The sequence below is a fragment of the Castor canadensis genome, chromosome 9 (genome assembly GCF_047511655.1).
Source record: "Castor canadensis chromosome 9, mCasCan1.hap1v2, whole genome shotgun sequence".
Taxonomy (NCBI): Eukaryota; Metazoa; Chordata; class Mammalia; order Rodentia; family Castoridae; genus Castor; species Castor canadensis.
In genome coordinates this window covers 52674297-52962654 of record NC_133394.1, presented here as the reverse complement: position 1 = coordinate 52962654, position 288358 = coordinate 52674297, and the positions used below count along the sequence as shown (strand labels likewise).

General features: G+C 37.1%; 3 protein-coding genes and 2 long non-coding RNA genes across 12 annotated transcripts; 3 read left to right on the top strand and 2 right to left on the bottom strand.

The window, feature by feature from the left end:
• Window positions 1-52778: 52778 nt before the first annotated feature.
• On the top strand, window positions 52779-61820 carry LOC141410884 (uncharacterized). The gene is made up of 2 exons (XR_012435691.1): window positions 52779-57639; window positions 60920-61820. It is a non-coding gene; the product is annotated as an uncharacterized lncRNA (long non-coding RNA).
• A 27803-nt stretch (window positions 61821-89623) lies between these two features.
• Window positions 89624-136568, top strand: LOC109676940 (serine/threonine-protein phosphatase 4 regulatory subunit 1-like). 5 transcript variants are annotated; one of them, XM_074041629.1, is made up of 10 exons: window positions 89624-90835; window positions 91728-91953; window positions 92058-92132; window positions 103883-104414; window positions 114901-115047; window positions 119755-119890; window positions 120189-120348; window positions 131848-132015; window positions 132502-132669; window positions 134124-136568. In XM_074041629.1, exons 7-10 carry the CDS (start codon window positions 120237-120239, stop codon window positions 136328-136330), a joined length of 2655 nt encoding a protein of 884 aa, XP_073897730.1. In that variant the 5' UTR covers window positions 89624-90835; window positions 91728-91953; window positions 92058-92132; window positions 103883-104414; window positions 114901-115047; window positions 119755-119890; window positions 120189-120236; the 3' UTR covers window positions 136331-136568. The 5 variants fall into 5 exon arrangements, with proteins under 5 accessions (XP_073897730.1, XP_073897734.1, XP_073897731.1 ...); XM_074041632.1 differs by lacking the exons at window positions 89624-90835; window positions 91728-91953; window positions 92058-92132; window positions 103883-104414 and adding exons at window positions 113175-113312; window positions 113945-114098; XM_074041630.1 differs by lacking the exons at window positions 89624-90835; window positions 91728-91953; window positions 92058-92132; window positions 103883-104414 and adding an exon at window positions 113171-113312.
• A 21557-nt stretch (window positions 136569-158125) lies between these two features.
• Window positions 158126-160429, bottom strand: LOC109688823 (uncharacterized). 2 transcript variants are annotated; one of them, XR_002212653.2, is made up of 4 exons: window positions 160304-160429; window positions 159427-159683; window positions 158756-158823; window positions 158126-158595 (listed from the first exon to the last, which is right to left on the bottom strand). It is a non-coding gene; the product is annotated as an uncharacterized lncRNA (long non-coding RNA). The 2 variants fall into 2 exon arrangements; XR_012435689.1 differs by lacking the exon at window positions 158756-158823 and having other exon boundaries at window positions 158182-158595.
• Mettl14 (methyltransferase 14, N6-adenosine-methyltransferase non-catalytic subunit) lies at window positions 160430-186243 on the top strand. Of its 2 annotated transcripts, none has more exons than XM_074041627.1 (11): window positions 160430-160636; window positions 163026-163114; window positions 163772-163859; window positions 165150-165230; window positions 165577-165664; window positions 167919-168009; window positions 169348-169489; window positions 177868-177960; window positions 180877-180993; window positions 182182-182392; window positions 184586-186243. In XM_074041627.1, exons 1-11 carry the CDS (start codon window positions 160571-160573, stop codon window positions 184888-184890), a joined length of 1371 nt encoding a protein of 456 aa, XP_073897728.1. In that variant the 5' UTR covers window positions 160430-160570; the 3' UTR covers window positions 184891-186243. The 2 variants fall into 2 exon arrangements, with proteins under 2 accessions (XP_073897728.1, XP_073897729.1); XM_074041628.1 differs by lacking the exon at window positions 160430-160636 and adding an exon at window positions 160688-161248.
• An 8190-nt stretch (window positions 186244-194433) lies between these two features.
• On the bottom strand, window positions 194434-281455 carry Sec24d (SEC24 homolog D, COPII coat complex component). Of its 2 annotated transcripts, none has more exons than XM_020185463.2 (23): window positions 281251-281455; window positions 278959-279117; window positions 270318-270447; window positions 262936-263084; window positions 261456-261731; window positions 260834-260967; window positions 257263-257374; window positions 252977-253104; window positions 238262-238400; window positions 235002-235117; window positions 228260-228384; window positions 222727-222918; window positions 222130-222223; window positions 214854-214970; window positions 213960-214130; window positions 210347-210443; window positions 210075-210220; window positions 208455-208593; window positions 207120-207238; window positions 204512-204691; window positions 202008-202199; window positions 199831-199920; window positions 194434-195259 (listed from the first exon to the last, which is right to left on the bottom strand). In XM_020185463.2, the coding sequence occupies exons 2-23, from the start codon at window positions 279074-279076 to the stop codon at window positions 195119-195121; spliced, it is 3105 nt and encodes a 1034-aa protein (XP_020041052.2). In that variant the 5' UTR covers window positions 279077-279117; window positions 281251-281455; the 3' UTR covers window positions 194434-195118. The 2 variants fall into 2 exon arrangements, with proteins under 2 accessions (XP_020041052.2, XP_020041053.2); XM_020185464.2 differs by having other exon boundaries at window positions 260834-260964; window positions 281251-281454.
• Between the last annotated feature and the right edge of the window lie 6903 nt (window positions 281456-288358).

Here is a 288358-nt window from a genome sequence, read left to right as displayed (position 1 = left end):
TTTAAATGAAGGAAGTGAGCACATTTCAGAAGTTTCCATGACTAACGAGTTGTATTATTGATTTGCCATCAGTCATGGTCCTTCGACAGGCCCTTTCTATTTGGTGAGCTTTCTCCTTTCCCTTTCCCTCAGTCTTTCATCTCTGGGGAGTGGAAATCAGGCTAAAGTGTTGCCAAAATCCCTTAAGGAGGCATTTGTAGAGGCAAAAATGTAAATTGTTTTTTAAATGTTGTATATTTGAGCATGGAATATGGTTCCTAAACAACTGGCTAATTACATGTAAGTTGTTATATTTTCATTTCTTATTTGACATTTTAAACTTGATATCATGTCTTTCTCATGCATGCTTCATACTCAACATAGACTCTCTGCTGACCTGACCCCAAGCTGGACACAGCCTTACTGTGGAAGTCACATGGATGGCTTCAGCAGAGAGCCAGGAGGCCACAGCTGTGCCTCTCTGGGCAGCCCTGGAGTAACCTCGCTGGCAGGAGAAGGAGGAAGCTTTTGCAGAATGTTCTGAGTAACTCTGCTTCCAAGCCCTGCTTTGCCTGTCATGCCTCAGTGCTCTTGGGCTCACAGACTCCCAGAATGCAGCAGTGGGTCTGTCACAGGAAGGGTGAGGCCTCTTGTGGACTCATTGTGCCCTTCTTTTCCACAGTGCTTTCTCAGGTTATAAGCCGCACCATCTTTCTTTTCTTTATTTCATTTATTCATATGTGCATACAGTGTTTGGGTCATTTCTCCCCCCTTTCGCCCACCCCCTTCCTTTCCCCTTCCCCTCCCTCTCCCCCCACCCCCTCCCTACCAAGCAGAAACTATTTTGTTCTTATCTCTAATTTTGTTGAAGAGGGAGTATGAGCAATAACAGGAAGGACCAAGGGTTGTTAATAGTTGAGATAAGGATAGCTATACAGGGAGTTGACTCTCATTGATTTCCTGTACATATGTGTTACATTCTAAGTTGATTCTTCTCGAACTAACCTTTTCTCTAGTTCCTGCTCCCCTTCTCCTACTGCCCTCTGTCACTTTAAAGTTTCTTCATTAGTTCTTTTGCATTGAGGACATTGAACGCTATCTTGTTTTTTGGGGTTTTTTTGCCTATCCTCATACCTCCCTTCTATGCTCTTGCCTCATCATGTGATCAAAGTCCAATCCCTTTGTTGAATGTGCTCTTAATCTAAAGTGTGCATATGAGGGAGAACATATGATTTTTGCTCTTCTGAGCTTGGCTAACCTCTCTTAGGATGATGTTCTTCGGTTCCATCCATTTACCTGCAAATGATAAGATTTCATTCTTCTTCATGGCTGAGTAATATTCCACTGTATATAAATACCTCATTATCTTAATCCATTCATCAATAGTGAGGCAAAATCATATTAGATCAGGGTGGGCCAAGTCCAATGACTGGTGTTCTAATAAGAAGAGGAGAGGAGCTGGGCACCAGTGGTTCACACCTGCAATCCTAGCTGCTTGGGAGGCTGAAATCGGGAAGATCATAGTTTGAGGCCAGCCCTGGCAAACAGTTCGTGAGGCCCCCATCCCCAAAATAACCAAAATAAAATGGACAGGAGTTGTGGCTCAAGTGGAAGAGTGCTTTTTCCCAACTGTGAATCCCTGAGTTCAAAACCCAGTCCTACAAAGAAGAAAGAAGAAAAAAGAGGAGGAAGAGAAGAAGAAGAAACAGAGACACACACGAAGAAGGCCATGTGAAGACAGAGGCAGAGATTAGAGTGGTGACTCCAGAAGCCCAGATTCTGGGACAGCAGATGCTGAAGGGAATGAGGAAGAATTCTCCCCTAGAGCTCCTGGAGAGAGCAAAGCATTGTTGATTCCTTGATTTTGGACTTCTGGTCTCTGGAACCATGAGAGGATCAGATCTATTTGGTTGTTTTTGGCCATCCAGACACAGAAGCTCACATGGTGGCACCAGGGCATAAAGGGAAGAGCTGCAGGGTGCTTATGTGTTTTGCAGCAGCCTGTGAGTTCCTTGGTGAAACACCAAATGCAGATCTAAGTCAGACCAAGTGCTTCTCAGATACAGTGCTGGACAGAGAGACACATGTCCTCCTTGCCCCCAACTCCCAACTGGTCAGCTCTGTGACCTCACCCCACCATCTCCTCACTGGCTAATAACTGTCCCAGTCAGAGAATTGAGTCCTGCAAGTTCAGATAGTGTTTGACTGGAAAGAAATTGATTTCCCAATGACAGGACAGTCCATGGTGTCTCACCTACCAAGTATGGAAAATAACACCAACATCACATGCCCATCCCTCTCCCCTCCACCTTCCCACATACAAATGCTCAGTTTTGCAATGAAAATATATGGGTCCAGATCTCAGTTCTGCTTCTTGCAACTATTTCCTCTGTTTGAGACACCTTACCCATCATGCATCCGTTTGCACAGCTGTAAAAAGAAGACTGAAAGTAATAGGCAAATTTTACACCATTATTAGAATGAAATAAATGAGCACAGAAAATGTCCAGAAGGACCAGGTGTGGTAGTTCACACTTATAATCCCAGCTTTGTGAGATGCATAGGTAAAGGATAGAAGTTCCAAGCTGTCCTGGGCAAAGGCAAGACTTTACTTGAAAAAATAACTTTTTGTGAGGTGTTGAGATCAAACTCCAATAGAACCAAAAGAAAAAGAGATCCTTAGAAGAATGCTTAGCATATAATAAGTGCTCATTAAATATTAGGCTTTATTCTAGAAAACTCCAAGGTTGCTCCTTCCACCAATTAATCACTGGCATAGGGAGCCCAGCAAGTCTCTGCTGTGTTCCTGGTCATCCTCTAGCAAGCTAGGCCAACCAAGGCCAAGTCATGCTTGCTCCAAGCCCAGAGGACACTTCCAAGAATCTGGATGTGTGCCTGGCAATGGTGATGACAACAGCCAGCCCCAAGCCACCTGGTTCATGTTAGGCATGACCCAGTTTTCTGTCTGTCCCACACCCAGTTCTTCCTCCCAGCCAAACACTGGCTAAAACACTTGCCTTCTACAACCAGGTCCAGGAAAGATCACCTAGCTCCATTTGGAGCCAGTGCTGGTCTTTTCTGTGAGGTACAGCTTTTTCTTCATTTGCTCTGGGAGTGGGCTTCCCTGGACCAAGGCCAAGCATGTATTCTATTCCTTTCCCCACAAGTGGACCTGTGATGGCACGTGGACCACTTAGATCATGAGAGTCAGCAGGAGGCATCCTGAGGACCTTGCCCTGAGCTGCTTTGGTGGACACTCTCACAGGACACAGAATAGGTGCAGGACAACAGGTGGCATTTTCAGCATAAAAGAGAAGGAGGTAGATGACTCCTAACCATGTCCCATTACTGATCAGCTGAGATTTGCTCTTAACACAGAGAGGCACCACAAAGACCAGCATGGATCATTACCACCCAAGTAACAGATCAAACCTTTGAATCCCAACCACAATCCAGAATCCTTGCAAATTTCAATGTGCTGGGTGTTCAGGCTTGGATGATTTGCAGTCCCTTCTCTCCATTCCTTATAGCCCAAGGGAATCTCCCTAGTTTCTGCCTGGTTCTGCCCCACTGCTCTGTCTTCCTCTGACCTTCTGTGATTCCACAGAGACAGAAGAACTCACAATAAAACAGAGTGCACTGTAACCCACCTTCTACAGACACAGACATCTCCCTGCAAGGCAGTAGTGCAGAGGGCTGGACTTTCTCCCTGCTGCAGTTCACCTCCTGCGGAGCCCAGCTAAGTGGAATTTCTTGGCCTAACTCCTGATTTAGAAACTATGTTTGAAATGTTGGCAACTGTGCCATATATCTTGAATCTGAAGCTTTCTGGGTCCATGTCAGACTTTGAGATCATTGTGTTTGATGTTCTGCTCTTGATAACTACCTTGTTGAGTGAAGTGTGATGAAAGTTAGCAAAATAAAATGTGTAAAGAAGCATATCATTGCTGGGTGCAGGTGACACACCTGTAATCATAGCTGCTCAGGAGTTAGAGATGAGGAGGATTGTGGTTCGAAGCCTTTCCAGGCAAATAGTTCAAGAGACCCTATCTTGAAAATATCCATCACAAAAAGGAATGGCAGAGTGGCTCAGGGTGAAGGCCCTGAGTTCAACCTCCAGGATCCCAGAAAAAGCATATCATTAATCCATCTACCACAAACTTTTTATAGATCTCTCTGTCCATAAATGGATTCTGACTTTGATGATGTGTGGTAATGCCTTCTTTTTATTATATGGAACTGTATTTATGTGATACAAGGCATTGCATTGAAAAGTGTAAACTGGTGGTTCTTTGTCTCTGTCCTTCCTACAATTGAGTATTTGGAAACTGGGATTCTTTGAAGTCTTTACTTTTCTTTCTGATGATTACTGTTGCAAATGTCCTGCATAATGTCATGCTCTGTAAAAGTGTTCACTTAGTTCACAGCCATGAATGAAAAAATTTGATCATTTTTGGCTTTAAAAATGTAAATAAACCATCAATAGTCTAATCAAAAGATTGCTTAATTGCTTCTAATATCATACGATTTCTAAACAGCAGCTCTGTTTGGCCATGCAAAAGTTAGGAGAGGTCAAGGTAAATTTTTCCTATCAATTATCTTGTACAATGAAAATTTCAGAATAATTGGATGTATGTATGCATATATATGTAATATGTGTATATGTGAAGAAATTCAGCAGGCATATCATGAGTCATTCCAATGTTACGAGAGCCAACTGTCTACTCCATGTTCAACTGTCCACTCCATGTTCTGCAGTAAGATGGCTGTATTATTTTTACCGCTCTACTACCCTTTCAAGACTACTCCATCCAGGCAAAGACAGCTTACTCATTATAGAAACTTCTTTGAAGTTCCATCGACTGGTCAATGGACATCCAACAATTTGAGCTCAAAGGTGCTTTTCATCCCTTACTGTGCCATTCCCACCAGTCCATGACTAATGTGGCAAATTCTTATCCAGCTTCACCAACCTCTAATGAAAGACCCATCTTTAACCAAATTCTAGTTGTCAACAAATTCTGAAGCTGAGGATGATGATACATGCATGTAATCCCAGAACTTGGAAGGCTGAGGCAGGAATATCATGAGTTCCAGTGAGCCTGAGCTGTAAAACAAGACTTTGTCTCAAAACAACAACAACAACCATACTCTGATCTTGCTTTCCTTCCACTGAAACATAAAGCTTTGCAAAAATGATGTCTTCCTCATGATGGTAAAGGGTAAAACAGCTTTGTCTTATTAGTGGGTTGTGTTAATTCTATTTTGGAATCTTATTTCAGAAGTCATTATTATCCTCATACACTTTGAGAGTCCAAGCAGGGTGCAAGATCCCAGAGCTTAGATTATCAAGGTCTACCTTTTGAAATACTTAAAGACCCTCAGAGCTGGCTACCTGCCACGTCCCAACATTGTCTGCTTGGCCTGTTCAGAGCCCTTGCCCTGGCACTATGGGCCTACTCGCCAGTCCAGAGAGGCTCACAATGCCACCTCAGTATGCCCTCTCCCACAACAGAACCCCACCCTGGTGAAGAGTGCACCTACCTAAATATTTTGCTTATTATAGTTGTTATTTTTAATATCGTCCCAATTAAAATTTAAGCTCCAAGAGGCACTAACTAGTTCAACCACTTGTCTAAAAGCAACTAAGACAAAACAAATTCGGATACATTATTCCCTTTGGCTTCACAATTTCACTACCAGGATTCCCTTGGAGGAGATAGTAATTGCCTAAGGACACAAAAGTTCTGCAGAAGGGTAATCATCTCCATGATGTGTATAGTGAAAATTTGGAGGAATGTTGGCCTGTAGGAGACCAGTTATGCAAATTACAGCAGAGAGTCACAATGAAGTGTTAGGTAATAATTAAAAAGCACAGCGGCTCCAAACAAGGTTGTGCCAGTAGAAGTGGTGAGAAGAGGTTTGATACAAATGCATGTGCCTGTATGCAAACATACATGTTGTATGTGACCTGTGCAATTCATTTGTGTAATATTATGGAATGTATAAGTACACACATTTTAATGCATAAACAGTCCATTTCAAATGTAATATAGAAGTTCTGTTGAAACACATATAGAAAGATTGAATATGGGTTGTGAGAAAAGAGAAGAGTCAAAGACTGTCCCCTGGGATAGTGGTGAGCAGACTTGGTGTCCACCCAGAAGAGGAATTGTTAGCAGAATATACATGAATTGGAAGATCAGAATTTCAGCTTGGAGATACTAAATTTGAAATATCTAGTGGATGCATGTTGTGGCTGAACTGTGTTCTCCTAAATTTTTCTAGTCTTAATCCCCAGGCCCTGTGAAAGTGACCTTATTTCGAAGCAGGGTCTGTGCCAATATAATTAGCTAGGATGGGTTCACACTTGGTCAGGGTGGGACCTAATTTGATATCACTGGTGTCCTTATGGAAAGAGGCCAAGACAGATGAGGAAGAAGAGGGGAGGTCATCTGGTGACTGAGACAGATGTCTACAAGTATGGTTACAAGCCAAGGAGCATCAAAGATCGCCAGTGTCTCCAGAAGCCAAGAGTAAAGCATGGAACAGAATCTCCAATACAGCCTCCAGAAAGAGCACAGCTCTGCTGACACCTTGACTTCTGGTTTCCAGCATGCAAGTGTGAGCATAAATTTCTGTTGCTTTTGTGGTTGCAAGTTACAGCAGCCCCACGACACTCATACAGCATTCAAAGGTGGGCATTGAAAAGGCACATACATATGCAGCTCCCATGTTCACGAAAGAGCTGTGGCTGGAGATAAAAACAGGTGCCGCTGCAAATCCTGAGGTGGGGATAGAACAGGTGGTGCAAGGGGACAGTGCAGAGTAGAGCAGACTGAACTGTGGTCTACAAGGGCCAAAGTACACAGGGCTGAGGTAAGTATTTGTAGTTAGCCGTGCAGAAGACTTCCATGACCATGGGGAGAACTGGGTCACTGTGGTGGTAAGGATGGTGGAGACAGTGTACTGACCACTGCATGCTTATAATGAGAATGTAGGAGTGCTGACAGGGATGGCAAGCACTGACACTTATTTCAAGAATTTTGGCTACAAAAAGCCAAAGAGAAATAGAACAGTAGCAGGTGGAGGTGTGGGCAAGAGAGTCTTCTTCATCTGTATCATTTGTGTTTTTGTGTTTGGGGATGTTGCAGTAGAAAGGGGAGCTAGGTGCTGGAGTATTGTCCAAACAAGCAAGGGGTTCTTGTCCAGGTCAGCAGCAGACAACTTGGATTGAGGCATGGAACCTGTGTCCACCTCCCAGCCTGGCCCCTGGGCTGGTGGGTGAGGAAACACCAAGGACAAGTCTGCAATTTTCTCCCACTGGCTTCAGTTTTCTCAGTGGAGCAAGAAATAATGTCACAGGCAGAAAGATGGAGTGTATAGGGAGGAGGTGTTGAAGGTATGTGGAAAGGAGGAAGTTGTGAAATAATTGTCTAGAGGACTAATTTTGAGTTTTAGTTTCATGTGCAAAGGGATTTTTTACTAAGAAACTGAAAACAAGAGAAGTACACAAGCAATATAATAAATACCCATAATGCAATTTAATATGCATTAACAAGTGCTAAATTTTTGGCACACTTGCCTTGACCAAGTTTGAGCAGTAAAACATAAAAAATAAAATTGAGTTATCAAAATTTAATGTTAACTACATCTCTATCCAAGCCCTGAACAAGAAGAGAAAACTTCAAAAGCTTTAACTCCTACCTATCACCTTTTGTGTTTTGTGTGTGTGTTTTTAATTCTATCTTAGGTTCCCTTGCCTGATTAGATATTCTGAATTTCTGTTGTCAATAATTCTTTAGATCTGCCCAGATGGTGGAAAATTCATCTGTGTGCCTGTGTTGTACACAAATAACTCTTCATTGTCTGGATTCAACTTCATGCTTTTTGAAGTTCATCCTGTACTAGTTCTTTAAGTGAGTCAGTGAGTGTTGGATTCTTGTAGTTGTTGCCTGTGTGAAAATGTTTTAGGTGTGTATAAAACTTTAAGATGGCAGATTTTTCTACCAGCACTTAAAATACTGTTCCATTTTCTTCTGATATATATTGTAAGTAGCACATGTTCTGTAAATTTGATTTGCCTCTGGATGATACTACAATGACCTTTAACTTGTCTTTGCTTTCTCTTCCCTTCCACTGATAGGTCTTTTTATTTTCTTTCTTTCCTTTTTCTTCTACCTTCTGAGTTAACACAGATTGAGTGACATCTGAGATGGGCACAGCAGCAGAAAAGCCAGATCCAGTTCACTCTTCCCATTTTATATTCTGCTAATAATGGTGGCTTTACAGAAAAAGGAGAGAGTTCTTTTAGATGAATGGCTCTTCTTATATCACCAATCAATGTCAAAATTCATTGAACAAATATTCAACTAATGGCTAATACATGCTAAGCACTTAGGAAACAACAACAAATGAGAGATATGCAGTTCTGTTCTTATAAATATTATAGTCACATGTGAGAAATATCTACAACAGAGAGAAGAATTAGAAGTCAACATGATTGAGCAGGAAAAATAGAGGGATGACATGGAGACATGTGAAGTAGAGTCAACATGGGTGAGTATTTGTGAGAGTATGGGGGTGGTGATGAAGGAAGTCCCTCAGATATCTGAAAGATGAGGAGGCCTAAGTCTGAGAAAAGTCAGGGGAGACTATTTTATTGACACCACAGCCTGAGACACATGGAGGTGCAACCGCTAAAATTATTTTTCCTCACCAAAGCAATGAATCTGTGACCCAAAAGCTTTCTGAATTTCAGCCCAATCCCAATATGCTAGAATTTGTAGACTAATTTCAGGAAACACTTGCTTGACAGAGTGCCTGCTCTTTCCATATGGGTAAAGACCATACAATCCCCAGAGCAGCTACTTCCTGCATCCCTCCTGCCCTTTCTTCCTTCATTCATCATGGCTTTCCTGAAATCCCTCACTAATTGACTCCTTTTCTACCCTATCCAAATCTTCTTCCTCTGATCCTTGCTTTTTTGGTTTGATTTCTTAGAACATGACTTTGGTAATGGGTGAAATAAAAGCAGTTTTCTAGGTTGAAGGCATGGCTCAAGTGATAGAATGCCTGCCTAATAAGCGTGAGGCTCGGAGTTGAAACCTGGTACTTCCAAAAAAAATTATAGAAAGAGCAGAGAAGAAAAAGAGGTTTGCCCTCACTTTTACCTAACCTAGGCAACTGAAAGTTGCTAAGTATCTCTTTTCTCTTGGCCTCCTGAGTGGTGAAAGCAGGCCTCCTTCTCCATTTCTGTCCTGTAACACCTTTCTCTTTTTCCTGGTCATTCATTTATTATTTACAAATAGCCTATTTTCAGAAAGAATTAAGAACAGTCTCTTTTCTCATTCAATTTTCCTTGCCACCATTCTCCTCTTTCTTTTTTTCCTACTTTCCTAATTGCTTCCTTTTCAGAGGGAAGGTGTCACTGTAATTAAAGAATACTGGTCCACAATTCCCTTCTACAAAATAGGACTCCTTGTATATTCCATGAGATTGTTTGAGAAAAGAACTCATTTTATGGCTCAGCTGTTTCATGGTTTATATTCAGTTTGGCTATCCATCCAAAAGTTGGGATTAAACCATCTCACATTCAAAAGTTTAATATATGACAAAAAATAAAAATAATACTTGGAAATGTGGAAGAGTAAAAAGGTGACATATATTCATGTTCATACATAGTCTGCACTCCCTTGGATTGGTATTAAAATTTGAGAAACATATTTTAAATTCCATTAAGCCTGTAATATTTACTTATGTAGCTGTTTTCAGAGCAGGATTTGGAGAAAATTTGAATTTTTTCCATGGTTGAAGTATTTCATGTACTTTTCCTTGTTCTGTGATGGGTTAGAAAGTTTGACATGATCCTGTATCCTCTGGGCAAGGAAGAATAGTGAGCTTTCATTGGTTTTTGAAACTGATTCTACAATAGCAGGAAGAAACATGGCTTAGTAACACCTCTGTGTCTGCCCCAACTGGATCAGGTCTGGTGAGGAAAGGACTCACTTCTCTTGGCCTTCTTTTACTTCTCTATGAACTTGAAATAACAAAACCTTCAGGTTTTGTTGTGATGATCAAATGATGATGTACCCCTGCCTGCCTTACACCTTGTAGAGTTCCTCTAAAGAACTTCATGCAATTTTCAAATACTACTAATGGGAGATAGACATGTGATCATATAATGCTAATGAACACATCCATCTATCTATCAATTGATGGATCTATTTATCTATTTCACTAGGGGTCTGAATATAGTGCAGGTCACACAGAGAAGATCAATATGATTTCCAGTCATCCTGTTATTGCTCCTGAGTATTCTTTTTTATTTTTTAATTTTATTCATATGTACATACAATGTTTGGGTCATTTCTCCCCCCGTCCCCCCACCCCCTCCCTTAACCACCCTATGCCCCCCTACACCTTTGCTTCCAGGCAGAAACTATTTTTCCCTTATGTCTAATTTTGTTGAAGAGAGAGTATAAGCAATAATAGGAAGGAACAAGGGTTTTTGTTAGTTAGATAAGGATAACTATACAGGGAGTTGACTCGCATTGCTTTCCTGTACATGTGTGTTACCTTCTAAATTAATTCTTCTCAAACTAACCTTTTCTCCTGAGTATTCTGAAATCCCTTCATGTTTTAAAGTTGCAGATTTATTCATTCATTTTTTTCAACACCTATTTATTGAAAACTACTCTGGGTTAGACAGTGTTCCAGGAAAGATTAAATCCCTATCCTGGTTCCATCGTCTCTCCAGCAGAGGGGACGAGGTAATGAGGCCAGAGTGTCTAGGGACCTCTTGTCTCACCTTTTCTGAGGACCTGCAAGCAGTAAGGCCTAGGGTAATGGAGGCTTTGAGGGAGGCAAAAGAAGAGCATAGTCCATAACTGGCAGAAGGGTGAGCATGGCATGATGACAGAGCTGCTAGCCTAGCTACTTTCTGGAATCCAGGTATCATCTCAGGAAGTTGGTAAGAACTCAGAAGGCAGTAGCTACTGGCTCTGGACTGTGGACTTCTCAGATTCTTGGAGTCCTGGTACATACAGAAACAACAGAATAAAACTTTCTGAAGGAATGTGTAAGCAGTCATCACACTTCTCATGGGCAGACCAAAGGCCTGATATCACTGGGGACTTGTGTACAAGTCAGTCACCAAGTGCTGGGCAAGAAGCCCAAGAGTGGTCTGACTCCCAGCATAGTACTCTATGAAAAACTCAACTTGATTTAAAAAACAAACAGCAGCAACAAAAGGAGCAGTGATTCTGCTTGCCCTGAAGATTTGAGATTGGGAATTCATGCAAAACCAAGACATTAAATGACTTGCTCAAGGTCACATAGATGGTAAGCAGCATCAGAGGTGGGGGAAAAGGTACATTTCCTCATTCACAAACAACACACTTTCCACTGAAGTCCTGTCTTAAGAGGTCACGTAGGGTTTTGTTAGTAAAAAACCCCCAAGCATATGGATATAACAAGACTTTAGGTTTAGCTCGAGTTATTGAAATATACAATGTAACTGCAGTCCTGCCCTCAATTTCTAAAGCAAATAAGACATTGCATTCTGTCTGGTAAGAACAGAGAGGAGTGCAAATCCTTTATTTTGTTGTATTGCTTGTCTTTTGGAAGAAATAAGATAATTGGAAATCTCGGTCACTCCATAATCAGGCTTCTCTATGTAAAATGACAGAATGAAGGTGTGGGTCCACTGGCTCTGTGTATGCACAATTAGAAAAGGTATGATGAAATAACAGTAATCACTGGGGCTGCACATCCTGCTGTTGGGTCAATTGCATAAAACTGATCACAAAAACACCTGCCACACCTGAAACATTTATAACTATAACAGATGAATAAATGCCAAGTGGGAGAATCAGGGCCTTTTTACCTGGGAGCTTTGGGAAATTTACCTCCTTTGCAATGTTTGCTCAAACAAATTACAAATAAATGGATATTTTTTCTATTTCCAATCTACTATTTTATTTTGATGTGCTCTTTTTATTATGTGGAAATTACTTACACTACACTTTTAGAAATTGTAAATACAGAGTTTGTTTTCAGTGACATAGTTGCAATGGTCTACGTGCACAGACACCTCCAAGGTGAGAGCAAGAATCTCTTCCCCGTGTGACTCATTTTGCAGCCTTGACAGTAACATTGGGGCAGTTCTAATCCAGGGACCAGGGAGATGCACTCAGGGCACACAGGGAGACCTTGTGACTTTTGGCCATAAACTACAATCATCCCAATCTCAGCTTCTCAAGTAGCTAGTATTACAGGAGTGAGCTGCAGGAACTGGCTGTGCTGATCTTTATTACTTCATCCCTGTCTTTCCTGTTTCCTCTCTTAACCATCATCTAGGTTGCTATTGGCTACAAATATCAAGTACACTAAGAAATAATGCTATCTACTTTTGGGCCATTGTAGACTATGCCAGAACAGCGTTCAGAACCCAGGGTGGACCACATTTTTCTGCTCTGATATCCTGAGTTGTGGATTTGATCTCAGGAAGGTTCTTGCAGAGCAAGGCAATATATTAAAAAAATGCCCAGGGGCATTTTGGGTCCCTGAATAGTGGGTCCCTGAATATTAATCTTTTTTAGGAGCAAGTTAAATCTCTCCAGCCATGTCCCCACTTGGCTACCATGATAAATAGAATGAAAACACAATGATTGAGTTTGTGGAAGCAAAAGGCCATGCTCCCCTCTCAATCTTGAGGATCAGGGCACTGGAAAGTGAGCCAAGTTTGGTTCCATATTAGGCTGGAGGATGATGGAAGGTATTTCTGGAAACTAGGGAAGCAAATTATTCTATGGGCCAAGGTCCACATCAGACTGAGTCAGGACCGTTCTCCTCCTGGTCAGAATTTCATGTGAGAGGCCACTTCCTCCTTACCCTGTCACAGACCACACTGGTACTACTTTGAGTCCTCTTTCTAGCTCTCCACCCTTCCAGTACCAACCATGACAAGAAAGATTAAGGACTTTTTGGATAACTATTAATTTCTCATTTTTAGAAATATTTGATAAATAAGAATGCAAAGAAAAATGATCTTTTTGATCACAACCCTTAACTTTCAAGTCACAATGTATTACATAGCTCAAACTGTTGCGTTACTCTGTGAGTTTCAGTTACGTTTCTGTCTTCTCATTTGCTTTCTGCAGGTAGGTGAAAGGATAACCTTGGAGTGACATGATGCCTAAGTGAGTCCCACCAGAGGAAAAAGAGTCTTTTCTCAGAGGTTGCCTCGCAAGTCGTCTATTTTGATGCCAATAGCACCACATTGGCTTCTGTTTAGCTCCTTCAGGACCCATCTTTTAAAATATGCCCCAGCTCTCTCTAAATAGCTGTCTAGTTTGGAGCCATAATCATAGGATGAGTCAAAAGTTACTTGAATCAACTCTTTAGTGAAGAAACAGTGGGGAGGTCCAAGCCATGGGCTTAGGTGTTGAGACAAAACATGAAATCAGTGGGGAATGCTGGTGAGGGAGCACCAGGAAGTTGAAGGAAGGAGGGAGAAGAACAGGTAAGAAGGCAGGCCCTGGACTTTTCCAAAACACATCTCAGATCCTGTAAATAAGAGCAGAATGATCCACCAGATCACAGTAGTGAGTGGCGAAGGTCTAGGTGACACGGGAACCACACAATGCAGCACTTAAGAGCCAGTGACCGGGCAACTTAAGATGGGATGATCAGGACAACTCAGTGAGTTTTTAAAGGCCCACTCTGTGTCATCCTCTAATAGAATCACCCTAGAAAGCACATCTACTGAAGGTGAATGAAAATGACTGCATAATGGTTACATTTCTGCCCACTCGCCCTAGAAGAGCAGATAGTGAAACCAGAGCCATCAAAATACAGCTATCTTGCAATTTCTTTTCTGTGAAACCACACAGTACTTTTGAAGATGTGAATTTGTAAAATGTCATGCTTTATGTATTTCTTTTTTGGCATCTACTTTAATTTTTAATAATGGATGTTGTCTAACTATACTTAAGAAATCTTGATGAGGAAATATACGAAGTGTGCATTAAATAGATAACTTTAAATAATGGCACTTGTGCTAAGAAGTGTATTTTCTAGCAAGCAACTAACTTATAATGGTCATAGATAAATGAATTAGTATATGAAATTGTTTATTTATTTGAAAGGGCAGTATTATATTTTTTAATATGTCTTCTTTATTGGGCTTGGTTTCCATCTTTTATAAAGTTGCTCATATTTTATGTTCATTGACATTTGCTGTACTTAAATGTTGGAAAATGAAAGCAATTTGATAGCAAAAAAAATCAGCATTAATATTCTTCAGCTCTTAGATTTAGGGACCAGGTAAATAGGTATGGGCAGAATCCTGTTTTCCTCCCTTCTCCTTTCTCTGGGAAAGAGAGGGTAAATGTAGGGAGAATGAGATTAAATGACCAAGTTTACCGCATTCTTAGTGCATAAACCACCACCCATGGTATTCTTTAGCCAATTTAATTTTAAAATTTATTATTGGCCTAATGCAATGTTTTAGTTCATTGTGCTTTTTGGATATGCACAAGCAAAGATAAAATGTTACAAAACATTCTTTTAATGTTTCATAAAGATTTTTTTGGTGTATCTACCTTTTGGTTATTTTTAAATGTTTCATCCTTATATTACTTCAGTCATGAAAGTTAAATTCATTAAATTCCTGTGCTGGAGTGGTTCCAGGAAGCAGCATAATTGAAGATGTAGCTCAGCTACGTCATCAGTACACTGCAAGTCTGTCTGCCTGATAGCTTCTTCCCAATGCCAATTCAGAAGGAATTTCTCTTTAAAAGAACAAATGTGGTATCTATACACAATGGAATTTTATGCAGCCATGAAGAAGAACGAAATGTTATCATTTGCTGGTAAATGGATGGAATTGGAGAACATCATTCTGAGTGAGGTTAGCCTGGCTCAAAAGACCAAAAATCGTATGTTCTCCCTCATATGTGGACATTAGATCAAGGGCAAACACAACAAGGGGATTGGACTATGAGCACATGATAAAAGCGAGAGCACACAAGGGAGGGGTGAGGATAGGTAAGACACCTAAAAAATTAGCTAGCATTTGTTGCCCTTAACGCAGAGAAACTAAAGCAGATACCTTAAAGCAACTGAGGCCAATAGGAAAAGGGGACCAGGAACTAGAGAAAAGGTTAGATCAAAAAGAATTAACCTAGAAGGTAACACCCACGCACAGGAAATCAATGTGAGTCAATGACCTGTATAGCTATCCTTATCTCAACCAGCAAAACCCCTTGTTCCTTCCTATTATTGCTTATACTCTCTCTACAACAAAATTAGAGATAAGAGCAAAATAGTTTCTGCTGGGTATTGAGAGGGGGAGCGGGAGGGGGTGGAGTGGGTGGTAAGGGAGGGGGTGGGGGCAGGGGGGAGAAATGAACCAAGCCTTGTATGCACATATGAATAATAAAAAAAAAAAAAAAAAAAAGAACAAATGCATTTCTGATGTGACCAGAATGTGTCCAGGACTCTAGAACTTTACTGAACCCCTTACAAACACAAGACCAGAAAATTTGCTGCCAATGTGAAAGGGGATGGGTAGGTGCTCTCCAGTGAAGGTAGAGTCAGAGTGACCAGCCCTGGCATGTGTGTGAGGCCCCATGTATTTCAGCATGATACCACATGTGTCCCCCAAATGGCTGTCTCTGCAGAGTTAAATGGATTGGAAAGCTCCAACCCTGTGAGCAGAATAAAGAAACCTTCTGAAATAAGTTTGTGCCAACTGCATACTCACCTAAAGCTGATTGACTCTCCTCCCAATAACTGCAGAGTCTGCAGACACGCAGCTCCCTCATTATGGGAATGGGGCAATTTGCTTGTCACTGTCAAAAACTGTGGAGTAACTCCTTCTCTTTGCTCACAAAATACCTCTGACTGAACAATTATCTTGGTAACAAAGTATGAAGAGACCAAGAGACTGTCACCTGGGTCATTTATTTCATGTAACATATTGCACAGTGCAGGATAAGACATTTATTGCCCAGAGAAGTCTAGTAGTTCATATTCCATAAAAACAACTGTGTCCAGCTATAAATGACAACCCCAGGACCCTGTTTATCAAATATTAAGTAAGCTATCCTGTAAAATCAAGGATTCTTTTTTTTCAGTTTCATTATTTTTTTAATTATTCATTTATTCACATGTGCTGGCATTGTTTGGGTCATTTCTCCCCCCACTGCTCCCCTTCCCCACCCTCTCCTCCTTCCCTCCTACTTCCAGGATAAATCAAGGATTCTTATTGGTTTAAAAGGTAGTGACAGCCAAGCACAGCCCTACCTTCCCAGTTTGCATGATGGGATGAAATAGGTTTGCAGAAGGGAATAGAGAGTACACTAGTTCAGTTCAAATCTGGTCTCCTAGAGAAACTGCTTTCTGAGGAGGGTAGGGGTCTCTTCAGCATCCCATGGGCTTTTTGCAGTGAGCACGTAGGAGAGAAAATTCTGTACCAACAAGTAGTTTCCAACCAGTCTGAACACATCAGAGAAGATGGGAGCTGTCAGGGGTTGTTTTTGTCAAAGCTGTTTCTGCCTGACTGACTCCAAAAATAAACACCTTTGCTCTTTATCTTTAATGAGGTCCTCTGTTCACATTTAATGTAATTTTGATATAGTTGAATGCACATCAGTCATTTTGCTCTTTTCTGTGCTGTGTTCTTTGTACCATGTTCAAAGCATTCTTTTGTGTAAAACAAGTATGGCTTTATCTTACCAAGTTAGCTTCTCTATTGATCTTTAAGCCATTTATTTATTTACTTATTTATTTATTCATTGTCTTTCAGTTGTTTTCTTAGTAGTTGCTTCAGAAATTTCATTATACATTTTAATTTATCATCATGTTCTTAATTCTGATAAAACATGGTAACCTTGCTCCAATATGGTTCCATTTCCTCCCTCTCCTTTGAGTTCACCTTCTGAGAGGCTCATCACACATCTATGGCAATACACTACATAATAATGCTTCAATCAACAGTGCACCACATGTACAGTGATGTCCCAAAGAATTCTAAGGCTTCTATCATCTAGTGATGCCACCTCAATTTGTGTAAATATAGTGTTCACCCAGCAGTGAAATGTCTAACAACTCATTTCTTAGAACATCCCTCATAATTAAGGGACACACGAGTGCTTTAGTATATATTCACATAGTCCACAGCTCTCTGAGGTTCTGCTTAATACAAAAACCATCTTTTTCTTTGGATTGCATAATTTCTATTGATCTATCATGAAGACTGCTGCTTTGTCTGCTATCTCAACTCTGCTGTTGCATCCATTTAGTAAATTTTCCATTTCATTTATCATGCGTTTTGGCTACAGAATTTCCATTTGCTCTGTTTCTCTATTTGGCATATCTTATTTGTTATACCTTCACTGTTATATTTTCCTTCTTTAATTATTTAAACATAGTTCCTTTAATTCATTGAACATAATTTGATACTTTTTTTTTACAGCACACCATAAATTTTATTTCTTCCAAAAACCCCATCTTGGGCCCCATAAAGATTGAAAGAAGCAGCACATTTCCAAATCTACTTTGATACTTTAAATCTTTGTTCTCTCTCTCTCTCTCTCTCTCTCTCTCTGTCTGTCTCTGTCTGTCTGTCTGTCTCTCTCTCTCTCTCTCTTTTTTCTTTTGATAGGGTCTCACTATGTACCCTAGGATGGCCTTGATCCTCCTGTTACAGCCTCTTGAGTACTGCGATTACAGGTGTATACCACCATTCCCAGTCACAATTTTCTTAAATACAAAAAAAATCTTTAAAAATAGATTGTACTATTCTGGATTTGAGGTATTTTTCTGAGTGGCTATATCTTTTTTTCTAGTTTAATAATTTACATAACCTTAAACTATGCACACCCTTGTGCTTCTGTAGACACTAATATTTCTATAGCGTTTTCATTCCCTTTAGTTATTATTTTTAGCTGGGCTTCTTTGCTTTCACCACTGTGTCTGTGCAGTTTCACGATGAGCCAAAGATCTGGCAGAAGTTGTGCTTGATTAGTTTGCATCAGCTGGTTGCTGCCTTGCTGATGATCTGTGTACAGGGTGAGGAGTACAGTAAGAATAAGTGCTTCTCCCATGAGCCTCTGCTTTGGCATTGATCTCTGCTCTCTCAGGGTTCTATCCCTTAGGCAGAGTTTATAGATGGTCAGGCAGATGGAGGGCCTGGCTCTGTCCCTCTATGTCTCTCTCACTTCCCTATCTCCACTAAATTTAGGCCAATCTGCTTTTTACCCCAACTGGAACTAAATTCCAAGCTAGAAGGGCTTTGGGTTTATCCCTATTCATAGGGACCATGTCAACTTAAATTTTCAGTCTTCATTCAAAGTGTCTGCTTGCCCCCCAACCTCACCCTTTAGTAGCAAAGCTTCCCTGCCTTACCCTGGCAAATCTAACATTCATGAATGGGCTTGAGGGAAAAGAGACCAATACCAGGCAAGGGGGTCAGATATTCCTACTTTTTAAAAAGATCCAGTTTTAGTAGTTTTCAATTTGTCATTTAAACTTGTTCCATCTCCAGGCCGCAGAAATAGTTATTTTCCACTTGCTTATATTTGCTTCTATGGGAAAGGTTTACCATCCTCTTCACACAGTCATTGCTAGGATTCCCTCCATCAAAATTAAATTTAAAGATTTTCATTACATGAAGGAGAAGTAAGTGGTTGAAAATCACTTACTGGTTCTACTCGAGTTCCCTTCTCACTGTTCTGTGCCAGGTCCAGCATGTGCACAATGGATTATTTGCTTTATGTGGCACAATATTGTGGCCAAAATAATGTATACACATGTAAGTAAATGTAAAAATGATAAAATAAAATTGAAATTAAAAGTATTTTGTGGCCCTAATACTTTTCCAGCAACACAGGAGCTCATTCTTTGGAAAAGTCATTTTTCGCTTTCCATCAGAATGCCCTTAAAAACTGAAACTGCTTTCACCCAGCCCTACCCACTACATGGGAAGATAAAATGGACCAATATTTTTTTCTTAGATGTTTGGAGAAGTCATATTAACTCTGGAAACAATATCACCTACTATCTCACTAAGGGTTTTATCTTCACTCATGTTTTCTCTTTTAAATCCAGTAGATACACAAGAAGGATTTAAAACATACTCCATAAAAAATAGTATCACAATGCTTATTTTGAAGATATGGCAGGAGAGAGAGAATGATGAAGGGCAGTTATATTCCAAAACACGATGATATGCTCCTATATAGAAACAAACCATATATTACATTAATTCTGAATAAGTGGAATTCATCTGCTTCACTTTAAAAGCTAATAAACTGTTAGAGCTTTCCACATTAGAGTCTTCATATAAACAAGTTGACAAATGAGACAAAAAGCCTTGTTAGACTATGTATCTTGATTTTTGTATTCAGCTATACACTAAATATTACTTTGGATAACACTAGAAAGACAAGCATGCAAACAAATTAGGAACTGATTTCATTTTTCTTCTATCCCTGGAATGTCAAAGTGAGACAAGAATAATTGCAGGCCAGGATCTCCTGGAGTGTAGCTTACAGGTGTTGGGAGCAAAGAGGAGGAGAGGATTTGAAGATGTCGTGGGTGTGTGGGGAACACGTGGAAAGAATCAATGGTGGAAGTTTGAAAACTTCGGGGAGACCTACTCATTGGGGGAGGAGGGCAGGGCTGAGCAGGTTCCTTGGCTGGTGGGTTCCAGTGAGCTGAGGCAGGTGCCCTGGCCCTGCTCTGTGAAGTGCTGGGTTTGTGCACAGCACACAGAGACTGTTTTGGGCAGTGGATCCCACCAAGCCTGGCTCCCCACCTCCTGGGCTGGCTCTGGCTGTCAAGGGCCCTGCAGGGAGTTGAGGGAGGGCAGCGGGTGGGGGTGGGGCAGGGGAGTGGATGGCAGGTGGAGGGAGGTGGGCCCTGCAGAGCTGGGGGGGGGGGTGTGTGTGGAGGGGGGTCGGAGCTGGGCTCCAGGTCCCTGCAGGCCACCCAAGCCTGGGGGACTCCTGGAGAAATGCAGAGAAGAGGAGGGCTCCTGGTGCTCTTGCTCTGGGAGAGAGGCAGAGGGTCCTTCTGGGCAGGCCAAGTCTGGTGTTTGGGACGTTTACCGACCCCCGCCCACCCCCCCTCCGCCGTGCGCCGTGCAGCTGGGCTCTCGGCAGCGCTTGAAGCTGTCTTCTGACAGGCTTGTCTTTTTTAGGCTGCCTGCCGGCCTCCTGCGGGAGTCCCCCCTGGGGCCTTTGCCGCCCTGAGCGGCCAGGCATCGCGGGCGCGCACGCGCGCGCACACGGAGGACCCGAGAACCGACCAGCCTCGCGGGTGAGTGAGCAAGGGGACCCGGCCGGATGGGCTGCAGCAGCCAGGGCTTGGGGCCTCGGCGCTGTGGAGTGGGCCACTGGTGGGGGGAGGACGTTCGGGCAGCAGCTCGGTGCGGCAGCGCCACCGCCGCTGGGAGACCCGTGCTGGCTGGAAGGCGCCTGCGCCCGCCTGGGCGGTGGCGCAGCTCCCTAGCGGCCGGCCCGGGACGGGGGCGGCGGCGGCGGCAGCGGCTAGGCAGGCGCTTCAAGGCGGCGGCTTGCCTCCGGCCAGGGGTTTGTGTCAAGTCCCCCCGTATTCGGTATTCGGAAGCCTGTCAACCTCCAGGTGAGTTCCCTCTCCTAGCTTGCTTGTTTGCCTGCTGGCTTTCCTGGCTTGCCTTGGCTTGGCTTGTGATGGGTGCCTGGGCTCCCTGGGCTCTTGTTCCAAAGGGCAGGAGGCTTTGGTCTTGTTCGCCTTGCTCTGTAGTCTGTCCGTGTTTCTAACGGGCTTGGCAAGCTGGGGGAATGGTGAAACTGGCTTGACTTTGCTTCCTGGCACACTTGTGCCTTTGGATGAGATGTGTTGGTTTGTGTGAGGGGCAGAGAAATGGGTTTGCGATCAGGGCCAGGCATTTTGTAGCTTGGCTGTCTATTCTTGCAGGGGAACCCCTTAGACCTTTTAGGGTCGTGTTAATTTCTCCCGGACAACCTTCTTTCTTTCTTTATGCGTTTGGGTCTTTGTGTATTTCTGTAACTCGGTACGTAGTTGTAAACATGTCTGTTTTTGTTTTGATTGCTATGTCTCTGAAGTATAGTTTGAAGTTGGGTATTGTGATCGCTAGTGTTGGCTCTTAATGGTCTTTTGGGCTTTCAAATGAACTTTTGGGTGATTTTTCAATCTCTCTGATGAATGTCTTTTGAATTTTGATGCGGATTGCGTTGAACATGTAGATTGCTTTTGGTAATATAGCCGTTTCACAATATTGACTCTGCCAGTCATGAGCATAGGAGACCTTTCTATCAGTTTTAGCTGACTTTGATTTTTTTCAGTGGTTTATAGTTTTCACTTCACTTCCTTTGTTAAGTTTATTTTGGAAGCTATCATAAATGGAATTGTTTTCCTGTATTCTTTCTCCGTCTGCTCTTGGTTGGTATATACAAAGGCCAGTGATTTTTGTGAATTGATTTTGTATCCTTCTACATTTCTGAAGGTGGAGTTTTTTTTGGCCGAGTTTTCTGGTCTAAGATCATGTGATCTGCAAATAGGATAGTTTCATCCTTCTTTTCGTACTCGAATTTCTTTCACTTCTTCTTCCTATCTTACTGCTGTAGCTAGAAATTACAAGGCTATGTTGAACATTACTGGAGAAAGTGGAACCCTTGTCTTGTTCCAGACTTTAGAAGAAATTGTTTGAATTTTTCCTCCATTTAGTGTGACGTTGACTGTAGGCTTGTTATATATAGCCTTTGTTGTATGATTCACTTTCCTTCTGTTCCTAGTTTCATCAACAGTTTTGTCATGAAAGAATGTTGAATTTGTTGAGGGGTTTTTTCTGCATTTATTGAGATCATGTTTTTTTCTTTGTTTTTATTAAAATGCTAGATTACGTTTAGTGATTTGCATATATTGAAGCATCCCTGTATCCCTGGGATGAAACTGACTTGGTCATGATAATATGACCTTTTGATACGTTATCGAATTCAGTTCACCAGTATTTTATAGAGGATTTCTGCATCTAATTTCATAAAGTGATTGGCCTATAATTCATTTCTTTTTGTGCCTTTGTCCAGTTTGGGGATGAGGGTAATATTGGCTTCATAGAATGCCATTGGCACCATTCCTGCCCTTTCTGTTTCTTGGCAAAGATTGAGGAGTGTTGGTATTATTTCTTTAAACGTCTGGTAGAATTCAGCAGTGAATCCTGGATATTTCTTTTTGGGAGCCTCTATTGCTCCTTCAATTTCATTGCTTGTTACAGATACATTTAGGTGATTTGTGTCCTCTTGGTTCAATTTTGGCTGATTATACACATCTAGAAATTTGACCAGTCTTTTATTTTCCAATTTATTTGAATATAGGTTTTCAAAATACTCCAAAACGATTCACTGGATTTTCTTGGTGCTTGTTGTGATTTCCCCTTTTTCACTTCTAATTTTATTAATTTGGGTCTTTTCCCTCATTTTAGTCAGATTTGCTAGGGGTTTATCAATGTTGTTTATCATAGGAAACAACTAGATTTTTCTTTCAGCCGTTTTTTTGTTCTCTATTTCATCAATTTTGGCCCTTATTTTTATTGATCCTGTCTTTCTAGTTGTGGGTTTAGTTTGTTGCTTTTCTAGAAGTTTGAGATACAGCGTTAGGTCATTGATTTGAGATTTGCGTTTTTAATATACGCATTCGTGACTATGAACCTTTTCCCTTAGCACACTGAGTTTGCTGTGTCCTGTAGGCTCTGGTAGATTGTGCTTTCATTTTCTTTTCTTTTGTTGTGCTTTCACTTTCATTAAATTCCAGGAGCATTTGATAAGGGACAAGAGGGAGAACATGAAGAGAGGATAGGAAAAGATGAAAAAAAAAAAGGATGTCAGGGGTAAGGAAAAAAATGAAACAGGAGAGGAGGCTAAGGAAATTGAAATTTCAAAAGAATGGAAAAAGGAGGTTTAAGTATTAGATTTTTTTTTAATAATTAAATATTACATATACATCTATATTCATATAGAAATCTTAATTGTCCAAGTTTCTTTTTTTATGGGGGGGAAGTGGGTTGTTTCTCTGAGTTTAATGATTACACTGGGTGCTTCAGTCTGATTTCTAATGAGAGTTCTCCCATTTTAAGATTGATAGGTTGGGCTGTGTGGCATTTGATGGTGCCCTTCTCTATTAGACAGCATTCTTTTTTGGGAGGGGGGGGTTCACTCAGGGTTTTTAATCTCAGGCTCTTCTTGGAGTTTAGCAGTCATGGTCAGCTTGTTTGATTAGCCACGTTCTCTAAAGAAGTTCCTAGAGGAGCTGATGTGTTAGCAATGGCTGGTCCCTTCTAACCCGCAGGCCAACCACAGGAGCTGGAATTGAGCTGTGTGATGGGTCACTTTTCTTTAGGAAGCTTGTTAGTTTCAGCTTACTATCAGAGTTTTCAAGGTGGTAGAATGTGGTTTTTTTACTGAGGATGTGACTGGGCCACACCTCACTGCCACAGGGAATGGCAGTGGAGTTGTGGATGATGTAATGTGACCTACACATCATTTTACCTGAGTTTTGGACTCTTGGTATCTAATAAGTCATGCTTGGCCTGTACATTGGTAGGAGAAACCCAGGGACCTCACCTTGATTAATAAGTGTCAGCAGGCTTTTCATTTATTTGGCTTGCTCTTTAATCTGCTCATGTTTATACAGTTGCCTGCTACAATGTGCCAGTTTATTTGGTTGAGGTGAGGTCTAGCAATATTTTGCTCAGGGTGTCCTTGAACTGTGATCTTCCCAATATCTGCGTTTTGGTTAGGTGAAAGGTGTGAGCCCATGGACTGGACTTGTTTTTGAGGAGAGTTTTGCCCTGTAGGCTGGCCTGGAACTTGGGATCCTCATGCCTCAGAGCCTCTGAAGAACTGGGATTATAGGTGTGCTCCATCACACCTGGCTATAAGTGTACTTTTTATTCTGAGTTCTGTGGAGATTACTAGAAGACATGGTTAAACCTGTTTTAGAAGCAGTTAACTCATGTAATAAATATTTCTTGAGTGCCATACAGCAGTCATTATTTTACTTTTCTGTTAATAGATAGTCATTGTGGCCCTAGAGTTCTATGGTAGTAAATCCTTTCTCTAGAATGCAACACTTTTGTGACTCATATATTTTACATGCAAGGTGTTTTTGCATTACGTAAATGACCAGGTAATAGTCACTGCTCTTTAACTTTATTTACAATGAATTTTATGATGATACATCTTTTTTATCTCCTTCAATAAATCTAGGATCTGCTTTGCCTTACTGTGGCAAACTAGGGTTCTTACAGAATTTAGCATATAGTTTTTCATACTAAAGATAGGGACAGGATTTTAAAATTTAATGGAGGTTAGAAACATTACTTCTTTAATTTTCAAAAATTATATAGAGTATATTAGGTGTAAGATATATGTAAGGCACAGACTTCTTCTAAGTCATAGGTTGAAATAGTATATATCTTGCTTTTTAACTTGTTTTTTTCTGTTAACATTACATATTTCCTAGCTGTGTTCTGTATCAGCCATTTGAGGCACCCAGTCTTGAAAAGACTGCATATTATTTTATAATGAAAGTGTTCTATAAATTAACTGTGTTCTTACAGTTTCTTGGTGTTTGATACAGATACCTATTGCGATTAATGGTCCTTGAGAAGACATCTTTGTGCCAGAAGAAATACTGTCAAGGATTGGAATTCTAGAATTAAAAGGTAAAAGATAAACATGTTTACCTGTTTATAGTTTTTATAGTATCTGATAAATTGTTCTTCTCAAAGCCTACTGACTGCTTTATTACTATCAATTCTGCATGAGTGCCTGGTTTCCTAAGTCTTGCCAGTGTAGTTGCTTGCAGTCTTTTTAATTTTCATTTATTTCATTGATGAGTAAAACAGATGGCATTTGTCTTTAATTGGTACCGATACTATTCATTATCTTTGTAAATTACTTGTGTATGTGTTTTACTCATTTTCTGTCAGATTATTTGTATCCTATATACAGGGTGGCCTTTCTTTTTGAAGGACAAAAAGAAGATGTAGAACTTTGTCTCTAATAGTTTGTTGAGGCAACTATGTAGCTAAGGCTGGCCTTGAACTCACTCTGTAACCCAGACCACCCTGGATGTTTTGATCCTCTTGCCTCAGCTTCCCCAGTGATGAGCTTGCAGGGATAAGAGGGATTGCTAGTGCAGACCAGCACAGCTAGCTCTAATTTTAAATATTTTCATTTCCTTTATTGAGTGTTAGAGAAATAGAATATCTTGAGCGTAGTATAATAACCCATCAGGAGAGAGAGGCTAGATGGATCAGCTTCAAGTTATATGCACGTTTGGCAAGAGCAGCATAGACGACGGAGGCTGTATTCTTAGACTCAGAGGTGTAAAATGTTGAATTATCCTGTTACTCATCATGTTTACTTTGAACACTTAATTTCTGTACTTTTCACAGCCTCTCCTTGTCATTAATAAGTATTTGGGGGAGGTTAATCTGAGGTGATAGGACTAGCCTGCTGCTCAACAAAATTTAGTTGATTATTTATATTGGTATGGACTCAAAATTTCCTGTCTTACTTAATGGATTTTAATAAATAACTATCACTCCTGATTATGGGAGGCTCTTGAAGTTGGCTCTGAATCCTTTTCACACATCCCCATGCTTCTCTGAGAAGTTCTTTCTTTTTTTGAAAATTCATTTTTACTTTCTCTGCCTTAGTTGTGGAATCAGCCACTTCTTCAAGGAGCCCCAATTCCTCTTGGTGAAAAGTAGTTTTTAGGAGCAGTGTTCTCTGCTCATTTTTACTGGAGTTTTGCTGTTTTCTAGTGAGTGTATATGTAAGTACACACATACCCGCACATATTTGTAGTTCTATTTCTATATTCATTTATGTTGAAAATTATACTACCAGTTCTTGTCTGTCATCCAGGGTTCATTCTAATTTTCCTTCTCTATATATCCTACAGCAGTGAGTAACTTGGTTCTCATTATCCTTAATATATTTATTTAATTGATTAACCCTCCTCCCCCACACACTGAATGGGCCTCCTCCAATGTATATGCTCTTTTTATCCTGCTCCCACTTCTGCTCCCAAACATTCCTCAGATTGCCTGGAAGATCTGTTTGTCCCTTTCAGATGTGATGTCTTCCTCCTTGGTTCTGACTGATATTCTGCACTTGCAGCCTTCTTATAGATGCTCTTCTGACTGCTCAGGCTCTCAGTCTTCTCAGGCTCCAAGAACTTGAGCTGGATTTCTTCTCATGAGTCTCAGCCTTGCTGTAAATGCCCTTCTTCCTCTCAATCTCTAGCACCTTGCACCTGGTCTCTTTCCTGCAACTATGCCCTGTTCTTCTCACTCTGGCTTTGAGACTCTGAGGTTCTGTCTCTTCTCCACAATCCTTCACAGAAGTGGATACTTAATTTACTCTTATCAGGCTCTGTCATCCAACTCCAGGCTACTAAGATGCTTGTCCCTCTCTACCTCACATACAGATGCCTGCTCCTTCCAGCTTCACCTTCCAGCTTTTTGGTTGAACTGCTCAGGAATGGTAGAAGGAAAGGAAACAACCAATTTCTTTTTTTTAATGCTCCATCATTTGCCCTGTGAAGATTTTGCAGTAGATTCTGTTTTGTTGCTTTTGTGACAGGATCTCATTGTGTACTCCAAGTTGGCCTTGAACTAGGGATTCTCCTTCTTCAGCATTCTGAGTGTTGGGATTATAGGTATGACCCACCAAGCCTGGCTAAGATAGATATTTCTTATTAGATTTAAGAGTAAAGTAATCACATTCTACGAACCTTTGTAAAAATCACAATATACCCCAGCCAGCACAACAATAAAGGAAAAAAAACAGAGAGGAAAAACAAGTAGTCAGAAAAGAAAGGCAGCTTTCAGTATTTCCAAGTCTAAGAAAGCTAAGTATGAATTTATAAGGTTATTAAAAAGAGTAGAGTAGTCATATAAACCTAAGTAACTTAACCTTAGTCTCTACTCACATTAAAATGATGAAATCAGGACATTATAAATATCCATTGTGTTACATTTTATTTTGAACTTGCATTTATTTAGTTTGTTGTATTTTTTTATTTTTATCATTGAAATAATGATGTTTTAATAAACCTCATTTATTCAATTAACTTCTCCCCCCTTTCCATGATTCCTCTTGCAATTATATGAATCACTGATTCTAAATTTGACCTTTGGCATCTTTTAGGCCTATAGATGCTGAACTAGAAAAATACCCAGTAATGGATCAAAGGAAGATTGACAATATTGTCCCCAAATCACTCAATTCCAGTGTTGTGTGGCTCATTATTGGTAAGTAGAATATGTTCTCTTGTACTTTGTTATATATTCCATGTGGATTAACAACTGTGAGATTTTAAGCAGTGATTTACCAAACTTGGAATGCTTATAATGCCATTTATTTATTTTTAGGAAATATTTTAATATATCTCTGTTTTTGAATATTGGCTCTGGAGACTGCTCTGGAATGCTCTTTACATTTTCTTAATCACTTCCTTAATTGACTTAGCAAAAGTGGGAAGAGAAAAAAAATAAATAGGTTATTTTTCCTGTTTCAGATCACCTTCCCACTCCAACCCCAACATACATCCAAAGAGTTTTGTTTGTTTTCTTTAAAATGTAATAAATTGTCATGGTAAGTATATTTTTACATTAAATAGAATGAAATCATTCAAAAAACAGTAAAGAGGGGACAGGGAGGAAGGCAAAAAGCAAATGACTGAATATGAAAGAGAAGAAGAAATACAATAATAATCCTAGGGAAGGAAGAGACTCATCATAGGCTGTTATTGTACAGGAAATTTTTATGAATGAATGGTGTTTGATCTGAATTTTGGCATAGGAACTTGAAATGTGCAAAGGAAAATGGGACAGGTAAGAAAGGAAAAAGAGTAGCAATACTTCCTGAACATCTCTGTGTAGTAGATACCATATAAAGACATTTTGTATATATGTTGTCTCAAGGCTCAGAGCAACCTTACAAGAGGGTAGGCTTTATTTTTTTTCCTCTTAACATATTGGACAATTGAGGCCCACATGTAGGTTACAAAGGTGATTTTTTCTGAGTTCAGGGCACAATAGGATATGAGAGAGGAGTGATACAGGGACAGGTGAAGTGTATACAATAACCCTCATTCCTAAGAGCCAAGTCCTTTTGAGTTCAGTCTTAGCTTTCACATACTAATTTCACTTTGAGCCAGCTTAATAATTCTGCCTCTGATTTAGTTTGTAAAGTCTAGCTAGTTTGTTCCTTTGAGATGAATTTACTTTAGGACCATATTTTCCTCTACATGTCATGTTCCTGTTAATCTCACAGACTGTTAGATGATTGGCTCTTCTAACTTAACCTTCCCCCCCCCCATGTTTAATTATCAGTTTTATGTTTAGTTAACATAAGATTACACTGGAGCTGATAGAAAAATCTTGTGTGTATACGTATAGCTGATTTATGGTTTAAATAGTAAAAGTTAAATTTTCTATGTTTGTATTAGCAATTTTGTTCTAAATTACTTTCAGTGTCTAAGGATGTCATGTGAGTAGATAAAACTGCAGGGTGTTGGTTAGAATGCTTTGACCTGATACTCCCCACTCTGTGCTGTTTACCCAGGATTCAATTGAGCACAGTTTGTAAGATTTGATCTCAATACCCCCTTTCAAGTTGAAAATAACTAATATTTTCAAAACTCTTCATTTTTCAAATAAAGAAATAAATTCCTATGATTGCAACTTGTAGAGCCAGAATGCAAATCTAGGTCTGATGACATCTAGTCTAATTCCCTTATATTATAAAACACCCTTGTATAAACAACTCACATAGGTTTTGAAATTCTTATAAATACTAACTGCAGTGTCCTGTGGGAATTAAACATCTTCAGTATCCAGAGCAAACTGAAAGTTTCAAATTAAAGCTAAGCTAAAGGACTAGCAGAGTAGCTTCAGCAGTAAGAGTGCCTGCCTAGCAAGTGTAAGGCCCTGAATTTGAACCCCAAAACCACAAAAAAAATAAACCTAAGCTTAACAGTATTGCCCATGGTAGAGTTTTCATAGACATGTAGACCGCAGCCATTTTAATTTCTCCTCCTCTATTGTCATGTATCAACCCCAGGGCTTCTTTGTTTGTTAGACAGTGCTTTCTCATTGACTTACACCTCCAGCCCTGAGGACTACAGTGAAATTATTTGCAATAAAATAGTTACTTCATTTGAGATTCAGATATTCCCTTTCCTGGCTCTTTGCCCCCCCCCCCCACCACACACACCTTTATTTTGTTTTTGTACTGGGATTGAATTCAGAGGCCTCAAGCACTCTCTTACTTGAGTCACACTGCAGCCCTTTTGCTTTCATTTTTTAACATTTTTATTACTATATGATAATTATACAGGGAATTTCATTGTGACATTTCCATATATACATGTATTGTAGCCCGTTTTGTTTCTAAGACGCTCTATTACTCTTCCTCACCCTTTCCCCCCATTCTGTATCATTCAGCAGTTTTCAGTGTGTTTCCTTGTGCCTTATTCCTACACAGGTGTGATGTATTTCAATATTATTCAATATTATTCACTCTCTGTTATTCTTTTCAGTTCTTTTTATACTCAACCTCCTCTTACAGCCCCACTTTTGGAAAAATGTTTTATATATATTCATATACATATATATGTACATATGTATAATAGAGCTTGTATTTTCGTTTGGATCTGTCTCCCGTATATAAGAGAAACCACACCACATTTTCTGAACCTGGCTTACTTCACTTAACATGATGCTCTCCAGTTACATCCATTTACCTGTGAATTACAAACTTTCATTCTCCTTATGGCTGAATAACTTTCCATTGTGTATATACATTAATTCTTTAAAGGTCTGGTAGAATTCAGCAGTAAGTGTATGGGGTACTGGGTTTTTCTTTTGGGGGAGACTATTGCTGCTTCAATTTCATTGCTTTCAACTGAGCAATTTAGGTAGTTTTTATCCTCTTGGTTTAATTTTGGTTGGTCATAGGCATCTGGAAATTTATCCATTTCTTCTAGATTTTCCAGTTTATTTAAATGTAGGTTTTCAAAGAATTCCCTAATGATCCCCTGGATTTCATTAGTACTTGTGATACCTCTTTTTCATTTCTTACTACTTCGTGTTCTTTCTCACCTCCTTTTAGTCACATTTGACAAGTATTTATCAATCTTATTTATCTTTTCAAACAACCAAGTTTTTGTTTTGTTGATAATTTGTAAAGATTTTTGGTCTCTATTTTTTTTTATTTCAGCTCTTATTTTTATTATCTATTTCTGCTGCTTTTGTGTTTAGGTTGGTTTTGTTTCCTAGGAGTTTGAGATCCAGCATTAATTCATTTATTTGAGATCTTTCTGTGTTTTCAATGTAGGCACTCATAGCTTAAACATTTACCTTAGCACGGACTTTTTTATATCCCATAGGTTCTGGTAGGTTGAAGTGTGATACTCCTGATCTCTGTCTCCTGAATAGGTAGGATTGCAAATGAGAGCCCTAGTGCCTGGCTACCAGGTAGTATTTTGTATTGGTAGTAGAGTAGAAGTCATATTTAGAGCATAGATAGCAGAAACAAATATGAAGGAATTCTAAATAGAGCATGGTGGAAGTTAAGGACCATCTTTTGCTGCCCTTCTGCATTTCCCTGAGTAGTTCTTCAGGCTTTTTTTACTGCTTGCACAGGCAATAATTTACCTAGTAAATTTTCAGAATTTGGAATTTGACTTTAGGTATGTCTTTTCACAGTGGTTAGGAATAGTGAACTATCCTCGTCAGTGGTATTTATGATGAGGTTTATGCAACATTCTGAGTTCTGAACTATTTTTTTTCTTGGCAAGGGATAAAAGCAAAATACACTTGTATCCAATATAAAGCTTGAATTTTTCTATTTACATTTCAAAATTATTTAATAAAATTCATTTTTATAAAATTCTGTGGTATTATGTATAAAAATGATTTTCTTAAATTTTTTTCAGGTCAAAATATCTGAGGATTTTCTAACAACACAGGGACATCAGAATTGCATTTTGTTTTGTGTGTCTGGTATTGGGGTTTAAACTCAGGGCCATTTGCTTGCTAGCAGATTCTCTACAACTTGAACCACAGCGTTTTTTTCTGTTTTTAATAATTTTTCAAGTGGAGTCTCATGATTTTGCCCAGTGCCAGCTTCAGATCATGATCTTTTCTACCTACAGCTCCCTGTGTACCAGAGATCACAGATACCTGCCACCATTCCTGGCTTATTGATTGAAGTAGGGTCTTTCAAACTCTTTGCCTGGGCTGCCCTTGAACCATGATCTTCCTGATCTCCACTCCCTGAGTAGCTGGGATTACAGACATGTGCCACAGCTCCTGTTCTGCATTGTCTTTTTAAAATTAAATATCAGGAGTCCTTGCTTTTCACAATAGTGTGGTACCATAACAATGATGTAACAAGCTGAAATTGTGATATGATTTTAAAAGTCATTTGTTTTGAGAACTTGACAAATGCTTGTCAAAACATTACTGCTTATTTTTAATGTTTATGAAAATGGAAAAAGTAAAACATATTTTACAAACATTGAAAATTAAGCTGCTTTATATCTTTGTATAGAGAATACAAAAAAGTAGTTGAATAATTATTTCCTACTTGTCATATAACTTACCATACAGAATGAGCCTATTTTCTGAGCATTGGCAAAATGTCCAAATATCCCTAGTGTGGATCAGTTTCAGCATTTTATATTTTATAATTTCAACATCATGAAGTACCTTCTTTTTACCTTGACACTTTTGTCATCATCACTTCCACTGGGAGATCATCACCCTTCCATGTCACAGCACTTTCCTCTGTAGTCATTAAGTTCCCCTTCACTGAGCCCTGGCTGAGAGTCTCCTAAAAAGTGAAAGAATTAGCATTTCCATCGTCAGCTATTTCTTCTGCACCTCCATGTATGTTCAATTGAATTTTACTACTAGTGTTATCACTTTTTATTTCTTTGCTTAATTTTCATCTTTGCTGTCCAATTTACTCTTTTGATTCTCCATTTTTGTGAAATGTCATGAAGATTTATCACTGGGAAATAAGGGTACAACACAGCTAACTACATGCTTTGCTGCCTCAGTGATGTGTAAACTGACTCAACAACTCTGCCTTAAAGATTTTCAGACTTTGAATGAAGTGATGTTATTGGGTAATGATTTTAGTATTTTTAATGTAGTGATTTGTGGGCTAGAGAACTGGTGCCAAGTTTGTGCTTTGTTCACAGTAACATTAGTTAACAATTTTAATCATGTTGTTAGGGAATTATTTAACTAAACTGCAATAGTTGAAATTTATTCAAATTGAAACCCTCAAATCTAGAATCAAAATGTTAATATCTACATACACTACCTATTTATGGTTAAAAGATTTGACCTAAATTTGTATTTCTGTTTCCAGTATCTGGCTTTCATATAATGATATTTTTGTTTATAAATGTGTATATGGACAAACATAGTGCATAGTGCATGTATCTTCACAGTTAGGATACATCCACTTAGATTATATGTAGCTTATGCACATAAAATATGTAAAGGATAGTATATAGACAGATTTTATATACATTATTAGGTTATAGTTACAGCCTGCTTCTGCGCTTAGTAAAAGGCTTACAATATTGCCACATACCAGATCATCTTTCCATGCACACTTCTCTTTTTATGTTCCCAAATAAGTTGTTTTAGTGATTCTGTGAAATTTATCGCCTTTGTATCCAAACTTGGCAATCCTTTTAGTTTTTCATTTTCAGTGGTACTAGGGTTTGAACTCAAGGCCTCATGCTTGTAGTTTTTCTATTATTGTGCCACTTCTGAGTATTACATATTTTTACAGTAAACTCATGTTAAGCTGTTTGTTCTTAGTGGCCTTGTAATTTCCCCTTAAGCTCTAATTTACCTGGAGACCTTCAGCTTGTTATACTTTCTTAGTCACTGATTTCAGTCTCATTTGGTCTTTGTTTTGTTTTTTGTTTTTGTAGCATATTGTTCATTCTGCTAATAATTGTACACCACTTTTAGGTTACAATTTCATGTATAAACATATATGATTCTTACAGACTATAAACAGTGGGAAGTTACTAAACCATTTAGCATAAAAACTGGTACAGTAAGTTTCATAAATATTTTTGTTTACACCTTTGCCATTACCAGTAAAATAGTTGCACATATTACAGACTGAATGAACAATTTTAAATTTTAATTGTAACTTTGCCTTTAAATTATCCATGCCAACTCCTTAAGTTATCTGGCTGTATTTTGTCTTCGATGATTGGTTCATCATACACCCAGATTTTTTTGTGCCTCCTGTGGGTTTTTTTTTTTCTGCACTGGTCTTTTCCCACTTGAGCCACTCCAGCCTAAGTCTTCTGCATTTAAGATTTTCTTGCCAACCTTAAATTGTGTGGGTTTTTTTCTCTTTTCATTTTTGTCTTTTGTCTGTTCTAATTCTCAATATCCAGTTTGTCCATCTCTGATCACATGTCTATTGTTGATTTTAGGCTCCTCATGAGATTGTACATTTCTACAAATCATATTAAATGTGACATATTTCTTATTAAATAAGGAATACTAGTATTCACTGTGGAATTGCTGTTCTCTAATTATAAACTCTTCAAGCTAAATTGAGAATATTGAAGACGTTTCTGATATTTTTGGTAACAGAATAAAACTCTTAGGTTTAGTTTGACTTGTATAGTTTTCCATTTATAATGCACACAGAAGAAAAGAGGCAAAATAGCCTTGTTACAATTTAGATGTTTGAGATTTATTGGTAATTGGTAGTTGGTTCATTGAAGTTTGAGATGATCTGGCTTTTTTATGTTAAAATAGAGTATAATATTCTTAGATGAAAGTATTTTGGCAGGAGGATTTGCCAAAATAATTTTCAAATAGAATTTTTAGTGTTTGGTGTATGTATTTCTAGTTTCCATTTCAGTTATTTTTCCTCTTCATTTACAACTTTGAAAAGTGTACCAGGAGGATTTCCTTTTTAAACTATATTACATGTTTGGACATTAAATGTATAGTTTAGCATGGAGGAAAAGGGGATTATTAAGGTAGTTATCTGATTTATAGTTAGCTCTAAATTCCAGTACCAACAGGTGTGCATCAAATGGGAAGAAAAATTGTTTTAATGCCTCATTGAAATAATTTACTAATTTAAGAAGATTTATTTTGACATATTGATCAGCTTTAGACTAAAACCAACAAGGAACACTTAAGGCCTAGCCTTTGACTTATACAAAGACCGGTCCAGTGAAAATGCATGATCTCCTGGATCTGTTACTTAAAACCATTTCAAAGGCTTTTTACCATCATTCACTTTGGAGATTATTTTGCTTAAAAATTTGTAAAAATATGCAGTTCTATTTGAAAAAAAAAGTAAGTAAACCATGCCCTTTTCTTTTGAACATCTGGATTTTCATTCAGCTGACTTCAGCCACAGTTCTAGAAGAAGTCATGATGATGACAATAGAGTAACTAATGCAGAGACAAACAGACTAACAATGAGAACCACAAAAAGGAATCTTCAAATAAATCATCTATAAGAATATCTGAAAGAAGAACTTCAACAGTGTTTAGGAAAAGTTCAGAAGATATGATGGATCACGACTTCATAAGAATGATTCTGATTCAATTATGGTGTCACAAGACAGTAAGCCTTCAGCTGAGTGCTGGCAGAATATGTATAAATTGTTTAATTTCTATTCACTTATCTCTGATCCATCAGGAATATTGTTAAAATCTTCAGAAACCTTTGGACCAGCAGGTAACAGACATTTTTATGATTTTGTAATTTCTGTTTAGCCATAAACATGAGTCCTCCCTGACTCTCACAGAGTATGTTCTTAAGGAATTCAGACAGACTTCATTTCAAACATGGGGCTCAAGTATTTGACAGTGGGTATTTGGGACAGATTGATTTAAAAAACTGAGTAATTTTGGTGAAGAAGAGGAAGAAGAGGGCTGGCTGGGAACATGAAAGAAAGAAAGGAAATATGTTTGGGATGTTCTATTTTGGAGTTTTGGTATCTAAAAACTGCTTCCATTTACTTATGAAGGAGTTTGCACACCTACAGAGCCAACACAAAAAGTTGTGTTTGAGAATGAACAGGACAAGAGTAGACTGACTAAGACACAGAGACAGTGTCACTTGGTGACTTCTGAACCTCTGCATGTTAGTCTAATAGTGTTTGAATTGGCATGGTGAACCACACACACCTGGAGGCAGAGATTGGTGTGCTAAGGATGGAATCAGAACTAAAGAGGATCCATGGCTGTTTCACCCTTAAGAAAAAATGAAAAGTATGTTGATTTTCTATTACTCTAGTGGCACTTTGATGAAGGAAACCAATATCAAATCTCTAAAATTCTTATTTGACAATTTTTTCTTTAGAAAATGATAACTTCACAAAATTCTGAGGTAGAATAGTAAGGACTTTAAATGTCACTGCAGATCAGTGAACAGGGGCAGCCTGGATAGCTAACAAAAGTATCTGGACACATAAATATGAACCTAATGTATCAAATTCCCTATGGCACTTACTCTTTGACTCTCTTTTAATGTCACCTAGGAAGAGTGTCAAGTGACTGAAAATTTCAAGGAACTAATGAAGTCTGTGAAATACTTAACTTCATTACTGCTGTAGAAATCTGATCATCTAGCACTCACTTTAATATCATAATCAAAGTTCCAATCATTGATATGAAATTTTCTAGGTGAATGAAAGTGTACTATTTATCTCAAGAATGAAAAAACAAAATATGCATTATTTTATGTACCACAAAGAAAGAAAACTATATTTCCAGACATGGTCAGATGCCATTGATTGTAAAATGCATCCCACTTTCAGAGATGCTAAAATAAAAATACATTCTTAGAATCAGCAGATTTAGCAGTGTGAAACTGAACTTGCAGAATTCCCTTGCAGCAATGACTTTATAAGATCAGTTTCTTCTGTTTCTGGTTGTTAAAATAACCTGACAAATTATGTTACATGAAAAAAGGAAATTATGAATCACAATGTTTTTGCTAACTTTATGATTGCCAAATACATAAGATCTAAATAAAAGTCATTTTGAACCTACTTTTCATTATACACCCTCCTGTGTTGTATCTTATACCCTGAATATTTATAATTTACTAAAATAATTTTAAGTTAAAAACTATATAATGTTAAAGAAAATTTTCTGAAGAAATTAGATTAGAAATTGCTAAGAAAAATACAAATGCATTAGCTTTCCTTAGAAATATAGGCCAAGGCTATAGACACTGTACAAAAGTTCACATGACTAAGTTGACATTAAAAAATTTCAAGTTCATGGATTAAAAAGTTATCAGTTTTTTTGATCTTTGGTTTAGCAAAGAATGATATTCCCTAGTTTTTGTGACAGGGAAATGGACATGTCCATTAACTTCTACATGAAATTTGTTCAGCCTTCCCAAAGGTCAATTTAATATTTTTTAATCAATAGTTTTAAACTACATTTATCCTTTAACTCAGTAATTCCAGTTCTACAAACTCAGGTAGGAAAAAAATACCAGAATTATGTGAAAATATGTCTGTGCAAAGAAGTAGCTAAATGTCTGTCATTAAAGAATTGGCTGTTATTTTTATAGTCACATGACAATTTAAAATGTACTGATTAAAAGTTATATTATAGAATGAATATAAAAATGCTCTGATAAAATAGGAAAAATGGGGTGTGTGATTTCATTTGGTTTTGTAAGTTATAAAAGTACTTACAGCCTCCATTAAAATCATAAGAATTACATGGACCAAGAGGTAGTTTATATGTCTTCTTTTCCCTTTTTTATTTTCCAGTTTTCTGCCATGAGTATTATTTCTGAGATTAAAAACTTGTTAGGCTATTTAATGCATGAATGGTGTGGGCTGTTTAATAACTGTAGACTGTTTACTGCATGAGTGGCATATTCAAGCATATATCCTGCCGTATTCCAGTTTTGATACATAGTACATATGTATATATGAATGAAGCAACTATAAGCAAGTTTTCTTCAAAGTAGTTTGAAAATACTTGAACAAATTTTATTGTAACTTTATAGTTATCTTTGCCACTCAATATATTATGATTATGCAATTTTAATATGAAGTATAATTATCTTGTTTCCAGAAATCAAATTATTTTCTCACACTTAAGATGTTTTACATAACAAATGAGTGAGATATATGCCACTGCTCTTCTTGTGAGGTTAATATTGTGCTGCTTTGAAGGATTATACCAAATGTAGACTTTGTGTGTTCATTGCTAGTCTTCCTTTTTTATTTATTTTATTTAGTCATACTGGGGTTTGAACTCAGGGCCTTGTGCTTATTAGTCAGGCACTGTACCACTTGAGCCATAGCCCCATCCTTATTTTTATTAGTTTCTTATAATTCTTTCTTATAATTTTATAGAAAATTTGAAGTTCTTTGGGTGAGTTCATACATGCTAAACTTTTGAGGTTTATATACAATGTTGCCAGGTGTTGAGAGTCAGACTGCCATTAAGAATATCACCAAATAAAATATTTCTGGAAAAATATTGTTTTCCTTTCTAAGATTACTTTTCCTAGCTCTTCCCACCCTCTCTGCACCCCTCTCCAAATCTCTGATTCCCAGTACATTGTAAGGTGTGTAACAGGAAAAATGATCACAGTACAGAGTTGTGTTCAGCATCTAGAATGCAAATGTTAATGTAACTCATAGTTAATTGAAACAAATTATAGGCAGAGGATACAGGCTGTCTCTTGATTTTATGCTAATCTTTACTCATTCACTCTGCATTTTAAAACTTTCTGTGTCATTTTTGCATTTATTGAACTTAACAGTAAAGCCTTTGAGATTCTTGTTATAGTATAGCTTAAACTTTCTTCAAAATTTATTTTGTAAAAAATCTTGCTACCTATGATAATTGCACAGAGGAATACATTGTAGTATTTACACTATGTGCTCACAATATATCTTAGTTTTATTTCCCCCTCTATCATTCTCCCTCATTCCCCTCACCCCATCTTAGAACAGTTCTTACAGGTTTTCATTATTCTATTTTCCCATATGAATAAAAAATACATCTACCATATTCACCCTCATTCATCCTTTCCTTATGCCCTATTAAGTACCTATTTTACTCTACTGTTCTTAATTTTTTTAACTTAACCTTTTTGTTAAAATGGATTGTGTCAGAAACTTCTATTTACACTGTTCTTACCTTTTCCTGTTCTTGGGTCTGTTCAGTATTGCTGTGATAACGATTACCTTTACACATAATATTCAGATCACAAATCCATTATCACTACATTTAATCATTTGAAAGTTCATATCCTTGGTAGTATATACCTTCATTCATAACTTCGATTTTTCACTGGAGCAATTTTATATTGTGACTATAAATATTTTGAGTTTTGTCATATTTTGAGAATGTGCTCTTCTTTAAGGTTGTAACTAGTGATGTTGTGGAACTATTGTCCTATTATATAGTGATAAGACATATAACAACTAAGTAGAGAGTTGAGTCCATTCTATATATATTAGTCATGGACTGAGTATGAACTGTGATCAATTATAGCTGCAATCATGGCATTTTTAATATCTGGAAATGTAATAGCCATCCTGTGAAACATTTTCCAAGATGGATGTTTACAAATGGACCAAAGCTTTCTGCCATGAATTTTGGTTAATGTCAGTAACCCCAGAGTCCGTTCTCCAGTCTTTCTGAAGACCATCTCAGGTTTAAATCATGTTAGCATCAAGTACAGTCTACTTCATAATAGTTTCCTAGTTCTGGATCATATATCTTAAGCAGTCTTTTCAAGAAAGACCAGGAAATTCCAGTGGTTGTGACAGTTGAAATCTTTCCCCATTCAATATGGGGAAGGGGTACAATAATTATAATATTATGAAGTACCTACCAGGAGCCCAGAACCTCACAGCCATTCATTTTACTTTATCCTCACCTCAGTGTTCTTAACTGGGCTGATTTTAACCCCCAATTTGTAGAACAATAAGTCGAGGTCTAGAAAGATTAACATATTTGCTTAAAATAATTAAATCAGTCAGTAGAGATTCCTGAACCTATACTCCTTCTATCTTAGCATCATGCTTCTATATAAAGGCATCACAGTTCCCATGATTTCTTCATTTACTCTAAATGTGAAGGACCATGTTTACTTTAACCTATTCAGAAAGCAAACCGAATTTCTTTAGAGTTTCCATGTGTTATATTTGCTGTATCCTCTTGGGTCTCTTTATTATTATGTATTATCTTTTTAGAGAAGGGCTTCCAGTAGTCTCCTCACCTGAAAAACTCAATAATTATACAAAGTATTTTTAAAGGTTTGTTTTTGTCAGTACTGGGATTGAAAACAGGACCAGTACTCTATGTACTTGAGCCAGAGTCTCAGCCCTTTTTATTTTACTTCATCTTTCAAAAAGGGTCTCAGACTTTCCCCAAGGGCCAGCCAGAGACTGTGCTTCTCCTTTCTACATCTCCAGGTTGCTGGGACTACAGAAATGTTCTACGATGCCATGCCAGTGTTATTTATTGAAATGGGAGTCTTACTAATTTTTTGTCTGACAGTGCTTTGAACCATGGTCCTCCCATCTCCATCTCCTGTATAGCTTGGATTGCAGGCATTGAGCTACTGCACCTGGTGTTTAAAAAGTTTTTTTTAATGTTACATAGGTGGCCTTTCTTCCCCTCAATTATAGATCAACTTAACTGTTTGAAAACATATGTCATTCATTTGTCACTGCTCATATTTACTGAATTTATTTTTTGGCATTTCATTTTTAACTGTAATTAAAAGAAAATGGAAACAAACAGTGGCTTAAAAGGCGATTTGAAGAAAAAATTTAAAAGTGGGGAATTAGAAATCTTTCCAGATGATTGGTCATGTTGTAACTAATTCAGGTATCAATGCTTTATTGTTTCCTTTTTGTTTTACTGCTTTCTCTTGAATCTTCATTTGAAGACTGGAGGATTTTCCTACATCTCCTTCAAGTGTAGACAAATGAGAGTTTCTGTTTGTTATGTTCTTTTTCATGGCTGTTATTTATATAGTATTCTTAACATTAAAGATAAACATTTACATTACCTTCATGGCTATGAATATACATAGTTACTGCTTTGTAGCCATAATATATACTTTTTCATAGACTCAAGCTCATCCCATTCAAGGACAAAATAAGTTAGGGCTACGTTTTGGTAATTCATACTTTGTTTTGTTTTTGCTGACAACTTGTAACATTGCTTGTGCTTTTGTAAACATGTTATTGTTAAAATTTCTATCACACGTATTTGTTAATATTGATAAAATAAAAGCTGAAAATTTCACTTTAAAATGTGTTCAGTAATTATAAAAATAATTTTAAAACAGTAAAATGAAAGCATCTTCATATTTCAGGTTTATAGTTCTGTTTTTAAGATGGGAAGTCTATTGCCAAATTGAAAACTTTTGTCTATGGCTTTTACTGCCTGTAACATTGTATTTTGAGTGGCTTAATTTAACCATTGTTTACCTGGTATTTTGAATATTTTGTGGTAGTCACCTATACCAAGTTGTATATTTAAATATTCATCAGATGAATATATCACCTTTACAAATTTGAATATGCTCAGTAACTAGATTGTCAGTATATTATGTTCTCCACTGATAAGATAATAATGTCTAATAAAATGTGTTTCATTGCATATTGATAACAGGCCATGGACAAACATTATAAATTAAAAGCTTTTATTTGAGTTGTTGAATAATAGGGGATAGGAGGGAAAGGGTAGGGAGAGTAATAGAGGGAATTAATCTGATTAAAATACTTTATATTCATAGAAATACCATGGTGAAACCCCTTTGAACAGTGAATAGTTACAAAAAATGAAGAATAGCAATGTAAACAAGGTCCCATTATTATTAGTGGGTGGGGGAGGGTGAATGGTAAGGGTCAAAGAAGATGAACATGGTCAAAGAACTTTATATACTTGTATGAAAATAGAACAATGAAACCTGTTGAAAACTTTTTAAGTAGCGGGGAGGAGGATGAGGGAGAATAATGGAGAGGATGAATCTATTAAAGATACATTGTAAGCATATATGGAAATGTCACAATGAAATCTCCTTGCACAACTAATATAGGCTAATAAAATGTTTAAAAAATAAAAAAGTACTTTTGAGGATAATAATGATGTATTATTTCACTTTATCAGCCAACTGAAAGTAGTGAAATTTAATGCACTAATATTAAATTATAAATTGAATTTTTTCTGAACTCTTTTCACATTAAGTTTATCTTAGCATGCCCAAAATCTCATTTACTTCTGCTTCAGAAATCATAGTAGCTAGAGATTTATTTTTTTCTTTTATTCATTTGCATTAACTGAATTCTCTGAATAGACAGTAAAAATGACCAATTCTTTAGAGAGAATATTTCTACTGGTTCAAGGTCACATCTAATCAACAGTTGCATGGTCCTTGTCATGATATCACTTATAGACTGTACTCTCAATTTTAGGGTTTTCTGCTGAGAAAGGTAAACATTTAATTGCAATTGCCAAATGAGAAAAAAGCCAATGATTTTTAGTTCTTTACTAAGTAACATGTGAACGCTGTACTACATATCCCTGTTACATAGGTTTTCAGGGAAAACTGAATTGAGGCAGATAGTATATGCCAAGTTGAATAAATTAAGTCTACTCCTTCTTCCTGCCTCTGAAACTTGAGACTGCTTGCTCAAGTCAGTGGAGTGGAGGAGAACTAGATATAGAGAAAATGATTGCTGTAAGAATGCTATGCTGTCCAAGTTTGAGGAATGACATTTGACATGGTGGACATAATTTATTTAGATTATAGTTTGAATGGGGTCCTCTAGTGTTGTGTATGACAGGTCCCTGAAGTACTTAGAATCACAATTTCACCTAGAAATATTTTAGTAGAATCTCCATCAGTATAGCAAACAACCTTATTAGCTTTTCATTCTGAATTTTGGTTTAAATTGAGAATCCAATATTGCATAGATGCTTATATAATCAAGCTATTATTTAGGTACACTTTGAAATACAGGGTATAAAGGCAAACAGTGAGACAGATATGGAAGGTAAGGGAGAAATGCAGTTCCTGTTTTCAATTTATATTTTCATTGAGTAGTAAAGAACTGATATATGTCCTCTTCATAATGAGCAAGGCTACTGTTCTTAGGTAAGAATTAGTAACCTTTGCTGTAAGACAGTGGATTCTTAGAGTTGAGCAACATGATGGTCCTACACTGGTCACACTAAAGTGGAAACTGTAGAGGATACTCTTGTCAAACTGCACATGGAAACGATGTAATGAGACCTGCACTGGAGAATTAAATACTTTGCAGACTACCAATAGGAGTTGCCTATTCATATTTTATTATGGTTCTTGAAGAGAGTTATCAACTAGTCTAGATCACACAGCATATAATGTATATGTAACCACTGTATACAAAAAACAAGTACTCAAAATCTCTATAAAATGCTGAGTATAAAAATTGTAGCATGGCAGGTATGCCTGAAATACACATGAAACGTTCATTGCAGATGTTGTAGAAGACTGACTAAAGGATTCACTGACAATGTAGTCCATCTCCCAAGGTTCTCTTAGATCCACTGGGACCTCAGTTACAACAACCACAGAGCCTAATCAGACAAGGCCCTTTTCCCATTTTCTCTCACTAATGGAGTTCATGCCGTAGGACTTTTTAAAGCAGGCCAGCCTCCATTCAGTTTCTTTTAGCATAAAAGATGATTGTTAGAGTAGGTTTTTTTTCTTTGATTGTATTTTAAGTAGTAGAGTAAGGATGTTTTCTTTTAGTATTCAGTGTCTCTCTCTCTCTATCTTGCTCTTGATGGTTGTGCAGATCCCTAAAACAAGTTGGAAAAGAAAAGATGAGTTGTGAATTGGGAAAAAAATCAAACAGAAGTGTGTGTGTGTGTGTGTGTGTGTGTGTGTGTGTGTGTGTGTGTAGTGATTGACTTGTCAGTATTTAGGCTTTTACTTCCAAGTGACACATTTGAACTTACATGTGAATGCACTCTTGTGTTTTCTGATAAACTCTTCCTCTTAAACAAAACTATGCTATTCAATGAAGAGTAAAATAAGTATATTTCAGTATTTTTAGAAAATATTTCATAAATATGTAATGAAAGCCTTTGTCTTTTAAGAGGATTTCTGTTATTCTCAATACTTTCTCCCCAATTTTCCTTATTTGGATATATTTTAATGAATCCCCCTTCTCTATTGATAGAACTTTAGTGAAATGTAGCATTGCCAAGCCCCAAATCCTCTACAGTGCCCAGAAAGGGATGAAGACAATGCTGCCGTGTTCAAAGTAGGAGCTATCAGATCAGCATTCCTCAGCACCCTGCCACACATTTTTCAGAGAAGAAGTGATACATATGTCTATGTTTTTATTGCTGTGCTAGGGGTACATTGTGGCATTTACAGAAGTTCTAACCACATATCAAATATATCATATTATATATCAAATAGATCATACTTGATTTCACCCCCTCCATCATTATCCGTTATTTCTACCTCCCCTCATTCCTGTAATGGTTTCAGCAAGTATTACTTTTCCATTTACATACATGTGCACACAGTATTCACACTGTATTCACCCTCCCACACCCTTTCCCCACCTCCTCCCCACCACAACTGGTACCAGCCACACCCATCCACACAGGACCTGCTCCACCTTTCTTCAGTTCTTCAACTTTGAAAAAGGAAAACATTGACATTATCATTTGTTTAAGATATCTATAGAGGGAGTTTCCTTGTATCTTTCCATGCACATGTGCATTATAACCCAAACTGATCCATCTCCTCTATTTTTCTTCTTTCTGCCTCAGTTCCAATCTTAGGGTGATTTCAACAGAATTTAAAATTCTATGTTCATTCTTGTATAGAGAGTACATCAACCATATTCACCTTCTTAACTTCCTTCTTTTACCCTCTCTCCCTTATATGTGACCTTTCCTCAGTGTAACCTGTTTTTCATGATATTGTTTGTGTTAGGTCTATATTCTACATATGTGAGAAAACATGCAGCTTTTGTCCTTCTGAACCTGGCTAAGTTCCCTTAAGATGATGAATGACAAAATTTCATTCTTCTTTGTGGCTGAATAAAATTCCATTATATGTAAATACCACACTTCCTTAATCCATTCATCAGGGGCAGCACCCTGCCACCTTGCATATCCTAATGGTGTGACGGTCTCAGCGGTTACGTAAACCAATCTACACAGCTTTCTGTAGCATGTGCTATTTTCTCTGTTTATATTCTATGATTCTCAATAATACCTTAGGATATTCTTTTTTGTGACAGCAAAAGTTTGAAGGAAAATGAATTGTTACTTGTAAATACTGAGCATTATGTACAAGAAGCAGGTGGAGAGTAGACATGCTCATGGGAGAATCATATTGGACGTCATCACATCAAAGTACTATCTCAGAAAGGCCATTGTCAATGTTCCATGTTACATAAATAAAGCTTGAAAGAGCCTAGAAATTTGTGGACAACCGAGAAGGTGCTAATCAAAAGCAAACTGAGGAATTCTAGAACTGTCAATTCTTATTTACTTTGAGTTCATTGAAATTTATGGTGCATAAGTTTAAGAAACTATAGTGTTCATTTATGTCCCATGCATGGTTTTGTGCTATCATCTACTATGAAATTGTTGCATATGATTCCTGATTGGATATAATACCACATAAGTATTTTAAAGGACAATAAATTAGAACTTCCCACATTAACCTTTATTGCTTGTGTTCATAGTCACTGTTAGTTGTATCTCCAATGCTTTGCCTTATTCCTGGTCTCCAAAACTCATAACAAAAATATATAAAACATAAAAATGTCATTATGTTTCCTTTTCTATAGTCTATAAATTGAGACAAAATTATTGTGTCTTTTGATTGTATAGGAAGTCAGTAATTTTCCCCTCCAGTTGTTTTCCCTAGATCTTTAGTACAGACACAATAATAAATTGTGTCTGAAGTTGACTGAGTAGTAAAAATTTCAACACATTTCTTATGTGAGTATTATATGGGGTCCAGAATGTGTACATAAATCTTAGTTTTAAAATGTGCTTAAGTCATTTTTCCTTGTTGTATTGTCAATAGGGTTCATAGTTTAAATGTCAGATTCTGGAGTTTGAATGATTAGGCTCAAACCCTAGTTTCACCACTTTCTACCTATGGTTCATTATTGCAAAGTCTAGAAATCAGCACCCAAGGATTTACAAAGTGTAGACAACAGTTCACAAGAATTTTGTAGGAAAAATGAATGAGATAAAACACAAAGAACAGTCCCTGGCGCTCAAATAATTATTGTTGGTGCTGGTGTTGTTATTAAATGGTAGTAGTGTCAGTAGTAGGAATAATATTACAATCAATGTTAGAGTGAATAATGGGAAAGTGATAGAATATGTAATGAGACAAATCTGAGTTTCAATTCAAGTTCTGCATTAATGATATGAATCACCTCTGAAGTGTAAAATTCCAGGTCTCAATGTTGTTACTACTACTTCCTCTTTGCTTTCTAGACCATCATTTTTCAATAGGTATTTGTCACTAAGTAATTTTATGAAAATTTATTCTGGCAATTTTATTCGATAAAGTAGTAGCTGTTATTGTGGTATTTAAAAATTATCTTTTTTGATTCATAGCCCACAGTCTGTGAAAGAAGATATTGCAACCTGATACCTTCTGAAAAGACACCAATAAGTGTTAATCAAACTTCTTCTATTGAAAAAAATGAATTTCCTCCATTACCAGAAGGCTTAGAAAAAAGAAGTGCCATGTTAGATGGGATTGCTATTGGAGCAGCACTTTCACCATCTCTGAAAGCAGAATATAGGATGGGAAGAACCAGAAGTCATGGAATGACAGGTAACATCAAATTTTAAACCCAGCCTCTTAAAATTTATATAATTTTGAGGAGAAAGTAATATTTTGATGAAAAGGTAAATTTGGTTTTATAAATATTACATAAAAAATTCAAATAATTTTGACCAAATGATTTCATTAATATGTTCTTTAGTCAAGTCCAAATCTCCTAGAATAAGTTTAGAATGGATGCTGTTTTGAACCGTTCACAGCTACTCAGTTTTTAGGCCATTTCTCCAATTGAAATGAAAATTGAATGAATCAACCAGGTTCTACACTTGTTAAGTCTTCATAGTTTCAATTACTTGGTTTGTTTTCACATTGAGTACATTTAGCTTAAATCACAGGCAATTTGATTTCTTCAGAATAGCTATTTCTATATGGTTTTGTGAACTTTATGTATCATATACAAAAAGATTTAGCCTTTTAAGTGTTTATTGTGAAATGTATCACATATCCAAAAGTGTATAAATCACATACACACACTATAAGGGATAATTAAGTATCATGACCTTACTAATCTGTTACATGACCTAAAAATTAGAACATTGCTAGTACTTTCAAGCCTCCTTCAAGGAAGTCCTATGACTACTTGTGGTTTAGCCACTTTTACAAAGTTTGTCTTACCCATTGCTTTGCTTTCCTTTATACTCTTATTTATGTTTATACTCATAAATAAAGTTTGCTTTTTCTAATTTTGAATCTTATTTATATGGAATCAGACTAACAGTTTTACTAGATCTTTTGAGTGATTCATCCATGTTTTTTCATCTATCTTCTTTATTTTTTACGGAAATATAGCTGTTCATTAAATTATTATGTCAGAACTTACTGATCTACTTTATTATTGATGGATCTTTGGCTCCTTAGAGCCAAATTGTGTGCAACTATGAATATTCTATTGCAGATTTTCTGATTCACAGTTTAAGAGTTTCTGAAGGATACTTATTTAAGTGGTGCAATTTAGGTGTAGGGAAAGTGCACCTTCAGTTTTACTAGGAAATACTAAACTGTTCTAATTCACAGAAATGTGCTCTATTTTCACTTAGTCTTTAACTTCTTTCATTGATGTTTTAGTTTTCAGTGTACAAGTCTTTCACCTCCTTGACAAAATTTATTCTTAAGTGTTTTTGATAGCTATCTTACATAGGATTGTTCTCCTAAAGATTTGCTTTTATTATGAAAATAAGCTACTTATTTACATATGTTGTTTTTTAATGCTGTGTCTTTACTGAATTTGTTTATCAGTTTTTCTTTTGGCATATGTACGGTTGTTTGTCCATAAGACCATGTTCCTCAAAGAACAATAATACTTTCACTTCTTTCTTTCTCCTATTTGGATGCCATTTTTGTCTTTCTGTTATCTCATTGCACTAGTTAGGACTTCTGATCCTATGTTAAATAGAAGTTTTGAGAGTAGGCATCCTTGCTTTCCGCTGGATTTTTGAGGAAAAAGATCTAATTTTCCACCATGAGTTAATGTTAGCTGTGGGCTTGTTTTATATATTCCAGGTGCCTTTTAAGGAAATTCCCAGCTAAGAAGGATTGTATTCATAACAACATGCTCACAGTCACACTGTGAAAAATAAAGGCATACCAAATAGCAATACATGAATATATAGCTTGATCTAAGTATATTATTAGTCTTACATGATTTGGGGACAGAATTTGAAACAAAATACATAGATGAATAGGCCACAAACAAAGCTCTTGACAAAAATTCAATATTATTAGGTTGTATAATTAGTACATTTAGTATATAATGTTATAATAATGGGCTATTCACTAATAAGACCTTATAGTTTAGATATTGTTTCTTCCTAAGGACAGGTACATATGCTTTGGCAATTAACCAAGCAGGTCTTACCAATGGCTAACATTTCTTGACATGTGCTTTCCAAGGAGATGAACTAAGAACTATTCTCTGGTAGGGCCACAATTTTCCTTAGAAAGTTTTAGAATTGTTCTATGAGAAGAAAAGAGGAGTATTCAAATATCCAGATTCCATGCCATAGAGCTGGGTTTGTATCATTTTAGCCAGGATAACACAGGTTCATCAGTTGCTCAATATAGTCCTTTGAAAAAAGAAAACAAAATGAAATATCTAACTTGTTTACCATAGAATTTGTTGCAAAATATTCCCTAGAATATGAAATTACTTATTTGCTATAGGTGGTTCTTGGCTAAAGGCAAATTAGGTATCCATGAAAAAACTTTATTTTGTTTTTAAGATAGTTGACTTTAAGCCATTATTATATAAAACAATATTATAGCTGAACCTGTTAGCTCTTGACATGTGATGAATCAATTAATAATAATTGAATTAACATGGATATGAATACGTAGTCATGTATCTTTCTTACCCAGAAGGAATTCTTACACTAAGAAGGAGAGGGATGGTAATAAAGCATATTCCATTCTGTTATTTTATTCCTTAGAAGTTTTAGCCTAATATGTTCTAGTGCTTTTAAAATTTGTTAGATCACAAAGAGTTAACAATTAGTAAGATATTTGGTAATTAATGAAAGATCAATTTATTTACCAATAAGTAATTATTAAATAAATAAAAACATCTGAACAGTTTTCAAAAGGTGAGTAGACTGTTTTGTATTTGTATTGAACATTGATGTTAACTATTACAAAACCTGGAAAGCAGCTCTGTACCTTAGCTTTTTAAAAATTACAAATACCATCTGTCCTAATTTCCTAATTAAATTACTATCTCTTCTCTAATTTCTTTTTAGAAAAAAAGTCAGAACTGAGTGATTCTACAACATTCATTTACAGTTTCCCCATGAATTTCACTGCTGAAGACTGGGCCTTCTATGTTTGCAGCTTTTATCTATTAGGTATTTTGTTAACAGATATATTTTTGGGAGGAGGGCCATTATGTGAATACTTCCAGATTAGGTAATAAGGAATATGGGGATAATTCCTCCTTTCATGGATGGAATAATATTAACGTTGAGATGACTTTGAAATTAGCTAATTGATTATACATTTCTCATGCTGTTCATTGTCAGTTTGTTTCCTGATATAATCAGAATGAATGAAACTTAAAAGCTTTTCAAAATTCCCTGAAGAGAAAAATTTTAGGGAGAAATAGGTCACAAGCATGTCATAATTTTAATGCTGTGTTTTATCTTTGAAGATTGATCAGTTTTTAATAGAATGCAAAGAAACAGGAATATTTTGATAAATTTCTATTTTTACTAATTAGTAACTTAAATTTTGCTTTGAAGTAGTCATTGCATAATTAGAAGTAATAAATAATTTTATTTTGTGGTTAAGGGCCCATATTTAGAAACTTTGGTTTCAGTTTTTTTTTTCTTTGCTATTTGAACAATCTTGGGCTCCAACTGCTAAAGTTGCTGTGAGTATTAAATGAGGTTATGCAAAGTACCTAGAATAGTGCATGGACACAGTAAGCATTCAGTAGTCATGCACTGTTTCTATTATTACAATAATATGTTACATTACATCACATTCTACAGTGAAAGATTGTTTAAAAAGTGTTACTCACATGCACAAACACTGACCATCACTATGCTCAGTGGACTGGCTTCAGGACACTCCTCTTCAGGAGACTGGATTCAGGATACCAAAACTTGAGGATGTTCAAGTTCCTTATATAAAATGGTGCAATACTAGTATGAAACCTATTTACCTTTTTCTGTATGCTTTATACTAAATAATGTCTAGATTACTTATAATACCTAATACAATATAAATGTATAAATATTTATTGTCCTGTGTTATTTAAAGAATAAATAGGAAAAAAGTCTGCACAGGTTTAGTAAAGGTGCAGTTTTTGAAATTTTTATTTTATCATTTTTATAATTACTTACTTGTATATACATTATATAGGCCACCTTCTCCCTTGCCCTCCCACCCCACCACTTCCAGGCAGAACCTGTTCCACCCTCTTGTTCTGATTTTGTTGAAGAAAAAAGCATAAAATAAAAAGAAAGCCATAGCATTTTCACTAGTTTGAGATGAAGATAGCTTATACAGGGAGATTCCTTGTGTTGTTTCCATTCATACATGTATTACAATGCAAATTGGTTCATCTCTATCAGACTTCTTCATTAATTCTTAGTTGTCCCATAGTGGCCTCTGCCAGTTTAAGATTACAATATTTGCTCTTATCCAGTAAGCATATCAGCTACATTCAAGTTTTTTGTTTCCTTCCCTTTCCCTATCCCTCCTGTGCACCATCTCCTCTTAGTGTGTGACCCATGTCTAATAATATTACTGAATTTGTTTAAGGTCTATAATCCACATATGAAGGAGAACATGCAATTTTTAGCTTTCTGAGCCTAACTTCGCTTAAGATGATTTTCTCCAGTTCCATCCATTTTCTTGTGAATGACAAAAGTTCATTCTTCTTTGTGGCTGAATAAAATTCCATTGTGTATAAATAATACATTATCTTAATCCATTCTCAGTAGTGGAGCATCTTGGCTGGTTCCATAGCTTGGCTGTTGTGCCTAGTGCTACAATAAACATGGGTGTGCAAATGCCTTTGTAGTAACCTGAGTCACATTCCTTTGGGTATATTCCTAGGAGTGGGATTGCTGGATCATTTGGCAGATCTTTTTTTAGTTTTTAAAGAAGCCTCCATATTTTCCATTCTGGTTGTACTAGCTTACATTCCTACCAGCAGTGTGCAGGGGTGTCCTTTTTCCCTGTATCCTTGCCAACATTTGTTGTTGGCAGGCACAGTTTTTTTTTCCTGAGTATTTTCAATCTGTTGGTGGGTGAATTCTTGGATACAGAACCATGGATACAGAGAGCTAATTGTACTTTAATTTATATAACTAGTAATAATTTGATCTGCAAAGAGAAGGAAACAAGTATTTGTTGTGCACAGCAATCCTACAGGTAAGTGGAGGTGTTCTGATTTATAGTTGAGAAAAAGTCTCAGAGTGGTTAAAATGCTTACCTTAGGTTATACCATCTGTAAATGATATTACAGGCATCCCTCTCTCTACCTTTTCGATTGCTTATTTATCTGCTCTGCTCAGTTCCTAGAAAGTCCAATGCAGGCATCCTCAAATGATTTCTTAAAGAAGGCTTGTGTGTGTATGTACACATGCATGTGTGCTAAATGCCTTTGAAGAAGTGTCTGTCATTGGAAGAATATTTGTCTCTCTATGAGGGCATATGGCCCTGTTAGGAATATGCCTTTGTTGAACTGGATAGTGGCCCTGTCTGCGGCTGGCGTTCCTTTCCATGTGCTCTCTCTGCATGTGCTTATCTCCATAAAGGAGCTATTGTGAATAGGCTAGTAGTTGTATACATGCATGTATGGTTCTGTGAGAGTATATGTAGGTGTATATGTAGGTGGGTGATTGGTATTGTGGATGTTTCTGAGTATGCACAAGTGTACCCATGTGTGCATGCACGTCTCTGTGTGGACATGTGTGCTTCTGTATATGTGTACTTTTCCCCTTGTCTCTGTCTCTATTAGTGTATATCTAGACAACCTGTCTCTGCATTTCTGTGTGTGCATTGGTGAGGGATGTGAGACAAGGAGAGTGTTACTATACAGAATACTTCTGAGGATTGCAGAAGGCTGGGAATGTTGACAGAAAACATTCTGAGCAGAGATGCTGAAGGAAATAGAAGTCATGTAAGCTTGGAGATCAATCTGGCATGGATATTGATTAGATATCTGACAGATCTGATATCATGATTAGATCTGTCTAATCAAATGTAATTCAATAGCTCTCTTGCTCGTATATTATCAGTGTGGGTGAAACAGAAACAATACAAAAAATACTTAAAGCATAGGGTATAAACTTGGGTAAGTGTACTCTTTTCAAACATGATATCAAAATGGGGCTCTTTAAATACTTAGAAATACTTTAAATACTTAGCTTCTATTTCACACTTTTCCAATATTACTTTATATATTTTTACTTTTTAAAGTTTTTCATCATTTGATTTGGGATCTCACCATGTAGCTTAGGCTATTGCTGTTTAAATTTTAATGAAAATATGAACCCTATCAATATGACACCTGATGAAGCATTTACCTTACTCATAAGGGTGCTGAAATTTGTCTTTCCTGTAATTCTCAAAATTCATTTGTGGGCTGCTTTCTATTTTACCTGTTTATTAATTAATTCTTTTCAGAAATTAACACCTTACACTAAGCATACTATTATACAAAATAGGCTACGAATCTCTGGTTTTCTAATTCACTCAACTGTAGTCCTGAGATCCAGAATCTTGTTTTCTTTTCTTTTAATAGCTCTGTCCTTAGCATCTAAAACTACATATAGATGGTCAGTTAACAGTTCAATGAATAAATTTAATTTTACTTGTAATGATGTTTATGGTTTTAAGTGGACAAAAGTGATTATTAATAATAAATTATATTCTAGACAAAATTTTCATTTTGAAACTGGAAGATTATGTATTTAAAGTATAATTTTTGTTTTCAAAAGACACTGAGATCTTATTACTAGCATTTATAAAAACAGTGTACAATATTTGGGGAATGGGCTATATCAGTGTCAGACCAAAAAAATATTAGGGAGTCTGAATGTTTAAAACCATTTTCTAATGTATTGTTCTCAAATAGTATGTAGATATTTATCTCTTTTTCCTTAGAGTTTTAGGTAATTTGTAAGAAAAAAGTATAAAGCTAGTATATTCAGTAGTATTACTCTAATATTTTGGTTTTGTTTGGCAGATGGGTTCCTTTGAATATAATCTCACAGCTGATCTTCCAAACCACTTGGTGTTTGTACAGAAAGTGTTCATTAAGAAGGCTAAAGAAATAATATAAAAGGTTTCTGGTAAGGGTTTCTGGTAAGATGATCTGGCACCCTATAGCATAGTTGCAGGTTTCTTTTCTTATTGGCTCTGTGATGTTCCATAATTTCTACTAAAACTTGATTGACACAAAAATAGTACAGTTAGATAGAACAATCAATCAATAATGAAAGTAAATTAAAATTCTCTACCAAATTATTTTTCTTATTATTTATATAGATAGAATACCAGTTATTTATTATTTAATTGAGAATGGAAAAGACAGCCAACTTTCAAAATAAGAATCACATAGTTATTATTTAATCACATTGTGTTATGTTTGTTGCATCTCATGATTACTCTTAAAAGACCTGCAGCATGCTTTTGCCTGTAGAGCCATGGGAGAAACTAAGAACTCCACTGGCCTAATTCCATTCATGCTGTAAACAAATTTTAGTAGCAGTATTATTTAGCAACATTATTTTTAAAAATCTCCAAAATGTAGATGTTATTCCATGTAATATTTTCTCTCTAGAATATGATATAATTCATTCTTTTTTTTTCATTTTTCTTTTATTATTCATATGTGCATACAAGGATTGGTTCATTTCTCCCCACTGCCCCCACCCCCTCCCTTACCACCCACTCCGCCCCCTCCCTCTCCCCCCCCAATACCCAGCAGAAACTATTTTGCCCTTATTTCTAATTTTGTTGTAGAGAGAGTATAAGCAATAATAGGAAGGAACAAGAGTTTTTGCTGGTTGAGATAAGGATAGCTATACAGGGCATTGACTCACATTGATTTCCTGTGCGTGGGTGTTACCTTCTAGGTTAATTCTTTTTGATCTAACCTTTTCTCTAGTACCTGTTCCCCTTTTCCTATTGGCCTCAGTAATTCATTCTTTATCCATAAAAATTAGGTATTTATATAAATTATCTTTATATCTTTTTATGTCTTATGAAAGGAGATTATAAACCCATTCAGAAATTATCTATTCAGAAAACATGTGACCCCCCCCAAGTAGATTAGGAGGATGTTTCAAAGGTGCATTGATGTAACAGTTATCAGGTTTGAGAAGTTACACTTTCATTAGCAAGATTATATATTATGCATATATAATACAAACCTTTAAGCAAAGTGTGAAAAAGTGAGGAAATTATGTGCTCTAAGTATAAAGGAGAGAGGATACTTCATAGACAAAATTCTCATTGATGACTTCATGGGTTAGGAATGCTTGAAACTGAGGCTTGAATAGAGAAAATGGAGCTAAAACTGCAGGCAAATTGTTAAAATTGTAGAATAAAATACTGTGAGCTATGAACTAGATCTAAGGAGTCCTTAAGATAGCCCTTCTGTTGTATAGATTAGGACTGAAAACTTACAGAGGCTAGTAAGCATATTTCTGTATTATCTTTAGGCTAAGTTTGAATACAGTGTTTAATCACATGTGAATTTTAATTAACAATTATTTTGGGGACCATTTTTGCAGATGTAGTTCCAGATGATAGCTATGAAGTATGTTCAAGGAGTCCAGGACAAGCAGCAGCTAGTAGGTTTACCTTCAGTATGACTTTTGCTGTGTATGTCAGGTAGATTCCTACCTTGTTGGAACAACAAAGGGATCTTTTAATGAAAATATTTATGATACTCACTAAATTTAAAACTAGTTTGCCATAAAATTGGCATATATGTATATATTTAATATTAACTGACACCTGTTATGTACAAGATACCATGCAAAGTGTGTCGGGACAGAGTAAGGTAAATAAGATAGGCTTTTTATTATTTGTACATTTAAAAAATATGATGGGCAGTTATTGTAAACACAATGCATGCAATTTTTTTATTTTACAAAATCAGAGAACAGGAAGGCAGAACAGGTCCAGTCTGGGGGTTTGGTACCAGTGTGAGAGGAGAGGATGTGGAGAAAGGGTATAGGAGTGCAAATGTGGTGTAAATACTGTGTACACATGTATGTAAATGGAAAAATGAGACCTGTTGAAACTATTCCAGGAATAATGGGGGATAAAGGAGAATGATGGAGGGGGTAAATTGAACTATGATACATTTGATATATTATAAGAACTTTTGTAAATGTCATCGTGTGCCCCCAGCACAACAATAAAAAAAGAAAAGAATGTGATGATGATGTTATGGTACATACAGCAAAGTTACATTGGAATCATGATATGTACAATAATATATTAACATCTCAATTGCTGCTGAGATGTACTACAGGGAGAGAATATTTCCAAATATGGAATGATATTCAGACCAGAAGAAGGTTCCTGAAAGAGCAATAATTTAAATAGAGACTCAAAGGATGAATAAACTGTTCCTTATGCAAAAATTGAGAGGATGGGCCAGAGAACATTCAGACCGAGAGTACGTGAGTCATACTGTTAAAGCACAGAGTTGTTCAGTTTGGCTGGAACAGTCAGATGAAATCATAATTCAAGTGTATAGATTTGATTTGTCTGGACATGAGAGGCATTTGAATGTTTTTGAGCAAGAAAGCAGTGGTGGCACTTTCAAAGGGACCCTGTCAAGGATCAGAGGGCAGTAAAACCTAAGAAACCAGGTAGGAGAATGCCTATGGAAGTACAATAATGTCTTGACTGAAAGGATAGCAGAAAGTTAATTTGGATTATTTCTTGTGTTCTAAAAAACGTGAAAGCTAAAAGCAGATTTTTGTTTAAGGGCTCTAAAAATGTTGAGAGGGGTAGAAGTAGATTGAAATTAGTGGGCTTCCTTTCCCTCTTTACTACTCCCTCTTATCTTTCCCTACCTTAGCCTCAGAGCTTATCCAATACATTCTCTCAGAAAGCACCAAGGCCTGCAGTCCCCATTGACAGAGAACCACAAAAGTGAAGGCATTTCCAGCTGCACTGCTAGAAGGAAAGGGTGGTGACTGATGCAAATATACATTTGGAAGAGAAGTCACTTGCCTTTGCTGGGACTCTGTTTATAAGTGATAGCAATCTAAGTGAACTAGCTTAATCATATGTGGGGAATAATCAAAGGGTATTTGCAGATTACCATTAGGAATGCTATGTCAGGGCAGAGAAAGGAACCAGGTTATTTTAAGGGCCCTCACTAACTACTGGTACTAAATCCCAACGTTCACCAAGATTCTTTCAGCTCTTGTTTTTGTTTTTCTCTGGATGCTTTAGTTACTTAATTTATTCTAGCTAATGAGCTAGAGCAGGTAATCTCATTATAACCATGGGAAGACAGCAGTTTACAGGTAGGAGGCATAACCCGAAGTTCTCAGGATGAAGAAGGATGCTACACAGAGGAAACAAAGTGGAAATCAAGTTCCTAGCCTAGTGTTTGTGACAGATCTCACTACACAATGAGATTATGGATTATTTAAATTCCTAGACTTAGGATTTTCCACATGAATCCTAACATTGGCATAAGGCTTAATGCAGTGGACAATATACTTACAGCACTGACAGGAGAGGAGGACACGGATGACATCGTGGACCTACATTCAGTGAACATAGCTGACCTGTCAGTTGAGGATATAATTGATATAACTCTAAATAGACTCACTGCTGGAATTTTTCAGGACTGGATTTTATCTTGAGACTGGGATATAATTAATTTAATGTTATTTTGAATATTACAGCTGCTGTTTGTGGAGGCAGGAGAGGGAGTAGTGGTTCCTTGTGTAACAACATAAAAAAGAACAATACAAGCTGTTTATTGATAAGTGTGTCAGGTTCAGTAATAATTACCTTCTAAATGCTGATTTTGTCCTTATAAGAACTCTGTAAAAAAAGACATTTTATCATTTAGAAAGAGAGCCACCTGAGGGGTAGATTGCTTGGTTGTTTAGTTAAGCTACAGAGCCAAGATTTTCAGGGATGATTGAATCTTATGTTTTCTTGTTATACTATGTTGTTTTTGTTCTTTAAGTTTAATATCACTATGGACACATGACTTCACTGATTAAGAAGAAATATGGACAATGATATGGAAATTGTATCATTAAAACCTCTTCCAGTCAGTACTAATGTTCCAAACACAAACAATTTCAAGCACTGGTGTGGTCACCTGCATGCTTGTTCATTGCTTATCAATTGGTGTATACTACATGCACCTTGGATGACCCTGCTCTGTAGAAATACTAATTATCATCCTTCTAGAACACATCCATCCTGGTTCTAAAATAGGCAAGAGCTCTCAGGGTTTGTTTTGTCATTTCTCATTGTGTGTCCCTTTCTCATTCGCTTAACATCTTTGCTGAAATTTCCTACATTCATTGCCCTCTTTTCTTTGGTTTGTTTTCCCCTTTAGATGGGCAAGTTTGCTGGCCATTTAATTGGCATGGTTCCTGCTTGTTGCTGTGACTGGATCAGGGATCCTATCCCATCATTTCTTTATTAGGAAAATATCTCTTAACATAGTTCTCATCAAACTCCAGCCAAGTTTATCTTCTCTGGGCTGAGTGGCTATTGGGTTGGATTACTTACCAGTGGGGCTCCCCATCATAAATTAACTGTGAAATTAAGGAATCTATAACACACTGGACAGACACCCAAATGCAGTGAGAATTTGCTTGAGGGGAAGGGTTAGTAACAATGGGGAAATCTGACCCTATTATTTTAATTAGTGTAAAATCTAACACTAAGCAATGTGTTTACTTAGTCAAGCATATTTTCACACATAATAATTCTTGTGAGGTTAGCATAATGTTTATGGTCCTGTATTGATTTTTAAAAATAAGTGTTGTACATGAATGTATTGTTCCTCTTTTTACTTCTCAAATCTAGTGCCTGAGTCAAATAAACAGGAATTTAAAACAGTGAGAGGGGAGAAGCACTGATGTATGTTTTACAGCGGCATTGTTTTCCTCGGCATTTAATCAGGTTATTAATATCGGTGATTTTTTTTCCAACAAGATGATTCTACCAGGTGAGCATCCATTCTGAGTGAATTATTATAAATGAAACATAAAGGACCACAATGAACACCGACCTGTAAAAACTTCAATGCTGGGGAAATGCAAGATGCTGAAGTAGTTAGAGACTTGAAATTTGTGTGTAGAGATATGAAACTGTAGGCAGTTAGAACTTAATTTAATATATATGACTGCCATGGGGTGAGCTATACATTGCTGCAGTCAGTAAACAGGATCACTTTTTTTTACAGGATAGACTTAAATTCTGTGTATCCATATTTTTTCTAGTCACTAATGAATAATGAATTGTTTCCATTACTACCTCAGTCTTCCTCTCTCTCTTGCATTCTTACTCCCCAGAGTGAAAAAAGTGCATGTTTTCAAATTTTAATCATATGTTTTGTGTAATTTGACCAATGCAGTCACATTTTAAAATCATGGTTTGTAAAGTAGTAAATCCAAATTCAGTTTAACATCGGCACTAAATCCTTTCTCTTATGTCTTTCAGGAAGCTTCATATTCTCTTCTCTCCCTCTTCATACCTTCCTGCTCACCCCTCCTTACATCCTCACTCTCCAATCCTGATCTTTAGCTGATTTACTAATACTTACAATCTTTATTTGTTGGGTATATTTTAAATGAAGCATTTGATGACTAGAATTCCTATATAGTCTGAAATAATATCTTTTGATGCTTTTGAATATTTTGTCATTTTCTATACAATAAATGAAAACATACTGCAGCAAAGTCAGTGTCTGGAGTTAAACTGTGCATATCATACCATACATCCAGTCCTTTGGATACCCAATAAGAGTGAACATGAATATTAAAGTGGAAACTAAGGAACATTAGGCATAATATTTTTAATCCTTTCCATGCCTCCTAATCAGGAATTTATATTCTAAAGTTTTATAAACCATCCTATATTATTTTCTAAAGGTATCAAGAGAATGCCCTTTCATTTTTTCATGGTTACTAAGCTGTACTAAGATACAATGAGAGGTGTGTTAATTGCACCAGAGATGATCAATGAATGTGTGCAGATAATGAAGCCATAAGGCATGATGTAAGTGTTAGAAAACAGTAAAATAAATTGATCATGTTGCCTAGGTGGGTCTGGAAAGGTCTTTCTTTTTGGGGGCCAGTACTGTGATTTGAAACTGCATGCTTGCTCAGCATACACGCTACCACTTGAGCCACTCTTCCAACCTTGTGAAGGTCTTAAATTGAGTGGGCAGAAGGGCAAGCATGATGAGAGACATCCCAGGAGATGCACTGCCAATGAGCACCTTATATTTCAAGACCTATGGGTGCTTTATTTCTTGAATTGTCAATGACTAGTCACCTAAATTATTATTTCACTTTTATTTGTATTTTATTTCTGGCAGTATTGAGGATTAAACCTATACCATAGTGCATTATAGGCAAACATAATCCCACTTAAGAGACTCTATCTTTCCTCTGGGCTAACAAATTCTTGATCCTACTGCCTCCATCTCCCAAATACCTGGGCTTACAAGAGGCATTTGTCACCCAACATGCCACCTAAATTATTTTTAATGGCAAAATTACATAATGACATCTCATCTGTTCTGCCATCTATAGCCAAGTCTACTGTATACAATTTTTGATACTGAGGCACTGTCATTAAGTCAACAGGCTTGGTGTTTAACTAGAGGTTAACTGAACATTTGAGCCTGTGGAGAGTAGGTTTGGCAATGAATCTTCCCAGACACCTTGGCACTAGATCACAGATGTCTGAATGAATAAGACAGGAGTTAGCAGCAACAGAAATTCCTGGAGTGGCAAAGGCCAATGACACAGTCTAAGATGATTAATGCTTAAGATCAATAATGTGTTAGCATATTGTTCTTAGGATCTCATTCTGTGGTTTAGTAACAAGGAACAAATTCTGTTAGAATTAACCTACCCCAATTTGCCTCACATCCAGTCCTTAATGGAAGTGATGAACAGTTGGCTAGGATCTTTTGAATAATGACCCCTTCCCTGGTTGGAAGTAGTTTCATTTAAAATTATAGAATCTTAACATGGGAGTACAGGTGCCTTTGACACAATTTGGTCAATCCTTCTGAGAGGAAAGCAACACTTGCTCAAGTCAGTCAGGCCTCAGAACTCCTGATGCTTAACCATTTACTCTTTTCTTACTTTGTTACTTGTTAGCCCGCCCGACTTCATTCTCTCAGAGCCTCTCACAGTTCCATTTCCTTTCCTATCTCCACAAATCAACAGACATGTGTTTTACTAGAGGCTTGTTGAATTGTCCAAGAGGGAGGGACACTTTTATCTCTATGATCCTATAGGCCCATTCTCCTTCTGTTTAGATTAGACCTTAACTACACCTGAACACTTTCCCCAAGTTGATGCAATTAAACCTGACTACTCCTTAATGTGATTAATGTGACATTAAGGAGCTGAGGGGACAGCTCCTGGTAATGAAACTTAATGCTTCATTTTCCCGTCTTTCAAAGGAACAATCTGTTCTACGTAAGTGAGAAATTTAAAACCTTAAGCTTATTTCTTGAATTATCAATGAATAGTCACCAAAATTATTTTTAAAGGCAAATTTTCTGTAATGATATATCACCTATTTTTCAGCCATTTTTATAACCAAGAGTACTAGATAGAATTTTTGGATGCCAAGGCACCATCAGAAAACATCAACATTTCTTTCCAAATTACTTCTCCCATTTTCTTTTCCATTTCTGTTTTTACCAATGTCATACTTGTGGTTGCCCAGTAAAAATGTTGGAGTCCTTTCTCTGCCCCATTCACTGTCTCCCCTCCCCTCACCTATCTGACCAATTCTTATTCACTCCACTCTATATTTGGGGCCAACACTCTACAATCCCTTGCCTGTGTTGTTGCATTAACCTCTTAGCTGGTTTGCTAGATTCTGTGTCCTTCCTCACACAAACTGTTCTGAGCATGAAAACAAAGCAATGCTTTGAAAGTAAGTTATTTCACAGTACTCCTCTGCTCAAAACCATGTAATGCCTTCATTTCTCTCTCAAGAATAAAAAATGAACTTCTCAGAATTTCAGAATTGGAACTAAATAAGATGGTTCTCGTAATGTGCATATATTTTCTAATTTGTACTTTTATTGTTCTTGAATATGAAATCTGTTTCTCATATTCAAGATTTAAGTCTGTGCTACAGAGTTGAGATTGTCAGATAAGTGATAGCTTGTGAAGACATAGCTGTATATTGATTTGCACTTGTATTACTTTGTGGAAATGATTGTCATTTTGTGTTTTCACTTTTTGCCTCTGCAGCTGGACTGTTCTTCAAGTTATTCTTTACTTCTCCAAGATATGACTCTTCACAGAGTTGGATATTGGATTACTACCTCTGCTTACAAAGATACCTCACTGTTTAGAAAAGTAAAAATGAACAACTGCATCAAATATTTCAGTGGCTTAGAAGATGGCTATGAGGATTTTTTTTTTATCCATTTGGAAACCTGCTTACTCTCCAATTTTCCCTTGACATTCAATCAGCCAAATCTAAATTTAAGAACCCTTTCAATTTTTCTTAAGTTTTAGCAAGGGTTTATTTTAGTATAACACAATAAAGTATGGAGAAGGATGGGGCAGGGAAAGAGAAAGAGAGAGACATTTCCTGTTTCCCACAAAGGAAATGAGAGTAAAGACTCCCCTTTCCATTTTTTTCATGCTAAGCCTTATCTTTCTTCCAGGAAAAGGATTTTAATTGGTAAATGATCATGCTGTGCAAGCATGGGAGTTTGTAGAAGTTACTTAGTTTGTAGACGGCAATTCCTAGCCTAAACCATAATCTGGCAAAAACTTTCAGATATAGAGCACATATATGCTATTAGCCTATGGTGGTCTTCCAGAAAAAGAGGGCTGTGTGTGTGTGTGTGTGTGTGTGTGTGTGTGTGTGTGTGTGTGTGTGTGTTGCAGGAGAGACACAGAAAGACATGGAGACAGTGTGTAAAACCACTACTCTAGAAACCAGGAATTCTTGTTTTTAATCTTGACTTTGTTATGGACTTGTATCATCAATAGAATTTCCCAAACTCTGCACTTCAGTTCCTCAACCATAAAAATCAATGGGTAGAATAAAATCAGTGATAGGCAATCTGTGTGCACATCTCGTAGTCAGGCCCATGGTAGGTGTAACCTGTAAATAAAGTGCTCTTACCTGCTGAACAAAGATTTGTCATCTGAATTGTGATTATTAACATAATGCTCTGGAGTCACTACAGCAATTACAGAAGAGTTAAAACAACTTGTCTTCAATAATCTTTAAGGCCTCTGACTTTATCATTCTCTACTTCAAGGCATGATAGTTTTCTGTTTGTTAGTGAGGCTTACTTATTAAAATAAGTATAGCACTGAGAAATTTACTGTTTACTCACTATTTAATAATATTAGTAAGATGTATCACTTACTATTATGTGCAAAGTCATACATTTTTACATATACCATCCCCTCACATACATGTACACAGAATAGTTTTGGTCATCAGAACAACCTTTTAAAGTTAACTAGGATTGCTTGGAAACTGAGGCTCAGAGAAACTCTAACTTTCTCATGATTATAATACCAAATTTGAAATATTTGAATCTGTCATTTTCTATGTTTGACAACTTTATGGCATATCCCATTGGCCAAGCACAAGGGATAAAAAGAACCTATCATCAATTGCTTTTGTGAATGCAATACAATATGACCCCTATAAAGGAGAATTTGTCAACAATGAATACAAAAAAATACGTATTTTCTTTTTGATACAAAGATCCTACTTGTAGGAATTTTTAGCTTTTTGAGTTGAAAGTAGCACATATGCACAAGTTTATATGTAATACCAACATATTGGAATAATTGAAATATTCATCTATAAAAACAGGTTAAATAAACAAAGAAGTAATCAATAGCTTAAAAAAGTGAGGACAATATATGAATTTATAGTGTGAGTCTAAGATATTTTGTTAAGTGAAAAAAAACAAGAAACAAAATGTGTGTAGTATACTACCTTTTGTGCAAGAAGTTGAATCAGGGATGTAGATGAATAAATGCTGTTTATCCACTTCCCTGTATCCATGTGTGGTGAGAACAAGGTACAGAAGTTTTGGAGCAAGACTTAATTGACTGTAGCCTTTCACATAGATTTGATGTGTGAAACATCTTTATATGTATTCAAAAACAAAACCAAGCCCGGTGTAGTAGTTCACACCTGCAATCCCAGATACTTGAGCAAGAGACAGAAGCAGGATGATCCCAAGTTCAAGACCAATCTGTGCAAAAGTTAGAAAGACCCTATCTCAAAACCAAAATACAATTGAAAGGGCTGGGGGTGTGGGTCAAATGGTAGAGCACTTGCATACTATGCTTATAGCCCTCCGTTCAATCCCCAGTACTACAAAAAACAGCAAAACAAAGTATGAAAAAGATCAATCACTAAAGTAGGAATATAAATAAACATTATTTTAGCAGTATATGAAATTAATAACCCACCCACACAGAATTAATTCAACTGACTATTAAGTATACTTTCTAAACTGTATATTTTTGTTGGACCTATAAGGCCACTAAAGATAATTTTACAATTTACTACATTTGTTACTGGTGGTATTGACATTGTAATTCTGAAGCTATTTCGTGTTTGTGTTAGGATGAACCAATGGCTAAATATTTTAATGTTGTTGGAAACATCAGTTGATTTCACTGAGGGAGGAGGAGATATAAAGAAGTATGTACTGGATGTCAGTTGCACATGTTGTATTAACTCATAATACATACATACATGTATATCATGCACACACACATATATAAATATATATAAATGTATAGCTATATTATGGAATATATATATTAAGATATATAAAGAGAACCTAGAAGACATAACCCATTAGTAATTATATCAAGAATCCAGATCTTGATTTCTAAAATTTACTTCCCATTAAAAGAACCATCTCAGGCTTAGGATGTAGCTCAACAGAACAGCACTTGTCTAGCATGTACAAGGTCCTGCAAGCAATATTATGAAAAACAGATCACATTAAGGGAGGTCACATATGAGAGGTTAAGAAGGAAATTAAGATGAATATGGCTGATGTACTCCCTATACAAGAATTAATATAGAATTTTTACACCTGTTGAAATTTACCATTAGAAGGGGACTAAGGTAGAAAGAACAAAAATGTAGATGAACCAATTCAGGTTCATTTCCATGAGATAGACTCATACATGGAAATGTCACAAAGAAAGTTCCTGTATAGCTATCTTAAAAATGTCATTTAAAAAAATTTTTCTAAACTTGGAGAACAGGAGGGCAAAGCAGGTCCCATTTGAGGGTTGACCATTGGCAGGGGGGAGTATGTGGGGAAAGGGAGTAGGAGGGTGAATATGGCTCAAATACTGTGTATACATGTATTAAATGAGAAAATGAGACCTGTTGAAACTATTCCATGAATGGAGGGGGCGAACTCAACTATGATATGGTTCATATATTGTAAGAACTTTTGTAAATGTCACAGTGTGCCCCCAGCACAACAATAATAAAAACATCCATAGTACTACCCCTCCAAAAAGAAGAATCAGAAGAATCTATATAGTAACACAGCTCCCCTGGCAGTTGGTCTGGACTCTTCAAAATAGTCAATGTGTTAGGAAAAAAACAAGAGAGTTGCAGGATCATTTTGGTGTATAGGACCATAAGGATACCAAAGGATGGGGTGAAGCCAACTTGAACACATAGGTCTTGATTAATAATTGTATGGGGTTGGAATGGGGAACTATACTGAACATTTTTTAGATAATCGGGGAATTTTTTAATAGTTATATGTTAAATGATGACATTGAATTCGTGTTGATTTTCTCATGAGCAATAATAGTGTTCATCTTTACAATGTTCTTTTTTTAGGTGATGCCTGCTAAGGAATCTAGAGATGAAATGTCATGATGTCTGGTTTATAATCAAATGATCTGACAAAATAGAAGAGGTGTTTGTGTGTGTGTGTGTGTGTGTGTGTGTGTGTGTCTTTTGACACTGAAGTTAGATGAGTAAACTGAATTTGTGTTGCATTCTTTTGACTTTTCTGTTGGTTTGAAAATTTGCAAAAAACATTTTTTTGAATTCAAACTTGGGTTTGAATTCAAGTCTAATATAGTGAAAGCCCATTTGCTTTCCCTTAAACCTCATGATGTATGTTTTTAGAGGTAATTCTTGTATAATAAAGACTTTTTTCAAATGAATGATTATTGAAGTCAAGCCATTAAATTTAATGGTTAAGACAGAATTTTTTGCCACCTGAGGGAGCATTTCCTGATTTTATATTCATAAGTACTTTAGGAAAGAGTTCTTATAGTTCTTTGGGCCCTGTTAATGGTGTACATACTGCAAATGCTTTTGACACAGTTTTTTTAAATAAATGAATGCTTCTGAAAAACACCCATTTGTCAACTTACATTGGCTAAACACATCAATTTGCCTATTTATTGGTTGATAAACAGGAATCAGATAAAATTTTATTATACCCATATTCACATTTGAGAACTTAAAATTATAAAAACCAGGTATCTTAGATTGTCTTGTGTAGACAGTGTTTATCACTGGAATTTGTGTATGAAAGGAAGTCTTTGCCCTAAAATGTCTTCAGTCTTCTGGCTAGCTATGGTTTCAGAGATACATAGGCCAAAATTAGAAGCTTACAGTTACTTTCCTTAGACTTACCAGATAAAATACAGGATGCCCAGTTAAACTGGAATTCCAGATAATACATTTTAATGTAAGTCTAAATTACTGCTTGGAACATACTTATACTAAAAAATTATTCTCTGAGTATCTGAAATACAAATTTAGGGAAATGGATATGTGCTGGTCAATGGACACAAAGTTTTAGTTTTTTAGGTTGAGTAAGTTATAATGATCTAATGCACAGCATGGGGACTGTAGTTAATATTGTACTGTGTACTTGAAATGTTCTGAGAGCTTCAAAACACAAACACACACTTGTGGTAAATGTAAGGAAATGCTATAGTAGCTTGACTAGTAAACAGTTTATAATGCATATGTATATTGAAATATCCCTGTATACCTTAAAATATAATTTTAATAATTGGCTTTTAAAGAAAGAGTTAGTTATAAGGTTCCAGCTTTACAGCCCTCTCTTCCCTACTATACCTTTCTGCTCAGGGAACAGCCTCTTTAGCAGATTAGATCATTCTGGGCTGGGATATAGGGAAGGGAAGAAGTATGGCCTGAGGTCAGGTATGCTGTTCCACTCACCTGTAGATCTCATTAAGATTAGCAGGAGCAGCCTTGGGAAAAAACGAGGGCCTAATCACACCTTTGAATGAGCACTGAGGCCTTAAATTCAGCCTTCCCTATTGCTAGGAAGGTGATCTGGGCCTAATCACTTACTTCCCCCTGCCTCATTTTATCTGTGATATTTGGCTAATAAAATACTTGCTCGTATGGTTGTTGTGAGATTTAAATAAGTTAATATATGTAATATATAAAGAACAGTGCCAAACATCTGTAAAATGATGACTATATGTGTATTTGTCTATTACTTAAGGTTTTTCCTTGATATTTGTGCTTATACCCCTTAAAGTTCCCTAAATGGTGTGGTTCTCTCTCTTTTATTGGGAAATTTAGCAAATGCCTGTCAATTTTATTGGCTTTTTTTCAAAGAGCCATCTCTTGAAATTTATTTATTAAATGTGAATTTATCTTTGGCAATCTCTTGTTCCTCTACTTTGGTTTGTATTTTGTTCTTATTTTTTAGTATTGCATGCTTAGTATTTACATCATTTCATTTTCATTTATGTTTAGTGTAACACTATTTAAATGTTAAAATATTTTGAGTTTTGCTTTATCCTAACTCCATAGAACTTGTGCTATAATCTCACTATTACTATTTCTAAATTACATTGTTAACTTTTTCCTGTTCATATTTCCATATCAATGTAAATTTGCTAGATTGTATCATTTACCTTAAAAATAACTCCCATATTCACAGAGACATTGCCATTTTTCTTGTCTCACTTATAGCAACATTCCTCAAAAAGAATTGTCCATATTTTGTTTCCAAAATCCTTATCTTCCATTGTCTTTTATTGTAGTCAGCTACTTTCACCATACTCAAACCATCCTTATCAAAATCATCAGTGACTTTCATCTTTCCAACTTGTGAGGTTCTTGTTATTTTACTCCTCTCCTTTTGTGATGAAAAAAAGTTTTCCTCGCTTGATTCCTACTGTTTATCACAGATCTTTCCTTCATTGGCTTCTAAGGTGTCATTTTTCCTAATTGTCCAACTTTTGGCACCTTCTTTACTGACTTCCTTCTTACAGTAAAAGTGACCCAAGGTTTGTTTAGAAATGGCCTTCTAGGTAAATGAAATATTTGTTTTTCAAACTCACTTCATTGATTCTTCTTTCTTAAGTAATATCTGAAGTATATAGCCCATGGCTTTTTCTGGATGTTCATAAAGTATTAATGAATACATTAATGTATATTAATACATTAATGAATGTATTATTAAATACAAAAAACAGCAAAGTGATCTAAAAAACATTACACATTTTTCATGTTTTGCTTTCTTTCTCTCTCTCCCTCTCCCCCCTTTCTCTCTGTCTCTCTCTGTCTCTCTCTCTCTCTCTTTCTCTCTCTCTCTGTTTCTCTCTCTCTCTCTCTTTCTCTCCCACACTAGCACTAATTCTTATCTGCATTTGTGTGTACATGCACAAAAGTCCTGGGGATTGAACACAAAACCTCCCACATGATAGATACGTGCTCTACCACTGAACTACATCCCATCCCAAGTTCTGATTCTTCATTATCCTCATCCTGTAGTTCTGGTTTTCTCATCTCATTAAATTTTACTGCCATTTATTCACTTACTTAGCCCACAAACCTGGGGCTCTTCCTAATTCTTCTCTTTCTCTGTAACCATTTCTCTCTCACCAGTCACCCCATTCCATGTCACGTTTACCATTTGCACCATAGGACAAACCATCATCAACTCTAGCCCAGCCCACTATGATGGCATCCAAGTTAGTCTCTATGCTTCCCCTTCTACTTTTAGCCCCAAGTTTGTTCCGTTTAGATGGGTGTTTGTAAAATTATAAACCTCATCAAATTACCCCTCATCAATAGCTTCCTGTCACATTTAGTATAAACCCTAGTTCCTTCAGGGCACTGTGACCTACCCTCTGTCTTCGACCAGGGTTTTCTCCCTTGCTTGCTATTCCAAGCACACTGGTTCATTCTGGTCCCCACTCAGGAAGATCATACTAGCTACTTCCTATTTGTCTTACTTGTATTCTCTTACTGTAACTGAATACCATAGACTGCAAATTTTATAGAGGTATATTTGCTTTATGATTCAGGAAGCTGGCATCAGTGAGGGCCTTTGTGCTGCACTTATAATATGGCAGAGAGCATCACATGGAGAAACAAAAGCCAGTGTGCTACTTTAAGAGAAAGTGTTTCTTCCTCTTCTTATAAAGCCACTTATGTTAGTGTTGGGATTCCATTCTCATAATCTCATCTAATACTCATTACTTTTCACAGACCTCACCAACAAGCACATTAACGTGAACTTGGAGATTAAGTTTCCAGCATATGAATTTTTTAGGAGGACACATTCAGTCCATAGCAATTCTCTTGTAATGTTTGTCTGCAGAGTTTTGCTTGGCTTGGTCCTACAACTTATTAAGTCCCTCTGTAGATGTTAACTCCCACAGGATCTAAATATGTGGCTAACAGTTTGTGATTTTCATTTCAGTTTGTCAGAAGTGTACAGTGTTGGTATCTTTCCAGTCTTGGGTACTTAATTTTTTTCTTGTTAGTTTCTAGCTTCATTATATTGTGATTAGAAAATATGATCTGTTTGATTTGAAAATGTATTGTTATGTTTCAATTTTGTTTCCAAATAGAAAAAAGATTTATACACCAGTTAGAATAAGACCGTCTCTAATGAAACCAAGCAATGCAATTACACACTTTGCATTGTGCACAAAAATCATTTCTCCCCTTCAGATTTGCTTGGTTGGAAAATATTCTTTCTTTACAAAAACTGCATGCAGGAGAGTTTCTGTTTTGCAAATCAATTTACAATAGCTATTCTCTGTTTTTTTTTAATTAGGAGGCACATGGAAGTGCAAAGTTTAGCTGCCTCATTTTATTCAACTACCCTACAAATGATAGTCTTAACAGTGCAAACTTTGGAGGATTGACATAGTAGACATAATACCTAATAATTTATCTCACAAATTCAATTATTTAGCCTAAAATGTTGAGCCTTGTGTTTTGTGGGGTTTTTTTAATTTTTGATTTGCTAGAAAAGTACTCTATTGGTAAATTTCCAGTCTTGGGTGCTTAATTTTTTCTTGATAACTTCTAGTTTTATTATATTTTGATAAGAAAATGTGGCCTATTTGGTTTGAGAATATATTGAATTTACTTTGCAGATACTTATGGTATATTTCCTCTGGACTTTGAATAGAATATTCTTTGTAGATTTTAAATATATTAATCAAATGAAGGCTTTTGAGAAAATTATTTAGTAGTTCTGCATTTGAAATTTTTGTGAATTTTATTTAACAAATTCTGGAGGAAATGTGCTTAGTCTTTCACTGGAATAATGCTATATGTTAAATTCCCCTCTGTTCTTTTTATTTTTTTCTTTATTCATATGTGCGTACATTGCTTGGGTCATTTATCCCCCCTCCCCTTTGCCCCCTCCTCCCTCTGTTCTTTTTAAAGAAGTGTTTGCTTTATGTTTCACTGTGACTTTAGTTTTCTTTGAGATTTTATACCATTGTCCCATTTAATGTGCTTTCCTTTGAATCCTAAATTTTCTAATTTCAGTATTGCTACCCTGCTTCTTTTTGTTTACACTTATCTTGTATTCTTTGCCAATCAGTTGACAATGTTTTGGGGTCTTTACATGATGTGCATATTCTTCAAATGTACATACAATATCTTTTTATCTACTCAATCTGACAATCTTTGTTAATTGAGAAATGAACCATGTTTGATCTGATTCTTGTCATATTACTTGATGCCTTTTGAGGATTAATTTTTTCTCCCTCTCCTGACTTCATTGTAATGATTCAGTTTTTCCTTAGACATATTTGCTTTAGAAATTTTTCGTCTTATTTTTTCCTAATAGTGGTCATTTAATGTTCTTCACCTGGTGATGAAAAAGTATCTAAGGAAAGGGTGTAGGAGGGTGAATATTGTGCAAATACTATGTACTCATATGTAAATGAAAAAAATGAGACTATTTCAGGAATGGGGAAAGGGAGGTGTGATAGAGGGGGTGAGTTCAACTGTGATGTAAGAACTTTTGTAAATGTCACAATGTACTCCCAGCAAATAGTAAAACAGAATATAAGATTTTGAGTAGAAAAATTAGATTTAAAACATTTTTGTAAAATAAGAAAATAACAAATTATATATACTAAAAATTCTATAAAATCTAAAATAGTATTACAAAATCCAGAAAAAATACCTAATTTTGGATTAATTTCTGGGAATGCCTCTATAGAATGTTTCCCCCCAAGGTTTTGGGTACATACTTTACTTATTTATTTATTTTTGCATTTTATTTATTTTTTATTGTTGTCCTGGGTGGGGATACATTGTGGTCTCTACAATAGTTCTTGCAATATATCAAGTATATCATACTTGAATTCACTACCTCCACCATAGTTCTTTAATCTCCTCCTCCCCTATTCCTGAAATAGTTTGAACAGGTATCATTCTTGCATCTACTTAATGTATACACATTTTTTTGCACCGTATTCACCCTCTTACCCCCTTTCCCTTCCACTTCCCTCTTCTCACTGGTACCAACCCCTCCTTCTGGGCAGGACCTGTTCCATCCTCCTGTTCTCTGATTTTGAAGAAGAAAAAAATGACAATTTTGCTTATTTGAGATAAAAAATCACAGGAAATTTCCTTCTGATATTTCCATGTACATATGCATTATATCTGCAATTGGTTCCTCTCCTCTATTTTTTTCATTCTACCTTAGTCTCTTTCTTATGGTGGATTCAGCCAATTTAAGAATTCTATATTTATTCTTGTGTAGAGAGTATATCAACCATGCTCATCTTAGTTTCCTTTTTTTGTTGCACTAGATTTTGAAGTTAGGCAAACACTTTACCAACTGAGCCACACCCCCAGCCCTTTTATGCTTTAGTTATTTTTCAAGAAGGATCTTGCATTTTTGCTTCTGACCATGATCCTCTTACTTATGTCCTCCTGTGTACCTGAGACCACAGGTATGTGCCACCACACACCAGGTGTATTGATTGAGATAGGATTTCGCTAACATTTTGCCTGCCTGCGTCGGCTTCAAACCATGATTCTCCTCGTCTTTGCTTCCTGAGTAGCTGGAATCATAGGCATGAACTACGAGCTCTATGTTTTTTTCTTCATACAGGGTCTTGCTATATAACCCAGGCTGGCATTGAACTTGCTATGTAACCCAGGCTGGCCTCAAACTCATGGCTCTCCTATCTTTACCTCTCAAGTCTGGGATTACAGACATGTATGCCAATGCCCAGCTTGCATACTTTTATTGCCTCATCATATGACACCAGCTTTGTAACAATTTCTAATGAGAGCATAAAAAACCTATAATAAAAGTCTTTCATCCTAGGGTGGTAGATTAAAAAGTTTATACTGATAACCTAGAAAAGTTATTTTTAGCATACAAGGTTATAGTTGGTCATATCATGTAAATAAGATTATTATCAATGTTAGAAAACTTTTATACTTTTGTATTTGATCTATAAGATTTTTAAGTGTTTATGTGAATAGCTAAATATGAAATCATCTTTCAATTACTGACACTCATTAGGCAGCTTGCCAATATTGTTCTCCTGTACTAGAATACTTTGAGTTTCATATGACTGGCTGTCTTTGATGTCAGCATTTTATTTCAGATCAGCCAGAAATTTGAATATCTTTCCAATATGTTCAAATGATTCACTGTTCTATGTGGATTGAAGAATGAAACATCTCAAGAGACTGCGTTATTTCCAAGAGCAGGACCACTCTGCCTTGTATTGACTGACCACATTCATATAATCTGAGCATTTTCATAAAGGCTTGCTTTTAAAAGTTAGAACGACTTCCATTGCTTTTCATCTTCATATTTTACTTTTATTTCCATTAATTTTAATTGAATTTCCTCCATATTCTTAATATATAAATGTTAACATGATAAAAAAGATGATCATGGACTTATTGTTCAAGAGCCCATAATTTGTTTTATGAGAACATTCAAGAATGCATTTCAAATTATAGTTAAAATGATGTCTTATCAACTGTTTGAACACATTAAAACTATTTTCTTTGTTTAAAAAGCAAATAATCAAACATGTCAATGCTTTCCATTAAAAATGAGAGAGGCTCAGAAATAGACTGAAAATATTGGTGAGCTTGCTTCCATGATGGCTGGGAAAGTAAAGCTGTAAGTTCTGTTTTGAGTACACATAAAAATATTTAAACTTAAAAGAAGTGTAAAATAACACATATTTTTCCATTTTCAATACTTTGCACCTATTTTAGTGTTCTTAAGAAAAAAAACTATTAAATAAAAGCCCACGCAAGAGTATGTATGTAGGACCACATAATTCTCCTTCTGTCTTAGGCTGCCATTTGCTTCTGATGGCACTGGTATTTATTTAAAATTCTGATATTTAAAAGTATCATGGATTTTATTAGTTAAAATACTGCACTGATCATTATTTACCTTGATTGCTGAGGACTTTGGTGCCTCCAGTTCTCTGTCTGAGTTTGGGACCTTGCTTGCCTTACTCTACTTTGTACCTAGTTTCAGAATTAAGGTGTTTGCCATTGGGTTTGGCCAGTAACCTTTATAAAATTAAGAGTGTTTCTTGGTTTTATATGAGTTTGTTTTATAAATGAGTGTTGAATGTGATCAAAATTGTTTTGTCTTCTCTTGAGAAGTCTATATGAGTCCTCTTGAATCTCTCCTCACAAACATTTCATTGGTTCATGCTCTCTTGATTTCTGACCCTAACTTTCATTCTTAGGACAAACTCTTGTTCTATATTTAAAAGATTCTACTTTTGTTTTCAGTACTTTATCGAATGCAGTTTATTAATATTTTATATTTTTTACATCCATATCCACTGATGATATCTACTTATTATTTCTTTGAGAACAGTTTTAATCTGGATCATGTGTCATAGAATGAGTTATGTGGCTTCCTGCATTTATCTGTGCTCTACAAGTGTTGTATGTGAAAAGAACTCTGTTCATTAGAGGCTTGGTAAAAATGACCTGCAAAATTATTAGGCCTGGTACCATTGCTCAGAGTAGAGGGAAACTGTCACTTCAGTTCCTATTACACAGATTTTCTTTGTCTCCTAGACCAATTTTAGAAATTTATATTCCTCTGCAAGAACTGCCACTTTTTATTTACACTTTCAAATTTACTGATACAAGTGTGAATTAATTCTCTTGCAATTTAAAATTTGTGGTTACTTCTGATTTGATGCTTTTAGTGTTAGATTTCGTTGTCTTTATTGACCTTTTGGTATTGTTTCATTACTTTTCTCTTGTTTTTACATTTTGAATTCAAAGCTAGGTTTCTTTTTTATCTTTTATTATTCAGAGCTTTCTTTTTTTTTTTTTTTAAGAATGAATACGTTTTATTTGGAGAGTAGCAAGAAAGCTTTAAGGGTTCCCAGAATTCCACAAATTAGCTTAAAGGAAAGGAAATGTTCAATATATCCAGAATGCACTTGTGCTTCTGGTTTGAATTTCCCTGGTTGAAGTCCTATCTCTTTCTAGGACACTGCTGGCTTCCATTCTTCCATCTACCATGCTGGGGGCAGGGTGGTTAGCATTCATGCACAGCAATTTTCAACAGTGCAAATGATGTAGGCTGAGCATGGCTCACGAGTGCTGCTTGAAGTGGACATTGTAGAGCACGGGTTACAGGCAAGCCTACTGTCCTCCCTCTCCAGCAGGCCCCGGTATGTGTTGATCTCACACTCCAGCCGGGCCTTCGTGTCCAGCAGCACCTTATATACCTGATTCTGCCGCTTTAGGTCGCAGCGGATCTCAGCCAGCTGGTTCTCCACTCTGTCCATCAGGCACTGCATCTGGGCCAGTTGAGTGCTGTACTGGGCCTCAGTTTCTGCCACAGTACATTCCAGAGATTCTGTCTGAGCCGTGAACCATTCTTCTGCATCCCTGCAGTTGTTGGCCAGCACTGTTTCATGTTGACATCGCATCTCATCCAGGACCCTGTTAAGGTCCACGGTGGGGGCAGTGTCCAAGAGCTTTCAAATTTATACTATTCTGAATAATTTGAACTTTTCATTTTGATTGCTTCTTTCAGCTAATAGTATAATTTTAACTTATAGATTTGCATAATCTTGTATCCTGGATAGATATTTATTTTCAATTTCGAATTGTATTGCATTATGGTCAATAAATTTGGCCAAATAGCATAAAGCTTTTCAATTTGTCCTTTGTTAATACATGATCAGTTTTGGAGTGTGGTCCAAGAATATTTGAGAAGAATTTAGGACATGTTTTCTTCATATATATCTACTAGAATAATCAGGTCATCCACATTCTCTTTATTCTTATTTACATTTTGTAAACTTTGTACATCCTTTTCTGAGCAATATGGGTGAAATTTTCATATTAGGATTATGAAATTATCTTTCATTTCTCATAGCTTTGCCAATTTTAACTAAACATAATTTGAAAAAAGCTGTGTTGTTAGAAGGACATGAAAGTCTATAGCTATTTTATTTTATTGGGTAATTATTCCCTTCACTAATATGAAATATCTTCTGTGTCTTTCTGTGACTTTTCATATTGAATTCTATCAAGTCTGATACGAATATTCTACAATTTTCTTTTAATTGGTATTTGCTTTTGTCATATACCACTGAGATTCTCGATTGTAATTTGAAGTTAGTATATTAAATTGCGGAACAGTATGTTATTACCTTTTATGTTAGAAAGGGAAAAATAATAATATATACTGTAATTTGCTTATGCTTGCATATAGAAATACTAGAAGAATACACAAAGAAGCTCGGGATGTACCTGACTACAAGTTTTGGTCTGGTGCTGAGCAGCTGAATGTTGAAAATCAATAGGGGGCTAAGATCAAGGCTGAAGCCAAATACTGCTGTCACAAAATGGCCTTCTGAGATAGAAGAATATAAATAAGTATCTATAAAAATTTTGCTATAATGACAATTTTGCTATTTAAATGCATTTATCACATTTTAAAACTTTGACATTGGGATCCAGAGACTGTTATTCTTTCTCAGCACTGTTAGCTGCAATGAGAAATCATACTAGATATTTTAATAACAAATACTTTCATTCTTCCAACTAAAGTTAGTATAGAAACAAGAGCTTTCTTAGCCAAGTCTGGCAGTGTTCAACTTGGCAAGAGCTCTGTTATTGGCACTGTACTATTAATTATGTATTCTTCTTTAATAGTAACTTAAATAAGACTATTTTCTCCTAATTTCTGAACTTGAAGGTTTGGTCAGTGGCTATAGACACTCTGGGTGAAGCCACCCCACAAGGTCTTTCTACAGACTTTATATTGTTACCCTCATTTAAATATTTGTCATTTATTTGAGGAACTTTTCTCATTAAACACTGTAGAACTGTAGAATTTTTATGACAAAAGTGACTTCCAAGATAATAAAATGGACTTGGTGGTTGGTTCATGCACACCAAGCTCACAAACCACTCTGGGTGAGAATAATAAATACCATTCAAATAGGTTTTCCATCTCCAAGAACACTTAAGTCCACTGAAAATTCTGAAACCCAAAACTAAGCTTGGTACATCATTATATAAAGCAAATATAAATAGTCTATTAATCATTTTTAAATCACGAAATATTTAAAAAATTAACCTGTCATTTTTTACCTTACTGTTAAAAATAGGCTTCTATTTTTCACTTATTTCTTAAAAAGGAACTGCTTTAATTTACATTTGAAATCCTCAAAAGGTCTAGATAGTCCTTTTTAAATTTTTTGGCAGTGCTGGGGTTTAAACTCTGCTGTACTACTTGAGCCACATCTCCATCCCTGTATAATTGTTGGGTTAGTCCTAACAGCAGCAGTGAGTTGCCAGTAGTACATTTATATCATAAAACTGATGCCTGACATTTATTCATAAACCAGAATTTATAGTATTAGGTTTCTCATGACAAACATTCTAACAAATCTGTTTCTCTAGCAAACTGCCTAAGGTTTCATAACCTCAAGTCACAGGTCAACCACTTTGGGGATGATTAAACAAAATGGCTCAATATTGTCAGGAAGCTCTTTGCCCTGTATTGCAAATAGACTTAGATGGAAAGTAAATTTTAGATTGACAATATATACAATAAACATAAACCTGACAAGAAAGGCCCTTGACCAGGTGCTGGTGGCTCACATCTGTAAACCTAGCTACTCAGGAAGCAGAGATCAGGAGGATCACAGTTTGAGGCTAACCTAGGCAAAAGTTAGACCTTATCTCCCAACATACCAAAAGGGCTGGTAGAATGGCTCAAGTGGCAGAGTGCCTGCCTAATAAGAGTGAAGCCCTGAGTTCAAGCCCCATGACTGCAAATAAAAATAAAAGAAAAAGAAAGGATGTTAACTTGACTGATGTGTTTTTCTTTGTGTCCTTAAGATAAATGTTTTCTAAATATTTTCAGGATTTACATGTATTCATGTTACAGAAGTTAATGCAAGCAATTGCCACTCATTTTCATGGCATCTGTGTTAATAGTCTCCTTTACTTTTTAAGTATTTCACTAAATTGCCATTTGATACTTGAGTCATGTGGTGCCAGCTTAATTTTAATCAAGATGGAATAACAATCAATGGTCATTATAATTTTTTGGTTCTCAGTGTGAGATGTCTATCTTCAAATTTCCTGAATTGATTTTTAAAAATATACCTCTTGCAAAGAGCTTTTAACTAGATTTACCTCATGAAATGTTAGGATCTCTTTTGATAAGGGAGTTACATTTACATTGGGACTTTCTAATTATGGGGGGATCATTACTCTAATGTTATACTGTACATCTTTCTTGCTACAACATCTACTTGTTTCTCCAACCCCATCACTTGCTATATTTAGTTTTATATAATCCAAGATTTGTTATATGAGATTAAAATTACCAGAGGTATCTTCCTTGCCTCTGTGTGCATTGTTGGAAATATCTGAGACAATATCACATTTATAAGAAATAATTGATTGGAGATCACATATTTTACAAAACCTGATTAAAATAGAAAATGACAATTGATAGGTATGCTGGTGCATGTCTGTAATCCCACTGATTTCAGAGGTAGAGACAGAAGGACATTCCATGCAAAGTTAGTGAGATTCTATTTCAAAATAAAAATGCAAATAAAAGGGCTGGGGGCCTGGCTCTTATAGCAAACTGCTTGCCTAGCATGCAGGAGTCCCTGGGATCAGTCACCAGTACAACACACACACATACACATACACATACACATACACATACACATACACATACACATACACATACACATACACATACACATACACATAAACTGACACACACACAAATGATGACTTGAATAGAGTAGCAAAAGAAACAAATGAAGAATGAATTACTGAACCTCACATCAAGACCAAAAATCCTGTTAGGAATGCACAAAGGGATAAAAAGATGTTAACTCTGACAATGAGAGGTGCCTCTTAATGTCAAGTTCCAAATGTTCCAACTTTGGTCTAGTGGGGTTCCAGGACACAAAAAGGAGAAAATAGGTGAACAGTAGAAGAAAGTTTCTACAATGAAGGGAAGATAGGTTTCTGGGGCTATAACAACCAAGTGCTAAGTAGGATTTTTTGATTTCCAAAATAACAGAAAAAATTACCATCAAATACGTAATTTAGTATCTGTAAAAACTAATGACATTTTAGAGCATCAAGAAAAAGAAGAGACCAGGGGCACAGCCCAAGTAGTAGAGCCCCTGCCTAGCAAGCGCAAGGCCCTGAGTGAAAACCCAGTACCACCACAAAAAAAGAAAAAAAGAAAAAATAATAATGAGAGGGAATCCTGACAACTGATAGGTATGCTATCCCTCTTTAAGAGACAATCTTTAAGGAGGGACTAGATGAGTGATATTTATCACTAAAAGAATGATTTCTTACCAGCAGTATTATTAGATGGAAGTCGACACTTTATGAACTACTGTAGTATTGACACAAAAACCAGAAAAAGAAAAAGCATTGGCTAATTCTATTTGTGAATACAGATGCAAAAATCTGTAAGCCAGTACCTTCAAACTGAAATCAGAATTTGTATCATGACTTCTTTTTTGGTGACACTAGGGTTTGAACTCAGAAAGAATTCATATCGTGGAGTTACATATTATATCCCATAGGTTGGGGAAATTGAGAAGTCTAATATCAAGGTTGAAGAGTATGTGAAAGAATGGAAATTTTATGTATTGATGTAGGATTTTAAATTGGTAGAGCCCCTTAGGGAAAGCAACTGCTGTTACCTAATAAGTGGCAGATAAGCTATCTCATGAGTGACAAATGCCAGTACTACTACATTCCTTAGAGGGAACCTTTGCATGTATTCACCAGAAGATGTGTACAAAATGTTCATACCACCATTAGTAGCAATAGAAAAAAAAAGGAGCAACAAAAAGGAATGTCCACCAGAAGATTAATGAGGACTTTATAAATAAAATGAGGCCAATCTATACAACAGGATATATTGTAGACAATGAAAAAATTGCATAAATTAAGATGTATTGTAAAAAACTGTAGGTAACAGAAAACTATTGATAGCATAAGCTCATTTTTATGAAACAAGCAGAATTAAATGCACTCTTTAGAGGAATATACATCTATCTATGGTAAAACTGTGGGAAGACCCAAGGGAATAATAAACAGAAATTTCTGAGCTATTCATGAGGGCAGGGAAAATTGGGGAGGAAATAATATCAAGAGAGTAGGCTGGGCAGGGACACATGGATGTCCTTGATAATGTTGTTATACCAGTTTTTTATGTATATGGTATTTGGATTCAAACCCATGGCTGTCTCCAGGCTAAGCTCACACTCTACAACTGAGTTTCACCCCAACACTATATTCTAGCTCTTAAGATGGATGCTGGTTTTTGAGTGTTTGTTTCATTAATAATTTAGTATTTCATTTCTTCTCTATACTTTGCATTATTTCATATTTTACTACAAATTTAAAATTATCCATGTTATTTATTTTATATAAGATATCTATGTATTAAAAATAAGTGTGAAATAACTTATAAATAAAAATAATTTTAAATTGGTTATAAGGGAAAATTACATTGACCATAGGATTCTATCCCCAAACACACTGGGAATAATGACATTTTTAAACATGCAAAATCTCAGAAAATGTATCATTCACAGAACCACCCTGAGAGATTAGTAGAATGTGTTCCCTAAGAAAAAGAAAAATGGAAACAGAAAGTGGGCTGTAAGAGGCAATGTGAGCAAAAACATTAGTAAATGGCCTTTCCCAATTGAAAGTCAGAGGGGATTAGGAAAAGCAATTATCTGAAGCAAAACATTCAGGTGAGAGCAATATAATACATGAGGGGGGAGAAAATAGAAGTAAAAGTATGCTGAAGTTTTCTTTTCAGCAGGAGATGATATAAATGTTGATTTTAATTCCATGTGTATTGGAAATTTAAAGTTGAAGATAGCAGGACAGGAGGGGTAAAAAGGACAGGAAACCCAGTCTAACAAAAGGCAGAAGTGAAGAACCTCCATTATCTTACAATGACCTTTAGCTAAAGGCTTTTAACCTGTATTTTAATAATTTTTCCAGAATTTTGCTGCCAATTAACAATAAATTTAATAATAAATTTTATGTTATCGGTGGAAAAATAGTTTGCTGAGAACGTACTCTCTCAAGCACTTTGCTTAGTATTGCTACATAAACATTTTCTTAGTTGATTCTTCCAACAGTTCCATGGACTAGATTCTATTAATATTACAGTTTTGGAGATAAGAAAACCAGAGCATAGGAAACATTATTTTTCAGACTTCATGCAGCTAGGAAGAGCATGGAGAGGTTCTAAGCCAGGTCTGCTTGACTCCTGCCTGAGCCTGGATTCTTTATCACATACTATATCATGTTAGCTTTCAACTGAAAGACAGATGTTATGTTCTAGCCTCTTCCTTTCTTCTGAAATACCACCAATGCATTGTTTCACAGCTGAATTAGACATCATTCTCTCCATTGCTTTTCAGTCTCTAGTTTTCTCCTCTATATCTCATCTGGTGTATCTAATGTTAACAGCTATATTCATCTTCAAGACTTCAATGTCACTTCCTTCAAGATCATAACCTGTTTTTCAAAAGCCTCCAAAAAATACAACCACATCTCAATATAATTTGACACCATTATCTTATACTCACCCTCCTCTCCAAACCAGTACTTTACCCTTCACCAAGCCCTTGATTTCTGTTTTTGTTATTTTCATTATAATGTCCAATAACCACCTTGATTCTGTGTTCTGCATCATGATAGCTCATCCTATTTTTCTGCTCTGTAGATTCATATTGCATTTGCAAACAACTTTGATCAACATTTTTATAGGACTCAAAATGTGACATGTTATTTACATATAACAGGCTCTTGAAAAACATTCAGAGTCATCTCCTCATTTCACAAATGAGGGAATGAAAGCATATGTGATTTCCCAGGGTCTCTAGCAGTGAGTAGCAAACAGACCTCCTTATTTGTTATCTCATGTTTTTTACTTTACACATAACATTGATTGGTTATGTAGTTAAATACTGTATTGATTTGGATTGTTACTATTTTATATGCAATACTACTGATTTTCCATGCAAGTCATTTGCCCCTCTTTAATGGTGAGAGTCAGTTTTTTCTGTTAACATCTTTTCTAATGATTTGGGTGAGAAATCCTTTTTGGTTATACCAGTCATCATTGAAATTTTGGCAATGATTAAGGTCAGGGTGAAAATATTACCCAATTATTGACAATGAATTGTGAGAGGAATCTGGTGTGGGCTTCTGTAAAAGGCTACTTCACGCATAGAGATTCAAAGAATATAGACTTTTTCTGCCTCTGGAGACTGGTGGATTAAGACAGACTGATGGACCTACTAGTTCATCTCTGATCTTCAAAGAAGGTTTCGTATATGAGGCTAGATGAGCAGAAAGATAAGAGTGGGCTCTACCTTATTTAGAGTAATAAATGTTAGAATTATTTACACTATTTTTGGTCGGGTTTATTATGATTGCAACCAAAAGCCACAAGGATGACATTGCAGACTCTCACATCATATCCACAAGCAATTCCTGATGAGATTGCCTTTTGGAATCTGCTCAGAACCCAGTCTTTTTTCATCACTTAAGGATTCTTTCTATAGCTTCGTCTACCTTCTTCTTAGCTCCACTTCAGATAACTCACTACATAACAGTCGGAGTGATCCTCGTAGAAAGTAAGTGAGCTGGTGTCACATATCTCCTCACTGTCTTCCAAGGGCTTGCTGTCTCATTTAGAAAGGAACTCCAAATCTCTCTTATGGCCTACAAGGCTGTCCAGGGCTAGCAGTTTATCTACCTCTGGCCATTTCACCCTCACTAAGCAATGTGGCCTTCTTATTGGACTGTGTACATCTCAGGAATGAAGCACATTCATTCCTGAGCTAGAGTCCAAACAGCTAGAGCCTTTGGACTAGCTGTTTCCTCTGCTTAAAACTTGCATCCCCCAGACGTTTACATGCCTGCTGACCTTCATACCTTTGCACAAAAGTCTTCTTGTCAACAAGCCCTCTTCTGATTGCCCTTTCTAAAATGGTCTGACCTCCCCTGACCCTATCATTCTTTATTCCCTTCATTTTCCTTCATTGTGCTTTTAAGCTCCTGACAGATTTTGAATTTGATGATTACTTTCTTGCCTGGAATACATTTATATGTCAGCGTTTTGACTATTTTATTCACTGCTCTATTCCCTTCAGAGTGCCTGGCACATAGGAAGCATTTTTACTGGCTAAAAGAGTAATTAATGAGACAATCCTATAGCACATAAATTTAAAATTTTATGTGAAAAGCAGTTGTAGTGGGTATGTACAATTTGTTGAAATGCACTGAAGACATTATAATTAATATTGTTACATTTCACTTTATATTATTCTTCAATAAAAAACCCTAAACATATTAAAAGAAATTATGGCCTAAAGAAATCACAAGTTTTTGGGCAGTACTGCAGGTTGAACTCAGGGCCCTGTGCTTACTAGGCAGGGACTCTACCACCTGAGGCATCCCCCCAGCCCTTTTTGTTTTATTATATTTTGAATAGGGGCTCGAATTTTTACCCTGGCCAGACTGACCACAGTCTGACTATGCCGCTTTCCCACCTAGCTGGGATGACAGGTGAACTTTTTGCCTGGATTGGCCTCAAATTATGATCCTCCTGATATCCACTTACAGAATAGCTAGTCTTACAGAAATGAGCTTCTGTGCTCAGCCTGAAATCACTTAACTTGGTGAAATTTGGTTTTAGACTAATGTTAGGAGCCCATGATTCTACCATCTTTAAAGGTGTATTACTTAGATCAGTTAGACTTTTTAATCTCATTTCTTACTATAAAAGGGACATGCATTCATACATATGAAATAACATACATTATCCTTTCTATACTCCCAAGAGTTTAGCATAAAGTCTCATAAAGGACTTACTAATGGTTGGCCATTTCAATCCACATGATAAAAGAGAAAATGAAGCAGGTTGTCTCTAGCAACCACAGATCCCAGGCATTCCCTACCCCCACCCCCACTTTCCATATGAAAGTCAGCAACAGGGATTCTGGCATTGGGGCCAGAATACCTTGCTCAATCAACAGACAACCACTCACCAGTTGGTTGCTAGTGAAGTTGGGAGGGCTTCCTAATTTTTCTAGTAAACCTCATTTTTCTTCTGTTTAAAATAGAAGTAGAATAATCACTATCCTGTTCATTCATTGGCATGCTGTGAAGAACAAAGGAGGTAACTCACAAGCTCAAGCCCTGGTCTCTTTTTATCATGGGACTGTCTTTCTTCTTTCTGTGAGTACCAGTGTACAAGGGTACTCAGAATAGTTTGGAACTTCTTAAGAGATACAGGAAGATGGACAGATCTGGGCTTTCTTGTTTATGGATGAAAGGAGAAAATATCCCTTCAATGGAAGTGAGGCAAACTAGGTGACAGGAAAATTACCCTGGCTACCACACTTAGATTGAACACTTCCCAAATGAATGTCAAGAGTTTGAGTGACAGATACAAAATCATCTCCCAAATTCTTAACTACTTGTGGGGTTCAGTCAGTAGGGGCTGATGGAGGAAAAATGACAGAGAAGCCTGCTATAAAACATGCTTGATTTCCCACCAAAGCCTTGCACAGTATTAAACAGACACTTGGTGCCTGGTGTGAGGTGTTGTACATGGTTCACTGCTGTTAGGGTTAACTCCAACATGAGGACACACATCCCTGGATTGGATCAGATCAGCTGGATCAAAACCTATCCCCAGAAGAGCCCAACCCTTCTGAAACCAAGGGATCTGCCCAAAGACACATTAGACTCCAAGGGGACTGGAGGAGGAGGAGATGCCAGTACAACTATAGTAATACTGTTTTGTTTATTCTTGGCTTACTAAGTGAAGCCTTGTACAGAATGCACAGTTAATTTTATTTGCTGGATTAAAGTAAATTAATGGCAACAGGGTGAGCTAAAAGGCAATTAAGAGGCATTGTCTGAGACCTCAGAGTCCAAAAGAAAGTAGATTACCTTCTGATTTTATACTCAGCACTCAAGAGACCACTGAGTCTCTGCCCTTGACTTCACAAGTCTGCTCTCCCTTTCCTCAGCCAGGCATTCATTGGGCTAGAAGAGTCTGTTTTAGTGACATGGCCACAGATCTTAAAAAGAGAACAAAACTGCTGCACCTTTTCTTCTGGGTTTAAACCATTTTTAGAAAGGTTTTGGTTTTAGGTTTTGAATTTATGTAGACACCAATATTTCTGCTAGCATGACTTAGCTTTTAGTGGTCCCATGCAGACATGAAGCAAGCATCTCCATGGCAACAAATATCTACCAGGGTGAATCTTTTCCTGTGCTCTAGTAGTGTGAAGACCAGTAATTTGAGACCCAGTCCTGACAAGTTTGGGGAGAGGTGAGGACTGACGAACTGACAAAGTTAAGAGACTGCTATCCAAGGGGAAGTACAGTTAAAATAGTTGAATATCAAAGCTAAATATAGTATAAATTATTGCACAATTGAATTTGCAACCTGAGGTTTATACCCAGCATACTTGGCTTGATTATTTTCAGTCAATATGTTTTTGAAATAATTTCTTTCTAAGTGAGTTCTTCATTAAGTGCACATAAAGTTTAAATAAATTGTTCTACATTTTTAAATGGCATAAATCAATTTTTTCTCATTGTACACTTCTTCCATGAGAATAATTTACGTGACACATAATAATGTTCTATTATGCTGGTAGTCAGACTGTACATCTCTGTGATCAAATACTGAAAATATCAACTTAAGGGAGAAAAGCTTTATTGATTTTTGTGAAGTGATATGTTTGTAGATAAAAAAAGCCTCAAATTCAAGAACTAGATAAAACAAATAATGAACAGATATTAAATGGAATAAACCTGAAGTGTCATATTCCTAAGAGTTTACTCTAGTCATTACTCTAGTCATTGCTACTTCAGTGTATGGGTTATAAATGTCCTCAAGAGAAAAAAATAAAGTAGATTTCCATCTCTGTGTGATGATTGCTGATAGGACATCTATAAAAAGTGAAACATACACATTGGCGGGCATTTGGCTTTTAGTGAGCTTATTATCTACTTTTGCTGATACTAAACAATTTCCTTTAACAAAAACTATTAGTATATCTTAATTTTTAAATTCACAGATATGCAAAAGAATTTTGACACAGAAAATATATTAGATAAGATTGTAAAGAATAACAATGAACCAGAATTCATTAACTAACCCTGATGCTTACGTTACAAGGAAGAAGCTCAGTCTATGTTTCAAGCCCAAGTCACTGTTGTGATCTTCATTCCATTCCCCATGGGTTGCTTGTTTGTAATAGTGAAGAAAACATTTCTTTTTTTAAAGAATACATTTTTTATTAGAATGATTAACATATGGTGATATTTTTTCCACCTCAGATTATTTGATTTTCACTTTTTTTAGGATTTGGAATATGATTAGAGAGCTCGGCATGAAATTTTATTTTCCCCATCTTTGCTATGTAGGATATTTGAAAAGGTGGCATGGCATATTTACTAATATCACAATATATTGCAGTCACTAGCCACAATGATATAGTATTTAAGAAAGTGAGAGCTCTGGGGCCAAAAGGCAGAGATTTGAAGAGCTCTTTTGTATCACCTGCATGATCTTATGTAAGTTACTTAAGCTATCTGTGTTTCAGTTCTACCATCTGTTTATATAAACAAAAAGGAATAAGCTATCACATATGGTTATTTTGAGCATTAGAGGAGGTTACAGACATAAAGCATATAGAACATTTATAGATGTATAATCCATACCCAATAAGTATGATTTATTACCACCTCAGATGACATCCCTGGCACTAGAAGCCAATTGACAGGAATGGAACATTTCCAATATTAACTGATGCAAGTCACACATTGTAACATATTGCAGATCTGCAGAAGACTCTTAAGGAAAATCTAAAAATAATCTTGAGGTTTAATGGCCATTATTAGTCTTGCTTTTCCCATCTCCACAAAGAAAGAACTGTTCAGTTTATTATGGAACTGGGAATATGAGAATCATTGAGAAGTCATGAAATGGCAAAGCATTTTGAAAAGGGAAGATATTAGGTCCTATAAACCACTCATTGGACCTAATTATTCTTGGTCAATCTTCATTATCTTCCTTACAGAGACAGATACTATAGAGTACAGCATTCTCACTCTTAGATCCCACTGACTAATGTGAGGTTTTTAATTGTTCCATCTTATGATATTTTAAAGAAATCTGCTGTATTTTCAGTGACTCCATGAGGCCTTGACTACAGAAGGAATGGGAATTTGGTACCTGTAAAAATATTTATTTAGTAATAAATGTAGATAATAATATGTATTCTAAAATATAAATTTCAGAGAATAGAGTTTATTGTAAGCCATGACCAATTGAAAGAGCTGTATTTATATTTTAAAGAATAACAATAACAATGCAAGTTACATCTCATATGTGAAAGATTTTTAACTTGACACATTGAACTAGAAATTATGTGTAAGTAACACTGAGTAGGTTGTAAGCAGCAATAGTAAGTGAAAAGAGAGAAAGGATGATAAAATGAGGGAGTTAGAAGTGAGTCACTAAGAAACAAAGATAAGAGATGAAAAGGTAAAAGGACAACAATGGAGTCAGCAATATAGTGGCAAAGATGACAAAGATGACTTCCTGTGTGACCTGTAGGCATCCACTTCATATTTCATCTTAAAATTCTGCTTGACAGACTCACTCTTTCCATCTCTTTCTGGCAGTAATTTACTGTAGTCTGAATAGATACATCAGTTGGAAATGTATGAATAAAATCCACTTGGTCACACTTCTACCTAGCATGATGTCAGCTGATTTGTGTACAGTCACTTACCTGTCAAGGAAGGGGTTGTTCCGAGAAATGTGTTGTGAGGCAATTTCATAATTACATAAACATCATAAACTTACACAAATGAGGATGGGTATGATCTCACTCTGCTACAATCTTATTTTTTGTGATATAATTTGAAGTTATTTTTCAAATAGGTTGTTACATTTTTGCCCTGGGCTGACCTAAGACCACAATCCTCCTATGTATGCTTCCTGCTTACCTGAAATGACAAGTATGTTTCACCATACCTGGTTTGCGCATTGAGATGGGTCTCCCTAACTTTTAGTTTGGTCTGGCCTAAAGCTGTGATTCTCCTGATTTCTGCCTCCCAAGCAGCTGGACTAACAGACATTAGCCACCACCCTGGCTCAGTGATATAATCTAATGGAACCTTTTTCATATATGCAGTCTCTCATTGATTGAAATGCCATTATGCATCCCACAACTGTATATATATATATCATGCATGCTCTGACACCTCAAAAGTTATTCATCTGGAAGCTTATCAGCAAAATTTTTGAAAGTAATTCTTAAAATATTTTTCATAAGACTCCATAGTTTAAAAAATCCTGAAGATGAGGAATACTTAGCTTTGAGAAGCTAAAACCATCAACAAGTACTGAAATAAGACTTTTTAAGGTTTGTGCTAGTTACATTAAGTACATTCTCAAAATCTTGAGGGTTTCATAAATAATATCTGAAATCTGGCATACTATGTAGTATAATAAATATTAGATAATAATGAAACCAATTTCAAAGTTAAGAGTGACCAAATTTATGTAATCTGGTATAATGCTTTTTGTAGAAGAAAAACTATAAATAATCAGAAACTACCCAAACAATGGTTACAAAAGGTCTGTCACTCCTGTTAGAATAATTAAGTGAAAGGAAACTTAACACGTGACTTAATCACCAATAAAACTGTCAACTGATAAGATCTCAAGCTTGTTACAAGCATAAAGCAGCAATTTAAAGTACAGTTATAATCACTTATATCCCCCACCATAAAATCAAACTGAGTACTTATTTTACATCAATACCTTTTGAGTAAATAAAAAGAGGTACCATTAATCTAAATTAAAACCAAAAAGATTATAAATTAATAAATAAATCTCTCATTGAAGAATTAGTTCATTATTCAAATAACTTAGTCTTTAATCATTTATTCCTTAGTTAAATATTAGTATGTATATAACCCTACAGAATCTCTCTAGTCTTTAAAGCACATAGCCTGAACAAAAGAGACCTTTTAGTCCACAATGGTATAATCTAGACCACACAAATAAATATAAGTCAATGATAAGTTTTATTGAGGCAAGAATATTTCTGCATGGTATTTCATCATATGGACATGTTATAATTTCTTTATTCATGAGTAGACATTGGGGTTATTTCTACTTTGGTGTTATTATAAGTGAAGTTAATATGCATATTCATCTACAAATTTTTATACAGACTTATGCTTTCATTTATAATGAAAAAATATACATATATATCTTGAAATGGGATATTGCCTTTTATAGAGGCACTAATCCCATCCAGAGGTCTCACCCACATAACACAATCATCTCCAAAAGGTCCTATTTTGCTAATCTCATCAACTTGAGAGTTAGTATTTCATTTTACAAATCTGTTGGGGACATAACCATTTAGTCCGTTGCAGTGACTCATTCCATTTTGGTTTAATTTTCTTCAAAAGCAACTTTAGTTTTCAGTGTATAGGTCTTACACATCTTTTGTTAAATTTATTTGTAAGGTCATTATATCCTTTTACTTGACTGCCATGGTATTTTTTTCCATTTCAACTTGTAATTATTAACATACAAAAATACGGATTTTTTGTATATTGATTTGGGAGCTGCAAACTTGCACAACAAATTAGCTTTAAGAGTTCATAGAGGGGGCAGGGGGAAGGAGGGGGAAATGACCCAAACAATGTATGCACATATGAATAAAATAAAAATTTTTAAAAAAAGAGTTCATAGATTACACTGAGTTTTCTATAGGGACAATCTTGTCATCGAGAATAAAGAGTTTTTACTCCTTGCTTTACAATATGTATATCTTTTGTTTTGCTTTTTGCTTTCTTTCTTTGCATGGATAAAACCTAGAGTATTGAATAGAATAACAAGAGAGACAATTTGTACTCCTTTCTGACATCAGGGAGGAATATATTCAATTTTTCATTGATTATAATTTTGATTGTAAGTTTTTTGAGTCATTATGGGGTTAAGGAAATTCCCCTTTTTCCTAGTTCTGAAAGATTTAAATTAGAAATGGATATTGGTATTTTTCAAATGCTTTTTCTACATATTTTTATAATCTATTAAATTGATAGATTTTCAAATGTTAAACTCAACTTGAATCCTAGGTTAATCATGGTCACAATGCATATTACTTTCACATGTTGTATAATTGTGTTAAGAATTTTTGCATCTATGTTTGTAATAGACACTGTTTTGTATTTTTCTTTTTCTGGTTTTGGCACAGGGTAATGCTGGCTTCATATAATAGTTTGGAAAGCATTCCCTCTTCTTCAAATTTTGGAAGAATTTACATAAATTTAGTAAAATTTTCCAGTGAGACCATGTGGCCATGTGGCCATGGTGTTTTCTCTGTCAGCAGGTTAGTAACCACAAACTCAGTTCTTTTAAAAATATTTAATAATGGGCTATTCAGGTTACATATTCCATCTTTGATGAGTTTGTATCTGTTAAGGAATTTGTCAATATTATTTATCATACTTGTCACTGTAAACCTATACACAACATTCCCCTAGGATTTTTCCAAATATATCTATAATCTATAATGATTTTGCTTTTCTCATTCTTGGTATTGGCTATGTATGTGTCCTCAATCTGTTTTCCTTGACTAGTCTTGTAGAATTTTATCAAATTTCCTAATAGTCTCAAACAGTCAATTTTTGGTTTGATTTTGCTACTACTATTATTTTATGGATTTATGCTATTGTTTTTATTCTTTTGCTAACTTAGAGATTAATTTGGTTCCATATTAATTTCTTGATCCATAAATCATATGATTTAATTTCATAAGTCAAAACTTATGAAATTAATGATATTTATTCTTTCTTAAAATGTGTTTAGTGCTAGAACTTTTTCTATATTTATGACTTGGCTGTACTCCATAAATTTTAATGACTGTGTTTTAGTTTCATTCAGGCCAAAATACATTCTAATTTTCCTTTGTATTTATTCTGTGAGACATAGCTTAAAGTATGTTATTTAGTTTCCCAATATTGGAAATTTATCTTGATTATTTTTACTAATTACTAATTTTATTCCATGTGATCACAGAACATTCTTCATATGATTTTAATGTTCCTAAAATTTTACTAATCAGTTTATTAACTATCTTGATAAATAATCCTTGTGCACTTGAGAAGAATATGTAATGTGTTGCTGTTTGCTGGAGGTTGTTAGAGAAATAAGTTAGGTGAAGTTGGGTGATGGTGTCCAAATATACAAACTTCCTAATATCATTTCCTCTTTTTTATTAAGTATAAAGAGCAAATATTTACATTTCCACCTATAGTGGTGAGTTTTATCTCCTTATTTTATATGTATCTCAGTCTTTGTTTTATGTATTTAGGAGTTCTTTTGTTGGGTTCATCAGTGTTTAGAATTGTTGTGACCCTGCAGTGCCAAGAAGTAAGATCCTGATATAACAAACACTAAAATGGAGAAGTGGCTCTGGAACTGGGTAATGGATAGCAGCTAGAGCATTTCTGGGGTACATGTCAGAAATATGGACATTAAAAGAAAATAAGGGATGAGAAAGAAAGAAGAGAGCTATAGGGAAAGCTTCCATGATCGTAAAGAATACACAAATAATCATGAAATACAGATGGCAAAGAACATTCTGGTGGTGGCTCATATGTAAATGAATAATATGTTATTGAGCTCCTGAGAAAAGTTTACCCTTTTAACAGAGTTATAAAGAAATTGGTTGAATTGTGTTTATGCTCAGAGTTTTATGGAATGCAGAACCTGTACATGATGAAACTGGATATATTTCTGATGTGATTTCTAAGCAAAGTGTTGAAGCAGTACATTGGCTTGCTCTGACTCTTAAAGTAGAATAGGAGATGGAAAAAATGAAGAAAGACTTGTTGAGTATAAAGGAATCAGAACCTGTATATCTAGAAAATTCTCAATGAAGCCATATTGCAAAAAATGAGAGAGGTTGTTCATGAACTTGTTTTACCATTTCATCAGAGGCTTGGAATACATAAAGTTATACCTGCAGATGCTGCCCGTTTGAATTAAAGGAGACAGAAAACATGGGTCAGAATGAGGTCTATTATAATTTTGGAATTGTATAAAATGGGACTGTGGAGTCACTCATATGGGAACATGTACCATGCATCAAGAAAGGGAAAGGACAAGAAAAGTGACTTAATGATCATCAGTCATGCTTCTTTAACTGTTGGTACATAGTGCACAGGTACAAGGGACAAATCTGCCCAGGGGAAAAACTGGTTTCAAGGTATGTACTACAGGGAGTCTTGGCACCACCTACTAAAAAGAGCACAGCAATGCCACTAGCCAAGGGTTGATGTTGCCACCCCAGAGCGGCTGTAGGGGAAAGCATCAAACCAAAAAGAATTATAATCACACTTTCATATCTAATGAGATTTTCCCTGCCAGATTTGGGACTTATTTAAGAAGTATTATCTATTCCATCTTTTCTATTATTCCCTTTTGGAATGGGAATATGTTTTATATGCATACCCTACCATTGTATCTTGTAAGCATATATCTATCTAATTTTCCAGGATCATAGCTGGAAAGTAATTTTGCTTCAGGGTGAATTTTAGCAGAATCATCACCCATATCAGACTTAGAATTGTACTTAGATAAGACTTTAGGCTTAGACTTTTGAGTTGATGCCAGAATTAGTTAAGACATTGGGGGCTATTATGAAGAAACACATTCTGTATGTGAGAAGATTATGAATTTAGGGGAATCAGGGATGTAACATTATGGGCTAAATGTTGGCTTCTACTCTTAATTCATGTATTGAAATCTTCACTCCTGATATGATGGTATTAGGAAGAAGGGTCTTTGGAAGGTAATTACCTGTTGACAAGGTCAAGGTAGAGCCCCTATGGTGCTATTCATGTCCCATTAGAGGAAGAAACAGAGGATTCTGTTTCTGCCATATGAAAATATAACAAGAAGATAGAAATCCTGAAGGAAGACCTTAACCAGGAACTGAATCAGCCAGTACCTTGATCTTAGACTTCCCAACTTCTATAACTATGAAAATTTCCTATCTTAATAATACCTATCATTTCTATAATTTGATATAGCAGTCCATGCAGACTAACACAATCAGTGATACGGACCTTTTTTTTTTTTTTTGTGGTTTTTTTCAGTGGTACTGGGGTTTGAACTCAGAAAGTGCGCTGCAACTTCAGACACTCTGCCAACCTCAGTCAATAATATGTACAGCATTCCTTATAATGTAAGAAGTACTGTGGTTGGAGCTTGTTATAAAAGATGGAGTCTTTCCTAGCACTCAACATGATGCCTGAGCAGACTCTGAATAAACCTGTGATATTGAAAAATGTCGATGAAGAAGACATCTCACAGGAGGGTAGGGTAAGCAAAGGTTTTGCAGGTAACTGTTAGTCTGATGTTAGGAGAAAGTTTACTTTGTCTGAAATAAAAAAGGAGAATATGAAAGGTTATTCTGCTTCTTATAGGATTTTGATAAACAGAAAAAAGTATGAAGAGAGATTCTAAGAAGAAGGAAAGCAATGCAAAGTAGAAAGCAAGAGGTAGGTAAAACAGTATATAAATCAATTTCCTGGCAACAGTAAATTCATGTAGAAATTACAAAAGGTAACAAATTATAGACATTTGTACAATATTGTGTGGGGACTTAAACTACTGCATTTGAACATTATCACGAAAGCCATGAAAGAGTTTTCAAGAGGGTACAGACATTATATGAAATCTTTACCTTACTCTGCTGAATATTCTTTGCTTCTTCTCCAAAGCTGAATGGACTATTGCAGGCTAAGCCCCATAGTGGTTTACAGCTTAAATGCCATGATCATACTGACTTTTTCAGATGTTATTATCCAGCACTGACAGCTGGACTGCTTCAAGGCTATGGCCTCCTTCATCACTAACCAAACCCAAGTCCAGTGAATTAGGAATAAGCCTGGGGCAGTCACAGAGCCATATTGTGTTAATCTAATCCCCCAGAGTGAGTTTTGGCTCTACTCTCCCTCTTTACTTTCTTGTGGATTACCTGGGTCCAAACACCATCCTCACATTCACCTTATTCCATCATGTTCCATACCTAGACTGTAGAACTGGAATCTTGGTTTGAACCAAAACAAGAGTTGAGTGTGAACCTCAATGAGAGTCATGGAGGCCAGGGCATAGAATAGATCTATACTCTTAAACATATAGGAATTAACATTACATTTCAGATTGAACATTCTCTCTCTCTCTCTCTCTGTCTGTCTCTGTCTCTCTCTCTCTCTGTCTCTCTGTCTCTCTCTCTCTCTCTCTCTCTTTTCTCTCTCTCCAATTGCAAATGCATGAAGATTATTCATCCACTAGCCCAGGGACCTCCCAAGTCCTGGCCCAGAGACCACCCAAGCCCCTCTCCATGCACTAATTATTGGGGATCAAAAACTGCTCAGGTTTTACCCCTCCCACAGGCTAATGAGATCTTTTTAAAAACACTTTGTAACAGAGAACTCACTCTCTCTTCTTCTGCTTCCCACCTGGCACATTATGGCCTTTGGTAAATTTTTCACCTAACATTTAATAAACTTATTATTACCCTTGCCATCTACATGTCCTGCCTGGAAGCATTCACGTATAATATAAGAATCTGCAATTTCTGTGTAACAGTGACTACAACAAGAGGATTCTGGTCTGCTTTTGCAATCATGATAAACACTTTCCTTAGCCCGACTACTTGTACTTTCAACTTATTCCTTACTTGTGAAATGCACTGTGACTTCCTGACTTCAAGGTTGCTATTAATGTTTTGTTGTTGCTATTCCTCAGAATGATTCCTGTTCCTGTTATTTTCCCATTTACTATGTAAGCTTCTTAGGCTTCCCATGGAGGTGGGGCCTAGTGGAAGGTCTTTAGGACACTGTGGCCATGGCTTTGAAAGGGTTAATGGGTGGCAAGCCTCTTCTTTTTTAATTTCCCAAGCTTGACTTGATACTTTGCCCTGTGACATACTCTTCCCATGATGTGCTTCCTCACTACAGGCCCCCAAACAATGGGGCCAACCAATCATGGAATGAAAACACCAAAAGTTAAGTAAAATAAACCTTTTTTCTTATATGTTGATCATCTCAGGTTTACTGACAGTCATTGAAAGCTGACTTACACACCCTTCAATTACAGTCATCCTCATTTCAAAGTAGACCTAGCAATGGTTACTGGTAGAATGATTCTTAACCACACAATTCAGTAATCTGGCTTAGTCTTGGATGCAAGATCAAGAAGGATGTGAACTAAATTAATATTAAAATTCTTTGCATCCCACTGTGTAGTTTGAAACCAATTTGTGAGGTGGAGTATAGTGGCCCGTATCTGTAATCCCAGCTTTTTGGCAAGTGGAGATTAAAAGGATTGTGGTTTGAATACAGGCAGACAAAAAGTTATTGAGAACTCATCTCAACAAACAAGCTAGTATTGTGGCCTACACTTGTAAGCCCAGCTACTGGGAAGTATAAGTAGGAGAATCATGGGTAATTGCTGACTTGGGGAAAAAATGCAAGACCCTACCTGAAAACTAATCACAGCAAAATAGGTTGGGGTATGGCTCAAGTGATAGAGTGCCTGCCAACCAAACACAAGATCCTGAGTTTAAACACCAGTAAAGACATAAGACCAAAAATAAAGGAAGTTTGTATACTTTTTATCTTATTTGATTATACATTTGTCCTATGAATTAGAAAAATTCTCTACTGGATTATTCTTATTGCTACTTTTATTTTTCTTGTTAATCTTTTTTTTAATCTTTGTGACAAAATACATGAGCAAATCAGTTAAAGGAAGAAAGATTTATTTTGATTTACAATTTCAGAAGTCTTAGTCCATGGTCAGCTTTCTCCATTGCTCTGGGCCTGAGGTGAAACAGGACATCATGCCTGCAGCAGGACTGGTGGAGCAATGCTGCTCACTTCCTGATAGGCAGCAAGCATAGAGGGAGATAGGAAGGGGCCAAGGACAGCATACATCCTTTAAAGGCATGTCCCAGTGACCTACTTCCTCCAACCCGGCGTACCTCCTAAATAATGGGAGTAACCCATTGATGAGGTTAGTGCTCCTCTGGTCACCTCTCAATAGCACCACCAGTTGGGGAGCAAGACTTCAATACATGAGCATTTTGGGGAGAACTTCATATTCAAACAGTAATACCTTATGCCTAAAAAATGACAAGCCTCCTCTTAAATCCACTTCTGCCCAAATAGTACCATATTACATGCTGCCCAGTTGTACTAAAACTACGCAGAAGACCTTTTAGAAAGCAACACTCACCTGTTGCCATGATGCTATGCCTCACCACAGGTCATAGCAATGGAGCAAGCTGGTCATGGACTAAAACCTCTGAAACCATGAAACAAATAAAACTTCCTCCTTTAAGTTGATTTTTCTCAGATATTTTGTCACAGTGATGAAAAATGAATAACATATAAAGGTAAAAAGAGAAAGCATAGTGATGAGAATATTCCAGTAGAAAAAGTGCCCAATTGAAAAGAAAATGTGTAATCAATAAGATAAATTGTATACACCTTCATCAGCTTTTTGTCTGAAGTACTCCTTAGAAAAAAGTTTTGACAATGTAACTAAAATTGATCAATTTTATACCTCACTCCAGAGGAAAAAGGTAACCCCAAAACCTCTATGTCTATTAAAGAAATGGGAATGGTCATCAAAATCTTCTGACAAGGATTATGCCAGGCCCAGATATTTTCACTGCTAACTATATCCAACCTTTAATAAAGAAAAATTTACATTCTATACTTCTTTCACAAACTAGAAAAGGAGGACACTTCCATATTCCTTCTATGAAGTCATTATTACACTGAAACAAAACCAACTGAAGAGGCATTATGAGAAAGAACAAACCAATATCCTTTATGAACACAAATGCAAAAAATTTTTAACAATCTCTTAGCAAACCCAAATCATCATATACAAACAGGGTAATAAAAAATGATCAAGAAGAGTTTATACAAGAAAGTAAGACTGGTGCAAAATCTAAAAATCACTGTGATTTTGGCTTCTAGTCAAGATCAAATAACAGGGATGTATACATCCTGAAAGATAGGGGAAACATGAGGTGAGCCTTTGAATGTTTAGCTTAGTATCTGAAAAAAGTCCCTAGGGTGTTGTACAGGAAAGGAGAACCCAGACATCTATTTCCCTTGGTTAAGGAGGCAGAACTCGGAGTTTAGAGAAGTAATGGTGGCTAGAGTTTGCATCTCAGTGTACTGGGAGGTACAAACCTTTACAAGAGAGAACACAAAATACACAGAAGGGATCATTGAATAATCTGTGAAGTACTGATCAATGCATACAGGTAGGGAAGCTAGCTGAGGCCAGATGCATTGGTTAGGATATGGTTTGTATCCAGGGCTTATGTGGTGGTCCTCAGTGTGAAGTGTTGAGAAGTATTGTGGAAGCTTTAGCATGTAGCACCTAGTAAGAAGTAATTTGGTCATTGAGATACTGCCCTCAGAAGAAATTCTGTAGTTCTCATGGGACTCTAGTTAGTTCACATAAGAGGGTTACTTTAAAAAAAAACTGAGCTTTATTATGTAGCCTTTTGACTTGCCATGTTATTCTCCCTCTCAAATGCATTTTTGCTGTGATGCCTTCTGGCATGATATGATACCTGGGGTTCCTAACCAGAGGTAATTTCATGTCGTTTGGACTTCCAAACTATAAGCAAAATAATCATTTTTTCTTTATAAGTTACCAAGCTTCAGGTATTTTGTTATAACAATGGAAATTGGACTAACCCACTAGGGATAGAACCACATGAAAAGATTATTGGAAGCAGAGTGAAGAAGCCAAATGAAGGCAAGAAAAATACCTATCCAAATAGCAAGAGGGTAAAACCTATGGATCATAGTCAGAGTATTAGAAGGGTCTTGCTTCAGTAGTATGAGAAAATTAACTCTAAATTAAACATAATCTTGCTTAACAAGCTTAAAAGTAAGACCTGCAAATGATCAAAGGCTTTCCAATTCCAGAACAAAAAGCTTAAGAATATTTAAAAGAATGTAAAGTGTTAGGCATGATAACACATGCCTATAATCCCAGCTAGTCAGGAAGCAGAGATAGGGAGGATCTGTTTTGAGGCAAACTTGGGTAAAAAAGTTAGTGAGACTTCATGTTGACAAACAAGCCAGATATGACATACAACAGCAATCCCAACTATGTAAGATGGGATCCCAACTAAGGTGTAGGTAGGATGATTGTGGGATCTGAGACTTGCCCAGACAGAAAGTGCAAGAAATCATCTAAAAACAAACTAAAGCAAGAAGGGCTGGGGGCATGGTTCAATTTATAGAGTACTTGTCCAGCAAGTGCAAGGCCCTGAGTTCAAACCCAGTACTACTATATAATTATAAATATATAATTATAATTATAAATAAATAGATATACATATATAATATAAAGCACCAAGGAAATAGTCACATCTGAAATTAGAACTAAATATACTAGAGACATAAAGAAACAGGAAAGTGTACGTATAATGAAGGGTTAAAATTAATCAATCAAAGCTAACACAAAAAGGATAGGAATATAGTTCAGTGGGACAGAATTTGCCTAGCATGTATGAGACCCTAGGTTCAATACCCACCACTGCAAAAAATACATACATATATAAATTAAAACCAAAAGCCCCAAAATCTGATATGAAATGACACATATGATAGAATTGATAGTCTAGTACATCAAACCTTAAATGCATAAATGTAGTACAATCCTTATAATTGTATTTCATTTGTTGATGCAGTTAGAAAGATTGAATGTATTAAAATACACAAAATACAAAAATGACCCAGTGTAATTTCTAGAGATTAAAATTACAACATCTAAGAGTGAAAATATGTAAGATGGATTTAATAATAGACTACATATTACATAGAAAAAAAGTTTAATGAGTTTGAATACATAGCAGTAGAAACTGCCCAAATTTAAACAGAGAGGAAAAAATGATTTGAAAAATTAACAGATTATCCATTAACTATGCAATGACTAAAAGTAGGCAAATATTCATGAAATTATTTGAACCAGTAATGGCTGTAAATGCAGGAAATTTAACTGAAACTATCCATCCCCAGGTCCAAAAAAGTGAAAATATATCAAGAAGCATGAGGGCTGGGGCTGTGGCACAAGGGCTGGAGTACCTCTTCACTGGCAAATAATAATGAAATTATTAACAATTAGTATTAAAAAGAAAATCTTAAAAGCAAACTGGGGAAAAAAATCAAGCAGAAGAACAAACATAGGGTGACAGCATATTTCTTTTTTTTACTCATTTGTTCAATGTGCATACATTGTTTGGGTCATTTCTTCCCCCTCCCCTGCACCCCCACCCTATCCCCTTATACCCCCTTGCTTCCAGGCAGACCCAGTTCTGCCTTTATCTCTAATTTTGTTGAAGATAAGACATAAGCATAATAAGAAAGACAACATTTTTGCTAGTTGAGTTAAGGATAGCTATACAGAAAGATTGTAGCATTGCTTTCATGTACAAATGTGTTACAACCCAAGTTGATTCATCTCTAACTGATTTTTATGCTGGTTCTTGATCCCCTTCTCACGTTAACCTCTGTTGCTTTAAGGTTTCTGTATTAGTTCCTCTGGTGTGGGGACATCAAATGCTTCCATGTTTTGGGTTTTCTACCTATTCCCATACCTCCTGTATGTGTTCTCCCCTTCTCATGTGACCCAAGTCCAACCATATTGCTGCATTTGCCCTAGATCTAAAGTCCACATAAGAGGGAGAACATACAATTTTTGGTCTTCTGAGCCTGGCTAACCTCACACAGAATGATGTTGTCCTGTTCCATCCATTTACTTGCTAATGATAAGATTTCATTCTTCTTCATGGCTGACTAAAATTCCGTTGTGTATAAATATCGCATTTCCTTGATCCATTCGTCAGTAGTGGAACATCTTCGTTGCTTCCATAACTTGACTATTGTGAATAGCGCTGCAATAAATATGGGTGTGTAGGTGCTTTTGGAGTAACCTGTGTCACATTTCTTTGGGTATATCTCCAGGATTGGGATTGCTGGATCATATGGCAGATCTATGTTTAGATTTTTAAGAAGCCTCTGAATTTTTTTCCAGAATGGTTTCACTAGCTTGCATTCCCACCACTAGTGTACAAGGGTTCCATTTTCTCCACATCCTCACCAACACCTGTTGTTGGTGGTATTTTTGAAGATGACTATTCTAACAGGGGTGAGGTGGAATCTTAGTATGGTTTTGATTTGCAGTTCCTTTATGGCTAGAGATAGATGGGGAGCATTTTTTCATGTGTTTTCTGGCCATTTGAGTTTCTTCTTTTGAGAAAGTTCTGTTTATTTAGTTGCCCATTTCTTTATTGGTTCATTGAATTTGGGAGAGTTTAGTTTCTTAAATTCCCTGTATATTCTGGCCATCAGTCCTTTGTCTGATGTACAGATGGCACATATTTTCTCCCACTCTGTAGGTGGTCTCTTCAGTTTAGAGACCATTTCTTTTGAAGTGCAGAAGCTCTTTAATTTTATGAAGTCCCATTTGTCCATTCTTTCTCTTAGTTGCTGAGCTGCTGGGGTTCTATGGAGGAAGTCCTTGCACATATCTATTACTTCCAGAGTGTTCTCTGCTCCTTCCTGTACTAACTTTAGAATTTTGGGTCTGATATTAAGGTCCTTGACCCATTTTGAGTTGATACTAGTACAGGGTGACAGGCATGGATCTGGTTTCAGTTTTCTGCTGGCAGATAACCACTTTTCCCAGCAACTGTTGTTGAAGAGGCTGTCTTTTTTCCATTGTATATTTTTGGCACCTTTGTCAAAAATAAGGTGAATATAGTTGTGTGGATTCATATCTGGGTCCTCTATTCTCTTCCACTGGTCTTCATGTCTGTTTTTGTGCCAGTACCATGCTGTTTTTATTGCTATTGCTTTGTAATATAGTTTGAAGTTGGGTATTGTGATACCTCCAGCATTGCTCCTTTTGCTGAGTATTGTCTTGGCTACTTAAAGTCTCTTGTGTTCCCAAATGAACTTTAGGATAGATTTTTCAATCTCTGTGATGGAAGTCATTGGGATTTTGATGGGAACTGAATTAAACATGTAGATTTCTTTTGGTAGCATAACCAGTTTTACTATGTTGATTCTACCAATCCATGAGCACGGGAGATGTTTCCATCTTCTGTAGTCTTCCTCGATCTCTTTCTTCATGGGTTTGTAGTTCTCCTTGTAGAGGTCATTCACATCCTTTGTTAAGTTTACTCCTAGATATTTGATTTTTTTGAGGCTATTGTAAATGTAATTGTTTCCATATATTCCTTCACAGTTTCTTCATTGTTGGTGTAGAGAAAAGCTAATGATTTTTGTAAGTTGATTTTGTGTCCTGCCACCTTGCTATAGCTGTTTATGTTATCTAGGAGTTTTGGGGCACAGTTTTTTGGGTCTTTAAGGTATAGGATCATATCATCTGCAAATAGGGATATTTTGACAGTTTCTTTACATATTTGTATTCCTTTTATTTCTTCTTCTTGCCTAATTGCTCTGGTTAGGAATTCCAGTACTATGTTGAATAGGAGTGGGGATAGTGGGCACCCTTGTCTCATTCCTGATTTTAGGGGAAATGGTTTCAGTTTTTCACCATTAAGTATTATGTCATCTGTAGGTTTGTCATATATAGCCTTCACAATGTTGAGGTACATTCCTTTTATTCCTAGTTTTGTTAGAGCTTTTATCATGAAGTGGTGTTGGATCTTGTTGAAGGCTTTTTCTGCATCTATTGAAATGATCAAGTGGTTTTCGTCTTTGCTTCTATTAATGTGCTGTATTACATTTATAGATTTGCATATGTTGAACCACCCCTGCATCCCTGGGATGAAGCCAACTTGGTTATATTGGATGACCTTTCTGATGTATTGTTAGATTTGGTTTGCCATTATTTTATTGAGGATTTTTGCAATGGTGTTCATTAAGGAGATTGGACTATAGTTCTCCTTTTGGAGGTGTCTTTGGTTTTGGGATGAGAGTAATGTTGGCTTCATAAAAAGGTGTTAGGTAGTGTTCCTTCCCTTTCTATTTACTGGGACAGTTTAAGTAGGGTTGGTATTCTTCTTTAAATGTCTGATAGAATTCAGTAGAGAATCCATCAGGGCCTGGACTTTTCTTTTTTTGAGAGACTCTTTTTTGCTGCTTCAATTTCATTTTGTGTTATAGATCTATTCAGGTGTGTAATATCTTCTTGGTTCACTTTTGTGTGGTCATAAGTATCTAAAAATCAGTCCATTTCTTCAAGATTTTCAAATTTATTAGAATATAGGTTCTCAAAGTAGTCCCTGATGATTTCCTTGATTCCCATGGTGTTGTTGTTATCTCCCCTTTTGCATGTCTAATTTTACCAATTTGGGTCTCTTCTCTCCTCATTTTAGTCATGTTTGCCAGGGGTCTATCAAGCTTATTTATTTTTTCAAAGAACCACCTTTTTGTTTCATTGATTCTTTGTATTTTTTGTTTGTTTGTTTCTATTTTATTGATTTCAACCCTTATTTTAATTATTTCTCTCTTTCTGCTTGTTTTGGGATTTTCTTGTTCTTGTTTTTCTAGGAGTTTGAGATGTAGCATTAGGTCATTGATTTGAGAAATTTCTGACCTTTGCTATATGCACTCATGGCTACAAAATTTCCTCTCAGACTGCCTTTGCTATGTCCCATAGGTTCTGGTAGGTAGTGTTTTCATTTTCATTAACTTCCAGGAACCTTTTAATTTCCTCTTTTATTTTATCAATGACCCATTCATCGTTGAGCAATGTGTTGTTCAATTTCCAATTGTTTGCATATTTTTTTACTGTGGTATTTTTTTGTTGATTTCTAGTTTTAATTCATTGTGGTTAGATAGAATGCATGGGATTATTTCTATTTTCTTATATTTGCTGAGGCTTGCTTTGTGCCCTAAGATATAACCTGTTTTGGAGAAGGTTCTGTGAGCTACTGAGAAGAATGTATATTGTGCAGTAGTTGCAAGAAATATTCTGTAGTCATCAGCTAGGTCCATTTGATCTATGGTGTGATTTACTTCTAGAATTTCTTTATTGATTTTTTTGTTTGGATGACCTATCTATTGGTGATAAGGGGGTATTAGATTCTCCCACTACCACTGTGTTGGAGTTTATATATGTTTTTAGGTCATTCAGAGTATGCCTGATGAAATTGGGTACATTGATGTTGGGTTGATAATTGTTATTTCCTTTTGGTGTATTTCCCCTTTTATTAGAATGGAGTGTCCTTCTTTATCTCATTTGATCAATGTAAGTTTGAAGTCTACTTTGTCCAAGATAAGTATTGCTACCCCTGTCTGTTTTGGGGGGGGCATTGGCTTGGTAAATCTTCTTCCACCCTTCACCCTCAGCCAGTGCTTGTTTCTGTTGATGAGATGTGTCTCCTGTAGGCAGCCAATTGTTGGATCTTCCTTTTTAATCCATTTTGCCAAACGGTGTCTTTTGATGGGGTTGTTAAGTCTGTTAACATTCAGTGTTAGTACTAATATATATGTGGTGATTCTTATTTAGTTGTCTTTGTTGTTTAAGGTTTTGTTTGTGTGCAGCTGAATCAATGTTACTCTCTACTTTCTTGCCTTTTCTTCTCTTGTGGTTTGGTACTGCCTGCCTTTTCATGGTATTGTTTGCTTTCACTTTCTGTGTGCAGAATTCCTTGAACAATCTTTTGTAGTGGTAGCTTGGTGGTCATGTATTGTTTTAGTTTCTGCTTATCATGGAAGACTTTTATTGCTCCATCTATTTTGAATGATAGTTTTGCTAGGCAGAGTATCCTGGGTTGAAGTTATTTTCATTCAGTGCCCAGAAGACCTCGCTTAGGCTCTTCTTGCTTGTAAGGTTTCTGTTGAGAAATCTGATGTGATTTTGATGGGTTTACCTTTGTATGTTATTTGTTTTTTCTCTCTTACATCCTCCAATATTCTTTCTCTATTCTCTGTGCTTGTTGCTTTAATGATCATATGTCATGGGGTAGTTCTATTTTTGTCAAGTCTGTTTGGTGTCCTGGAGGCTTTCTGTACCTCAATGGGCATAGTTTTCTCTAGATTTGGGACATTTTCTGTTATTATTTTGTTGAATATATTATGAATTCTTTTGCTTGCACCTCTTCTTCCTTTCACTTGCCCATGATTCTCAGGTTTGGTCTTTTGATGGAGTTGGTAAGTTCCTGCATATTCCTTTCACAGGTCTTGTGTTGTCTGACTAACAGTTCTTCAGTTTTTTCTTTAATTTCCATTTCATCTTCAGGTTCTGAGGTTCTGTCTTCTGCTTGTTCTAGTCTGCTGGAGTGGCCTTCCATTTTGTTTTGTTCTTCTGTTTGATTCTTTTTTCTGAGGTTTTCAATATCATGCATCACTTCCTCTATAATATTGTCAATTTTTGTCCTTAATTCATTTTTCTCTCTATTTATGGTGTTCTCTGTTTCACTTTGCTGTTTATTTAGGGTTTGTATGAGTTCATTTATTTGTTTTTGTGTTTTCTCATATTCTTTATTTTTGTTGCCTTGGAATTTCTTGAGTTCCTCCAGTATGTTTTGGCTGACCATGTCTAGTAATATCTCTATGAAATTTTCTTTGATTACTCTCAGGATTTCTTCTTTCAGAGTGTTCTTCTGGGATTCATTGGGTTCCTTGGTATAGTTTATGTTTGTTTTGTTGAAGTCTGGATCTGGCTATCCATTTTCTACATTTGCCTCTGAATCATGTACTAATTTATTTTGGGGGAGAGAATGGTTTCCATTCCTTTTTCTTTGTCCCATTATTCCACTTGGTACTGTTTCTGTCCCTGGTGTATGTATAATTTAGTATTACCTAGATTACAATAGTAAAACTAACAAAATCAAGAAAGAAAGAGAAAAAAGAAAAAGAAAAAAAATGGAGAACAAAAGAAATAAACAGGGAGAGATGGTGGATAATCAAACAGTGAACAAGACAAATAAACACTTAAAGAAAAGAATAAACTAAAAAGAAAAAAGAAAAAAGATCCTAGATTCAGGAACAGTAGAATTTCAGTCTTAGTTGTTCTGGTGTTACTCCTCTAGCATCCAGTCCTGTTTGTCTGCTTATTTGTTCCCCAGTTGGTCTACATCTCCCAAGCAGGTTTAGAGCCAGTGTCTGGCGGTGCTGGATCCCTCCTATTTTCTCAGTATTATGTGGTTTGGAGAAGCTTTTTACAGGCTGGGGGTTCAAGGTTTCAGAGTTTTGTTTCTTCTTCTTTTTTTTTTTTTTTTTGCCAAGTATAGCTCCAGCAAGAAAGCATTCTGTTTGATCTCCTGAAGGTCTTCAAAGCATGTTGGAGCTGCAGGACAGCGGCTAGGCAAGCTGAAGTGCAGATGGCAGCAGCATGGTGGTGGTGGCCTGCCTGTTGTTTATCATGGCATGGAGAGGCCTTCCATGGACTAGGGGTTCAGGGTGCCGAAGTTTCAGCCCTCCCTTGTGCTTTATCTCAGCCAAGCATGTCTCCAGCATCTCAGCAAGTTTCCTGATTCATGGAGCTCATGCAGTCTGTGTCTGTGTTCTGGTCACCAATTTGGATCCTCTCAAGATTATTAAATTCAATAATGTCACAGGTGAAAGCCAAAAGAAGATGGAGCACAGAAAATTTGGTAAATGACTAGAAAGCACAGAGTACAACAGGCACTTCCTGTAAGCAGCTTCTTGATCCAGAATATTTTTTGTAGAAAACTATGCAAGCTGGAAAACAATTGAGAAAATTCATCCAAATACTGAAAGAAAATCATCATCCAGTAAAAATATTTCCACAAAAACACAGAGGTAAATACAGACATTTTTTAAAGGCATAAAAAAGTGAGAAGTTTTCATCAGTAGTGACCTATAATTCAGAACATGTTATAGTCCTTTAAGCAGAAGTGAAATAACAGAAATCTGTATCTACACAACTTAAGGAAGAGGAATGGGTAGGATAATCACAAGGTTAAATACATAGGTGGGGTTTTTGTTATTTAAACCTTTTAAAAATATAATAACTGCTCAAAAAAAAAACAGAGCATTGTAACACAAGTAGAACATGTATTACAATAATAGCCCTAAAGAAGAAGGTAAAGTAATGGAAGTATACTGTTCTTAATCTATATGTAATGTTCTAAACCACTACTTGAAAGTATTGTGATAAAGTTGAATACTGTGAACTCTAAAATAACCACTAAAATAATACAACAAAGAATTATAAGTGTTGAGCTCACTATAATGATATAGTTAATCTATAAGCAGTCTGTAAAATTGGGGAAGACAAAAGTCAAACACAGAACAACAGGGAAACAAAGAGCACACTAATTTGTTACAGTATACTTTTGATTTCATTCTGAACACATGATATAAAATCAGTAAGGTTTTTAACAGGGGAGTAAAATGTTTAAGACAGCATTTGTTTAGATTCTTAATTGTCAAAAAGAGTATTTTTCATTTTGAATAATCTTTCAGCAATAAAATCATACATTAATACACAATCTATTCATTTAGTCTGGTAAAAAATAATGTGGATGTCTGATGCTACCCAAAATATCTTTGGAATTTCACATTAGTTTTTTGTTTTGTTTTCTTTGTTGTTCCGGGGTTGTAACATAGGGCCTTGCACTTTCTAGTCAGGCACTCTGCCATGTGAGCCATGCCCTCAGCCCATTTTTTTATTCTTAATGTACTGACTATATAATCTTTCTCCACCTGCTACATTATAAACACTTGAAATATCATAGTTATGTTTAAAGTATAAATCACCTATTTTCTCACTAACAATTATATTTTAAGTTACATTTGATGGCAATTTAATCAAATATTTTATTTGTTATATTCTCTAATTTTCAAATACAACTATAAAAATATCAAAAATATAAAACAAATATGTTAATAATTCATAAAACACACAAGAATATACCCTCTAAATTACTTGTAATTTCCACAAGAAATGGCAGGAACATTGTTTAGTGGCATGAAGAATAGGCTTAGAACTGAGTGCTTCTGTTTACTTTTTGCTTTTGTGTAATTCAAACTAGAAATAAAATAGGAAAGTCTTATTTCAGGAAATTTGATTTGACCTTTCTAATCTAACTTCCTGTTATCCACACTTGTACCCTTTTCCTAACTAGTAAGTTATCTGTATAGCTGTAGGAAAGATTATTTTTTTGACCAGAAATGAGATTAGATACGTTCCCAGTAGTTTCAACTGAAGGTTACTCCATCGTCAAACTAACCTGCTCCAATGTTGACAACCTCAGATTTGAGATTTTAGGGGGCTGAAATTACCTATTACTTATTGACACATATATTAGAAAATATATCTCTTGGGAGGGGAGCCCTTGTGACTAGTACTGGGTTTCCATGTGGAAGTATAGCCACTGGAGTCATCTTTGTGAATTCTGTTCCAACAAACTGTGGAGGGACATATTTGATTGGAAAGTTTGTGAGAACTAATTTGCTTTTCAGTGTGGGCCATTTCCCTTTCAGTGGCACCCTGATCTCTGGAGGTATGTGGTGCGGTCACCTATCTGTGATGAGTAAGAGACTCCCCAAAGAGGAAAGCTTGTTCTTGTACAGTTGTACCACTACTTTCTCAACACAAAACTGCTTTTGTAACCAAGTATTCATTGTCTAACACAATGAATACACAGGTATCTGCTGTTAAGGAGATTGATCATCTTTGGGCCTGACCAAATTGAGAGATCAAATATGGTTCTCTATTCTGGATGGCATGGTTTGTGCAGAAAAAAATAAGACCAAAAATAGAGCAAACTTCTTTTAAACACATATGTCCTTTATAATTTTCTTTTAGTAGAAGCAGTATTGCAAATGTAAGTTTGGTGAGATTGCTTTGTTATGAGTTACAAATTCATTAACTTAACCAGGTCATTTCCTTAGTAGCAGGTATATATCATCACATAAACTAAGCATTCTCAAAGAAATGACTTTTTTGGTCAAATCAAATTCCATGGAATTAAGATGATGGCATGATACACACACATATACACACACACTCAGACAGACTTTTTTTGCTGATAGTGTCATTTTGGTGTTTCTATCATCAGGTATCAATTTTCCCCTCAAATGCAGGCATCACCTCATTCTGTAGCTAATTGCATTTTTCTTCCTAGCCTTTGTAAACCAGACCTTCATTAATGCTATTCACCAATACATGAGACTCAGGTCACCCATCCAAAATGCCACAAAAAACCCAGATTCTCATATAAATGGCACTCCCCAAAGTGCTGTCCTCTTCCTCAATGCATATACACATCATAACCCTTCCATTTTTGTTCAGCCCCTTTGTTTTCACATAATCTGTCATGCTTGGAATAAGTGGTTATTCACAGGCTGTCAAACACCTTATGCTTTATTTACATAATAAATTAAATAGCATGTTAATTATGAAGTTAGATTTTTTTTAAAAGAAATTAAGATAGCTTATTCCATTTGAACTTCAAAATGGATTCCTTTTCCAGAGTGGTTTCTATTCATTTTTTACCTCTTCTCGAACTCTTGAGATAAAACCAATTTAAATTGTCCTCTTCTACTGAAGATAAAAAGGGAAAGATAGTTTTAGAATAGAAGTATTCAAGCAGAAATGTAGGACTAAGTAATTCACCTTCTAAAGCCTTAAGTAACTTTAAATTCTATGCATACTAATAATTTTTCATCCCTTATATATTTCACCTCATATATTTCAATATTAACTACTTTTGGACATAAGTCATTATGAAAAGGCAGAATGAAACAGTTTACTCGGACAGAAACCAACAGCAACACTTTGATATTTTAAGTTTCCTTAAAAACATTAAACTAACATAGATGAATTTTGGGCCTTTATGTTAAAGGCCTTTAGCTTTAAATAAAACTGAGTAAAAATATATGAGGTAACAAGCATTAGCATCTTTCCTTTCAGTCACAAATATAACTGCACTAAATTTAATATACTTGTTAGGCAAAGTACAGTAAAAAACGGCAAATACTTTACTGAGCGCATGTGATATGGTGGCATGAAACATTAGTAACCACGAAAAATTGGCAAGTACTGTGGAATGCACTGTTAACATTGGAAGTTAATGACACAGGCCATGAGTCTATTGGGAGACTTTATGGTGAGGATGACCTACACTTTTCTACTGTTGAATGAAGTATAAACAGAGCAGGAAAGCTCATACAAAAAGAGCAATGAACACAAGTACAAAATGGGGAGATCTTTTGGCAGTGGGAACATTAACAGCATAAAAGGAGAGGGTGTAAGATCAAACTACTTCATATGCAGGTATGCAAATAGAATAATGAAACTCATTAATATTGCTCTAAAATCAGAGGACAGGAGCTGGGCACAGTGGCTCACACCTGTAATTCCAGGTACATGGAAGGTGGACATTGGGAAGATTGTGGTTTCAGGACAAACTGGGCTAAAAGTTAGTGAGACCCCATCTTAACTAATCTAAGCTAGAAGTGGTGGCACATGCCTGTCACTCTAGCTCCATGGGAAGCATAAATAAGTAGATTATGGTAGAAGCCACTCCCATAAATTTGAGACCTGATTCAAAAGATAACTAAAGCAAAAAAAAAAAAAAAAATGGAGGTGTTGCTTGAGTGGTAGAGCATCTGTACAGCAAGCACAAGGCACTAAGTTTAAACCCTAGTATCACCAAAAAAAATTAAAAATTAAAAAGGGGCAGATGGGGGGATAAGAACAGGTAATTGGGTGATTTTGATCAAAGTTCATGATATGCATGTATGGAAATATCACAATGAAATTCCTTTGTACAATAAATCTATGCTAATAAATAAATACAGCACAAAAAAGAGCAAAGGGAGACAGATTAAACAAGGCCAAGAGGAGAGGACAGGAGCTAAAGAGGACCAAATATCAATGACACTTTTAGATAAAGAGAGTGGGAAATTGATGAATCTATGATAATGAAAGAAAACCAGGGCATTTTCTTGGTAATTACAGCACTCACTGGAAATAATGAAGAATAATTAAAATACTGAAAGTCTTTGGTGTTTCATAAATAGAGTGCAACCATACCTTTCTAATTTGTACTTCATATTGGCTATGATAAGTTTACTAAAAGACTACTTGAAAATTCCAAACTTTTAGCCTGCCACACAGACTCTCTACAGAAAAGACTCAGATGTGATCTGATCACAGGAAAACTGTCCCTGGGATAAAGTTAGTTAGTTTGATGCTTCCATGCTTTTGTTCCACTGCCTTTAAATTATGGGTTTGTAATGTCCTCTTCTACATATCTACACCTAAAAATACTTTTTCCTACCTTTTATGACACAGACTGCACTTCATGTTCTCCATTAAACCTTCCCTAATAACCACTTCTATTAAACCACTCATCTTTTCCTGACAAAGTATTGTTTAAGTTTTAGATCCTTGAGAAACACTCTTTAGTTTTATTTATTTAATTTTTTTGAACTCAGGGCTTTGTGCTTGCAAGGCAGGTGCTCTATAACTGGAGCCACTCTGTCAGCCCTTCCTTTAGGTACTTTTAATTTTACAGCAAATTCAAATAATCACTGGATTCTCATCTTATTGCTTCTTGCTCATCTTATTGCTCCTTAAGTGCAGTGATTTTTGTGTACTGAATCCCCAACTACATTCACATAGCATAGCATGAATTCATTTTATTTTTCTCCTTCTTACTTTCCCCCACCCCCTTTCCTTTCTTCCTTCTTCTTCTTTTACTCTCATAAACACAGTAACACACTGTGAGATAAACAGTACTTGTACTTAATAAATATCCACTGAGGAAGAAGTCTTTGTGTTTTTAGTTTTTCATTGCTGACTTCTCATCACATTCTTCATAATGACTGCTACAAATGTCTTTTCAACTTTTTTCACTTATCTGACTCCATCTTTCCCCTTGTCACTTATCTTGTTATTTCCTCCACTAAAAACCTAGAGATTATTTTTCACTTATGTTTCATGAAAAGTAAGAAATTTTCTATACTCCCACATTTCCTTTCTTCCATGTGTCCATTTTCCTGCGAGAGGTATTTCTTTTTATGCTTATTCTCCATTTGGGTCCTTGGTGTGTCTGGCTCTATTAGTTATTCCTTTCCAACATTTCCTCTGAATATACTAAAAGTAAATTCATGGTCAGGTATATGTCTGCAATCCCAATATTTAGAGACTGAGGCATGAGAACCATGAGTTCAATGCCAGCCTGGACTATATAGCAAGGCTTCATCTCCAATCAATCAATTAACCACTCCAATTCCCAAAACATAGTAGACTTATCCCCACTTTCCATATCTCCTACAAACTTTTTACTTCCATTCTTTGTCCCTAACTTATAACAATTTGCAAGAAGTCCACCCCCTTACAATGTGACCTAAATTGCTTCCTATTTGTTCATCAAAGAACTTTTAAGTACAAAATTTAATAATATTTCCCCAGTCATTATCTTTGGGGTGATTTGTGCACTAAACTATTAAAGTATATCTGTTTTTTTGGTGGTACTGGGGTTTGAACTCAAGGTCTCAAACTTGCTAGGCAGGCATTCTTACTACTTGCCACTTCACCAGCCCTAAAAAGGTATTTGTCTATCTAACACAAGTTCATTTAGTAGGTTCTTACAACATTTGTCTCTCATGATTTGTTCCCTTCTGTTTATCTCTTCTAAATTTCCCTCACTGCCTCTTATCTCTCAATGTGTTATTTTATGAGTGATTACACTTTCCATGAAAATCCATCACTTCCTGTCTTAAAATTGCCAGAAAGAAAACCAACCCAATACCATAACTTGGTCATCATTTCAATGTAGATAGCTCCACCATGACCTCTAAGACTTAGTTCTTCAGAGTTCAACCAAACACCTTAAACAGATTTTGAAATGCCTCAAATTTGTCATCTCTATATTCCCACAGTACTGTTCATTCTCACTTCTTTTGTTGGAACTACCAGCAAAGTCAACAGATCAAACAATAGGTAGGATTGCAACTGCCATTTTACACTGGTCAGAATATTTGTGTATTGTCATGCACAATATTTTAAAAATATTTTTTCTATTATTTTTATTTATTTATTTATTGCTATGGACAGGTATTTGTGGGGTTTAGTCTGATGCCTCAATACATGCATACAGTACACACTGACCAAATCTATTTGTAATGTTATAAAATATAAATTATTTCCAAGGTAATTAAAAATTAGAAACAATTAGTTCCTTTAGTTCCCAAGCAGGTAGAAAGGTATTGTGTTTGGTATTTTTAACAAATGGATGAAGAAACTGCTTACTTCACTGGTCTACCTATCAAAACATTTTAATGGATCACCTTTTAAATTATTTTTTACAACATATAATTGGCAGCAGAAAAATGGAAATTTAATAAGTTCTTTTCAATGAATACTTTGCATACCATTATATCAAAATTAAAATTCAGAAGTATACTTTCTTCCATTTAGTCTTCCTATCTTTAAAACATATCTGTTTTTTGTTTTAGTTTTGATGACCAAAAACAAACAAACCACAAAACCAAACTATGTTAATCAGACTTTTGCCACCATGACTAATACAAAATATTTCATCAACTGAAGGTGGAAATACTAATTTTGGCTCATGGGTTCATTGGTTTCTTTTGGTTTCCTCCACTGTGGTGGGCCTGAGATGAGGCTGAACATCATGACTGGTTGCATATGGTGGACAAAGCAGCTCACCACATGGGGTATAAGAAGCAGTGAGAGAAAGACAAGAGGCATAGGGATAACTTGCATCCTTCAAGAATGAACACACACATACACACACACACACACACCCCCCAAACTAAAGCCCTTTGGGCCAGCAGAGTGTCAAAAGGTAAAAGCACCTCCCTAGCAAGTGTGAGGCCCTGAGCTCAAACCCCAGTGTGAACCCCCCACAATAACAACATACTAAGAATATGTATATATTCAATCTATAAGTAGAAATATCCAACACAAGCAATAGAATTAATGTGTATGATTAGTGATTGATCTCTAACCTGATAAATAAGGCTTGACTATTGTACTATTTGAATGAACTTAAACACAAGGCAAGGTAGATGAAATTTATTCAAATTGTAAAGCCAAGTTTATCCATAATAGGAAAATATGACAAATTTAAAGTTAAGCAATTTTCCATGTTTTTATAAAGTGTTTTCTTTTTACAAATGTTTTATAAAATGGTATTGATAAATACGTGAGAAAGACCTAAATTTATGATCTACTTTATGTATGGAATTATCTCAAAAATATTTTTCTCCTTAATCAACAACAGAGTTTTATGACTAGTTGACAGACTTAGTAGAACTAATTTACCTGTATTTACATATTAGGCAATACAATAATCCAACATTCAATATATTCACAACCAACCATCTAAAAATGTATTAGAGGCAAAAAATATCTCACCAATTTAAATAAGTAGTTATAAAATAATTTGACACATTAAATCCATTTTTATTAATAGGACCATGGTTTATTACTTCTTCACAGAGGCTTTGTGTGGGCATTTTCCATATCTGAAACTTTTATGAGCTGTTTTGAATTTCAATTATATTTTAAAATGTATGCACATATAATATGCATTTTTTCAGCCTGTATGGATTAAATGTGAAAAAATTATATATCTACATTTTACATTATACCATTTGGTACATAATCATGGTTGAGTTATGAATAGATGTCAATATATAGTACTAATTTGATAAAATATGTTAATGCTTTCTGATTAGAAACCATGACTAAGAGTTTCAAGAATTATTAGCTTTCAATACTTTGTTCTTAATCTTTACTGAAGATAAAAGGTTAATATTCTATGTATGTAACTGGATCCTTAAAAATTATGAACTCTATTGACATATATTTGTTGATTTTTTAAAAGTCAGTGTTAATTAGTTGTCATGATTCAAATTCATTTTGACCTTTTGGAGCACCTGCACCACCACAGAGCCCTTAAGAGGAAAGTGTTAGGGGGAAAGTTGCATTCTGCAGCTTGATTTTTAAGCCAAGAAAAGCCATATACAAACTGAACTTTAAGTAATCAGAATAGAAAATTACTGATTTTAATTCCTGTTCTTTACCTAAAATGAAATATAATCTCTATAAAAATAACACAGAAGAACACATGATTATCTCCCAGGAGAAGCCCATTGCCACGCAGAAATCAGGTTCTTCTCACACAGCTCCTCTAGAAATCCCAAAGCATCTGGCAGAAGTTGCTAACATCCACCAGGCAGCACTGTGGCCGTGCCAGGCACAGCTGGCATGTTCACGTAAATTTAAAATGAAAATCTGAAACTCAGAGATGGTGCTCGCTCATTGTTCCGAAAACAGGAATAAGAAGCAGCCCCCCCCACCTCCCAACCTCTAACAAGACAACTGCAGAGCTTGACCACCTGGAAGCAAGTACTAATGTCCACCCACTGCGCAACAGACCGCTCTGAGGTGGGCGGGAGAGACAGGGTTGCGCAGGACCTGGCTGCGTGGGGCGGGGCTGAGAGGCGCATCGCGCTTGCGCAGAGGGCCTGGCGGCGGGTTTAGTCGTTAATTTTGAAACGTCTGGTGGGGAAACTGCCGTCGAAGCCGTTGCTGGAGCTGTCTGCCCACTACCAGCCGCGTCTAGTGAGCGGACCTCGCCATGGCTCTGCAACTTGCTCGGGAGCAAGCCATTACTCTGCTCAGGACCGCGGAGGTTTTGGTCTATTTCTTCTGTGAGTCCTCGCTCAGGATGCGGCTGGGAGACGCGGGGTCGCCGGCCCAGGGTCGGCCTGGGAGACCACGAGGCCCAGGCCGCCCAGGCACCGGCCCCTCGAGCAACCTGGGAGTGGGATGCGGGCTCCTCCTCACTACTGACGCGCTGCTCAGGTGGGAGGAGAGGCCTGCATGCTGATGATGCCTATCTGGCAGGGCCTCCCCTTCTCCTGAGCTGCTCTTTAAAGTGCGCACCCCCTACCCCAGTCTTAGGCCTGGTGTACCTGGTGGGGCCTGGCGTGGATTTTTACCCAGACTCCACCCCACCTGGGCTGTGGAAGACGCTGCACCCCAGCAGGCCCCCTGCACCTTCTAATGGATCCTGAAGAGATGAGGAGGAATTAGAGGGACAAGCTTGCCTGAGGAGTGGGACCAGGAAGTCAGTCAGTCAGTTGCTAATGCCGAAGAAATAGCCTAATTTGATCTTCTCTAACCACATAACCTCAAGAGAGATTGCAAAGAGGTGAAATTTGGCAATAGTAGTTTAACGTTATGGAAGCTCAGGACCCCCATGCATGGAGCAGGGTTTAGAGTCGCGCTTGCGCAGAGGGCACGCGGCGGGTCCCTGAGTTGGTTTTTACTATTTTCCCAGGCAGGGTTCAAACCGTGGTTCTCCTGATCTCTGCTTCCTGAGTAGCTCGGATTAGTCATGAGCTACTGGCGCATCGTTATTTTTAAAACGCCTGCTAGGGAAACTGCTGCGGAAGCACAGCTGGAGCAGTCTGCCCTCTAAAACCAGCATCATGGTGAGCAGACCTCACCACAGCGATGCAGCTCCCTCCAGAGCAAGGCATCACCCGGTACAAAACACCAAGATCGTGGCTAAATTCTTGTATGAATCCTCACGCGAGACATCGCGGGGAGACTTATCTGGGGTCTGGTGGCCTCGCGGGACCAAGGCTCAGCCTGGGCCTGGAGGACCTGGCCGCCCAGGTACCAGCCCTCTGGAGGAACCTGGGAGTGGGATGCAGGCTCCTTGAGAGACTGATGGGCTGCTCAGGTGCGAAGAGAGACCTGTATGCTGCTGAGGCCTGTATGCTGCTGAGGCCTGGCTCACAGAGCCTCCCCTTCTCCTGAGCTGCCCTTAAAGTGCACACATCTTCCTCCTGTCTTAGGCCTAGTGTGCTGATGAGGCCTGGTGTGGATTTTCACCCAGACTCCACCCCACCCGAGCTGTGGGTGGCATTATGCCCCACCAGGCCACCTGTATCTTCCAATGGAGCCTGAGGAAATGAGGAGGAATTAGAGGGACAGGCTTTTCTGGGGAGGGGGTCCAGACAGTCAAATCAGTTACTAATGCCGAGGAAACAACTTGAGTTGATCTCCTCTGGCCACATAATCTCAATTTAGATAGAGTGTAAAGAGGTGAAATTTGGCAATGGTAGTTTAATGTCGTTTGACATTTTTCTCTTACTGCCACGTAAATGCCACTTTATTTTTCTTGGAAGCAAAATTTTAAGAAATTTCTATGTCACTTGTCTCTGCTTTCAGCAGACATACAAACACGTGTTTAGGCATTTATAGCTTTAACATTTCCTTTGCTTTCAGCGTTTGGCATCCACAGCATTTTCTATCAGCATGGTGTAGATCCACCTGACACCGTTACTGGAGTGCAGAAATCCTGACTCACCTTGCTTGTCATTACTGATTCTGCGCTCATAAAATATCTCAGTAATGAGATGGAACAACTGAAAGGTATTGAGTTTTGCATGTCTTCTTGGTCCACATTTTATACATCTCAAGTGAAGAGGAAGATAGCCTTGAAGCAGGGTTGTAAAACATGGTAAACTGTCAATTAAAAGCTGTAACCTCGGACAGAGCTGTGAGGAATTGCCACATTAGAGACATGCAAAAGTTTGGGACCAAGATGAAAGGCACCATGCAGAGATAAGCACCCATTCCTGCCTTCCTTTGTCTCCACTTGTAAATAAACTTTCCAAAGCAGGCCCCCTCCGCTGCTCTTATCTAAACCTTAGGTCTCTAACCCACTACTAGCCCTACTTTATGGGAGAGCACATTCCTTGTAACCTGATACCCTGCACTGCCTTTTAAATATCCTGTGAATCCTTTGTTTGGGGCTCAGACACTAGTACACGTCTGGGCCCGCTAGCGTAAAAATTAAAATCTGAGTTCTCCACTCCTCTGAGTGTTGCTTGGTTTCTCCTCTGACAATATTGCCACAACACAAGGAGGTTTTTTTCCAGCTCTTTTTGTACAAGTAAAAAACTAACATCTCAAATACACTGATCTCAAGGGGACCAAGGAAAAAGACAGAGAAATTGAAAGAAAGCTTACCTTCCCTCAGTACAGTTTAAGTTAACTGAGTAGTTGATGTTGGAAATTTTATGTCTTAATAAAACAGTCTATTTTTTTTCTTTATTCATATCTTCATATGTGCATACATTGTTTGGGTTGTTTCTCCCCCATCCCTCCTCTCCCCCCTCTCCCCCTCACCCCCTTGCTTCCAGGTAGAACCTGTTTTGCCCTTTTCTCCAATTAACAAAACAGTCTCTTATCATTTCTCTTAGAAATGGCTTTTGCAGTTAATATATCCAAATGAAAGAAGTTGGAATTTTTACACAATTGTGATGATATCCATTATCTGTTTGAGAAACCACTGTATATTCTTTTTTATACTCTCTGCTTTAACTATGATAAATTAGTTTTCTGTAACCAGTAAACTGGTGTCTATTGTCATAATATTGAGATCAAAGAAAATAAAATTTGATCCAACTAGGAAAAGAAATTAAGAACAATGAACTAAGTAGAATATCCAGTAGAGTTTTATTTTTCAACTATTTCCATTTGGCGTTTTGAAAAATATTGCCTCTTATTCAAATCAAAACACGTTTTCTTTTTGTTAAATCAAGAAATTATTGTGTCACCTTTTGGATCAATGCTTGTTCACCATCATTTCTTTTTTCATTCTACTATTCCTATTAGTTCCTCATGACTCTCTTTGCTTAGGAGTCTCATTTCTAATTAGTTATAGCTTGTTTCTCCCCATCTCCCAGAATTCCAAAAAGTCCTTCAGTACCATCTTTTTCCTTTTTAAGTGTTTAAATTCAGAAATTGTTTTTCAGAATTTTTAATTAGTTTCAATCATAGCTTCATTCTTTAAATTATAATTTTCATTTTTGTTAGTCTTAAGAGAGCCTTCCATTGATGGCCATCTGAACTTTGTTAGCTTGAAACAATTTTGTTTATTTTTTGCACTTGTACTGAGATTGAACAGTTTAGGCAAGTGTTCCTCTGCTTGAACCATGCCTAGCCCTTTTGTTTGTATTTTGTTTGGAGACAGTATCTGGCTAACTGCCCAGGCTGGCCTTGAGCTCTCCATTCTCTGCCTCTCAAGAACATTACATTACCATGTGCACCACTGTGCCCTGTGATATTTCTCTTTGAAGCCATATCCTTTAATGTTTCCCTACCCTTCATATCAACAGGAGTTATATCCCTCAACACTTGAGCAGGTCAGTTCTCAAGAATGACAGGCAAAGGATGGAGGGTTTATTGTGTAGTACAGGTTTTCTTATCCTTTGTGCTGTTGACATTTTGTTCTGGTATTAAGTGTGGTGTGCTTTCTTGTGTATTATAGGATGTGTAGCAACATCCTTGACCTCTACCCACTAGATGTGACTAAACACACCTTTTAGCTTTCACCATCAAAAATGTCTTGTGTATTGCTAAAGGTACTCTGGGTACAAAATCCTGCTTGATTGAGAACTTCTGCTCTGGTAGTTCAGTACTAGCATAACAGCAAGATGAGAGCTTTGCTAGTAATGGGGATAAACTTGTATTTTCAAGTGCAAATAAGAAACACATAGATAGCAACAGCCCACCACTCTCAGAATAGCTTTCAAAAACAGAGGTCAGAATTAAGTTATCTGTAGTTGTTCATAATCACATCATCTGCTGTGGGTCCTCTAGGACACTATGAATGTTCATCTTACTGAACTTCTCATTTTTCTATTAATTAAAATAAAGGAATTGCTCTTCCTTACAGGCAAATAGTTCCAGGTTTTAAAAAAAATTTCATTTCCTCTAACCTGTTAGAGGCCTTATATTACTGCTCCTCTCTAATATTTTCTATGTACGCTATACCTTGAATTATTTCTCTTAGTTTCATCTCTTTCTCTGAATATGCTGTCCCAATTTCAAGATTAATTCAGGGCTCATTCTGAGCTTCTTCTCTTTATAACCTCTGTCTAGGTTATCTCTGACATCGACATAGCTTCACTAACAACTTTTGTGGAGTCAACCCATTTGCTTTTCTCTAACCCAGATCTCTTCTTATTCTAGACCTGTGTTTCTAACAACTGTATCTTGATGTGGCTAATCTGGAGATAACTTTGTACTCAGCACACTAATAACTAAATTTAGGATAGTCTTCCAAATTGATAATCTCTCAATGTAGCTTAATAGTCTAAATAGAAAGAAAAGTCAGAAACTTGAGAGCTACTTCTGAATCATTACTCTTCCTTATTCTCATGGCTAATCCAGTAAATCTTAATAATTATAACCACGAAATGTCTTGGTGACATCTCTACTACTTATATCCTATAAGCTTTCATTCCTTTTTGATCAAATTACCAATGAACTAACTAGTATCCATAGATGCTCTTTTTATATCTTTCAGTCCATAGTCTACATGATAGTGTGGATGATAGTTTTAAATACAAGTCTTAACTCATCTTGCTCTGTTTCAAGTACAATAGTGATTTTCCTGATTCTTAAGTATGATTTCTTTAATTTGAGGCACATGGATTTGCACGCTCTGAGCTCTTACTTTACCAGAATTAGTTAACCTTCTCTTTCTTCACTCTAGTTGTATTGGTTTGTTTCAATGCTCTGGTCCCATCCTGTCCACTTTGTAATATTTAAAGCCTTTTTCCCCCTCTACTTTTGCATGCTTAGTTAATCATTAGAACTAAAACCAATGCTTTCCTCACCTTCTTGAATGGGCCATAATTTCCTATTATGCTGTCACTGCTCTATCCCTCTCTCTCCATAACAGATATCATAATTGCAACTTCACATCTCTTGTGTTCATAATTATATTAATGTCCCTTTCCTAAGTTCTTACCTTGCATTTATTCAAAAGCACCACATGCTGTATCCTCAACATCTAGTATATACCTGCTCATGATATTAACAATTCAAAAACAGAAGCTCTATTATTGATGGGGCAAACTTCCTTAAATGTGAGAGGCAGTCCAAAATACCAGTGGTTGAAATTTACTACAGATAGAAAGTGTGAGCTTTGGAAAGAGTTGCTTTGCAAGAAAGTGAACTACACAATACTGGCTGTACAACTGTTAATTCAGAAACTGGTGGTAGTCATCTCAAATACTGAAAAGTGGTAGCAGTTGGATATTGAATGTGACAAGACTGCAAAAGATGAGAGAGAGGTGTAGATTAAATTATTCTTACCTTGATGTATGTTTTCAAAACTTGCTATAATTGCAAATGTGTTCTAACTTACTGAGGTAGTATGTTTCTAAGGTGTGTTTTCTAAAATATCTTCAAGGAAAATATCCTAGGCTATGGTAGTACCTCATTGGTTTGCATAGATAAGATAATTTTAATATAATTGCCTCTAGCCTAAATCAGTAAATTTTGAATTTTAGTATTTTTGGTGATATATGCAGAACTACAGGTTATATACTATATGGACCAGTTAGTCAGTTATTGAAAGGTACTCTTAACTATACAAAATGGCCCCAGGTCCCCTCACAACTTAAGATGTGGCTCTACTCTGCTTCATTTATTGTCCTATGAACTTCCCAAGATACTTTACAACATCCTAAAGCTTGCAAACTCTCTTAAGTTAAAACTTAAAATGAATTAACCAATTTGGTTTCTTTGCTATGCTCCCAGAGAAATGGCTCAGAAAGCTGTCCAGGAATAAATCCATTCAGTGATCAGACAGATCACAGTTATAGTGACATTTCTGGCACTGTTAAATGTTTTTTATATGTATTATGCAACTTACTGTGTTAGATTTATTCGGAATAAGACTAAGCTACTGTTGTGTGAACCACACTTCATTAATTTTTTTCTTCATTATAATTACAATGTAGCATGTGTGCATGTGTATATGAATTCCAGAAAATTTGTAAATATTGAAAATGGAAAAGGATTCCATAACACCCACTGTTGAACATTTTCATGTAATTCTTTTCACTACTTTTATTTTCTACCCATTATTTCATATAATATGACTTTAAATGTTATTGTATCTTTCTTTCCTTCTTAGTTACTCCATTCATAAAGTATTTACTAAATGCCTTCTATGTGCCAACCATTGATATGAACAGTAGTATATAGATTTCTTGTGCCTAATGTTCATTTTTTATGTAATTGTATGCTTACTGTATTTCAATGGTTTTCTCCTTACAGAAAATAAAAATTTGTATTTCTCATAAAAAAGTACACAACTGAGCTCTGGTGGCTCATACTTGTAACCCTAGCTGCTTGAGAGTCTGAGCACAGTGCTATGTCCCTGACACTGAGACTACAAAACAGACTGAAACTGGTAAGATCACAGTTCCAGGCCAGTCCATGCAAAAAATCAGAGCTCATTTCAAAGGAAAAAAGTGGGGTGTAGTGGCATATGCCTCTCTTCCTAGCTAGTCATGAAGTGTAAAATAGGAGTATTACCATCCAGACCAGCTTGTGCAAAAAAGCATGAATCTCCAGAATAAATGGGACAAAAAAGTGGTGGAGTTATGGCTCAAATGGTAAAGCATCTGCCTCATAAGCACGTCCTGTTGAGAGATTTGTGGGATGGTTTTGATTTTGAAAAGTAATGTACTTTCTTATCCCTAACATAGGCTCATTTAATCTAATGATTTATACAAAGATTTGATTGGACCTGAAAAATGGGACCTCAGTTCATTGCCAGTTCTGAAGATATCCATCTTCCTTTCTTTACTACCACAATCCCCAAAGTAAACAACTTGGTGACCAACAAAGTCCTGTCAATGACTAAAGGTGAGATGGGGACAATAATGTAATCCTCAAATCTTGTACTCCTAAAACAAGATCAACAATTAATGTTTTTTTTTCATTGTTAAATTTTCACATGGGGAAAGCCAACATTATACTTTGATGAATGTGCATAATTTTTCCATTTGTGGGGGGACATTTTTGACTTACCATGGGTTTAACATAATTCATTTAGTGAACATTGTTCAAGAGGAACCAGAATATTTTGTAAGCATTGTAATGTGAAGTTCTTTAAAGTTAAATTATACATGGAAAATTTTTGCTACAAGGCTAAATACTTAGTCATTTTTTTCAACTAAGAACTCAGCACCTTGTTTCATTCTTAGCAGTTTACACATAGTAATATACACATTAATAGATATTAAATATGATTTTTGCATGAAGGATGCAGGCTATGTGCACTTATTTAATACTAGGAAATGTTAAATGAGTAAATACAGATAAAGAGCTTAGAACAGTGTTTAATCAGTGTTTAAACAGTGTTTAAACAGTGTTAAATACTTGATTAAATACTTAATCAAGTATTTAATAAAATGAGTAAAAATAATGACTCAGAATATACACATAATTGAATGTGAAATATAGTAAAAGTAGAGAAATACTGTTTTATTGGGTCTTTTGTCATTTGTTTTAGTGTGTAGATCCCATACTGAAAAAAATCTACTGATATTGGATTTTAATTTATAAAACTTAACTCTTGGAGCAATGAATATTTGTACTGTTTAATTTCTCTGGTAAAGAACTGTTAATGTTTTATGTTTTAGATAAACATTAAGTGAAAATGAAGAAGTAGTGCTAAATGTATATTTTTAAATTTTTCTTAAAATATTTTGATATTAGTGTATTAATACAGTGTAATCAGAAGAGATTCAGTATAGTAAATGATATCTTTTGATAATAGTGTCTTCTTCATCTTACAACAATGTGCTTAAAATAAGCTTCATTTTAAAGGGATTAATGTCATTTATAATTAGTTCAATTTAGCAAATGTTATATTGTGGCACCTTTTTTCTCAGCCTATTGTCAGCCTAGTTTTTCTTATGTTCTTCATCATCATGCTTATTCATAGCCTTCATTACTATCCTTATCAACTACGTTGTCTCTATTCAGTTCTCACCAATTTTCAGCATTGTTTAGAAGTTTTGGAACTTCTAAAAACAATTCTGATCTCCATTGTACATCTAACCTTAGTTTTGCTCATTTTAATAAATATTTGATTAGACACTGCTCTAAGCTCTTTAATATATATTAACTCATTTAACCTTCCCTATTATTAAGTATGTGCACATAGTCTGTATCCTTCATGGAAAAATCACATATTTGCCATCTATTAATGTGCAGAATATGGTGTATAAACTGCCAATAAGATGAAACAAGGTGTTTGTTTTTCTGAAGCTTGAGACCTTACAAGAGAAAAGAAAGTATATGACAAAGAACCAGGAAGTAGCCAAATAAGTTCGTTTAATTATGCATTTTTCTGTCTTCTTTATCTCTGGATAAAGCATTATTTTGCTTCAGTTGTGTGCTTGGCAAGAGTAAAGTTTAGTGTGTTATATTTTTTTTTTTCCATTTTAGTGGTGGACAAAGAGATGCCAATATTTTCTGGTGATAAGTAGAGTAAATGCTGTTAGGAAAGCCTCTTCCTTAGAGTTGTTGAAGCTTCCTGAGGCCCAGTGGTCTATAAATGGTCACCCACAAGTGTTTATTCCCTAATAAAAAAAGTAGTTTTGGACATATGGAACTGGTTGTGAATTAGGTAGGATGAAATGTGTAGAATTCATACAACTTCAAGTACAGTATAAAGTGAATACTGTTGTGATTACAACGTTCATTTTGCTGGAGACTCAGATGGTAGTGCACTTGAGACAATGAGTTCAAACCCTTGTTCTGGCAAAAAAAAATGAGTCAATGAACAAAACATTCATTTGAATTCTTTACTCATAAGCTCTAACAATTGAAATACAAGGTAAGAAGGAAAGCACAAATAGAGCTTCAATAAAAATATACAGGTGAAACTTCTATTCTTCTTTTTAGGAAATAGGTTTGGATATTTTTATATAGAGCAGTGAGTTTCAAAGAATATAGAATGCCTCTCTGCTAATTGGTGGGCATAATTAAATGTGATTGTTCACTCTTGAAAAGCACAGCAGAAATATCATTCCTATATATTGTTCATAATACCTAAATTTCAGTCATTATTGTCTTTTGTTTGTCACAATAAAACTAAATGATCTGTATCATACCACTTTTGTGATTTACTACATACTTTCTCTGTTGTTAAAGAGTTAAGTTCAGAAATTAATGGTCTGGATTTCACTGTTACTCTAAATAGTAGGAGCTGCTACTATTCTTTTTGCCTACAATTCATTTTGTAGTTAGTTCAGCTTCACAATTAGCCAGCCTCTTGCTTGTTAGAAAACAGCAAAACCTGACTCTGGAAAGATTAATGGAATAATATTAATGCCATATAGAATCAAATAAAATGCTGAACTCCAGAGACCATGAGCAACTACAAGTTTTTGTGACAAATTTGTTACCTTGAATGCCTTTTTGGAATTAGTGGACCACTGATGTTACTCAATTTGATGATTTCAAGAAAAAGGACAGTAAAAGGCTTGTTTATAGTCTAATAACTTGAGATATAAACATAAGAATTCTGAAAAAGTCAAAATTGTTAAGGTTTATTATACTTTAATTTCATCTGAGCTAATCGTGCTAACTGTTAAATTCTTGGATCTTTATATCATTTTAATGTTACTGTTTCCTCTTGTGTAGTTTCAGAGTTGTCATTATCTTTTATCCCTTTTATTGTGTCAATAAAGAAATAAACATTCTGGTATAAAGAGCCAAACTGTGAAAAATTGTAAAAGCTTTGGCTTATGGCTCCATGTTGACTTGTTCCTCCTTCTTTCTGTTAATTGAGGCTCAAATAAGGAGCAAGACATTTAATCCAACAGTGGAAAAAATTGTGACTGACTTCACACAATTTTAAGCTTAGGAAAGTCAAGATTCCACAGTTCTGGTAGACTTGAAATCTGATTCAGTATTGCTTACCAGATTTAGAGGAATAAAAACATGTTCTGCTGAGCCAATCAAGGTATGAAGTAAGAGTCCAAAATGATTAAGTCACACCTGGTCTTCAGGATCCTACCAGTGTCATAAATCAGAGAATTGAAATATTTAGAGAATGCTTATAAAGGAAGCTTTTAGGAAGAGGTATAACTTTCTTCTCTATTAGTTGGCTTTTCTGCAGAGCAAACAAACACAGAATGCAAAAAAAAAAACAAAACATTTTTTTCTCGTGCAAATCTAAATAAGCAATAGGGTGGTTCTCTTCCAGACTTCTTATTCTAACAATGGAGGGACAATGGCTAGCCAGGCCTCAAGGCATAGCTTCAAAATTTGTACAATGACATTTCTCCAACATTTTACTAAACAAAGCAAATCTCACGGCCAATTCAAACATCAATGGAACCACTCCTGCTTTGGTGTTCTAAGCAGAGCAGTTCAAAGACACCTGCAAATACAAAAATCCATGGATGCTTAAGTCCCCTATATGAAATGATGTAGAATTTCCATAAAAGCTACACACATGGTCCCAGTACTGTACATTTCTAGGTTACTTGTAACTAATCCAAGATAAATCCTATGTGAATAGTTGTTACAATATATTGTTAATGGAATAATGCAACATGAAAAATCTGTGCATGTTTAGACCAGGGACAGTTTTTCAAAAATATTTTGATGTAAAAGTGGTTTAATCTATAGATGTAGAATTTCAGCTATGGTGGTCTGGCTGTATATTATCCCATGGTTATAGATATTGAGAGGTAAATGAATGTTTGCTAAGTGATCCTATGGATGATGGCTTGGCAAACTTTGTGCAAATGGCTAGATGGTAACTTGTTCAGGACTTGTAGGCTTATGGTCTCTTGCACCTAGCTACATAAGTTCTTGTAGCTTGAAAGCAAAGAGACAATATGTGAATGAATAAGCACAATTGTGTTTCAACAGCAAAAACCAGAATGGCCTGAATTTGACCCAATGGTTTTAGTTTGCAACCATGAGATCACTGTGTGCTTTGAGTTAAAAATATCCAAGCCCCTCCTTAACTCAGCGCATTTTGTTTTGTGATTTTTAAGGCTCTCTTGTAAAAACATCATTTGATATTTCTATAGGGTCTCAAATTAGATGTCTCTCCTAAGTTTATCTCAGTTCCATGTTCCATGCAGCACATATGCCTATTTCTTTCAGGTACTATCTAGCACTTCCCACCATGTATTTTGATCTAGGAATGGGAAGTTCTTTGGCAAGTGATGCATAGAAAAGCAAAACAGGTCCATAAATTTGTTTTTAATTTTTTTGTAACTCTCCTCACATGCTTATTATTAGAATACACTAGAGTCCCTTGTGCTCCTTATTAATATCTGTGTTTTGTAATACAGGCTTAAAAATTGCTAGCACATTCAGACAGTTATCTTTTTAAACATTCTCTTCATCTTTGTATTTATTTTCTTAGTATGTAATATTTATCTTGAATTTACTGTACATAAAAGATCAGAAAAGGTATATAATGGTACATTGTAACTTCTATACTTTCTGTCAGAGGTCAGTAATGCTATAATGTTCAAAGTAAGGTCAATTTCTTTTGATTCTGAAGACTATAATATGTAGTTTTTCTTAGTGAATAAGTTAGCACAGGGGTTTCTACATACAAAAATAAATACATCAGGGGGAAAACAGCACCTATTATTTATTAGATACACTGCATGACCATTTCATGTAAGTCTCTTCCATTAGTGCAGAAGTAGAGTAGGGTCAGTGGGCATGCAACTTGCTGTGCTTCCTGAGGATTTGGTGTTCTTTTCCTTTTGTCCCTGGATAAGGAGGCTCATCCTCTGATTTCCTGGCAATCTCATCAAAACCACTGTTCCTTATCTTTTCTTCTTATCTTCCACACACATTGAGCTATTGAGTGTCCAGAAGAAACACTTTCCTTAATGCACTTTTCAAAACTTGTGCTTGTCTTATTGGGTGGCATTTATTTACACTTCAGCTATCTGATTCTCTTATGATTTGACCCATGAATAGGAGAAACCCAAAGACAGAATTTGATCCTCTATCTTATCAATCAGAAAAATTGTTTATTATGCAGGCTTAGTTTTATCAAATGTATGAAGTTATATTTTAAGTTGCATTCAATGTGATTATATTAAAAGTTTATGTTGGAATAACTATGGAATGGAAACTGCTAATTTTCACATTATATTATATCCTATAAAATCATATCTTTTGGGGCATTCCCATTCCACTTGATTATGGCTTTGAAAGTCAGCAGTGTTTGCTGCTGTTTATTTAAAAAAAAAAAACTCTTGTGGGCAAAATAAACTACTTAATCTCCATTAGATTTGACAATTTTGTTCAGTTCTGTAAGAAGCATTAGTGTAGTAAGTTTGTTAGAAAAAATCTAGATTGAAAAATGTCCAACCCTCTGATTACACAAGATTGGTTTATGTTACCATGCAAGAATTGTTGTCGTCTACATCTAAACCTACTTTTATGACAGAGAAACATAATACAATTTCATTTTTTGTACAATGTCCATTTTCATCTATGTTTATCTGTGCCATTTTGCTATGTAAGCCTGTTTGCATAAAGCAATGTTTACCAATCAAAATATTCATGCTCTTAGAATTTAATGCATGCTTAGAAAGGCCGCCAAATATAAGCTGGACCACCCATACTGCATTTCCATGAAAGAAAATGATCAGAGTCTTTAAAATTCTATTTAAATATGGAATATACAGTGTGTACATAGATGTGGATAGAATTTCATTCTGAAATGGCAGTGTCACTGACCAGGTTGAACTCCATAGGAGTGTGTTTTCTAGGATTAATTTCAGTATTTCAGATCTTATACTATGATATTTAATCCATTTTTAATTGATGATAGTACAAGGTCAGAGACTGGGAACTAGTTTCGGTCTTGGAAATTCAGTTTTCCCAGCACCATTTATTGAAGAGGCTGTCTTTTCTCTAGCACATATTTTGGGCACCTTTGTGAAAAATGAGATGGCTGTAGTTGCATACATTAGTGTCAGAGTCTTCTATTCCATTGGTCGTCATGACTGTTTTTGTGCCAGTACCATGCTGTTTTCAGTACTATGACTCTGTAGTGTAGTTTGAAGTCAGATATTGTGATACTTCCAGCATTGCCGTTTTGGCTCAGGACTGATATGGGTTTTGAAGATCTTTTGTCCTTCCATTGAACTTTAAAATTGGCTTTTCAATCTTGGTGAAGAATGTCATTGGAATTTTGGTAGGGATTGCTTTGAACATACAGATTGTAGCATGTTATCTTAACCCTTATATTTAATGGGTTTTAACCAATTTGAGAAATATAAGTAGGTGGCTGAAATTTAATATATGTATTATTACACAGATTGCAGTGTTCTGTAGTAAAACATGGATGGTGAGTAAGCTTTTGACTTAGGCAGAAATTCAGATTTGCTCCTTAAGTGGACCAATCAGTCTGACACCTTCAGTCTTCTTCAGATCAACAATCTAGAAGTAAGCCCTGCATACTAAACTGTCAAGAGCAGGGTTAGCATTGCACTGGAGCCCCTCCAAGTCTTAGAAAGATGTCTTCTTTATGCTGGGGATAGAATAGAGAGAAGGTGGAGTGCCCTAAAATATTCTTGAGTGCTGGTAATTGCCATCAGGATTGGAATGGAAACTTGAAGGGTGGAAGAACAAGAACTCTTTCCAGAATTTGCCAGCTTTTTCTTCTAGTATCTTACAGTATTGTAACACTGTCATAAATAATGTAAGTTTATTTTAGGTGGCATGCTGATAGGCATTTTAAAATTGTTAGTTATTCTAATCTGTATTCAGAAAAATATGCAGCTAAAACACTTTAACACATTATGCAACATGAACAAAGGATTAAGCCAGAGATTTCATAGGAAACACTAGGTATTGAAAGAAAAATACCATATCAATATTTATATAGGTGATGTGTAGACACAGAAAAATCATGAAGGCACCATACATGATGGATTATTGAGAAACAATGTTGTAACCCACTGGACTATACAAGCAATTCAGAAGTAAGCCATGGTGGCTATTTTTCCCAGCAGGGAAATTTGCATACTCACAGCACAATTTGCGTTCTCAATCTTCTAAAGCCTGCTTCTTTGTTAGTAGGTCTCTCTGGGACTGCTGGGGGATATTTCACTTTTTTACCCACAGAAGACTATCCATTGTGTCGGTCAGGACTCCACACAGAACTCTTAATACATTTCCTATTCTATTATTAGTTGTGTTGCCTCTATGTTGCCTGAAATAGCTAACTAGATTCTATGAAATGAATTTAAAGCCTGGAAAAATAACAAAAGTGTTCCAAATTTGAATGATATGAAACTCTGTTAATTTTTCAATTTCTCCCAAACTGAATCCTGTTGCAAATGAAAAGATCCAAATTCCTTCAATCCCAAGTTTATATAATTGGCTGTGTCCCAGCCAGAAGTTCTTACTCATCTGCTGAGATTCCTATAAATGCATCTGTATCCTGGGCTATCTTTCAAAGAGAGAGTTATGATATCTTTGGTCTCTTCAAAATTAAGTAATTCAATTCCCTAATTACTTAGGCTTTACAAGGATCATAGGCATAGAATAAGCTTCATCCCTATTACTGAAATTATCACAAGGAAAATTACAGTCATTCCCAGAATTAAGTAAATGGTGTGATCTTGGTTGACATGGCAGTTGCCAGCCAAAGAGCCTTTGAATTAATTTAGTGAGACCTGTGTTGTAGACAGAAGGATCTGGGCATGGCTGGCTGTGTCAAATCAGTCAGCTGCACCACTGTCAAGAGTCCACAGCCTATGATGTACATTAACTAAGCAGAAAGTACCCATTGACAATTGTGCTCTCCTGTGTGGGTGTGTCTTTGTATGTTGTGTCTGTGTGTTGTTTGTTATGGTATTTATGATAAAGCTTCTGGGAAAGTCCATATTTATTCCTAGCTTTCTTAATGGATGACATTTGAGGTACTGTTCCTTCTTAAAAATTAGATGTTCTGATTTCTTTATTTGCTTGTGTCTAATAAAATGTCATTAGCATTTCAATGCAAGATTGTGGTTTGTCTAGAGAAAATTTCTACCTTCAAATGCATCCAGGTGTGTTCTTTCTAGGAATCAGAGGGAAATGTACTCTTTATGAGGATAACATGAGGAATAGAGTAATGATTTACTCTCTACTTCTTCAGCACTGTCTTAAAGAATGAGATTTTACTTATTCTGATAACAGTAGTTTTCAAAAATTAACAAAAAAACACATTTAAAGAAACACAGAGAAGGCCAGTGAATTAAGATTTACCCTTGTCAAGAAATAACAGATCCAAAAGTTTAGCAAATCTTCAAAGACATTCTAGATATCGTGGTTAAAATAGTCAAAAGTTAATGTTTCTAAAGGTTGGGACATTAAAAAGGTAGAATACCAGCACAAACAATAAAAGACCCCAGAAAATGTGAACTTCAGAGCAGAAACTTACTCTGTTGTCCTCTTTTATTCCTTCCTGTTCCAATAGAATATGATATTGACCATAGTGGAAGTGACTGCAGCTGAGGAAGGAAAGAAAGAGTGCTAAGAGCTGCAGCTGCACAAACTTTAGGATCTGGGGTTTTTCTCTCTCTTTTTCTTCTTTCTGGGATTAAACTAAAATATGCACAAGTTTGAAAAATCAGTACCAAGTGATACCAAATGAAAAATAAATTCTCCACGAGAGTTCCCTAGTCTCCATTTCTAATCTAGCTCTCTATTATAAAACTGTTCTGTTGGTGGTCTTCACATACCTTTAAGCATATGTTAATACTTTCATTTCCTATTTTCAATTTTAGGGAGTGTATTGGACAGTTTTGTGTTGCTATCACAGAATACCAGAGACTAAGTAATTTATATATAAGAACATTTTTTCCAACATGATCTGCCACATCTCTGTGCTTTCATAACACTCATAACCCATTTTTTAACATTAGTTTTAGTACTTATTAGTGATATTCTCTGTAGTAGTTATTATCTTCCATGTTTTCTTTCTATGTTGACTTATAAATTGAAACAGCATTTAAAGTGTTCCAATAATTAACTTACCCCTTTTTGATGAACCAAATAGCATGAGTGTACATATTGAGGAAAAAATGTAATCTTATCCCATTATAACTAAAAAAGAATGTTCTAAATGTTGAAGTCAAATGTAATTTCTTAAACACAATCTTTAAGCCCTTCTATTAAACTATTCATTCAGACAATGATATCCTTTATTTCTATGAAATTAAACATAGAACACTGAACATCTTTGGTTGTTCTTGATTCAGAGCCCACCTGACCTTTAGCTTCTTGACTCTGAAGATGTTGATTTTTTAAAAAACAATTTTTCTTCTATTATCTTAATTAGCCCATTTCTTCATGAGTTAACTGTTACCTGTTCCATTTGGATCTTCTCACTTTTGCTGTTGGTTTCTTTAAATTTTATGAGTCTTTTTTCAGCTGCATGAAAGATGGAAAAAGTTGACTGATAGTGGTAGCATAATTTTTCTGTGGTATTAGAACTCTCCCTGTAATGAAAAGATGGATGATAAAGTATAGTTGTATATAAATCAGAAGTACTATTTTAGAATTCATTTCAATATTTTGTTCATCATGTATTTGTATAATTATTTTGACTTAAAATTTTTTTTTGAAATTATTGATCTCATTTTTGTGCACATCCTCAAATTTTTGTGTTCCATGCTACACTCACTCCTTTCACTATAGTACCTCCTTTGGACCAAAGGCCTGAAAGGTTACTTTCTATTTGTGATCAGCAGAAGGCAGCAAAGGGCAATGGAGCAAGTGTTTGCTGTCAGACTCTGGGAATCTTTAACTTTGTACGGGGAAAAACAGACATAGCTAGTGGAAAGTAGGGGCTCCAGAGTTCTAGAACTAGTAGGTCACAATGGTGAATGAGCTTAACTACTGCAGTAGCCTCAGATTTCAGATAGTTATTCATAGTGCTCTACCAAGTGCACTATAGGTTGTGTTCAGAGTCTAGAATTGGAGGAAAATGGATATTCAGATCAAATACAAAGATTTTTACTCAATGCTTCACTGAGCCAGGTATTCTTTTACTATACTACTTTTGAGTTTGATCATTAAAACAATACTGTGGTCCCAGAAATGATTCTGTCTTGCTTCCTCTTAAATATGTGAACTAATTCTTGCCTTCAGCACTGGTTTCATGAAAAACTACTAATGTTTATACTATTTAGTACTGTTGAACTCAACACCATAGGCTTTGTATTATCAGAAAAGATATGTTCTTGGCATCATGGAAGGTAATTTTGTAAATGTTGATGAAGATAACTTCCCTAGTTATGAGTAGCATTTTATGTTGTGTTCAGTCTAGTTGGTTTTAGCTATTATGACCACAGAGCACTATTGGAAATCCTGACACAGGAACATCCTGCCGGTTTTCAGAACCTATCTTCTTTCTTCTCTCCTCACCTCTTGAAGGCTTCGGGTGAAAATACCTGTAGGATGGGCACACTGCCTAAAGGACACGTGTTGATTAGTGTGGCACAAGCAGTGTTTGAGATAGGTGCAGACTTGGTTGTCATATTCTGCTTCCCCACACCGTTCTCCCTTTCAGGAATGTAGGGCCTTGATGCTTCAGGGAACAGGTGATAGTGAAGAAATATGAGGGGAAGTCCTTGGTGGTGACATGATGTTCTTTTACAACTTTACTCTCATCGGGATACAACAGCGATTGCTTAACTAAATATTTAGCTGCAAAACCTCATTGTGGCGGCCTTAAAGAGTGAGGGTTGTGGGACCTGTGTGTACTGTTTCCTGGAAAGGTGCTTCCAAAAGGAAGCATGTATTTGTCACAGAGTCAAGAGGTCAGTGATGTGTGTCCGTAATATGGAGTCTGCCACATTCAAAAGGAGGTTTCTCTCCCATCAAAATTGAGCTGGGCAACGTATTCCCAGGCATCCAAGAGGGATAAGCACATTAAAGACAGCACCAGGAGATTTAAGGAGACCTGTCTCACAGGGTGCTGGGCACGAGATTTACCCCCTCAGCGATTACGTCCACTGACTTCAGGGTGGATTCGTGACCCCTGGCCTCAGATGGTCTCCGAGGTGGAACACAGCAAAAGCCATCCTCGTCCAATGCACTTATGACCCTCGGATTTCCGTCCAGGTGTTGAAATGTTTATGATTTTCCTCTCTGTGTTTACTGACTGCCTGATTTCTCGTCCCTGTTCCAGCCAGTCCTCCCCAGGAACTTCTGACGAGGCTCAATCCTGGGAAATGGCCTTTGGACCTCCGGCCCTTGGAAGAGAACCACGCTGACACCAGCCTGTGCACCCAGGCAGAGGAACTTAGGATTGATCCCATCCCTCACCATCGGGCTGAGTCTATATTTAAATTTTTCTCCACTTAGGTGAAGAGAGTGCGCATGTCAACGAGATGACCCACGTGATCGTGACCGATTCAAGGGACTCAGTGGGGACCATATGCACCCCCAGTCTCCTCGATTGCAACCAGGATCCGAAGGGGTCCCTCGATGAGCAGGACCTTTCGATTACTCTGCCAGGACCTCCACCCGCAGGCAAGCACTACAACATGCCCCCCAAACACCCGCCTCAGATCACGCCTCTATTCCTACCAGGAAAATCATGACACAGCTACTCTGCATGCAGCAGGCATTTGTGGCCTAGGCAGAATCCCAACCCTCACCCAGAATCAGGCTAAGAATCAAACTCTTATGCCTTGAGAAGGCTCAAAACCGTTCTAGGGGAATCTGTTTTCTTTGTTTGAACTCCTCTAGGAAAGTAGGTGTTGTCTTCTTTGTATGCCCAGTGTTCATCACTATGTCGTTTTGTGTACACCAGTCTATCTGTCTATCCACCTGTTCTCAGTGGGTCGTCCCCAGGTACTTCTCCTGACGCTCCATCTGTGGCATGGCCTTTGGCCTTCCTGAAGCTCCAGGAGAACCATGCTGTCAGCAGCCTCTGCACACGAGGCACGGTTAGTTAGGATGGATCACAGCGCTCCCCATCGGGTCGTATGTGTATTTCAATTTTCCTCCTCCTAGGTGAAGGCAGTCCACGAGCCACTCCGATGATCCACGTGGACGTGCCCGATGCACGGGACTCACCAGGGTCTGCATCCACACTCAACTTCTGCGATCCTGTCCGGCAACAAGAGGTGTCCCTTGATGAGCAGGACCAGCCAGTTGCTCTGCCAGGACCTTCACCCAAAGGTATGCCATATAGCATTCCTTCAAATGACCTGTCTCAGATCATACCTCTATTCCTATGAAGAAAATCTTGGCAGCTATTCTGCATGCTTTGGGCATATATGGCATAGGCCAAATCCCAACACTCACCCTGAATTTGGCTAAGATTCTACTCTTATGTCTGTTGAAAGCATAAATCCTTTTTTCAAGAACATTTTTCCTCTTCCTAGGCAAACAGTTGCTGCCCTTTCTGCTTTCCAAGAACACCTAAAGGCATTTTTTTTGTTTCCACCTCTTTTTCTGTGTGTCATTTTTGTGTATGGTTTCTGAAGTTCAAGTTTCTCCTGTCATCCCCATTTTGATTTTTCACTTGCAATATCATGACAATGCCTGACTCATATGCATTTAATATTGAGGTTCTTACGTACAGCAATATGTTATTGGAATGAATCTATTCTCAGTCCATTTTGACCTTGGCCATCTAAACTTCATTCATTCAAATTGTCCCAACTTTAATATCTGTTTGTGCTTCTCTTTCACACCTATTTCTAAAGTTGTTCCTCCCATATGTTCACCTTCAGTGGCTTTGTAGTCTTGTTTCGTTCCATTAGTTTCCCTCCATGTCAGAATTCCCCTCTTGAAATCCTTTTTGAGACATTTACCATTAACTTTAGTAGTGTTTCGTCTCATTTGGAATTTCTAATTAAATTATTGTTGTTATGGTTGATAGTCTAGAAACATAAGTGTTAAACTTATATGAACATTTAATTTTTAGTAACCCTCATTTGAACCTTGAGTACTGGGTACTGACATTTTTCCAGAGACTTTTAGAGTGGGATTCTCTAAATTTTGTTTTATCCTCATTTCATCTTTCTGTGGTAAAAACATACTTTATTGACAACATTGACTCTTACATCAAATAACATACATCACAAAAGCCCTAAGTCTCTAGTTGTAATTTAGAAATTAGTTATCTGTCTTCATTCACACCCCTCATTGCATCACGTTCATACACTTTTCAAGTTGAAGAGTATATCTTTGAGTTAGGTCCAGATTTTCTTTTCAAATTATGCTTTCTTGCCTTCAGATTAGTATTTCCTTTTTCAGCGAACTGGTGATATTGAAGAAATGTGATCAGAAGTTCCCTTATTGTTATATGTAATTTTTAAAAATATTCTCCTAGGGAAAGATCTACCATTCTTGGCCTAAAGATTTATTGTGAAATATCTCATGGCATATACCTGGAAGTATTATATTTATGGACATGTGTACTATTTTCTTTAAAAAAACAAATTTTTCTCACTGTATGTAGAAATAAAGATGTTTCTAAGAGAGATCCAGCCTTGCACATTTATATAGTTTTTTTAACCTCAATTAGACATCAGTATGGTGTTATGTATGGGGTTTCTGCCTGCCCAAGCAGTGGAGTTTTCCTGTGTCTTATCCTTCATTGGTGACTAGCCTTTGTTCTTTTCCAGATTCAGACCTCCTGTTTCTCCAGAAAGACATGCATGAGAATGTGGAGGAACGTGACATGATTGATGACAGTGCAGCATCTGATGTGTTTATTTTAGCCCATGAGTTCATCTCAGAAGATGAAACGTTGGCACTCCGGGAAGACCTGCCAGAAAATGTGGATGACCTTGGCACGGATGCTGACATCTCGGTGTCTGATGTATTTTTTTTAGCACCAGAGTTTATCTCAGAAAATGAATTGTGGATACCACTGGGGAGACTTGACAAGTATGCTGCAAGTAAGGACATATTTCAGAGAGAAATGGCTGCCAGGATTTTGTTGGATACATTGAGTGCGGTCTCTACCAATGAAAGTGCTTGTATTTCTGTTTTGGAAAGAATTAGTAGTTTAGCTGAGGATCCAGAACCAATTGTGAGAGCAGAGCTAATGGAACAGGTGCCTCACATTGCATTATTTTTTCAAGAAAACTGGCCTTCCTTATCCTATGCTTTTTCAAATTTCTTACTACCTATTATGACTAGATATCTCACAGATGAGAATCATGAGGTGTGGAAAATAAGTCAAGAATCTTTGCTGGCTCTGCTGAAGCAGAAACTGATTGACCCATTTGACTTTGAGACACAAGTATTCCCTGTGCTCCTAGAGCTGACTGCCCCAGACAGGGCTGAATATATAAAAGCAAGAACTTTGGCTACAATGTGCAAGATGTCTCCTATGGTTGGCAAGGATATTACAGAATGCCTCATCCTCCCTAGGTTTTGTGATATGTGCTATGATTGGAGAAAGCTTCATGTTCGAAAGATCTGTGCTGACTATTTTAGTGATATTTGCAGTGTAGTGGGTCAGCAAGTTACTGAGGAAATGTTGATTCCATGTTTCATTCAGTTATGTTCCGATAAGGTATGGAGAATCAGAAAGGCTTGTGTTGAGTGTTTTGTGAACGTTTCATGTGCAACCAGTCTTGAAATCCGATGGTCCAAACTATCAGCCCTATTTATCAACTTGATCAGTGATCTCTCATGGTCAGTTTGCCAAACAGCATTTAAGTCTCTGGGACCTTTCATATCTACTTTTGCCAATCCATCTTGTTCAGGTCACCATTTTAAAGCAGAAATCAAAAGTTCACAAGACATGCTAGAAGATAAAAATAGGATCAGAGATCAAGAAGTCTCTGAGGAGGTAAGGAGGGCTGAAGTGCAAGATGTTGTACCCCAGGCTTTATTAGATCAGTACTTAACAATGACTGATCCCTATTTCATAGAAACCATTGATACCAAAATTGTTCAGCATTGTGCATACAGTTTCCCAGGTGTTGCTATGACTCTTGGCCAGAAATATTGGCACTGCCTCAAAGAGTTGTATGAGTCTCTGGCATCAGATGAAGATTGGGAGGTTCGAAGAACTTTGGCGTTCTCCATCCATGAACTTGCACTTATCCTTGGTGAGCAATTGACAGCTGCAGACCTGGTTCCAATTTTTAATGGATTTTTAAAAGACATTGATCAAGTCAGGTTAGGTGTTCTTTTACATTTACATGATTTTCTGGAGAGTCTTCCTACTGACAAAAGAAGAGAATATCTTTATCGACTTCAGGAGTTTTTAGTGACAGATAACAATATAAATTGGAGAATTCGAAATGAACTGTCTCAGCAACTGATTTTACTTCTAGAATTATATAGTCCCAGAGATGTTTATGACTATTTACGTCCCATTGCCATGAATCTCTGTACAGACAAAGTGTCTTCTGTTCGTTGGGTTTCCTACAAGCTGGTCAGCAAGATGCTGAAGAAGTTGCACATGGAGACACCCGAGACCTTTGGAGTAAGTCTCATCAATGAGCTGGTGGAGGATTTTTGCAAGTGCACCAAGTGGTCTGGTCGGCAATCCTTTGTCTACATCTGTGACATTATCATTGAAAATGATTGCCTCCCAATGGACAGTTTTGCTATCCATCTAATGCCACAACTGCTGACCTTGGTGAATGACAGTGTTCCAAATGTTAGAATGGCACTTGCAAAAACATTAACACAAACTCTCCTAGAAAAAGAATGTTTCTTAGCCTCTACCCGCTATCAAGATGCTGTAGAGCTTACCGTCATGATACTTCAGTTGGACCAAGACCACAATGTCAAGTATTTTGCAAGCAAACATCCTGCCAGTACCAAAATCGCTGAAGATGCCATGAGCGTACCTTCCTTGACCTACTAGAACCTCAATGTCCTTCATTTTCCATGACAAAGCCAAGTTTCAACCTCCCCTTAAGTGTCTGGGACAACTATGGGTGGGAAGTAGAGACCTTTTACTAACTCCTTGCAGGTGCCAGTTGCCTACACCCAGTACAATTTTAAGAGTCAAGAGAAACTGCAAGAGTCTTTATTCATGTTGTTAGACTTGTCATGGTACAAATTTTCCTATCTAAGTACAATTTATTAATAAAACAATTGGAGAGATGGATTATTTTCTAGATGTTTATTAATGTAATTTGTGAGTAAATACAATTTGTGATCTGTGTTAATGATTTAGTATAAATGGAGAAAGTAGATAAAAATATTTCTTTTAAAAAATAGAATTCAATATTATTACCATGCCTCCAAGAGTGATACTAGAAATAAAAAGGCTTTGAAAAACACATATCTTAGGAAAAGCTTTACATATCAATTACCCAGTATTTAAAAAGTAGAAAATCTCAACTAATGCCAGTTTGCATATATAAAATCCAAGCAGAAACTAAAAGGTCCTGAATAGTCTCAGGTGGGAATATAGCCAAAGTCATCATTTTAAGAATCATACAAATGCACTAACAGAGCTATGCAAGCAAAGCAATACATTTAGTTTATTTCTTGTTATTTTTTAAGCCCCTGTGCTTGTACACCTGTTTTCTGCAAAACCTCCCCAGTGAATGCTCATGATGTTCACTCAAGTACATGGTGTTTTCTGATCTAGAAGCTCCAGAACAACCATAGTCACACCAGTGTGTGCACACAGTCATACTAAATTATGACTTCTCACCTTAGTGAGCATTAGCCTGAATTTATACTTAAATTTTTCTTTCCACATAGGGGGGATGATAATCCCAAAAGAAATGAAATGAGCCACCTTGGATACACTGTGTTCCTGTCAGAGGAAGCAGGGAAGATCACATCTTCCCCCACCCTCCAAGAGCCCATCCAGGAGGCTCAAGTGTCCCCTGACAAGCAAGACCTATTCATCATGAAGCCAGGACATTTAGTCAAAGGGAAACAGTAACATTGTATCCTGTCCCCAACTCTTGAGTTCCTTCACTAAATTCACACCTGTATTTCTGACAAGAAACTCATGACAGAGCTAGTCTCCATGCTGTCAGAGAGGCTAAAGGCAAGATCTCAATATTCATCCAGAATCAGGTTTAGAGTAAACTCTAAAATCAGAAAAAGACCTGACTTCCTTGGAGGACATTTTTTCATTCCTCCAAGGAGATAGTTGCTTTCTTCTATGTCTGCCCAGAGCACTGTAGACATATACTTATATATGAACACATCTCTGTTTATCATTACAATGAGGTTTCTTAAGGTCTGGGATTCCATGTCTTTCCCATCACCACCATTTGTTTTTCATTGTGCTCGGTGTTTGTGTGTCTATATTGTGGCATTTACAAAAGTTCTTACAATGCATCAAATACATCATATTTGGATTCACTTCTTTTTCATCAGTTCTTTCTCTGTCCCATGGTAAGCTTACTTTCTATGTCTGCTTCAGACCTAGGTCTTGACTAGACCTGGAGTGAAATATTCACAGTTGGAGTCTTTAATCTTCCTTCTTGCCTTTTTCTCTTCTGCCATTCTTGAATTTTCCCACTGATATTTCTTTCTATAATATGTGTGCCATTACCTTTGGATATAATTTGGCTCAAAGACTTTCTTATTTTGTTATTACTGGCAGTAATAATAAAATTTATATTCTATGTAACAAAGTTTATATTTTTTATATTTGATTATTCATATCCTTATTCAAGTGGGAGGAAATTGCTATGTGAATATATTTAGGACTATTTAAGACTAGAGGGTTTCTCCAGTTATCTTGCATAAACAACCTGTACTTTTTTAGTCACTGAGACAATATAAACTCTTACATCAAATAACTTACATAAGGAAAACAAAACGCTGCTAATTCTAAAAGTATTTTTGAGAAAGAAATGCACTGTTTACTTGGGTTTCAGTCTTTCCTCATAGAATAGCTGCATATGTAGTTTTTTATCAAGCATTTTTAAGATACTTTTTCTTGTTTTTTCCTCTTTGGGGGTGGGGAACTGGGTTTGAGCCAAGGCCAGTGATGCTACTTGGATGCTCTACAGCTTGAGCCACACACCAACTTTTTTCCTTTATTTCTCAAATAGGGTCTCTTGTTTTGCTCTGAGGTCAGACTCAGTCCATGATCCTTCACATCCTTCCCCTTAGCTGGGATCTCAGGTGCACATCACCCCACCCTGCATTTTGTTTTTGAGATTGCCCTCAAACCATGATCATCCTAATGTCCACCTCTCAAGTGGTGGGATAACAGGCATGAAACAGCATATCCGAAAATGTTTCTCATATCAAAGTAAATAAATGGATGGGTTTTCATAATTTTACAAATAAAAATCAGAGAAACCCAATGTAATACAACATTTCAACTTCTGTATTTGCATGAATAGTCCTCAAACACTTGCATATATTGACATAGAGAAACATCCCTGAGGATTTAAGAGGGTGTATCCTTCATTCTCACCATTTTCTTATTGAGGTGTGAATGCCAGACAGAAAGCTGGCATTGCTATAGGACTGCATACCTTCTGGAGGCTGCTAACTCAAATGAAGGATGAGATAGAGCTTATTTTGTGGGGAGAATACTGATGTCTAGTCTGTCTTTTACATCTGAGTGAGGGATAAGCCTGTTTTTATCAAGAGTGCTATGAACTATGCCTTGTGCTGTGAAGTGCATTTATTCAATGAGGTATAAGTAGCAGAGCTTATGTTAAACTAATGAAATAAGCTCAAAATGTTTTGGTTAACTTGTCCAACAAAGTATCAGAGCCTGGAACCCGCACTGACATCCCTTATCCCACCTCACAAGCATTATATGTGTATATATATATATATATATATATATATATATATATATATATATATATATATATTAGTTAACAAACAAAATATGCCTATAAGAAGAAAAATGTGAAATGGAATTGATAGCTCTTTGAAGTAATACTTCTTGTTAACATCAAATTTATTATAATTTTTCTACTTATTTTATAATTATGTCAAAATTATATACATATATAATGCTATATGTTCATTACACTTAGTTATAATTAATTATAATTACCCTTGCTAATTCTAATGTAACAGAAATGTGCACATAGAGTTGAAACCAGATTTTGGACAGTCATAGAACAATGAAATATTCATGCTTAGAAAAGTGAAGAATATCTCTTCTATGAGCATAAAAATAGCCTCAAGGATTTTGGTAAAATGGAGATTTGGCACAGTGGAGATTCAAGTCCTCTCAGAAGGTGTGTAGCTAGAGCTTCAGTAAGACAGTGCTGCCTAAAAAGCTGTCATTACTGAACACACTGTTGGGTAAACCTTTGACAATGAAGGGACTAGCATTCCTCTTCAATTCTTTACGCTGACACCTGTTTATAGGGAGTGTCAGAGTTAGTTCAAGTGGTTCAGCAACTTGGGCTTTATGTGGGGCCACTTATCAATCCCTCACTCATTCCACAGACAACTTTAATCAAGAAACAAATTTCAAAGTATATCTAATGCTTTATTGGGAAAGGCTGTCTAGTCATGGGATCAGGGTTCCCAGAATACAGGCAAAAGTTTCATTTCTGGCTCTCCTGTTCACTTGTGCAAGGTTCTTCATTTTCCAAAGCCTCTGTAATAGACATTATAAGCTGAAGGAAAGTAAAAGACTCATCTCATGAGGTTATTTTGAGGATTAACTTCAGTAAAGCAAGAGATGTTCTGTGAGGCATCTGGCATGCAATAAACCCTTAGTCAGCCTGGTACAAATGACAAAGTTCTCTCCTTTGACCTTTTCCATACCTCAACATGATGATCCCTTCAATCTTACTGTATTTCCTCATGTGTTTGAAGCATTCTCTCTCTCTCTCTGTCTCTCTATCTCTCTCACTCAAATCTATCTCCCTTTCCCTAACTAAAGAGAAGCTCTTCATTCAAGCACAAACAACTCCTTTGCCTCAAACTCAGCTTTGCAGCTTTTCATGATAATATTCTTTATGTTTGTTGTACTTTAGCAACATCTACTGAGTAACATGTCTTAATCTCTTTGTAGCCACTGACTGTTCCTCCTTGACAACTTTACATTTTGCCTCTGTCAAACATTTTTCCAAACAAAAAATCTGAACTCAATCTGTTTCTATTTTTACGTATGTAAAATATATATTAAAAAAGATATATAAGTTCAGTGATACAAAAAGAGCACAAGACTCTTAGACTCATTCACCTGTGTATAAAAAAATGATTTACTTCTTTGGAAGCCATCTTTGGACTAATAATTATGCTCAAAATTATAAATATTGTTGCGAGAGGGCTCAGAGAGACAGAGAGGGCACCAAAGCAAGTTTATTTTGCAAGCCAGCAGCAACTCAACAGACTTGAGTCCAAAGGCTGAACCCCAAGAACAAAGGGACTCTAACAAAACTCCAGTTTTTGTTGTACTGTAGCACTCATTAACTCTCATTATCATTTATTATCACCCTTCCCCCTCCCTACCTTTCTGCCACATTCCCTCCCTTTGATACTCAGACTCACTTTTGGGTCAAAAAGCATCATTTGGATCTAAGGGTTTGTATTTCCATAGCACCATTACATGAGCAACTGTCTTTCTACAGTGGTTTCCATAATAGTCCTGAAGGACGGCAGTACCAGGGGCTTTAGGCAGGGTAGTATCAGGCATGCACCTAAGACAAGAAACACTGTCCCTATTAAGGTCTTGAACCCACCTAGGTTTCAAAATCAGCCCCCAAATAGGTCACTGGGACTCCATCCCTTCCAGGTCTGCACAGGGACATGGCAAGCTTTTTCATCTTCTTTCATCTCAGTAATCTCTTTAATTATCTTTTCCTCATCATCAATCTGTAAACAGCAGTTACTAAGATTGAGATTATTTCAGACTATTGCAAGCTTAGGGAAGTTAGCCATCATGTGAGGTTGGATCTCCATGTGATTGGGAATCCCCCACCACTGAGTTTCCTGAGTAGCATCATGGTAAAACTTTTGTACCAAGCAACTCAATTCTCCTACTGGGTGGAGAATTGGTCTTTTGGATGGGAGATACAGTAATTTTCAATAATAGAGGTTTTAAGGAGCTAAATGCTCTCCCTGAGGCTAGGGAGAGTGGTTTCATTAAAAGGCTCTTGTGGGTTTGGCTCTTTCACTTCCCATGGCTAATTCATTCATTTCCCTCCAAAAATAACATGAAGTTACACTCAGAGTTTGTGTTCTGGACTCAATTAGTGAGAGGAACAGGTTTTTGGTTGTAACTGAGATGGGAAACTCACTTTGTATCTCCTCATAAAAGGAGATACCTTGTATGAGGAGCTCTCATAAGTGACCCTGATGAGTTGAAAATGTAGCAAAGTATTGGGATCTGGTTCCTTTTATAGATTAAAATGTCAAATCTTTTACCAACTTTCCAGACTGCTTCATTGAGTTTGAAAATAGCGAAGTTTACAGGCTTACAGGCACCAAGAATGGAGTCAGGTTGCTTTTCTCTTTTGTAAAATAGAGGCAGTTTCATGTTAGGTATGGACCTCCCCTTCAAGCCAAGTTGTCCACCTTTCACAACCCCAATAAGGATGGTAGAGTCATTCATAGTATGCACAACCAGATGTTCCACTGTCATCTTTTGGGCAGATATACTTGTCATTTAACCTAGAGGTCCTTTCTCAGGCTGGCTCCCCACAGTTGTCCCAAGGCCTGATATTTTTAGCTGTTGTGGCACACATATCAAAGTATATGGACACGGGTCTGTTGAGTCATTAACCTGGGTGCAGTTAATGAGCTTTCCAGTGCTGGTGAAGCTTTAAACCTCTAACCATTGCTCCCTAGGGTGATAGATGAGGTTAAAACAGTTATAGTAACCAACATGAAAGGACACTGAGTAGGTAGTGTGGTTGTGGGTGCATGACCCAACAATGGTGCCCACACAGGAATAATAAGTATGGAAAACCAGAGTTTTGATAACAGCACACCCTACTTGGGTAGTGTACATACATGAGTCACAGTCCAAATCCTGGGCATCCCCAGGTAGAGAGTTGACCAAGATTAGCAAAAAGAGAACATGGAGGGATTCATCCTCAAAGGTGAGATGGATGACTCCTCAAGCTTCCACCATGCATAGACTAGTCAGCTTCCAGAGTGACTGCAGCAGGGCTGACATCTTGTCTTCCATGGTCTCCTGTTGACTCCTGGAAAGCAGCGTCTTGTTGGGGAAGGGTACAGGTGTTGTACAGTGAGACTGGTTCAGGGATGCACTCCCATTCGAGGGAAGCTGGCTTCACTCAGCAGTGGTGGATTCAGGGAACAATCTCTGCTACTTTAACTGCAGTGGGAGTGGACAAAACAACAACAAAAGGGCCCCTCTAGTGGGGCTTTAGCAGTTGACTATTCCATTTCTTTACCCAAACAGTATCCCCTTGTTTATAAGTGTGCATGGGAGTCTCTCTCTCACCCTGTCATTGATTTTTGAGAGAGTCAACACAAGGGCCTGTATTTGTTGTCTTAAGGTGAGGTCACCTAGTTTCTTAAGGGCCCCTTGCAGGCCCTTGACAAAAGGGGATGGATACCCAAAAATAATTTCAAAAGGGGAGAGACCCATTTGTTTGGTGGGGCTTAACCTAATCCTGAGCAAGGCTATGGGCAGTAATTGATTCCACTGTAGGTGGGTTTCCTGGCATAGTTTTCCCAATTGCAATTTTAGAGCCAGTTCATATGTTCTAGTTTCCCTGAACTCTGGGACAGTATGCTGTGTGTAGCTTTTAATTTATTTTTAATCCCTTAGCCATCAATTATACCACCTCAGTCACAAAGGTCAGTCCATTGTCTGAACCTATAGATGATTTCCTTTAACAGGCAACTGGCCATATCTCAGGCTTTCTCAGTCCAAGTGAGGAAGGCTTTCATCCATCATGAGAAAGTGTAGACAAATCCCAGCAAATATTTATATCATGGCCCTTGTAAGTAACTGTTTCTGGCACACAGACTGTAGCTTTCACATATTGTCTTACTTATGTTTGAGATCTTGGGGACATAAAAATGCTGGGACAAGATGATCTCAAGAGCTGTCTGCTCTAAGTGAGTTCTTTCATGGAACTGCTTGACAAATGTGGGAGCCAGTGACTCAGTTATGGCAATGTAGCCATCAGTAAGTTTCCACCATCCACCCAGTAGAAAATTTTCTCCTTCAGTCTCAAACCAAGCTTGTTCTTGTGAAGTATGCCCTGGGTCCCATTAAGATAAGGTGCATGGGAACAAAGCAGTTGTCAGTGAGGCCAAGGTTTGTCCTCCTGTGAGTGCTGCTAACTTGTCTTCCCTATCAGACTTTTGGTTTTCCTAAACAACTGTTGTCTCCCCCTTCTGGAGCCCTCAGCAGTACATGGCCACTACTCACATAGGAGCCCATAGAGCTTTTGGTAATTTTAGAATTCGTTGTCCATATTTAACACTTTTTCTCCTGAGTTAGAGATCCTGACTGGCAGTGGCCATGCTTCAATGACAGTTTCCAGAGTCACTATAGTGTATCAGCAAAACATGTGCCATCCCAGACAAAGCTGCTGCCATCCATGAAATACTCAATATCCAGATGACTAATAGGCTTGTCGGTCAACTCTGGCTGGCTGGAGATCACCTCATCCATAATCTCTAAACAGTCATGATCCAGTGGGCCTGAATAATAAGGTGGCTGGGTTTAGAGTCTTAACAACCTTGAGCCAGACACATGGGTTTGCAGATAACATTCTTTGATATGTGACCATTCAGGACTATGTTAATCAATGATTTTCTTTATATTCCATGAGAGTCAACAAAGACTGTGTACCTTTGACTGTGAGTTCTTGTCCTGAAGTGAGTTTGTCTGTTTTAGCTACCAAGATGGCAGTGGCTTCTAGCCACAGGAAACTGCATCAAGTTCCTTTGATAAGCCACTGTGTGGTGGCAGGAAGCTAGCACCTGGGTCAAAACTCCTACACTGTCACCTGTGTTTCTTGTACATGTACGAAGAAGGGCTTCATCACATCTGGCAAGCCCAAATAGGAGAAGGGGACCAGGAACTAGAGAAAAGGTTACCTCAATAAGAATTAACCTAGAAGGTAACACACATGCACAGGAAATCAATGTGAGTCAACTCCCTGTGTAGCTATCCTTATCTCAACTAACAAAAACCCTTGTTCCTTCCTATTATTGCTCATACTCTCTCTTCAACAAAATTAGAGATAAGGGCAAAATAGTTTCTGCTGGGTACCAAGGGGGGAGTGGTAGGTGGTAGGTGGTAAGGGAGGGGGTGAAGGGAGGGGGGAGAAATGATTTGAACATTGTGTGCCCATATAAATTTAAAAAATAAAATAAAGAAGAGTTAATGCAAAAAAAAAATCTGGCAAGCCCAGAGCAGGGGCATTTGTGAGTGCCCTCTTAATTTCTTTAAAGACCTTTTCTTTCTCCTTTCCCTATACCATGGTTTTCTGTTCCCCCCACCCCCCACTTTGTGGCTTCATAACAAGGTTTTGCTGAGAGAGTAATTGGGGATCCAGATACAGCAGAAACCTGCAACTCCTACAAATTCTTTAATCTGTACAGTGCCACATAAGGGTGGTGGGGACTCCTCAGGGTCCCCCACTAATATGCTTTTCTCTGGCTTTTTAAATTTTCCCCTGTACTTGGAAGCTGCTGCTTTCCCTGTTACCATAACCCTTCATGCTTTCTCTAGAGGGCCTTAGCCATGTGGGCCAACTGAGGACTGCATCCTGCCAGCAGTTGATATAAGGAACCATCTGGGTGTTCCAGGCCCAGCTACAACTACTTTAAAAACTCTGTTGATTAATACCTTGTCTAATAACCCCTCCAAGGGCCATCCTACACTGAAAGTAGGCTGGTCTATTTTACAGAAGATACAAAGCTTGCCAGGAGTCAGCTTGATGTTGTAATCTTCATTAAATCCCCTCTTAAAGTTCTTAAGCAGGAACTCTAGGGGGTGATCTTACACTGACCTCCTCCATTCCTCCCATTTGCTAGATATCAAGACAGAGACAAAGACATAAGGGATGAGGGCTATGGAGAAGAGTAAGTGTTCCTCCTCTCTGGCACATGGGAAAACAAATAACACCACTCATTTTGTGCATTCCCGGCCACTCCCCTCATGGGTATCTAGTGTGTGTGTGAGACACCTCCAAGAAGTTAGGGAGGTTAAGCTTCTCACCAACCAGATAGACCAGAATGGGGAATGCCACAAATAAAAAGAGCTCTAAAAAAATGAAACTGAAAACAAAATTCCATCAGACAGTCTGCTAGGACAGATGTTAAAATATTGGCCAGATAACCTCCAGACCAAAGGCACAAAGAAGCAGCAAATGATTAAATATTGCTGCTTTATCTGGACACAGAGACCCATTTTCAAACCGGCCATCTTCTGGGCAGAATTTGGATCAGACAGGGACTGGGTCTGCCATTTACTTATTGAATGTGTTAATGACAAGAATCCTGGGAGCCCAGAAGAGACTAAGTATGCCCTTTGTTGGAGACAGGGATCTGTGTTTCTCTTTCCCTTAAAATTAGGGAAAGGGGACAAAACCAAGCTGAAGGAAACCCCCTCCAAGTGGGATCCTCTTTTCTGTTTATCTCCCCCTTATAATCTGGGTGCTTTAGCTTCTCAGGTGGAGTCCCAAGATCAGGATGGGGACTCCAGTCAGGAGACTCTGGAGGCCCAGCCCAAGCTCCCTTCTGAGCCCCCAAGTGACACACCCCCCCAATCAGGTTCAGCCTCAACTTCAGGTCACAGTTCATCCTTTTCGGGGCTTAGAAGGGAACTCCAACAATGTCAGAGGGATATTCAGAATCTCACCTTTCCTCTGTCACCCACAATGCAGTCACAGACCTTTTACCCACTCAGAGAGGTTCCAACTGGAACCTGGTTATGTTGATGCTCCACTGACTAGCACAGAAGTCCAAAATTTAAAGAGAGAATTAAAGCCCCTTTTAGAAGACCCACATGGAGTGTCAAATCAACTTGACCAGTTCCTAGGCCCATAAATTTACTGCCATGGCTGCATGGGAAAGAGAGAACCCACCAGGCCCTGAGGTTCAGCCTGCAGACAGGAAATTTACCCTCGAGGACCCTCATTGGAATAATAATGACCCTACTAACAGAAGGGAGATGGGGGAAATATAATTATTTAAAGGAAGTAGGAAATCTGTTCCTGAATCCCAAAACCCATCCAAAATCTTTAATGTACAACAAGGAAAGGATGAGAGACTGACTTTCTTCATAGGCTAAAAAACCAAATGAGAAAATATTCAAGATTAAATTTAGATAGTCCCCTGGACAGGGAATGCTAAAACTTCACTTTGTGACCAATAGTTGGCCAGATATTACAAAGACATTACAAAAGGTAGAAAACTGGAATTCTTCCAAAAGCTTGGAAGAATTACTAAGAGAGTCCCAAAAGGTTTATGTGAGAAAAGATGAGGAAAAACAAAAATAAACAGCTAAGATTATGTTGGCTATAATCAGGCAGATTACTGAGGAGAAAAATACTTTTCAGAGAGTTGGGCCAAGACCTGCTCAGAAACTCCAGAATGGAAGGCCAAACTCACAGGCTTCAGAGGGAAAGAAAGAGAATGGGTGCTACTGGTGTGGGAAGCCAGGACATTTCAAATGAGAATGCCCTGAGGAGAAGATATTTCGCCTTATGACATCTGAGGAAGAATAAGGGGGTTAGAGGCTCTTTTATGTGGACAGGTCCTACAAGGAGCCCTTGATAAATACAAAAGTAGAACCCAAAGGAAAAAAATCATTTTTTTGGCCATCTCTGGAGTGGGCAGGTCATCTCTTACTATGGTCCCCCCAGGCCTGCCCCCTCTCCTCAGGGTAGCTCACAATTTCTGGAATACAGGGAGAGGAATTTCACGTCCCTCTCTTCAAATGCATCCCAGTGAAATTCCAAGATCAGGTGGCATGGGTTAATATCCTTTTTGTACCTGAGACTGGAATCAATCTTCTAGGGAGAGACTTAATGTCTGAGCTGGGCATAGAGATAAAATTTAGGGAAAAGAATTTTAACATTTCATTAAATTTGATGACAGCACAAATTAAGGGCTAAATTTTCCCTGAGGTGTGGACCAGGGATGGGAACAGGGAAGGGTTAGGGTTAGGGTTAGCTTGAAAACCCCCAGTGAGACAATACAAAGGAAGAAATACCCCATACCCCTGGAAGGGAGGCTGGGCCTAAAACCCATAATTAAGGGGTTATTGAAGGATGGCCTTTTGGAACCCTGCATGTCTCCTTTTAATACCTTGATCCTTCCAGTTAGGAAGTCAGATGGATCTTATCGGCTGGTACAGGATCTCTGGGCCATTAACCAGATGGCTCACAGCAAGCACCCAGTCATACCAAACCCCTACACTTCCTCAGTAAAATACCTCCAGATCATCAGTGGGTTAGTGTTGTACATTAAAGGATGCATCTGGGCCTTCACCCTGGTGAAGGATAGCAGGGACATCTTTGCCTTTGAATGGGAGAACACTCCAACAGGGAGAAAGCAACAATACAGATGGACAGTCCTTCCACAAGGTTTCACTGACTCCCCTAAACTATTTGGTCAGGTCCTAGAACAAGTGCTGGAGGAATCTACCCTTCCCTCCCAGATGAATTTATTAAAATATATGGATGACCTTCTATTATCTGGACTTACCAAAAAAGAGGTGACAGATACTACAATTAGTCTCCTAAACTTCTTGGGCCACCAAGGATTAAAAATCTAAAAAACTAAGTTATAATTTGTTGAAGAAGAGGTCAAATATTTGGGACATTTGATTAGCAAGGGAAAACGTAGATTAGGTCCTGAGAGAATAGGAGGGGTTACTGGTATGCCTCTACCAGATACCAAAAGGGAACTTTGAAAATTTCTGGGTTTAATTGGATATCGCAGACAGTGGATAGAATCCTATGCACTCAGAACTAAAACCCTTTACTCAAAGCTTTTGGAAGAGGAACCTGATCCTTTATGTTGGGAGCCAGAAGAAGTCCAGATAAATAGAAAGTCTTAAACAGTCCTTAATCACAGCCCCTATTTTGGCCCCACTTTCCCTAGAGAAGCCTCTCCATTTATTTGTTAATGTAAATAAGGGAACTGCCCTTGGGGTCCTCACTCAGGAGCATGGGGGAAAGAAACAACCTGTGGCTTATTTATCCAAATTTTTTGAACCTGTAACTGGAAGATGACCAGCATGTACAAGCAGTTGCCACTATGGCTCTATTAGTCAATAGGGCCAAAAATTAACTTTTGGAGTGTCCCTGATAGTTAGTACACCCCACCAGGTCAGAATTATTCTTCAGTAAAAGTAGGAAGGTGGCTGACTGACTCCAAAATATTAAAATATGAAGCTATCCTACTGAAAAGGGATTACTTGTTCCTCACCACCAAAGATTATTTAAACCCAGTGGGATTTTTGCTGGGATGGGAAGCTCAGGACCTATGGAACATTGCTGTCTGGATCTTATTGAATACCAGACTAGAATCAGACCTGATCTCAGGGAAACATCCTTCCTGGATGGACTTAGGCTATTTGTGGATGGTTTCTCTATGGTTATTCAAGGAAGAAGACATAATGTATATTTGATGGTAGATGCAGTCAAATTAAAAGTTATTGAATCAGGGAGGTTACCCAATAACTGGTCAGCTAAGACTTGTAAACTATTTGCTCTCAATTAAGTACTAAAATTCTTAAGAGACAAAGAAAGAATGATCTATACTTACTCTAAATATGCATTCAGAGTGGCTCATACTTTTGGAAAAATATGGGTTGAAAGGGTTGATTAATAGTAGAGGACAGGACCTGGTAAACAAAGAGCTGATTATCAGATTGCTGGAGAAACTTATGCTTCCTGAGGAGATGGCAATAGTCCATATCCCAGGACATCAATGAGGCAACTCCCCTGAGGCACAGGGAAATAACCTAGCTGATGAAGCTGCAAAGGAGGCTGCCCTCCACCCAGAGATACCAATGCTACATCTCATTCCTGTTATTCAGATCCTGTCCCTAACCTCTGTTTTCACTGCCCAGGAGAAAGCTCAACTTGGGAAGCTGGGTGTTTCCCAGACCTTGGAAGGGAAACGGCTCCTCCTAGATAGGAGGGAAGTACTCTCCAAACCTATCATGAGGGAGATTTTAACCCAATTACACCAAGGAAGTCATTGGGGGGTGGGTTCCAGGCTATGTGATGTCATCCTCAGAGTTTATGTGTGTCTAAGAATCTATACTCTAGCAAAAACAGATCACTGAAGCTTGTCTAACCTGAAGGAAGGTTAACAAACAGGCCCTAAGGGAGCAACATTTTGGGGGAAGAAATCCAGGCCTGAGGCCTTTTCAAAGTGTTCAGGTGGACTACATTGAATTACCCTGGGTGGGCTGTCTGAAGTATTTACTGGTTATAGTAGACCATCTAACTGAGTTGAGGCTAGGTCCCTATCTAGCACCACTGCCAATGGAGTAGTTAAAATGCTTTTAGACAATATAATTCCTCAGTTTGGACTTATTGAAAATATAGATTCAGATAATGGGAGTCACTTTACAGCTAATGTAATCAGAGAATTGGTGAGGGCATTAGATATCAGATGGGAATATCATACAACATGGCACCCACTCTCTCTAGGAAAAGTTGAAAGAATAAATCAAGAATAAATCAAAAAGGCAACTGACTAGTTCTTGAGACCAGGTTATCCTGGACCAAATGCCTACCTCTAGCCTTACTCAGGATTAGGACAGACCTGCGGAAAGACATAGGAATCTCTCTTTATGAAATGTTATATGGGTTATCCTATCTGGGCCAGCCCCCCAGCTTCCCCTCTTTTGAAACCAAAGATAAGTTTCTCCAAAATTATGTGTCTTGTCTCTTTTCAGCTCTATCATCCCTTATACAACAGGGACTGCTGGCCCAGACTCCACCGCTGGAGTTTCCAGTGCTTACACCTACTGGGAGATTACATTCTGATCCAGAGTTGGAGTGGAGAGAAGCTCAAGCCATCTTTGGAGGGACCCTATCAGGTGCTACTCACTACTGAGACAGCAGTATGTACCACTGAGAAAGGATGGACCCACTACACCCAAAAAAAAAGCTCCCAAGGAGGAATGATGGGCCATGTCTTCAAGTCCTGGTGACATAAAAGTAACCTTAAAGAGATTGTAATTGGGCTCTTATTCCTTTTCCACTTGGGAAACTGTCTGACTACTATCAGTATCCCTCAGACCTCTTCCGCTATATCTATTGAGCTTGATGTGTGCATTGTAATGCCCTGTGGGGACCTTGAGAATCAGCGTTATATCCAGACTAGGGCTGAGATGATATATATGTGTTCAGACCCTGCCCCTGGTTACAAAAACTGTAGTTATGAAGATGGTTATTATCCATGTTATGCATGGATCATGGTAGGATTGATGACAATACCTGGGGAATATATCTCACCAGTCTACTACTACCCCAAAGAATGGGGAAAGGATAATTGGAGAAATTAAGGAATAAAATCCAGTTTAAGGTTACTCCCCCTCACAATTGTCAGTCCCACCAATGTAACTCCCTTAGGCAGATCATAAATGATCCCCATTCTATGACCACAGAGCCATCTGTTTTAAGGCACTATGGATTAGGAACTAACTTTATTGGGCCCACAGATCTATAGTTTCATTTCTCTTAGAATTGCTTCCCACTATCACAGTGCCCCCTAGTACCCTATCCCCAACACTGCTCCCCCAACTCCATCATAATCAGTGGAGGTCAAAGACCTAAGACAGACTATAGCTATTGAAACCGGTTATGGGGAAACGAATGCCTGGCTGAAATGGATTAAATATTTTGTTCACACTTTAAATAAGAGTGATTGCTACACGTGTGCGATGGGAAGACTGGAACCTCAAGTTGTCTCTTTCCCCTTGGGATGGACCACTGACTCTGCTGGTATGGCATGCATGATTGCTCTCTTCCAGGAAAGGAAAGCCTGGGGCAATGGATCTTGCAGGACTTTGTCACTACTGTTTCCTGTGATAAATAACCCTGAAAGGCTAAAGCTACCTCAGTCCATCAGACCCCCATCTTGAAGCTCTAACTTTGCCTCTTGCCTCTCTAGGTAGAGGGAAAGGGCTAGAGTTTCTGGGAAACACATCTGGATGCAGTGAAGCCCAATCCTTTGAAAAGATAAGCAACAAGTCTGCTCTGTCACCAGGGCAGATGTTTGGTGGTATTGCCATGGACCTTTGCTTGAGACTCTTTCAGTCATTGCAGTGGGACTTGCACTCTAGTCCAATTGGTTATCCCTTTCATTCTGGCATCCCAGAAACCCAAACCTTCCCTAACCAAGGAAAGACAGAATGAGATCTTGTTTCCCCTGGAGAGTTGTTTCACTCCTATGTCTACAAAGATGCCGTTGAGGTCCCACGAGGAGTCCCTGATGAATTCAAAGTAAGGAACCAGATGGCAGCAGGATTCAAATCAGCATTATTCTGGTGGTCCACTATTAATAAAAATGTGGACTGGATTAACTATATTCATTATAACTAGCAGAGATTTTTCAACTATACTATGGATGCAGTAAGAGGAATTGCAGAACAACTAGGCCCCTCCAGATGGCATGGGAAAACCGAAAGGCTCTAGGCATGATTCTGGCAGAAAAAAGGAGGGGAGGTAAGGTGTCCTGATTGGGGGCGAATGCTGTACATTCATCCCTAACAACACAGCTCCAAATGGGACCATAACCAAGGCTCTCCAAGGCCTGATAGCCCTGTCAAATGAACTGGCTAAGAATTCAAGGATAAATGACCCCCTTACTAACTGGCTAGAGCAATGGTTTGGGAAATGGAAGTGGATGGTGACCTCAATCTTAATATCCCTCCTTGTTGTGTTATACCCTGTATACAGGGACTAATTCTTAGACTCATGGAACTGCTCAAACTAAATAAACTCCTGTATCATACAAATAATTGTTAAGTACAGCTGAAATAAGAGTCAGACAATGTTAAATGAGTTTGAAGAACAGAAAATAAAAAGAGGGGGAAACTGTGAGGAAAACAGTCTTTTCTATCAAAGTGTGTCACCATCTTAGCTGCTTGCAGTTTTGGGTTCTTGTTCATTGAGTGCTGAAATTACTACCCATCCCACCCCCAAATTCCAAGAGTAGCATTAACCAATCATGAGCAGATTGTGCACCCAAACTCAACCAATCTGATTAAAGGGGACAGGAGCCCCTCTGCATCAGGGATGAAAATGCAGACTTATGGTCTACTCTGTGTGCTTGCTGTGCCCATGTGCCTGTGCACCTTTCTGCAGAAGCCAATTTTGCCTTGCTGAGACAATTCTCTATTTCTTGTCTTAAATTGTGACTTTGGTGGTCTTCAGGGGTCTTATTTTTAACATTAGGTCCCTGTTCATGAGGCCAGTGCAGAAAGTATGAAAGATTTCACAAAAAAATTGGGAACTGAGACAAAAGCAAAACTTTATTCACTTTTCAAGAAAGGAAAGGTTACAGCTAGAGAAGTGCAGTGGAACCCAGAAACCAGTAACTCGCTGCTCAGGTTAGGTGGGTTTTTCTCATTGGGGGTAGATTTGCAGGCTTTCTCGGGTGAACTGGTTTGGTTTGCACCTTTATTGGGGGAAGGGAAACAATCTTGGGAGCATTTTGCTCATCAGCTCTGTGGCAGATCTATCAGACCCTGTAACTTTTCTTTAGGATGCAGAAATGCAGTTTACAACTCCCTGTAAGGGTGCAAAATGCAGGCCTCTGACTCCTCAGGATGCAGGAATGATATGGATCTCCATGCAAGGGAGGGGATACCCACTCATCTGCTTTAGGTCTCCAGACCCAACAATAATAGCATTCTGAACTTTGGTGATGGCTGTAAAAATGGAGAGAAGACAACATATTTTGGCTATATTTTGGAGGTAGTGTTGACAGGATCTAGGACTGAATTGGACTCTGGAGATTAGGGAGAGGGAAGATATATTGATTTCCACATATAAAATATTAACTTTTACCTTATGTTAGGTCCCTGGCATTCTTGGGGTGGGCCAAGGGTCCTGAGGCTAGCACCGAAACCAGGGCCCCCTGATTTAGGACCACTTGCAAAACTCTCCTGCTTGTTTCCCTGCTTGCAAAACTGCAGGAACTTCCCATTTCTCAACTAGCTATGCATGTCGACCCATTCCATCTGGTGAGCACAGATAAATGGAGGCCAGCAGCCCGGCTGTTCTCTGGGAGGAACACCCTCCCTCCCTAATGGTGTGGCCCCTCCTATAAAGGCCCCCTACCCATTCCAGCCAAGATGCTGCACTCTGAATCTGAGGGAGGCAGCCCAGCAGTCTGTGCTTTAATAAATCTTTCTTTTCTACACGTGGTGTGGTCTTTGTTCGGTAGTTCCTTATACCTTATACCAAAAGTGTGATGCAAAAAGGAAAACCTGGACATCCTCCAGTTAAAACCTCCTCTCTGTGAAACACTCTGTTATGAGGACAAAAAGACAAACTACAGACTGGAGAAAACATTGGAAAACCTTACATCTGGAATCTACACAGATCTCTCAGAACTTGGTGAGGCAAATGTTCTAATTCTGGATTATGGCAAAAGCCACTCAAAAGCATACATTTACTGAATGTAGATCTGTGTATTAAATTTTATGGTATACAAATTATACTTCCAATATCCACAAGATAATACAGGAAAATCTACTAAACTCTTAACAATGGTTACTTTTGGAAGATGTAATTTTCATTTTCCATATTTACATCTCTGAATCCTCTAAAGTCTCTTATAGTGGATATATAATCAGTTTGTATTTGAAGAAAGAAAAAAAAAAGAGGAGAGAGACACTGTGGACATGTTTTGCCCAAGATTATAGTGAATAAGTGGCAAAAAAAGAAAACCTGAATTACAAGTACCATTTTCTATCATTTCTCTAACAGAAACATAAGAAGACATGCCCAGTGAAACTTCAAAATTTGCTCTGTAAAGGTAGGGACAAATCTTTTGCTTGCTTTCCTTCCCTCTTCTTATTACCAAAAATGCAGTTGTAATGACTTGAGTTCTCACAACCACCTGGAGGCAAAAGGTAATCTTAGTAACAGAAACAATACTCATGGAGGAGAAAGGAGTCTTTCCATGTCTCTGAATAGTCAATGAGCCCAAAAACCCAGAGCTGCCTTTTCTTGGATTTCTTTTATGTGTGAGAAAAACCTTTATGTACATAAGTCAATATAATTGGGCCTGACACTTGCAAATAAACCTAACTCTAAACTCAAAACGAATCAAGTTAAAAAAAAACCCAAATCTAAACAATCCAGTTAGAATATGAGCAAGATACATAAGAGACATTTAACTTAAAGAAATACAGATGGAAAAATCAACATATGAAATGATAAACATCATTATTCATCATTATTGTGCAAATTAGAACCACAATGACATACTACTTTACACCTATCACAAGTATTGCGTATTCATAGCATGTAATAATACTTACCAGTAAAAGAATGAACTACTGATGCACACAATAGCCTAGATGAATCTCCAGAGAAACATGAATGTAAAAAAAAATCTCAGATGATATACTGCATTATTCCATTTATATAAGACTCTTGAAATGGAAAAATTACAGAACATATTACTGGTTACTAGGGATTAAGGAGGGGTAGAGTCAGGAGGGAAGTGAGCATGGCTATGAAGGGGCAACAAAGGCACCCTTGTGGTGATGGGAATATTCCATCAATGTCAATATCCTGGTTATGATAGTTCTATAGTTTTTCCAGATGCTACCATGGGGAAACTGGATAAAGGGTACATATGATCTCTCAGTATCATTTCTTATAAGCATATGAGAATCCACAATTATCTCAAAATAAGTTCATATGTATATATACCCATACATATATAATCTGTCCCTTAATTTACATATAAAATTTAAAATCTTTTCACTTAAATGCACCCCAGGATTAGTTGTGGAGGTTTTGGCGAGGGCCTTAACAGAGTAAGTACAACATTCCAATGTGAGGATGCAGACCACCTGGTAGGACTTGTACAAAATGAGAGGATAATTTGTTGGAAGATCTAAACAACTTACCTGCTTCAAAAGTCTAAAGTGCTTGAGCATTAGAGATTGGAGAACAAACATTTTTGCCATCACTGTTGTTATGCTGCCATACAACCCTTCCCCTCAACGAATGGCAGTAGGTGATCCCTCCTCACCCTAATTCAAGAGAGGAGGTTTTAAGGAGAACACTGGGAAAAATTAAAGTCTGGGGGACATGATGGTGTTTGCTTCTTATTTGGAAAGTCTAAAATGCTAAAGAATGGTTGATGGTTGCTTAGAGTTGTGAGAAAAAGAAGAATGTGGATGTTTAGAGTGACCATTTCATAATAGTATCTCAGGTTTTACTGAATAGTAGGAGCAAAGAATCTGTTGGCAAAACAATGTGGTTTTCACATGAGCCAATTGTGAGTTACTCACTTAAGGAAGCCAGCATGGGTCTGGTGTGGTAATGCACACCTGTAATCCCAGCACTGAGGAGGCTGAGGAAGGAGGATCACAAAATCCAGGCCAACCTCGATTACACAGAGAGAGCCTGTCTCAAGAAAACAAAACAAAACAAGAAAAACAAAAAAGGAAGAAAGAAAAAAGTGCAAAAGAAGACAAGGTAGCACGGAATCAGGATTGTCTTGGATTTGCTCCAAGGTGATATAGTCCTTGAAGGGAGTCCTTGAAGAAAGGGGTGAATAGTCCTTGAAAAAGAAGACAAATAAAGACAAGTAGGAACTGAGATGCTTCAGCTGTTCTCATGGAACCCATAGTGTGAGTAGAGTGGGTCATGGAAGAACCTATGAAAATGTTCATGAGAAAGAGAATTGATTTTAACCATCTGCCAAGCCCAGAGAGTTCCAATGCTAGGTCATGAAGACAGTACCAATTTAGTTAGAACTTTCCTCTTAAATTACTTCCATTAAATCCTCTTCCTTAAATTCTAAATCTAAGTGGGCTGTGTTCTTCCATCTCTATTAGCCATACTGCTTTCTTCATGTCTCCAATGGACATGAGCAACAAAAGAAGTCTGAACTCTACTGCTACAAAAAAATTTTGACCCTGTATTTTGATTCCTAAACATAGACTGAAACTTAAATAATCAAACAACTGTTACTAACATCTAAAAAGAAAAGGCTCAGAAGGCTGATTGAGTTTTCATCCAGGGACAGGTAGAACCAGCCCCATAGAAAGGGTGGCAGAAGAAAAAAGTTAGTTTTATAATTGTACACTATGAGTCCTGATTGTTCAATATTCTAAATAAAAAGGTAATTTTCCTATATACCTTAACAAAGTTTTTCTGAATTATATATTAGCATATTTTTGTGTTTGAGCATAAATGTGTATTAAATGTTTTCTACTAGATACAGATATGGTAGTTTCTTATTTATAATACAGTAGTCAATATTTTTTTCTTGATGGGGTTTGAACTCAGGGCTTTGTGCTTACATAGCAGAAGCTCTATCACTTGAGTCACACCTCCAGTCCATTTTGCTGTGGTTATTTTGGAGATGGAGTCTTGTGAACTATTTGCTTGGGCTGGTCTCAAACCCTGAGTCTCCTGATTTTAGTCTTCCAAGTAGCTAGGATTACAGGCATGAGTAACCAGCACCCAGCTCAGTTCCCAGTTTTCTTGAAACATAAAACCATGTATTTTAGCTTATTGTATACAAGGTTCAGATTTTAGAAAAAAATGGCAGAACAATTACAGCTGGAAATTTAAGTTGGAATCTAGTTCCTATTAAGGATTACAAAATGTCCATTTATTTCTAGCTTTTGTGACCACTGGCCAAAACTGTTTTTCCTCTTCTAAATTTCGCTTGAATTTATTGTACATTTCACCCATAAGTAGATGGGAGAAAGAGCAGTGAAATTAATTCCAATGAGAGGAAATTCTAAATAATCACTGGCTGGCCAAATGAGCACTAATTCTAAATCACTCTTAAGTCCTCTGATATAAATGCCCAGAGACTAGTGGAAAGCCTGCAATAAACAGCAACCCCAGTGACTTCTTTTGGATAAGCTTGTTCATAATCTGAAACAGATTTAGCCTGTTACATAATTTGACTTCAGTATCCTTCTTTTGAGTATACAATGAATACCTTTCATACTCATTTGAAAGTTAATTCTTCGTGGTAAAAGTTATAGTATTTGTATTGGCTACAATAATATTACATATCTTGTAAAGAATATATAACTCAATTTTACAGTGGTTTGTTATAAAGTAAAAAAATATAGTATTCTGATTCAAAGATCTAGTGTAGTGGCTTTCTTTATAATATTTTTTAAATGGTACAAAGATCAATGATACTTTGTAAATTCTAAGAACAGATTTTTTTACTTCTTTTTTGGTTATAAAGTGATTAAAATATTTAAAACTTCAAACAGATCTCTGAAAAACAAGCAGGACTTACTGGTGATATTATACTATCAATGTCACTAAGTACAGATTTTATTTTTGATCCATCACAGAATGCACTTTCTAATTGTTTTTATCATTTCAAATTCAGCTTCAGAAAGAAGAAAATACCTAACTTCAAAGTAAGAATTAAGTAACAAAGACAAATTAAAAAATAATGTTAAGTATTAAGGCTGTTAGTTGGAATAAGCTGCAATGCAGAATTTCTTTGAACACCATAAAGTAAACTCCAAGAAGTATTTGCTTCATAAACAATTTCATTTCTTATGTAACAATTTCATTTCTTATGTACTATGATTTCCTTAGAAAGATCTATACATGCAACTTATATGTATAGCTATTTCACTAAACCTGACAAGTTTTTAATTCAATATTTTCTATAACACATAGAGATTCAGTGTCTTAGGCCATTTTTAGAATATTTTTATTAGGATATATTCATTATACAGGAGGATTCATAGTGACAATTCTGATTAGATTTATATTGTATATTATTTACATTGCCCCCATCCTCTCTCCCCCTCAACTCCCTCCTGCCCCACATAAAGCAATTGCAAGAAGTTTCTTAGTTCTGTTTCATACAGATATATGAAGTCTATCTTCTGTATACTGTCACCTTAATCTTCATAGGCCATTTTGTGATGCTTTAACAGAACAAATTTGTTGGCCTGTTGTTCTGGAAGCTGGGAAGTAAAAGATCAAGGGTCAGTATCTAGACAGCAGCTTCTTACTACTTGGTGCATGCCTGAAAGAAGAGGGGCAAGTGAGGGAAAGAGAAAGGAAGAGGGAGAGACAGAGAAAAAAGACAGGGATTAAACTTGTCCTTTTATAATGAATTTACTTTTTCAATAATTCACTTATAGAATGGTGCTCTCATGGCCTAGTCACATTTCAAGAGGACCCACCTCCTAATGCTGTTACACTGGGGATTAAGTTTCCAACATGTTTTTTTGGGGACACATTCCAATGTGTCCTGTTAAAGAAAATAAATATAAAAAGACAAATTACTTTTATTTTAAAGGATTATTTCACTCTACTAATTCCTTAATGACTCTTATGCTGCCATGATAAGATGTTACTGATGGGCATTACAGTATCTTAATGGCTTAAGTGTTTTAAAACTCATTGGTGGAAGGCAGATGTTAGAATTATACCCCTTTCTTTGTAAAGACTGCAATAAAACCCTCTCATATTCCAATGGCTTTTAAATACTATTATGTAGGAGACATCTGCATCCTTATCAGTTCAGGTTCCAGGTAGGAAAACAAATCTTTCAAAATATTTTAAGACACCATGTATTATGGAGAAAATAGTTACATAGGTGTTGAAGCCTAGAAAAGCAAAAAGGGGAAATTTTCTAATTAAATCAGAAACTCTTGTGAGATGGCTACCAGTCTGGTAGGACAGAAGATGGAGGCAGTATTTTCAGAGCACAGATCAAATTCATTGCTGGGGGTATCACCTGAGTGTGTATGGTGTGGAGCTGCTTAAGCTAGGTGTGGACTGTAAGGGATCTATAGCCATTTCCCTGGATTCCAGAATAAAGAGTAAGAGAAATTAAAAACAATAGCTTTACCTTGTTCCACCTTCTCATTGTGACTGTGTCTCCTTTAGCAGAATTTTACTGGAAGCTAAATAACAAGATTTGGAAATGTAGTTTGGAGACTCCCAGCTGAACCACCATCTCAGAGCAGAGTGTATGTAAGTAGCCTACACAGCACCGTGAGGCAGGGGCATGGCAGAAATCCTCTAGACAATGAACTCCATAGAGAAAAGCTGACTCCTTTGATATTTAATAGACATCAAAGACTCCAGAGTCTATCACAGTACCTGCTGTATAAAATGATTAGTTAGCATTAAATATTGAATGAACAAATGCCTATTCCCCTCATTGGCAAATAGTTTAAATCAGTACTTAAAATAACAACTAAGTAATGCAACTGATTTTTAAAGAAACACATTTCAACTATTATGTTTAAACATGTTACAATATATGCCCCTTGGAAGTTAATATTTTTTTTCAGAGTGCTGCCATTATTCAAGGAATTTTTTAGAACGCCTCTTTTGAAACTAGTTTTTGAGAAATACATGATACACTTTCAAGGCTCTGTGTGCCGGGTGCTGTTTATTCTTTAAATTTTCCCAACTCTGTGAAGTGCCCTCTTATTGTTCCCATTTTATAAAAGAGAAAACTGAGGCTCACGGGTATGGTTGACTAGCCAAGGTAACTCAGTGAGAGGCCAGGGTTCACTTCTAGGAAATCTGGTTTGAGTTAGTGCTCCGGGAAACAACACAAAATAGGAATACGGCAATTTTTAAAACGTCAAGACTGGCAACTAGGTAACTAACTAATGAAAAGCAAACCAACACTTCGGAACAGTGTTGATAGACCCAGGCAGCCTGATGTCCTTAAGAAAGAGAGAGAAGAAGTGAGAAGCCAGCCAACCGCCCACCTCCGTCTTAACCATCTAGGGCGAGCGACTTCCAACAGCTAAGACCGGCAGCATCCCTCACTGGACTTCATTCAGTTGGCGTCAAATCGCGGCGACCAGGAGGCGGGACTTCCGGATCAGGCTGGGCCAGTTCCGGCCGCGCCGGAAATCCCTACAGAGGAAAGGGGCCTTCGGGGTCAGAAACGCCCAGAGGATAGTGTGCGCCGCAGACTCAAAAGAAAGATTGAACAGGGATTTATTCGCGAGTGACAGAGCAGGAGTTGGGACATGGATAGTCGCTTGCAGGAGATTCGAGAGCGACAGAAGTTACGGCGACAGCTACTTGCTCAGCAGGTCCGCGACCCAGGGTGGCCAATGTGGGGAGGGATCGCGAATGCGCGTGCGTGGCTGCCCTCTCCAGCTTTCTCCGTGCGCTCCCTAGCTTCGGCTGTCAAGGTCTTTCCAGGTCTTGGTACCCTGATTTCTGAGTCTCCCCTTGTTCTCGTCTCCTGCGGTTGAGTTTCTGTCGAGGTTTCAGCCACCTGTGGACTCCCGCCAGCTGTCTGTCACAGTCTTGGTCTTTGTAAATAAATTACCCCAGTTAACGAAAGGATAAGTAACTTGCCATCCCCTACATTTCTCTTCACTATTTAAATGATCTCCTGTGTCTTGTCTTTCCTCATAGTCAGCACCAAATTCTTGAGATTTATTTGGAAATAAGTTTACATAGTATTTTTGGGGGGGTCGTTTCGAAAGACTGCATTAGAAATAGCCTAAGTGTAAATTTTAGTTCCTGCATCTCATGCAGAATCCACAGCTAATATTTGAATTCTTACTCTATATTTGTTACAACTTCCTGAAATAAGTATTATCTTCACGTATTGAATAATGAAATAGATTTTAGAGGAAGTAATTTTGCCCCTAGTCATTCACTTCTCACCAGCAAATGGAACAAATGGAACACAGGTTTGTCTCACCAAAGTTTGTTTTCTAAATCTGTCTCCTTCACTAAGTTTTGTGGATGAGTACGTTAGTGCTTGCTAGTTAGTAGAATACACATGCAGAGAATACAGATGCGCACATAATTCTCGGTAAAATCATTCTCCTTTCTATTCTGCCAAACAGGTTAATAACAGTGATGGGGGAAATGCTCAAAGGCTTTACTGACGTGTCTTGCTCTTATTTTCCGTGCTAAATTTTGGTCTTATTAAATGATAATCTGAAGCTCGTCTTCTTTATGATCTGATGAATACTTTTGTGGCATCCTGTTTAAAAAACAGGAATTTGAAATCAGTTCTGTTCTTTGTGCCTCTGCCATTAAAATGTAGGCCAAATCAGGTATCCTTTCTAAGTCTTCTTTTTCCCAACTGTTATCATATGTTCAGAAGTATTTAGTGGTTCTTTATTGCCACAACAACTCTTTTAATACTGAGTTCAAAATTCTATTTGATTCAAAAATACATTCAGTAAACAATTATTTGGTGAGTGTTTTAGAGCAAATACAAAGGACTGTAGCAGGTGTTAGTAAATAAATTATGAATAAGAGGTAATCCCTATCCTCAAAGAACTTAAAAAATGTATAAAATTTAATAACTTAAATTTTAATAACTGCCTGGCATTTAGTAAGTGCTAAGTATATGTCAGATTTTGCTAAGCATGCATTATCTGACCCTACAAGTCAGATGCCCTGCATTTTATAGATTAAAAAATCTCCTGTGATTTAAGTTACATGCCCAGGGCTATAATACTGGTAAGTTTGCATGCTGTAGTTTTAACATAGCCCTTTTCAAACTTTCTAGTAAGACTGTCTCCTGGTCGTTTGGTTGGATATGAATCATTCCTCTTCAGTAAGCATGCCTTATATAATCAATGATAGACATCGAAGTTACCAAATAATTTCAACCTTATTCATTTCTTTTTCTCTATATGAACAAAGCATACTGATTTATTACTCTTCAGAACGTGATTTATACAGCATATACTTTAATATTTTTAAAAACTGTTCTTTTCTTCTGAATTCTATCTACCTTTCATGGTGCAACCCAAAACTTAGTAATGAAATCTGTACTGATCTCCTTGGTTGGGGCTCTTTTTCTGAGCTTTCATTACCCTTACTTTTGAGTCTGTTACTAAATACAAATTAATTGTTGTATAGAATATAGACAATCTGAGTGCAGCTTTTGCATTTGTCTTCTGTTGGGTTAATCTTCTATCCCAATATTGCTTCTTGCACAAAGTAGGCTTTAATAAACATATGTTGATTGATGAACTATCATAGTAGAGCACAAAATGTATGATTGGCTTTTGTCTGCTGGGTGCATTGATATAGTAAGTAAGCCCAGACCATGATGGTGGCAGCTGATGCTACTACCATCTGACTCAAACTAGCATTTTCTTTTAACTTGGCTAAAATTAAGTGTCTTAATTTGAAATATAAACAAAAGCATACAATACTGTTCCAACTGGAAAAATAATTCCTAATTAACATGATTTTGTGTTTCTAGTTTGCCCTGCAAACTAATTGTTGTGTGAGTTATATGTGTTGGCTTTTTTTTTAGTGGAACTGGGGTTTGAACTAAGGGCTTTGCACTTGTAAAAGAGGTGCTCTACCACTTGAACCATGCTTCCAGTATTGTTTGTTTGTTTTTTTAAAAAATACTTGATGTACTAAATTGTACAACAAATGCCTACAAAGGCCATTTAATGCACTGTGATCTGAATTTTGTTCTTTGTCTCTTTTTAGTTAGGAGCTGAAAGTGCTGATAGCATTGGTGCTGTGTTAAATAGCAAAGATGAACAAAGAGAAATTGCTGAAACAAGAGAAACTTGCAGGTACATTGAATAATTGTTTTTTAGAGATGTGTTAATATTTTGAAATGGCCATTGTTTTTCAAATCGCCATAGGTACGAATGTTGCTATGAAAAGCATCCAAATGATAATTTCGGAAATACTGATTTTTAGTGTCAGCTCATGAATTACAAAATATTTATTTTCTGAATACAGTAAGTTCTCATTTATAAAATAATTAAAATAGGTTGTTAGACTAAGAGTTAGCTTGCATACCAGAAAAAATTGTATTTTTAATTATAAATTATAATTTTTATAAATCTATAAGAGAAAATTTACTTTGCCCTAAAAGTGATATTCATTTCCTAGTTGAGAAAGCATTTTAGAATATTTCAAGTACTATATAGTTTATCAGTTTGCTTAAGACAGATTAAAATAATATATAATATTTCTTTTTTAATATACCCTTTGTAACTGCCTTTTTTCTTAGTGGATCACTTTCTCATAAAAATAAAGTACAGAATTGTCAACTAATCAGGTTGTCTGACTTGGGATGATTTATAAACTTGGTAAACAGATACTATTTAATCAGGAAAAGTTTGTCTTGTTCTGTTCTTATAACCTGTTACTTAATAATGCCAGTAGATGGATATATGTATCTTGTATGTGTTTGTATGTGATACTTCCATTTTAATTTGCAGAGCATCCTATGATACTTCTGCTCCAAATGCAAAACGTAAGTATCTGGATGAAGGTGAGACAGATGAAGACAAAGTAGAAGAATACAAGGCAAGTAGAAAATGATAGTTTTATGTTCAAGATAAAATAAATTAATTCTTATAATAATTGATTCACAATTAGGAAAACAAATTTGATGGCAAGCTAAATTTTAAGCTGTGCAGTAGCACATGCTATCAGTTAAATTAAGGCCTGTATGTCACTTTCCTCCTTTTATCTAAGAGTTGTGTGACTTATATTTGATTGTGTATATAACACATATTAGCATAATATCTGATAAACAATAGCAATATTTTTGAAGAAGAGCAAAGAGATAAGTGTATCAGAAATTTAAAAAAACTGAATCAGATTTTGAGACTGCAGACAACTCTTTTGAGAGAGAGACAACTCTTTTGAGTTGTCATATTCCATATTAACAATATAGAACAGTACAGTTAAAACATTTTGAGAACTCATGGTCTACATAATAGTTGTGCAATCATTTCTGAAAGAGGCCCAAGAAAAACCCGACTTCTAAATTACAGTATTTATTTTAAAGTGCTATGAATGAAAAAATTTACAAGTCAATTGTACATGTTTTTTATAGAAAAGAATGAACATCTGTAGAATGTTCAGTGATATGATACCTAATCTCATGAATACTTTCTCACATTACATTTTGATTTATGTTTATATGTAGCATAAATATTTATGATTATATTAGGCCAAACGTACATAATTGCTGATATTCTAACATTCTAACATTCTTGACCTATGAAAACAGTAGCGTCGTAGGGTTCAGTGTAGTCATCATTCATGACTCAAGGTAAATTCTAACATTTATAGTATTATATATTAGGTAAATAATTCTAGACAATTGAGTCAGCAAAACATAACTTACAATAATCATTATTCATGATAATGACAAGGAAATTTTAAAAATATATATTTTTTTGGTGACCCTGGGGTTTGAAATCAGGGCCTCACACTTGCTAGGCAGGTGCTCTTACCACTTGAGTCACTCCACCAGCCTTTTTTTGTGGTGGGTTTTTTTGAGATTGGGTTTTGAGAGCTATTTGCCTGGGGCTGGCTTTGAACTGTGGTCCTCCTGATCTCTGCTTCTTGAGTAGCTAGGATTACAGGTATGAGGCACTGGTGTCCTGCTAAATTTTTTATTTTATTGTAAAAATAATCAGCTAGTTAGATCTAGTGATAAGAAACCAAACACTTTAATGTTTTACTTTAATGCTAATTTGAGACATTGTATATCTTAGGGAAATAAAATATGATGAGTCTTAAGATAGGATAATTAAAGAAATAGACTATTTATATTAACTGTTTCCTTAATCTTCCTTTTTCAAGGATGAACTAGAAATGCAACAGGAAGAAGAAAATTTGCCATATGAAGAAGAGATTTACAAAGATTCTAGTACTTTTCTTAAGGTAAAATAAATAATTTTCAGATTTATAACTTTACATTTAAGTTCTGTTTCTGAAAAAGTTTTACATACCCATTTGTCTTCCTGTTTTTTCAGTTATTGAGAAATCACTGTAATAAAATAAAGATCATTTAAATTACTTACGAAATATACATGGGATATTTGGCTGTTTAGGATGAGATAATGTTGTGTTAATGTCAGCAGACATTGAAGAATGAGTCTGTCAGTAGTGTTTTCAAATATTACTACTTTTAAAAATCTCATATTTTGACTTCATAATGAAAAACAATGCACAAAGTCAGTGTGTCTGCCATCAGAGTGCATGCTGTTAATTTTGACCATTTCTTTAGGGAACACAGAGCTTAAATCCCCATAATGATTACTGCCAACATTTTGTAGACACTGGACATCGACCTCAGAATTTCATCAGGGACGTAGGTATGTCAGATTTGTTTGGACTTTTATTTTGTTGATTATTGATTATATGCATATGATCCATTTCATAGATCCATTTCATAGATTATTTCTAACAAAATTACTTTTCCCAGTTTTCCAATCTCAGTGCTTTCAGTACACCTTTGTTTTCATAAAGCAATGTTGTTTTTTCTTTCTTTCTTTCTTGGATAATTTATATGTCATAGAATTAACCCACTTAATGGGTATAATTCAGTGTTCTTTTAGTGTCACCACAGGGTTGTTGGCAGCTATTACTGCAATCTACTTCAGAACATTTTTCTATAAATTTGTGTATTCTGAACAGTTCATATAGTTGGACTCGTACAGTATGTGGTCTTTTGTGACAGGCTTCTTTCACTTAGCATAAAGTTTTTAAAGGTCATTAGTGCTGTAGCATGTATTAGTTCATCGTTTCCTTTTATTACCAAATAATAATGTAGTATATGCCTGTGTGTGTGTGTGTGTGTGCTTATTACACATATAAAGCATTCTGTTAATCCATTCATTTGGATTTGTACTTTTGAGATGTTGGGAACAATGCATATGCATATTTATGTAAAAGTTTTTATGTGGACATATGTTCCTATTTCTCTTTGGTGTATTATACCTAGGATTGGAATTGCTGAATTGTATGGTAATTCATTTTGTTTTCTTATTTTTTTTGTCGTATTTTAACTTATTTTGTATTTGGTTCTTTCCTTTTTGAAGGTGGTACTTCTTTGTTAACTTTTTGAAGGTCTACACAAATGTGTTTCAAATCTGCTGCTCCATTTTACATACCTACCAGCAGTGTAGAAGGATTCCAGTATCTTCACATGTTGGACACTTGCTATTAAGTCTCTTACCAGATGGATGATTTGCAAATATTTTCTTCCATTCTGTTAGTTGTCTTTCTACTTTCTTGATAATATCTTTGTAGCACAAAGTTTTGACTTGAGTGTAATACAACTTTTCTTTCATTCTTTGTAAGAAATTCTACTTCTGAACTTGAAACTAATTTCATTGTTATAAACTGAATTTAAATGAAGCATAAAAAGTTATAAGTTATATGCATATTTGAGTATAAACCTTTGTGCTCTTAAGACACTTTTTTTTTTTTTTTGTGGTACTGGGGTTTGAACTCAGGGCCTCGTGCTAGCTAGGCAGGCACTCTACAACTTGAAGAACTATGCTAGTCCTAAAACACTTGTAAGACAAAGAAAATATATGTATAAAAGTATTAGAGATTGAGAAAAAGTTGTATGAATGCATTTGTATCAGGTGGAGTTTGAATTTAAAATTAAGAAGTAAAATACATTATGTTTAAGCAACAAAGAACCACTGAACATTTTTGAATATAACTTGATAAAAGAACCTGTGGAAAAGAGGCTTAGAGAGGATACCTGATTTTTTCAAAATCTTCATGTCAAGGGACAAAGAACAGAACTGAGTTTTAAATCCACATTTTAGGCAGAATACCATAAATCTGTTTATCAAATGATGAATATAGGTTGCAAGTTGCTGTAGGTTGTATCTTCGGTTTTGTACATGACTGAGAACTGATGCTATTTGATGATCATAACAATCTTCAAACTTGCTTATTTGAAAAGTGATTTATACCACGGATTGAAGAAGTTTTAACATTTTTCACTTTTACTTTTGATATTAAAAATTTGATTTCTAATATAAGAGGTTTATACAATCAATAGTGTTTCTAATATGCTTCCTATGGGAGGAAAATGCACAAAAGAAAAAATGAGGCTAGGTGTGATGGTGCATACATATAATCCTAGCTACTTGAGAAATGGAGATAGGGAGGATCATGGTTCAAGGCCAGCTCTGGCAAAGAGGTAGATCCCATCTTAATAAACAAGTAGGGTATGGTGATGCAGAACTGTATTCCTAGCTATGCAGAGGGTGTTTTAGGAAGATTGTGGTCCAAAGCTGTCCCTGGGCAAAAAGCCTATCTAAAAAATAACTAAAACCAAAATAAGGGTGAGGGAGGGACTGGGTCTAGCTCAAGTGATAGAGCACCTGCCTAGCAAGCAGGAGGGTATGAGCTCAAACTCTAGTACTGCCAAAACAAAAACAAAAGAAATAAAAATGATAGAAAGAAAATACCCAATTTTTGAAGATGTGACAATAGAGTGGTGAGTGCATTGTTTTGTTTTCTTGGAAGGACTATAACCTTTGAATTCATTAATATTAACTTCAGTTGAATTGAGATTTGGAATTTGCTGTTTTTTTTCCTCTTTAGGTTTAGCTGACAGATTTGAAGAATACCCAAAACTGAGGGAACTCATTAGGCTAAAGGATGAGTTAATAGCTAAGTCTAACACTCCTCCTATGTAAGTAACTCAGTTACTCTTTGTTCTCAATTGTGGCTTAAAGTTTCAGTCTATTTATCCTATAAATTTCCTTTAAGAAATCTACATAAAACTCTGTTATTCTCATTCTTCATTATAGTAAAGTTTGTTAATTTGACACTGGTATTGAATATACGGTAGATTCTCATTTAACATTCCAGATAATTTGCTTAAAGTGCCTCTAAATGATTTTCTTACTAGAAAATTATTCAGATTTATTATATTATTTTCTTTTGTGTGTGTATATATGTGTATTATTTATTCATTTATTTTTACGGTGCTGGAGATTGAACAAGGCTCCAGGGCCTTGCACATGCTAGGCAAGTGCTGTATCACTGAGCTATATCTCCAATCAGCTTATTGTATTCTTCATAATTTGACTAAAATGCCTTAAATGACTTTTTTCCTCACAAAGTAATTTGCTTATTGAAGAAAGTTTAGAAAACTTAGATCAGGAAAAGGAGAAAAAATTTATAACTTACCATATTGAAATGTTATTCATGATAATTTGGAAGATAAGAATTCATTTTAACCTTTGCTCAACAGAATAATGTTTTCCTCAGAAATGTATATAAGGTCTTTGAAATTAGCCTACTTGGAATGTTTTTAAGAATTTAATGAAAGGTATCCTCTTAGTCATTAGAAGAACCAAAAAGAAGTCTCAGTATGTGGGGAAGTCTGAGTATATTTGAATATTTGTCCTATTTAAAATATTCCTACATATGAAATATTTTAAACTTTAAATACTTTCATACATATGAAATACCTTAATTGAAGTTAGAAGTAATTTGCAGTAGGTAGTGTGCAAAGACTACTAATATTAGCAGTTTAATGAACAAACTAATAGGAGAAAATTGTATCCATATTTAGAAACTATTTCTTACAAGGAGGAATTTGAAACTTACAGACAAATACTTTTTTCTAACCTAATTACACAACTGAGAAATCAGTCATAGAGTGTTCCTTAGAAAATTCAGATGATAATAGAAAATGGGTTAGAGATTCATATCTGAGCGTAGATTTTCAGTGTAAAAATAAACAAAGAATATATTCTGGATGTAAATAGGGAATAATATGATATTTACTTTATCATGTAATTATGTCATGTCCTTGGGAAGGTATATTGTTAATGGTTTAATGTTTACACTGAAAAAGGAAGACTACATTAAAAAAAATTTAGTAACTAGCTTGTGATTACTTTGCAAATAATACTTAATTTTAATGTTTAATAATATTTAAGCAATTTCTTTCATTACCATTTGTAGGAACTTGAAAGCCTTTTCCATTTATTTATTTAGTTATTTGTCTTTAATTTAATAGGTATTTACAAGCAGATATTGAAGCATTTGACATCAGAGAACTAACACCCAAGTTTGATGTGATTCTTCTGGAACCTCCTTTAGAAGAATATTATAGAGAGACTGGCATCACTGCTAATGAGAAGTGCTGGACTTGGGATGATGTATGATGAAACTTTCTACATTGTAATGAGTTATTTATTTTTCAAATGAATATATGCTTATTTAATTAGAAAGTGAGATTATGAATACCATCCCTACTTTTGTAGGATTATAAATATGAAGTTATAGTATATATTGTAGCTGAAGGTGCATTGACACGTATTACATTATCTTTAATTTGAGTCTTCTATTTGAGGCAAAAACTGAGCAGATAGGAAGTCCTTGTCATAGAATTCTTGGATATATACCTAGGAAAGTCTAACAGCAGACAGAATGATTTGTAACTCGTTCAGCAGTTGATCAGTTTTAATAATCATTAAAGTGCATTTGTGTGCATTGTTCATTGTTTCTACTTTTTAAGGAACTTACTATATAGTACAGTATAGGTAAAGATAAGTACTAATTTCAGTATAATTGTGATTAAGTTATATTTTCCTAAAGGTTATAACTTCAGGTAGTTATGTAAAGTATCAGCTTTTATTTATTTATTTTTTTTTCATTTTTCTTTTATTATTCATATGTGCGTACAAGGCTTGGTTCATTTCTCCCCCCTGCCCCCACCCCCTCCCTTACCACCCACTCCGCCCCCTCCCTCTCCCCCCGCCTCAATACCCAGCAGAAACTATTTTGCCCTTATTTCTAATTTTGTTGTAGAGAGAGTATAAGCAGTAGTAGGAAGGAACAAGGGTTTTTGCTGGTTGAGATAAGGATAGCTATACAGGGCATTGACTCACATTGATTTCCTGTGCATGGGTGTTACCTTCTAGGTTAATTCTTTTTGATCTAACCTTTTCTCTAGTACCTGTTCCCCTTTTCCTATTGGCCTCAGTTGCTTTAAGGTATCTGCTTTAGTTTCTCTGCGTTAAGGGCAACAAATGCTAGCTAGTTTTTTAGGTGTCTTACCTATCCTCACCCCTCCCTTGTGTGCTCTCGCTTTTATCATGTGCTCATATTCCAATCCCCTTGTTGTGTTTGCCCTTGATCTAATATCCACATATGAGGGAGAACATACGATTTTTGGTTTTTTGAGCCAGGCTAACCTCACTCAGAATGATGTTCTCCAATTCCATCCATTTACCAGTGAATGATAACATTTCGTTCTTCTTCATGGCTGCATAAAATTCCATTGTGTATAGATACCACATTTTCTTAATCCATTCTTCAGTGGTGGGGCATCTTGGCTGCTTCCATAACTTGGCTATTGTGAATAGTGCCGCAATAAACATGGATGTGCAGGTGCCTCTGGAGTAACAGTCTTTTGGGTATATCCCCAAGAGTGGTATTGCTGGATCAAATGGTAGATCGATGTCCAGCTTTTTAAGTAGCCTCCAAATTTTTTTCCAGAGTGGTTGTACTAGTCTACATTCCCACCAACAGTGTAAGAGGGTTCCTTTTTCCCCACATCCTCGCCAACACCTGTTGTTGGTGGTGTTGCTGATGATGGCTATTCTAACGGGGGTGAGGTGGAATCTTAGCGTGGTTTTAATTTGCATTTCCTTTATTGCTAGAGATGGTGAGCATTTTTTCATGTGTTTTCTGGCCATTTGAATTTCTTCTTTTGAGAAAGTTCTGTTTAGTTCACGTGCCCATTTCTTTATTGGTTCATTAGTTTTGGGAGAATTTAGTTTTTTAAGTTCCCTGTATATTCTGGTTATCAGTCCTTTGTCTGATGTATAGTTGGCAAATATTTTCTCCCACTCTGTGGGTGTTCTCTTCAGTTTAGAGACCATTTCTTTTGATGAACAGAAGCTTTTTAGCTTTATGAGGTCCCATTTATCTATGCTATCTCTTAGTTGCTGTGCTGCTGGGGTTTCATTGAGAAAGTTCTTACCTATACCTACTAACTCCAGAGTATTTCCTACTCTTTCTTGTATCAACTTAAGAGTTTGTGGTCTGATATTAAGATCCTTGATCCATTTTTAGTTAATCTTGGTGTAGGGTGATACACATGGACCTAGTTTCAGTTTTTTGCAGACTGCTAACCAGTTTTCCTAGCAGTTTTTGTTGAAGAGGCTGCTATTTCTCCATCGTATATTTTTAGCTCCTTTGTCAAAGATAAGTTGCTTATAGTTGTGTGGCTTCATATCTGGATCCTCTATTCTGTTCCACTGGTCTTCATGTCTGTTTTTGTGCCAGTACCATGCTGTTTTTATTGTTATTGCTTTGTAATATAGTTTGAAGTCAGGTATTGTGATACCTCCAGCATAGTTCTTTTGACTGAGTATTGCCTTGGCTATTCGTGGCCTCTTGTGTTTCCATATAAATTTCACAGTAGATTTTTCAATCTCTTTAATGAATGTCATTGGAATTTTGATGGGAATTGCATTAAACATGTAGATTACTTCTGGGAGTATCGACATTTTTACTATGTTGATTCTACCAATCCATGAGCATGAGAGATCTCTCCACTTTCCATAGTCTTCCTCAATCTCTTTCTTCAGAAGTGTATAGTTTTCCTTGTAGAGGTCTTTCACATCTTTTGTTAGGTTTACACCTAGGTATTTGATTTTGTTTGAGGCTATTGTAAATGGAATTGTTTTCATACATTCTTTTTCCGTTTGCTCATTGTTAGTGTATAGAAATGCTAATGATTTTTCTATGTTGATTTTATATCCTGCTACCTTGCTATAGCTATTGATGATGTCTAGAAGCTTCTGAGTAGAGTTTTTTGGGTCTTTAAGGTATAGGATCATGTCATCTGCAAATAGGGATATTTTGACAGTTTCTTTACCTATTTGTATTCCTTTTATTCCTTCTTCTTACCTAATTGATCTGGCTAGGAATTCCAGTACTATGTTGAATAGGAGTTGAGATAGTGGGCATCCTTGTCTGGTTCCTGATTTTAGAGGGAATGGTTTTAATTTTTCTCTGTTAAGTATAGTGCTGGCTGTAGGTTTGTCATATATAGCTTTTATAATGTTGAGGAACATTCCTTCTATTCCTAGTTTTCTTAGAGCTTTTATCATGAAATGATGTTGGATCTTATCAAAGGCTTTTTCTGCATCTATTGAGATGATCAAGTGGATTTTGTCTTTGCTTCTGTTAATGTGGTTTATTACGTTTCTTGATTTTCTTATGTTGAACCACCCCTGCATCCCTGGGATGAAGCCTACTTGGTCGTGGTGAATAATCTTTTTGATGTGTTGCTGAATTCGGTTTGCCATTATTTTCTTGAGGATTTTTGCATCAATGTTCATTAAGGAGATTGGCCTATAGTTCTCCTTTTTGGAGATGTCTTTGCCTGGTTTTGGGATAAGTGTAATACTGGCTTCATAAAATGTGTTTGGCAGTTTTCCTTCCCTTTCTATTTCGTGGAACAGTTTAAGGAGGGTTGGTATCAGTTCTTCTTTAAAGGTCTGATAGAATTCAGCAGAGAATCCATCAGGTCCTGGACTTTTCTTTTTGGGGAGACTCTTGATTGCTGCTTCAATTTCATTTTGTGTTATAGGTCTATTCATGTGACTAATTTCCTCTTGGTTCAGTTTTGGATGATCATATGTATCTAGAAATCTGTCCATTTCTTTAAAATTTTCAAATTTATTTGAATATAGGTTCTCAAAGTAGTCTCTGATGATTTCCTGGACTTCCATGGTATTTGTTGTTATCTCCCCTTTTGCATTCCTAATTCTACTAATTTGGGTTTTTTCTCTCCTCATTTTAGTCAGGTTTGCCAGGGGTCTATCAATCTTGTTTATTTTTTCAAAGAACCAACTTTTTGTTTCATTAATTCTTTGTATGGTTTTTTTGGTTTCTATTTCGTTGATTTCAGCTCTTATTTTTATTATTTCTCTCCTATTTGTTTTGGTTTTTGCTTGTTCTTGTTTTTCTAGGAGTTTGAGATGTATCATTAGGTCATTGATTTGGGATCTTTCAATCTTTTTAATATATGCACTCATGGCTATAAACTTTCCTCTCAAGACTGCCTTAGCTGTGTCCCATAGGTTCCGGTAGGTTGTGTTTTCATTTTCATTGACTTCCAGGAACTTTTTAATTTCCTCTTTTATTGCATCGATGATCCATTCTTCATTAAGTAATGAGTTATTTAGTTTCCAGCTGTTTGCATGTTTTTTGTCTTTACTTTTGTTGTTGAGTTCTACTTTTACTGCATTGTGGTCAGATAGTATGCACGGTATTATTTCTATTTTCTTATGTTTGCTGAGGCTTGCTTTGTGCCCTAGGATATGATCTATTTTGGAGAGGGTTCCATGGGCTGCTGAGAAGAATGTATATTGTGTAGAGGTTGGATGAAATGTTCTCTAGACATCTACTAGGTCCACTTGATCTATTGCATATTTTAGATCTTGGATTTCTTTATTGAGTTTTTGTTTGGATGACCTATCTATTGATGATAATGGAGTGTTAAAGTCTCCCACAACCACTGTGTTGGCGTTTATATATACTTTTAAGTCTTTCAGGGTATGTTTGATGAAATTGGGTGCGTTGACATTGGGTGCGTACAGATTGATGATTATTATTTCCTTTTGGTCTATTTCCCCTTTTATTAGTATGGAATGTCCTTCTTTATCTCGTTTGATCAATGTAGGTTTGAAGTCTACTTTGTCAGAGATAAGTATTGCTACTCCTGCTTGTTTTCAGGGGCCATTGGCTTGGTAAATCTTCTTCCAGCCTTTCATCCTAAGCATATGCTTATTTCTGTCGGTGAGATGAGTCTCCTGTACGCAACAAATTGTTGGATCTTCTTTTTTAATCCATTTTGTCAAACGGTGTCTTTTGATGGGTGAATTAAGTCCATTAACATTAAGTGTTAGTACTGATAGGTATGTGGTGATTCCTGCCATTTACTTGTCTTAGTTGTTTGAAGGTTTGATTGTGTGTACCTAACTTGATGTTACTCTCTACTGTCTTGCTTTTTCTTATCCTGTGGTTTGGTGCTGCCTGCCTTTTCATGGTTAAGTTGGGTGTCACTTTCTGTGTGCAGGATCTCTTGCAGAATCTTTTGTAATGGTGGCTTTGTGGTCACATATTGTTTTAGTTTCTTCTTATCATGGAAGACTTTTATTGCTCCATCTATTTTGAATGATAGCTTTGCTGGATAGAGTATCCTGGGGTTGAAGTTATTTTCATTCAGTGCCCAGAAGATCTCACCCCATGCTCTTCTTGCTTTTAATGTTTCTGTTGAGAAGTCTGCTGTGATTTTGATGGGTTTACCTTTGTATGTTACTTGTTTTTTCTCTCTTACAGCCTTCAATATTCTTTCCTTAGTTTCTGAACTTGTTGTTTTAATGATGATATGTCGTGGAGTAGTTCTGTTTTGATCTGGTCTGTTTGGTATCCTGGAGGCCTCTTGCATTTGTATGGGAATATCTTTCTCTAGATTTGGGAAATTTTCCGTTTTCATTTTGTTGAATATATTACGCATTCCCTTCGCTTGCACCTCTTCTCCTTCTTCGATGCCTATGATTCTCAAGTTTGGTCTTTTGATGGAGTCAGTGAGTTCTTGCATTTTCTTTTCACAGGTCTTGAGTTGTTTAATTAACAGTTCTTCGGTTTTTCCTTTAATTACCATTTCATCTTCAAGTTCTGAGATTCTGTCTTCTGTTTGTTCTATTCTGCTGGATTGGCCTTCCGTTTTGTTTTGCAGTTCTGTTTCGTTCTTTTTTCTGAGGTTTTCCATATCCTGGCAGTTTTCTTCTTTATTGTTGTCTATTTTTGTCCTGAGTTCATTATCCATTTATTCATTGTGTTCTCTCTTTCACTTTGGTGTTTATACAGTGCTTCTATGGTTTCCTTTATTTCTTCTTTTGCTTTTTCAAATTCTCTATTTTTATTGTCTTGGAATTTCTTGAGTGTCTCCTGTACATTATGATTGACCCTATCCAGTATCATCTCTGTAAAATTTTTATTGAGTACTTGTAGTATGTCTTCTTTTAAATTATTCTTGTGGGCTTCATTGGGTCCTTTGGCATAGTTTATCTTCATTTTGTTGGAGTCTGGATCTGAGTTTCTGTTCTCTTCATTCCCCTCTGGTTCCTGTACTAATTTTTTGCTGTGGGGAAACTGGTTTCCCTGTTTTTTCTGTCTTCCCGTCATTGTCCTTGGTGTTGTTACTGTCCCTGTACTGTGTGTAATTAAGTATTTTCTAGCTTGTAATAATAACAATGGTAATATTTAGAATGGAAGAGTGAGCTGAGATGGAAAGCAAGAAGTTAAAGAAAAGGGGAAAACAGATATACAGACAAGAGGGAGAAAGCAGAACAAGGTATCAGACAAGAGAGTTTCAAAGGTATAAACAGGGAGTGTTAGTGTACTAATCGACAGTAAGCTGAACAGACATTAGAGAGACAGAGGATTGAAAATCAAAGATAAAAAGAATAAAAAATAAGTAAATGAAAGTAATATCTATATATAAAAATGAATTAAAATAAAATGGAAAATAGAAAATTAAAAAAAAAAAACTTCCAAGTTTATATGCAATGCAGTTTCAGTCTTATGGGTGTCCATCTCAGTCTCCAGTCCTGGAGTTGGTGCCTCAGATGTTGTTCTGTAGTTGTCTCATCAAAGGGGATGCATAAAGTAGAACAAAACTACACACTCACACACACACACCCAAAAAAAAAAAAAAACCCCACCAAGTGTCCCAAGTTCAAATGCAATACAGTTTCAGTAAGTTTTTTGGCTTGCAGGTGTAATTCAGTTGTTCTCTCATCAAAGGTAGGGAGAAAAAGAAAAAGAAGAGTCTGGAGACAGTTCTGAGAGTGGTATCTGCAACTGTGGCTTGCCTGCCTGCTGCTCTCAGCCTGCTGTAGCTGGCGGCATTATTTATGCAGGTCTCTGGGGTGAACTTAGCACTCACCTGGTCCCACAGGCTTTGTTCAGAGTTCTCCTGTGCGGGAGCCTCTGCTACAGACTTTCCCCTTTCCAAGCACTGGGAAAGGTGACACTGCCCCCGTGTTGTCAGGCCTGCGTGTTTATTCACAGTTCATGTGGGAGGTGGGTCTTCCCCCCTCTCCTGTGCAGTTTTCCTCCCACTGCCACTTTCACAAGCTTTCCTGCTCCTGCTTACTGGTCGGTGCTGCTGCTCCTGCCGGCCGCCATGTTTGTTTGCAGTTCACGTGGGAAGTGGGTCTTCCCTCCTCTCCTGTGGAGTTTTCCTCACTAGCGGCCCTGGGGGCCCTCCTCGTTTCTCCGTTTAACGTGGAGATTCTCTGCACCGGCTGGAGATGTGGAGGGGTCAAAGTTATGCCTTTTCTCGGTGATTATGCCTGCAAAGTGTGTCTCCAGCGTCTCTCCAAGATTTCACTATAGGAGGGTCGCTTTCTGCTTCCTACCTCTAGCCGCCATCTTGGAATTCCAAGTATCAGCTTTTATAGCCAGTAACAAAAGTATGTGTTTATTGAGCACCACTGTCTAGTAGACTTAGTACTTCACTTGACTTTACAAGACTTAGTAATTTACTTGAAAGAGTACACAGTTTAATGGGATGAACATTAGCATAAACCAATCATTACTTTATAGTTTTGCTTGTATGTAGGTTTGGTGACCAAGCCTAGGAAGATGGGACATAGGAAAATTGAGAAGGTGACACGTGAACAATAAAATTAATTAGAATTTGTCAGGTGAGGAAAGATGCAAGACAGGAATTCTAACCAGAAGGAACAGCAGAAACAGAAGGGATGGAGGCAAAAGACAATATCTGCTTTGTGGGAGGAGGAGGCTGTTATGTAGGTTGATACTGTTGGAACACAGGTTGGGACTATATTGAGATGATTTCCTAGGAGCTTGGACTTTTTTCTGAAAACATTAAGAAGTTTTTAAAGCTTTTAAAAAGTTTAGTAAGAACATCAGATTAGTGTGTTGTGGCTGGACTAAAAGGAAAGAATCTGGAAAAATGTAGGACAGTTGGAAGATTCTTGCAGTTAAGCTCTCTGCAGAAGAGTCCTGCAGATACTGGGCTCAAATGATCCTTCTGCCTCAGCCTCCCAAATTCTCTGGGACTACAAGCACATGCCACCACAACCAGCTTATATTTCATTTTAATTTTGCCAGTAGCTTAAGCTCACTTAATCTCTTTCCAATTCAGTTTTTTTCTGTGACTAATAAAACATTGCTATATCTCTCATGCTCTATCTTATAAAATTCTATCATTCTATAAATGCTTTTTCCTGTAAACTTTTTCTGTATAAAAACAAGTGCATAAACATATATCTGTATGTGTTGTTTGTTTATAAAATAACAAAATACCAGTATATCAAGTAATTTTAAAAACAAAATTTATTTTCTATTGTTTTCTAATAGAAGTTAGTACATCAGAGGACACATCTACAGGGAATCCTGATAAGTCTCCATGATTGTTCTTTTGAATGTTAGATAAATGGGAAGCAAAAATACCTTCATGCAATATTGTTTTGGTTTCTTATAGATTATGAAGTTAGAAATTGATGAGATTGCAGCACCCCGATCATTTATATTTCTCTGGTGTGGTTCCGGGGAGGGACTAGACCTTGGAAGAGTGGTAAGATGGTGTTTTTTTTAAAGTGGGTTCTTAAATTCATAAGGAAAAAAAGTAGCAGTGTGTTGCATCAAGAGTTTGAAGGTTGTTATTTTGTCCTTTGTTTCTTAAGTAGTTCTAAAATACTCAGAAGAAACACAATGTTGAAACAAGGAGCATAAGGATGTACCCCCAAGTCAGTTAACTAGTACAAGGAATAAATGTAGATCTTTCAAAGTACACCTTATTACAATTGAAGGAAGAGAACAGTTTAGAGGTTTGAATCTCCAAATTATAGCACAGAAGTGAGCTGCTCTGTATTATTTATTGTTCTTTATACGTAACTAAAAAATGTTATCCTGAATTGCATTGACTACTGAATTCCAAATGGAAATCAAATCAAACTGGAAAAGTAATACAGCATCTGGAACATACAGTTTGAATGAATTAATGGAAGAGAGAAACAAGGTATAGCACCTTAATTTATTATAGGTATCTTAGACTTGTATATTTCAGAGCTCTTCTACTTTTTTTTAAGTTGGAGTAGTTTGCCAAAAGGAAATAGCATTAGCTGTTTTAACCAAAATGGTGGGAACATTGGCTACATATTAGAAGTCTTCAATTTTGTCTTATTATCCTACTGAGACTTTTGGGCAAAGAAATTTTTATGCTTGTAAGAATTAGTTTCATCACATTATTGGGTGAGATTTTCCATTTATAGGATATGTTACTTGTTATACAGTAAATAATCTCATTTAATCATGTTAATTTGGGAAGGTGTCCATTTGACAGGTGTAGAATTTAAATGGGATTATATGACATAACAAGTAAGATTAAATATTGAAATTCTATAGTTACTTTGTATTCTCTACCTATGTAAATCAGTGCTTTCATCACTTAAAACTTGATGTAAAAATAAGTATTCCAATTGGGTAACTTCATTTTTTGGTGGTAATTCCCTAATGTCTATGGAATAGCAAGAAAGAGAGAAATACACTTTCAAAGGCATATTGTTATTTACCTTTTGGTAAATTGGTCTTTCCTTTCTACCCCCTAAGTTAAGTTGAAAATGATTAGGAGGATTTGTCTTCATTTATGAAGCAGTTTATCATGTTGTATTGGTGAAAGCAGAGTTTAGTCAAAATGATTATAAAAATAATACAGTATGAGAGATACTCAAAAGCATTTGTTAAACTGGTGGATTAGGACCTGTAGGATTTAGGGCATTGTGATATTAATGAATACCCAGTGCAAAGCAAGTATTTAGCAACAAGAATTGATCCAGTTGTTCTCTATTTGCATATTTTCTTCCCAGATTTGCTTTCCGTGGTTTCCTTAACCTGAGGTCAGCTATGGCCTAGAAAATATTAAATGGAAACTTTCCAGAAACAAACAGCTCATAAAATTTAAATTGCACATCATTCTGAGTGGCATGATGAAATCTTGTATTGTCTAGGACATGAATCATCCCTTTGGGCAACACATTGTATGTTGTATTTTCTCCCTCCCCATTACTCATTTAAAAGCTGTCTTGGTGATCAAATTGATCATTGAATGCATGAACACAAGAGAGAGGGCAAATAGATGACATTCACATTACTTTCATTATAGTATATTAAAGTTCTATTTTATTACTAATTGTTCTTGTTAGTTTCTTATTGTGCCTGATTTGTGAACTTTATCATAGATCTATTTATATAGGAAAACACAAAATCTGTATAGGACTGGGCACTGTTTGTGGTTTCAAGCATCCATTGGGGGTACCAAAATGTATCATTAAAGGATAAGGGGACTTCTGTACTGCTCTTGATTTTTGAGATTTTAAAATAAAAATCTTAAGTTTCATCTTGAGATGTATCTTACTATATACAGTAAGACCATTTCTTAAAAATAAATTTCTTATACTCTACTTTTATCTTTATGTGTACTTGACTATAGTACCAACAATATTGTACTATACGAGTATTCAACTAGTAGATTTAGTCATTTTCCCTTACTTTGCTCTGCATTTGACTAGGGGTAGGTACTGTACCATATTCATGTTTTTATTCCCAGCAACTAGCCAGCACCTGCATATTGTAGGCCCTCAAAATGACACTCTGAATGATGGTTTATTTAATATTGTTATATGTTTACATATAATAGGTCTGGAACACTAATGTTTGTATATATCTCTATTTGAAGAAAGATGAAAGAGCAATTTTACCCAATGAAAAGATATATGTAACAATTTTAAGTCTGAGCTTTTTGTAGTTTTTAGTAGTAAATATAGAAATAAAGTTTTACAGGACTCCTTTAAAGAGAAGTTATCAACTAGAAAAGCTCAACAGTGTTAAGTTTTGTCAAAGCATAGAAAATTGAAGTGGCAGGAGTCATATTATCTTCTGTATTATTTTGTGATTATATAGGATCTGAGTGTTTTCGTACTAAAAAGTCATTATCTGTTGATGACAAATAGAAGGTAGCACAGGGTGAATACCTCTGTTCAAAATGCTTGAGACAGATATTCAAATTTTGGAGTTTTTTTATTTGGAAAATGTGCATAGTCTTTATGGGCTGAATGTCCCTAATCTGAAAATCTGCTATTTGAAATGCTGTAAAATCCAAAACTCTTTGAATGTTCTGTCAGCACTCAAAAAGTTTCAGATTTAAGAACATTTTGAGATTTCAGATTTTTGGATTAGTATTGCTCAATCTGAAGTAAAGAATTGGAATATGATGTAGTCCTTTTAATGTTTAACTACATATGATAGTAATCTATATGGATACATATATATATACACACATACATATGTATATACTTTCTGCATTATGGCTGTACATTTAAAGGCTAGTATTTCTTTCTATTTGTTCACTAAAAATTATGTGATACTTTGGAATTTAGTGACCCTTAAGTATTGTTTATATATGTTAAGCTTTCTTTTTAAATTTTATTTCTAGTGTTTACGCAAGTGGGGTTACAGAAGATGTGAAGATATTTGTTGGATTAAAACGAACAAAAACAATCCTGGAAAGACTAAGACTCTAGATCCAAAGGCTGTTTTCCAGAGAACAAAGGTGTTCCTTTATTGTTTGTTTTCTTCATTCTCATTGTCTCTAGTTTCTTCAAACCACTATATGCTGTTTAACTAATTTTAGTGGCAAGGTCCCTTTCTTGGGCTTATAAAAATGCCATTGAGATTTACAAAATTATATCCAAGTTAATTTTAAAATGGTTTATTCACTATTTTAGATCAACACCCACCATGCGGGAAAGGGGAAAATACATTCCTACATGTCCTAAACTTCCACATTTCTAAGTTAGGCATAACTTTTGGTATTCCCGACTCTCAGAATTTTTTCCTTTCTCTGGCTCAGAAAGAAGAAATGACAAAACATTAATAGTTGACCATCTTAGGGACATATTTCTGTCGTCTTCTCTTCTTTTTCCTGCACAAGAACCCCTGAGAATTTCTGCTTCATATGCTGTTAAAAGAGCTACCGTTCTTTACTCTTTGGGAGCCACTGATTGGAGGGTCTTTATTAGACTGGAATCATGCCTATATAAGGATAAGCTTTGAAGAGCTTCTGGATTGGTGAAGTTGTGGAGTCTGCCAGAGGATAACCCACCTTGAGAGGGCCTGGAAGCTCCATATTCCCTGTCCTACACCTTACCATGTGTCTCTTTCCTATCTGTCTATTCTGAGTCATATCCTTTTTATTATAAACATGTAACTGTCAGTAAAACATTTTCCTGAATTCCTTGAGCCGTTCTGGTAAATGATTGATTGCAGAAGGGAATCATTGGAACCTTTGATTTTTAGCCTGTTGATCAGAAGCATTGTGACAATATGGACTTGTGGTTGGTATCTGAGGTTGGAGGATAGTCTTATGAAACTGAGTCTTTAACCTGTAGTTGGACTCAGAATTTAACTGAGATTAATCATATATAGCATTGGCAGAAAAGTAGAGAATTGCTTAGTGGGGGAAAAACCCACACATCTGTATCAGAATTGAAATGTACTAGAAGTCCTAAGTACTGTAAACAAGAACATAGAAGAAAGCATTTGTTTCCCCATTTACTTGTCAGTCTTCCTATAACCAGAGAGCCATGCTTTCCTATCATGTTTTTGTTTATAAAACTGTATCCCAAAAGATTTAGAGAAATGAAGATTATTTTAGAATTGAGGAAATCAAAAATGTAAAATGTTACAAAATGTTACTATTGATTAAAAGTTGATTGATTGGTTTCCTTTTGTTATTTAGGAACACTGCCTTATGGGGATTAAAGGAACTGTGAAGCGAAGCACAGATGGCGACTTCATTCATGCTAATGTTGACATTGACTTAATTATCACAGAAGAACCTGAAATTGGCAATATAGAAAAACCTGTAGAAATTTTTCATATAATTGAGCATTTTTGTCTTGGTAGAAGACGTCTTCATCTATTTGGAAGAGATAGTACAATTCGGCCAGGTAGGACCTGAGTTAAAAAAATAGGATTCCTTGGGATATGGATATTAAGAAACAGGACAGTGTATTTTGTAAAGTAAATTCTTGTATGTTTGTACTTCTTAAATATTATATACTTCAAATATCAGCAGATTTAGGTTCACAGCAAAATCGAGAGGAAGGTTTAGAGCTTCTTGTATATTCCCTGCCCCCACATGTATCACCTTTACCATTGTCAGTATTATACATATGACTGATGAGCCTTCACTGACATGTCATAATTACCCAAAGTTATAGAACTTACATTCTATAGAACTTACATTAGGGTTCACATTTGGTGTTGTGTGTTCTGTAGGTTTGCACAAATGTGTAATTACATGTGTCTACCATAATACTAGTCAGTGTCATTATGAGTAGTTTTACTACCCTAAAAATCTTTTGTGTTCCACTTATTTTTTAAAATATATTTTTATTTTTACTTGGCATATAGTAATTACACACATTTAAGGTCTACAGTGTGATATTTCTATACATTTATATAAACTGTAATGATCAGATCAGAGTAATTGGTGTATCTGTCATCTCAAATATATGCCGTTTCCTTGTATTGGGAACATTTAAAATCCCTCTACTATTTTGAAATGTTCAACTAATTGTTGCCAATCATAGTTATTCTATTGTGCTGTACAGCATTAGAAATTATTTCCCTTCTCCAGCTGTACTCCTGTACCCATTACCATTCTTTCTTTCTTCCTCAACATTGTGCTCTCCAGTTCTATCCATATTGCTGCAAATAACAGAATTTCATTCTTTTTTATAGCTAAGTCATATTTCATTATGTGTACATACTACATTGTCTTTATCCATTCATCTGTCAATGGACACCCAAGCTGATTCCATATCTTGCTTCAGAACATGCAAGGACAGATGCCTCTTCAACATACTGATTTGAATTCCTTTGTATATGTACCTAATAGAGGGGTTGTTGGATCACATACAGTTCTAGTTCAAGTTTTTTGAGAACCCTTTATTGTTATTTTTCATAATAGGTATGCTAATTTACATTCCTATCAAGAGTGTATGAGAGTTCCCTTTTCTCTATATCCTCACCTACCTTTGTTATTTTTTGTATTGTTGTTAACAGCCATTTTTAACTGGAATGAGATGATATCTCATTGTGGTTTTGATTTATACTTCATGATGATTAGTGGCATTGAGCACCTTTTCATATATTTGGGCATTTGTATATTCTCTTGAGAAATGTCTGCTCAGGTCTTTGCCCATGGAAACCTGGGAATGAGTAAGACCAACATGATAAGAATTTATAAGACCTATGAACCAGGTATATTTTGTGGTTGAGAGGAGTAAAGGAACTATTGTTTCAAGATTTTAATCAGAAAATAGTGGCACCATTTTCATAAGTCTGAAGGGTATATATAATTTATTAAGTTTTTGTCCAGCCCCAACTAGGTATATTTAATAATTTTTTTTCTAAGAGATATTTTCACAGAATGTAGGACACGCTTGAGGAACAATGAGGATGATATTTTACTAAAGCTACAATCTAGGAGGTGGAACAAAATATGTGCATATAACTAAGGCCAATAGGAAAAGGGGAACGGGTACTAGAGAAAAGGTTAGATCAAAAAGAATTAACCTAGAAGGTAACACCCACTCACAGGAAATCAATGTGAGTCAATACCCTGTATAGCTATCCTTATCTCAACCAGCAAAAACCCTTGTCCCTTCCTGTTATTGCTTATACTCTCTCTACAACAAAATTAGAAATAAGGGCAAAATAGTTTCTGCTGGGTATTGAGGGGGTGAGGGGGGCGAGGGAGGGGGTGGAGTGGGTGGTAAGGGAGGGGGTGGGGGCAGGGGGGAGAAATGACCCAAGCCTTGTATGCACATATGAATAATAAAAGAAAAAAAAAAGTTCATAGTTCTTGATTAATAGAAATATTGATATACACTGTGTATTGTACAAGTTAATAAAAAAGTAACAAGTTTCCTCTTAAAAAAAAAACAAAACAAAATATGTGCATATGAACTCTTTAAGATAGGACCATGATTAAGTAATCATGCATTCTGTGAAAGAGCTCACTATTGGATGAATGAGACAGCTTCAAGAAAGCATTGGGAATTCGAATTTGCCCCTAAAAAAGGATCAGTAAAAGAGAAGGCAAATAAAAAGATAATGCTTTTCCTTCATTTCAGGCTGGCTTACAGTTGGACCAACACTTACAAATAGCAACTACAATGCAGAAACATATGCATCCTATTTCAGTGCCCCTAATTCCTACTTGACTGGATGTACAGAGGAAATTGAGAGACTTCGACCAAAGTCACCTCCTCCCAAGTCAAAGTCTGATCGGGGCGGTGGAGCTCCAAGAGGAGGAGGGAGAGGGGGAACTTCTGCTGGCCGTGGGCGAGAACGAAATCGATCCAACTTCCGAGGAGAAAGAGGTGGTTTTAGGGGAGGCCGTGGAGGAGCACACAGAGGTGGCTTTCCACCTCGATAACTTTTAGGACCCTGATCCTGTTAATGCTCCTCTAACCTTTATTGTGGGAGGCTTACTTTAGAACTCAGTTTCAGCTCACACTTTGCTGTAGTTTCTCTGTGCTGCCAGGAATATCTTAGCCAACTCCCCTTGCAGTTGTCACACACATTGTCTGATTTTGTTCAGGGCAAATGAGTCTTCTGCCTTTTGCACGTGCATGTAACTGAACAGAATGGGACAATACAAATAGCTTCATCTTTAAGGACTGAATTTACTTTGATTTCAACAAAGGCTCTTGCTTTTTTAGAAATAGTGGAACAGTGGAAAAGATCTTTCTGTGGTAACATGCTAGTGCAGGCAGGAGTCAATAATGTGCATCTGCCACTGCTGCCACAGCAAATGGTTAACTGTTAGGAAGCCTTGATAGAAGAATGGAGTGGGACAGATTGGAAGCTTCTGTAAGAGTTTTAACATTTCCTTGTTGAAACAATAAAAAATAGGCTTCTTTCTTTTTCCTTTTAAGAAAATTTTAAGTAAATTTGCTGGGTGCCAGTGGCTTACGCCTGTATTCCTAGCTACTCAGGAGGCAGAGATCAGGAGGATCATGGTTCAAAGCCACCCTGGGCAAATAGTTCATGAGACCCTATCTCGAAAATACCTAACACAGAAAGGCTGGTGGAATGACTTGAGGTGTAGGCCTTGAGTTCAAGCCCCAGTACCACAAAAACAAAACAAAACAAAACAAAAAGACCATTTTAAGTAAATTTAAATGTAGTTTGAACATTGAGAGACTTTGAACAAAATAACCTCCTTCCAGATTGAGTCTGCAAAGAGTGGTGATGCTCTCAGCAGTAGGTGGTGAAAGGCAAAGTAGAATTTAGTAGGCAGTCATAAAAACAAAAACTCATCATCATAATCTCAATTATGTAGCTACAGATGACTCCTAATCATGCTTCGCAAAGGAGGACAAATATCCAAGTGCTAGAACTCTGGTGTATACTTGAACTTGAATTGGCCTTCAAAGCAGTTTCATATTCTTTGGCAAAATAAGAGCAACAGAAGCAACAACAGAGATACCTGGTGTTCATGTGTTTGGTTTAACCATTTTGGGAAATAGATACTTGGTGATGAAAAAAATGGCATACATCTTTAAACTTTTTATTAAAAAATTTCATGTAAAAGCAATTACAGGAAACCTTCAACTTTAGAATACAACCTGGAAAATAGAACTGCAGTTGCCTTTTATTAAAACCATATGTATGTTTGTTTGTAAGGGGCTGGTTGTGCAGTTCAGTTAGTTGTGTAAGACTTCATGCCGTCATTTGTCTTTCTGTTGCCTTAACTCATGCTTAAATGAATTTGAATGAAATAGTACCATTGTTGTTCTTGATAACTACTTTTTTTATTTTGTTATAAATTTTCTAATGAAACTTCAGATCTCTGAAATTTGCGTTTGTCTTTTGGAAGTGGAATTACTGTTGTTACCACATGAAAAAGGACTGACCTAAAATCAAACTCTTTTGTTGATCTCTGCATTTTAGTGGCCAGTCTGTTTTCACATTGTACCTAAGATGAACTGATACTACACCTACTGAAAACACTGAAGAACTAAGACTGTAAAAGCCTGATGAATTTAACTTGTTCAACCAGTTAGTACTTTCTAGTACAGCTATCATTTGACTAATGCATTTCTTGATGTAGATGTTATTTATCACAGTTGGTTAGAATGGTTGCTGAAATGATGCTAGGTTTTCAACTTCAGTAATTATAAATTGCCTAGAAGCAGAACTGTATATGTCAGACTTGACCTGGGAATGGAGAAGACAGAAGTTCCGGTTACCCATTAGTGGTTCCTTAGAAGTGCTTACCCTACCCTAGACACAGGACTTTATCATGTTCCATATCCTGGGCCTACCCAAGGGATGGTGATATTCCTGGTGTTTACTTGGCCTATACCCCTTTGAGGTCTGTTATATAATTCATCTTACAGAGAGATAATGCTTCTTTATAGCTCAGAAGTTAAAGGGAATTTCAGCCCATGATATTTAGAATGGCGTATGTAAGAAAAGAGTAGGTCAAGGAAAAAGAATGCAAGAACTAGAACTCATCCCTGTGACAACACAATATAGTGCTTGTAGTAAGAGGATGGAATGAACTCCCTAGTTTTGCTTCCCTTCACTGTCAGTAAAGGCTGGGGTATTGGTTTTTTTTTTATGTTTTATAATTTATTTTTTACTAGTATAATTTAATGTGATTTTAATATACACAGCAAAATCAAGTAATATTACAGGCAAACATTTGAAAATCCACTTTCCTTCCTAGAAATGACAACATCCAAGTTGGCCTGACACTTCTTTTAGTCGTCACAATGGGAAAACAAGAAATGACTTGAGTTGAGAATCTCTATATTTAGATGGGGTATTGTGTTACAATATTAGTTCTTGAAGAAAGGGTTCCAGTGAAGTTTCTCTGCCTCATCTGATTTGTGATTCTTTTTATATTTGCCTGTTCATTTTCACCAAGTAACTTTTAGGTTTTTTTATTCATTCCTTACTAGGAATTAAAAGTTAATAATTATGAAACAGTCCTACATTTTTCAGTTTAAAAGTTCCAGGCCAATATGTCGATTCTGAACTATAGTTCTAAATATTTTAGCCAAAAGTTCTCTGTGCCCTCCCTTCTTTCAGAGGATGGGGATTAGGAGGCCCAAAATGCTACTTGAATAAGACTCTTGTTTCTCACCTAGGGCAGGTAGTTAATGTTAGGTGGAGACTACCATGGAGATGGAAGTCAGAGTACACCACCACACTGCAAGAGGTCAAGGTATCAGACTGGGAAATGGGAGTCAGCAGAGTCTGGCATGTGGCAGTCACAGAGTTGAGATTGATCTGTACTGCAGCAGTATTCCTTTGATGCTTTGGTGAATAGGAAAACCACCTATGAGCCCTTAGCTAACTATGTGCAGAAATTTAAAGTACTTCTCTCCCTTTCGCTAAAGCTGAATTACAGTCATGCCGTGGTTTCACTTATTAGTGGAGGGTTATGGTAAGATTCCTGGGGCTACATCAATGTCACACCTGTAACTAGGAGCAATTTCCTTTCAGGTCTTTTAAAATCCTTTCTTCCCATCTTTTTTGTTTTGTTATTTGAGCCAGAGTCTCATTACATAGCCCAGACTCATCTCAAACTCACCATGTAACCCAAACTTGTGATCCTCCTGCCTCAGCCTCCTCTGCTGGGATTATAGGCATACACTACCATGCTCAGCCTTTCTACCAATCTTAACTGCGAATTTATATGTTTGGATTAGTTACAGCAACTTAACTAAAAGTCTGTACTATTTTCATCCATAAGACTTGGTCATTGAAGTATAGCTTCAGATTTTAGAATTTAATATATCCCTTCTTAACTTGACAAAAACCCAGTTAAGACTCATTCTGAATAGTTAGTCTTTGATGTGAAAATGCCTCATTTTGCGAATTAATGACAACCTGATTTTAGGAGTCTATCCAGTAAGTTTTGAAGCTATAAATCTAGGATTGCCTCAAAGGATGTAACATTTACCCAGCAAACTGAACCCATTAAAGATCCGTTTATGGAAATTCCACATTGCTTTTGCTCTTGAGCTAGAACTCTTCATACCTGAGAACTCTCAGGTGTGAAGAGTTCTAGCTACAACACACAGAAAAACTATCTCATTTAGTCTAGAGAATTAGAACATCCTTTTCCAGGAAACCTTCACTAGTATTGGACAGAATGTTAAAATGACCAGTGTAAGTATGTGTTATACTTCCTGCCTCTCTAACAAGACGTGCTAATGAACTGAAAGTCAGATGAGGTATTGTTTTCCAAAACCACTTATAAATACTTGAGAGTCTTGAAGTAAACACTGTAAACCATGGAACCAAGTGATGATACAAATTAGTGAAGAAAGCCAGAAATTTGTTCTGTACTGCAATTACCCTTTTTTAAAGAACTGTTGTCCCTTCCTTTTTTTTTTTTAATTGGTGGTACTGGGGTTTGAACTCAGGGCCTCATGCTTGCTATGCAGGCACTCTACCACTTGAGCCACCTTGCCAGCCCCTACAATTAACCTTTTTAGACACATTTTGTTTACATATGAAGTCCATGGGGATCTTTCACTCATTTACTTTCTCCCTTTTATCCATCTGCTGATTTCCCACTCATGGGTTTTCTCAACTCTTATTTAAGAAAAGCAGAGCAGCACAGAGTGCCTTACTAAATGGCCACTGACCTTTGGCCTTAGGACTGTGGAGGTAGAGAGGGCTGGAGGCCAGAGAGCTCAGACCCCAGCAAGGTGGCCATCACTTGTCAGCTCCAGTTACTTGTCACCACAGAGGGAAGAGGGTAAGTCAGATGTTCATGTGAAATCTTCCTAATTTTTAGAGGTTGACAAAATAGTTTGTGATCTTTACTTACATTTTCTTTTCCTGAACTAAAATTTCTTAAAATTAAGTGGGTTAGCTAAATACTGCATGCATATTTTAAATTCTGGCCTTGAAATGCTATGTGACCAAATTTACTAAAAAGGGAAAATATTACTTGGAACAGGGAACCATTTTTTTTAAATTTAAAGTGAACTAATACTGTAAAACTTCCTGCAGTGATGTGACTGTAAGCCACTCATCTGCAAAGTGAGAGGAAATGTAAAAGTGTCGAGGTCTATGTCGTCATAAAAAATTGTCCCCTTCCTCCCTCCTTTCCCCTTCTCTCTCAAAATGTAGCCCAGGCTGGCCAGGAAGTCTAGACTCTCCTGCCTCAGCCTCTCAATTGCCGTGATTATATGCATATACCACCACACCATGCTTAAAACAAACATTTAGGAGAGTCATATACCTGTATAAATATGAAATTTATAATTGTTTATATCATAAGAGAGTGACCACATCATTATGTAGACTTTGTATTTATCTTTCTGAAAACAGGACAAAAAATCAAAAATAATTTTTTCAGATATATCCAGTTTAGTAGTTTGTACTACTTACATAATCAGGGTAATTGCCTAAATGTCTTATGGAATTGGTTGTCATTTTGTAGATTTATGCATTTCAAGACAACTTTTGGGTTGTCTTGAACATTTAGTTAAAAGAAAAGAGGCTTTTAATGTAATAACATTGTCCTGTAATTCAGGTGATCTTCACTAGTAAATGGATTATTTGGACTTGTCCAAAAAGCTGGATTTACAGCATGGTAGGTAGAAACTCAATATCATAGCTTACTTTTTCTATTATCATGCTTTATTTAAATAAGAGATATATTCATGATTAAGAATATATGGGCTTGGTGTGTAGCTCAGTGCTAGAATGCTTTCCTGGCATGGATGAGGCCTTGAGTTCAATACCCAATACTGCAACAACAAAAAAAAGCAGTATTATTAACTTGTCAGCCAATTAATTCTCTGTATCTAAATTCCATCCCTTGAAATGGACCATTTCTAGTTCTAGATACTTTCATTTATCCTTATTTGATAGGGTGTTTGCTGCTCCATACAATACTTGTTTTGTCTACTGCTTTTTGGTTTTTTCTGAGCTTATTACCTCACTGCTTGGCTCCTAGGACTTAGTCTTTGTCACTTTATAAATGTAACAGTGTACTTTCTCAGCTTTAAAAGTATGGCATATGGTAAGTGCTCAGATAGTCCCCTACTCCCTTGCTTGCTTAAAAATTGGAAGTAATTCTCTGGGGGTTTAATAACTTCTTCAATCCTGCTGATCCTTTCTTCATGCATAAGAGGACTGTTTTTCTGAAAAGATTTTTGTTTTTGTTTTCTGTCTCAAGGGGACATTATCTTTGAAGACGAGGAAACAAAGAATTCCCACTGACTTACCATTTATCCAGGGTCTTGAATAGAATCAACTTTCTCTTCAGACTTTACTCAGTTTTTAATTAACTTTCCCGCCAACCTCTTATTGAGGATGGTGACTTAATCACATCTGTGTTTCCTTGTTTAATAATAGCCTAAATGGAATAAGTAGACTATGTTCCTTTTGTGAATAGTGGGGACATATGTTCCTTTTGTGAAGAGGGGACAGGATGGTACAGGATGTGGGACCCAGGAGTCTTGGGACACTGCTGCTGATTTTGACAGTGCCCTAAGAAGAGGTGACCTCACTGGAAAATAGCTGAGTGGTGTGCCAAAGAAAGCATTGGTCACCAGACTACATATTCATTTCCCATAAACATGGTGTGGGAACAGAGCCCTGGACTCCAGGAGGCCGTGGGGGAGGTTTGACATGCATCAATTCAGACCAAAGAGTAAATCTTCCCTCCTACTCCTAAGGGATAGAGGTACAGATTCAGTTAGGTTGATCAGAAAACATGACTTTTTTGCACACTAATTTATTGGCACAATTATGCTGTTTTTTAAATTTTATTTTACTTTTTTTGGTGGGACTGGGGTTTGAACCTGGGGCTTTGAGCTTGCAAAGCAGTCATTCACAAAACAGGTACTCTACTGCTTGTGTCACACCTCTAGCCCTATATGCTGTTTAAATCACCCCTAATCTATAAATATAATAGCTATTTTGTCACATAGGCACATTGGGTCCTTGAAGCATTGATTAGGTAACAATCTAAACCTTATGGGGAATTTATATTATTAGGCTTTATTGAAAAAAATAAAAGATACATGCAGGTCTGAAAAAAGATCCAAAATAAAGCAAAAACCTTATGGGATAGCCTAATATACTAGAACTCTTCTTCAATTATGGATAATAAATACATATAGTTAAACATTTTTTTCATGGATCCAAGAATACCTCGACTTGAAAACTACTGACTTAAAGTCTTACTGTACAGAAGATCTTAAAATTGTAAATTGTCACTTCAAGAGTATTGTTTTTTTTATAACTAGTAACAGAATTTAAAAGAAAAATTACCAAAAAGCATACTTTCATGATTCTTATAAAACTCAAGTAGTCTTGAAACTTTGTTTGCAGTTCACCAGTTACAGTTTCCTTAACTAAACAACAGTAATTTTGCCTCCCCAAATTGACTTTGTTCTTCACATAATTAAGCTGGATTTTTATGGTGTAAGTTTGGATGATAGTGAGTATGAAATCATGCTTATGAGGCTGTATTTTGGGAGGTGGGTGAGTTTAGCCTGGACAAGACACAATAGGAATGTGTGATAACCGTTAAACTCCCTGAAAACTGCTATCAAGTGACAAAAGAATTCACTTTTCTCCCAAAACAGAACACTTAAAACAAAATGAGAATTTTCAGGGAAATGGTCTAACCAGAATTTTTTAACAAACAACTCTTCATAAATGGCCGCTTAGAGAAGGAGTACTTTCTCAAACAGTCCAGGAAACAATCTTTTAGAGAAGAAGTCTAGGGAATTTCTGATGCCTCTTCCAAGGTTTTTTTTTTTCTTTTTATCCAGATTAGCCAGTATTATGTCTTCTGTTTTCAACAATTAAAATTTGCATAAGCAACATCCCTCCTCTTCCTGCCCAATTGCTTTTTGGGGGGAAGATTACTAACCTGGTTTTCTGAAAGGTTTATGCATGTTAGTGTGTAACGCCTCCTCCTGGAACTCAAATTCAGTTTCAGATTATCTTCCCATGTTCAAAAACTCAACCTAAAATTGCTCTTTGATTTTTTTTCTTTTTTTTTTGTGGTACTGGGTTTAAATTTAGGTGTTTGCTTTTGCTAGGCAGGTGCTCTACTGCTTGAGTTACACCCCCAGCCCTTTTTGCTTTGGTTATTTTGGAGATAGGGTCTTGCTTTTTGCCTAGGACGGCTGGAACCAGATCATGCTATTTTTTTGCTTCCTGCCATCCTGTAGCTAGGATGACAAGCACATGCTACTGTGCTCAGATTTTTTTTCCATTGGGATGGAGTCTTGCATACCTTTTTTGCCTGGGCTGGCCAGTTATTGTGCTCCTCCTGAACATAGCATCTTGAATAGCTTGGGATGACAGGCATGAGCCACTGGCACCCGCTCTTCATTGTTTAATAGAGAAACATGTTTCCATCCGGTTAAATGTTTAAAAATTGTTAGCAGATACTTCTTAATTATTCTTGGTCTACTGTCATTAGGTTAGGTTTCTGGGAAGTAAAGTTCATGCCATTTAGCAAATTGAAAAGTATACCTTCATGAGTGAGTGGACTCAACTTTTTTTATAATGGCTCCTCAACATTTGAAATAAAAGTTCTTGTCTTTGGATTACTTACTATTAAGGTTCTTATTTTTTAACACCTTAAAGCATCTTAGACTACAGGTTTCTCATAATGATGAGTTTACCTTCATCTATGAAGTTGTCTGTTAATTGGACATGTCTAGTATTTACAGGTAGGAGCTTGATTTTGAGGATGTCAAGTTAGATATTCACACCATAGTAGCAAACACAGTTTGGAGTCAGATTAATCCTAGTTTTTATAACTAAGCAAGTTTAGTAAAAAAACCTATTAAAATAATAACAGCAACAGACATATTTTCTGTGTATAGACACTGATTCTAAGTACTTTGCATTTATTAACTCAAGCCTTGGACAGTGATTAGGAAACTGAGGTACAGAAAGGGTTCTAATGTCCCTGGATCTCACAGCTAGTGGTTGAACCAGTATAGAAACCTATGTTGCTGGCTCTAGAGCCTGTGCTCTTAGCCATTCTGCTGTACTGCCTCTCAAAGTGTGGGGACGGAGGGCACTGTTTCATTACACCATGGAACAGCAGTTACCACTTTTTTGGCAAGTGGTCACTAAGGACTCACTGGATCATTTCCATTATGTAGTGGGTTTGCCTTACCATTGAAACAAAGTAGTTTGAGATTGCATCTGCTTTTATCACACTACTGACTCATAATGACAAACTCCTCTGTGATCTTTGAAAAATACCTGTTGTTTTCCTAAAGCATCTCCTGCATGTCCTTTTTTTTTTTTTTGACACAAGTCTAATAGGTTACAGTCTTGTTAAACTCACGATGCAAGTTGGGTGATCTGGGGGCATTTTAATCCTATCAGTGTATGTGTTATTCTACTCCATGGCATCAATTAATTTATAAATAATCCTTTCCAGCCATGTAATCATAGACAAAGTATTTAATTGCTTTTGAAGTGTAAATTAGGCTAATAATAGGATTAGGTTTGCTGCAAGAAATAATTATAGAAATGTCACAAAACTAGTTCTTGGGACATGATATGTACTTAGTTATACTGTACCTATTATTATTGTTCATATCTTCAATAACTTGAGTAGGGCAGATACAGGACAAGTAGATGCCTGTTCACAGCTCTCGCCTAGGTTTACATATATATTCATCAGTGGTGGTCTCATGTGGCCAGTTTCTATTACTTTTGCCCACAAGGACATATCTGAGAACTTTTAAAATACCTTTCTTAAGTACACTGTCCATGATAGTTCCTAGGTTTATTATCTAACACTCCTCAATCTTGAAAGAAAAGATTATTTTCTTATTCTGATTTGTTTTTAATGATCCATCCACTTTTGTTTATTTGTTTTTGGCCAAGGCACTTCATGTATTATCCTTACTTGTTTTTTAAAATCTCAAAATACACAAAAAACAATTCTATACAAAGATTAAGAGTATATGAAGTGATTTATTGATACTGGTTAGGATCCATTATATACAGGTAGAAACCATGAAAATTGTACAAAGAACCATTAATAATATTGATAGACACTTTTATAGACAAAACAACTGGAAAATACTCTTAACATAGACAATATATAATTATGAAAAAAAGTAGAACACAAATTGTTCTACCATACAGATTCCAAGGTTATTAAAAGTCGGCTATGCAAACCTTAAGTTGAAAAATTCGTTCAGTGGAGTTACATGGCTTAAAAAAAATTAGGTATAATGTAAAAATTAAGCCTTTTCCCTCACTGCAAATGGGAGAGGAACCAAGACAACTTTTTACTTCAAATCTATACACTTTGAAAAATAATTTATGTATCTAGCACAAAGAAAGAAAATTGGGAATGTTTATGGTTCTGTAAACTATGCTTTTCATGAAATACAAACTGCATCAGCTTTAAAATTAAAAGTTGTGCAATCAGAAATAGACTGTTCCCTTTATGGTACAACTGTACCTTCACTGGCATTATACCTGAGCACCAAAGCTGAAGTTCTATATGCCATCTTGGAAAGCTATTCTGAAAATGACAAAGAAATCAAAACTAGCCTATTATCTGGAAAATTAGGCACCGAGAAGGAGCATATCTCCTTAGAAATGCAATATCAACAATAGTTGAGGTTCAGTTAATTAAGCAACTGACATATCTCCTTGTAAACACAACAAAGGAAGTCCACATAGGATGACCCTCCATAAAGTCCTTTGTCTTCTACCAGGAACTGTCGGAAAATCATTTCCGGCTGCTCACGCTGCTTTACTATTGTGAGCTAGGAAAAACCAAAAACAGCAGCTGGTTATAAACAGAAGCTCAAATTTATTTGCTCGATTTCACCACATATTGTAGTATGTCCACTATGTGTGACACTATGTGTGCCTTGGGGATACAAAAATGTCACCTGGAGCAGAAAGTGATACCCCCCAACCACAAAGATACACAATTGTAAGCAACAAAAATGAAATGTAAATTTCTCATAAGCAGAATGCCATAGGAAAGGCTTCACATTGGAAGTCACTGCCACTTAAGCCTTAAAGGATATGGTAGGGCTAGAGAACATTTCTTACTGCAATACCATGTCCTGTGTACCAGAGATACAATACTGCTGGCATGCAAATTATGGCTTTTAGATGGCAGTAAGAGGTTAGGGTCAAAATATCAGTATAATGAGTTTGGGCTTTTATAGAAAAAAAGAACCCAGTGAAGATACAGAAGAATGAAATGAGAGATGGTTAACCAGTCATGGTCTATACAGGACATTAGTGAGATGAGGGAAACTAGACAGGAAGTGGTTGGAAGTGTCCAGGGGGAGATGACAGGATGTGAATGAGGGTAGTGGAGGTGGAAAGGGGGTAGATTTGAGAATCTACAGAGGTTAACATGGGAGAACTACCCCTGCTCAGTGCAGTGGGCTGTGCTGTCCTTACTGTAGCCACAGCCACACATGCTGCTGAGCTGCTGAAACTTGGTTCATCCAAATTGAGACGTGCTGTACATGTAAGACACAGAATGGATTCCTAGGACTTAATATTGAAAGAAAAATGTAAAAACTTCTCAATGCTTGTTTATACTAAATCCATGTGGAAATGATTACATCTGCTTTCTATATATGGGGAAAAGCCTGAGCACCACTCATTTCCTCTTCTCATTGTTGAAACCACTAGAGGGCCTGCATGGGAAAGGCCTGCAGTCAGCAGCCTCATCAGCTGCAGGGGGCCAAGGGTAAGAGGTCCAATTTTGATGGAGAGGATCCAATGCTCCCTATTTTTGCATTGCATGCTTTTTAGTTATAAAGTGGAATAATTCTGTCATACACCTTGTTATTTTCTTTTTGCTATAGTTTTGGCTGGGCCCTAGATTGATAACTTTAAAATGATATTTAAAAATAATGGTAATATATACAACTGCTACTGCTGACCCTAAAGCCAGGTAATTCCACGTGGATGTGATCTGATTTTTTCTTGATCCTTCCAGTCCAGCTTCTTCCTCCCATTCAATCTTGACTCTTTAAAAAAGTATTTTTCATTTCCTCTGTGTGGTTGATTTTCAAATATTAGAGAAAAGGTGTAATGCTGAGTGCAAAGGTACAGGCCCTGTATGTCTTGTATTTCAGATACCAGCACCAGGCATTGAGAGATGGCCCCAAAATAGTTGTACACAGACAGATTCTACTCCTACATGAGTAAGCACAACCAACTCCTTACTGGAAATTTCTCCAAAGGAATCTTGAGATTTCTACCTGATGAACCTGAAGCCAATGCCATTTTTATGTTTTATCTTTTCCATGTGCCATTATGACTTTGCTAAGATGGGTGGCAGAATGTAAGCCTCAGAGATACAACTCAGACTGAGATGGCATAGAATCAGACATTGCAGAGAGAAAGATTTGTGTTCCAATTTCTTTGTATTTTACCTTCTCTATGGAAATTAACAAGTTTATATTGCTCATTTTCTATTGCTGCCTTGCTTGTTTTGTTTATTTTCATGTGTGGCTCCTGGTTCAACTTCCTCTGATAAAGTGAATCTGGCCATGATATGAGGTGGTAAAGAGAGCAGGGAATGAATTTCGGCCTTGAGAGAAACCTAGATTTCAAGTAGAGTAATTAATATCCTGGTCACTATTTGAGTCTGTACAAAGTTGAACTGTCCTGGCCAGGATAGTTCAGGTATAGTGGAAGATACAGGTGCAGTGAAGGTCTCAGAAAGATGAATCTATGGGTGTGGTGGGTGGGCTGATTTGACAGGGAGCCCATGGTTTTCTCCTCAAGGAGCACACTACACCTATAAGAGGAAAAAATACCTGGGTGGATTGGAAATTGCATTATTGTTTCCCTCCTTCATGTTTCTATGGGGAGGGACTTGGTCTTGTAGAATGAGGGCAGAGTATTAAAATTATCACTGCTTGTCTCTCCCAGCTTCCCATGTGCCCTTCTCCATGAAAGGCCTGATAAACTCAAGTGGCCTGAATATGAAAATATCAGTGTTACCAGAGACTTTAAAGAATTCATGTGCTTCAAAGGCCAATCTCATCTCTCATTGCCTGACTTAGGGAATCGCTTTAGTGGTGGGAATGATTAGGATGGCCCAGGAAGAATGTGTTGAGCAAGAAGAGAGCCATGAGCACAACCTTTAGGGGATCCCCACTCTTGAGGGGTAGATGAGGAAAGAGAGGTCAAAAGAAGAGTCAAATGCATATAATGATTTGAAAGCTGACAGAGAATTTAAGAAAAGAGGTAGTATTTTATCTTGTAAATGCTGCTGAAAGCCTTGGGAATCTTTTTTTTTTTAGCAGTTTGGTTTATAAGGAAGTGGAGAGAGGGAAAGAAGGAAAGGCGGCTACATAAGCAGCTAACACAGATAGCTTTTGCAAGAAGCCTGTTGGTAAACTAATGTCTGGTATGATGCAGGTGTTCAATAAATACTTGTAGACTGAATGAAAGGAAAAGGAAGAATTTTGGAGAAACAGCATTTTTAATGAAGGTATATGTGAACAGCTTGTAAATTGTGGAAAAGAGCCAGAGGGGAGGGAGTAATCCAGAAAAGTCAAGAGGAAGGAAAGACAACAAAACATCTGGAGCACACAGAACCCTGCAGTATCAGTAAGAATTTAATTTCAATCATTTGATGTTGGTCCTCTGGGACACACTGATGGAAATCTTTCTTTGTTCCCCCACAAAATTAAGAATGAGGCCCAAGAGCTGGGACTACAGGTGATAGGCACTACCATGCCTGAATTGATAACAACTTTCAGGTTAATTCCTATTCAATCTTGATTCTTTAAAGTTATGTTTTTCTTTCCTTTGTATAGTCAGTTTTTCAAATGCCAGAGAAAAAGGTGTAATGATAGGTGCAAAGATGTAATGCTAAGCAGTGGCTCTGTATCTGCCTGATCCAGCTGTGACACTGGCTTTGTGTCTGCCTGATCCATCTGTGAGATGCAGAACAGTTAGTGGGCTCCTTTGAGCCTCACTTTCATATCTGTAAAATGGAGGGAGGGGAGAGCTGAAAGGCAGGGGCTGGACCAGGTCTGTTGTATTCCTTTCAGCTTTAACATCTATAGATTTTAGCTATTTCATATTCTTTATAGACCGTGGAATGTCAAACAAATCTTAAAATAATCATAAATTTGCAGATTGTACATAAGAAAATCTGCTTAAGTAGTTTAGCTGAAATTATTTTATCACAGCTCCTTCTATTTTATTTTCAAATCATATTCAGAGCTTACCCTAGATGTTCTTATAACCAAAGCTAATATGCCCTTCAAAAGGGGTTGTGGGAATAGATGAGAGAAAGCAGAGGAGAGAAAAATCTTATTTTTTTTTGTTGGAGGAGGGGCTATGGAGCACAAGGATCAGCCCCATATTAGATCTGCTTCCTCTCTGCAAATGGGACAAGTGTAGGGGTGCAGTTGCTTTAGCTGAGATAAACAGGATCATCATTGTTGTGTATTCTAAATACCAGTGATTTTCAGTTTATTTCAGGAGATCATAAATTTTCATTAGGTATCTGTCTCCAGGGTGTTTAGGGAGTGTTTTGTGGAGAATGTGTTTAGTATGAGCTTTCTCTGCCACATCTAGTCCAGCCTAAATAGGTGCTATGTGATATGAAAACAGTTCTAGAAAGCTCTGATGTTTGCCATGACACCTGCTAGAGACTGTAAAGCTGTTCATTAGTTCCATTTACCTGAGCTCTACCAAAAGTTGATGCCTGAGTGCATGAGTTACTTTTATAGGTAAGAATGTTGATTTAGATTGACATCAAATTTACATCTCAGGTGAAAATTGGTACCACTATAGCCTGGGTACCATAAAAGCCTGTCTCCAAGTGAGTGTCTTACATCTCCACAGTTATGTAGTGCTACATAGACCATCATCATCTGAGAATTCCAAATCCAGGAGGCTGTAATATTGAGCTTAGGGAAGAAAACGGGAGGAGCTGGGACTTAGCAACAAGGTATAATATTCTTGGGTGCTAGTCATTTTAGAATATTTTACTCAAACACAGAACAGGGTAGAAGGGTTTAGAAGAAATAGAATAACATAACACTTCAGAAATTATAAATTAAAAAGTGTAAAAATCAAACTTTATAGATATTCTGAATGATATTTCTATACGTAAGTAATTGTAAGTAATAAAGAGGATCTTCATGGTTACTAAGATAATGCATGGTAAGATACCCCATAGTGACAGCTGTTTATTTTTGTAATTGTGATTGGCAAATAGGTAGATATACTCAAAAGTTGGTTAGCGTTTTCTGTCAATGATTATGCCTTAAAAATATACACAAAGCATTTTAAATAAAAAGCACTTGAAGAAAGAAAAAAACAAAACCTAATTTTTTACCTTCATTGAATATGGCTTCTTCTGTTGGATAACACTCATTATCATTCTAAGTTGTTGAGAGTATGGACTTTCCACCTCAGGCAGCAATGTCTAAATGGAAGAAATTCAGTTTTAGTACAATTTGTAGCATTTAGATAGAAGCAACAATATGAGATTATCAGAAGTTAAACATGCCCTTCTGATACTATATAGGCTATTGGCTTTGTTCACTTTCCTGAAAACTAAAAATATGAACTAAAAAGTTACTCAGTTTTATTGGCATACATTACCACCAAAGAACCAATAATCTTTGTCTTTTTTAGTTAAACCTCTGGAATTTGACACATGTTCATCATGAAATGACATAACAGGTGTATGTTTTATACAAAGGATGTCTTTGGACCATTTCTCATACAGCCCTTTTCAGGATGCACATTTCATGGTTGTGTTGTAGGAGAAAAGAGTATACTTTATCCCTGCAGTGGGGCAATGGCAAGACTGTGAGTCATTACCTTGTATGGAAAATGCTTTCCCAGTACCACTGGTTCTGTCACTAAACAAACTGCCAAATGCTTCTTTCTCAGGGGAATGTGGTCTTTTAGACATCCCTGAAATCTGGTGAGTAGTTTACAAAACAATACAGCTGCATATGGCCTCCAGTAGGTGTGAAGGATGTGCACTTAGGTTTCTTCAATTAGAACAGAGTAAGATGCTAATTCTTATTTCTCAGCAAGAAAATGCCAAAATCCAACACGCTACTATGAGTTGGCCACCAAAAAGGTAAGTTAGGATGTTTTACTGTAAAATCTGAAGTCTCAGGAAAAGATTATAGGCAGTATATTTCACAGGAATTGTTAAAAAGAGCAGGAAATTTATCATTTACATTCACACTCCTATATGTATTCATTGACATTATAGTGGATACTTTTATTTAACAAATAACAAAAGTATACTTCATGTATATTTCAAAGTACCAACTGCCCTTGAAACTAAAGTTTTAAATTTTGTTTCATATTTTGAAGAAAGTGAAGAAGAAGTAAGCCTACCAGTCTGGGGCTTGATGGTGGAGAGACTTTGGCTATTTTGTATTTATGTTTCTTTCAGCAAATATGTATTGAACAGTTACTACATCAGGACATTATTGGAAAAGCTTCCTTAAATTTCACATAAACATTCTCTCAGATTCAGTTCTCTCCCTACTTAAACATTGTTTCTTATTTTAAAAAATTACATTTCCAATAACTCCTTAATTTCAACTAAATGTAGATATCTTACTGTTTCTAGATCTTCATCCTAATCTTAAACTACTTTCTTAATGGGTTATACGCACCTTAATTCCTTTACAAATATAATTACGACATTCATAAACTGGCCATCTATCTTTGTAGCCTTAAATTTTATTCCTATTCTTTTCTACCAGATGCAATAGATCCCTAAGTTATGCATGCATACCGCAAATGAGGCATCACACCTAGAATTAGGCCTTCTTGTCATAACTTATGTGTGGCTTCAGGGAACAAACTGTCTGCTGAGTCCTAGTGTGAATTTCTGAGGAGTCTATGTGGAACAGAGTAAGACAACAGCCATTATAGCATTTGCAGTGGCCCGCAAATTGGGTTGCAATAACCCTCTAAAACTGTAATTGCTGAGACTTCCTAAGATATTTTAAAAACAGACATTTGTATTCATTTCCACATTAAACCCACAGTTCTTTTTGTTATGACTGTAACCTGTTTTGTGAGATTATTATTTGTACCTCATTAGTCTGAGTTGGCCTGTAGCCAAGTCTGCATTCTCTTGAGTATGCAGCTCAGCACTGAGGATGATCCCTGAGCTGAAGAACTGAATCCAGGCCCCACCTTTGCCCCTGACCATGTCTCTGAGCCTTAATTGACTCATCCATAAAACATGGATATATCCTGTACTTCACTGGTTTGTCAGGAGAATGAAATGAAATGGTGTACTTAACATATTTAGAGCACAGTGACCAGCATATAGTGAATGATCTGGAAGTGTTAGCAATTTCTACTAAAGTCATAGATTTTACTCAATGCTTACTGAAAATAATTTTATATCAGATCATTGTTATTCATCAAAACATGATTTCTCTCATACAGAACTATATGCTGTATTATTTTTCTATAAAATTTAAGAATGTACATTTTGTGTGATGCCACAAAAAATGAAAAAATACATACCATATCTGTGTTGATATGTGCAAAAGATGGCACGTTAAATATTCCTTGGATCAGTTCTGGTGGGCTGCTTACTCCCAACCATAAAAACATGTTTAGACCATTAGCCAGGAGGAATATTCCTTCTTCTGAAAGACGGGACTCTGAGCAGCGAACAGCAGCAGGTAACATTGTACTCTTGACATCTAACGTGTGCTGTGCAGGCAAAGACGAGCATTAGAAACTCCTCCCTTTCTCCTTCCCTCCTTACCTTCCTTCCTTCTTTCCTTCCTCTCTTCCCTCCCTTCCTTTTAGTGCATATTTAATGAGTGACTGCTACATTGCCAGGCATCGTTCTAGTCATTACACAAAAATCTTTGCCTTATGCAGCTAACGGTCTTTTGGAAGAAGGAAGAGATAGGGCATAAACTATATAGAATTATAGATGGTGTTAAGAACTATGCAGAAAACAGACGGGAAGTGGGATAGGATGTATCAGTGGTGGGGAAGACTTTTAACTGGGGTAGTCCAGGAAGGCTTGGTGAAAAGGTAACTTTTGAGTAAAGACCTGAGGAGGCAAGAAAATGAACTAACAGGAAGAACATTCTAGGCATAAAGAAAAGCCTGTGCAAAGGTCCTTAGGCAAGAGCCTGATTGGGGTGTCTAAGGATCAGTGAAGAGGGCAGTGAGCTGGAATGGAATGAGAAAGGGGAGAGGAACAGAAGTTGAAGGTCAGACAGATGGGGAAGTGAGTAGGCAGAATAGATAGCACTGGGCCAAGGGTAGTAGGAACTTTGGCTTTTACTAGGATAGGAAATCCTGGGCCATTCTGAGCAGAGGAGAGAGATGAGTTAACAGTCATTCTAATAGGATTACCCTGACTTCTGTGCTGAAAATAGACTGAAGGAGAGGCAGCAGTGAGGGCAGGGAGACAAGATAGGAGGTTGTTCCACACTGAGAAGGGAGATGGGAGGTGGTTATGTTTGAATCTGGTGGTCAGAGATGAGGGGATAAAAAGTTTTTCTTGGATGATCCTGAAAAGGAGGGCCAACCCATTTGCTAACAGATGAGGTGTGGTGGATGAGAGAAAGCGAGAAGTCGGGATGACCGCACTGCTTTCCACCTAAAAAGCTGGAAGGAGGAAGCAGTGACAAACGGAGAAAAGGAATAGGCACTGGGGGTCAGGTCAACAGCTTTAAGATGCCTGCCACATATCGAAGGAGAGAAATGCAAGAGACTACAGGGATAAATGCATCCAGAGGCCAGGGCACAGGGACAGCTAGAGACAGGAATTTGGTATTGTCAGTATATAAATGACATCTAAAACCATGCGAACAGACAAAATTTGAGGGACTGAGTAAAGAGGAAGAGTAGCTTCCTAGGGGCTAAGCTGTCATCACTGCAGCAGGAAGAGCAGGAGTAACTAGCCAAGGGAGCAGAAGCAGTGGACAATAAGGCAGAAGAGAACCCAGAGGCCAAGCAATAAAGGTGTTCCAAGAGGGAGTGGTCAACTGTGTCAGATGCTTCAGGACCAAATCTCCAGGACAAGGAAAAAGAAAAAAGGAAATAAAGAAAAAGGACCAAGAGTTGTCCATTGGAGTTAGTGAGAAGCTGGTCACTGATAGCCTTGCCAATAGAATTTCAGTGGAGTATGATATTCTTGTCCTTGAGAGTTCCTAGTGTCCCTGGCCTACAATCCAATATTATCTGAAAATCATTAGTAATAATTTACTTCTAACCTTCATGTATATTGAAAGAATAACTCTTATTTCCAACCTGATTTAGCACCAACTGCAGTATTACTAAGCACCTTCCAGTTAAGAACTGAGGATGAGTTCCCATACATCCTACCAGCTTTTGTCACTCCTTTCCCTCAGATGTTAGGTCTCAGTGGCAAACAGCCTAGATAGAGTGCAGAGGCACTCAAGATGTTAAGGACTGACTTCGACGAGTAGAACATGTTATACTGTCAATTCTCTGAGGCCAAGGGTGCTTGCTCTCTTGTACAACATAGGTATTCTCAAATATATGCTCACGTATAAACCATTGACTACATTTCAGAAAGGTTAATCGTAGCCAATCTGATTAGATATGTGACTACTAGACACTGATACATTGTATAAAAAAGGTAAGTGTGTGCACTTGAAATCCTATCCACATATATGTAAGTTTCTTTATTGCTGTAGAGTTAACAATTGAAGCTTAGCCAGTTCCAACTTGTTTTGAGACTTTTCAACATGGCTACTCGACTGAGATTACCAATTTGAGAACAAGAAAACAAAAGTAATCATCTGAATAATTCGGTAAAGTGGAACTCCTCAAATCTCTTCTGACTGAGCACATGTTGGTGCATGTATGCAACTTGGTCAAAGAGCCTCTGCTCTAAATCCTGTGCTGCATATTTTGAATGCATTTCTGACTTTGAATTTCTTCTTAAGAACTAAAGATTTCAGGTATAACGTGCAAAAGCACAAAATATGATTCCCTTCCAGACTGTTCTAGGAAATGCACCATGGTAGCAAGCTTACTATTGGCAGGAGTTGTGGGTAGAAGAAAAGCTGAGAGTCAGCCACACCCATGGTCATGACCAGCTGTCTCTGGTATGCCCGCTCATCTGTGGAGATCTCTGGTCTGCTGAGCAGCACACAGTTTTTTAACAAACAATTCATATATACTGGCAATATTTTCATGGAATCTGGTAGGATAAGCTGAAAAAGAAAGACATTTGTTTCATACGCTTGACCTTTACTGAAAAAAACCTCTGAGTTTTATCTGTAGATAAAAACATAATTTGCCTTTGAAGTTGTGAAATTAATGGTATGCTTCTCTCCATCCTCACTTTGGCTCACATGTCTTCAAGGGACATACCACAGTGAGATGCTACAATATAACACAATGCAGCAATTCTAGAAAGACAACCTGACAGTTTAAACAATTCTAGATAATAGCCTATGTTGTTTATTCTTCCAAATCAATTTCATAAAAAATAGCTAATAATCAAGTTTGATTGATCTGAGTGTCATTTATTTTCTTTTCAATTTGTAGCAGAATGGAGTAGAAGGAGGGGGTTTGGCTAGAGGAAGTAGATCAATGGGGGCATGCCCTTGAAAAGTGTACCTTGTCCTTGGTGCCTTGCTCTCTGCCTCTCTTTCTCTGTCCTGTGTCCACCACGATGTAAGCCACTTTGCTCTACCACATGGTCCTCTCCTCCATTATGTTCTGCCTCACCACAGCACAGGCCAAGAAACAATGGAGCCAAATGACCATGGACTGAAACCTCTAAAACCGTAAGCCAAAATAAACCATTCCTCCTCCTTGGAGTTGAATATTTCAGGTATTTTCTCAAGCCATGAAAAGTGACTAATTTGGGCCAAGGAAATTTGGGGCTCTATGTTAAGACAGTGGAATTCCCTTAGAAATTTCTCCACAGATATTACTTATTATAAATGAACTGTAAGAGGGCATTAAGTTTGTTACACTTCTGAAGAGAACTTGAAGTCCAAGCCATTCTGTTTTCAGTTAGTAGTGTATTTTAATACATTATTATTACTAAGAGTTTTCTAATGTCCACATCGTTCAGTCTCCATGATGGTATCTAAGTTACATGATTTTTTATAGCATATCACTGGTTCAAGGGTGCACCTGAAATGTGCTAATGGAGAAAGAAAAATCTCATTATAAGAACAGGGATAATCTCTATCAACTTATTTAAGAAAATTTGGCATGAGAATATTTTTACTTTAGAACAGTTAAACCATATAAACAGATGATATAGTAGTAAAGACAATGCTTTTAAATTTTAAACAAGAAGGGGCTGATAGATTGGGTTTTTTCCTTAATTAGGCAACAGATTTATTTTTTACTGAAGGTCTTTGAATCCAGTCATTTTAACATTAGCAAATAAACTTCCAGAGAAGACACTAACTGTACCTCCTCTACTTCAACTAATCGTTCTGAAGGGTGAGATACTCCAGAGACAGAATAATGCCTTCCAGAGTTCTAAAGACAAATAGGGTGCAAAGTACTCATGACTAGACTATATCCAGGTTAGATTCCAGGTGCAGCTGGTGGGCTTCATATAACTTAAACAAGCAAAGTATGCAAAAATACTGATACTTGACTATATTGAAGTGCAAAATCTTCTGAATAATCAAGAGAATTGCATACACATATTCAATAATTGCTTATTTAATTTACAAAGGAGATAATGGATGACTAATCACTTTGAACTGCGCAAAAAGAACTTTTATGAAAAATCCAATCTCACAAATGTGTTTGTTTTCCTTCTTTATGCAAATTATGAATTTGGACCCAGAATTCCTCTGCATTATCTGTTCTGCTGGATGCTTTCTCATAGGTGGGGCTTCAGATGTCCTCTCAGTTACAACTTTTGACATTGAGCTAGAAAATGTCCCCATCTGTTGCTTATAATCTTCTTTTTTAATAGAAATTCTACAGTCAGATGTTCAATACACAACTATGAAAAAATAGCACTTAACTTTATGGACACAGAAGAATGTGAAAAAGAAAAAATGCAAAAGTAAACACTTTTTTTAATAGGAAAGAGTCTAAATTAAGTTTATTTAAAAGACCTAAAATTTCAAATTACTAAAAATGGTAAGAGATAATTCTTTCAAAACTCTTCATATCTACCAATAACTTATAAATATGAAGAATTCCAATATTTATATTATAAATTATATTTGTTTATGTAATACAATGTTATTACTGCTATCAGCTCATGTCAACAATGTTACTATGCCGAAGATGTACTTAAACATACACATTTCACAACAAAATATCCATCTCTATATACAAAATAAAATCCTGTTTATAATATGACACATCTTACATATTACATTCTTTTGTTTATACATAATGTAATGACTGCCAACTAAATATGTATACACATTTTTGGTTCAGGCACTTTGTAAAGCCAGTTTTTTAATGGTGACTGTAAAAATACCATAGGATGCCCGACACCTGCCTGAATTGTATTCTCAATCCTCTGGCTGTACTTTACTACATAACATCTAAGTGCCTTACAGCATCATAAGCCTCCAGCAGCCACATGCTGAAAGAACAAGCAGTTTCTTTTAATACTTTACCATCTAAGTACAATAATAGGTAGCTTACCTGGCTAGCTGCAGATGGACCTATACAATTCTTTCGGTAACACACCAACATATGGGCAGTCTGATTAATTAGAATTTCCCGGATGACCTTCAAAGGTTGTTGTAAAACTGCTTTAAAAGCTATGTGCATAAAACCATTAATAAATAGGACACCAAAGTTTTAGAAACTAATATTTTCAAATAATAAAAATAATCAAATTGCCATTATCTTCAGACTACCCAACAATACTTAAAAATGTTAAAGTCATTTGTTAACGGTCTCCCCTTGATTAAATATGATGATCTGGCCAATGAGAACAATAATGTACCTATAGCAAAAGGTTTATTGGCCCACATTATCTTCTGACTATTAGAAACAATCTACACACAGAAAAGAAAGGCCAGTCTGTTATTTCCTAATATCCTAAAGTTCCATGGGTTGATTGCAATTTCTTTTGTACTTCGGTGAGGAATCTCAGAAGGAAAGTCAAAGAAAATTCCACCATGGAGCCCCCATCAAGGTATGGGTAACATTTTTATATATTTACTATACAGTAAGCTGTCAAATATTAGGGGAGCATGGTGATAGAGAATGAGTGAGTAACAAGGTGGGAGGGGGTAATTTGATTAAAGCATGATAATATACAGACTTGAAGTAACAAGGCAAAATCCCCTTGGACTATCAATATACAATTAATCAAAGCAAATGAAGGGTAGAAGGGAAAAATAAATTTTTTCCGGAGGTGGGTACCAGTGGGAGGGGGGTTGGGCACAAGAAAAGGGGGGACTGAGGGTGTATATGGTGGATGTATTTTGTATCCATATATGGAAATAGAAAAATGAAGCCTGTTGCAATTGTTCTAAGAAGGGGGGAGAGGGGAAGAGGGAGAACGATGGAGGGGGTAAAACCAACTAAGATATATTTTAAGCACATATGTAAATATCACAATGTATCCCCTGTACAACTATTATATGGTAATAAAATCATAAAAAAAGGTATCAGTAATTGAAGTTATCCCACACCAGGGACAGTCCATTATCCACATGTGCGTGCCAGAGGGCACACTCACATACCATAATAGCCTAAGCACTGCCTTCCTAAATTTAAACCAAGACTCCCCCCAAAGAAGGAAACTTTAAATAAATCTGAATAGCCTGGCCCTGAACCAGGCTATCTCACTTATTAAGCTGGACTCAGTGATGCTGACTGTTCTCCTTCACCTTTGCTTTTATTAGTTCTAAGTTTACCCACCAAATGGCTGCATCACCATAGTACTTTTCATAGTGACTCCATCAAACAAGTCTTGACTGAATTACTAAGTACAATTTACTGAACCACAGAGTTAGAAATTGTTACCTGACTTGGCAAAGAAGTTGATAAGTGCATCTGTCTCACAGCTCTTGTAGAGGTCAGCTAACTGGGAGCTGCAGTTTAAGCCAAGATTGTGAATCCGAAGTCTTCTTTGACCTCCGATGGTCGTGTAAAGCACAGCACACTGCAGAAGCAACATTGAGGCCATGTGTCTTACTGATTAACATATCCACCTTGATCTTGTTTGCATTTACAAAACAGCATGTACAAGTAAAAGATCTCTAAAATTTTCCAAGGATTTTTTTCTATTATTGTCAAAGATTCGGCAACAACAAGGGAGAATAATGATCAACTCATCCACTGAGTTTCTATGTTGCATTTATTGGGCTGTTCACACACAAATATCTGACATAGTGGTCTGTATTCACATATCTCAGATTTTACTGCCAAGGACCCAGGTCCAGAAACAATACCTTCAGGTGCTCACAGCCCTGTTCAAGGCCCACTTCCCTTAAAAGCACCCAACTCACTGTGATGATGTACTTAGATCTTATGCTGATGACATATACATTTAAAGAATGCAGAGACATAACCATTACCCCAAATATCTGATTAAAAATCAGCGTTAAAGTTCTTGAAATCCTAGCTGTGTGGGAGGCTGAGATGAGAAGGATTGCAGTTCAAGGCCAGCTTGGGGAATTATTTTGTGAGAACCCCCTCCCCTCATCTCTAAAATAATCAGAGAAAAACGGCTCAAGCAGTGGAGTGCCTGCTTTGTAAGTACAAAGCCCTGAGTTCAAACTCCAGTCTCACCAAAAAGAAAAAAAAAAGTTCTTCCTCAACTTAATGCCAATCTCTCATCAGTGTGATGCTGATGTCTGAAAATATAAGCTTTTGACATATTTTTTTAATTTTGATTGAAAATCTTCAATTCTATTTACTACAGAGCAAAATCGTATTCTGCCTTATATTATAATGGGCTTAACATGGCCTATGGACCAAACTGTGGCCCTTCAAATTCATATGTTGAGTTTCTAGTCCCTAGTACCTCAGAATGTAACTGTTTTTGGAGATGGGTGCCTATAAAGATGTAAATTAATTAAAACAAGGTCATTAGTGTAGGCTCTAATCCAATATGACTGGTGCCCTTAAGAGAGGAGGAACCTTGGACACAGACACAGAATGGAAGGAAGACCATTTCTAAGCCAAGAGGAGAGAACTGGAAAAGAATTTTCCCTCAGGCCCTCAGAAGACTTAATTTTGGACTCTAACCTCCAGTACTATGAGAAAATAAAGTTCTGTTGTTTAAGATGTCCTGTTTGTGGTGCTTTGTTACAGTAACTTTAGCAGACTAATACACATGTGGTAGGAGTGAATGGGTGCTGACGCCTGAAAGAAGTGCGCACTATTAGAAACAAGTTTACTGAAGCCCATGACACTTCATGTAGGTTTGCTGGGCTCATGTGCAAATCATAAGTAGCATATATGCATCAGACTACAGGGAACCCATACAGTACAGTGTTCTAATGATTTTTTTTTCCTTTGAAGAAAGACAGTTGAATTTTTTTATGAAGAGACTAACACATCTGTTGGTATTTTTTTGTCTCCCTGATCACTGTCAGTAACAAACTAAAAATCAAAAGATGAGAATAAACATTAAGTCACCTGGATTAAAGCTCCACTGTCTTCACTGAGCTTGTCATCATGTTTGAACTCCACAGTCACTGCCTTGTCACAATCAATGGCTGCCATTTCTACATCAGTGGTGTTGTTCATAAAAATTCCACCAAAAAAATCAGTGGCCCTGAAACCTAAAGAGAAAGGATAGGTGAAATATTACTTCTTCTTATTTGACTAATATTTTCTTGTCCTATTATTTAACTAGAAGAGAAAACAGTTATACAAAAGAGCCTGAAACTGGTATAAGTGATAATTACCTGTGCTGGTACGAACTCTCATAATAGCATCAAACCCTATTTTCTTCCCAATATCATTTCTGAGGTCATTCAAAAATTGTTGGCTATCCAAATGCACCTAAAAAAATAAAGCAAGATTATATATATGTATATGTGTGTGTGTGTGTGTGTGTGTGTGTGTGTGTTTTAGAAAATAGCATAATGAAACCAACTAAAAATGGTTAAAAAGAGGGAGGAAGAGAGAGGAGCATTAGCAAAAAGTAATATAGAGAGTGAATTCAATCAAAGTACATTATACACATATACAGAAATATAATGAAACACCTTTATACAAGTAATTTATGCTAATAAAAAAATTTTTTTAAAGTATGATCAATGCCCACCAGATGGCAGTAAAATACTTAATTTTTTTTAAAAATCTGATTTAAAATAATTCTTATTTTTAATCTTGATTTACCATATTTATGTACATAGCTCACATTTCTTTGGTTAAAGAAAATATAGGAACTTTGGACAGTGATTCTTAAGTTTCCAAATAAAACCCGCATCTGTTATTTTTCACTTTTATAACATTTGAGTGGGAAAATAAATTACTAATTTCCTTTTACTTGTTTTTGCAGTACTAGGGTTCGAATGCAAGGCTTTGTGCTTGCTAGGCACACTCTACTACTTCAGCCACACCTTCAGCTTAATTTTATTTTTCAGATGAGATCGGGGACGTTCAGGGTGGTATAGCTGTAGACTAATTTTATTTTTCAAATGGAGAAATAGTACAAATCATCCACTCAGACTAAGACCCAATGTATAGCCCATTTAATGAAGCTGGGGAAAGATCCTGTAATTGGGGGTCCTTTTATCTGACCAGATCCAGAAGTTAAGACAAGGGACAATTCACACAGAGAATTAGTAGACACCCCTTCTCCTATCCATTTACTTATTGATAGTACTAGGAATTAAACCCAGGGCCTTGTGCTTGCTAGACAAGTACTCTAGCACTTGAGCTATGCTGCCAGCCCTTTCATGTTTATTTTATTTTTGAGATAGTTATCTTACTAACTCTACCCAGGCTGGCTTTGAACTTGTGATCTTCCAACCTCCACCTCCCAAGGAGCTAGAATTACAGTCACTCTCCACCACACCCAGCTCCTCTCCAGGCCTTCTCAACTATTCTATTCTCACAATATTTCTGAAAGGTGTTTGCAACTAAGCAACATAAATGCAGTATGCATATGTGCACATTACTAAGCTAAGAGTTCATGCAGGAGATTAAACAAGACGTGTACCAACTTCCTAAGCAGCTACTCTGATCTGGTCAGGGAAGCTCTTTAAGAAGTTCTCACCACTACTGTTTGAGAGAGGCAGATACACACAATCCTCCCCATCTCCCAGAGCCCCAAACACAAAAGGAAGGAAGGAGGAAAGAGAATAGAGAAACCACAGACACTATTTTTATAATAAACTCGTCACTTGTTCACATACAACTGGATGCCTGAAAAATTCCTGATCATCATTTTTACCATTTCTTTTTTACAATACTATTGAATGGAAGACACTTGTAAAATTTTTACTTTCAAAGCTGAGAAAGATATGCTAGAGAATATGATTCACTTTTACAACAATGTGCAATTTACTGAGAATAGCATAGCCAAAACTAACACTTTGTTTTTGGCAGTACTGGGGTTTGAACTCAGGACCTTGAGCTAAGGCAGGCGCTCTACCACTAGAGCCACACTCTCAGCCCTTTTTGGTTTTGTTGTTTTTATGAATAGAGTCTTGCTTTTATGCCTGGGTTACATGGACTACAATCTTCCTATTTATGCTTCCAATATAGCTGGGGATGACAGGCATGCATCACCACACTTAGATTTTTATAGGTTGAGATGGGGTCTGATGGGCTTTTTGTTCCTGCTGGTCTTGAATTTGTATCCTCTCAGTTTCCACCTCCTGAGTAGGTAGATTACAGGCATGAGCCAATGCTCTTGGTTGACACTCTTTGATCATTTATCCCTTTTTTATATTTTAGAAGGTTTTACCCTGATGGATTATAACATTTCTTTTTAAATAACATTTAATATTGTAATAATTATTGATGTTATATGAGTACAAGTAAATATTCTTTATTATATCAGAAATCATACAAGGTTAGCATGTAACAATTTAAAGAAAAGAGAAAAAAGTGATAAGCCCATATGCTCACGCTACAGTGCACATGTGTCAGTTGGTCATGTGTTCTATGTGGCTAGGTCACTCTGGTGTAGACAAACAGTCACACTCATGCACAGCTGAGGACCCTAGCACTTGTCACATATGCTAGGATCTTCTTAAGAAATGGAAGATAAAGTCCTTTTGGGAAAGTGAAAAAAAAGTTTCTGATAAACAGGTCATGGTAGTGCAGTCCTGTAATCCCAGATACTCAGAAGCACAGGCAGGAGGATCATGAGTTTAAGGCCAGTCATGGCAAAAAAGTACCAAGACTCTGTCTCAAAAACAAGAAGCATAAGAAGGCTGGGGACATGGCTCAAGTGGCAGAGCTGCCTAGGAAGTGCAAGGTCCTGGGTTCAATTCCCAGAACCAAAATAAAATTCTGATAAAATGTACTCCCCTAAGGTGGGAAAGGAGCTGAAAGTGGTCAGCACACTAGAATTCTCTGCTTTTCTGGGCCTCAGTATCCAGAATTTGTACAGAATGACAAAGAGTCTGAATTTTATGATTATTTAGAGCTTCTATTCTAGTGTGCCCCAAAACACATACATTTATTGAGACATCTTTGAAAGGATTCTTGAAGCTTTTTTGAATTTTTTTTGTCCTCTCAAGTCCCTTAAAATTAGCTTACTATAAATACATAGGTAGGTGCTATTAATATTTAATAATTTTATCAATGTTTAAATGATGATTAATATTTGTCCCTTATGTTAGGGGAACACCTCTGTGACTCACAGCCTCAGGTAGGTGTACATACACCAGAGGCCCACTGCTGTTTCCTTCTCGTCAGGTGAGAGGGAGTGACTTATCTGATCTGGGAAAAGGAGCTGTGTGGACATAGTTATGCTTCTTCTGGGTGCTCTGCCTGGGGAGATAGCCTGCCTGTGGGAGGTAAACATTTTCTGCCTCTCAATACACTAAGACTTCAAGTGCAGGTGTCCATAGGAGAAGCTAGTATCTGTGTGCCTGCTCTATACCTGGGTGTATACATGTGTCAAATTCAGGGTTGACACATTATTAAGTTCACTTGCCTATAGATCTAGGTCATTATAGTACTGATATTGTAATCATCTCTTGAATCTGTCTCTCTCCATTTAAATGTGGAAGAGAGAGGTATAATGAATTGATACCCTCTTTAATTCCAATAATCTAAAATAAATATTTAGTTACTTTCTCAAACATAAACATACTTTATGTAAAATATATTCTTCCCCAGCATGCTTACATTCATATTTAGCTCTGAGCATGAATGAGTTCAATCTCGTGCCAAACACTTAGTAAATATGAACTCACTTAATCAAATATACATGGTTTTCTCTCTGCCCTCGAATTTGTCAGTTACTCACAAAAAGGCACAGTTCTCTAAAACCATGACCTAAGCACCCAAATAAAACCAGAAGAAAACTGAGAAGAACAAATGACTGTCATTTACCTGAAAATTGTTGTATTTGTAAAGAGTTCCTCCAGTGAGCAGAGGAACAAGACCCAAAGAAGCCACATCCACATACTGACTGGGAAAGAGAAAGAGTGTCACAGAGCAGCCATGGGCCACACAATCCTTGGCCAGAGATTCACAGACATTTGTTTGGGGCTGGAAAAGTATCTGAAGATGCAAGAAAGGAAAAAGGAAAGGTCACAAACTATTTTTGATTTAAAATTTGTTTCTATTGAACTCTTATTGAAAATTTAAAATGTGAAAAAAATTGTTTTGTTCCAGTTAAGTGAACTGGGCTAAAGATGCATTCAATTTTATTCGATTTCCAAAGATCCAAATGTAGCCAACAGTGCTGAACTAGCTCACAGACCTAGAGGAGGCACCTTGTGTGGTGTTACAGAGCCAACTGTTGGATGCCTTCCATTTGTGCTATTACTGTTCTCACTGACTTGCTCCTCACTGCTCTACCATCTGAGTTTTGAGCAAAGGCATATTTCAAGCAGCTGACACCTTTACTTCATGCCTCAGGTTTCTGTCTCAAAGAAGAGTTGTCATCTGGTACAGTATGTCTATGTCCTCTCTCTCCCCTCTATTTTTTTCTGCATTTCTTCCCACTTCTTCCATTTCTCTAACAGTCTCATCTCCCAGTCTCTCTATACAGATTATACATGAAAAATGTTTGGGCTCTTATTTTAATTTAGACATTTCAGATATCAGTTTTTCTAATAATACAAAATTTCTCAAAAGGTTTGTAACTCATCTTGCAATAAGAAATATACACATTAGATTTAGTTTCTCCTCCTCTTTTTTAAACAAAGGACACATTACTCTTTCTTTACCCCCTCTTAAATGATGTGTGGACACTCTAGAAAGTCGTTGTTCATAAAGTACCTTCTCTTTATCAGTATTAACCAGTTTTTTGTCATCTCTGTTTTTGAGCTTCCCTGGTGCTTCAGCAGTTGGCAAGGAGGAATGGAAGATGAATAGCTTCCCAGGGCATTCTGCTGCCTAAAAGAAAAGACAAAAAGATCACAGAAAATACATGGGTGGGTAAGTTTTTATTTTAAGAGAATCAGAAACATATTAAAATATTTAAGTTCTTTCTTACTGTAGTCATCTGCATAATAACCTTAGGCAGGTACTATTCTCTCCATTTATAGAGTGGGAAACTGCAGATTAGCTATGATAAGCCTAAAGTTATAAAAGTGGAAATGAAAGAGCCAACATTTAAACATAGGTTTGTAGAACATGATGCTTTTAAAAGTTACCAGAATGACATGGCACAGGGAAAGCACTGACATTTAACCTACAATATAGTCTCTCAGGACCAGATGGATATCATAACATGAAAGCAGGTGACAGAATCCTGAAGATCATGGCAACTGAAGTGCTTATTTCAAAACTTTAGTAATCATGGATCAAAAGCAAAGGCACATTTCAAGGAAGAATGCACAGGAATGTTGTTGTGGTAATAGCAGACCAAGAACCACCTATCAGGCTTAACCGTAAGAGGAAAACTGTGTGATCAAGAATTATATATGCACAGCCTCTGAGAAGGAGTAATTAAAGATTCAGAAGGCTGTGGCATAGCTTTATGGTAGAGCACTTGCATAGTGTGTGTAAATCCACAGGTTTGATCACAAGCACCATAAGAAAAAAATGACTCAGGCTCCATGAAAATCAATCCAGCATTAAGAACAACTAAAATCATGTTTAAAGTGCTAAAAGGTAACCTACCAAGCAAAGTTTATTGATGTTAAACATAATTCAGGATATCAGCCTGCACCCCCATCTTGTTTTTCTCTAAACCGCACTGTACATGGCTACCAGGGTTCTGACCAGATAAGCAATTTCTGTTCAGAAATCCCAAGGATTTTGTAGGACAGGATAAAGTCCACAGTCCTATACCTGGGCAGGGCAGGAAGGGTGGAAAACAGGGAGATAAGGTGCTACCAATATATGCCACATGTAGCTCTGCCAGGAAAACCCTTCTTACAGCTTTCCTATTTCACTCTTATAGTCTGTGCAGTAGGTACTGTTGTTTGCATTTTAAGGATGGGGAAACCCACCTAATTTGCCTCAAGCCACAAATCTAGTAAAGGACAATTGTTGAGACTCCTTGATGTTTAGTCTGAATCTGTCTTCCCAGTCTAATCTCCAACCTTTTCTCACCCCTACCACCTTCTGCATTGGAAGTTTCAGCTGCATACATTTCTTGCTTTCCTGGAATGCTTTACACACCTCTCTCTTTAATATTCTTTTTTCTGGGCCTGGAACACCTCTACCTCATCTCTTCCTGGAGCTGTTGTTTGCAAAGGCTGAGGTGAGTGCACACATGGGTGTGCTGTGTTCAGGTGTATCCTCTGATCATGAGTGCTTAGGTTGATGAATAGCTCCCTTAAAATAACAAATTGAGAGAATCCAAGGTTGTCCCAGTCCTAATGTGTCTCTTGAGTGATATTCTATTACATTTTGTGCAGTTAGTCACAGGGTCTATCTGGGCTTTGCTGGGCCAGTAGTGAGCAAGAATTTATAAGTTGTGCTCTTGTTGCCTCTGTCATTCAATGGAAGTTCCACATAGGAACAGAATTAATGAGAAAGAAAGACAAGGAAAATAAAGAATCATAGTTAGGAACCTAAGCTAAACATATAATAATATTGAAATTCTGTGACTGTAATTTTTAAATTTATCACTTTTATTACTATAAAGTCCTGTTTAAAGAGTTTAAATAAGCCAGGTGTGGTGGCACTTGCCTATAATCATAGCACTGGGGATGCTGAAGCAAGGGGATAAAAGTTTGAAGCCAGCCTGGCATACATAGAGAGAACTTATCTCAAAAAGCAAAACAATAATAACAAACACACACTTAAGTAGCAGAAAAGGCATAAAGTTTTAAAAAGAAACCAAATCTTTCTTGCCTGACTCATCCAGTTTCCCTAACAAATTCACGATTGGAATTTCCTGAATTCATCCAGGCAGTCTCCAATCATGGAAGTACTGTAATTTTATATTGCAGGTGTTCAGAGTACAGGTTCTAGTTCCCCTCTGTCAGGGTTAGAATCCTAGCCATTTATTAGCTGAATGACTTCAGGAAAACTATTTAACTTCTCTAGGTTTCAGTTACCTTCTATGTGACATATGAGAAATAGTAACTGCACAAAATATTACTGGGAAAATTGAATGATTCAGTAAATGATACTAATCATAATTAGACATATTATCTTAATAAATGACCTATAGAATAAAATCGTGAAGGAAAAACTCAGGGCCCATTAAGAAATAGAGTTCAATATTGCAAAAAAAAAAAAATAGAGTAGCTGTACTTATTTTTCCTTATTAACTAAGGAATATACTATTATATATGATATGCTATTAAAGTATATACTATATTAATATACTATTAATTTTGGATCCATAATTTCATTAATCACATACTTAACAAAATATTTCATAACTAGCAAATTCAAAAGAAATACTCATAGTATTATTATATGCTTTGTATCCCTACAAAATTTGTTATGTTCTGACCTGTGCCCACAGGAATAAGTCATATAAATTACATGGCTAACATAATCCTTCTTATTATGGTGGAAAGCAAATTGACAAAGACTGGCCTATAGACATCATTGCTCACAATTCAGTTCCGAGGCCTCTTGCTCTGAGAGACTTGTCATCAACAAGCTGGCTGCCTCTACCTGTGTCTCCACTCTGCTTCGAAGGCAAGCCTATTCTAAAATTACTGGCACCATATTACCACCTTGTGTGTCCTACTACCTTCTCTTATAGCTCAGGGAGCCCTGAGGAAGGGAAGTCATTGTTTTTGTGTTTCTCCAGCCCCTCACCCCAGGCTGCTGCCTATGTTTATCTAGGTTCCATCACCATCTGTGCAAGGAGTGTTTTGATTCATTTCCTTGAAATTGAATCTAGGTAGAGATTATGGGTAATTTAGAGGCAAATTACTCCCAGGTAATGATATATTTTAAGCATAACCATTAAGGCCCAGGTAGTTCCAACTTTCTGCCCAATTCTTACCCTAAATTTTATTTAGCTAGTTTAATTGTAGAAGGAATAGCTAACCCAGAAACCTATTCGTTGGCAAGGTTAAAAGACAATTCACATATAGTTGTGTTATGAGGGTCAAATTCTGAAAGATATACAGATTTTAAAAGACTATGTGGAAGAAAAAAGAGGCTAAGTTTATAAGATACTGTGGGCATGGAAACATTCACAACAGAAAGGAGGAGAGACCCTTAGTTGGATATTTAAAGGACTTTTGAGTAAGTATGCAGAGGAATTTTCCAAACAGCCCTTGTTTATCTTTGTGATAAATTAGCACATGTTTTTTGTTAGTTTTGGTCTACTTTGTTTGCTTTAAGAAGTTTATTACTACTGATTATATATAGATTTCACTTAGCATTTATCTGAGAGAAAGGAAAACTATAAATCAAATGGAGTCAGTTCTGAGATGTCTCTAACTTAGACACACAGTAAGAAAAGTTTTACTTTGATGTTTCTTCCATTTACTTCCTCTCCACAGAGCACTGGACTCTCATCTGTGGCTTCTGTGCAGACCATCTTAAGCCTCAGGTTGATCAGCCATAGTCCCAGGCTTTCCAAAGTTACTCTTTGCCCTCCCCACCCTCTTCTTTTAATACAAACAACAAATATTATGTCTTGTGTTACAGAGTTGCATCCCTGCTGCCATACTACAATAAGCCTGCCTTATTTGTGGATTTCATTACATGTGATTTTTGACCAAACACGGTAATAATAAATAAATAAATAAAATAAAAATTTCAAAAGCAAAAAATTTAAATCCCTGTGAGCGTTACATATGGAGGCAGTCCCAAGTTATCTTCAGCTGTGTTTAAATCATTGTTCAACCTGCTGTGTTTGCCTGCCCTTCATTTTGTGAAAATCTGCCTCCTAAAAAACAAGTGTGCCCCAAAAGCTAGATAAAAGTAAATGTGCTGAATTTGCTGATAAAGTAAAAATTTGAGATTTGTTGGAAGGCAGCATGTCTTTAGCAGAAGTTGGAAATGAATCAAGCACCTGCAATACAACACCGAACTCTACACATCCTGAGTGTGCACAGATTTTCCTTAATGGTGACCTTGTTGGAGCCTGTGGATACCAAGAGTCTACTATATATGTAACTTAGAAACTGGACAGTAGCCCCTGTGCTGCCTTATACAACACAGGCATTTAATGAATTTTTATTAATAGGAAGAAAGGAAAGAAGGAAGGAAGGGAGGGAAGGAGAGAAGGAAGGAAGGGGGCTCTTTGGCAGTTCTCAAATGTGTTAGCTTTTATCCTAATAATAATGATTCCAACCAAGAATTTTAGTGTTAGCTTGTATAAGTTACCAAATTTAAATCTGACTGATTTTGAGATGTGTAGGGCCTGAAAAGATAATGAAACAATACGACTGCCAGAGATAGCTAAATAATCAAACAGTGCCCCCTCCCCCCTCACACATGCTCTGAGGCAAAAACCATAAACTGCAGACAAGTTCACTAACACCGTAGCAGTTTCTGCTCTTATGCAACAAATTATAATCACCCAGAATTTCCTTGATAAGATGCAAAAGAAACGTTTTCTTTATTATTCATATTAACAATCTATTTACAAAAAGATTTTGAGGAAAAATATCATTAAAGACACACAGGCAATAAACCACTAAAAGAAAAGTAAAGAATTAGTAATCATTCAGAAGGCCAGGGCAAGGAAATACTTCTATTAGAAAATCTACCCTAGAAATCTTACTGACTTTCTTGGTAGCTAAGGCTAAAGAAACAGCATGACCTACATGTTTTTGTAATGGATTCTAGAAACTGACTAGTGACTCTTTCTCCCTGTAAAGAAACTGACCAATGAGGAGCCTCTAACCTGAACGTTCTGCAAAAGAGAGAAATTTCCTTTGGAAAAGTTATCTCTTATTTTAACCATAATTGGAAGCGTCTAGTGGGTAAAGTCAAAAGCATTCCTAGAGCAAAAGTAGCATATGAGGTTGTACAGGTGAGGGATATGATTGTCTCAACACAAGGATATTCTCAAAGACTATAGAACTAATGATTCCTTGTATTCGTAGTCTCCAAATAAAGACAAGCCTCAGATTAAATTTGGGGCAGTGCTGATGGGAATCTGTGGAAGTCAACCAGAAATGTGCATTTTATAAAAACATTCCCCCTCTTTCCCATGTGATTTTATGACTAATTGGCTAAGGAACAACTGCCTTACATCCTTCTGTGGAGGTGAAGCATCACTCAGCCTCTGTGTGGAAACTGGTGTTGAAGAAAATTGTTTACCTGTTACCAGAGACATGACAGTGACTGCCATGGTCACTGTTCATTTCATAAAGGTAAATCATTCTACTCTATATTCGTTGACTATATTTTCATGAAGTTTCCTGAATTACTATGTTCTCATTTTTAAACTCCAAGGTAAAAATATACATTAGTGTAACAATAAAATTGCAAATACAATGTAAAAGGTACGAAGATACACAGGCTGCAATGAACCAGATCCTTATAAATCAACTGGGAGCCAAGAAAACTTATTGCTACAGTCATTGCATTGCATGAGCAACCTTGCAGAATATCACAGTTATTAAGAATACAGTATTTTTTTAGTTATGTATCAAAATTAACATCAAATATTTGATATGCACATAGATTTGGTTTATATTTTTTTCTCTCAAAAATGCCAAACAGCTTCTAGACCTCTTCTAGATTTCTAACATAGAAACCATTGCTACAAGATAGTATGTTCCCTTTTAGAAATGAAATGTGCGATGAGTTGGGTTTGGCATTCTGGGCCACTGGAAGCCCAACTCAGACCCTTCATTCCATTTCACTATCTTGATTGATAAAATAGCTTATGAACATCCTCTCACCCTTCCTCTCAGACATGAGCACATAAGTGCAGTATTATTTACAGTCCTAACTTAAAAGCAGAAAGACTTGTGGAGACTTACCATGTATGAGATATTTGTATTTTGACTTTTAGATACTTTATCACAGGAGACAATATCATATTATCCACAAGAAGAAGACATTAAAAATGTTTTCATGTTGAGGTCTGGGAGTGTAACTCAATAGTAGAACACTTGGCTAGCATGTGCAGGGACCTGGGTTTAATTCCCAACACACACCCCAAAATTTAAAAAGATGAGATTTGTTTTTAGCAATGGGGAATACATAAGAATTCCCAAAGCTCTCCAAGGTCCAAATAATTACTACAATTGGACTCCCCTGGGTGAATTCTGACATCTCCAAGTTGCTGAATGGTGTAAAATATATTATTAATTTACATTAAATTGGCATTCATTCTGAGGCTTTTTAGGGATATTCACAACAGTCCAAGATACCACAAATGAATATTCTGAAGATCCAAAAAACAAGGCAAGAAACACTGTACTAGAACCAAACAATAAAATTATACACAAAACTTGTGTTTATAAACAGAGTTCTATACTGTTGTTGCTGCTGTTTGTTATCATTGTTATTACTAGCCATTTTATTTTAAAAGTTCATTTGAGCTTAACTTTAATAATACAATTTAAAAACTGATTTTAGGAATGATTTTAGAGCCAGAGAGGTTTGACCCATACTAATGATTTAGGGTAAGTGCTTCTGAATCATTCTGCCTTCTTCAGTTTATTGTTTATTACTATGAAATTGACCAGGGTCACTTGGGCCTAGCTTCTCTGCTAGACACATGGCCAACATCTTGTCCACTTTTGGCAATTAGCAAGACCCTGTGTGGTCTTCATATCCCTGTTACTGATTGTCCCAAGGCTTTGCCCTAGCCTGTTTGAAAACCCCAAGGAAGGGGAGGGCAATATGAGAATTTTTCTCCTTTTATCTGGCAGTTTAGATACTGCTGAACTAACCTTAAAATAGATAGATAAAGTTCATCTAAAAGCCAAAGGGTGGAGCTAAGGGGGAAATTCTGACAAAATCAGTGGCTGGATGCTAATAGTGCTGGAATGTAAACGCTAGGAGCAATGGTGGTTTGGCTATTTCCTCCTGAGAATTGTGGGGAAGTTTGGAACCTGCAGGCTTTTGTGAAGGCTGTATTCTCTTTCATAAATGAAATTTCCTTCTTTTAGTCTCTCTGTTTCTACAATTTATTTTCTAGCAAGTAGAAGTGGCTTCTTCTCACCTTGAGAGCTTCCATGCCAGCCTGGATGACAGGAGCAAAGACGGTCTCATTTTCATTAGAGTCTGCAAACATCTCTGGAATCTGGTCCAATAAACTATAGGAGATGAATGAGCGAAAGGTTGGAAATGTTTAGCATACTTGCTAGAAAAGTAAAAAAAAAAACAATCACTGACATTTCAAGCCTAAACACATATGGTATTTATTTTATGCCTAACAACTATGGGTAAATTTCATTTCTGGGGAAATAAGTAAGCTGATAAAGAAATCCCTCAGGGAATAATATTCCAGAATGGTTTGGCACCCTAAATTCTTGAAATGGTAGCTAATCTTAAATTATTATCATCACTAAATAGGCTCATTCTCACACAGGAAATAGAAATGTAGTAAAAAACAGAAAAAAAACTTTTCCTTTTATATATTGGTCTCTATTAAAAAGAGATACATCTAACATAAATGACAATGTTTTACAATCTATGTCTTAAAGCCTTCTTGCTAGTGATAAAACAAAACAATGTATAATGGAGTCAAAACACAATGTTATTAAAAATAGACATCTGATTTACACTTAAATTACTGCATAAAACACTTGATATTTACTTGTGGATCACAGATTGGGATTCTTGATAGTTGACAAGGAACCCATCCAACAAAGGAACAAAGACCTCTCCAACATCAGTTACCACCATCATCTGAGGCTGGGCCAAATTACTCTTCACATTAAAGAAATGGAGAACTTTGTTGTACGTGATAAAACCAACTCGAATTGCAGACATCTCTTCTTGCTCTTCTCTGTGACAAAAAAATATTTGAGGTCCTTTTATAAATCTAGAATGACAGAGAGGTTTCTATCTGAAATTCAACGACTTTGTCTTTTATAAAATATAAGGGAGACATATTTGAAGTTTTCCCTTTAACTTCTGTTAGCAGAAGCAAACAATAGTTATGGCAATAGGAGATATGAGTTATTACCATAATGAACAAGCTGATACAGCAAAATACTCTCCAAATTCTAGGTTAAAAATTAGATATTATGAAAACATTTGCTTATATTCAATATGTTTATTTCAAATCCAAATCAAAAGTTTTCAAAAAAATTTTCACAAACAAGCTAGGCTTAGTGCATTCATTATAAACAAAGCACCCTCAGAAGTCACCAGAAGGTCAGAAGCATGAGAAAAGAAAGGCTCCATGGGATTACGACAAGGCAGCTGTTTATACCAGGAAAGGATCTGCCTCTCTCATGTGATCCTTTTCCTACACACTCTAGAGAATCTTTTTTTTATATATAATTTTTTATTAGGATATATTCATTATATGGGGGTGAGGCTCATAGTGACAATTCTGATTAGACTTATATTGTACATTATTTACATTGCCTTCATCGTCTCTCCCACTCAACCTCCTCTCCATCCCACTTAAAGCAATTACAAGAGGTTTCTTAATTCTGTTTCATACAGGTATATGAAATCTTTCTACCATAGACCATCACCTTAATCTTCTTCCTTGACCCTCCCTCCTCTCACCACTATCTATTTTATAATCCTGGTTTTCATTATTAATATTTAAGTTGATGCTCAAAGGGGTGTCTCAATGTATGCACACTGTGGGTGTGCTTTGCTTTGGTCTGTTCAACCCCTTCCATTACTTTCCCTTACTCCTTTAGCTCCCATCTCCAGCCCCCCATTTTCACCAGCTTTCAATACACATCATTATATCCTCTAGAGAATCCTGATAGAAAATGGGCTCTAGTTTGGGAACCATATGCCATATGAAAATATCACATAAATATATAAAGTAAATTATATTTATAAACTGACACTATAATTCTTAGTAGGTATCTGTAAAGGTCATGACAAAATAATAAAAGCTCTAAAACTATAATCAAGAGTGGATTATTTAGGAATTCCAAAACAAAGTTTTAATATTCCTGAAAGTATAAAAGCAGGAATGTTCTCATTCTAGTCTATAGTGAATATATTCAGAATTTACTTGCAGAGACTAAGCGCACTGATTGTTCTCTGTCTCTATCTCTGTCTCTGTCTCTTTCTCTATCCTCCCTCTCTTTATCTGTCCTTCCTTAAAATAAAACACACTGAGACACTACAAATGCTGCAATTGTCAATTGTAGACACTGCATAGTGCTTAATGGTTCAATGAAAGCCACACACACACACAAAAAAAGCCATTTTCTTTGACCCCTAGATGTCAGTAAAAACTTATTTTGCTTAGGGACAATTTTTCTGAAGAAGAATCTGGTCTGCTCCATTTCTAAATTTTCTACTTGGCAAAAAGAGTTACTTAAATGCAAGAAAAAGGAAAACGATGAAGGTGTCCCAAGTTCAAATGCCTGCTTCCACTGCAGACTTCTCAACTTATTTGATGTTTCAGCAAAGTGCAAGCTGACAAGTACTGTGTTTTAACTGTTTTATTTCTTTTTTCATTGTGGCCTTGATAATGAGTGGACAGTTTAGAAAGATTCTCATAACCCCTTCCAAAAGCACTTGGTAAACGTTTATATTCTGGACATCTAAAAAGTTTTCAGAAGTGGGAGTCCTTATCTTTTGTGAGTATACAGACACAATACTCATGTGCACCTCAGTATCCTTAGCTGTGTGACTTCATACTATCCTACCCCGTGCTGCATTACACTGCCTCCAGGTTTTCCCTTTCCACCCCTATTATTAGAATCCTGCTCTTCAAGACCAAGCATAAATCCCTCTGCAAAACCTCCCTGGATGCTACCAACCAGTCATTTCCTCATCTAAATTCCTATAAATTATTTGTACAGGTCTCTTAAGCATATGGTGCCTTTATTGAACATTTTATGAGCCTTTGGCCAGAAGCTAATAAAGACCAGTGCCCAAGCTTTTGTCCTCTGTCCCCCACAGCCTAATACAATGTGGAGAATTAGGTTTCAATGGGGATGATCATCATGATGGTGAAACATTGGCTTTGGGATTGCAAGCTGGAGCCAAAGTGAAGCCAATGCTGTGCAACTCTTCCCAACTTCTATTTAGTGCTGCCACCTTGATAGCTTAAAATCATCCCGGCTATAAATACTGACACCATGGAATGAGCAAACACTACAAATCAAGGCTTTATTTGTGAGACAGTTTACCAGCACAAACTGGTTAAATTTCCATTTCCCAGTAAACCTCTTATTATATAAGTGAAAACGTCTGGAAAATCATGATAGAATTATTTTCTTTTAACAGCTAATCTGGAATCAACTAGGGCAAAAAACAAAAGAAAAACTATAGCGAATGAACTGGACTATTTCCTATTGGATTTGGACATATTCGAGGGATGGGAAAGGAGTATCCTGGGATCATAGGGTTCACTAAAAATCTAAATTACTATTTTTAAAAGCATCTAATCAGAACATTTTGCATTACTGCAAAATATTATTTGTCTCCATGGGAACATTAAAAAAAATGTTTCTCAACAAAAAAACTATCCTAAAAATTTGTTTAACATTATCGCTACCTCATTAAATTATATCCACAAGAAGAAAACCAATTCTCAGTTTCTTTTTATTATTAATTGTAAACAAATTTTGTGAAATGGTATCATAAGAGGATATCATAAAGTCTGGTGAGGGGATACCATGACAGATAACATATTTCTGCTGTTTTGCTTTTTGGTTACCATTTTTCTCAACACTTGTCTCTTCATATTAATAGAATGAGTCTGTGAGGCTTTAGCAAATAGATAACCTGAAAATTCCAAATTTTAAACATTTTAGTTACAGCAGCATTAAAAGCAAACAAAGGGCTGTCAGAGTGACTCAAGTGGCAGAGCGCCTGCCTAGCAAGTATGAGGCCCTGAGTTAAAACCCCAGTACCTTCAAACAAACAAACAAAAGCTCAAAATAACCCTAGAACTTGATCTGAACCACAGGCAAAACATTTCATACTTTGTTTTCCTTTCCTGTTCCAAAGAAGTCAGAAAAGTGTGGCAACTTTGCAAGGCTGAAGACATAATTTAAAGTCAAATAGTAAAGAATGAGACTTTTCTTTATAAAAGATTAGCTAAGAGATGAACATATCCCAGGATACTAATCAAGACTTCAGAATGTACTTTTAAAGGCTATTTGGCATGTTACCTACTTTAGTACAAACAAGTATATCAAACTGATGTGGCAATCTTACTATAAAAAAATTAAGCTACACACATGCAGGGCCCAACTACTTTTGTTTTAAAAGATAAAGGAGGGGAAGATAATTGGCTGAAAAAAAGATTTGAATATGGGCAGAAAATAACCATCAGTAAGTATCCTTTCATTTTCCTCTCCTAACTTGTTACCAGTCCCACATCTGCTTCAGTGGGATATAGTTATGGTGACCAAAGGAAAGAGTATGACTTTGTATCTTGTACCAATAGATTATGGGCTTCATACCTTAATAAGGAACAAAGAAAGAGTTGGTGGATTTAGGTTAGCCTAATTTGAATCAGTCTAAGAGAATGGAAACAGAGAGAGAGAGAGAGAGAGAGAAACTGTTTCAGAAAATTTAGTAGTTTTCTTTCATATTAACCAAACTCAAAATTCAGATTTAGATGTAAAACAGTCCTGTGAGAGATTTCCACGATAAAATACAACATACTCAGCAGAAAATCAGTACTTTTCAAGTTTCCCAAAGAATGGTTAAGAGAAACTACAGTCACAAACAAGTCTGCTGGCATTAGAAGCTTTTCTTATGCCACCAACTTCAACTTGCTTCCCATGCATTCTTCACCTCAGAATTCAGTTTGAAATCACCTCAGTGTTTTTTAAACATCCCCACTGCTTTTCCAAACCATCCTCCAGAATATTATGATTTCAGCTTCACAGATACAAACAAAACCACTCCTGGGAGGTCCAGAGTTCACTTGTCTGAGCCTTACATGGACCAAAGCACTAGTCTTAGGTAAAAATAGTATAGAAGAATGGGCATCCAAAGACCCAGGGAGTACTAAGAGCTGAAAATGGTCTCCCATGCCTTTAAAACACCTCTTTGCAGAACAGAGGCTGCTCATGTGTGTTCAGTGAGAGAGGGAGGAGGGGGAAGGGAAAGAACACAGCATTTCCCAGCCTGCTTAAACATGGCCTTCTCCCAGGAGGGATGGCACTTTCCTTCTTCCCAGTCTCCTTGCCAAATGCTAGCTCCTGTCCTAAACAACAAGCTTATACACTCAGATAATTAAAAAACAACAATGTTTGATATTGGTTTCAGCAGATGAAAACAAGAGAGGAAAATAAAAGGAGACTGCTAGTTATTCCCTGCCACTTTTCAAATCTCTCTTAAAGGTTTTTACTCAAGTCACAATACCTTTTGTGATCACGACCACACATTATCTTTCAAAACAAATCTTTTTTTTCTCCCTTAAGGTTTATTTTTGGTTGTGTATATATACAGTTTTATATATTTTTTAACGGTAAGATTGCCATCAGTTTCATTTTCTTCTTTGTGCTAAAGCAGGGACCTTGCCAAGGAGCATTTTTCAAGCACAGTCTGGAGCTGTGATCAACATCTAGGGTACATTCATAGCTAATTCTAACATGGCTGTTAGAATTAGTTTCCACCTTTCCTTGCACGTGCTGTTCCTTTGTAATGGCAAGGAGAAAGATGTACCTCACACTGTTAAGTTACAGGATGCACATGCAATAAGTTACAAAGGGGCTGGGCTAGACAGTGTGTTGGAAGGGTAAAAGGAAATTCGGCTAAAGACATATCATCTCTGCCATAAAACAAGTATTCCATTTTCTGGCACCCCTAGAACACTCTGCCACTCCAAGCAATTACGTGTTTCTACTGGAAGGTCGATGCTTTGAAAGGGAAAAACAGATTTCAGAAGTCTTCCCTGCAACACTTGGGATTCTCTTTATAATTTATTTTCTAAATGTATTTATATATATTTTGAATCTTTTTACCCTAGAATTATTTTTTTGTTAGCTTATTTCTTTTGCTTTGTATAAAAGATTAGCCTGGCTTTTTAACAACTCAAAAGAATGGTGCTGTTTGATTTATAATAATTACCCAATATCCTCCTTAGTAAAAGATATCAATTGGCCACTCAGCACTTGTTTTCTGGCCCATAAATTAATTCAGCAGTAAAGTATGTGTTATAAAAACAATTGGAGTTCCCTTACTTTGGAAGTTTTTCCAGCACAGTCTTCAGTTCTTCACATATGAGCTTAACAAGTCCATTCTTAATGTTACTATATGAAACATCAATCATGAAGATAAAGGCTGGTGGGTTGGGAGGTTTATTCTTCTACAGAAAGCAAACACATCACACAAACAGATATAAAGTAAATATATCTCAGAATCAATTCACATACTCACTAAAAACTCTTGAAGATGACCAGATGTTTCATGTAATATTTAGAATATAACATCTGTGAATCAAATAACCTTCCAGAACCTTGTCTCTGAGGCTATAAAAAAGACCAGTAAAGCTGTTCATTTTCCAATATATGACCTGCATTAGACAGTGTTACAGAATCTAGTGGAGAAGGCTCACTCTTGCTGAGCTGCAAAGGGTATTGTGGTACCCTTGCTTATGACACTGCCTTACAGGACAAAATGTGTTTGGGGCCCAAAATTTATGCTACAAAAGCACACATATAAGAATTAGCATTTGTTTTGGAAACTGTAATAAATTTCATTAACTTGGATATTATTATTTTCAAATATCTTCTTTTATCAGTTCTTTCAGTTTAGAGATATGAAATTATATACTAAAGTATAACTGCACACTTTTAAAATTGTACCATATTGTTAAATACTTACCTAATTTATTTCATATTTATGGCAAACATGGCCTTTTCTCTATGTGCTTAAAGCAATCATGGTAACATAAAGCAGCTGCTATGAAAATGGTTTCTAGCTGTTGGCCCCTATTTTGGCTTATGTTCAAGAACTCATGGGGAAGTGATTCTTCAGTTGAGATTTACAAAATATTTAGAAAAGAGAGCCACAGACAAATAACATTAGTGACCTATACTAAGGAATAACATGGTAAGACCAAATGAAATTTTAACTTTATGATAAATCATAAAGTATTCTAAAATTATATTTTAATTATTATAAAATTAGATGATGCTATCTGTAAATTGTCCTATTGATTCATTCTATAGCTGCTACAAGGCCAGATATATTGCTGTGCTAATGAAAGTGCTTCATTTTAAACAAAAAGATTATATGACTTGAAAATCATCAGAATGAAAGCATCACTTTCAGTAAAGTGATGTTTTCCAAAAGCAGAGCAGTAAAGAAATGAAGGAACTCTACTACTGTGTAATTTTTATTGCACATCATTCCTAAGAGTAATCTAATCTATTTCATAACATAGGTTTTACTGAATTATATAAAAATAACAACCATTCTCATTAATTAAACCAAAACCTGCTTATGACAAACTCAAATGTGACTTCCTATCCTGTATTCTAAGTCCAGAATAACCAATTCCCCACTAAGCTTTTTCCACATCTCCAGCCTGCACATCTCTATGAAATGCTTTACTGTAACTTGTTTTCTAAGTGTGCAAAAGGAATCAATCATTCAAAACCACATTCTCTTCCAATTTCTCTTTCTTTATCCATGACATCATGACCTTAACAACTCAAAGGCTTCAAAAACTGCAATTAGATTTGGTGTTTCCTTTTCTTTCCATCACTGGGTCCAATTCATTTTTCTTTAAAAATGATTCTTCCCTTATGTTTTCCCCCATTTCTACTCTCAACCTTCTGAAAATTTCTTATCTTGTTGGTACTGGGGTTTAAACTCAGGGCCTTGTGCTTGGTAGGCAGGCACTCTACCACTTGAGCCACACTCCCAGTTGAAAGCTTATCATCTTCTGCCCAGATAACCATAAATCCTTCATCACTTTCTTCCTTAATTGATCAGTCTACCTATCCAATCCAGCTTGTTTTGTCTAGCCAAGTTTCACATGTACACACTCTAAAAATCTGGGTTTCCATGAAACCCTATTAGAACTGGTCTCTTAAATTTCACCAATTTCCAAATTGCAAACCACAGTAACTTGAAATAAAATCCAGCTCTCACCCCAGGTCTCTTTTATCTCTGCTCAACCTTTGCTGTCCTGTCTGCCAGGGCATTGCTGCACCGAGTCCCCCTACTTCTCTGACTTCTGCTTCTGCTATTCAGTTTCTCATCTGTCTTCCAGAGGTGCCCTCCTTTCTCCTCTCACCACAGGCTCCAGAAATCATGCTCAGTTTTAGCCAGCATTTCCAATGAATGACTTCAACTTCTCTCATCATGGTTTCTTTTTCTTTATTTTTTTTTTTTACAGTGCTAAGGATCAAATTCTGGGCCTTGCACGTACTAAGCAAGCACTTTACCACTGAGCTACACCCTCAGCCCCCATCATGGTTTCATTTTTGAGATTCAGACTAGCATTCCAATGAATGGAGCATTCCAGCTCCACAGAAAGGTACTGCCTATATAACAACATTCCTCCCACTGTACCAGGATTTCCTATAAGGAACTTATAGAAAACACGATCCTTTAAGATAACGGGCTGAAATCTCACTACCTCCATGGAACTCTCTATTTCATCATTTTCATCTAGTTCATTATGAAGCCCTTTATGTCCCATCCAATTTCAGCACCCAAATTTAGAGCTTCATTTTCTCTTTTTAAAATATGTTTAATTAATTTTGGTTTACTTTTAATTACGGTAAAATAAGCATAAAAACGTCAACACCTTAGCCATCTTTAATGTATAGTTTGCTGGTACTAAGAACATTCACAGTTATGCATCCATCACCACCATCCATCTGCAGGACTCCTTTCATCTTGCAAAACTGAAATGCTGTGCCCATTAAACAACTTTCCACTTCCCCTCTCTGTAGCCTCTGGCAACCACCATTCTACTTTCTGTCTATGAATTTGAGTGCTCCAAATACCTCATGTAGGTAAAATCCTGTAATATTTATTTCACTTAGCATAATACTCTCAACACTCATCTACTTTGTAGTACATGTCAGACATTCTTTCTTAAAGCAGAATAATATTCCATTGTATGTATATGCCACATATTTGTCTATCCATTCATCAGTGGACACCCACTAGCTTCCAACTTTTGGCTTTTATCAATAATATGTTATAAACATGGATGACCCTGTTTTCAGTTCTTTGGGATAATACCCTGAAGTGGAATTTCTGGATCACATGATAATTCTATTTGTAGTTTTTCTGAAGAATTGCTATCCTACTTAACTACTATACTAACTTCTAATGCGGCCTTGCCTCCAATCTTAGCTCTCATTATGCAGACTGCTGTCAGAATAAACTTCCCAACAAACAATACATACCACAATGTTACCTCCTCTGAGCACAGGAACTTTATTGAGTCCCCAGGGCCTACCACAGAGCATAGCAATGAAGAGCATATTCAATAACTTGACTGAGTGAATGCATGTGTGGATAGTGGATGGAAGAAATGACAAAAACCACCATCTCCTTGACTTTTATTGTTCTTGTGCTCTACTGAATTAATGTAAGTTCTGGGCCTGTTCTGTAACACTCACTTAATAGCATGTATAAAAACATAACAGATCAGACTTACTGGAAAATAAAAAGGTTGACTGTCTCAAAAAATTTCCTCAATTTACTTCTTATTACTCCACAATGTACATTCTCCCAATTTAAGTGCTTGCTGTTTTCCAAATGTCGCCTGCATAGAAGTTATAGTCTAGTGGACCTAAGCCAAAATTTTGGCTGGTAAAGTGTTTTCTTAGCATATTGTTTAAAAATGGTTGAATTTAAATTAAGTTTTAGAGGAAAGAGGAATGCACTCTCCAATGATCATGGCCCCCACACTTGTGTCCATGTCACTCATCGACAATGCCTGACAGGCCTCTGAGGAAATCATAGTGAGTTGTCAATACCTTTGTGAGATCACTTCTGCCATCTGTCCAGTTTCTCCTCCCATGTCCACACGTCAGTTCTCTGCTCATGGTTTTACCACCTCAGGTGCTACTTCCTCACTGAGGCCTTCCTGTTGTCTGCCAGTACTCTGATCATTCTAGCTTCGTGGCATATGTCACATTTGAGTTCATGTCATAAGTATGCATGTTCCTTATCGGGCCTATACATGGTAGGTATGATTTTTGGTATTCCTCCAGAGCCCATGGAGAAGTACCTTGGACATTGTAGCTACGTAATAAATGTCAAAGTGAATTAAAATTAAGAGAAGAAACTACATTTTTGTTTAGGAATAAAGTCTGATATGGGATGAAATTTTACATTTAAAGTATGCATTATATGCAGATACAATCCATAAACTTAAAAATGATAAACTAAATTATGTGACAGAGTTGAGGTAATTTTTTCCCCAGGGAATTCCATGGTGACTTTGTAAAAACCTGCCTGTACACCCACAGTGTACTGATAGAAAAGAGGGCTCCGTGGCCATACAGAGATGGCATCAGTCTGGCTCCAATGATTTCTAGCGACATGGCCTGCAGCTGGTTCTTAAACTCCCTGAGTCTCAATTTCCTCATATGGTGGTGCTCACCACATGGGTTCACTGTGAGAACTAAATGATACAATAGGTACAAAGCGTTCAGCATAGACCCTCACACAGTGAGATCAACTAAAATGAATAGAGGAAAATGTGATTTTATAATTTTCCTTTCAGTGTATGTGGTGTTAAAAAATGCAAATTCAAATTAAATAAGCACTCTGTTCACCATCTAAATTCCTAAATCAACTCATTATTCTACTACATTTGCATTTTAAATTATAAGTAAATTGAAAATGCTTGTAGTACATTTATTATGAACTCTCCTTGGAAAAATACAAGGAAGCGTAAGCTTACAAAAATCTCTTCAAAATGTGCAATTTTTATTTGGTTCCTTGTTTGCTGGGTGAGATTTTCCATCAATTATACTTCTGGAATATTTTCATATAACAGAGTTTGAGGACACCAAGACTTTTGTTCCCAGAAATAGATTTGACTCTCTGCCTAAGTTTCTGCTAAAAACACCATAAAAATCAAGATAATGTAGCCTTTTTGGCAGAGAACTGGAGTCTCAGAGCACAGTTAATTTTATACTATAGTTGCAAATATCAGTGAATAAATTTTCCATCACCAGTTACAATGGCTTTATTGCATTTAATTAGAACATCAAATGTTTATGCTTTCCTTAATGATTCTCCTTTGTCAACAGCAGGAAGGAACAAATAAACTATTCAGATGCAATTGTACCTCAGGACACACGTCTTGCCTGAAATAAAACATTTGTGCCTGAAATAAAACATTTGTGCCAAAAATGTTTTCATATTTACCTAAATATGTTCAAGTATTACAATATTTCAAACAAATAATGCATTATTTTAATAACTAGTTTTATGTTATATGTTACAAAATGATCATATAGTACACTAAAATAAATGAACAAGATGTTAATTGAAAAAAATTAAATATTTAGTCAATGGGAAAATTTCTAGTTTCTGAAAGTATTTTTGGTTATCCAGTCCCAAAACATGGACTGGTTCCCTAGAAAACATCTACTGAAGAAATCTGTGAGTCACAGGCTGTAACTCAGAATGACACTGTCTCTTCAAGTCTGCCCATGATGCTTCAGATGTAAACTGGAATCTGAATGAAGACCTAAGGAGATAGGCTTTGCAAATCACCAAACAATCACAAAGCTCTGCAAGGAACCCATAATGATGCAACTACCACTGTGGCACTGAAGAAAGGAAATGGCCACTCCTGGGAACAGTAAAACACCTGCAAATACCTGCAAATTCATTCATTTATTTCACATATACTGATTAACTGCCCACCTGTGTGAGACACTATGGAATCTTTTTTTTTTTTTTTTCAGTCATGGGGTTTGAATTTATGGCCTCATGCTTTCTAGGCAGGTACTCTACCCTTTGAGCCATGCTACCAGCCCTGACACTGGAAATATCACAAAGATGACTAGTACAAGATTGGTGTCCCCAAGGATATCAGAATCTACAAAGAGGGAGGACATGTGAACTTAATTCCTTAGGGAGAAATGCTTAAACAGAAATATATACTGAATTCTATGAAAAAGCAGAAGTTGAAGTAAATAACTACCATGATAAAGACAGAAAGGTGCACATATAATAAAATTTGAGCCAGGCAATAGGAGTTTGCCAAGTAGGGTATATACAGATGTGACTGGAAAAAGAAAGATATTATGGTCTAAAGAATATATTATATATAAACATGGAGTTGTCAAAGAGACTGATGAGCTCAGAGTATATGATAAGAGTTTTGTATGAATAGATATATATACACCTGAAATGCAACTTTAGGATCAATGGTAAATGGTTTTATAAGGAAAGTTTAAAAAAATTTTAGTTAATATTCTAGAAAAGAAGAAAGCAAAAGAAGTTTGTGGGAGGTAGTGGTGGAGTTTCATGGTTACATTTTAGAGCAAGAAAACCAGAGTTCAGGACCCAGGCTACTGTAGTAACACCTGGAGAGGAGAAGGGAGGCACAGGAATAGATCACCAGTATGCTGTCCACACTGGTTAAGCTTCTTTCAGGTAGGGAAGTTTTTCTAAGGTTACTGATGCAGTGAATGCAGAGGCACTGCATGAAAGTGTTGCATTAAGAAACCAGTATATTCTATCTGGAACAGACAAAATAACTGTATCCTATTCCTGGCACCACGTTTCTAGAAATGATTACTCCAGTACAGGGTTCAGAAACTGAATCATGCTAACAACCTAGAGAGCTAGATCTTTTGTCTCAGGCATTTCATCTCCATGGCACTACCAAATTCTTTGTTTATGAATGAAGAGTCAGTTTTTCACATATGAACATTATTCACTTGAATCTGACAATAACATACAAACACTTGAGGTCTTGGGAACACTTACTCTGCAGTAATCCAGAGTAGCAACATATTCATATGATCCCAGAGATAACTCAGGCTTCTCATAGTGGTCCAGTCTTCTCCCAATGTGGTCCAGATGTTGGAAATAGAATGGTGGAACTAATTAAAAAAAAAAAACAGGAAAGGAAGCCTTTTGTTTTTATAAACAGTTTAATAAATTCTCAAAATTTATTATGGAAGAAAGTGAATTAGTAAAAGAAAAATAAGAATTTTAAAAACTGGAATGTAGAATATTCTAAATGTCCATTATTTTAAAAGTATGTTTTGAAAAGTATAAGGGTTTTCTTAAAAATCCTCTTGATTCTTCTATAAGTTACTGATGACAAAGAACACTTATAATTTGGATCATCCTAGAGAGCCAGGACAAAAGAACTGGTGTTTTTAAGTCATCGCAATCCAAATATTTCATTGTTCCTATTTAATTATCTTTTTAAAAAAGAATTCTGAGTTTTCTGAGTTTTCAATATACAGAGACAATCACTAATTATTTGAACTATACTATTAACTACAATATTTATTATACTTTAACTAAGAAATGTCTTTATGGGAAGTTTGCATGGTAATCTTTTAATGTTTGAGCTTAAGAGTGCAGAGAGATACTGTATTAGGGAAAGACTACACCACAAAGATCTCATCTGAAGAACTCTAATTTGATGCAAATGTCTCAGAAGGTTAGTTCTGGCAAAGTCCTGGAAGTCATCCAATAGCACAACAACACTTATGAGTCACATATTAAACACCTGGACAAATAAGGCCTGGTATCTCTGCAAAAAAGAACTCCTGTTGCCTCAAGATTAATAGGGCAAGCTGTGAAACTTCTGCAACAGGAGTATTTAGAAAAACTAACAACGCTCTTGTTTTAAGCATTTTGTAAAGAATATCTCCGTTTGTAAACAACTCAGTAGTCTTTTCATTTACCTATGAAACTGACAGGAAAGTTACAATGGGACTATTTTCCAAGGTTGGTTTAAAAAAATCACAGAAGCCCGATGTTTCTATATTTTTAACATAACATAACATATCATAGTCATTTCTTTTAAAACAAGCTTTATAAAGTTCATATTTACATATGGAGCTCCAAAATTGGAAAATTCAGTGCCTTAAAATGATTACAGAAGAAGAAACAGATCCTCAGCAAAGGCGAGAAAATTAGATGGGCTGGAAATTGCTATTTTGTTACATGTAGGTGAATTGACGATCCTGGGATGGCTGTCTTAGGATGCATCTATAGTAATTTCTACATAGCACAACTTACAGTTCATCCACATTTGCACATCTACATGAAATATATGAATTTTTTCTTTTAAAATTAATTTTATATTCGTTAGTACTTAATATTATCTGTCATCTTTTATAGGCCAAAATTCAAGTTGCACCACAACTGCTAAATGACCCCTGATTTCTGGCATCTTTCTGACATCATGTTTCCTATACCTAATCTCTGGACACTCACAGGGAAGTAAGTGTGGAGTCATCAACCATACCTGCTGGGTTCTAACTCCAACAAACCTGTCTTAATTAAACCTAAACGGAGAACACAGGGGTCAACATAAATGCAAGGGAGTCTGGTTTCCTGATAGGAACAATAATTTGAACATGGCATGAATAACCCTATTGCAAAATGATCACGTTAGCCTCTTAGGAGTGACTACCCAAGGAAATGGCAGCTACTGTGTGGAGATAGCAAGAATTCTGAGTGTTTTTTCTCTACTAGGAAGTAGCTCATTAGTCCTGAGCTAATGAGCTGACACTTTGTATATGAGGCCAGGAAGTGACAGCAAATGAAAGATCCTTGATGCTCTCACACTGGATAAATTTCTGATCACCTTCTTAAGAAAGCTGTGGACTTGGATGAAGACACTGAGGAATAGGTGGATTTGGTGGAGAGCTTTATCCAAATGCTTAGTTAGGAGAAGCCTCTGCCTTCTCATGACTTCCCTCCAAAAACTAAAGTAAAGAACTCTTATAGGGCTCCTGAAATACAAGTTCCAAGATGGAGATGTAGCCAAGGATTTGGTTGTAAATTTCCTCTAGGAAGAGAGATGCAGCAAGATGTTCCTTAGGAAAAGAAGTAATCTTAGAATCTGGTCTCACCACAACATCCATTTTGCTCCAAGTAGACACCATGCTTGGCAAGAGAGAAACAGTTCAAGAATTCCACACCAAAGCTTTTAAGATGAGACTGGTAGCCAATTATTGAAATCCACAGCAGGCATTTTTAGGAACTGATCAAAGGTCTTCAAGAGTGAGACTCACAAGGCCAGTGTCTGGCACTCTAAGTTGGATAAAGCCATGAACTGTGTGTGTGCTAAGGAAGTAGGAAACAAGGAGACAAGCAGTGCTTTCCCACCAGAGAACAGCCACAGAGCCAAGAGGCCATGGATGCAATGATGGAAAACCATGCCTGGCCTCAGCTGTCATTAAAGAGTAGCCAGCACCTAAAGGAAACAGGTGCAAGGGGAGACAGGGCTACGCAGATATACTCCATATTCTTCAGTCTAATTACCTGCAGGGAAGCATGCCTATGATGATAAGGAGCAGGGGGAAACCCCTAGAAAACTCATACTCTTATAATCACCACTCAAATGTGGGAATGCTCTTGCCCTTTTCTTAACAACAAAGAATTAAAAATATACAGACATGTTGCAAATATAATAAATATCAGAACACTTTTGGCAAGGATGCAGTTTTTTCAACATCAGTGTGTTCACTGGAGTAAAACTAAAAATATAATGCATATAGGAAAGTGCGTCATAATAATGTTCCTTCCTCCTTAAAATAGTCAACATTTATATCAGAGAGGAAAAATCTATATAAGTGTTAAAGCCCTTGGTTATACCTGAGCTTTTCCAAAATACCAATGACCTCATAATCAAGAATAGTCCTATAGATTGACAAAAGAGAAGTTTTAAGGGTTTATCATCTGTAAACACAAGAGGTAAAAATCTCATTTTGCCTATAACTGGGACTTATGTGGAAGGAGATTGAGAAATAAATACATCTGCCCCACTACTTTTGAGTTTTCTTTTACATTAAGGAACACCACATTTCCATGTGGAGTTTGTGCAGCTACATAAAGCTGAGAGGGATTTGGATTTCCCAAACAGAGCATGTTCTACTTAAGTTTACTTCTAGGGAAATTATAAAGAAGATAACATATGCAGAAAAAAATCTGCATTTTTCCTAACCTAAGAAATGTAACATAAAGACCTTTTACAAAGAACACTTAACTCAACCACTTACCGTCATTCACACAGTTGCAAAATCCACACTGATATCGCCTTCCTCCTTCAATGAACTGCATAAATGGGCACATATAGGCTTTGCACCTGTTGCATCTGACTGGTCCGTTCTCTCCGTGATTTACCAGGTAAAGAGGAGTCTATAACAAGTAGGTAAAATTAAATGCATAAGTGAGTACAGGATTTTTTGACGGTATAAAATTTGAAATGTCTTCTAATGGCAGTCATTAAGGAACTCTTAACACTGCATTTCTTTGTCAGGACAGTAAAGAGCTCTCCTTTGATAAAATGTGAATTAAAGACAATACAATGGTGTCCATACACCCTGACAAATTTAATTTAAATTTATAACCATATCTCATTTATAAGTATATATTAATATATGCACATTGATGTCTATGTGTATATGTGTGTTTACCTGTGTGTGTATGAAAAGAGGAAAGAAAAAATGTAAGAATGATGGTAATTAATTATGCTTATGTTAAAAATGTCCTGAATATCTTATATATGTATTTTGCTAAGTTTGTTTATAGGCTACACATAAGAAGTGAACTGGGTCTGATTTTCAAAGCCCTAGTTTTGTGTGGCAGTTTGCTGTTCACATCATTCCCTCAAGGTATACAAAATGTTTTTTTTTTTTCAAAAAAATGCAACTATTTGAAGAAATATGCAAGAATGTCCACTTATTTAGTTAGGTCTGGAGGCTGATTCTGTTTTTTCTGTTACTTTATCAAATAACAAAATGGTTCAGCATATTCTCAATGTATTTTGCCAGAACTAAAAAACACCTGTAATCCCATTGTTTCTTTCTGGTAAGCATATGTAAAAAGCATTACACATCACTCACAGTTGAAAGTGAAAAGGTGCTGCATTTGGAATCTGCCATTTCTTAAGGCTTTCAGCTTTCAGAATAAATCACAAAGACTCTTCTTGTTTTTATAAATGTTCTTAAAGATTACATTTTTAGAAAGGCTGAGAACTGAAGGATTTGGCATATCAATTAAAAAATTTAAAGGTAAAGATGTAAATAAAGCAGACTGCTTTTTAAAGGAGACCCAAGACCAGGAGGGAGGAGGCGTGGGATGGGGTCATCAGGTGGTTTACTGCTAAAGCCTTAGAAAAACAAGATTTGCTGTTTCTCCTTGCCCATATGTTCAATGTGAAAACTGATTACTGCTGAGGTTTTAGAAGGGAGTTGTGAGGTCTCAAGCAGTAGGAAAAAGAATTAATACAATACACAAAAGAATAAAAAATACATTTAAAATCATTCCCACTGCCTCCGCACTGTCCTCTCCTGCCACCTCTTGCCTCAAGGAAGTCAGGAGATGGACTGTGTTTCCTAATTTAGGGTGTCTTCTGATCCACAGCATTGGCAGAGCCCTGGTGCCTCCCTGGCAGGGTTAAGACAAGGATTTAAAGAGTGATATGTACAGCGCAGCACAAGTTATTTGGCACGAATCACTGGAAAAAGGTACCTGTTATCATTTCTACCCAGAATAGTCTGTCTTAGCTCATGAGACAGTACCTTTAATAGGAGGGTCAGAGCTGGACAAGTATGAGGTGGGCTTCCGTTTCTGAAAGTGAACTTCTTCATTACCATAAAATATTATAAAAATGATCTAGAAGGCAGAGACTCTATCTTTTGGGAGATTTTGATGCTCTAGTAGTTGAAAGCTGAGAGGCAGAGTAGATTTTTAAACACATTAGGATTTGTTTTAGAGCGCATTTACTGTAAGTAAATGTAAAAATGATAAGAAAAGAAAAAAGTGTATTCACATACACAAATTCAGACATTGATGCATATAGTAGTATTTTATATAAACCTTTTGTTTGAAAGGCAAAGTTTCTTCTCTTTAGCTGGTGGTAATAAGAAATGACCTGAGGGGACAAGAAGGAAGCAAAATGATGCTGTTACAAAAAAAAAAAAAAGGGTTTTAGGACAGTGAATGGAGATTGAGGAGAGAAAGAAGTAAAAGATAGCAGCAAATGTACTGGCCAGGTCACTGCTTCTGGATGTAAAGTCTAGTTATCAGTTATGCCTATGGTTACTATTCTGTGCCACAGCTTCAGCCTCTCAACCAGTAAAGGCATTCAGAAGTTAAAACAGGGAGAAATTCTGCAGGCTGCATTCACTCCAGCCAAGTTTGCTTTTCTCATTGTTTTATTTTCACAGCTCAAAGACTATAATCAATTCCCTGAGATACTTCAGAAACAAACATGATGCAACTATTTGCTAGACAAGCCAATTTAATGGAAGGAAATTCACCTTTATTGTTACTACTATGATTTACTCAAAGGCAGAGCTGGCCTAAAATTACTGTGCATTGTCAGCAATGAACACCGAAACATTCCAGTCCTGGCAAATTCAAACTTGTAGAACTGAAAATGAATGTCTAGCAATAAACTGGAGTCAAGTCATGACTATATCTGGGCTATTAAATACAGTTACATTATTTTTTCTTTCCTCACTCTTTTGGAAACAGATGACGGAATGGTAAGCAAGGCCTTCAGACAATCAAAGTGACAGTAAAGAATGTTAAAAGCTTTTTTAACTGTTTACATTTTATTTTGGGGCCACAGGGCAAGGATTTCCAAATGACACTGTCTCGTTTCATCTCCCTCAGGCCATGCTGAAAACTATCGGGGATTTTTTTTTTTGCTCTCTCCAGATGTCTGCTTATCTGTACTGGAGTAGTGTGCATGAGCTTAGAAACAACTAAGCTCACTTTCTTCTGTGTTCAATCTTAGTGAATATAGCTTTTTTAAAAAATCAAATTACTTTACAAAAAATGCCTTATTTTCTTCTGTCATATTGAGAAATATTTTCAGGTTTCAAAATTTTTGTTTATAAATGTGCTTTAATTTTTGGCCTCTAGTATCTCCATGCTTTCTCTTTCTTTTCCTTTCTTCTCTTATAAATGGGAAAGGGAAAGGATTGGGAGGCTGGCACCACACCCTCATTTGGCCACGAGTTCATGCAACATGAATGTGATGGGGAAGTTGAGGAGAGACCAAGAAGGAGAATAATCTGAATCTTATCTTTTTGGATTAACAAGGTTGTGACAAATACTATATTGGTACTAATTTTCATTAAAATGTTTTAATTGAGCAAACTCAATTAAATAATAATAAATACTATGGTCCATTTTGGATTACAAGCAAAAACACTCAGTGTTTACATGATATCAATGATTAAAAAACAAGGTAACTTTTTTCATGTTAAAGAAGTAGATATCAAGATGCATGCATCAATACCTTAATACCACCAATAGATTTTTGTGGGTTTTCTTATTTTAATGTGGCACCAGTCTTTAATATGTTTTCAACTCACATTCTCTCAGGTAACTAACATTTGAGCAGTAAGTACCAGCTTTGTTGTTTGCCTTCGTGGGGTCACCGTGCAGTGAAGTAGAGGACAATAAGCAAACAAGACCATGCACATGAAATTACAGAACAGGGCACTAGTATAAGGAATACTTTTCTGAGTATCATTAACAAAAGCTATTTTTAGCTTAAAAAAGGCAATGTTAAACTCTTCTTAGACTGTGTTCCAAAACAAAAGCAGATGCTCAAAGAGAAAGAAGCACATAGGAATACCCATCATGAAGAATTTTTATAATTCTGTAGGCTATGTATTTTTGTTTGGGCCCATACAAAGCTCAGAGTAGTGCTGCAGGACTGTAATCTCAGCACTGGAGAGGCTGAGGAAGAAGAGTTACAAGTGCTAGGCCAGCCTGGGCTACAAAGGAATATCCAGTCTCTAAAAACAAAACAAAACAAAAAAACCTCTGAATACATAAGCTTGGCTATAGATTTTTCTCTTCTAAGAAAGTGATCAGTTATGCAAAGCAGTTAAATACCAAACCCTGAAAGCCAAAACTGTGAAGGTGTTTTTACAGTAATGTTACACTAGATGGCGCTGTGGAACTAAAAATTAAAGCTTACTTTCGGGGGGGGGGTAATAAAATATCCAAAGTAACTGTTACTTTACTAACGCCTAACTGAATTTACAGCAGCTATTATCATAACAAATTAAGAAATACAGATTTTCTGAAAATTAATCACTTTTATTTAACAATTTAAAATATTTTGAAACAATGAAATTAAACAAAAAACAGACGATTTTATACATAAATCTTATAGAAATTAAAGGGTGTTCCTGCTAAGATAATAGGTAAGAAAAGCTTATTTTAAACATTTCTCATCCTCTGCCAACTTTTCCTTGACTACAGTAGGAAAACTGAGGTACTGTTGGGGCAGCAGGCAGCCACCAAGCCCAGGAGGCAACCTAATGGTAGTCAAAAAAGCACAGGGCACCAAGAAGCCACACTCTTGCTGCAGGTCCCTTCTCCTGTCCTGCAACTGGCAACCACGATGCAAACTAACTAAAGAATGACTACACAGCTTGCTGAATCGGACCCTTGTGGCACACTGCAATGAAGAAGCAATTTTCTACAGCATACACTATCTTCTGGTTGGAACATCAAATCACCAAGAATCATGTTGATACAGGAGTGAGACCCACCAACCAAATCCCAGGTCTCAGAACACCCTGGCTCAGTCGCATCATACCTGACAGTATCCAGGGCAGTGCTGGCTGAAACTGTCCCCAGCTCTCCTTTCTTCATGTGTTTGCCCCACTAGTCTCTTTCCTTACTTTTCACTGTCAGAGGTCATGCTAAGTTCTCCCCCCCACTCCACACCACCTCCTTTCCCCTCTCTTCTCATAACTACTTACTAAGTTAGAAAGAAATACACACTTCACATTTTCAATGTAGACTTCTGTTTGTTTCAATAACCAGAGCCTTGGAACTGAATAGTTATTTTCCATCAATAACATTCTACTGTACTAAGTGCCTGAAGGAAAATTATTTCAGCAAAGCCACAAAGTTTTGCCTACACTGAGACAAAGCAGATATGATATAAAGAAGACCCACAAAAATCAGACCCAGTCAACCAGTTGGATGAAGGGTCACTAAAAACTTCAGGTCAGGTCCCCTGGCTGGCAGAATGGCTCAAGTGGTAGAGCACCTGCCTAGCACTCAAGACTTGAATGAGGCCCTGAGGTCAAACCTCAGTACTGCCAAAAAAAAAAAAAAAAAAAAAAGCACCTCTCAGGTCAGGTCCCCAGCAAACCACTGGAAATGTGAACCACCAGCAGTGACTTCAAGTTATGCACAAGATTGTGGGACATAAGTAGAAACATGGAAATGGTATGTGAAAAGATAATCTAGAACCTGTGATGAACAACTACCCTGTAAAAATGCTAAACATTCAGAGTATTAGGCCTGCTGGGGGCTGAGCAGGGTTGGATTCCCAAAGGATTATGGCCAGAAGCTAAAATGAAGACAGAGTCTGCATCAACTGCACTTACTAAAGACACTTCCATAAGAAAGAGAAGTGAGAAACAGCTTGTCTGTGATTTCTGTTTTTAGCATAGTGTATATGATATTCAGCCAGTCTATGTGGACAGAAAAGGTACAGGTCAATAGGTAACTCCTGTACATAGAATAATATTATTTTGAATTTTTAAAATAACAAGGTAAACTGGAAGAATATTTTCTGCATATGGATCTTCTAAAACAAGTTTGATAATAAGACACATAGTACACTGTATTAATTCTAAGAACATTTTATATTTTTCAAGAATGTTTACAGTTGGCTTTTCTTTCCCTACAACTTTGCATTTTTATACTTCCAGAAAATCATCTTCTTGTCAGTGTGATTATTTTTCAGTTTTTTCCTTCTAGAGAGTCTATATATTCTGCTACAACTGTATCTAGAGTATAAATTAGATTTGAACATCTCTTCAGTTTGGAAGTTAGTTATTTTGTTTTTTGTGTTTGTATCAGTCTAGCATTGAAACATCTTGACATTTTTTTCTGACTCAGACTTTTCATAATATATGTAGGATCACAATTATCATCTGCATGGAAATTCTCATAGTTTAAGATGCTTTCTTATGTATAAAATCTGGAAGGTCACATCAGACTAAGTCTATGAACAAGGGCTGCTCCTATAAGCAGGCACCACAGGGAGAATAAATACCAGCACAGCTGGGAGCTGTTAGTATCAGTTTTCTCCAATGGTGGACCTAGTTCATGACTACACTAAACATGGCAGGTAAGGTTTCTTAAACAAAGAGTGGTAGGTCAACTTGGACAGTGTCAGGTTGACAGCCTTTGAGGTGCTAACTATATTTGCAAAAATCAGCATTATTCTTTTTGTTAGAACTCACATTAGGAACTCTGGAGGAAGACGTTCCCTCTCAAGGAGTTAGATATTAAGAATTCCATAGTTGAGTACCATTTTCCCACATTCTTTAAAATCCTTGACCTATTATGGTTTTACCTTTTAGCCCTAAAGGAGAACTATATTTTGTTGTCTAATTGCAGGCCACTTGTAGGGACATGTTTAATTGCTCTAACAGTGCACAAATTCCACAGATGATGAAATATATTTTAGACTTAAACCCCCTGTGAATCAAGTGTGTTTCCTCCATAACAGAGTAACTGATAGCTTTCTGCCCCTCAAAGGGAAGTTGTGACAAATTCTACTTTGAAGATGAAAGGGTTAAAAATAACAAGCCCAGAGGCAAACTCTGTCTTTCTAGAAGAATGAGAGTTTGCCAAAGTATTCTCTCCATTTGTCTCACTTCTTTATTTGGCCATAAAAATACCTTCAGACAACTTTCATCCAAGCAAGGGCCTTTACTTAAAGGATGTCTTCTCAACCAGGCCTACCTGACCACCTAGCTTAATATGAGGCCAGAATTCTACCCCATCCCAGACAGTTGCCATTCCCTGCCTGCTCTACTTCTTTCCAACATGGCATTAGAGAACCTTACAAGGCTCTTGGTCTCACTTCTCTGCACTGGAACATATGTGCCTGAAGGACAGAGCTCTTTGTTTGGTTCACTGACACAACCTAAGTGCCAAGAACAGTATCTGGCCCTATGACAGAATGAATACATAAATGGTTACTCTTAAATCCCCTTTTTTAGAATAAGGTGATAATAAATAAAATCAGTGGTCTTTCATAAAAAATGGATACTTCTAATAAACTACCAATCAAATAGCAATGTATTATTGTTTAGATTATTTACATAAGATCATTGAAATGTTGTTAAAATTCAAGGTATCATTATGAAAACATAAAACTTATTCTGTAAAGAGGTATAACAGAACTCAAATCAAATTACCATTTGTCTTTTCACAGTAGACACTTATGGAAGATACACACCCACACATATTTGAAATATTTTCTAGAAATTGTTTGCGGAATGAGAAAACACAAGACTCTAAGAGTCATGCAGTCCTTGAGAATGATGTCAATGTAAATATCGGTGACTAAGCATCCCTGATAGATATCTTCTGGAACCAGAGAATGAGACATCTTTTGTGAGTTAATTTGATTTGGGTAAATAGCCAAAAGTCACTTGGAGAAGATAGTTGGAAATATGGTTTTTAAAAAGTTGACAAGAAGTTTTCATTTAAAAAAAGATGTGGGGACTGGAGGTGTGGCTGAAGCGGTAGAACATCTGCTTTGTAAGTATGGAGTCCTAGGGTCAAACCCCAGTCCCTCCCCCCACTCCCACCCCAAAGAAAGCATTCCTAATTTATCAGATAAGAAAAATGATAAATATTAGCTAATATACCTTCTCTATCTTTTTCCTGTTAAAAAATTAGTGTATAATATAGTCAAAAGTATATGTCTGAAGTATTTAGATAGAGTTTTTCTAGATTTTTCAAACTTTAAAGGACAAAAATGTATGGAATATAGTAAACCAAAAAAATTAAACCTCACTTCTATGTTAGATACTCATTTCATCTCCATTGTTCAGTGTAAGGTTAAGGAAGGTGACATCTGTGGTAGGTGAGTTCTGTATCTACACGTACTATATAATTAGGCCTCTTCTGCTTTATTTGTACATTTTTAATTTTATTTTACTTGAGGACATATTTCTCAAAAAAGGTCAGTGACAGTCTTATTTTCCCAAACAATGAATATTTTTAAGGATTTTAATTCATTCTTTTTTACAAGAATCACTTACGTACATTCTCCCCTCCCCTGCACACAAATTCACACATGTATTGATACACATGTAGCAATACTTTATACCTTCACAAAATAATATGATGTTGGGTGAAATACATATTGGAGGAGAAGATAAGTGAGACCTAAGCCAAACTTAGGAAAAATTTTACTGTCCAGGAAATTCCTTGAACAACTGTTAATCTAGTCAGCACAGCTGTTTTTATCTGCTAGCAACAGTAAAAGCAAGGGTAATACTCACTGAATCCCCAAATGCCTGTTTTTCATAACAACATATGTGTGGGAAATAAAATATTTTCATTGATTCAGAATAGGGAAACTTAAGTAAATGACAGATGCCTGGATAAAGAAATGAATCCACAACACAACTCCTTGCCTTAGCTTGGCTCCTGTATTTTCAGTTCCTCTCTTATTTACATTGCAACTCTAAGTTTCAGATACAGCATTTCTGATACAAGGAGAATCCCCAGTGTTTGAACATAGACCTATATGGTGAAAATCTCATCAAATTCAAAGTTCTGGTGCACTGACACATACAGGAAATACTGTGATGAAGCTATCATACTTAGATATTATTTAGCATAAGAATGTTCCAGTACTTTTAGGCCCTGAAAATGCATTGCAGGAAAACCAGACATTCTCTCTATTCTCATGGAAATGAGGAGGAGAAAGACATTGATCAAATGCACAAAAGCAATATTGCAAACTGTGATACAGGGGACATGGGAGTTACAGGGAGCATGGGGAGGAGGAGCCATCTGAAGTTCTCCTAAGGAAGTGACTTTGAACTGAAATCTAAGAGGTGAATAGGAGTGAACTTAGCTAAAAGGACAAGATAGTGAAGGGTGGGGGTGTTGAGGGAGACTTGTTTCACCAAATGCTCATAAAACACCTTTTTCTTAAAAAAAAAAAAAAAAAAGTTATTCAAATGTTTATGGTATGCTGAGTGCTTTCAGTTTGAAACAAAAACAGAAGTTGTGGACTGGGACTCTCCATAGTGGAGTACCCACTTAGCATGTTGGAGGCCCTGGGTTTGATCACCAGCAACACAAAACCAACAAGCAGCAAACAGCAATATAAGATGAAGTAGACCTGACCACTGCTGAGGCACAACTAACACTCGCTATGCTAAAAATATTAATTTATAGACCTAAAACACCTAGAAATCAACCATGTTTCTCAGATCTGATCTGGTTTATCTTTGTACCCTTCCTTCCTCCCTCCCTCCCTCCCATCCTCCCTTCCTTCATGCCTCTCTCCCTTTCTCCCTCCTCCCTTCCTCCTTCCCCTCTCCCTCCTCCTTCCCTCCTTCCTTCCTTCCTTTCTTTCTTTTTCTTTCTTTTTTTTTTTTTGGCAGAACTGGGGTCAGAATTAGGGCCCTGCACTTGCCGGGCAGGCACTCTACCCCTTGAGTCACACCTCTGTTCCCTTGCCCTCCCCTCCACACACACCTTTTTTTTTTTTTTTTCCTGCTTTTTATTGTTTTTCAGATAGGATCTTGTGTTTTTTGCTTGGGGTGGCCTCAGACTGTAACCCTCCTACCTATGCCTCCTAGGTAGCTGTGATTGTAGATGTGTACCACCGCACCTGGCACCTGGCTCACAAACTTGCAGGAGCAAAAAGCCCATTGCTAACTCTTCAGCCAGTGAGAAAAAGGAATGCTATCTTAGGTGATTAACAAAACAAAGGCTCAACATGCTCACTTACAACCCCTGGAGTGTTAAAAGAACCCAGCACTGGGAATCTTTAATGCCTGCAGCCTCCTTATTAGCTCTAACAGCCCCAGAATCTTTAGAGCTTCATCATCTACAAGAGTGGGATAACACCTACTGCACAAGCTGCTATCTTCCTAAAACAAGAGCAGAAACACAGTTGCTGTGACCTAAACTACTACAATGGGGCAGAACTTTCTTCTTTGATGTACTGAACAGCAGCATCAGCTCTGCCAAAACTATGTCAACTCATGCAAGACTGGCTAAGAAGTCAAGTGTGTGATGAGCAACTCCTTCCACCAAGGACAGGTGTAAACGCATCCCAGATGAATGTGTTGGGCATGCCTTTATTCTCTGATAGTCTTTTCCTTTTTTGCTAACTTCATTTATTAGTTCTTTGCCATCCATTCTTTTATCTTCCTGATAGTACCTTCTTCATCTCTACTAAGTCTATCAGAATATGAGCAATCATTAAGAAGCATGAATGGAACAGTACTTCATAGTAGAACACATTTTTCTTTATAAAATCATGTTAGGTCAAAGTCCCCAGCACCTCAACTCCATAAAATGAGATTGCCCTTATTAGAGACTTTTTCACAATGGAAAAAAATAGCTATTTATTTGCAAATTTTCTGTACATACTATACATATGAGCCAAGAGTAACTGGCTTTATCCTTTTCTGTATCCCTTAAGTCCAGGTCAGTTCCTAGCACAAAGTAAATAAGGAATTAATAATCAGGTAAAAATTAGAGCCAGCAAATTACTGTGATTATAATATCCATTCATAGTCTAAGACTATAAACAGATATCCCTAAATCTAACCACAGATGAAGTAAAAGCTTCTACTATTTGGTTTATAGGTGACATTACTTAATGCATGTATAAAGATGTATGCACTTGTACAAAATGTACATATTTCCTATTTCTGAGAAATAAAATGCAAAATTAATCTAGTTACAATCTCTAATTCTTTGACACTTGAAACCTAGAGGATTTCTACCTTAGTTCTTAAAATAAAAAATCAAAAATAAAAATACAATTTAATAAACAAGATTTTAACAACAGACCCACAGATACCTCAGGGTTAATTATGTTGAATGTGGGAATGGGGTCCACTGAGAAAATGACTCAAACAATGTAGGCACATGTGAATAAATGAATTTTAAAAAAAGGATGAAATACTAAACAATGATGACAGAGCACTGCCCTTGGATATTGTGCTTATCTCCAAAGCAAATGCTTGCAGGAACAATCTCCGATGATAACTGCTTGGGTAAGGTTTATATTTATAGGTCGTTGCTAACACAATGGCATACTTAAAAAGGCTCTGTCAAACAGTGGAACTAACTTTAAAAAACTGTACTGAATAAATTCTTTCAGTAGATGCCAAATCAGAATATTGTTCATAAAGCTTTTTTTAAACTGCATTAATGATGGCAATATTAATCAGATAAGCAATGAAATCATAACATTTTACTAATATGAAGATAAACAAGTGATTATTAGAGAGCAAAATAATTTAAAATGCTATTCATATGGAGAACAGTAGTCACGAAATACTTTTGCCTTTAAGAGAAATACTTTAAAATTTATTGCCTTGATTATAAGGTTATGAATACCTAAAACCAGTTTGTCCCTCATTTTCTATTACTCAATTGCCTAGCTTTTGGTTTTTAGCTTGAATCACTGGGTGATAGTGCCATTTCTTGATATATGGAGGAATGAATATGGTGTAGAGATCGGAAATTCATTTTTAAATAGGTTAAGTTTAAGGTGTCTGTGAGGTAACCCAGGAGACATGTGAGAGAGGCATTTGAGTATGTGAATATGGGGCTGAAAATACAGAGGGAGAGAGAGAGAGAGAGAGAGAGAGAGAGAGAGACAGAGAGAGACAGAGAGAGAGAGAGACAGAGACAGAGAGAGAGAGCGCGAAGCAATTTATAAGTTAAGAATTCTGGTACCAAGCTACCTGGGTTTGGATCCTGGCTGTGTACTTAGAAGCGCCTAACCTTAGTTATCTAACTGTACCTCAGTTTCCTTCTATCTAAGACGGGGATAACAGAGGGTTGATGTGAATATTAAGCAAAGCAATATACATTTTAAAAAAGAAAACCTATACACCGGCAAGTTGGTGTAGTATACCAACAACACTTCTCTAATGTCAGTGGCTCCTTAAGTTTGTTCAGCTAAATGTCCAAAGAGAGACATTTTTTGAAGCTATTTGAAATTACATCTCTTATTTTTTCCATTTAAGTCTATTTCAACAAATAAAAGTATTTCTTTAAATAGAGAATGTCTTCATTCAATAAGACACAGCTATATAATGGACAATAATAATTCTTAAATACATCCAGAGTAATCCTATTCTTGAAGTTCCAAGGCCTTTCTACAGAAGGAGCCTGAATAGAGAAAACAACACTGTCAAAATGCATTTACTGGTCAATGTGCAGAATCTCTAGAAACATTAAAAGAATAGTGCTTTGTTTTCTCAAGTAGAACTTGTCCCTAAGTTAGATTTAATGGTGAGCCATTAGTCTTCACCTCATCTGTTTATTACTTTGGAAAGCTCAAAGACTTTAATGCAGCACAAGTTTTTACAAAAGGGAAATTTTAAGCTGGGAGATAGTGTTTGGTTAAAACAAACAACTTCAGAAAACAGGAAGCAACCCCATTCATTCTGTGTATAAAATGCTTATACACATTTTGGGGAAGGCTTGGGGATTATGTTTGGAAGCTTTTTTCAACCAAAAAACCCTAAATATTTGTTTTCAGTAATACATTACTAAGTAATTTCATTGTTAATACTAAAATGATAACAGGAAGGTTAAAGAAGTCTTGTCTCAGGTGTGTGTTCACACACCTGTTGAGTCTTATTCTGTTCCCTGTATGTTTGACCCAGGTCAGCTTTTTCACAGGGAGGGGGGAGGAGAAAAGTTTTTGCTTGTGTCTAGATGAAAACTGGGCAAATTTATGGCTATAAACAGGTGCATCAAACAATGACACTGTTCAGTGGTATAAATTCCATAGATACACAATTGTGATACATAACAGAGTTGCTGACTAAAATATTTTGTTATTTTATATATACTATAGGTTTCTTTCAAGAGACAAATGTAATGTTCTTCTTATTATGAAAGTAACAGAGAACTACAAAAATACTCAGACATTAAAGGAGCAAGTAAAGTAGAATGTATACATTTGTAGCAATCCCACTCCAAAGAAGCTGTGTTGATGCTTCTTCCAGGCATATTTATAGTAATACATATCCTCAATTTTAGGATTCAAATTATAAGTTTTATATTTCTAAGATCTGTGTGCATATCAAAATTGACACACACAGTTATAGTAATGTTTCTGTTAATAGATTATGCTTCATAGCTGTTTTAAAGAGTGAAGCAGCTCTGTACATAGCAGAATGGAGTGAGTGCTAGACACATTAATTGAAAAAAGAAAAGTGTGCACGCTATGCCAATCATTTATATATTTGCTTTGTTACAGGATGGATACCCATATGTTAGTGTGTTTATACTTTATTCCTAAAAGGAATCACAAAGAACAGTTAAGGGATATCTGAAAAGGAGAGATGGCAAAGGTAGGAAAGGAGGGCTTGGGTGTGACTCAAGTGGTAGAGCACCTGCCGAGCAAGTGCAAGGCCCTGAGTTCAAACCGGAAGGAAAGAAGGGAGGGAGGAAGGAAGGATGGGTAGGAGGGGACCTATTTTTCATTGTACATCTTTTCATTTTTGCTAAATGTTTACCTTTTACTTATTTCTTATTTAAAAGCCATTTTTTTTCTAAAAAGTAATGGATACTTTCATATGAAGTGAACACAGAAAAAGATGTAATGCTAACTCAAGAGATATGAGGTCATGTCCATGGAAAGACTTGTATAAAAATGTTAATAGCAGCTTTATTCACAATAGCCAAAAACTGGAAACAGCCAAGATGTCTGTCAATAAGAGACTATAAACAAACTGATACATCCATATAATGAAATACTTTTCCACAGTAAAAAAGAAACAGATTATTGATACATGCAACAATATGTTAGCTTTCTAAAACAGGTTGAGTGAGAGAAACCTTGCACAAAAGAGTGCACACTTGCTAGGTTCTGTTAGTTCATACCTGTCATCCTTGCTACTAGGAAGGCTGAGAATGGGAGGAGGCCAGCCAGGGCAAAAAAGTTTGTGAGACCCCCATCTCAATGGAAAAAAGCTAGTGTTGGTGATCCTGTCTTCCCAGCAATGACAGGAAGCTTAAAATAGGAGGATTTCAGTCTCATACAAAGTAAAACCCTACCTCCAAAATAACCAAAGCAAAAAGGATTGGAGGCATGAATCAAGGAGAGTGCCTGCTTAGCAAGCATGAAGTCCTTAGATCAAACTCTAGTACCAGCAAAAGAAAAAAAAAGTGCATATTCCATGATTCTACCTAAATGAAGTATTATAATAATGAAACAAATCTATTGTGGAAAACCTCAAAACAGTGGATACCAGGGATGGGAGCTGTGTAAAGTGGTGGGAGTGACTGGCAAGGAGCCCTGGGTTCAATCCACAATACCATATTTAAAAAAAAAAGTATTAAGACCAAGGACTACAGAGTCTACTATCTTCCCCCAACAGAACACCTAGACATTAGGGCCCTGAACTAGGGTATAAAGGCTTCCTCACAGATCATGTGGTTTGTTACTATGTGACATTGACATTGCATATTCTCTATATATATGCATTGTTACAATAGGTCAAAAATTGACTCCACATTTGTTGTACAGGAGGCCAAATAATAAAGCTTGTTTGATTTTTGTTTGCCTAGTAAATTGAATGAATAGATGGTTTTGTATAATATATATCAGCTTCCTGTTTATAATACTGAGCAGTGTATAAAAATAACGATGAAAGAAGAATTTTGGAATTGGCAAACCACTGAGTCTTTGCTACTTCCATTCTTACCTCATTTGAAGGAATTGTGGCAAAGGGTTTGATGACAGCAGCCAGTGGGACCTGAGCCTGCTTTGCCATGTCTGACGTACACGGGAAGCAGTACGTGCTGCACCGGATGTATCGGGGGCTAGCATTGCCTGAAACATTCAAAGGGACATACTCAAAATTTGGTTAAAAAAATCTTCTCTAAGATGTTTAAATATTTACAAAGGTATTTCTAGGTAATGCACTGCCTTATTTATAAAACTTCTGTAATTTCTAAAAAAAAAAGTAGTATTGTGAAATCCTTCAACCCATAGTCTACGGACACTATAATTTCTTATAAAACACTGAATTCTACGACAAGATATAAAAGACATACTTAAATTCCTATTATTATTTTCCATAAACAGGGCCTAAAACTATAGACTTGAGAGGTGTTTACATTCAGTGGAAAACACAAAACAAAGTGGAACAAAAACATGAAATAATCAATCTTTTGGATCACAATTATTTTTTTCCCTTCTATCAATACATTTGCTTATGGGAAAAGTAGGTACTGAACACCACCTCAAATTATCAAGTGAGACTTCTTCAAATAGGATTTCATTTTGACTATGTTTTTTTCTAGACTTAAAAACTGAATTTAGAAATGTAAATTACAGTTGTAATAGGAATATTATTTCTTAAAAACATCCTCATCTAATTTTTTTAGCAGTACTGGGGTTTGACCTCAGGACTTTGCATTTACTAGACAAGCACTGTACCAACCACTTGAGCCATATCCCAGCTCTTTTTGTCTTAATTTTTGTTTTTAGATATGATGTTGCACTTTTGCCTAGGCCGGCCTCAGACTATGATCTCCTCCTACATTCTGCATATCTGGAATCACAGATGTGAACCACCAGGCTGGCTGGCTTCTTTATTGAGATAGGGTCTCACTAACTTTTGCCTGGGCTGGCCTTAAACTGCAATCCTTCTATCTCAACTTCCCAAGTAGCTGGGATTACAGACATGCACCACCATATCTTGCCCTCCTAATCTATTTTTAATATACATTAGGTTTTCTGGCCAAATGTCTTTATTTTGTGGCATACATTAGTAAAATGTATGTAAAATAACATCTGTGGCATGAAGAGTATTTTTAATCACTAGAATAACATTTAAAATTTCAAAATGTAATTACGATATGTTAAGACCAAAAGAATATGATAATCACGTGATGTTTAACGGGTATATACTGTGTTTTAGGCACTGTACTGGGGGATTCCTTGCAGAGCTATGGTTTTGTACAGGACATAGATAATGAAATTTAAACTCAACCAAGGAGTACATTATGTAGGACATTAGAATGTGATAAAGTGCTATGTAAAAAATGCATCTAGTGAAAAGGGTACCAAAAAGTGGGGATTCAATTACAATTTTAAATACTTACAGGGTTGGCCTTATCAACAAATGAACATTTGGACCAAGGCCCAAAGGAGGCAAGGGATTGACTTAGGCAGACTTCTGGGGAGGACCACTCAGCCTGGCTGAGGAACAGCAGGAAGCCTGAGTGGCTGGGTCTGTGATGCACAGCAGCAGGATGAGCTCTGAAGAATAATGGGCTCTCAACACTATTTATGCCCTCTGGCTTTTACTCCAAATGAAATGGAGAGCCACCGCCAGGTTTGAGCAGAGGAATGCCATGATCTGATCTAAGTCCTCCCTGACTATGGTTTGGAGAATGGATGCTACGGGAGAAGCAAGAACCAGGGAGGCTGAGGAGGAGACTCCAGGGTGGCTCTAAATAGCCTGGTAGAAGAGTGTAGAAAATGGTCAGATTTCAGACATATTTTGAAGGTATAGTGACATGTTTTCTAACATGCATGATTATGTGGTATGAAGAGGAGAAGTGCGAGAGAAAGTCAAGGATAAATCCAAGGTGTCTGGCCTGAGGGACTAAAGGCATTTTGAAGTTGCCATCAATTGAAAAGGGAAATGCTAAGGGAAGGGAATGGTTTTTAAGAGGTGTGAGAATAAAATCAGAAACCTGCTTTAGGACACATGCAGTTTGGGAAATGTGTTCAGTTGTGAAACTGCAGCACAGAGCAGACAATGAGATATGTGAATCTGGAGATGGAGCTTGGGCTGCAGACACACATTTGGGAATTCTAGACACATATTTGGGAATTCTGAGCACATGGATGGCATGTGAAGCCATGGAAGTAGATAAAAACTACCAAGGGAACAACTGCGGCCAAAGAAGAGAAGATGACCAAGGGCTGAGCCTGGGGCCTCCAACATACACAGGTCAGAGGAAGAGGAGAAAGCAGCCAAAGACTGAGGATGATGCAAACAAGGAGTGAAATGAAGAACGTATATCAAGAAAAGATCAGAGCCAGGCACTGGGTGCTCATTCCTGTAATCCTAGCTACTCAGGAGGCAGAGATTAAGAGGATTGCAGTTCAAAGCCAGCCTGGGCAAACAGTCTGTGAGAACCTATCCTGAAAAACCCATCACAAGGAATGAGCTGATGGAGTGGCTCAAGGTGTAGGTCCTGAGTTCAAGCCCCAATATTGAAAAAGAAAAAAAAAAAGAGAAAGGGTCAGGCTGGGGTGTGGCTTATGTGCTGAGTGCATGTCTCACAAGGCAGAGCACTTCCCTAGCAAGCCCAAGACACAGTACCACCAAAATCAAATAAGCAAATTAAATAAAACTAGCAGGAAGTTACAATCATCAGCATCAGACAATGCTATGAGACCAACATGACCACCTTAGCAATCCAAGTGCACACCTTGAAGGGGTTTGGAAAGCTCCTCCAACAGCTGGACTTAATATACTAATGAAAATAAACTTGAAGAACAATTATGTAACAATATGAGACTGACACAGAATTGTCATTGTGTAGGTTGGCAATGGTAGGAAAAAACCCAGCAACATCATACAGCTCAACCTATTCTATACCAAGTCATCAAGATTTAGCAAATATGAACTCATTTAAGTACCTTTGATGGATTCTGTAAGTAATGAGGAACAAAGCAAGGATTTTTAGAATAGTAAATTATCTAAATTATTTTAATATTACTATCTAACATAATAAAATCATTCACATAACTTATATCACTTTGCTGCACATATTAAGCCCACTATATGAATATAAGCGCACTGAAATGTATACACAGTCACCACTGAACCCTCACACTGCTCCTGAAGGGCAGTCCTAGGTCCATGGTGCAGAGGACAGCCGAGGCTCAGAGAGGCAAGATGAGCAGAGCACATGCAGGGCAGGCACAGGAGGGGACTCTGAATTTTCCTAGGGACACAGCCTTTCTGTCTTACTATGCTGCTGCTCAGTAAGGGTGGCTCTGAAGGCAGCTCCACAGGAGGACTGCAGAGAGTACTAGGACTTGGAGGCCTCAACAACTCTGAGGTGAGACAAAATGCTTGCTTTTCTAGAAGTTATATCTCTAGAATTTAGTACATGACCCTTTAAAATGGTATATTTAGAATCTCAGATTTCATGGCACTGCATTCTTGATTTTGGCTGGTTGTTTGGCTTTTTCTATTTGGCCAAAAAAACTTGGTGCTGGGAATTAAATTCAAGACCTCATGCACCCTAGGCATAGCTCTACTGCTGAGCTATAACCTAGAGCATTAAGCCACGTTTTTAACTTGTCATAAACAGTAGGGTAATATATTCTCAGGAAGAGTCAAACTGCTTGAGGGTTAATAGCTATATTAGAATGACAGTAGGTATGGGATAGGGTCATAGAGATAGAGCTCAGACTCTCTTCATTCTGCTTCAAAAATGGAAAACCAGGACCCAAAATGTTAAAGGATATGCTGAAAAAGTATCATTGGGCCTAGAACCAGGTCTGCTGACTTCTCTAGAGTTCAGTGCCCTACTGCTCTGCTCACGCTACCCTGCCTGGTGTCCAATGCAGTACATCGGACCAAAGTGGGCTGTGAACTAATTTAAACCTGTAACTCGAAATAAGGAACTTTATCAAACAATACATTGTATAATACCCCATGGAAGCTCTCTAGAGTTCTGTAAGCAGAGAATAGAACCCGCTTGGTTCTCCAGAGATCAATGGTGAATTGGTCTGTACTCAGCTATAGTGGGGCTTCCCAACAGTAACCACATTATTGAAGGGAGTCTGGGTGTTCGTTTAAAAAAATGGTAAGAAATTTTAAAACCTCAATCAAAACCATCATTAAAAATTAATACCCAAGGCTGGAAACATGGCTGAAGTGAAAGAACACTTGCCTAGCAAGCATGAAGTCCTGAGTTCAAACCAAAGTAGAGCAAAAAAGAAAAAAAAAAGAAATACCTTGGTCTTGTATCACACAATCTGTAGTGACCAGAGGAGGGATCTGGCCTCTGATATTGGTAGTATAAACTTGTCCCCCTCTGGTGGTTCTGTCATTCTCAATCACCTGGATCTGATAAACAAGACATCAAGAGCAAGTTAAAATAAGTTACAACTTCCCAGTAATCAATTAAAGGGACCACACCAGCTTGCTTACATTCCCCTCATTTCCTACTTTCCTCCCTCTCTCTACCCATATGCACAAGTGTGCATATACACACACTTTCCAAATCTTTTCAGTTTCTTTCAGCTCAAACTCTCATTAAGAACCTACCATGTTTACTTCCACAATTTTGCATTACTAGTTTCACAATTTTCTTCTTGGAGCTGATCCTGACCCTTCAAGAAATTTATTTTTATCCAATTGACTTATTGGGACTATAGATAAGCATTTGATAAATGCTCTGGAGGCCAGGGATGTAGCTTGGTGGAAGAGTGCTTGCCTAGTATACATAAGGCCCTAGGTTCCATCCACAGGAATTGAAAAATAACTGGTAGAAAAAAGTTGAAACCAAAAGTTTTTTAAGAGAATATCTTTTGCAATCAAAAGAAATCACTAAAAAAAATCATTAAATTCAGAAGAAATGATTTATAATAAAGAAGACTAACTTGGGCCAGGCACAGTAGCTGCACCTGTAAACTCAGCTACTGGGGAGGGGGATCATGGTCTGAGGCTGGCCTTAGGCCCCTCCCAAAAAATGTGAGATGTTGTCTGAATGTCTGAAAAATAATTAAAGCAAAAAAAAGGGGGAGCCAGGAACATGGCTCAAGAGGTAAACCTCAGCCTAGCAAGGAGAAGGCCCTGAGTTCAAACCCCAGTATCACAAAACAGAGCCTTAACTTTTCCCCTCAAAATCCCTCTTGATCTTCAATTTGCCCTTTAAGTCTCCTCCCTGCACCTAGGCTCCTTGAGACACAAGAGGCAGACACTATTCAGGATCCTATTGTACAGAAACCAATACGACAAAAAGTCCCCCAATGTTGTCATGTAACTTGTAAACCTGTTTCTCTACTAGAAAACATTGATTGGTGTGACTATAAGAGATTTAAAAACCTGTCTTTCTGGGGATGAAAATTATGAGCAAAATCTAGTAGTATGGTGTTAAGGAGAAAACAAGAGGGGAATTCTAATAATTATTTTCCTCTTTATCTCTTCCTATCCCTCATCTTTCCTCAGAAAAGAGACAAGGAGGAAGAAGAAAAGCAAGTAATCCAAAAAACAAAGAAGAGGGGGATAAAGGAGAACGATGGAAGGAGTGAACTTAACTATGATATATATTAAGAACTTTTGTAAATGTCATAATGTACTCCCAGTACAACAATAATATGGTTAAAAAAAAAAAAAACAAAGAAGGCAAGAAAAAGGGAGGTAAAGGTAGTAAAAGAACTGTCCAGACGTGAATGAAAAATTTGGGATTGGAAATTTTTACTATTCTTAAAGAACCCATGAATAATATGAAAACTGTCTTTTGCCAAACTCTGAAATGTTACCTTCTTCACTTTTCTCTGCTCTCCCATCTAATCCAGACTTCATCTAATCCAGATTGACATATCACTGCTTTCACAGAATGCTAACTTTTTAAATCTATACCTTCCAAATTTCATAGAACTTGAATTATCATTAAATGAAGAATACAGAATGCATGTCAAACATTATTACAGCAATGGTCATTCAAAATCAGAGTACTTTTTACACTGTCAATATTGGTTTCAAATAGGAGTGTGACGTAAAAGCCATGATGATACCGTAAAATGCCTGATGTATTGAATCTGTTATATTGAACAATCTGTCTTCAATAGACTGTATTTCCAAGCAGTTTATTTTTAAATTAGCCATTTGCAATTTACAAAGTTTTTCCTCCAAGGAAGCAATGTCTTTAGTGGTAATTACATTGCTAAATTAATCTGCATTTTGGCAGGAATACCACAAAGAAAAGAGTAGGAATTACTATAGCAATTCCGGTAACTATTACAAACATACAAAAGCTTTTAAATTTACCTCCAATGCATGTTCTTGACAAACACGATTAGAAATAAAACACTAAGCAGAAATTTCAAAAGTGATTTTGATTGTGACTTAGTGTACCTAAAGGGTTTAGATCTAATGATGGTAATTCTTGATAATGCAAAAGCTATCTGATTTCTTTTTTTCTTCAGAAGATCTATCTCTAGAATTATTTTTACACTTATGTGCTATGAATACAGTATTGTGGGCTCATAAGATAGAATTAGAAAAGAGAGAAAAAGGAAAGTGATTTTCTTGAGAGAAATGAACAGGAAGGATAAAGGAAAAACAAGTTAAGAAGATGTGTGAGCCAGAATAAGGAAGGTTGCTCAGAGCAGACTTATTTGAAATTTGATGTGGTGAGAGAAAGGAGAACATGATGCACTCAAGTTCTGAATGTGTAGAAAGAGAGTGAGGAAGAGTTTCAATGATATCAGTTCCTCACTTTTGTGGCCCAAATCATCATCCAAAGGGTTGCAATAGCACCTAGCTTAGGACTGGAGTATAGCATATTTCTATCCAAAAAGGAAGGATTAACTTCCTTAACAAAAGCATGTTATTTTGGAAATAGGAACATAAACAGGCTCCATCTGGCATTGCTATTTCATTACTTTAAGATAAAAATATTAAAAAAGATAAAAATAAATAGGGGACTGATTTTCATGGATGTAAAACCAAATCCTTGCCATCACTGAACGTATATTCTAGTGTGGAAGGAAAGCAATAAATAAGCAAACACTTGAGTGATAGGTCTCTGTCAGGCAGCTGTTAAGTGCTGTGAATGTGGAGAGATACGGATGGGGGTGTGAGGGGTACTGGGTGTGGACAATCAGGACATGAAGGAAATGAAGGCATAAGCCAGGCAAAGGAAGCATCAAGTGCAAAGGCCTGGAGGCCAGGAGCACACGGGACATTGTCTGAAGCTGCTGGCGTAGCTGAAGTGCAGAGGTAGACGGGGAAGATACCCATTCAGGGGTGGGTGCACGTGTACACAAGTGTGTGAGCAGGGCAGAAAGGGGACATGGTAGAGCCAGGGTTGGCAAGTATGTCAGGTCTTCTAGGCTATTGTAAGAATTTTGATTTTCAACAAGAAGAATGTCAGCAGGCTTTGAGCCATAATCTGATCTGACTCAGAACTGGAACGGACCACCCTACCTCCTAGTTGCAGACCATCAGAGCAGGAGAGCAATTCCAAAGCTCTTAAAACAATGATGGTAGAGGCTTGGGCTACAGTGAACAGATGAGTAGAACAGAATTAGCTAAAGGAGTGACTAGAAGCTGGGAGAATATGATTGGACATGGATCCCAGAGAACAGGTCTGGAGTTGGACTCGCCACATTGTCATTTAAAGCCATTGAGAATGGTGGGATCACTTAGAGCCTAAGAGCCACCCAGAGGGCTTCTAGAAACATCTTCCAGGCCCCTCCTAGTGGTTCTTACTCACAGCCTGAACTGAGGCCTCTTTCTGAGAACAGTGAATGAACAGTGTCTCTTGAGGGAGACTGTGGGAGTAAAAGGAGCACTTACCGGGCTGGGGATAACATCAGGATCTAACTTCTTCTGGGGCTGCGGGGGTGGTCCAGCCATCTGTGCAGGACCTTCAGGGAAGCCTCCTGGGTAGGAAAGTTGTGCACCTGCCATCTGGGGGCCGTAATTGGCTGCTTGGGAAAAAAATGTGAGAGGAAATGATACTCTTACATCCCAAGGTGTAGTACTCACTGACAGCATTACGTTTAGTCCAGTATGTCGTAGCTTTCATCTTATTAAATAAGGCAGAAAGTAAAGGGAGAATGACTTCAGTTACTCTTTTCTTTGCTCTTTCCACGCTACTTAAAAAATATACTCCATAAACGTAAGTGACACAGGCCAGGCACCCATGGCTCACACCTGTAACCCTAGCTACTTGGGAGTCTGAGATTGGGAGGAATGCACATCAAGGCCAGCTCAGGAAATAGCTCCCAAGACCCCATCTCCCAAATAGCCGGAGTAAAACAGACTGGAGGGGTGGCTCTAGCAGTGGAGTGCCTGCTTTGCAAGCGTGAAGCCCTGGATTCAAACCCCAGTCCCAATAAGAAAACAAAAATGTAAGTGACATGGACACAAATCTGATTTCAATTTTGGGGCTCTCTCTGCACTCTACCCGCCTTACCCTGCTGGGGAGGACAGCCGGCACCCAGGGTCTGGCCTGGCGGAGGGGGAGGCTGGTACTGGGCATTTAGAGGAGCAGACCCAGGAAGTCCATCCTGCCTGTGCGTTGGTGGAGACATAGGTGAGGCACCAGGGCCATTCAGCATGGTGGGTGGTGATGGGAGAACCTGAGACACAGGCTGCAAAATAGATGGCTGTGATGGTCGTGGAGGACCCTGGAATGGTGCTGCTGATGGAGGACCAGGGGGCCCCTGGCCTGGGGGAGTCAGGCCCGAACCTGTGCAAAAAAGACCAGGTGATCTCAAAGTCACATTTGTCAACTTTGACTCTTACAAGCAAATGACAGACACTTGTTTTTCAGACATGAAGCAAGAGGCAGACTTACAAATCTTTTTTTTTTTTTTTTGGCCACAAATTGAAATCTTCACTCAGAAAGTGATAAAAATGCTATTTGGGACATTTTATACAAATGGAAATTTAAAAAAGAATAAAAGCAATATACTAATTTTAGTGAAAGACTTAATAGGATAAATTTTAACTCAACTGCATTAAATTTACATGAGCTATACATTAATTAAGGTTTCTGTATCTGGTACAAAATCTAGAAAACATAATATCATAAACATTATCCAGGTAACCTATACCTCGAATACATTATTTGCATTCTGGGCTTAACTTGGTCAAATGAATTTTAGAAGCTGCTGGAAATCACTAGAGAGAAGGGAAGAGCTGTTCACATGCCTTCCACTCATACTAGAAATAGCTGGAAAACCAGATTGTTTCCCTTTCTCTGATTCTGTGAGACTGAGTTGCTTCTTTAAGGCATAGCCATCTTAAAATCTGTAAAAGATGGAAGTAGTGTGGGAGATTTTTACTTCTACTTCTGAAAACCTAAGCTTAAGTAATACATTCTTCATCAAGAAAAACATTCAACTACACTGTTACCTACACTGGACATTTTTCTGGCTCATAGAATATACAGCAGTTCTACTAATGCAGATCTTAGTACTGTAATTCTTTTCTTTCTTCTCTTTTCTGCCTCATGCCTCTGAGAACTGATTCTTCCCATAATCTAAACACAGAAGTAAAATGTGCTGTGAAACAGTGAGCATTTTATTTTCAATTTTGGACACCCATACCAAACAACACAATTTTAAAATTACCCTCATTTCTTAAATAATTTCACTTTTCTAATGTTTATTTGTGAAATAAGTATTTTTTTTATTGTTCTAGCATTGAATGTCAGGTATTCTGAGGGTTCCTCAATTATCTTGAAACTCATCTAATACTAATAATTTATATGGAAAAGTCCAAAATAGTGTTTTAATATAGTGTCCCAGAGTTATGTGTATCTGAAAAACGAAGAAAATATTTCTCATTAAAAACAATCATGAGGCCCTGCGTCTGATCCCCAGTACCAGAAAACAATAACAACAACATGATGTGAGGCACTCAATGAACACTGACAGTGAAACCATTACCATAGCTGTTGATCTGCATAGCACTCAGCTGACTGCCCAGATGGGTGACAGATGAAGTAGACACAGGACTTGGAAAAGATGATTGTGTAGAGGGCTGGTATGATGCATAAGAGAGTGCCACATTGCTGACAGGTGGAAGGCCTGGAAATCTAAGAGAAAAAAAAGGGGAGGAGTGACAAATAATATTATAGTTTCTTATGCAAGTGACATACAGTAAATGTCAACAACTTGTGAAACTAACACAGACCATGTCTACAGGTCACTAGGAAAAATGACTGATATTGTATGCCATGTATTTAATCTTGATATGAGCTCAAAATGAATCATGGAGTATCATCCCATGTCTAGCTCAAATGCTTAATATGTCAAAGTAGAAAAGAGAAAACTTCTAATGTGAACACGGACCAGCTTTGGAAATCAATTTGGTAAGCTGACCGCACCACAACTTTACATATGAAAAACTAATGATCAAGAGAAATTAAGAAATCGATTGCCTTATGGTTGTATCGTTATTCTGCTTATATCCTACCCAGGTTTTAAACAAAATGTCACCTGCACTATAATCTGAAGTGAGCAGGACATTCCCTGCAAAACAGGCAAAAGAGTACTAAGAAGTGAACAATTCAGTAAGTTTGGGGGTTGCCCAATTTTTTAATCTAGAAATTTCATCACTCTTTACTTGTGAGATAGTTTGAATTTGCATGTGTATTTATCCTTGTTTTACATCTAAACAACCTCTCAAAGGAGGTTAAAGAATGCCTTTAAGTCACAATCTAAGTTTTTTCTTATGAATTTTAAATTTTGTATAAAAATTAAATATTCCCAGATGGCATGTTCTGATTTCCTTTCCTGTATCTGTAAACTGCAAACCATTACCTTACTTGCCTGTGTCTTAACTTCTAGCCACTCTGGAACTTAAGAGGTTAGGGGCAGAGTCTGAGAGAGGCCAGCAGCTTGCCTAAAGGCTCACAAGCTATTTGTAACAACACTGGGACCCACCTTTCCCCAGGTGGTGTATGTATACTTTCACAATGACTTTATCTTTTAATTTTTCTTCATATATTTCAAATTAAATAATTATTTTAAACATTTAACATTAATTTTCAAATCTTACTCTCTATGACATTAACCGTATTTCCGGAAGGATGATATCTCACACTTTGTATTAACTGGATGAAGAAAATCAAGGTGCTTTTTCCATGTAACTCATAAACACAAGCTTTCCTTAGGTAGATAAGGGGGTTGCAAAGTTAGGATGAATATAATGTTTTAACTCCAAAATATTGCTAAGCAACACTGTCAATTTCTTCTGTCAAAAATTTTACAAGGACCAACACAATTAGACTAAGCATCCTTTGACTTAAATAATTTTTAGAAAAAACCTGAATAAAAGTTAACTTTTCACAGTAAGTTTTCTTTATATCTGTAGTCTATTAATGACACTATGGGGTAAAACATGCAAGTAAAAATGACTCTGATCTTGCTTGACACACTTAAAATATGTTGTGGTCACTGATAAATACTTTAAGAATTGTTTTAAAGATCTGAAATTCATTGCTTTATAAAAAGAAATCATTTCTTTTTTGTCCAAGAAATGGTATCTTTTTATCTTTTTTGAAACTCATTTATGAGGAATTAACATATGGAGTAATTACATTACAAGAATGTACTTGTTAGTCTGGAGGTAGGCTCAACTGGCGGAGCGCCTGCCTAGCAAGCACAGGGCCCTGAGTTCAAACCCCAGTACCTCCAAAAACCAAGAACAAAAACAAAACAATAAAAAGATTGCAACTGTAGATGGAGTAAGACACAGTTACAGTCTAAATAACATACAAAAACTGGGAAAGCAGCAATTAAATAGAGGGAAAAAGGCCTATTTAATTGTTTGAGAAAAAGCATTCACAAAGTTGTTTTACAAATTGGTAGTAACATTTTTAAAACATAAAATTCTGTGAGTCACTTTTTAAAAATTTTTTGGTGGTACTTTTTAAAAATTTAGGGTTTGAACTCAGGGCCTTGCACTTGCTATGCAAGCAGTCTACCAATTGAGCCACAACTCCAGCCCCTTTTGCTTTTAGATTATTTTTCAGAGAAGGTCAGCGTTAGACCAAAGTCAGACCACAATCTTCCTACCTTCTCACATACGTGGGTGAAAGGCATGACCACCATACCTCGCTTATTTATTGAGAAGAGATCTTGCTAAGCTTTTGCCTGGGCTAGCCTTGAACAGCCATCTTCCTGATTTTTTCCACCTCCTGAGAAGCTGGGATTATAGGCATGAGCCATTATCCCAGTCATGAATCACTTTTATATAGCCATTACGGATACAGTAAAAACACCTTTCAAACAGAAGTTGTAACACAAGTAGACTCAAGTATTTCTTAAAATTTAACTAAAGGGCTGGTGGAGTGGCTCAAGTGGTAAGAGCGCCTAACAAGCATGAGGCCCAGCGTTCAAATCCCAGTGCTGCCGAAAAAACAAAAGTGGGAATAAAATTTAACAAAAAGTTAAAGATTTAAAATATAGTATGAGAGACTGTACAACTCTCAGTTGTAACTTTTAACCCATAGATGCTTACTTATCATTCATTGCTTAATACATGCCCAGAAGTTAGGTTTCAGAAGTCCACACCAAGATGACATCAACACTGTAAGTCTTAAACAGATACATTTTTTAAAAACAGTATTATCAACTCAAAAATTAAATTATTTTAAATAGCTACCAAAAACTCTTAACATACAAAAGATAAAAGATTAGCAAAACATTTTAAACACAGAAATTGATTAATTCTTTTCAATTCCATTATTAATTACTAATTTAATTTATCCAACGTCATAGTGCAACCGGGCATTGTGACTCATGCCTGTAATCCCAACTACTCAGGAGGCAGAGATAGGGAGGATGAAGGTTCAAGGCCAGCCTGGGCAAAAAGAAAAAGGTAGCAAGACCCCATCTCAACCAATAAACTGGGTGTGGTGGTATGCACCTGCCATCCCAGCAGGAGAAATTGGTAGGTGGATCATGATTCCAATGCTGGCCCTGGGCAGAACTCCAGACCGTATGCAAGAAAGAACTAAAGGAAAAAAGAGCTGGGGGTATGGTTGAAGTGGTATAATGCCTGCCTAACAAGCTCAAGGCCCTGAGTTCAAACTCTAGTACTGCCACACACAAACACACACACACACACACACACACACACACACACACACACACAAAATACAAGCCAAATAGAACAAAACAAAAATCATATTGCATGTGGGTGTCAGAGTTTAGGTAAGAATCCACGTTTTCCAACACATGGGCCAGAGACCTGGTGTATGACCATAGTGAAGCCACTTAATTTGGTAGAGCTCAACTTTCAAATTGTAAAAATGAGCAAGCAGAACAGAATGAGCTCTTTCTCTGCTACAACTAGAATGTGGTTAAAATTAAGAACCCGATACAGCTGTTTGGGGACTGAGAAAGATTCAAGTATGTATTTTAATTTACAATTTCATTGACCGCCAGAAAAGGGCAGAATCACCATCAGAGAGATGTCAATAAAAAATTACAGCACATGATTAACTAAAAATGAAAATTCAGTGTCAATTTAATCTTAAATCTCTGTAGAGATGACTTAATTCTCTGTGTCCTGTTCAACTTCAAGCCCTTTCCATTGTAAAATTTGCAGTACATTGGTCAAGAAATGAACTATGTACTGAGGTTAGTCAAAGGTGCTCCTATGGCTGAAACATGTCCCATCCATGATGCAGGTAGTCCACTGCTGTAGTATTAGTTGCTGAGATCTTGAAGATATGATCAGGAGCCTCCCTTGCAAATGGAGTGAGGTACCCTCATCAAAGTAGTTAAGGGAGGGAGTTCAGCCCTGTCCACCTTCTGCACCATAGGAGGACATGGCATTCCTCCCTGCTAACAATGCTGTGTTCAAGGTGCCATCTTAGAAAGCAGCAAGCAGCCCTCACCAGACACCAGATCTGCTAGCGCCTAGACCTTGGACTTTCCAGCCTCCAGAACTGTGAGAAATGAGTGTTTTCTGGGTTTTTTTGTTTTGTTTTGTTTTGTTTTAGAAATTACCTAGTCTCAGGTTTCTGTTGTAGCAGCACTAAATGTACTGAAGTTCCAAATTATTCCAGATCTGATTGAAACAAAATCTGGATTTTAAATACTCAGCCCACAGGGAACAGAAAATAAAAGCTCTACTAAATCCTACCATTACTTTCAATATTAAAAAAAAATTAAAGAAGAGCTAGAATAGCTCAGTGGTAAAGCACTTGCTTAGCATGCTCAAGGACCTCAGTTCAATCCCCAGGAAGGGAGGGAGGCACGGAGGGAGGGAGGAAAGAAGATTCACACATATCAGTTCCAATTTGGGAAGCTGGTTTTCCTCTCTCTCTTTCAAATAACCATTTCTTGGTCAAATTAGATTAATTACAATTTGCATTCTGACTTTTTTCCCTTAAAATTGGATGATTGACTTTTAGGTTATATAGTTTATTCAGTAGATTAATCTCACCCAGTAGTAATTCTATGCAGACTATTTCAGTACTATTAATAAGTTTAAGACATTTATTCTACCTTAGCCAAGATGAAAGAATAAATGACTAGGTAGGATTGTTAAATTTTACCAGTCAGTAGCAGTATTTTGAAAACAAAAAAAATGTATATTTTAAGTTAAAATTAACATGATGACTCTGAATTAAATCTTGCTTTTATTTGGTAAGTTTAGACTTATCAAATTAGAAATTAAATCTCTTTGATGGGCCCTCTAAATATGAATGACAAAGATGAAATGCTATAGTCACAAAGAAAGGCTGCATATAGCTGGGTGAGGTAGGAGTTTGAGGCCAATCTGGGCTACATAGTGAGATCCTATTGAGAGAGAGAGAGAAAGAGAGAGACAGAGAGAGAGAAGGAAGGAAGGAAGGAAGGAAGGAGAGGGAGGAAGAAAGGAAAGAGAGGAAGGAAGGAAGGAAGGAGAGGGAGGGGAGGGGAGAGAAAGAAATAAAAAGAAAGGAAGGAAGGAAAGAAAGAAAGGTCATACTCAGTCTGTGCTCTCTGACAATCTGTGTCATCAGACTGGAGTGACTCACCAGCACAACCACTGCATCTTTGACCTTGCACACACTGTATCTACAGAAACATATCCCATAAGGGCAAAGTAACAAGCAACCATGGAGGCTTAGCTTAAAATACTTCACTTTTCCCTGACTTTAATTTTTCAAACTCATTTCCAACCTTCAGATCATTATTCACATACCAAGGGATTAGTGGAGGAGATGAGGCAAAATATGCCCGTGCTTCCCTGGAACCACAATAAAAACAGACTCTGAAATTGAGCTGTCCGAAATAACCAGGCTGAAATCTATGAAAGGATAAGCTTCACCCAATGGCCTATCTATCCAGTGATATGATTCCATATCTAATGAAATGATACTGACAACTGTAATGGGTGTTGTGCACTGTACAAGGTACTTTGAATGCACAATCACTAAAATCCTCACACTCACACAGTATTCTTGCAATTGTGATTAGCAAACCAAGGCATATAGAGGTAAAGTACGTCATGCATCATTTAACAACACATTCTGAGAAATGTGTCATTAGGCAACTTTGTCACTGTACAACCATTTTATACTTATAAAAACCTGAATGGAAGAGACTACACACCCAGGCTACATGGTACATATGTATGGTATAGCCCACTCCTTCTGGGGCCATGATGAACAAAATAAGATGAAATTAAGCAGAGAGAAAATAGTGTGATGAAGAGAGCAAAAAAGATGAGCTATATGAAGTGGCTGGCATAGCACACTACACAATTTTACAGTGAGCTTTTTAAATAAATAGAGTGCACTCTAAATCAATGATAAAAGCATAGCATAGTAAACGCGGAAGTCAGTAACAGACACCTTCTGTTATTAAGTATTATACATGTACATAACTGTGTGTTCTGTGCTTTTACACAATCATCAGTGCACTACATATATTTACACAGCCATTACCACAAATGTGATGAATGTGCTGTGTTACAATGACATTAGGATGGCTATGACATCACTAGGCAACACCTATTCTTAAAGTTCAGTCTTTGCATTTGTTTTTGTAAAAATCTGAGATGCTTGGAAGTTCACAAGTACAAACTTTTCCCAGATCTTCCTTTGTACTTCTGGACCAAGCAATCTATTTGTCAATTTACAAGTGAAGAGTATGAGGCCAAGCAACGTGACCAGCATCCCAGGTTGGCAGCCTCTAGGCACCCCCCCCTTGCCTCCCTTCCTTCTTTTGAGACTAAGTCCAGTTGGGTCAGCTCAGGTAAAGCTCTTTGACTTCTCACTCTGTGCTCAAACCATAATCTCACTTATACCAAATGAGCCTTAACCCTGTTTCCTACATGGTTCTGGCCTCTGCATTCCACAGCTACATGTCAGTGCACATGTAACCACCACAAATAACAGCCAGGAAATATCAGACTGAAATCCCCACGGGAAAGCTAACTCAATGTCTTAAAAATTCCAGAAGGCGTTTTCTTATTAGTAAGACCTGCAGACCCCTTGAAAGGGTAGTTGGATGGCTTTCACCACTAGCAGGTTTGAGATTCACTGCTTTTTGCCCCTCCAGCATAACAACCTGGAAAGGAACCTGAGTAATGAATCTGGGCAATCCTTGGACAAGTTCCAAGGTAAACCTGCCTAGAGCTTGGTTCTGCGGTTTGTGGCAACAGTACAGGACAAACAACCAAGGTGTGATGCTGCCTCCGCTCCAGGTGACAGTCCCCTATGCGTTGCAAGCTCTAACTATCTCAGGAATACTTTGGCTTCTCCAGGTCTGCCTCTAACTTCTCCCTTTCTCAGTTATAAACACAAACACAAGATTGATTTCCTGTACTGCCTTTACTGCAGCCCAGGCAACTGAGAGCCCCTCCCTGGTATCTGGGTGCCTTCTACATCAAACTCACAGACTTCTCCACTGGCCTCAATCTGCTTTTATTGAAATACATTTATTAAGCATTGGTACTGAGCTCAGGTCTGTGAAGGACTCTAGAGAACAGGCTGATTTAAGATTTTATAATGGCTATAAACCAGCGGCATCTGAAGGAATTAGAGATAAATACAATATTCTAAAAATAAATTGAACATACAAACTAAAACATGTGCCATTGACACAAGTAAATTTTTGTATATTTTAAAGTATGTACTAATACTTTTTTCCTTAACTTCCGTAGATGCTTTGTCTCCTAAGGTGGTTTTCCAGTAGATTTTTTCAAAGATGTGGGCATTAAGAAGACATTCAACTTTCAACCAACAAACATGCCAGTTTAGAAGGTACTTCTGAGACAATTTTAGTAGTGCATTCAAGTGAGGGTTGGTATCTCCTTAGCTCACCTCTGAGGAGGGTGACCTGAGGCATGAGCTCCATTCTGGCCAAACTGATGGGGTCCAGGAGGTGGAGGACCTGGAGGCAACATTACCCCAGGGGCAGCGGCCCCCAAAGGCCCTGCTGGCTTCATCATGCCTGCAACAGAAGGGGATGGATTTTGAAGCATGTTAAAATGCACACAGACCAAACAAAGGTCAGGGATTAGCAATGAAAGATGGGCAAAGGAAGAGAGAAACAAATGGGTTAGGACAACATGTCCTTCTAACTTGTTTTAATCATTCCCTATAGATCTGTCAATGCTAGGCTATGGGATAGTTATTTGATTATACTAATGAAAAAAGTGCATTAAAGAAAAGAATCATTTTAAAACACCAAATGGAAACTAAAACAGTGGAAATAATCTTTGCATATGATAACAACACCTTAACAAAACATACTTTTTTTTTTTTTTGCCCCTCCAGCATAACAACCTGGAAAGGAACCTGGGTAATGAATCTGGGCAATCTTGAAGAAGTTCACAATATTCAAGTGAGAGTTGGCACCTAGTTAGTTCACCTCTGAGTAGGATGACCTGAGGCATGAAAAACGCCAGTTAGACATCAGAAAATTAAGTCTAGGAAAAAAGTAAAAAACATGATAGAGTATCCTAACTCTAAGTATTAAAACAAACAATAAAAACGAAACCACTGAAAATGGCTTTGAGTTACAGTATGAGGAAAAAAATGGAGAACAGAGTCTGTTTGTTCAACAAATCCTGAACACATCCTTTGGCGCTTAGTAATTTCACCAGGATCCTACATAGCTGGGTGATAAAACAGGTAGGGAACTGCTCAACACTCATAGGAAAAAAAAAAAAGTAATCATCTTCAATTAACTGATGTTCTTAGCAGCGGCTGTGTTTTCATTCACAAAGAGCTCTTCTCAGATGTAGATCCTTAAGAGTATTTCTTCAGCATTTTTCTCTTTTTTTTTCTAGCGAAATGGTGGAGGTGAGTCAATGGGCTTGGGTTAGAGCAGTTTAAAACCCCACTGCAATTTATTAGTAGTTGTTTGGCTCTGGGCAAGAAGCTTTCTCCGAGGATCTCAGTTTCTTCCCTGTAAAGTAAAAGTGAGATCCCTTCTAGCCTTTTAAAAGAAAAAAAAAAGAGAGAGAGAGAGAAAAGACAATTCTGTTTGTTTTCTCCACTTTCATGCTTGTTTTTGCTCTAGGCAATCAATTTATTTTGACCCCACCCTCTTCTTGGGCATGGTGCACTCTTCTGTCTGACCTGGTAACAAGATTTTACACTAACATCTCCTTTCTTCTGTCATCTTCCTCCAGCAAGTTTATGTCCAGAACGGAAATGAGTGAGTGACTTGGAGGTACCTAGGAAGAGTTTCTCACAATGTCACCATAATATTTCCAGGAAGGTGCTTTCAGATCTGTTGGTAATTTAGAATGGCGTGTGACCAGTGAAGTGGCCACCTTTATGAATAACAGGATTGGAACTTTACAAAGTTTTCCTCTCTTAAACTGGGATTCCGTAAATTGAAGAAATGTTTCACAGTAACTCCACAGTGAGAGTTCTACTTAGCAATTTTTTCATATATAATAAATAAAAATAAATATTATTTTTAATTTAAATTTTAACAAAAACATAACAAAAATACACATTAATGGGGCACCACATAATATTTCAAAACATAGATAAATTTTGTAATGTTTTAAATAGGTTAAACATGTATCCCTCAGACATTTATCAGCTTTTTTGAAAGACACTCAAAATCATTTCTTTTAACTATTTGAGATATATAGTAAACAACCATTATCTTTATTGACCTTTCTGTGCAAATTACACCAGAACTTGTTACTCCTCTCTCACTGTAACTCAGCCCACATTACTTAACCTTTTTCCATTCCCCACCTGTTCTCCCAGATTCTGCTAACAACTGTTCTATTCTCAACTCCTATGAGGTCAACTTTTTTAGGTTCCATATATGAGAGAGATCATGAAGTACCTGTCTTCAGTAGGGAAAAATGATTCTTATATGTAAAGATACATTTTTGTATGATGTTCTAAACCTCAGATTCAGCAAAGTGAGAAAAACATAAAGACTTGCAGTCATACTGACTTGGATATGAATTCTTTCTCTACCATTTAGTAGCTGTGATTCTGACAAGACACTTTGTCTTTCAGAGCCACAACTTTTAACATTATGTCATATCAATAATGTCCTCTATCCCAATACTCTGCTGAGAATTAAATGAGGCCAGTGATAAGAGAGCATTCAGAACAATTGTTTTGAGAGGGGGTGGAGGGAAGGGGGGAGAAATGACCCAAATATTGTATGAACATATGAATAAAATGAAAAAAAAAACCAGAACAATTGTTTCCTCTCCCCTGGCCATACTCCCTAACACCTCCACCCCTTTTTAAGGATTTATGTTTTATATTCTAACTATATATATATATATATATATATATAATTATATCCACATTTGCATTTTTAGACAAAAGTAAAAAATCCACAACAGTAGCACAAAACATTTCAACTTAAATAATTTCATGCACTATAAGAAACCAAAGATATTCTTGCTTTTTAACTAAGTAGGCTAGTAGCCATTTCATCAACCTCCACATGTGTCCAAGGGCTCAAAAAGAGCTCAGATACACCCATGAAGAACAATCTTACTAACATGGGCTCTCCATTCTCTTTTTGCAAATCAAGTCTATAGCAATGACTCAAATTCATTGTTATTCAGCGTACATTTCACATGCCTTCAAGGCACTAAACGCACTTATGGAAGAGACAACCATGTAAGCAAATAATCACAGTGCCTTGTAATGAGTGTTACCAATGCAGAGGGACTCCTAACTCTTCCTGGGGGAAATCAAAGGGGAAGGACTGCATGGTCTGTATCCTAAGGACAAGTAGGAATGTTCTCAGTACACAGACAGGATAAGGAATTCTAGAGAACACAAAGCTTGAGCAGAGACCTGAGAAAGCATGGTATTGTCTGGACCTGACCAAAGGCTCAATGAGGAGAGATTGCAGGGACAGTGACCAGAGCACAACTGTCCAGATTGGATAGACTACAAAGTCTGGGTGCCATTTGGACTCCACCCCCAGGGCAAAGGGAAGTCAGTATTACTGTTATCTCCAAAATCTTAGTCTTTCCCTACCTACATTATTGACATTTTAAAAATGATAAGACACAAAGAGAACCAGTTTGTTTTTTGTTTTTTTTTTACAGAGAAGTAGGAGAATTTTAACAGAAAAGAGCACCACACAATGAGAATGAACTAACTGTACTTACTGCCAAAAGAAGAGTATGGAAAATTCCAAAGTCGTCTTTAATACAGTGACAGATACTCCAGACTGGCTTCCTCAACACCAGTGCCAACCCCCTCTGCCTTGCCTTTCTGTGTCCTGCTCTGTCCTAAGCTGGAACCATGGAAACCCCATTTCCCAGTCTCTCCTACAATGTGGGTTGCTATGCAAAACAACACACCTCAGGGAGACTTAGGTCAGTCTGGTGGCAGAGACAGTTCTTCTGGGCTAGAGTGGTATTGACTTCTGATGGAATGGTCTTATGTGAGTTTTGCATCTATATAGACCACATAATCCTAAATTGGGTTCTCTGCCTTTTTCTAATAGTCTGCTTGCCTCCGGATACCCTTGAACAAACCTCTTTCCAGTATAAGGGATACTGTTATCAGCAAAGGAACCCTGATAAAGCAACATCATAGAAAAGTACACCTTGAATTTGGCCCTTGACCTAACAGACTAAATCAAAAATTAAAAACCATTTGTGGAAAAAAAACCCTTTATCTAAAGTAAACAAAGATAAGCTCCCTGATATATGGCCAGACTTATGGAGGCTACTGTACTTGCAGCACAGAGGTGGGTGGTATACCTATATAAGCTCATGATTTTGTAGGAGCCTTATCACTGCCCCACAGCTTCTGTCCCAGTCCTGGTATATTAACACTTCTTGCCTTTCAGTTTCCAGACCAGTGGTCCTCATTCAGTAATGATTTTTCCCCTAAAAAGACATTTGGCACTATCTGGGATATTTTGGGTTGCCACAACTCCTGGAGGGAGAAGGAAGTACCACTGGCATATAGAAGGTAAAAGCCAAGATTATAAATATCTTTAATGCCTAGACAGCAATGCCCCCCACCCAAACACACGCAGCACACACAAACACACACACACCCACGCACCACAAAGAATGTGTTGGTCCTAGGTGTCAATAGCACTGAGACTGAGAAGCCCTGCTCAGAAAAGCACTGTGCCCACCCCTAGTTCCTCCTCCACACTTTCTACTGTGCACTACAGCTCTTTCTAAAATGGACACTGGATGATAGTCCTTCCCAGTTTACATCACGCCCTTGGCCCTCTGCTGTCCTTAAAGTCTAATCCTTGGTATGGTTCACTTTTCACTCCAGGTGAATCACTGCACTCTACACCCCAGTCAAGCTGCCTTCCTACCTGGCCAACTCTTACTCATCTTTCCAGACATACCCTCTAGGAAGATTCTCGTTCCCCCTAAGTGTTAACGAGGTGACTCTGTCACATGCTTCCCTACCATCCTCCACTTCCTTTATGAGATGTCTCCCCTGAACTGTAATTGTCAAGTTATTTAATGCATTACCCTCTAGATAAGTAAATTCTATAATTTACTTATAGACAGTAAATTGAGATTAGATTTATCCTATTTATCACAAAAATTTTGCTCATTCAATAAATCTGTTAAATTTGTTACTACATAGCACAGGAATTACAAGAACACAATAGGCATTGGTGGAGATGTGGTAAGTGAGAAATACAAAGCAAGAGTTAGCACTGGCTACAGTGATAGAATAAATACAAGAAGTCACAACTCAGTGTCCATGTCTCTCGGAAAACCAATAAAGATCACTTTAAAAACTGGACAAGACATATGATGACTAAAGATCAAGGTATGGGTTGGGTTGGGGGTATAGCTCAGTGGTAGAACACTCTGAGCATGCATGAGGCCCTGAGTTTGATCTCCAGCACTGCCACCCTCCACCCACCTCCCCAAAAGATTAGAATATCTAAGCCTTTTCAAATCAGAAATAAAGGCTGGGGTACTTTAGTGAAAACCTTAAAAATTAAAGAAAAACACCGTAATTTACAGTTACATTATACAGAATATGATAGCCTGGTTATCAATGTGAGAACTGCATAAGATAAAGAGGTTTAAATTAAAGAATGAAGGATTCACTACAACAAAGACAGCTTTTTAAAACACTTGTATCGATAAAGAGTTTCTTCTGATGAATGCTGCAGCTTGCCATTCACTTCATTGAATAAACATTGATAAGGAGCTTGATTTAGCTATTCCATGATGTATACATACTTCTAAACAACATGGTGTACGTGATAAATGTACTTAATTTTTATTAGTCAAGTAAAAATATCTTTTAAATAAAGAGTTTTAAAAATATTTTAAAATATTTTTAACAAATAAGTGCCTTTTCTGCTTCAGGCATATTTATTTTATGTATTTATTTCTCTATGGCACTGGGTTCTAATCCAGAGCCTCATGCATGCTAGGCAATCACTTGTCTCTGAGCTATATCCCCCAGCCCTGGGCACATCTATTATAACACAGCATGGTAAATGGTATAAAGGCCTGTATGATGTTATAAGAATAAAAAAAAGGGAGAAAAGATTTATTAGTAAGCTTAAGGAAGAATGTGGTCAAACATGCCTAGAAGAGTCAGAAGGAGGTATGTGAGGATAAACCCAGTTATAAGAACAACATGGAGACATGGGCAGGCTATTTGGTAGAGGAAGTACTTAATAAGGGAGCAGGTGTAAACCAGCCTCCAAATGATAATAACTTAATATCTGTGAAGTAAAAGGTATGGGAATGGAGCAGATGAACTGAAAAAAAGAATTGAGGGGCTAAGAAGCTTAAAATATAGAGGCAATGGGAAGCCAAAAAAGGTTTTAAGCAAAGTCCAAACTAGATTTATGTGCCATACAAAATCCCTCCAGCTCAAGAGTTGATGGTTTGGAGAAAGGACAGGGGAATAATGATTAAGAGGCCATTTTAGGCCATTTTAGTGATCCGGGTAAGGGATAGATGGATTGAACAAAAAGAGAATGGGAAGGAGGAAGCAGGTGGGAAAGATATTTATGATTGCTCCAAAAAAGGTTTGGGAGATCAAGTGGACTAGAGGGGATGAAAAGGAAAGGTTTTTGTTTTTTTAATAGTGAAAGCTTTTTCTGTAAATCACTAAGTAAGTGGTGCTAATATTTGGGACAGAATGCCAGAAAAAATAGTTTTGCCACCTTGTTTTGGACATGAGTTTGACATGCCTAAGTAAACAGGTGAGCAATGGACAATATTGGTTTGGAATTTAGGAAAGGCATCCGGGCTAGAGAGACAGATCTGAGAGTGGAGCACTTCATGTGGAATGACACAGCTTAGGGACAGGGGTGAGGATAGAACACAAGGGTCATGTAGAAGAAGGAAGGCTCCTTCAAAGGAAATGTACAGAAAGTGAGGAAGACAGGCAACAGAAGGATGGTGTCATTGAAACCAAAGGTGAAGAGAATTTTGTAAAAATAGTGACAGTAAATGACACCAAATACAAGAGGACAAACAGGTCAATGTCTGCTGCATTTAGTAACAGGAGGCCACCAATAACCCTGGTGAGAGAAGCAAACGCTGGACTGAAAAAAGCTATGTAGTGTGAACTACACTGAACCATGCAGGAAGGAGAAGTAAGGGCAGACAGACACTGAGTGAGTCCTTTCTCAAGATTGAAGAGAAGGAGGAAGGGTGAATAATACTGAATGTTATGCTTAGGAGTATATCAGAGTTTGCGGATTGCTTTCTTGATTGATCTGAGTATGAATCCTGGATCCCCTACATTCCAGCTCTGTGACCTGAACCTGAGACAAGTCATAATTTACCAGACATCATTTTCTTAGCTGCAAAAGAAGACATAGCACTGTATGAGGATTAAATAAGATAATAAAGTTTTAGGACTAGTTTTTGATACATGGTACACAGCCAAAAGAGAATAATTTGTAATTATATCATTGTACAGAAATGCTGGAGAGAAATGAACCCCCATAGAAGTGGAGAAAGATGAGCCAATGGTTCCTACAAGATCCAGAAAGGCAAGATTATTTCATGGGAGCACTGGTCCTGAACAAGAGGAAGGATGCCTCACCTGAAGATCCCAATCTCAGAGCATCTTCTGCAGTATGCTTTGTATGGTCACTAACATCAAGCCTCCTATATGGCTCTCCTCACCCCTCACTGACTGTGCCCTCCATACAAGCTTTCTAGCAGGCCAGAATCCTAGATGTCTGAGCTAGTTCCAGTAAGCCTTGAGTGTTACTCACTGACTTATACTGGCCCCTTCCACATCAGATATCATTGTGTATATAAATGACATATAATTTGTCCAAAACCAATCTTCCCATAACACATTGTGGAGAGCAGAGTATGAGAACCTGACATAAGCACAGCTATGTCAAGTAATCTGCAGGCTGAATTGGCACAGCCCCCAGTTGCAGAAGGGGGCAAAGACAAAATGCAGCACAGCTGCTTTTCCTAAAAATATTTATGTCCAGAGCATAGCGATCACAGGTTCCTCCTGTTCCCAATAACTACAGTGTCACGCTCCCACACCCAGAACTTCTGCTCTACTTCCTTGTTTGCCATGGTATATAATAAACTCACTGGAGGTGGACAAGGCTGCTATTGTGTGTCTCCATCAGAGCTCCCAGCTCACCTGACCCCAGCTTTCTGCATGTTTGTCTTCTGTCTTTTGTCCTTCCTTAATCTCCAGCGACTCCCAGTTAGGTTTCTAGAACGAGCTCACACAGGCCACAAGAATATATATAATCTTGCCTTTCTAGATCCTGTAGGAACCATCCATTCTACCTGGAGGATCATTCCTTTTCAATATCTATATATAATGATTCATCTGCTGCAAGGATTTGAGTTGAATTTTCCAGTGTTCTCTCAGAAGCTGTCTTACCCAAATAATTTAAGAAAGTATGGTCCAATTAGATCAGAAGCAAGTTATTATTAGCCTCTCCTCAGTCTCTTGGGTGCCTCAGGGCATCCCTTTGTTGAAGGGAAGTAGCCTAGTGGTGTCACTGCCTTCAGAACAGTACTTGTCAGTCCACTACACTGCTTCATTCCCTACCTCACCCCTAAAATCCAAGAGTCTCTGCTGGGAACCATGTTGTAAAGCAACCAATATTGTTCAGCAATGATTTTTAGGGCAGGACATGTTTTTCTTGTTATTATGGTCAGGGAGTATCTTCACTGTGTAGATTGAATAGTTTTTCTAATCTCCAAATTGGTTTTATAATATATTGTGCAAACCACCTCAACTCAACACATATTAATGACAAGAACATATCTAACAGCAAAAATAAAACACTGAAGGAAACTTTGTTTTATTGTATTTTTAAAAGCCAATCTTGTATTCCATGCAATAATCAAACTAGTGTTGTTGGGTTCTGCTATGACAAAAATGACCCTATAATCTCAAACATGGTATCATGTAGAACCATCCAACACTTTCAAAGGCCCTTTCTGAACACCTGATGTCTCTGAGCCTGAGGCATGAATAATCACACACAAGTCACATGCCACTTTACCTGGTGGAGATGTTGCAAGGGCAGGATCCCCATAGTGCCCATAATGAGGTGGGGAAAGACCCATTCCAGGCTGGGACTGAGAGTAGGGGGGTGCGGCCACATAACCTTGTTGACTCATTATGAAAATATCATTCCAGAGGATAGTTCTGCAAAAGAACCCTGCAACAGAAAAAAAAAGTCAACAAGATGGTTTTAGTTACTTAATGCTACTTAAAATATAAACACTTGGTAAATGTTTAGGATGGTTTAGGGAAAAGTACAAGTATCAGGTACACGAGATATCTCCATATCATACAGTGTAATACTGTTCCCTAAAATGGGCTTAATCATAGCTCTTTGGAACACAGTAACATCACTTCAATGGTCCTACGGCAAATTCTCAGGCATAGAACTTGAATAACAACGCCAACTACTTTTTCAGTGGAAGCCTGATGTGTTTCATACTTAGTCTCTCACGGGTCTTACTACTATTGTGTTCTTTTGGTTCCCCTGGCCACATTTCAGCCCAGACCACACCAGGCCATTCAATTCACTGACCACCATAGCTGCCAGTAGGCTGCAACCAAATGTTTCATGACTTGTATCTTTTTGGTGCCTTTTAATCAGTAATTTTCACCTGGTAGTTAGGACAAAGAGAAATCATAGTCCACAAATATAGCCAAAGATAGAACTGAGTCAGAATTTGGCCAAGCCAAGTGGCATTTGAGAGTTATCAGTGTTTCTCAAAGATGACAGAATTTCTTTCTGATTCAAATGATACCACCTCTATTTTTAGTGATATCACCTCTACATATGTACCAATACTTAAGGAACTAAGAAAAAAGTGTAATTTCATATGTGTGAAGGCATACACACTCAGAAATATAACAAATCCATCTCAAGTCTGCTCAGAAACTGAATATCATTTTATATTAAAATTTTCATTTTTCCAGGTTTCCATGAGACATTTCATAGTGCTATTTTCAAAGAACTTTTTTTGATAACAGCACAGAAAATGCTCTGAATCCTGGCAAGAGAAGTAAGTTTTCATTTCATATCTGCCAATACTTAACTGTGTGGCATGAAACAAGTTGAAAAACCTCTCTGAACCTCAGTTCTCTCTTTTAGAGCTTGAAGCTCAAAATGTTTTTAGATATAAAACACAGTTTCTTTACCCAACCATAGGCATATTCTTTTATTTGCTGCCTTTTAAGGTAAAGTTTGATTATACCTGCTAAGACTTGGAATGGTTCCATATTCAGGAAATGGTCTTCAAATTTAAAATTTGAAGCTAAAATTCATGATTTGGTTTCATTTTCCTATTAAACTATAAGTTTCCAACATTGAGGCAACCAAGAAAAGATTTTATTGATCACTTTCTTCTCGGATGGGGAGAGGCAGACCAAGGCCTAATGGTCCACTGTGTTCCTGACAACACTCTCCCTCCTCCCACTTAGCGGAGAGAGACGTGGCAGCCTGAGCTTTGGTCAAGTCCACGCGACCAGGCGCAGTCAGGACGCCCGCGCCCGCGCACCTACGCAGCAGCCTGTTGCCGAGTGACACAAAAGGAGGCAGCGGTGTTCACTCCAAAGGGCAGGAAGCCGCCGGTCCCTCTTCCCTGGTCTGGGGAGGAATTCACTTCCTCACGCAACCGCAACCCAGTTTGCCACGTCAAACTTCCTCACCCAGTGCACCAAGTTGCAGAAACCTGACTCAGCTTCAAGCGGCGACATAGCAGAAAGCCACTTGGCACCAGCAGGCCAGGGATCAAAATCTGAGGCGCTCCAATCCTAGAAAGACCCCTCCCTTTCCCTCAATCCTCTGTCACTCTGCAACTCTAGCCACGGTGCACTTCCCATCCAGGAACAAGCCAGATTTGTCCAAATCAGTTTCACTATCAGGATGTCCCCAAGCTTAAAGATACAGTTGCCATTTTACTATGGATATCTCCAACATTCTCTTCCTAGAAGAATGAGAAAATTAAGTTGGTACGGAATGAAAAAACCATCGGCAGTGTCACAGGAGTACCAGGGTTACTGGGGATCCGAACCCGGCAGCTCCAGCATCCCAAGACACAAAGGTGGGGGCGGATGGAAAATGCCCACGCCCACCTCCCTCCCTCCCCAGACTCATTTTAAAACTGCACTGAAAGACTAAAAAGGGGCAAAGTGTGAGGTCTCCTCCCGCCGCCCCATCCACAAGTGAGCGTCAGTCTCTCGGCCCCCGCCGCCAGGGCCTGGCACGCAGCCCCTCCAGCCGTGCGTGGGGAGGGGGCCGTCCCGCCCGGAGGGTCCGCGCTGGGCGAGGCATTACCTGGTCCCGCTCCGCACGCCGCCGGCCTTCCGACAGCCCGCGGCTCCGCTCCGGTGCAGGTGGCCCCGGTGACCCAGCCCCCACTGCGACCGCTGCTCCCGCCGCGCCTTTGCCCCGGCCGGGTGTGCAGGGAGTTGCAGCTGGGCTGGGAACTGCCACGTCAAGCACTCTCGGGCCGCGCGCCCCCAGCGCCGGAGCTTGGACCAGCCGCCGCGCTCCCGCCGGCGCACGCGCACGGGCTCCCAGCGGCGAGGCGGGGCCGAGGTGGGGCGGGGCCCGCCGGGGAGGGGCGGGGCGAAGCGGGGAGGGGCGGGGCCCGCCGGGGAGGGGCGGGGACGGGCATCCCAAAAGGCTCCGATCATCAGACGCGTGTCCTCCTTTCTGTTTTCGCCTTTTCCCGGTTCTTCCCCACCCTCCCCGCCTTGTTTCTTTTCCTTTTTCCCGTCCCCGCCTCCTCCAACGTATCAAAGACTAACCTCGCTGCTAAATCAGAATGACCGGAAGAAGAGCATGTGTGGAGGATTCATTCATTCTTCCATTCAGCAGGTTGCAGGTTCAGATATTCATTCAAACATGATTTGAAAAACTGGCATATCTGGTACTGCGCTGCCCATACGGGAAGGTACACACTCTTGACCTCGAGGAAATTACAGTTTAAAGGCGAATCTGGCACGTGCACACAGAAGGATGACGTATTCGTTCAATGCATTGCAGAGGAACGCCCAGGGCGGCCTGGTAACGTGTAAGACAGGAGGACAAAGATGTCCCAGCTGAAAAGTATGGAAAGAGGTATCTCCATTGAAGCGGGGATTAGTGGAATTCTATCTACTTCTTCACCTTGTCACATAATCCTTGTCTGTGAAATAGGATGGTTAATTCCACCCCTAAATAAGAATCTCTTACATATGAAAGCACCCAGCATTTGGCTCACTGTCCTGAGAGAAAAGAAGGCAATCTGTGCAACACCTGGAATTTGACCTCTCTATCGTGCCCTTAAATCTGGACCATCTGACTAGTTTACCACTATCCTCCATTGCTAAAGAAAAAGGCCTTCAGCCCACCCTAGGTTTGGTATAGCTGCTAACACACCACTCAAATTTACAAAATAAAACCTGCCTGGTAATTTTGTTTTCACAATGTACCTTCTTCTGTGCTATCAGAAAATAAAAGCTTAACAGATACCTTTACTGATGAACTGCCTAGATAAAATACTCACATGGGAACATTGCAATATCTGAAATGGTACATGAATTGTGCAGGAATTTTAAGTCATTTGTGTTAGACAGCTTTTTCATTGCTGTGGCAAATACCTGGTAGAAACAATTTAAAGGAGGAATGATTGATTTTGGCTCATGGATTCAGCGGTCTCAACCCATGTTTGGCTTGCTCCATTGCTATAAGCCTGCAATAAAGCTGACCATCATAAAACAGGAAGACATGGCAAAGCAGAGCCCCTCACCTCCTGGTGGCCAAGCAGCAGAAAGGGAGACAGAGAGTGGCTCAGGACAAGATATAGCACCCAAGAACATGCCCCAGTGACCCCCAACTAGGCCTCGCCTTTGAATGTCTCCATCATCAAATTATGAATCCAAGCACCTGTCAAGACTGGATCTACCAGCTGGGGACCAAGGCTTCAACATATGTGCCTTTTGGAGGGACATTTTGTATCCAAAGTGTAACAACATTTCAACAGTGAAGATTTACAGTCCCTGTCCCACTCTTTTTTTTTTCATTGTGGAAACTTTTTTTTATTTTATCATTTTTACATTTACTCACATGTGTATACATTGCCCCCCACCCCACTTCCAGGAAGAACCTGTTTTGCTCTCTTGTTCTCCAATTTTGTTGAAGAGAAAACATAAATGATAATAAGAAAGATATAGTGTTTTTGCTACTTTGAGATAAATACAGCTAAACAGAATCCCAGAGTTGCTTCCATGCACATGTGTATTGCAACCCACATTGGTTCATCTCTGCCAGACCTTTTCCCTGCTTCCCGGTCACCTTCCCATAGTGGTCTCTGCCAGTTTAAGATTACTATATTCACCCTGTACAGTGCACACATCAACCACATTCAAGTTTTAGGTTTCCTTCCCTTTCCCTATTCCTCCCGTGCACATTCTCCCCTTAGTGTGTGACCCATGTCCACTAATATTACTGCATTTTTAGGTCTATAATCCACATATAAGAGAGAACATGTGATTTTTGGCCTTCTGAGCATGGCTAGCTTCGCTTAAGAAGATGTTCTCCAGTTTCATCCATTTACTTGAGATTGACAAAATTTCATTATTCTTTGTGGCTGAATAAAATACCATTGTGTAAAAATGCCACATTTTCTTGATCTATTCGTTGGTAGTGGGGTATCTTGGTTCTTTCCATAGCCTGACTCTTGTAAATAGTGCTGCAGTAAACATGGGTGTGCAGGTGCTTTTATAATAACCTGAGTCACATTCCCTTCAGATATATCCCTAGGAGTCTCACTTTTATTTTAAGGTGTGATGCTCTGTCCATATTCAGCTTCAACATTTGTCAGGGTTGAAAGACCATTGTTTTAATGTTTCTTGTATTCTACATATGATGCAAATGTTTTGTGGAGGCTTAGGAAGCTCTGGCCTGTTTTAGAGCAGTACAGTTTATAATAACAATGAAAGAATTTGTTGTGTAACAGTTATGTTACTCTGTCTTGTGACAAGCATAGGAACCACCATTAGTCAGTTGGAAGCAGTCACACTATATGATGATCTCTGTGGCTTGTTGCCCCTGTAAAACTTCTGTATTTCTGGGGTGGTTGGGTTTTTTTATTTTTCATTTTATTTTTGATTCATCATACATTAATAATGCAAAGGGATTTCACTGTGATACATGTACCTTGAATAAGTTCACCCCCCTTCAATATATTACCATTCCCCTTCTCCCTCTTCTTTGCCTCTTTCAAACAGTAGTGGGTTTCACTATGTGTTTTTACATGTATGTATGTAGCATACTTCCATCCTCTTCATACTAGATAAATTTGAATTTTAAATTCCTCACCCCTTGCTCAGGTACCAAACTTGTCTGAGACCAGGACAACTTGAGGTTTGGGTTCTAAGAGAACTTTGAATTCCTAAAAATTAAAGCTCTAAGACATTGTAGAGATGTGAGTACTCAACTCCATATCAGTGAGGACTGTGCTCAATCTAATTGTTTAATAGATTAGTAAGCTGAGATTTATTCAGAACACAAAGATGGCCTGCTAGTCTTATAGCTAGTTGGCAGTCAAGCTTTCTGATTCTATTTCCAAAGCTTTTCTTCACCTCTATTTATTTATTTTCTTTTGATGCTGCTCTGATTTGCTATTCTCTATTATTTCTGCCTTTTCCTCCTATGACTGCCTCATATTCAATCTCTCAAATAACTAAAATACTGACTGACGTCATAGCTCCAAAGTCATCACAGGCCTTTTCTTATGAAGTGACCTCCTGGTTTCAGTCTTGCTTCCATTTTCTGGCCCCAAGTGCCCACCACACACGTGACTTACTCCTGACCTTAATCCTGTGGTTGAGTTGCTGGCCTTCACAGACATGAGGGTTACCCTGGATTCTCAGCTTTCCTTAATCTGAGCAGCCCTACTGCCAAAACTCTAACTTCCATATGTAATTAACTTGATCTCCCAGGTAACCATCTCCTGATTGAAAGGTGAGTTCATAAGAAATACCCATGTGCTGCAGTTCCATATGCTCTAGGGTCTTTGTGTTCTTTTAAATGGAAAGGTAAGAGAGACAGTGTGTAAGACTATATAAAAGAACAGGGTTTTTTTTTTAATATATAATACTTAGGGTTCCTTCTAATTGACAGTCTTTGAAAGAGCAAACAATGCTCTAAACATTTATGTAACTTAAAAAGTCTGGAGGTTTCTGATTCCAAAGCTGAAAACAGCTCAAAGCTTTATTTTTTAATTGAAATAACCAAATTTGAACTATTTTAAATACTGGAAGTGTGCTAAATAAGAACAAGTCAAATGGGGGTGATGGGAAGGGTAGGTGAATAGTAACCAATAACAGTAATGATACAGTAATGAGCAGTGTTCATTAGTGCCCAACATCAAGTTGTTTAGAGTTATGTTTTTAATATCTTTCTCTGAGTATATTACAGTGTCACTTATAGCTCCAGGCACAGAGAGGAAAATGTGACATCACAGTGCCAACTCAACTTAGTTCAGGTTGAATCCTCACACTGTGACTCACTACCATCTGGACAAGTTTTATTTATTCAGGAAGTGTTTATTAAACACATACTGTAAGTTGGATACTGTACTAAGCACCATGGGTACAAAATCAGCTAAGACACTATCCTGACTATTAACTGTTAAGAATTTGTGTATCACAGTTCACAGGCAAAGTCTGGTCACTGGCCTATTTTTTTTTATAGAGACTTCAAGCTAAGCATGGTATTTACATTTTTAAATGATTGAAAAAATCAAAAGAAGAATATTTTGTGGCACATAAAAATTATATGAATTTAAATTTCAGTGTCCATGAATAAAATTTTCTTAGAACACAGCTATACTTTTCATTGTCATGTTCTCTGCGATTGCTTTTGCATCTAATGCAGAGTGGAGTAGTTGTATCAGAGATCTACAGGTCTGCAAAACCTAAAATATATACTATCTGACCCTTTATATAAAAAGTTTGTCAGCCTTTACTCTCCTAAGACCTGCAATTACAGTACAGTTTATTAACATTCTATAAAGAGACATAGGTTGCAATGGGAATATGTAAGAAGAGACACACAACCCAGACTTGGAAAGTGAGAGTGAGCTCCCAGAGATGGCACTGGGCTCAGGCTGAGAACAGGAGTAGGTTAGGCAGAAAAGAGTGAAGAACAGTAAGCATAGAATGAATGAGTTCAGGAGGATGAGGAACACAGAGCACTCGGAGGTGCTAGGTGTCCAGTACAGCTTTCACATGGGTTTCTAGAAGAGTGAGCAGAGGAATGAGATCAGACAGGGTATATGAGGGTAGCTCATGGGATCCCTCAAAGGCATTGGAGAGGCAGGGTAAGACTTTAAGCAAAACAAAAACAACAACAAAAGAAGAAACAGACACAATGGGATTTTTTTTTCCCCAGAAAGATCAAATGGATTCTTTTTTTCCCCCAGAAAGATCAGTTTGGAGTTAGTGAAAGAATAGAGCAGAAGAAGGGGCAGGAATGCTGGGTGACACTGTTAGGACACTGTTGGCAATAATCCAGATTTGAAAACATCATGGCCCAAGCAAAGACATTGAAAGTGCAGTGGAAAAGTCATACAATTTGAAAGAGATTTATCAGGCGGGTTGAGTGAAACTGGGTGCAGAAAGCAGAGAGAGAGTGGCAAAATAAGGACAACCATGCTCAGATTTTTAATCTGTTATTTAGTAGATGAATGGTGAACCTGTTTAAGGGAGTAGGGAACCAGGAACTAATAGAGGGAGAGGATGGGTTTGGTTTGGGTTATGTTTGTTTAGAGTACCTGTGGGACATCTGAGTGGAGATATCCAATCACCTGCCAAATATATACATGTGAAGCTAGTGGAGGGCTCTGTACTGATGACAATAGAAGGCGATCAGTGGTGAAGATTTTGAAGTCAGGCAGACAGACAAGAAATTAATCTCTGCAACCAAACCAAGTCATGACTTCTGGTTCTGCCACTTACTAGCTCCGTGTATCTTCTGAAAATATCAGAACCCTCATCTATAAAAATAATAATACTAACTTCAAAGGCTGTAGGGTTTCAATAAGCCAATCTGGTAAAGTACCTAGTATTTGGGCATGTAAGTGCTCAATAATGTTTTTACCACATCAGTATAATAATTATTAATAGCATGTATGTGACAATTGAAGTCTTATGAGTAAAGTCCTAAGATGAAACCCCAGAGAATCCTAGAAAGGGTGCATTTTCTAAGCTTACTAAATCTTGGCTTCCTCAAAGTAATTGTGGGTACTACATTCTTCTCATTGTAATCAAGAAGTAAATGAAAAAGTGCTATGGAGCAAAATAAAAGAGCAGGTTAAGGTAGAGTGGGAATACTGAGTAGGATGAGGGATAACATTACATTGGGATAACTAGGGTAAAGCTTTCTATGGCCATGAGGTGCACCACCCACATATCTGTTAAAGAAAACCTGCTCTGAGGAATAAGAGAGGTTAACAACCTTCAGTGTCTGCTCCTTTGGACCTTCAACAACATTCATCCCAAAGCCGTGCTTTCTCACAGCAAGCAGCCAATGACCAAGCATGCAGGGGGTATTAAAGTCAGAACAGTTTTGTCCTACAAGGAACCCCTCTAGAAGGAACTCTCTGCTCTCGCACTCTCTTGGCGCTTCCTGAGAGTTGGTTCCTTAGAGCTGCACTGCAGTCTGAAGCTCATCCTACATTGTCCTCCTGCCTGCTCCTTCCTTTTCAACAGATGTCAGATCTGTGCCAGATGTGAAGGCTTTCTCTCCTCTCTCCCATTCTATACAAGTCTCTCCCCCAATAAACTTCTTGTATGCCTAATTCCATGTTGGCACCTGCTTCCCATGTGATTTCTACCTTACATGAACAAAGAGTTGAAGAAGCTTTGGCCACACATGTCATCTGAGGATAGAGCATTCAGACAGAGGAGGAAAGCCACAAAAGGAATCAGGGTGCCTGGAATGTCTCAGGAGCAGGATGCCAGGGAGGGTGGGTAGAAGGAAGAAGGGGGAAGTTGTAGGAGAGGAGGGCTGAGAAACAAAGCAGGGAGGGAGGCAGTTGGAGTAGGATCATAGGCCATTGTCAAATTGAGTTTTTATACCTAGCAGAAAGGAAACACTAGGGGTTTTGGACTGGGGTTTGACATGATTGATATTTATTTTTTCAAAGTCTTAGACTTTAGATTTCACAAATGTATCCTTTAAGTATACGTTTTCTTGGTAATGGTCAAGATTTGTGGAGCAACAGTAAATATTTTATAAGCTAATTTAAAAATAGGTGGGAAATTGAATCATGACTGCTGCCTGGCCTTCCTTGGTTCTGTATCCCATAGCTCACCTCCTACTCCAATCACTTTCCCAATGATGAGAGGTTTTCCAGTTGAAGTGAATAAGGTGAGATGCAATGCTTTCATTG

What these genes read in the sequence shown, in the direction of transcription:
- LOC109676940 (XM_074041629.1), top strand. Translation starts at nt 120,237, where the DNA reads ATGGGACCTCAGTTCATTGCCAGTTCTGAAGATATCCATCTTCCTTTC. An exon ending in AGTCCTGTCAATGACTAAAG is followed by an intron (nt 120,349 to 131,847) that starts GTGAGATGGGGA and finishes TTCTCCACTTAG; the next exon opens with GTGAAGAGAGTGCGCATGTC. An exon ending in GCCAGGACCTTCACCCAAAG is followed by an intron (nt 132,670 to 134,123) that starts GTATGCCATATA and finishes GTTCTTTTCCAG; the next exon opens with ATTCAGACCTCCTGTTTCTC.
- Mettl14 (XM_074041627.1), top strand. Translation starts at nt 160,571, where the DNA reads ATGGATAGTCGCTTGCAGGAGATTCGAGAGCGACAGAAGTTACGGCGA. An exon ending in AAGTCTAACACTCCTCCTAT is followed by an intron (nt 168,010 to 169,347) that starts GTAAGTAACTCA and finishes TTAATTTAATAG; the next exon opens with GTATTTACAAGCAGATATTG. An exon ending in CTGTTTTCCAGAGAACAAAG is followed by an intron (nt 180,994 to 182,181) that starts GTGTTCCTTTAT and finishes TTTGTTATTTAG; the next exon opens with GAACACTGCCTTATGGGGAT.
- Sec24d (XM_020185463.2), bottom strand. Translation starts at nt 279,076, where the DNA reads ATGAGTCAACAAGGTTATGTGGCCGCACCCCCCTACTCTCAGTCCCAG. An exon ending in TTGCAACTGTGTGAATGACG is followed by an intron (nt 235,118 to 238,261) that starts GTAAGTGGTTGA and finishes TTTTTTAATTAG; the next exon opens with TTCCACCATTCTATTTCCAA. An exon ending in CTACTCTGGATTACTGCAGA is followed by an intron (nt 228,385 to 235,001) that starts GTAAGTGTTCCC and finishes TGCTTTCTGTAG; the next exon opens with AAGAATAAACCTCCCAACCC.